Genomic DNA, 254,536 nt, shown 5'->3' with positions numbered 1-254,536 from the left:
CTTCAAACGGACAATGCACGGATGCTGACATTGACACGGCGCATGTGCGTACTCTCATCTGGCCCGTCGAATCCGCGTCAGATGACGTGAAAATAAATAAATGAACAAATAAATCTTCTACTCTCTCTTGTGTTTAGAAAAGTTGTCAGCTTACTGATACAGATAAGGTTGGATTCTTAAATTCCGTATTTAGTCTGGCCCGGCTACATTATTGCATGAAATATTGAGCATGCCAAACACGGGATATATGTATGTGTTATTGGTATATATGACATAATTGTCAAATTTAGCAGGGATGTATGATAAAGAGGTCAGAAACTAAGCATAGTGTGGATTTCTCTTGTATTGTCATTAACTGTGTCACTGAGCCGTGAAGTGATCGAAGCGCACTCTACTTTCAACTCTTATATAATCATTGGCTTTGTTTGGCCTCGGGCCATGAGCGGCCTGACCACAGCTATTTTGTGAGAGAATGAATCTCGTTTTCACAAAAAGTTTGACAAACATATTGATGACATCATATAAGCTACACGGATCGAACGCCGAATGATTTTCTTCATACCTCTGTGTAAATGTGGTGTACATTACCTTCAACGCTCGTTTTGTTTCAAAAGAATGAATTTGAAAATTAAAAAAAATATGATTAAGCTTTCTTCTATTGTTTATTTTTATAATATAAATAATTCACTTTTGAAGAAATACACACAGCAAGGATATTTAACTCATCACTGTAGCTTTATATATGGTAGTTTCCTGTTCTTGACCTGGGGCGAAGACAAAATCTACATATACATATAGGTCTAACTGAGTGTTTTGATATGGTATCTTTTTACGCCGGAGACCAGAGTTCGATTCCAGTCAACAAGATTGGGTATTTTCCTGTGCTCTTTCATACAATAATAAATTGATTAAAAAAATCTACAGTACAGTTTTGGGTGCGAGCTCAACTATGGTGTCAGCGTACGCTTTTCGTATCCACATTATTTCCATCAACCAATCAAAACACGCTATAGAAAAATAGTTTGGACTGCAGTCGACAGCGACCACATCCTGGTGCCACATAAGACGGTAATTATCTTAACTTCCCACAGTATGTGTGACTTTTATCTGGTAGTAAAGTTTGTCTAAAGTATTACATCTAACTGGTATCAAAATAATAACACAAACAGTTAAGTACGATTTCAGCAAACGTCCAGATCGCGAAATTACATCATGTGGCAGACATCAGATCTGCCTAAACACTACGGCTTTTTTGTTTACGCGTTATGACTAATTTGATATGTATTGAACTGTCTTAGGGTCAGACGGAATAAGATATAATCCATATGTGATTATGTCATTCATGTTTGTATAAGTTTTATATGTTGTAGGTTATAACTAGTCGATAAATATGTGGAACGTGACTGACAGAAACGTTTCAATGGCGAACTCGAACGTCCTTGACCTTAATTTCATCGCTAGAGATTTTGCTATCGAAAGCCGATATGATTTATCAAAATCTGATTGATATGTAGGTCTATGTTCCTATTCGTTACAAAAATTATATACTTTCCCCACAAATAGCAGTGACATGAACCAGGAACATAAGAATGCAGATAAAATTAAGAATACCAGAAGATTCGTAATAATTTTCAATTGAAAATGCATTTGTATGATACTCATTAAAATACGTGACGTCTAGGCTACTCGTTAGAGTCATGATATAGATGTGGATTATTACACCGAATACCTAGGTTATAATAATTTACTAGTATGGCTTCAGTGATCAGTCTACAATTTGTTTCCATGAGTCCTTCAACTTTATTGCTGAAACAATGAAACCAGCAGTGTAAGAGATTCTACCAGTCCCATCAAAAGTCTAAGAGAACAGGACTTGGGACTCTCATGTAGATTGGTCACAGGGCTTGTGGTTAGACCATATAGATGGATAGTTCATACAGCTATATTTTACATATATAGAACTATCTGATTCCTGGTATCGTAAGAGATTGGTATACAGATCACAGACTGTTTCCATGTGTATTGTGAAAGAACTATGGTGTTTTACTATAAATTTGTATCAGGTAATTGTGTTAAGACTTTCCCTATGATACTAAGTCAAATAAATAATTTTAAGCCTCATACCAGGTAGATATATTTGGTAAATACCAATGATGTTAAATCAATGTGGAATTACTGCACTATACAAGCAGGCATGTTCTTTTTTCAGACATGTACTTTCTTTATGGCAGAAAGCTATACACTCAACTTATACTGTACTCCCATCCATGCAAAGTCTTCAACCCTAAGACACCAACAACCCAGGTTCTTAAACCCCAAGGAAGTTTCTCAATTTCCTAAAACTGAAACCCATGGAATGGTCAATAACATCAATGTCATCATTGCGTGACTCTTGTCATTTTCATGTTGTGATATTGCCACCTTGTAGTGACTGTTATTTTTGTGTTGTTATATTGTCACTATTAAGGGCCCATTTGTTTTCATGTTATACTGTCCCCATCGAGTTACTCGTTTCATTTTAGTGTTGTGAGGTGGTAAATATTGGGGTTATCTGCTCTTCTGTACAAATCACCTTCATAAATTTTCAGGACAAAAACTGCTAAAAATTATGTATCTCTGGTGAATACATGTGTCTGTTGTTATGAAACCTTGAACTGAATCTTTGACAACAATTATAGATTCTGTATCATGCAGATATCCTATAGTGTAATCTATGTCAGTGATAAACAGCAGCTAAATGAACCTATATTAGACCCTTTATAATGATAACATTGGTGTCAGTACTTCTAAGGTCAACATGTGTTTACTGATCCACATTGATGTTGTCAAGATAATGTAAATATATATATATATCTGGTTAGAATGATAAAAATGGGAAGCTGAAAAAGGCACTTGTCATTTCTGTATGGAATAGTGTAGATTTTATGTTTCACATTGTGAAACTTTTAACATTAAAATACAACTGATTTTGTACCTAATAGCATAAAGTTTTTGGGAATACATTCAGAATTGTGCATTAATTTTAATCAATTAACAAAAATAATGTATATTAAAACCATGAAACACTAAACAACATGGATCCTATCAGGGTTTTCCATAAGTGCCGGTGACCGGCCAATTTGACCGGCTACTTTGATCATTTGGCCGCCTACACCAATCCAGTTCCGTAATAATGTTCTTTACACTACTACACGTACACGGCAGGCCAGCCTCCTACTTTCACTACATAGTCTACTACTAACAAAATTATGGAAAACCTTGTCCTATTAAAGTGAAACATACCACTAAAGCAGTTCAAAGCGGATGATCATTAGAAAGAAAGCAATAAAAGCAAAGAGTTTTCTCCCTTTGGCCCTTTATTGGCTTTTCATGCTTCAATATGATTCAGTGACTTAATTAATTGTTGTACAGAATTAGATTTTCAATACTCGCATTTTTAAATGTAATTGCTACATTGGACTGACATCAACAGATGTATTAAGTATTAAAAAGATAATTCATACTGATACAAGGTAAATATCAACTGCTATTGATTACATTGGTTACCACAGTGTATGGTGAGAGTTGAATCAGAATACCAAAAAAAAATTAATTAATTAATTAACACTTACCTGGTAGTTGTTGGTTGTAATGCTTGAACTTAAAATTAGAAATAAATTATTTCTATTTTTTTTTATTTCTTTAAAGTATGCTTGCAATTCAAATGCCATGCATTGAAAGAAGTGAAACTTATAATATGTCAAGTCATTATTTTGTGATTTTGTGACATTAGATGATTTGAACTGTCTTTCTAAATCTATTTTGACTTTTTTCATAAGAATATTATTGTACCAGACTTGTCAAACAGATCTGAAAAGTTTCATGAGATTGTCACCGTTTGACATCATGAACAATTAATCTTGATAAGAACAATTTATTTTCACCAACAACAATTATACATGTGTACTGATATCAGATAAACCTCATCAAGACACGAGTTGAGTAGTCCTTTGGACATGTGATCTAGATAAACATGTAATATAAAGGGGTTGTGTTTACAAGACCTCATTATAAACCAGGCACCTGCTTACCTTCTGTACTCAACAATTTATACTCAAAGTCTAGGTACAGTATAAAATGTCTTAATTTCTTGTAAAAAGATCATCAATCATAGTTTCAAATTTGAAACAATTGGTAACATTATTCTCTTGACTGCAAGATTGAATTTGTGTGTGGTTTTTTATGCAACTTTTTCGAAATCCTGTACTGTACAGTAGATGTGTATGTTTCTAGATTTATTTAAAGTTACAAACATTACCAATATTTAAAATATCTTCAGGTTAAGCATTTCTTTATAATTCAGGACTTCAGGCTATGAGCTAAGGTTATGAAAACATTCAAAAAGTTATTTTTTAAAAATTCTGTGCAATCCTGTTAACAGATTCTGTTCTTACTTATTTGAACCAGATGCACACATCACATATTCTTGCTCTGCCACAAACATAATTATTATTTTAATCATAAATATCTTGTTGCTAAATGATGTAAAGATATTTAATTATAGATATTTATTGATTTTCAGGTCCCAGAGAAGTGATTTGATACGAGTGCCATTGGTCATAGATTGATCCTGAAGTATGGACTTGGAACAGAACATCCGGGATGTACAAAATGCTATTCAGCAGCTAGAGGCTATAAAGACACACTTGGACAAGAATACTAGTGAAGTAAGTAAATTTTATTATATTCATTATTTGTTGATGAAAACAAGACCAATGAGGCAGGAACATTCATGTGTACCAGAAAAATATATTCACTAATTTACAGTGTTATACTATATACACACTATAAATAGGTTTCCTCCAGTGTCAACACAAGACTTAATCTTTTGACAGCTAGATAAATGCCTGATTAACCAACTACTCATTTGGATGTCAAAACAAGAGGGATGTCAAAACATTGAAAGATGTCTCGTATATTTATTGAAGTGAAATAGATATATATTTCAATTAGTAAACCAAAGTTTTGAAAAAAAATCATATTTCACAAAGTCTGAATGTTATAACTTTACTTTGTTTCATATTTCTTTCTCATAACTTGAATACTTCAAATAGGACAGTTAAGGTTTTACAAAGTAATTCATATGGGGTCAGCTTAAATAACAGACAACAATATACACTTTTATAAAACCAAAATTGTATGCTGACATGCAGGTTTTTTTAATGTAGATTATTCAGAACTTGTAAGATGGTTCTACATACATGTATTTACAGGTTAAGAGTAACCTAAATACCACATTCCTTCGTCACTTGCGGTCCTTGTGGAACCGACAAGTATTCCTGGCTAATCAGGTGGACCTCATTCACAGCAGTAAAGAAGAAGTGCTACATCGTCAGCTAGTACGCCTTCACAGTCTCCTCACCAGTCTGCAGAATCAGTTACAGGGAGCAGGAGGCAACATACTCTTTGACACGTATGTGTTAGATAAATTGGTATAATCTTCAAGTTGAAAATTGTTCATGAAGCCATTCTTTCTTGTGACAATAAATCTCACTTTCCCCCAAAATTTCCATTTTTAAAACATTTGTGCACTGTATTTTGATAACCATTAACATGGTATATTGCTAGTTTGAATTCATAATTACATTGACAGATGAAATGCCAGCTTAACCTAGATAAAATTGTTAAAATTTGCATGCACAGCTTTGATGAAAAATAATTCATGGTGTCATTTGCTGACATGCCATAGTATTCTATGTCCAGGAAAACTTACTTACCAATTAAACTGCAAATGTAAAAAATGCATCTTTTTGAGAAAAAATAATGTTATGCATTTATTATAATCAGCTTAGTAAGAATCATATAGACAAGAGATATTGTGAACCTCTGTCTCTTACTTGAATGAGAAACATAATAGAAAAATTTCAAGAAATCAAAATACTCTGAAAAGTTCTACACAAGAAGTTTGTGTTTTCCTGGGATGACAATGGCACCCACAATGCAGTAACAGTTGACAACTTGAACATTTTGGAAAATGAAATGCAAAAATCACTGACTTCAAAGTCCTAGTTGTCTAAACAACAAATTATGATATTCAGCAATTTTCTGTCAGGTTTATAATATGAACATCCTTTTTCATAAAATGATTTGAACAGACATTTAATGTTTACAGGAATGACCTGAGGCCAGAAGAGACTCCCTACATCAGTTTTAGGGCTGATAGTGCCTCCCTTAGGGATGCTATAGTCAACTATGGACGTGTGGACCACACAGGGTTTCCTCTAACATCACAGTTCATGGACCCACGCAGCCCAGCAGCCAGTTTGCCACCTCACTTTGAGGACTACGATGATGCAGAACACCATATCCTCTACAAAACTGTGGAAGAAATCAAACACGCCAAAACCAATAGCCACAATGTAAGTCTGTTACAGAATTTTCCTTCACGTTGAAAACATGATGATGCAAAAGCCATGAGCACATGTTTCTTTTCATGTTTTTTAACGGTAGTTAGCGTTGATATATTAGTATGCTGAGTTTGGCATTATCATTACCAATGTCTATACACAAGTCATCCTCAGTCTTACAGACATCAAATGTAATATTCTTGTGCAGTTTCCTGATTGTGGATTTTGATTGTATATTTGTGACAGATTGATGTCCATATACCAAAGCTGTCTGCCCGCCCTGAGGACTGGCTGACTCACACCACTGCCACAACTTCCACTGCAACTGCCTTAAAACCAACATTTGCCTTCCCAACTTTCAGTAGAGATCCCACTGATTGGCTAAAATCCTCGCCCTCTACTGAAGTGTCTGGCTCAGGTATGCAGCCTATCATGTCAGTTATCTCTCCTAACCTACCAGATACTTCTCCATCGGTATCGATTTGCAGTGCATCAAGTACGACTTCTGGACGATGTACTCCTCGAGGGATCCCGACTGTCACCTCCTCTGCCTCCAGTATTGACACTTGGTTACTTCAGATCAAACAGAACCCAGATATGGAGGAGGAAGATGATTTTGAAATTGTTGATGGGTCAGCATCTTCAGGTAAGTATAGGTTGTAACATCTAATTTAAAATTAAACCATTTTGTGAAATGTTGATATTATATACTTATTTGATGAAGAACTAGGAAAAGATGTTGTCACCTGTTCAACAGGTATTAGGGGTAATACAGATTAATTAATTCAGATTAGACATTCACTTCAGAGTCAGTTTCCCTCATTTAGTTGAAGAAATAAGATCAAAAAGTTCAATATCAGCAGAAATTGAGGCATATTTGTCAAGATCATATTACTTATATAGGAGTGCTTGACATTGAGGATGTTGTTGATGAACCCACTGGGACCACTCCCACAGTAGACCTAAACCGATGGACTGTGTCACAAAGTTTGTGCAAGTTAGACTCCCAACCAACAGACATTGATCAGGCAATTGGACATGATGTAATGGCCAGTTACCTTGCTAAAAGGGATGATGACATATCATTGTGGCTGGCTCCAAAACAGGTACAAAGGTCTTCACTACAAATCAAGTTTCATTTTGGCTATAGCTTAATTTCTTTTTTCTCTTACACTTATTTATAACAGGCTGAAAATCAAATAAAAAATAAAGAGTATTATTTTCTTCAGTGTTTCTTAAACAAACAAAAAAAAAACAAAAGAGACAATTTTCAGATGATGCTAATTGTGATATTCCCTCCCTTACTGAAGCTAATTTTATGTGTTTACTCTAAACATTTTATTTTTCTGTCTGATTTTCATCTGTAGAATTCATACTCACCCTCCCATACAGCTGTTTAAAGATATTAAAGATAACCTACTCACCCACTTACTTAATATTTAATTCTAACGTCAACATGAAACACATACACCCTTTTTAACCTTATTGTTGATATTGGTCTTACAAGACAATAATATACATTAATATTTATAATTTTCAGAAGACAGGTTGCTGTGGTGATTCCTGCTGTGACAAACCAACAAGCTCTTTTGAAATTGAGAATCTAGGCAACTGTTTAGCTGACAAACTTTGGATCAAATTGAGCAGCAACAAAGAGAAATCTGAGCAAATCAGCAGTCTATGTAAAGCCAATGAACCATGTCAGTCCTTCGACGACTGTTTAGGAAAACCATCCTGCCTTGAGGAACACCATGGTAGAGTCGGTGGCATGAATGCAACAGATTTGCCAGGTTTCAGTATCTTTAAACATAACAGTGATGACCAGAAATGGCTTGCCAATGGAGGAAAGAATGTTGGACCAACAACCCGATGTGTCGGATTTGGACATTTCACGGAGGCCAGTAAGGAGATCAATAACTGGTTACTAAATGAAAAGGACGTCTGTAGTCAACCCAACATATCAGGTGAGATGACCTTCTCAGCATTCAGTGAGAACACAGACAACAAGGTTTGGCTTCGCCTGGATGAGGCAAACAGACTACCACCAGCGAACACTCCCTTGCAATACTGTACCACTTGGGACAAACTGACTAAACAACATGGAGATATAGGTATTGACCAATGGCTTCTACCACCCTGTGCCAATAGCAACGCTGAGATGGGCAAGGTTTTACCAGACGTTGACCAAGAGATCTGGCTGTCACACAAAGAAAGCATGGAAACTGAAACACTTTCCAAGGAACAAGTCATGGAAATTCCCTATACTCAGGAGGACAATAAGTTCTGGTTGTATGCTTAAATATGTTCCTCATTCCTGGTATATTAGTTATACTTGGATTAAAAATCAAATTGTTGTTGACTTGATCCAGTTTCTTGCGTGAATGTGAAGACAGGCAATGATATACAAACCTTGTTATGTCAAACTCGGCAGGACCATAGGAAAACTTCAAGATAACCGAATATCCAATTTAAGTGATTTTAATGTTTTGTGTAAAGTTAGACAGGGACTGACGAAATGCTTCAAATAAAACAGAGTCTTCGAATTCTAAGAGTTTGAGATAACAAGATTTGACTTTACTTACATTCATCTTTATTACAACTTTAGGAAGTGGTTCAACAACCAAAGTATTGTAAAGTTAAACTTAGTGCAATGAAGAAGTAGTGATTCTATGTTAAGATTAAGTTAGATATAAAATTGTTTATCCTAAGTCTGTAATCAAAATGTTTTCTTAAACTGTATGTAAAATACTCAGTTTCCATTTCAAACAAGCAAAGAAATAGACGAATTTCATCAGTCTCCTGTGGAGTTCATTCAAATAAATTAGTATGATTTTTAAATAAAATCTTAACATTCTGAAAATGATTTTAACTCGGTCAGATAACTATGTTTTCAATAATGCTGCCTTGTAATTTACTGTGTTTTAAATGTTGTTTTTATGGTAACATCATAATAGTTTTTTTACAGATAAAGTGATACATGTATGTGAAAAATAAGATTAATTGTAAGCAAATTAATTGTACACAGAATTCTGTAATACTAAGTATTGTAAGACGGATGTCTACTACAATTTCAATGTTACAGTAGCACAGCATTTAAGGCTTTCTGTTGCTGTTTTGGATTAAAGAAAACCTCACTAGGGAAAAATAACAGAACACAAGAATGTGAACTTCTGTTATTGACAGTACATATGTTGCATCATTTTGTGCAAGATATCCACATTTATGTGTAGTAGTATTATTTTAAGAAAGATGTCCACTTTTTGTAATAGTACCTCCACCTTTAGTACTTTGTAAAACTTGTTATTTTTATGCATTTCAAGGATGCAAACAGGAAAATATTTCAATGCTTTTATTTAAATTTTTATATAAAAAATGGTGTGGTACACTTTTGTGAATAACTATTTAAATATATTGTAAATGCATTTCTATGTCAGTTGTCTGAATTAATGCATTTCATTTTCAATGTAAAAAGCTGAAGAATAAGGAAGCAGTGTCATGTAGACGTAGAAAAGACTTGAACCTTTACAAGATGAAAGCTGTCATAGTTAATAAGCATTTAAGATGGAATTCTGTACATAAAAGTATACATGCAGTAAATCACCTTGTGATTGCAGTTGCATTAAAGTACATTATGTATTAAATAATGTGTAAACAAGTGTTTCCCAAGTTTACACAAGTGTTGTATAGAGATCACGCAAGTTTTACCCAAAATTTGATGACAGTAAATTGAGAATTTTTTCCTATATCTTGAATTTAACATTGCCTTCAATGTGTTCATGTTTCAAACACTGCTTCCTTGTGATTCATTTCAGTCAGCGTTAATCTATTGAGACTGTGATAAAAATATTCCTGTAGAATGGAGTTGTACAATAACTTTATTCTATAATGTCAAGTGATATGTCCCCATAGCAAGCATATCCCCACCCCCATTACCCTACCCTACCATAGTGAATTATGTTTCTTGGGAAGATGAGAATTGGACCAATTTGTGCCGATTTTGTTGTAACCTTGGGCAAGACATTTTAATCACAATACTCTGGACGGCATGCAACAGCCTCTCATATGTTGTTGGGTAAGGTAGACATCTGATTATAAAAAGAGACGTCACCTCACAATGACTCTTGCCGTTGATGAAGTGATAAACCCAGCAAATAAACAGAGCAGTATTCTGTAGTAAATAGTCTGAAATATCCCTCTCTTGCCACCAACATATCTGTTAAGTCGGGACAGTGTGGACTTCACAAGGTATTCTTCATCATCACACTGATTATAATTCCCTTATATAAGTAGTGTTGAAGTTTTTGTATTATCATTGCAACTATAAAACAGACAAAATGATGCTGATTCTGTTGAATTGATTCATTCATAAATGCATTTGCCGTAGGATTGTGAAATTGCAGAGAACATTGATAATAAATGTTATAGGTAATTAACCATTGATAAGTGGAAACCTTTAGATAACGTTGAGTGAGGTATGATATTGAATTTTAAATGTTTGTTTTAAAAACATAGAATTCATGCCCTCAGATACAAAAATCATCATCTGAAGTCAATCTGTTACGCATTAAATGTCAGTGCAGTATGAAGAATAGTACAGTGGATGTTTTTCTGAAGATTTTGTGAAACGAAGTATCCGTTCCAAATTTCCATATGATAACATAATTATTGTCTTTATTAGATATGTTTATCTATTAGTGTATGGTATTGACCACATACTGTTACATATGAATATTTATCAACTCCTGTTATGATTATAATATTGACTTTTGTAAAGTCTATACACATCCATCACAACCATTATGTTGATGAATATCCATGGCAGCTGAAGTTGTTATGGGAACTAGTCACTGTGCTTACCATATTTTCCTGATTATAAGTCGCACCAGTACCCATTCCTACGATATGGTAACCATGATGTTAACCAAAGTTTGTTGAACAAAGGAAGGCAATTTATCAGATCATCAGTCAAACATTTAATAAAGTTTGCAAATGATTAATGCACAAATAATCATTTGTTTTATTGATGTATTTTCTGAATATTCAAAATACATGAAATAGCAAATATCGAACTAATTTGCCATGATCCATTTCAGTCCCAAACACATGGTAGGCAGGTACGCTTTGCTGTCTCGTACTGGTAGGCCTTTTTTTTCTTTTTTTTATGGCATTCTGACGATTTTTTTCTCGTCCAAATATAAGCTGCATGCCCAACTCGTGAGGAAAAAAGTTGTGTCTTATAATCCGGAAAAATACAGTAGTTATCTTTATTTGACACACAGACACTCAGCAACACTAGCTGACACTTACCTTTAGCTCCACTGCTTGCACTTAACGCTTTCTGCAAATAATATCATAAAGCACAAGTTGATAGATATAAAGATATTTTATATGTAGAATATGAAATTGTAAATTATTTTTGAAATATCAGAAATGATATTGTGTAATAGTTTTGGATGGTTTTCCAATTGATAAGAGTAAATCTGTCCATGTGAAGGGTCATGGTACAATTTTGTACTTTTCTTGAATTTCTGTACATGTCAATTTTAGTCATTAAGCATTGTTTATTATTTGTACATTGCCCTGTTTCATGAATGTGCCCAGGAGCTTACTGAATTCTTGGAATTGAAATTTTCATTTCAAGGGGAAAATGAGATTTTCTGATCTCTTGGAATTGGTTATTAAAAAAAAAAAAATTGTAACATCTAATCTTAACAGATCCCTACTCCCCCTGGATTTCCCCTACTCCCCCTAGATTTCCCCAATTCTAAGTAGTACTTGTTTTGATATTATAATGCAAAAACTTGGATAATAATATTAATGAGAAAAGTTTCTTGAATTTCCTTTACATTATGTATACATGTATTGATTTTTTTAAAACATTTCAATGGAAAACTTGTTATACTGAATGACATAAAAGAACATTCGTGAAACAGGAACAAGCTACAGTGATACATAATGATGGCTGCAAGTCAAAATGATGTAGAGGATTTACAAAGATGTGTTAATATGATGCAGAGAAGTTTAATTTAAAGATACAGACATAGCTAGGATGGCATATGAAAAAACTGTTGAAAGTTACAGATGTGTTAAGGAATAAAGATGCATATGGTCTACACTTGTTAATTGACAATTTTTGGGGGAAAGGAGTTGATATACTTTGTACATGTTTAACTGTTGTTAAATAAATAATCATTCTCAAGATAATCTTTTCTTTTGCTTCGTTTATTTATTCAATCTAACAAATGTGATGAAACACAAAGTTACCAGAACTTAGAGATACCTTCTCCCAACAAAAGTCTTCTGTTGATTCTCTCGGTTAATTTTTCAAAAAAAAAAAAAAAAAAGAAAAAAAAAATAGAATGAAATAATTGTTCAATGGACATCTTTAACATGTATTCAGAAAACACTGTTTATATGTACACAGGCACAAACTGATTTGGGATGCAGGGGTATGGTCCAGGTTGGAAGCCCCCAACACCTGGAAAGAAATGAGGATAAGACTGGTTTACTAGTCTTTCTATTGGCTGAAAAAATAAAGAGAAGTTCTCTGAAGCTAAAATTTATGTTGTAGCTACCAGGATTACATATTTCAGCTTCAAGCTTTAGTAAGCATGTTGAATCAGGTGAAATAGGTGTATCGTTTCTTCATTATTTAACGATGGTAAGTCTTACTTCATAGAAGTGTAAAATCAGTTCTACGGACTTCAATCCTTGATTGCTTTTAATGCTTGTATGAAAGCTACTGATAGGAATGACAATTTGTTTCCTCCATTGGAAAGTGGATGAAATAAGATTCCAAGAAATAATCATTTCAGTTCTGCTATCTATCATATTCCTCCTTAGTTCCTGTATCTCGATCACCTAGTGTTACCTTTAGATGATTTGCCTTTGATTGCTGTGGCATGTTAGCATATTATCGTTGTTAATATTATTAATTATTATACTAGTGTCTTCCATCAAGATGCACTCAGTGTAAAGCAGAATGCATTGTTTAAATTTACTTTCATTTTATTTTGATATGATACAGATTTATTTCTGTGAAAATTTGAAATTTACATATCCTGTGTTCTGATATTCAAAAGACCTATGTTGCTTCGCGTACCTTGTCCTTCAAATAAAATTGAAACAGAAATAAGGCCTTATAATATCAAATATCAAAAATATAACTTCACAAATTCTAAGATATTTTTTATCATGTCCATTAAAAAAGTTACTGTGTAATCTGATTTGAAAATATTGATTTACTGATTTATAAATGCCATGCATCTTAGGGACTTCCGTGTTTACTTTCTTTCTGGCTGTTTCCTACACCGAAGTTTTTTTATTTTTAACGGGCACTTATATCTACCACACAAGTCCCTTCCCCTAGAAATATTATTGATGCCCCTGTCCGAGCTACTCAACTGCATGTCATTACTATACATGTCACGTGATAATTAGGAGTATATATACGGCCTGACATGAATAATGAAAGCGACGAGAAGTTAGAATTCATCTTTGTATACCATGATTAATAGGAAAACGTTGCTGCTCTTCAGTCTTCTATTTATCTTTATCTCGGTCCATAAGTATGTGTCTATATACATACTTAGTCAACTCCTTCACTGGTTCATCACTATCTCTCAGCAAAGACTGGAATAACGCGTTAATAGATAATAATCTTAAATATCTGACAGGATAAAAGGCAATAATTCTTATCATTTTTGCGAAAGATTAACGTAACGGGAATCGTCTGCTACAACAAGAGTTATCTACCCTTGACATAACACGCCGCTAGGATCACTGCCTATACCAACAGGTGCTCGATAGCCTATGCAATGACAACAGTGTTCAAAATGCTAACGTCGGAGCAAGTTTGAATGTGGTGGCGCGGACCGATCGGCGAGTAATTTAGAATGTCAACGAAAATAAGCAAACGAGTGGATTCAAAATCACAAAAGAGATTATCTGTGACTCCAAAATGTCTTGCTATTGTGTTGTTGCCGGATGAAAACGAGTCGGGTAAGAATCATCCAGATTTATCCGGGAGAGTAATTTTGGATGACTTCAAACTCCGAAATAAGACGTGTTACTGGAATCCAGCACTCGTGGAAAGCATCCAAAATCTGGAATATCGGGGATATGTTGAGCCTGATACACTGCTAGTTGGCGGAGAGGACATCCACCTTGAAAATCTACGGACTGCTTGGGGACGACGTGTTCTCAATGATCCAGCACACTTCAGAATCACGCGCATCGGTAAGCTTTGTCATCTTTCTCGTGATAATTTCAACCGGTACTCTTGTTTCATTTGGTTTGAATTAGGAATTGTATCTGCATTATTAGAAACTACATTCTTTATGTTAAAATTATTGTAGATGACATCTCTAGCAGGATTTTCTTCATTTAAGACAAATTACAAGAGTATGGACCTAGTTATCGCTTTAAGTTTAAATATCCCATGGTTTCGTTGCAAATGAACATAATGGAACATCGGGAGTGGAATGCCATGCGAATCGCACGATGCGACCCATCTCAAATATATCTTTTGTAACGACCCCCACTGCTTCTAGGAGGATTGTATATTAATGATAAACACACATGAAACGTAATGATCATTTCGTCAGTTAGACGAATTTATCCAGAGTATAATGTGAAAATGGTTTGTGATTTATATTGTTAGCATGAAATTCGGACATGAGTCATGTTTGATTTTCTGCAGTATTTATAGCCTTTTGAAGGGTTTACAATACTTAATTCCTTTTTATCCTTCGTGGCATTTGACAACACCGACTTAACAATAACCCAGGAGATTTAAAGAGTCTATGAAAATCACTACAGATTTTTCCTTTTTTGGTAGGCTTATTACAAAAACGTTCCCAGTTGTAACCGTAATCAGTTAAGTTTGAAAAAGGTTAATTAGATATTTAAAGTGTGAATATAAAGTTTAGAACACAATGTAAAAGTTTAGGAACAAATTGAAAATATAGAGAAATATAAATGTGTATCAGCAATATTTTTTTTTTATTCAAACTTCTGTTTGTTAAAATTGTCATTAATGTAAATCACTATTCACAATTTTTGAAAAAGTATAATTTTTAATGGGTGTTAATTCAAAAACATAGATATTGAAAATGGCTTATGAACTTGAATGAAAATAATGCAATGAGGCTTCGTTTCACAAGCTGTGCAAAATAAGAAAGAAATGAAAAGGTTTACACAAGTACAAAAAATGATATCCGGTGAACTTATTGATTCTTCAAATGACATCTGCCACCTGCCTTACCTTAGAGAAAATAAATCACACTAGATTTAGCTAAGGACTTCCATAATGGAAGGTGAGCACAGATATTGTTGATCATGCTTGTAAAATTACAAAGTCATATTTTATATCTGCAGAATTTGTGACCATATTTATTTTGTCATAGGAAAGGATACTTTAATTCCCATAATTGCTTCATGAGTGCATTTTACATCTATCCCGAAATTGTTTCATTTTTTTCTCAACAAAATTTATTTGCTTTAAAGCAAATTGAATCTAACCATTGTTCAGTCAGCTGTGAAATTAAACATATAACAAGCAGTGTAGCTTTTGTAAGTGTATTTCTATATGTAATAAACATCCTGTGAATTTGTAGAAACAATTGTTGATATAATAAGAGACATTTAATTACCAAATGTTTGGAATTCTCTTATCAAAAGATTTAACACACTTCTCACATTTCCTGTTTTGTTAGTAATTAACCACTACCTGTTTTAACTGATGAAAAGTTGACAAGATCATCTCCTTTGAAGCTCACCTGTAGAGCTGACCTGTCATGTTTTAGTTGTATGGCCTGAGGACATAACAGCTTGTACAATTACCTGCTTAATTAGCTTTTTGATCTTGACCACCACTTACTAGCCATGTAACTGTCTCACAGGTTTTCACATTAGGGTACTATTAATCTTTCACCTCTTGGGCATATCATAAATTACAAATGTATGATTTGATATTACATTACCAATAGCTTTTTTCAAATTTAGTAAACTTTCTTTTGTAAGTTTCAAATTTTGTTTAGATAACTGTTTTGCCTTCAAGTCAATGAGAGATCATGGCATGTAGAGTGTTTGAAGGTTTTGGGGAGATAATTACAAACTAGACACAGAAATGCAGTTAATATATTTTTAGTGTAATGTATCCTGAATTGTTAATTGATTATTGTTATGACCAAATGAGGCATTAGTTGCTTTAAATTCACATATTTTCAGTAATATCTGAACAATGATATCAACTTTGATTGGGATGGATGTATCTAACTGATGAGGTGATCTTTCCATGTCTGTTAGAGAAATGACCTATAAAACTGTCAGTGATCTGGCTTAGATGTCAGGACCAGATCATTAGGAGATGAAGATCTCCACCCTATCTCATTAAAGATGTATGCATGTCACATACTACTAAATAAACTGGACACTGGGTCATCCCACTCTATAATTATAACACCCTGGTAAGTCATGATCAGCCTGATCTGGTTTTGTGTGATGTAATCATTAAGACTTGTCACCCCAGGACATTGGCCATTAGACATAGTCTACTACTGTATATATATGGTGCTCATTTAACTAGAGAACGGCAGTCAGAGTCTGCAAACCTTAAAAAAATAAAACGTGTTGAAAAATAAAAAAAGAAAGTACAAATAGATAGCCAACTAACGATATTACAGATTTAGAATGTGAAGAAAATGGTCTACAGAAGATTTAAGAATACACTTTTTTCTACAGTTTTAGAAATGCATTTTTCGTAGAGTTTTAAAGATAACCTTTGTATGAAAGCATTATTTTTATACCTGGTATTGCATTTTTCCTCCTGTCACAAGAACATACTTAAACTGTGGCCTGAAAGGAGTGTATTATATTCTATAGGCAACACCAGATTTTTTTTTATATTATGTATCAAGGTAATTAAATCTCACCCTCAAAAAGTAAAGAAAAGGTACAAGTGTGATAGCTATTGACAAGACATTTTTGATATGTAAATAGTACATATTGTAGGACGTGATAGAAAACTGCTTAAAATCCATAATCGTTTATAATTATCAGGTAAAATTGGATGGCCTTTATTTAATCAACTACATAATTTACAGTGTTTTATGTTCATGGAAAGCTAAAACATTCTTCAATGCAGTAACATTTTCTTGTTTTTTTTCTTTTAACTTTAACCTAGAATTTCCATTAGAAAAGATTTATTGGAAATTTTGATCTTAAATATGCATGGTATGGATTTTATTTTTGCTAAAACACAGGAAAATATTAAGATATGATAATCATTTATAAAAAATATTGTAATTGATCATCACATCACAGGAGGTTATATCTGATAATCATTCCATCTCTAAATGTAGGTGTAATTGAGTATTTCCCTTAAATTACTCAATGATAACAGATTTGGTGATCCCAGCAATAGTTGGCGTTATATCTGTTAATGGTAGGTGTTATAAAGCATTACAAGTCTTTATGACAGACCTTATTTAAGGCTGTACTTGTGGCACGCCTCTATGGGAATGTCAACGCCACCCTGAATGCTTGTCAGAAATATCAACACATCACATGTTTACACTAGCCTTACAAATCCTTGTTAGATTGAGCACCAGATTTACTTTTTCTAATGACACTCAAGACATCTCAGGCTTTGACAGACCTATATAGGAATGTATTTATTTATACAGCTATTGTGTGTTTTTATCGGGTATATTTGTACACATAAATGTTAAATAACTTTCAGTGTGTATGTTTGTAATAAACGCCAGTATTACATGCAGTGTATATGATTTGCTTCAGGAAATCATTACAGCAACAAGTACTCTACATACAAAAACACCACTATGTAAATAAAGATTGCTGAAGAAATAAAGAAGATATATTTTATGATAATCTGTTATGTAGTGTTATATTTGTTGACATGTAAGAATAATTCCACAGCGCTGAAGTTATTTCTTAAAAAACAAAACCTCAAATAAAATCTGGTCCCTTGTCAATACATATAGTTATTAGATTGATGAATTCCAGGTACTTGTAATATAAGGAAACAGTGATTGCTGTGTATGTACTCATAAAAAATCTGACTTAACACACTATTAAGTATTTATATAATAACTACTACACTCAGGTGATTGGGCAAGAAACAGTACTGAAGATGTTTAAACTGTCAAGATAAAGAAATGTAAAATTAGATATTTTTCCAGCTTGATTTAGTGCCATTCTGATTTTAAGTAGAATGCATTATACCATATTACACTACTTGTATAGGGACATTACTGTGTGTACTTCTATCCACCACCGTCATCTTGTATAACTTTGCTTCTCTAGATAATTGGATTTTAAGTCTTGTCCTATTAAATTAATTTTTTGGTGTATAAGATAGACTGAAAGGAAGGAAATTTACCAATTTTGATATAAAGAAGGAAAGTCCTCACCATCATATTGCCAACTTACTGGAAAATAGATAGGACAACCCTTGGTTAATGTAAATAATTATAGCTACATAGATAGGTACAGGTTGATCAATAGCCACTAAGAGGACAATGCTGATTGCCTTCACATGTCTCCCGAACTCTGTTCATTACACCTTAACAACAGTAACCAATTGCAACCTACCAGAAGTTTTACACAGGTACTCTTTGGGATGGCGACATCATGGAGATTTGGTCCATTTTACTATAAAAACTGCCCTGCCAGGAGTAAGAGTCAATATATACATATGAGAATATCTTAACAGATATTTTTCCTATATCATAGAGGTGATCTTAGGTCAATATTAATTGGTCAATGGTCATATTTTTATAATCACCGCAGACATACAAGCCAGCTGAACATTCGTTCATATCTTTTACACTTTCTAGTATCAAGATTTTAAATTAAACATATAGTATCACAGAGCCAGGAAATATTTTTATGCAACATTAATAGGTAGCATTTAATTAAAATGACTTTAATTTGATTACTCACAGAAATGTAAATGTACATTATCAGGTTTTTTAAAACATAATATGATGAATAAACTAACAATTTGATAGTAGTTAATACATACCATAATTATTCAATGTATATTCCCCAGAATAAAGATTTGACTGCTTTAAGTAAAAATTATTTTCAATAATATACCACGTGTTCAACTCAATTAATACCCTCTTAAATTCTCATGTACTTCATATTCCTAGCTCAATAACATTTAAAGTTCGTATACACTTGATGTTCCTAGCTCAATATTTCTCCTTTTGACCCAAGAATTTTGATAACTTTTAACATGCTACATGATAAAAAGGTTAAAAGAATATTATTCCTTCACAAACTATTTGTGATCAACTTAAATGTTTTCACGCAAAATCTCAAGAAATTTGCACCGTCTCAAGTTTACATCTGACAAGTTATTTTAGGTAAAAATCAATTTGTAAGCGTTCTAGATTAATCAATGTCAATGCTTTTTTATGTACATAATTCTTCTTTGTGTTAAGTGCCAAGGGGTTGGCTTGATTTAATAAAAGATACACTAAAAAGATATATTTTATTTAAACGGGATCTGTCATCAGATCTTACTTGTGAAGACTGGTACATTAAACAATCATTACGACCTTGTAGTATTATCAGTAAATGAATACCACCCACTAGTAAACTATTTGTCAGGGCAAATATTTGGATTTAAAACTTTGAGATTCTTATCTTATTATCGTGAAACAAGGTCTTCAAGGTTATAACCTTTTGAAGAAAAAACTACTGAATCACTCTGAAAAATACAGACTTTACACTATGATATATTTTGTACTTGTATACATAGGGAGGTATCTACCCATATGTAGAAATGCAGTGGGGTACATATGCCAGAAAAATGCTTGACTTATTAAGTTTTAAGAGACACCTATTAAAGATTTCATTTGTCGTAAACTCCTGAAAGTGTGGTACAGGAAGGGCCTGTGAAGTATTGGTAGAACATTTTGCATTAGACGTCTGGAAACTGCATCGAGTGCAAATCAAATTGGCTTGACCTTTTAGAGTTAAGTTTACGTGGTTATTTTCTGAAAGTGTCACCTTCCACCCTTAGTCAATAATGGGAACCTCAATATTCTGATGTCTTCCAATGATAGAACAGCTTACTCATGAGGTAAAGTATGATGATTTGGAGACGAAATGGACCAACAATTGTATGTTTAGGTGCAAAAATGATGGGTAACATATCCATTTAAAATTGCTTAGAGTGGTTAGTCTCATTCTTGATAATCAGTTAATCAATATAGAGGTATGCAGATATGAGAATGTTCCATATCAAAGTATATCTGGTCTTTGCGATCAAATAGATAACTTTTGAACAAGTTTGATATCTGTGACTGCCTTTGTGCGACGAATTGGTTATACTTACCTGATTGTGTGTACGAAAGCTACATTCGTCCCGAACCTGTTTCTGATTCTAATTGTTTAAATGATTGAATGGAACTGACTAAATGTCTTGTTCAAACCATGTTTGAATTTGATTTTTTATTCTCTTTCAAACCTATATATTTTCTCTGTTTTTGAATGACAACTGAGAATAATGCAAATTGGTTGAATTGTTTTGTCTAAGCTTTGAAAACATAAATTGAAGTTTTAACTGAATAGAAACTCAACAAAACAAATCAGCCATGAGAAATAAGTAATACATATAAAGTAGTTCAGATTGGCTTTTAACAATTATTGGTATTTCCATGTACAATTGCAATCAGCAGATTGGTGCAATTCCATTCCATATTAGTTGTAATATGTTTGCCAAATACCTAAAATCTAGGAGCTTCATCCAGCTGGGAATGCGATGCCAACTCGGGGCTCCTATCTAAGGCAAAGCCCTGGACCCACCAGGGACCGTGTAACACACCCAGACCCTTCACTGGTTGTTTTGCATAAAGATTATTTTCTCTTAAATAGGCCCCTGATAGAGGTACTATGGTTACGCTATGTACAGAATTGTCAGAATTGTGCTGTTCTACCAGCGGACATGCATATCATATTACTCTGTTGTTGATTTGATATATAATTACTTTGTGTAGCATAATCTACACTGATTCCAAAATTCTAATTATGGATGGCGATTTCATTTAAAAACATACTTGTATGGTTGTAATGTTAAATTTACTGGCACTGTATTCAGATGATTAAAAAAAAAATTTGAGTCATAATAAAATGGAATGTATTGTATGGAGAAAGTTGATCAAATTACATTATACAGATACTTGGACACCTGTGATTAGTTTATATGTTGGTATTATAGGCTGTAAATAGTAGAGTAGGTAAGGTAGAAGCCATAACACAGGGACAGATGGTTGATTCATTTTAGGGACCACAGGATTTGTTTGTCAACTTGACATTTCACTGCCCTAGAAACCTTGATCACTAGAGTTTACATCAACACTGCTTCAGGTATAGCATCTTTAAATTTCAGGTAATTTAAACTTCATAGATATATGATCATTTATAACACTTTTATGGAAACAGGTGAATTAAGTAGGATGATGATGTCTGTTGTGTGATATATGTTTTAATGTCTTGGGGTGTATATATACATATCATGTATATATACAATAATATGTATATCCATTTATCACAGTGTCTGAGATGTCAAGATTCTCACCTGCTCACACACCTGTTGCTGATATAAATATAGCTGTACAAAGTCTGAACTGAACCCAAGTTTAAAAACGATAAAACCAATGACCAGATGTTTGTGGTTCACTCTCCAAAGTCATTCAGTCAATAAGTTGATTAAAAGTTCTTTTATTATTGCAAATAATAGATCTGATTCTATTAGTGCCTCTTGGAATTTCAGAACTCCACAACAGCTAAGAAATGTTCCAACAGTAGATAGTGAAGTCAGTAACACAAATTGTTTTTAGGCCTAAACATAAATATTGAAGATGGGTTCTTGTAAAATGTAATCTCACACTTTAGGAAATCTTTACCATGCATGGTCTCCATAAAGAACTCCTTTATTCTGCAGGGTTGTAAACATTTAGTGAATGAGAAGATTATGGTTACTGACTGAATAGGTATACCATCAATATTGACATGGTGACCATTGGGGTAGATGTGGCAGGCCAAGACTTGCTAGGCAGGGAGATCAATAGAAATTAACAGCTCTCTATAGGCAGACTGTTTTAATGATCAAATTATTGGACATATGTCTTGTATAATAATTATGTTGGTAGATTATTAAAATAAAGTGCAAGTATTTGCTGTTGTGAATATTTCAAGAGTGATTGATTTTAACTTATAATCTTAGTTGAAAATTATAGGTACGTGGTTTGATGTCCCTTTCCAGAGGCGTGTGGTTCGATGCTCCCTACCCTTGGTGTTTTCTGTTTCTAAGGAAGCTAAGAAATGGAAACAATACTACATGTCTGTACTGTTGTGGTTGTCAGTGAGCAAGAAGTTTTACACATACTGCTCTGTATGGAATGCCAAAAGTTTCCCATATTGCTCTACATAGTATACCAAAAGTTTCCAAAATTTTGTTCACTGATCAAGACCCTAAACCTGGATAAAGGATATAATGTCAGGCTGTCGATGTTAGTCCTAAACCTGGATAAAGGATGTAATATCAGTCTGTAAATGTTTAGCCTGGATAAAGGATATGACATCAGGCTGTCAATGTTTATCCTAAACCTGGATAAAGGATATAATGTCAGGCTGTCGATGTTAGTCCTAAACCTGGATAAAGGATGTAATGTCAGACTGTCAATATTTGTCCTAAATCTGGACAAAGGATATAATGTCAGGCTGTCAATATTTGTCCTAAACCTGAATAAGGGATATAATGTCAGGCAGTCAATATTTGTCCTAAACCTGGATAAAGGATATAATGTCAGGCTGTCAATGTTGGTCCTAAAAATGGATAAAGGATATAATGTCAAGCTGTCAATGTTTGTCCTTAACATGGATAAAGGATATATTGGCAGGCTGTCTATGGCTGTCTATGGCTGTCTTAAACTTTATTCAAGGATAATGTAGGGCTATCAATAGCAATATTTAAGCTGTAAAACTGAGATGAATCCTGCACAATCTTGTTATTCTTGGATATATAGCTCCACTTCAAAACATGACAAGGCCACAGTTTATGGAGTGAAGTTAGCTAATCCTCCTTTTCTTGATGTTTGAATTTTATTGAATCCTTTATGACAATGTACTTCCTGCCCTGACATGCTGGGAACACAGCTAGGACATAAAGTTTTGTATATGTTCTACTGTCTCAATGGCTACCACCTAATGTGTTACATATATAATAATACCATATATGGCATGTTCTGAGCTCTTTCCACATTCTTCAGAAAACAGATAGAAATATATAATTTGCCCACATAAGCAGTACAAAAAGAACATGTCTAATAGGCAGTCCATCCAGCTTTATTTGAATGTATAATCCTGTTTATTTATGCTACACTGACTATAAATTACAGATATCATAGAAGGATTTTCACTTCATTACTTGGCTTGACACATTATAATTAAGTTCATTTAAGTGACAGCTCTGTGAATGTAGGATGCTTAATGTTTTGACTAGATCCACAATGTTTTGTGTCTTTTGAGGGTCAGAAACTTTGTTGAAATAGGAAAGAATGTAACAGAACTGGACTGGACGGATCATTTAAAAAGCAGGTTTGACCAGCTGTCTAGAACTTGGGAGCCCCTGAAGTTTGAAGTCCAGTCTGTTCATTACATTATTATATGCTTACTGTATCACACAGTAAACTCACTTGTTATCCTATCGTTTACAACAACGTAAGGATTAAAAATAAACTGAATTTCAAGTAGGCATTTTTCAGGTTACATCATATGTATAATTAATGGTGTATGTGGTTTGTTTGATCTGTGATGGGTAGTGCAGAATTACCTCTATATCTATGTACACTCTCCATGTGAACAGGTTTTAATGCAGGACTTGTCTATGCACAGGTGCAGTCTTTGCTAGATAACCTGTGTCTTTACTTTGTCTTCTTTTTCAAACAGAAGTTTTATTGTGTAGAAATTTAAGAATAATTCAACAGATTCTTCTAACTGTGGATTGTTTGCATTGCAATGTCTTAAAGTGATTTTGTCTGTTTGACATGGATGTAGAACACAAACCATTAATACTGTACCTTTGTTAAGGTATTGTGGAATATCATCCAGGTTGTTCGTCAATTTTAGCTGTTTCAGATAATTACCAACTGAGGTTTACAGTGAGGTACTTAAACATGTATTGTTGTAACAAAATTTAAAGCAATAATTTCACACTAAGAGAGTTGTAAATCTAAATCAATAATGGTCTTTGTGAACATAATACATATATCTAGTTTTTATATATGTATCTAGTTTTTGCAATGAAATATAGGTGTTTTTTATGTGGATGACCACGTATACTTCTAGCTCGTGAAATTATGTAAAAAATCAAGAAGATCACTTTTCCATTTCATTTAATAGATTTACACCAAATTCTGCCCTTGAACATTAAAGATGATACATCTTAACATTTGAGTTGTGTTTTGTAAAGTTTCTGTGAAGATACAGGTATAGATTTTTCAGGTGACCACCAGCAAACAATCTACTCGTTACAATGTTGCTTAGGCTTCTAAATGTGGTTTATAAGGAATCTTGACATCCTGTCCCTCCCCAAATCCTTAGTAACATTCAGTGAACAGCCTGTAATGTTTATAAAGAATAAAGGTTTCAGACACTACAAACCTGTACAGATAACAGTACCAGGCCAAGTTCCTTCCCAAATCTTTTTGACTTAATTAAAAATAATAAAAATTATAGATGTTAATATTCTGAAGTGTATTCTTTTCACAAAACCTTTTTAAACCAGTAGATGTATTTCTTATGTAGAAGTTATATGCAAATTAATATTGACATTGAACTACCATCAAGTTGTTAAGGCAAAAATGCCTAGTGCTAGGCTGCAGGTGTTGATATCAAGTCTGATCATTTTATATAGTAGATCTGATGGCTGTCTATACAAGCCTATCCATGACTATATTGAGTGACAGCCTGCACTCTGATAAGGATTATGTCGGCCATTCAACAGATATACAAAAAAATACATTGATTTATGTTCAGTTTATTGAATTGTATATGTCTTGTCAAGAGTGCACAATCTGATATATATACACACAGTTGTTGTGAGCTGGCACGTGTGAACTCTGTCATCTTTTTCTTTCCTGGTGTATGTAGTTCTGTTGGGAGTAAATCACTTCAACATTGTTAACTGTTTGCTTATGTTTCTCTTCTATATACCTGTGTTTAATTCACACAGGTAAATCTTTTTGAGATGAATATCTTTTTTAGTTGTGTATTTGCGATTCAATTTCTCCTGCTTGGTAAAACATTGCCAAAATATATCATGAAAACATATCCTTAACTTCAGCCAAAGCATATCTTAGTATCCATGTAATTTGCTAGCTTTTAAAAGAAAGTTTATGATGTCAAGCAACAATGTGTAAAAGCAACACCATTTAAGTGAATATCTGTTTTTGTGTGTGGGGCCCGGCCATGTATTCCAGATATTCTTTTTTCAATTGTTATTCAAAATTGCAGTCGGCAGCATTAACCAGCTGTAGAAAGTATGATACACTACCTGGAAACCTTGCTTGTTTGCTCCTCGTTTTTTTATATGTTGGGGATTTGTATATCTATCTGTATCAAGTAAACCTGGAAGATGAACCACAACACCGTATGACCTTAGTATGAAGTTTGTTCTAGGTGAATTTCGTTAACTGAAGATTTTTTTTCATCTGGTGTTATTACACATGTATTTGAAGTTTCAGCCTGAGAATAAACTGAAAGTAATTGCAAGGCCTGCTGCAAAGTACCCTCCTGAACTGGTTAGGAGCTGGGAAAAATTTGATCTTTTTGTAATGGCCTTAGGCATTCATTGGGAAGAATTTGCCCTTTTCCTGCCTTGAGAAAGAACATTTATATGCCTCAATACTTTTAACAAACTTCTATGGCATCTCTTTAAGTTGATAATTTTTTTTGGATGGTAACATCAAAAATCTTTTTGTATGCTAGTGCAATAGCATAATGTGTTATATGTCAACCATAAATACCAGGTAGGCATTTCAATACATTTATGTACCTGGTGTTAACACATTCTGTTCCATTTTTGAAAGAACGCCAAATTGACAATGTACTGTTTCCATTCCCATGGTAACCTTATGACACTGAAGAGGACATCAGATAAATGTCATTTACAATCCTGTGAATTACATATTGTTCAGGTGTCTTTATAATTTGTAAATATCCTGATTTCACTACCAATGTCATACTGCAGGAAGCTGAACTGTATATGTATCCCTTGCCTTCTGTCACAAGGCTAGACTTGTGTATTTCATTGTTAAGGTAATTGATCTGAAAGGTGGAAAACCATTAGTCTCCTTGTTCTGACACTTAATGTATTGAAATTGGCATCTTAGGAATCAACAGTTGGAGGCTGTGAGGTTCCACATCCATCAAAGCAAGAGAGAGAAACCATATATTTTACAAATGTTCCCTACTTCTTACATATTCCCTGATTTTGTGATATGATATATGTGTATTTAATATTGTCAAAATTTGTGGAATTTCCAAAAATAGATATCGCAGTAGTGTGTATTTGATGAGTCAATATAATAATCCTTTTTCTTTATAGTTATATGTAAACACATTAAACACACGAATCACTGTTTTATGTTTCAAAGTTCCACATGAGTTCATACCTTATGACCTGAAATTTAGATATATACCTTTTGCACCAACAGGACTGCAGTACTTAAGATGCAAATATATTAAACATTGGCTATGTAAATACACTGCATTAAATGATAGTCGATGAGTCTGAAGTGCTCCATGAATATTCCCACTCCACATTAAATACCCTCAATGGTTGCCGCAAAAATAAATTGTACCTCCATATTTATTGAGACGCTCCTAACTTAATAGTGACAAAGCGACATGATTCTTACTAACGTCCTTTGTAACCTAGACTTACAGCGAGGGATTAGGGGGATTGGGAGAGCTGAAGTATGTAATCTCACACATACAGAATATTTAATATCAAGCTTAATGCATCCAAATCTCCTCCAAAGATGCCGCACTATAAAAGCTGTGTGTGAAATTTGACTTGTCAATTAGTAAACCGTGGCTCTCGACTTTGTAATCTGTTGGTGAACAATGGAGAGTGGCAGCCCGGGGTGGAATTTGTAGAATAATAGATTAAGATCTCTTATTAAGAATTTCATTATCATGAAATTAGTTAGAGGTATTGTGGTGATTGTGGTGTAATTGGATTGGGTTTATAAAGCTGCCTTATCACTCCTTACCTGGTCAGGTTACCTGGCTCCGTTGTCTACCTGATTTATTTCTAGATTCCAGGTATGCCGATACAGGGAATGTACAGAACCTAAAATGTTTGTGATCAATTTTATATGTCAGTGTTGAAAGTAAAAAGCAGATAAAATCTGTATTGATCTCCTGGTACAAGTATATGCTGTAATTGAATTCCCTCTTGGTACAAGGATGGCTTTAAAATGCTGTTTTAACATGTTTCATCCTTCAGTGCTTGCCACCGTATATACAAAGTGATGTCCACTTCAATGATATTGAATGATGTTTAAGAAATGTAATTAAATTTTATTCATTGCTGATATGAAAACATTGCAGTATTGATTTTCCAATATGAACTACAGATGATGTAAAGATACTGTATCAGTATTTAGTGGTCTCATTATTGCAGATAAAATTGCATATTATTTTCATTTTTTTAACAGCAGCTGATACTATGTAAGATAACATTTGAAAGGTCATTACGATATTGATAACTGATAAAGATGTAATTATAAAATACTGAATTAAAACCACACACATTAAAAAACTTTATTCTTCAGGTAGAAAGGTTTGTCCAACTTGTAATTACTATATAGAACCACACATAAGTTTATAAAGGAATGTCTATTGACTATGTAGTAACTATGAATAGTTAAAATGCTTTCAGAAGCGAGATAAATTTGGCTACAAGGGTATATTTAGTGTTCGTCCTGCTTTCCAGTATAAAACATTTATTGTGTTTAATGTTGGATAAATTATGGGTGTTTGGCCTGACAGTATAAACCATGACAACAGTCAGTGGATGGTTAATTTGGTACCCTAATGAAACATATTTTCTGTAGAAGTAACTTTTCTTGGGTCAGTGATTTTGATGGAGTAAAACAGTAAACATAAGGCTGTAGCAGAGCTATATCTCTGATTTAGGAAGCTGCATTTTCCCATTGATGTCCAATATTTTCCCTAACAAACGATGTATAGATCATGATATTTGATTTGTAACATATTATAGTTATAAAGTAATCAAGGGAGGAGGAGCCAACGTCAGGTGGAGATTGGTGGGTTTTCTTAGTGTGGAACTCTGTGTTGAGTACGGATACCTCAGAGGTATGCAGGGCAGTTATAGACAGATAAAATTTATCCTCCTGAAGTGTACTTTAGGGGAAAAGTTTTGTATATTTTTGTCCTGATGAAGACCCTGTGATAGGGTCGAAACTAGTCGACAAGTAAAATTCTACTTATTGGTAACTCTTGAGTATGTTGTGGTTATTATTCCCTTCTTATATTATAGTTATAATGATGATATTAACATATGACTTTAAATTATTGATTTCTGTTAAAACATACTTAAATTTACTTATATTTTACTACATAATATATTATCATTTCAAAAAAATGATCGTTTTATTTGAAGAAAACTATTCTAGATAGTTATAGTGCTTAACCACTTAAATATACTGATATTGCACTGCGAGATGGAATTGAAGATATAACCAAGGTTCCTGTGTGAAAATGAAACAAAAGGCCATGAGAAATGATTAGGATATATAGTAAGGAGGTGATATACTGAAGCACATGTTTATTACAGGTACATATATGTAATTAGAATCTTTTTATGTAGTGAATTCCATTTCCAGTATTTAAGGTCTCTGACAGCCATGTGTAAGTGATCATATTTAAATATTATGATTGATTGCACTCTTTGACACTAAATTGTGATCTATTTTGTTTTTACAGGTGATGTGGGCAGTATTAAGATGCAGGTGATTCCGCAGACACAGTTTATACCACTGCCTGAGATCTTGTGTTTGGTGATCCTCGACCTCAACAGTAAACAGGTTGTAGCCACACTGGATGTCATCCACACCCGCCTCACACAATGTTTCTGTGACCTCCAGACACCTGGTGTGCAGGTTCTCTATGATACCCTTGGTACCCTCATACGCCAACGCAAGGTTTTCCACAATGGTAGGTAACCAGCGAGTGCTCTTTCTAGACTATATTCCTCATCTTTCCTACATGTAAATGCTGTTGAGGGATTTTCCACAAAAAACCTGGCCAGTGCTCTACTGTGTGTAACATATTCCAAATCCTTTATAGTTGTGTTTCAATGCAAGGTTGTCCTTCATGTTAAGATAAATGTGGTGGTTGACCTTGTGATTATTGGAAACCAGTGATGCTGTAGTTATTTACGAAACTAGGAACTCTTGGATGTTTTTGTCTGATCAGAATAACTTAATTAAAGAGGTTCCCTGCAACAACTTATCAAATACATTGTTAAATACACGGATAAATATTCCTTCCTCATGTAGTCTAATCATTTCAAGTATGCAAGAAATTGATAAGATTCTAATATATCTCACAGCTGGTAAATTTACTAATAATTTCATATTTTATTATTGTCTCATAGCTGGAGTAAATTATTTCTGTAACTGTTGAGTAGTGTCGGTCAATATCAATGTGTCTCTGCTGTTTTAACAAAGATGTTTCCTTCTTCATGTACGAGTACAACATGCTACTTGATATTTCATTTTTCTGTACGAGTACAACATACTACAAGATGTTTTATTTTTCTGTATGAGTTCTACATACTACAAGATATTTTATTTTTCTGTATGAGTTCTACATACTACAAGATATTTTATTTTTCTGTATGAGTTCTACATACTACAAGATATTTTATTTTTCTGTATGAGTTCTACATACTACAAGATATTTTATTTTTCTGTATGAGTTCTACATACTACAAGATATTTTATTTTTCTGTATGAGTTCTACATACTACAAGATATTTTATTTTTCTGTATGAGTTCTACATACTACAAGATATTTTATTTTTCTGTATGAGTACAACATGCTACTTGATATCTTATTTTTCTGTACGAGTACTACATACTACAAGATATTTTATTTTTCTGTACGAGTACTACATACTACATGATATCTTATTTTTCTGTATGAGTACAACATACTGCTAAGTGTGATTGCCATATGATCTAATAGTTTATTATGGTTAGTAGATGACAGTATTGGTAGTAAAAATTACAGGTAAAATAGACTCAATGATGTGGTGTTGTTTCACTGGGTTATAATGACTACAGGACAGAAGTTAAAGGTTAGTGATTAACCGGATCCCAGGTAGTTATAGGGCCTGAGGGGTAAATGGGGAGGGGGAGAGGGGGGGCACTTCGGAGGAAATTAAATGTGTAATGTAATCGGAGAAGGCAAAATACTTGACAAGTTTAAAGGGCTTTCACACTCAGTTACACAGAAATAGAAAAGTGTAAAGGCAAAGACATCAGGTTTCAAAGTATAGTGTAGTGGTAATGATGTCATAATGAAAACTAACTGATCAGAATTGTGAAAGTCGACTAAAGATTGGGCTCAGATAAACAAATCACAGGTATTTAATTCCATATTAATTTCATGAAGATGCATTGAAGATGTCTCGGTATTGTCACCTGACAGGGATTGTGTTCGTGATAACCAAGTGTTTAGGGGATGTCTATTTGGGACTTTTGTCTAGTCTGACGCAGGATAGAAGGGCTTTTTCTGGTCTCATTACCACTGCAGGTCAGTTTTGAGGTATTGATTGGTAACCAAAATCCATTGACGGGAAAGTTTGTGACACATTCCTTTATGTGATATTACATTGGTTGACACGCCTGTCTGGGATTCAATTTCAATCTTTCATTGTTCATTATAATTTATCAAGGTCTTAAATGATAAATCTAAATGTTCTTAATGACAATTTTCTAATTTGGGTGTTACAAAAAATGTTTTGCCAACAAATGCATATATAATGATGCATACTGCATGAAAGGTGTCCTCCTGATCACGTTATTTCATGTTGGACTAAATCCTGAGTTTCATTGTATCCTAATAAAAGAAATCTTGCAGATTAAATATTCTTAATATAAGTAAAAAATATGGCCTTAGTTTACTGTATTTACACTCAGCTTTTTAGAATATCTTGTACACATGGTAATTATATGATTGTGATTGAGAGGTGATGATTCAGTGAAGGATTTGTCAGCGGGTTGTGAGTATAGATAGAATAAGTTGTGATGGTTTCCTGATCAGGAAGTTGAGAGTATATGGGATATGATGAATTGTGAAAGCACCCTGGTCAGCAAATTGTGACTACCCTATATGGAGTGAGTTATGATAGTGCCCAGGTCAGCTGGTTCAGAGTATATGGAGTGTGACGAGTTGCGATAGTTCCCTGGTCAGCCATTTGTGAGTACCATATATGGAGTGAGTTATGATACTGCCCAGGTCAGCTATGGAGTATGAGTTGTGATAGTGCTTTAGTCAGCTGGTTGTGCTCATCTAGAGTGTGAGTTGTGATACCCTATACCTATAATGTCTACAGACTGGTCAATATGGCCATATGTCCTAGCTTTGTCTGGATTGGTGTAATGATGATGATAATTCACTAAGTTGGCCACCTTAGACCTAATTAAGGCTTGTCCATCACTGGCCTTGACAACTGGACACTAACTGGCCATTAGGATTTCTTGTAATGGTCAGTTCTGATCTGTCAGGTATAGTGGACAATCCAACAGTGTTTTTGTGAGAGGTGTCAGGAACCCTTCCATTGGTTTCCTAGTTGACAGTTAGCTGGGACAAATCTCAATTGTTGGGATGTCAGACACCTTGGAAGTATCACTGCTCTAACTTGTGAAGGAGTCATTTGGTAATGACATGCATTAGGACTAGCTAATTTTAAGTAAAAAAAGTCTATGCAACTGTAATGTTAAAACCTAGTGTTTAGTTATGTTTATATGTTATAATTTGACTCGTTGGTATATTTTTGTTTCTCTGTTCAAATTTGTATGTCCTTTCTTGTTTGTAAATAAAAAAATAGGTATCAATATAACAGTGGTTCCATACCCACCAGTAGTTAATGGCAATATGGAATTATCTTCCTCAATTTCAGAGGTGTATTTTAGGTTTCTCTTTGTTATATTCATGACTTATATCTATTGTTTTCAACAAATTACATAATTTTGCTTAGTTTAGACTCATAAACTACTGAAATCATGAAAAAGATATGTTGTTTTTCATGTCTTCATAATTTTCGATACACAGCAAAACTCATAAATAGATTTAAGAAATTTAACAAAAATAAAACACCATGGAGAAATCATCTGCTATACAAGTACTTGTTTGTCCAGGAATAAAATATTTTTATTATTGGTTTGACATTTCATATATTTTGACACATAAAGAAAACTGTTTGAAGCTAGAACAGCTGTTCAGGTGAATGACCTTGAGTTTTACACTGTATCTAATTTATGTGGAAATGAAAGCTGTAATTCATGGTTATTAAGAGTGTCAAAGATTTCCTTGGATTCCAATTTTCATTGACAAGGACTTGTATCCCTAACAAAACTGCTAATGAAGTGTGCAAAATCAAACTTCATTGTAAAGGTAAAACCTGGACTGCCATCTCTATACTATCTACTGCTAGGCATTCTAGGACCTAGCGTTTAATTGGGTGTAAATAATCACAGATTAACATAGGAGTAGCAATATTCAGGACAATTGAAAGTTGTTGGCATATAAACAAACGTCTGGCCAATTGGTAAGCACCATTTTACAATCTGGTGCTTTTATATAGGAAGTCATCCATCCCCTTAGACCCCTTGGCTGTAACCTGTGTAAACTCCACTACTAGTCATACATCAAACTTTGATATGTTCAAATTCAGTTTGAATTTGGGTTGCAGTAAATTGGTCTAAAATCGTATTTGGTCATGGTTCAGTAGTTGTAAATTTGATAGATGGTTAGTCCATCTAAGTTTAGGTCTGTCACTTTCCAGAGGTCATTAAAAGTCCATTTAATTTGCATGAAAAAACAATGATGAGGCAATTAATTCTGTTTGTACTCCAACCACTATAGGGCAAATATATTTTGAATGTGTTCCCAATGGAAAAAAAAACATTCTAAAGCAGATTCATACACTGAATTGCTTTGTTGGTTTATATTCCTTGTAGTACATCAATTACGCATTTTCTGTTGCCAAGATTAAGGGTCATTGGTGATGCCATATAACTCGAGTACAGATCAATAAACATTATACATAACCAACTTGACTGTCTTTCAAAGGGTCTGTATTTTAGATGTTTTCATTTACATTTTTTTCTCAATTTACAAATTCTACCTTAATGGAAAGTTGTGATATTTTTGTGTTGATGATTGGTATATGAATGACAAAGACCAATGGTTGTGGGCTGGCTGCAAGGGTTTGGTAAATTATCTGAATAAATTTGAGATATTTAACAGAGTGACATACTTGATATACTTATACAACAGAAAATTTGTTTATTGATGGTATGTAAAACATCCCAAGGTCTGTAGAACCTTTTAGTGTCACATATTGATGGTATGTAAAATATCCCAAGGTCTGTAGAACCTTTTAGTGTCACATATTGATGGTCTGTAAAATATCCCAAGGTCTGTAGAACCTTCTAGTGTCACATATTGATGGTATGTAAAATATCCCAAGGTCTGTAGAACCTTCTAGTGTCACATATTGATGGTCTGTAAAATATCCCAAGGTCTGTAGAACCTTCTAGTGTCACATATTGATGGTATGTAAAATATCCCAAGGTCTGTAGAACCTTCTAGTGTCACATATTGATGGTATGTAAAATATCCCAAGGTCTGTAGAACCTTCTAGTGTCACATATTGATGGTATGTAAAATATCCCAAGGTCTGTAGAACCTTCTAGTGTCACATATTGATGGTATGTAAAACATCCCAAGGTCTGTAGAACCTTCTAGTGTCACATATTGATGGTCTGTAAAATATCCCAAGGTCTGTAGAACCTTCTAGTGTCACATATTGATGGTATGTAAAACATCCCAAGGTCTGTAGAACCTTCTAGTGTCACATATTGATGGTATATTGTAAAAATATCCCAAGGTCTGTAGAACCTTTTAGTGTCACATATTGATGGTATGTAAAATATCCCAAGGTCTGTAGAACCTTTTAGTGTCACATATTGATGGTCTGTAAAACATCCCAAGGTCTGTAGAACCTTCTAGTGTCACATATTGATGGTATGTAAAATATCCCAAGGTCTGTAGAACCTTCTAGTGTCACATATTGATGGTATGTAAAATATCCCAAGGTCTGTAGAACCTTTTAGTGTCACATATTGATGGTCTGTAAAACATCCCAAGGTCTGTAGAACCTTTTAGTGTCACATATTGATGGTATGTAAAATATCCCAAGGTCTGTAGAACCTTTTAGTGTCACATATTGATGGTATGTAAAATTGATCAGGGTCACATATTTATGATCTGTAAAATAGATCAGGGTCATTATATTGCTGGTCTGTAGAACCTTTCAGGGTCACATATTGGTGGTCAATAGAAACCTTCAGAGTCACATATTGATGGTCTGTAGCACCTTTCAGGGTCACATATTGCTGGTCTAGAATCCTTCAGAGTCACATATTGATGGTCTGTAGCACCTTTCAGGGTTACATATTGCTTGTCTATAGAATCCTTCAGAGTCACATATTGCTGGTCTGTAGAACTATTCAGAGTCACATATTGCTGGTCTGTAGAACCTTTCAGGGTCACATATTGATGGTCTGTAGAATCTTTCAGGGTCATATATTGCTGGTCTGTAGAACTATTCAGAGTCATATTGCTGGTCTGCAGGTTTTATCTTAATGGGTTATGGGTTATAGAACCAGAGTTCTGTATTTTGTGTCCTCTGTGTCTGTACTAGCAACAATATGAATGGTATTTTAAGCTTAGCAACAATATGGATGGCATCTTAAATAGTGTTTTCATGATGTTGGCCTTTGTGTCACAATGTAGAATCTTGATCTACAATTTAGAGTGCAGTACTACAACAGAGGTTATCCAGAATGGTAGGAAAATGATGCTTTTAGATATCTCTCAGTTGTCTGGTGTTGGAACCAGAGATCTCTAGTGTGGATGAAACTGTTTAAAAAAATTGTGTTTATTAATGTAGGTTATTAATTAAATATGAGTGCTGCTAATCCAGCTTTCATATTTTGATTTGGGTGTAGTGATACTTGTTGGACACTAAGTGTAGGTTAAACATTTGTTTTAACTTGTATATAATTGGCGATCCTAAGATGTGGATGGAAAGCTACACCAACATCTCAGATAGAGAAGTTGACTGTGTACCTGGTTAATCAATGAGAAGGTTATGTATGACCAGAGGTGTCATCTTAAACACAGTATCAGTGTATGTAAATGGTTTTTTCATGTGCACATAACAGTGGGAAACAGCTAAAGGCTATGGATTCTGACACCAGCTCAGTAACCAAAATAATGAGGATTTTGTGGTGACAGCGATCAGACTAGATAGGCCCAGATGGGGTGTTTATCCATTACAACACGGGTCATTTAATACATATTCAGTTTGTAGTTTTCATACCAGAAATTAGAGCTAAGATTGTTAAATTTCTGCAAAATATTTTTTGGCAAATAAATTTGGCATATATCATACTCAGTATAGAGAAAAAAGGCAACATCAATAAGTACAAAGGGTAATGTTAGACTACATTACTTTAGAATCACAAAGGTAAGTCTGCCTTACCAATCATAGACCGGTCCTGATGGTAAAACTGAGTACAAAGTAATGTCGTAGGAACATTGTACTAGAGTTGGAGTCCTGTTTGTAACAAGGTAAGGTGGTTATTGAATACACCTCTGCTTTGAAATAAAGAAGTAAAACTCATATAGATTATTCTGATGACATTGTGATCTGTGCTGAAAGCTGGAGTTTGAGTTTAACTTCTAGATTTATCGCAGATAGTGAGTTATACATGTTTCTAGTCAAACATGATCCTTTGTGTTGTAAAGATACATGTGAACTATCTTTGAAGGGTCATGTGTGAAATAAAAGTACTGTTTGCTTGTGGCTGTTGGATATGAATAATCTAAATCTGTCATAATTAGAATGGGTACAGTATTCAGACTGTTCCTCTTAGCAATGGTTAATAGGCCAGTTATCCTGGTTATTATTGATTAAAGGTAAATAGGCAAGTGTTTGACATGCACTCCACCATACCAATACCTTACTGGCAATATTGAGTTTTGTTATTCACTAGGATAGCACTTCTCACTACATCAACAATATAAAATTCACATTTTTTTGTGTGTGTGACTTTTCCAAAAGTACAAGTGCTTTCACATGCTTTTAACAAGTAATCCAAACACGTCAGCACTTTCTTTTTTTTTCTTAATTTTGTCATTGATGAAATATCGTATTGGTGTAATGAATTTGCTTTGAAGTTGTAATAGAGGGAAAGTGTAGATAAGGTGTCATATATTTAATATTACCACTATTAAACATAGATTCTGTGTTGCTGCCTGAGTTAGAGAGCTTCTCATTAGTGAAGAGACAATAACTCTGGTGGAAAGGCAAACATTTACATAGCTGAATCAGTGCAATATTTTTCAATTTCTATCTCATGCAGACACACAGGAAGATAAGACATTCCTGTTTTATATTGACACGTAACAAAGTTTTATCAATGGCCTGAAAAATAGCTGTTTTACTTTTACATGTGATAAGGGGAAGGTACATCATCTGTTTGACTAGGTCATGCCCACCCTGAGGATGTTAGGACTTATCTAGCTGTTCCTAATCCATTGATTACTGCGCTGTGGATAATCACCCGTGTAAATCTTCCTGGATTAATATGTAAAGCTGGGTCAGCCATTATATAGGGTAGAAAGACAGCTCCTGGCTAGAACATTCAACTTAACTAAAAATCACTGGTATTATCATATGTCAACATTAGGTAATCATCTAGGTGTATATTTATGAGGCAGCAAACATATAAATAACTTCATTTGGCGTGATGAAATCAATATTTTATATTTTATCTGTTTATCTTTATTGTTTTAATTATTAACATTTTTGTAAGCATATGTAGTTTTGCTGATTCAGGATGCAGTGTTGTATTGCACTTTTTGTCTGCAATCCTGTCCAGAATCATTTATTGATAATTTTAACGAATGCAATTTAATTAACCAGTTAGAACTCAGAATACTGTGGTGATGGTGTCACAGGCATAAAAACTAAACCCATACTACTATATTCTAATTGTCAGCTCCGGATTATGTAACAGTAGCTTGTCCTATACATGCTTATCTCCCCTTATAGCTTGAAGCTGTCATAGAAATCAAAATTCATATTTGAAAATGAGGACCATTTTAAATGTACAGCTGAATGTGATGGAGTAATTTAGATGGCTTAAAAGTGAACTTACTCTCATTGTTTTTAGTTTGTATAATAAGGTGAGGAATATCATAAATTATCTTTACATATGAGAAAGGCATGCTGATTTGATGTATGTTTAAAACCTTAGGTTTTAAATATCTGGGATATGTATATTCAAAGATTTGTTGGAAAGATACAGCTTAATTAGAATATTATTTTGTATAGGAAAGTTAAACATTTACAAAAAAAAAAAAAAAAATCAGATGTATCACATACTGTTTATTAGGTGTCCTAAACTTCAATAGAATACACGCCTGCTTCAGAAGTCAGTTCGGCTCAACTTGTTGAAAATTATGCTTGTTACATGCTATTAAAGTTTTACAAATGTTTTTATGGAAACTTTGAAACTTTTAATCTTAAAATCTTTAGAGCATGATATGGAGATGCATTACAATTATATAGTCTAATTTTTAAGGTTAAGTGGCCCTTATGAGATATTTTGTATTCCTAAAGTACGTACGATTTAGATGGTTTGTTGTTACTGTGTCGCTGTAATTACAGTGATTTTTTACCTGGTTGCTCCGCTGTTACATTACCTGTTACATACAAGATCAGTGGAGTGAGGACCATGATAGATAAATCATCATAATTGGTAATCTTTGAAGGTTTCTTTAGGTAATCAATAACGTATCAACAAGTAAGGAATATTTCTATATTATTGTAATGTTCTGCGGTGTATGGTTTTATTTATGAAGCCCAAATTCAGGAGATCACAGACACTGAAAACTTCAGGTTTCAGCACAGATATACATAATATCAATATATTATACTTTTGTGTTTTTTCATTCAAAGTGCGTAGAACATTTTTTATCTAAAGAAATACATATTAGAATGGCACAATTAGGCAAGTTTTAAAAAAGGAATAAATCTATTTGAATACAACAGCACAAGTATAAACAACTTCTCCAGATTGTTTACATCCACCTAATTACTTGATGCAAATTTGTTTGTTGCTTATTCAGCCTTTGAATTTCAAGTTGGTTATATGACCCAGTAAAGCTAGACATATTTGTTCTGTAGAAACAGGATTCCCACCATTAAATATATTGTCATTGATAATGTTGGATTAGGATTCCCTTTTTAAGTACAAAATTGAACCCAATATCTCTTCAAGCAAAATATGTTGCAACTGTTTACCAATTCAAATATTCTGTGTAAACAAATTGATTTGATTTAAAAGGCACGTTGAGCAAAGGCCTAGTAATGAAGTTCCCATATCAGACACAGGTATAAATTAGATTTATTGGTGATACTAGAAGATTAATGTGCATATCTGCTCCAGGTATATTACAGGGGGCTATAAATACAGGTAGTTTACTGTCCTTATATAACGTTATACAAAGTGTGGGACCTGAAGGCCTTCCAAAGATTTACAAGTTAACAAATATGTGTGTCAGGTTTTAAGAATTGCTTTTAACAAAATTTTGTTATCATTAGACACTGATTAGAGTAAATCTCACAAAAAACAAAAGTTTTAATCATTGAATTATGAAAGTTCAGAAGGACAGAAGTCAAGGTCACATACATGTATGTAAGTACATAAACATCAAACACAGACATGTCTGAGTGTGTAGCTGGTGACCTAAGTTACACTCTAAGAGAAATACTTTCCTGGTAGCTACCTGTGTACATATTGACTTCCCAGAGCAGCAGGCATGTTTAAGTCAAACCCTTTTTCATTTGGGATGAGGTACCTGTGTTTTATGTAAACTTCCTAGAGGAGCAAGCATTACGACAAACCGAATTATCTTCTGACGAAGTATGTTACTCAGATTGGAAGGCATCTCAATGTCAGATGATAAAAAAAACGGTAGAATACTTTAGTGACAAAGTTTTCATGTCACCATGGTATCGTTTCATCGAGGTACCTGATAACTTAGCATGTGGTTATTAACTTAGCAATCTAAACACATGACTTAACACATTTAGATAGAATATATTAAATGTACAGAATGCAAAGTGCGGTCAAACCTGTTTATAAAGGCCACTCAAGGGAGCAGGGAAAAGTGGCCTTGATACACAGGTGACCTTTATATTGAGGTTTAATTATATTGAATTGTATTACATAAGGAACCTTAAAAGTGGCTTTTATAGACAGATGACCTTGATATAAAGTTGCTTTTTAGGTAGGTTTTACCATAGGTTTCAGTATGTATGAGATGAAAAGTGGTCTAGGCTGAATTGTGTGGCATAGGTTCATAATATGTTGTAATAGTACCTAATCTTTTATGCATTGTGACAATATGTAGGTTCAGAACTCTCCTATAATTTACCTGGCATTAATGTTGTGAGTTTGCGCTAATATCCTTTACACAAGAGTTCAGTTTGGGAAATTCGCTTTATTTTAGGAGTTTAGGAACAAGTTCCAGGTCATCCATATCATTTACAAAAATTTTTTGACTTGAGCTGGAACACCATGGAATACCTACAATAACTTTGTTCTGGGTAAATCTGCTCAGAGTCAAGGTCACTTCTCATAGAAATCTCTTGATGTGTTATCACGCCGCTAATTTTACATGTACATACTAGATTTTGATAAACTCAATACAAAAGCAAAACATAGAAATGCTTTGACAGGTCATCAGACTTATTTTACTCTCTCAGTAATTTTCTTCTGGTATTTGTATTGTTGGCTACCCATTGAAATAAATATATTAAGATATTTCTGAATATTATTTTAAATGTATGTTTTCCTTTGTATATTGTAGGGAGTGGCTACTTTGTGGTGACCCCAGACACATACCGCCTGCCGACGGATGATCCCCAGCAGACCTATCCAATGAGCTGGATGCATTATAACCCAATGTACATCCCTGTTCCAGCTAACAGGCCAAAGTCTCCCATAACACGGTCAATATCCTGTCAGGTCAGCTTGGTGAATCAACCCCAAACAATTCCTCAGGCTCCACTCGTCCAGACTCCGCCTATTCAGATCACACCCATTCAGGCCCCACCAGTGGAATTGTCTAAACCACGGGATGAGATATATACCGATGAGATACGACAGTCTATAGTCAATGAGAAACCTCGTATCAGTCGTAGTTTGAGTGCCAGACATATGAAAGACAAGCCCAGTAAAGATGAACGAGACAACACCAAGTCTGTCAGCAGATGTTCCTCAATGAGAGGAGAACGAGGATGTAGGGGTGGAGAGAACCGTGACCTTAACCTTGCCCATAGCAACCTCAACAAAGTCAAGGATAAAGGTATGCGATATGTCACTGATGATTGACAAGGTCATATTCCGAGTATTGATTACCTGTTCAAACTTCATCTTAACTCGGATTGATGTATATTTCCCCTTGCACTAACTATCAAACTATGAATATTTGTAAAATTCCAATGAATATTAAAAATCATTTGTATATAAAATTTAAAAGAGGCAACAAGTGGCCATCTTTTTCTTTGCATTAAACAAAATGATGAATTCATGACCGGTGCTTGTATACGAGAATGCAAATTCAAACAGTTACTTTGCATTACATACCCTTGGCTTTTGCTATTAGTTTTTTTATTAACCATATTTCTTAATGAGACCATTTCAGTCATTCTGTGTCTGTTTTCCAGGAGAGAAGAAATCTTTGTTATCAAAGTTGTTTGGACGTAAAAAGAAAAAGAAACCGGAGAAACAACCGCAACAGGAGGAAAAGAAAGTGGAATCTCCGACAACAACGACCAGCAGCGGAGAGTATGCCACATTCTCAGCACAGTTCCCTCCTCCTGAATGGCAGTGGTACCAGGAACAGATAGAGAAACAAGAACGAACAAACACCTGGCTTAATCAGCAGAAACCTCCAGGTCAGGATGCTTACACTACTAAACAGGATGGGTCAAGCTCCTCTGATTACGTTTCTCCTCAACAACTGTTTCCGAGGCAACAGGTGTATGAAGCAGCTAGAAGGCATCAACAGAAAGTTTCTAATCCATCCAAACTTAGTCCTTTTGCAGAGCATGACGAAGAACACTACTGCCAGATAGATCCACGATTTGAAGAAAGTTTACGTAATCTACGGGCCTCTACACTGCCACCTGAAGGTTATTATGATGGAAATTGCATGAATAAGAAAAATGATTTAAATCCTGGTTGCCCTAAAAAGACAGCCACATTACCAGTACAGTTACCCCAGAACACAGAGGAGAATCACCATATTCACAGGAGACACTCTGAGAGTCATGGTCACCGTCGACGACACGAAGTCAATGACCGGGTCAGAGTTCGTCGTCACTCAGGTGATAGGAAGCAGTTGTTGGTACAGGCAGATCAATGTTACAATAACAGTTTAGAAAGTGAGGAGACAGTTCCCCTTAATCAACCTTCATTTCCTTATCATACTCAACAGAAACACACTGATCCTGGCATCAGTGATCCACTCTACAGTTCTACTCCACGTGGACTTCAGAAGGATCCAGGAGAAACTGTCCACAACAACACAGTAGATGAACTGTTTAATGAAAAAGTTCAGGAGCGTGTTCACAGAGGCAAAAAATCTAGTAAACACCGACATCGCCATAGTATTGCTTATCACAGTAATTATCCTAAAAATGATATTAGCTATGAATATCATGGAAAACTGCCCAAGAAAAGTTCTATCAAGGCCTTGTCAAGGGACAGTGGTGTTAACTGTGTGGGCTTATCTCAAGGTCAAAATAAAGGTCGTGACAAGGACAGATGTTCAACACCTATAGAATTCCTTACAAAGCGAGGTCATAGTGACGGAAGGAAAGAGTCAAGTAATCAAAAAAGAAACAATATAGATGCAAAATCAGCTAACAAAAAGCACAGCAATAATGAATTGGTTTGTGTAGCCGAAATTAACAGTTGTGTGCCTCCTGAGGCAAGGGAGACAACTCCAGTAACTGAGGTTACTCCCCCTGATGAGTATGTGCCATATAATGTACAGGATGAGGATGAAGGAATGGATGGAGATGTAGACAGCTTTATTGAGGAAAGTGAGCAAAGTTATGACACAGTAATAGACTCTCGGACAAGGAGTAGCAAACGTATCTCAGACTTGTGTGATCAGACTAAAAATTTAAACCTAGGGGATAGTGGATTTAGCTCACCTCGGAACCAAGACAGCTTACAATACAACAGAATCGCAGAGACAGCCAGATGTGAAGAAGTTTTTTATCAGGGTTCCTCATCTGTGGGTAAACATCCCAAACAGTTCCCCACAGTGCAGGAATCAGGTAAATGTCGTTCTAAAGATCCCTCTCTTTACGAGAGATCTAACCTAATAGTGCTAAATAACATGAAGGAAGTGAATCGAGATCAGAACCTGCTTTCCAATCATGTGGTGAACCAGGTTTCACTTTACCATCCAACCACATCGCTGCCCGCCGAGGCTTTGAGGCTTGGTGATAAGTCTCCAGTCCCCTTCAACTTTCAATTCGATGGCGACTACCAAGTAGTAGGAGTAGTATAGGACATTGTTTCCAGTCTGTGTGTTTTTAATCAGTTTTACACCTTTGTTTTATTGAGGATGTATGAAGTATATGTCAGAAATGAGATGGTTGTACATCATTAAATTACTTACACTGATAGTCTAAAATGTTGTTTGTCTAGGTGTGATCTTAGATATTATCCATACAAACTGTAACAGTTCTTAAAACTATGCAATGAATTCTGGTAAAATCATAATTTCAGATTTAGAGATGAGGTGTAATGAAGATGTAATGCCAAACTTAAGTGAAGTGTAAAGGGTTTTCTTGTGTTCTCCCGGGTTTACGTGTTCTCCTGGGTTTACGTGTGTTCTCCTGGGTTTACTCGTGTTCTCCTGGGTTTTCGTGTGTTCTCCTGGGTTTACGCATGTTCTCCTGGGTTTTCGTGTGTTCTCCTGGGTTTATGCGTGTTCTCCTGGGTTTACATGTGCTCTCCTGGGTTTACGTGTACTCTCCTGGGTTTACGTGTGCTCTCCTGGGTTTTCCTGTGTTCTCCTGGGTTTGCATGTGTTCTCCTGGGTTTTCGTGTGTTCTCCTGGGTTTGCATGTGTTCTCCTGGTTGATGAGGATGCTGATGACTAATGATCTTGATACATCTGACTGTATTGCTAATAAATAACAAATCTTAATCTAGTAGTATACTTGCAATATACCTGAAGAACTGGATACAAATATATTCCTGTGCTAAGATTTACAGAAATATTGGTGCATGCATAAGTGTGATGTTTGAGAGTTATTTGAGCGATATTTGTGAGTTAATGTCATCAGGCTATTTCACTGTAGTGAAGTGCCTGTTTTATGTCTCGTTAAATCACAATGTAGGATTTGTAAATAGTAAATTATTTGATGTGGACACCAAGGTCTCAGCGGTAGTGCAATGTGTTTGGATATATGGTGCTGGACATAATTGGATGTCCTTTCACTGCCATCTACCTATTACATAAGGTTAACATTAGATGCTGAGGTATAATTGAAGCATCAGAAATAACATGGTAATAGGATTTACAACTGTCAATATCCATCATCATTATTGATTGAAATGTCAAATGGCAGCAATATTATATATTTCACTTGAGCATTCCTAATAATTATGTGTAATAGATAAACATGTGTTTATACATGTAAATGATTCACAATTTCATTGACACAGAATTTAACATAGATATTTTATGATGACAAAAAGATACTGTGTACATCAAATGGGGGAATTAATTAGGGTTGCAACATTTTGTGTAGTTTCGGACTTTGCTGTTTTGGATTTGTTTGAAAATGTGCTCATTAGTTAGAAAACAAGCGTTAGGCAGTTTTCATTCTACAGTTTCTGTAACTGCATTCCAATAATCGGAATTGAAGCTAATAAATGAATTTGATCTTTTGATTAATTGTTGGAAGTTGGACTCTAATCCTAAGAGGACGCTGAATTGTGGCCTATTATTTAGAATATTTTAGATTGATTTTGTAAAGGCAAGAGCACCACCATTCCAAATATCTGTGTATATACATAACTGTTTTTGTTCATCACATTGCAGTGATGAATCAAAGATTTTTCTCTTGACGATATATATTAAAAAAAAAGAGAGAGTTTTAAGTTGAATGTGTATTTCAACTATTACGATCCCCTTTTGTGCAGCATCTTGCATTGTGCATCATGAACTTTGGGCATTTTCTCCTTTTTCTGGAAAACTTGATGAAATTTTACTAAAATCTTCTATGACTAAAGGCACACCAAATTTATATGGTCCCCAACCCCAATTGGCCCGAGAGGTGGGGCCATAAATGGTCAAATTGATGGCAACTTCAAAATTCTTCTTCTCAATTTCCTGATGTGGTAGAATCAAATACTCCTCATAGGTGGAAAGGCCTTTAGATGTTTTACCAAAATTGTAAATTTCATGACTTCAAGGTGTCGCATTTCCCCAGGGGAGGAGATAAAGTTTACTATAGTTTATATAGGAAAATTACATTTTTGAGCAATAATTTGTTTAGATTGTATTGGAAATAGTTCAAAATAGTTATTGATATATAAGATGACAGTTTGATGAGATGTACATATTGACCTTGGCTGACCCCCCCAGGGGCTGTTGGACAGGCCAAATATGGGCCAAATTGACCGAAAATTAAAACTCTTCTCTTCAATACCTAGATGAAGGAGAACCAAATTCTCTTCATCCTTGGAAGTGTCTTAAGGTGCTTTATAAAAATCATAAATTTCATGACCCCACAGTCTCAAATTCACAACAAACTATAACATTATTTGATATTAATTTAATCTTAATCAAGACAAATTGATATTTCACGATATCCATACACGTTCGGATTACCAGGAAGCAAATAAAAGTGATTATATCTTAAGTTGTAGCTGATATGGAAGTAATCCTACATCAATTGATACAGACACCAAAAAAAAACATGAAATAATTACAATGATATGATTATTGTTGAAGTTACTAATAAATACAAATGTAACTAAAATTCCACTAAGGGTGACACATTACTGATGGTGGTGCTACACTCTGACAGGAAAAGAGGATAGTAAATGGTTTTCCATATAATATCATATATATTTAATGAGTATGGCAGAATATCTAGACTGATCACAAGTGTGAAGTACGAGTGAAAAATAGAAGATATATTCTGTCATATGAGTGAAAGGAATATATATTTGACTGGAAACCATTAAGATTTCCTTTTTATTACATTCTTAAAGAAAAAAAAGTGATGTGGGAAAAAAAAGAGGGAAAACATTTTTAAAAAATGATTTAAACATAGTTTAATAGTTTTATTAGTGTTAAAATAATTCTGGAAATATATTTGTGAATAAGTTGACATCAGATAGTTTGATGTAACACTAGGCAAGACAATGCCATTTTCAATGACTGCTTTACCCGATATTTAAGCAGTTATCTGGTAAGGATCACTTACAAAAATGTTTTATATACCAAATTATAGAAAAACACAAGTGTACACCATAATTGATATGAAAAACCAACTTACTCAACATTTGTTTTTATTTGCAACCAAACAGGAAAAATCTGCAAATTTCGTTGCAGTGACTAGAAAGCATTGCTGCGGGTGGTCTAAACCATTAAAGTTACATCGTCACTGTTGTAAGTGATGACATAAGATCATGATAGAAGCTTTTAATCAAATTCCTGTATTTCTCTGGGGAAAATGTAATTTAAAGTTAAAACCAAGTTATACTAATGGATATATGTGTTCTCCTTATGTCAAGGATCTTTGTTTTATTATGGTGTTTATAGCAGTAGATGAAAAACATGTCCTTAAACTCTTGAAATAAAGAGGGTCTCATCAAATTCATCTGAACTATGCTCATTATATGTGTTCAAATGATACCATTAGTAAGCTACAAACTACTACAGACTTTTTTATATTCAATTTTCGGTAAAGTTGAAAATGATGTGACACATAAGATATTTTAAAAATGTAAAATTCTACAGATATTTTAGTACAACTACGAAGTTTCAAATGAAACTTGGACCCTGTGGGATGACCTTAATCTTTATGGTACAAATTTATGTGTGAAGCATTTCCTGTTCATTCCCCAAAAAATAGAGGATATGGGCAACAAAGATTTGAGATTTGGTCCCTTAAGGACATGATCCCATGTAGTGAAGTTTCACTAGGAATGATCAAGTGTAAGGCCACAGTCCTGAACATCTTGCTTTAGGAAAGAAAGGCTAGCCAATGAGAAGAACTGGTTCAGAAAAGGGACTGCTACATCCCTTATACGCAAAAAAGTTTGTATGCGAGTGTGGCATTACATAAAATACATGACATGTGATAAGATGTGAGTTACTTTAACCTCTTGGTGATCAGCAGATTAAAATGCGTTTTGAAGGAAACCATACAAAAATATCATCATCATATAAAAATTCCCTGCACCTTTTATTGCATAGCCAAAAATATTGCATTCATTAGACCAGATCACGGTCAGGAGATCATAGACATTCAATTGTATGTAACTACATAATGATTATCAACATTTAAAGACATAAACAAAAAATAATTAACATATAATTGTGTTCACTAATGCCATCATTATCTTTATACCTAGCTATGAAAACAAATGCACCAGCTAAAAGATACAGGAAGGTATAATACATTATTACATCTCCCAGGTTCTAAGCAATAGGGAGAAGCCATTTAGTCAACAACACTTTCAGACATCAACAAAACAATGAGGATGCTAACCACAGACTAGAAGCTATTGATGAATCACTTTCTGATTCATCATTATTTTCTACTGTTTAATGGAAAAACATGATCAAAGAAAAAAATGTCAAAGACAATACAATCACTGCTGGTGATAACTTGGACATGTTTTGCAGCACTGTCAAGTGGTGGGAAAAAACCCAACAAGCACAGACCTTCATGAGCAAAGGTTCATTATATACACTGTATATAGATATACGTCCAGCTAACCCAAATCCAGAAATAGTACAAGTCAATTAAATGTGTTAAGGGGTTCAGGAGATGTCTTATCCACGATCTTTTGACTATTGCAGATTACCACCTATATTAGCTGAGGTATGTAGAACTGGATGTTACAATACTGTGGTCTATATATATATATCTTGTACATGATGAACAAATCAACGATACACAGACTTGGCAATTAATTTAAGCCACACTCTACTAAATGAGTGCTAAAACAACATATGCATCTACTTTACATTCCATAATTCACCTCAATGATATATAACTGATATAAATGCATATGAAATGCTGGGTTGAGAAAGTTACTTATATAGATATATACAAAAATGCTTGGATGAGGACAGTTCTATATATAGCTACATACAAAGTCTTCATTTCCTTTAAAAATACAGTAGCTTTTACTTAGATGTGAAAAACCATCTAGTGGATTTAATAACAAACTTGAGTTGTAGCTAATAATTAATTTATAAGTGAAAGCAAAATACAAAGCAAGTACCTAACAAATATATATATATATATATATAGGATATAAGGTCCAACAATATCTATAATTATCAATAATATAATCTGGAAATTTTGTATCACCATTAAATTTCAACAAAAATATATAAATCTTTGTTTTAAAGAATCTACACGTGACATAAACATAGTGTTTTCTAAACTGTCTTGAGAGAAGACCTGGGCCTGTATTCATGAAACCATTCTCATGCTCAAGCCTAGATTTTGTACTCAAGATAACTTTTTCATAATTCACCGAAATTATATCCAATAATACAAATGTCAAATATAAACATGTAGCATCTGGCTTGAAGTCCTTTCAAAGTATTTTCTAATCTTTGACAAAATCAGCCTCTTTTTTCTGAATTTTTAACTAAAGAAAGATTTAAGACTTGAGCACAAAATTCATGCTTGAGCATGAGAACGGTTTCGTGATAATGATTCGTACTTAGCTCTCAATATCCAACATACTGGAGTCACCAGTCATATTGATGGAGTCACTGGTCATATTGATGGAGTCACCAGTCATATTGATGGAGTCGCTGGTCATATTGATGGAGTTGCTGGTCATATTGGTGGAGTCACTGGTCATATTGATGGAGTCGCTGGTCATATTGGTGGAGTCACCGGTCATATTGGATGAGTTTGCAGTCAAATTACTGGAGTCACTAGCTACATTGATAGAGTCACCGGTCATATTTATGCAGTCACCAGTCACATTACTTGAGTCCCCTTCTGAATTAATGGAGTCGCCGTTGGATTTACTGGAGTCTTTGGTCCTGCTGATTGCATCACTTGCAGTAACATCCGTTGGGGAATCCAAGTAATCCAGTGTTGTGTTCATTCCAGCATTTCCATGACACCTGGAAATAAATAACATTCATTTCAAACACTGCCGAAAAATTGTTCAAAGTAAAAGTAATAATCTCGATAAAATTTGTGGAAAAAAACTTTCCCAGTACCAAAGCAGTAACTAACAATTTCAGTAAAGATTAACAAACTTTCCCTGTACCAAAGCAGTAACTAACAATTTCAGTAAAGATTAACAAACTTTCCCTGTACCAAAGCAGTAACTAACAATTTCAGTAAAGATTAACAAACTTTCCCAGTACCAAAGCAGTAACTAACAATTTCAGTAAAGATTAACAAACTTTCCCAGTACCAAAGCAGTAACTAACAATTTCAGTAAAGATTAACAAACTTTCCCTGTACCACAGCAGTAACTGATAATTTTTAGTAAAATTAATATAAACTTTCCCTGTATCTCAGCAGTAACTAACAATTTCAATAAACTTTCCCTGTACCACAGCAGTAACTGATAATTTTTAGTAAAATTAATATAAACTTTCCCTGTACCACAGCAGTAACTGATAATTTCAGTAAAGATTAACAAACTTTCCCTGTACCACAGCAGTAACTGATAATTTCAGTAAAATTAATATAAACTTTCCCTGTACCTCAGCAGTAACTAACAATTTCAATTTCAACCACAGCAGTAACTAACAATTTCAATAAACTTTCCCTGTACCTCAGCAGTAACTAACAATAAACTTTCCCTGTATCTCAGCAGTAACTAACAATTTCAATAAACTTTCCCTGTACCACAGCAGTAACTAACAATTTCAATAAACTTTCCTGTACCTCAGCAGTAACTAATAATTTCAATAAACTTTCCCTGTATCTCAGCAGTAACTAACAATTTCAATAAACTTTCCCTGTACCACAGCAGTAACTAACAATTTCAATAAACTTTCCTGTACCTCAGCAGTAACTAACAATTTCAATAAACTTTCCTGTACCTCAGCAGTACCTAACAATTTCAATAAACTTTCCCTGTACCACAGCAGTAACTAACAATTTCAATAAACTTTCCCTGTACCACAGCAGTAACTAACAATTTCAATAAACTTTCCTGTACCTCAGCAGTAACTAACAATTTCAGTAAAATTAATATAAACTTTCCCTGTATCTCAGCAGTAACTAACAATTTCAGTAAAATTAATATAAACTTTCCCTGTACCTCAGCAGTAACTAACAATTTCAGTAAAATTAATATAAACTTTCCCTGTAGTAACTAACAATTTCAGTACCACAGCAGTAACTGATAATTTTTAGTAAAATTAATATAAACTTTCCCTGTACCTCAGCAGTAACTAACAATTTCAGTAAAATTAATATAAACTTTCCCTGTACCTCAGCAGTAACTAACAATTTCAGTAAAATTAATATAAACTTTCCCTGTATCTCAGCAGTAACTAACAATTTCAATAAACTTTCCCTGTACCTCAGCAGTAACTAACAATTTCAGTAAAATTAATATAAACTTTCCCTGTATCTCAGCAGTAACTAACAATTTCAATAAACTTTCCTGTACCACAGCAGTAACTATCAATTTCAATAAGCTTTCCCTGTACCACAGCAGTAACTAACAATTTCAGTAAAATTAATATAAACTTTCCCTGTACCTCAGCAGTAACTAACAATTTCAGTAAAATTAATATAAACTTTCCCTGTACCTCAGCAGTAACTAACAATTTCAGTAAAATTAATATAAACTTTCCCTGTACCTCAGCAGTAACTAACAATTTCAGTAAAATTAATATAAACTTTCCCTGTACCTCAGCAGTAACTAACAATTTCAATAAACTTTCCCTGTACCTCAGCAGTAACTAACAATTTCAGTAAAATTAATATAAACTTTCCCTGTACCTCAGCAGTAACTAACAATTTCAGTAAAATTAATATAAACTTTCCCTGTACCTCAGCAGTAACTAACAATTTCAGTAAAATTAATATAAACTTTCCTGTACCTCAGCAGTAACTAACAATTTCAATAAACTTTCCCTGTACCTCAGCAGTAACTAACAATTTCAGTAAAATTAATATAAACTTTCCCTGTACCTCAGCAGTAACTAACAATTTCAGTAAAATTAATATAAACTTTCCCTGTACCTCAGCAGTAACTAACAATTTCAGTAAAATTAATATAAACTTTCCCTGTACCAAAGCAGCAACAGTTTCAACTTTCCCTGTACCTCAGCAGTAACTAACAATTTCAGTAAAATTAATATAAACTTTCCCTGTACCTCAGCAGTAACTAACAATTTCAGTAAAATTAATATAAACTTTCCCTGTACCTCAGCAGTAACTAACAATTTCAGTAAAATTAATATAAACTTTCCCTGTACCTCAGCAGTAACTAACAATTTCAGTAAAATTAATATAAACTTTCCCTGTACCTCAGCAGTAACTAACAATTTCAGTAAAATTAATATAAACTTTCCCTGTACCTCAGCAGTAACTAACAATTTCAGTAAAATTAATATAAACTTTCCCTGTATCTCAGCAGTAACTAACAATTTCAATAAACTTTCCCTGTACCACAGCAGTAACTAACAATTTCAATAAACTTTCCCTGTACCTCAGCAGTAACTAACAATTTCAATAAACTTTCCCTGTACCTCAGCAGTACCTAAGAATGCCAGTAAAATTAATATAAACTTTCCCTGTACCTCAGCAGTAACTAACAATTTCAGTAAAATTAATATAAACTTTCCCTGTACCTCAGCAGTAACTATCAATTTCAATAAACTTTCCCTGTACCACAGCAGTACCTAACAATTTCAATAAAATTAATATAAGCTTTCCCTGTACCACAGCAGTAACTAACAATTTCAATAAACTTTCCCTGTACCTCAGCAGTAACTAACAATTTCAGTAAAATTAATATAAACTTTCCCTGTACCTCAGCAGTAACTAACAATTTCAATAAATAAACTTTCCCTGTACCTCAGCAGTAACTAACAATTTCAATAAACTTTCCCTGTACCTCAGCAGTAACTAACAATTTCAGTAAAATTAATATAAACTTTCCCTGTATCTCAGCAGTAACTAACAATTTCAATAAACTTTCCCTGTACCTCAGCAGTACCTAACAATTTCAGTAAAATTAATATAAACTTTCCCTGTACCTCAGCAGTAACTAACAATTTCAATAAGCTTTCCCTGTACCACAGCAGTAACTAACAATTTCAATAAAATTAATATAAACTTTCCCTGTACCTCAGCAGTAACTAACAATTTCAGTAAAATTAATATAAACTTTCCCTGTACCTCAGCAGTAACTAACAATTTCAGTGAAATTAATATGAACCTTCCCAGTACCAAAGCAGAAACAAACAGTTTCAATCAGATTAATATAAACTTTCCCTGTACCTCAGCAGTAACTAACAATTTCAGTAAAATTAATATAAACTTTCCCTGTACCTCAGCAGTAACTAACAATTTCAATAAAATTAATATAAACTTTCACTGTACCTCAGCAGTAACTAACAATTTCAGTAAAATTAATATAAACTTTCCCTGTACCTCAGCAGTAACTAACAATTTCAATAAACTTTCCCTGTACCTCAGCAGTACCTAACAATTTCAGTAAAATTAATATAAACTTTCCCTGTACCTCAGCAGTAACTAACAATTTCAGTAAAATTAATATAAACTTTCCCTGTACCTCAGCAGTAACTAACAATTTCAGTAAAATTAATATAAACTTTCCCTGTACCTCAGCAGTAACTAACAATTTCAGTAAAATTAATATAAACTTTCCCTGTACCTCAGCAGTAACTAACAATTTCAATAAACTTTCCCTGTACCTCAGCAGTACCTAACAATTTCAGTAAAATTAATATAAACTTTCACTGTACCTCAGCAGTAACTAACAATTTCAATAAAATTAATATAAACTTTCCCTGTACCTCAGCAGTAACTAACAATTTCAATAAACTTTCCCTGTACCTCAGCAGTAACTGATAATTTTTAGTAAAATTAATATAAACTTTCACTGTACCTCAGCAGTAACTAACAATTTCAATAAACTTTCCCTGTACCTCAGCAGTAACTAACAATTTCAGTAAAATTAATATAAACTTTCCCTGTACCTCAGCAGTAACTAACAATTTCAGTAAAATTAATATAAACTTTCCCTGTACCTCAGCAGTAACTAACAATTTCAGTAAAATTAATATAAACTTTCCCTGTACCTCAGCAGTAACTAACAATTTCAATAAACTTTCCTTGTACCTCAGCAGTAACTAACAATTTCAATAAAATTAATATAAACTTTCCCTGTACCTCAGCAGTAACTAACAATTTCAGTAAAATTAATATAAACTTTCCCTGTATCTCAGCAGTAACTAACAATTTCAGTAAAATTAATATAAACTTTCCCTGTATCTCAGCAGTAACTAACAATTTCAGTAAAATTAATATAAACTTTCCCTGTACCTCAGCAGTAACTAACAATTTCAGTAAAATTAATATAAACTTTCCTGTACCTCAGCAACAATTTCAATAAACTAAGCAATTTTCAGTAAAATTAATATAAACTTTCCCTGTATCTCAGCAGTACCTAAGAATGCCAGTAAAATTAATATAAACTTTCCCTGTATCTCAGCAGTAACTAACAATTTCAATAAACTTTCCCTGTACCTCAGCAGTAACTAACAATTTCAGTAAAATTAATATAAACTTTCCCTGTACCTCAGCAGTAACTAACAATTTCAATAAACTTTCCTTGTACCTCAGCAGTACCTAAGAATGCCAATAAGACTGCAATGTACTGTAAATTCTAATAAGAAGAATTTATTTGACATGTATACCATGTAAGTGTATATCACATCTCTTTTTTTTCACCAGATGGATGTGGTCATTAACATCATGCTTGTGGCCTTACAGCACCAGTTCTATTTTTAGAAGTCTGATCCAGTAGCGCCATCTGCAACTTTAGATTTCTAGGTCCAGTAACACCATTTGAAACTGTGCATTGCTGTGGCAAAGAAACACCATCTTTCTGTCTAGAAACCAGTGGATACAAGTGGGTAACACCACCTGTGTCCTTATGAAGATGCACCATCAATGCCTCGTCACACATGTGGTTTAGTAGCACCATCCAGAGATGACTGTGGTCTCTTGACCTGCGCCTCAGCAACACACTTAGTCCATTATTAACACATCTCTAAATGCTCATTTAAATTTAACATCCTATCAACATCTAAGGACAGCTCCAGAAGCTAGAAGTTTGAAACTAAATAGTAAATATCAGGAACTTAACAAGATTATCAGTGAAACTGATGAACGCTCTCCAAAATTAATTCTAATGGACACAAAATTTCAACAAAGACAACAACTCTGTAATTAAGAGGTTTCGGCCCTTGAATTAGGTTAAAAGCATACACCAAGTTTCATTATTCTAGTTTAAATGAAATCAAAGTTACATGCCATGGACATGAACATTTTAACAAAGGACCATAACTCTGTAATTAAGGGATAATGGGTGCTGAATTTGGTACAGTGTACATTGCCTTAGTATGACCAATGTATATACCAAGTTTCATGATTCTTGCTTAACTTTGTCAAAGTTATGCTCCCGACACAAAAGAATAGATAGACAAAATGGAAATTACTAGTATATGCTTCCTGGAAAATCTTAGGGCTACATAACAAAGTTGATCACCTACAGGTGAAATATAACCATGTTAACCACAGAAACCATTTCACTGTTAATTAGTGTAGAGAAATACAGAGAAATACACACACCACTGTAGTATACCACAGAAACCATTTCACTGTTAATTAGTGTAGAGAAACACAGAGTAATACACACACCACTGTAGTATACCACAGAAACCATTTCACTGTTAATTAGTGTAGAGAAACACAGAGTAATATACACACCACTGGAGTAAACAGCTGACAGAGGAAGGTAAACAAATGGAATGAAATATTTTATATAACATTATATTAATTTTATTTTTTGCACGTATTTGTATTATCATATTCATTATTTAACCTAATCCTGAATTTTCTGCTGTGATAATCATAATGCTTTTTTTTTTAATATATGTAGCCTTTGTTTTTTTTTGTTTGTTTTTTTTTTGGTTTTGTTTTTTTGTATTATGGTTTTATTGTGTATATTTTTATGTTACTGGATAAATCAGTTAATAAAGGATACATCTCAAACTTAAGTACTTTAGTCTGTTTTTAAATCTAAATAACAGTTTTCTGTTATGGTCAGTATCATCATGTTGACCAAATTTTGACTCCTAAGTCAAACTACATCCTTACATTTTAACCCTAAACTGATAATAATTTTTACTGTATAACTGTATTTAGTGTATCCTAACAATGTATTTAGTGTATCCTGACAATGTATTTACTGTATCCTAACAATATATTTACTGTATCCTAACAATGTATTTACTGTATCCTAACAATGTATTTACTGTATCTTAACAATGTATTTACTGTATCTTAACAATGTATTTACTGTATCTTAACAATGTATTTACTGTATCCTAACAATGTATTTACTGTATCTTAACAATGTATTTACTGTATCTTTACAATATATTTACTGTATCCTAACAATGTATTTAGTGTATCCTAACAATGTATTTAGTGTATCCTAACAATATATTTATTGTATCTTAGCAATGTATCATATTTCATTTCCTTGATCATAACATGATCAGGCATACTTAATGAAACAGTTTTGGCACAGAGGGTCACAAGCCAATGCATTCTGTGGTTACATGTTAAAAAGTTAAATTAAGAAAAACTGTGACTAACAAGGGTATTTAAGCAAATCGTGGTAATGAGTAATGCCTAAAAACAATCTTTTGAACTTTAAAAGAAAAATTTTAAAAAATGGGAAAAAACTACAAGAACCACATAATTAAATGATAAGCCTTGCCTTAGTTTGCGACGTTTTTTTCTGTTGATAAGATGTATTAAATTTTCAATAACTTCTGTAAGTTATGTATGTATGAAAGATATTTATCATAGTATAATCATTATGAATTTACATATATTATAGATTATAATGAACTTTTATCATTCCTTATGCACCTTTCTTTTTCTGTCCTTTTTTCTGTCTTTTCTATCTATAACTTTTTCTTTCTCTTTCTAAAAACAGTACAAAGCTATGTTTATAAAATAATCATGTCTCTGCTCTGCTTTACTTACATGTTTGAGAGGATAAGTACATGCATCTTATTATTTGTAAGGTGATAAAGAGTGAAGAGGCTTCCAAAATTTTGTAAAAGGTTGAACAAGGAAAATGATGTGTATGTGTTTAAGAATCGAGTAGTAAAAATGTGGTTTGTACTGCTGTACAAATAGATTTAACCCACAAAGACTGGGACAAAGTTATGACATGTTGCCTGGTTACTGTGCATGGTTATATGGTAATTGGTTAATTTCTCATTTCTGTGTTTACTCACTTCCTCATGATTGTCTTAGGTTTGTGTTGATCATGAGTGACCATAACATGTGAGTCTGTGAGACCACAGGTAGTGACCTATCGGTAGGCAAGTAGCCACGACCTGTTTCAGTGCCTACATGGTTACAGTCTATCATTGGTCACCAGCACTGGTGTCCTGTCAGTTGGGACATCTTGAGTAATCTCCCTTGAGTAGATGTTGATGTTAGGACAACTCCCATATATACTGTGTAACTTACAGTTACCTCCCTTAGTCTATAGTCTGGTACTGGGTAGATGCACAGCTGTTACTGTGTTTCTATTGAGTGGTGGTATATTTAAATTCGTGGAGTCGCCTCCCTTCTCTGTAGGTGACATTTGTAGCTGGAGTAACATCCCTTGTTAGTAGTTGCAGTAGTTGAGAAATGTTCTTGGTGTTTCATCCTTTCAAGTGGTTGGTAGTTTGTGTTTTATCAAGATTTTCTTTTCCATGGTATGTCACTAGATGTTGACAACACAAAACATTGACATGAGGGGTGACATGGGGCAATGAAACAAGAGGTAACACTTCAGTCTCCTGACACCACACCTCTCTTCATCAATCCTGCCTCCCTTCACCACCCCTCTCTATATTACACCATTCTCCCTTCACCACACCTCTCCACACCACTCCTGTCTCCTCACACTACACCTCTCTTCATCACTCCAGTCTCCCAACATTACACCTCTCTTCATCACTCCAGTCTCCCAACATTACACCTCTCTTCATCACTCCAGTCTCCCAACATTACATCTCTCTTCATCACTCCAGTCTCCTTACATTACACCTCTCTTCATCACTCCAGTTTCCCCACACCACACCTCTCTACATCACTCCTGTCTCCTCACACTACACCTCTCTTCATCACTCCAATCTCTCCACACCACACCTCTCTACATCACTCCTGTCTCCTCACAGTACACCTCTCTTCATCAATCCAGTCTCCCCACAGCACACCTCTCTACATCACTCCTGTCTCCTCACACTACACCTCTCTTCATCACTCCAACCTCCCCAGACCTCACCTCTCTACATCACTCCAGTCTCCCACACCACACCTCTATACATCACTCCCGTCTCCCTAGACTACACCTCTCTTCATCAATCCAGTCTTCCCACACTACACCTCTATACATCACTCCCGTCTCCCTAGACTACACCTCTCTTCATCAATCCAGTCTCCCCACACCACACCTCTATACATCACTCCCGTCTCCCTAGACTACACCTCTCTTCATCAATCCAGTCTCCCCACACCACACCTCTATACATCACTCATGTGTCCCCACACCACACCTCTCCAAATAATTCCAGTTCCCTCACCTCCTCCCTTCACTCTATATCTCTACATTACCCCAGTCCCCCAAACCAAATCTCTCCTCATTTCTTTAGCCCTCAAACACCACTCCTCTCTATATCAATACAGTCTTCATACACCACTCCTCTCTATATCAATAGTCTTTCTACACCACATCTTTCATCATAACTTCAGCTTCCCCATACTGACATTCTCACCAAGATGTTGTATACTGACATTATTACCACATATACCGACACTCTCACCTGTATGTTTTATACTGACACTCTTACAAATATTCTGTATACTGACACTCTAACCAATATGTTTTATACTGACACTCTCACAAATATTCTGTATACTGACACTCTAATCAATATGTTTTATACTGACACTCTCACAAATATTCTGTATACTGACACTCTCACAAATATTCTGTATACTGACACTCTCACAAATATTCTGTATATGGATACTCTCACAAATATTCTGTATACTGACACTCTCACAAATATTCTGTTTATGGATGCTCTCACAAATATTCTGTATACTGACACTCTCACAAATATTCTGTATACTGACACTCTCACAAATATTCTGTATACTGGCACTCTCACAAATATTCTGTATACTGACACTCTCACAAATATTCTGTATACTGACACTCTCACAAATATTCTGTATATGGATACTCTCACAAATATTCTGTATACTGACACTCTCACAAATATTCTGTTTATGGATGCTCTCACAAATATTCTGTATACTGACACTCTCACAAATATTCTGTATACTGACACTCTCACAAATATTCTGTATACTGACACTCTCACAAATATTCTGTATACTGACACTCTCACAAATATTCTGTATACTGACACTCTCACAAATATTCTGTTTATGGATGCTCTCACAAATATTCTGTATACTGACACTCTCACAAATATTCTGTATACTGACACTCTCACAAATATTCTGTATACTGACACTCTCACAAATATTCTGTATACTGACACTCTCACCAATATGTTTTATACTGACACTCTCACAAATATTCTGTATACTGAGACTCTCACAAATATTCTGTATACTGACACTCTCACCAATATTACCCTCTGTAAACCTCTGTAAACTAAGTTTTGTGTTAACCTTAGAAAACTGCTATTTACTCAAATAGCACCACCGATAAAAACCACTGTATAATAATGCCATCATTTCTTTTATCCTTTTTTTTTACTTACACCCTGATCAATTATACCTTCTCTATATTGACACTCTTATAAACCGTTACGTCTGAATACGGACAAAGATAAAAGTATCTGTGATAGCCGAGACATCTATAACAGAGAGGTTTGACATCAGCAATGAAATGTCCCATTCACCAAATATTTACCTGTCATCACTGTCACAACTGGTGCCTTCTTTTGGAATGCTGTGGCTGTAAAATAAAGACAAACACACTGTATATAGCTTTTGACTTGACTTACCTCCCTTACACTGGTGACCTGTAAAACAAGTCACATTCCTGAACTCTACATTTAACAAATACTTATAATTCTGCAACAAAAAGCCTCCCTTGATAGGAGGCCATTAATGAAATTGAAGACGTAGATGGCATGCTGGCAACAACTAAACATAACCAGCCCAACAGTATAGAAAGAAGAAAATAACATTTAGTTTTCTACCAAAATCTTTATAATCATGAAATTGATATACTGAGCAAAAACCTTCACAATAAATCAAGCAGTGAGATCCAACTAATTCCTGAAATGAAAACATGTGTTTAAGGTTTTGCTGGAAACCAAATATAATATCAGAGTGTGATAGCTTACACCCAGTCTGAGAATGAAAACTCACTCAATGTCAGAGTGTGATAGCTTACACCAAGTCTGAGAATGAAAACTCACTCAATGTCAGAGTGTGATAACTTACACCAAGTCTGAGAATGAAAACTCACTCAATGTCAGAGTGTGATAACTTACACCAAGTCTGAGAATGAAAACTCACTCAATGTCAGTGTGTGATAGCTTACACCAAGTCTGAGAATGAAAACTCACTCAATGTCAGTGTGTGATAGCTTACACCAAGTCTGAGAATAAAAACTCACTCAATGTCAGAGTGTGCGAATACCTATAACCTGTCAAGAGTAAACACCAATATGGGTCTACTTCTTTAGTAAATAAGTTTAGATTTGTACAAAATTACAATCATTATACTTAATATTTCAGAGTTTGATTTTTTAAGTGTTCTTCATTATAAAATAATAGACTGCCACTGAAACAGTATATATACTTACTTCAATGGGTCTTTACAAGTCTGAAGTACCATGGAGTTAGGACTATGGTCACGTAGCTTGTCAATCCCAGGCATCTCCAGACAATCATTTGAAAATTTCTTTATGGTTACAGGGGAAAATGACCTTGACCTAGACCTTGGGGATGATGTGTGACTGCTTTCCAGCAGTGACTGTTGCTGACTAGAGTTAAACAACAATTGGTTAATCTTGGGTGATGTCTGTGGTGACTCTTTGTTGTTACATTGTATTGTTGGTGAGGAGGGCTGCTCCTCGGACAGTTTACTGCTGTTCAGGTCTTCAGAGCTCACTGGTAATGGTGGAGACATGGACCTAGAGCATGGATCTCCGTGGTTACTGTCTTGTGACTGGGATCTGTAGCACCTATCTCCATGGTTACGATCCTGTGATTCTGACCTTGAGCGTCTATCTCTGTGGTTACGATCCTGTGATTCTGACCTGGAGGATCTATCTCTATGGTTACAATCTTGTGATTTGGACCGTGATCGTCTATCTCTGTGATTACGATCCTGTGATTCTGACCTGGAGGATCTATCTCCATGGTTGAGATCTTGTGACTTTGAGGAATTTTGTTGAGACACTGTCTTGCCATTCACCACCTGTCCTGGGGACTTGGATTTTGAATGTGTCTTTGACCTGCAATACAGTGCATTTATCACTTCAGTAGAGTAAATACAATGATAAATCATAACATGACTTCTTCAGAGGGCATCATAAAAGAGGCCTGTGGGGCCTGTATCACTCATCTGGCTTCACTTGAATGAAATTACTTCATGAACTGAAAGAAAAGAAATTCTACATATGCAAGCACATGACACACAACATATCCATATTTCTATAACACTCAAGAGTCAGCCAAACCATTCCTCCAGAAGTAAGAATTTAAAGAATTTGCTCTATTTCCTATATTGGGGCCCCACCCCAGGGAGCTGAGATTCACTATTTACACAAAAGTGATTACCCTTCACCTGAAAACGCTTCTGGTAATTTGGACAAAATCCAATCGTTTTTATTTGAGGAGTAGGATTTTAGAAAATATACAACAACTTCTTCCACTAAAACATCGAAAATCTTTGAGTTAAAACAAACTTTATGGTGTTAGGAAAGCATCCCCACATCCTATTCAAGGTAACACTAAAGATCATAAAATGTTCATGTTATGTTATATTTAAAGTTTAGGAAATCAAAAGCAATATGTTTGTTACATCATACACAAACAGAATTTCTTTAAATCTCTGAAATATAAAATTCAGTCAACTACTCAATACTGATAGACATAAGAGGCCCATGGGCCTAAAAGACTTCTTCTCTGGTGAGATAGAAATCAAGCACACACTTATCATCTACACAGATGAGATTACACTTACATTACAATATATTGTGTAATACAGGTGTGACTACACTTACCTTACACAGGGTTTCTTTCTATCTCTAGAAGAGGATCCTGACTGTCTGCTTTTCTTTCTCTTGTGAGACCTTGACATTGACCTTGACCTTGACCGAGAATATGACCTAGAATTGCAATAACAGTAAACTTTTCATTGATTCACGAACACTGTTTCAGCATATCATGGAAGTCCACTATGGCTGGACACAGTGAATCTATTAAGTACTGATGGTTTCATTTTCTGAGAGTGTAAATTATTTCACATTGCTTCACCAGTACTCATGTACTCCAGTACCCAATCTATGAGGTATTGACAATTAATAAATACATTAACCTACTGCTAATAAGCATTTGCTTACCTAAACTGCTGTATTAAAGAATTGTTTTCAACAAAGTCTTAAGGGGAAAAAAACCACTTGATAATCAATTTGGTTCTTAACATATATCTAGTGCCTACTGATAAACATACACAAGCATCACAATCACTTTGATTGAAAACTTTAATAAAACTGTCCAAAATAAACTGTGTTTATTATCTTATGAAATGAACTTATTTGATATTCTAATTCATGAACAAAAAATGACCTCTGATTCACTATGACCTCTTTGGAACACAGTGGCAGCTACTTGACCACCTTACCACAACCTTGAACTTTGGAATGGTGTTATAGATATATAGTTGAATAAAAATACAAAATTATCAATAATAACAAGATTCATTTACATTATTGTTTGTTTGTGTTTTTTTGTGCTAGAAGTTTAAAGAAAGTTATAGTTATTAATTTGAGAAAAAGCCATAAAGTCTTGGGAAAATTTCCAGCAGACAAATGGCTACTCATGACCTTCAAACACAACCTTCATAAAATGAAAGTGCCTTATCAGATTGCATCATCCCTGCTAGCCAAAATCCTCTCTGAACTCCTCACCTCTACCAGCCCAAACCCCCTCCCAACTCAACTCCTCATCTCTGCAAGCCCAAACCCCCTCCCAACTCAACTTGTCTCCTCTGCCAGCCCAAACCCCCTCCCAACTCAACTCCTCACCTCTGCAAGCCCAAACCCCCTCTCAACTCAACTTGTCTCCTCTGACAGCCCAAACCCCCTCCCAACTCAACTCGTCTCCTCTGCCAGCCCAAACCCCCTCCCAACTCAACTCCTCACCTCTGCCAGCCCAAACTCCATCCTAACTCAACTCGTCTCCTCTGCCAGCCCAAACCCCCTCCCAACTCAACTTGTCTCCTCTGCCAGCCCAAACCCCCTCCCAACTCAACTCCTCACCTCTGCCAGCCCAAATCCTCTCCCAATTCAACTCGTCTCCTCTGCCAGCCCAAACTCCCTCCTAACTCAACTCGTCTCCTCTACCAGTCCAAACCCCCTCCCAACTCAACTTGTCTCCTCTGACAGCAGCTAGCCAAACCCCCTCCCAACTCAACTCGTCTCCCTGCCACCCCAAACCCCCTCCCAACTCAACCCCCTCCTAACTCAACTCGTCTCCTCTACCAGTCCAAACCCCCTCCCAACTCAACTTGTCTCCTCTGACAGCCCAAACCCCCTCCCAACTCAACTCTTCACCTCTGCTAGCCCAAACCCCCTCCCAACTCAACTCGTCTCCTTTGCCAGCCCAAACCCCCTCCTAACTCAACTCGTCTCCTCTGCCAGCCCAAACCCCCTCCCAACTCAACTTGTCTCCTCTGCCAAAACCCCCTCCCAACTCAACTCCTCAACCCCCTCCCAACTCAACTCATCTCCTCTGCCAGCCCAAACTCCCTCCTAACTCAACTCGTCTCCTCTACCAGTCCAAACCCCCTCCCAACTCAACTTGTCTCCTCTGACAGCCCAAACCCCCTCCCAACTCAACTCTTCACCTCTGCTAGCCCAAACCCCCTCCCAACTCAACTCGTCTCCTCTGCCAGCCCAAACCCCCTCCCAACTCAACTCATCTCCTCTGCCAGCCCAAACCCCCTCCCAACTCAACTTGTCTCCTCTGCCAACCCAAACCCCCTCCCAACTCAACTCCTCACCTCCTTCCTGCCAAAATCCCCTCTCAACTCAACTCCTCACCTCTGCCAGCCCCAACCCCCTCCCAACTCGTCTCCTCTGCCAGTCCCTGCTCTCCCCATTCAAAAGATTCTGTCATTGAATTATTGTTAGAGATTCAAGAACCAATGGAGTGATTGACCAAACATGAACCATCCTTAAATTACGTTGATGTTGTCATAACATACTTGTGTTTTCTCATCTGTGATATTGACCTCCGTCTGTTTCTGAATCTCTTACTCATGGGGGACCTAAAAAGCAAAAATAGAGGTTATTGTATATTACTTACTAGCAAGCTCAGTACGAGAGATGTTTTCGAGGGGGTAAACAAGTATACAAGTGTTGCTGTGGTATATCAAAGCCTCTGAAACAATAGGCTATTTCATGATGGTAGTTTTAAGGCCCACAAACTAAATTTTTGCTACTTTTGTGTCTATAAACTTCTGCATGGGTAAAATCAAAATTGTATTTCATGAAAAACAAAAAAAAAGGCCCTGTGTCACTCATCTGTAATTGGCTGAAATTACTTAATCCAAACTAAAGAGAAAGGAATAATCCCCTATTAGCCCAAACCACTCTGCCACAAGAGAGTCAACAAAACTATCTAAAAAAGGAGTCTCATTACCCCAGTCTAAACTGGAACAAAATCTGGACATTAATACAGAATAAGGATTCTAAAAAATCCTCGTCTGTTTCTGCTATGGGGCCCAACTCTTCCTGACCCAAGAGTCAGAGACCTACAATTTGTACAGAGTTTGTCCAATAGAGCACAAGACCTGTTTTTTTTACACCAAAAATGATTCAGTTCAACTAAAGATGCTTTAGACAAAAGCTGAACAAAAACAAATAGTTCCTACAGAAGCAATTTACACTAAATTTCCCCATCTGTTCCCCAACCCCCCACCAGAGCCTCAGACCCCAGGGGGTGAGACCAAACAATTACACAAAATTGATTCCCCTTCACCCAATGATACTTCTTACATCTTGTGGAATTGGTGTTAAAAAGAAATAGTTTTGCAGACAACTGACATCACAGTATGACATTTTCAGACCAGGTGAGCTAAAAATTGTACATATATATATGGATGAGCTAATTTGTATAGGTTAAATTAAGTTCTCTTCAAATTATCCCACGATAACCTACACGAAATAAAACAGTTAATGGTTTGTATGGAACTCTAAAGAGTTTGAAATGGTTCTAAATACTAATTTATAGCTAAGAAAAAATAAATTGATAAATGTCTTATTTCTGACATAAACAGAGATATCTGATAACTTTGCTCTACATCTCCTCCATATGTATTTATATATACACACTGCTATATAACAGCTTTGTGTAGAAAATATTTAAATGTGTTCTATTCTATAGATATGGATCTTTTTCACATGAAAGCATCCATTTAGAGATATTACAAGTCTCTGCAATACATCAGATAACAAAACAGAACTGAAAATGCACAGAATTTACATTATCTCATTTCAACTCAAGAAAGACAGCATCTTTCTGCCTCAAATTAAAAAAAAAACTATTCACACATTTTGAATACTTCAGGTGAGAAGTTTCCTCCGAAAAGTTAACAAGAAATAAATGTCAGTGTGATATTCTGACCTATAACAAGGTCAATACTTGTCAAGCACATATACATGTACATTTAAAGCTGAATACAGAAGGACCTTTCATATACAATATCAGGTGCTGAGAAATTAATCACTGTTCCCATGATGGGCACGCTGTGCCATTAAATTGGCTGGTAGGTCTTAATGAAATATTTTGGTTGACTGATCATTTTTGAATTACCTTTTTTGCACAAGCTTTGAAAGGACTGGTATGAATATTTAGTTAAATGACTTCGACAATCAGGCTGGATGAGAATGTTCTCAATGGTACAAACAACAGCATGAGTGAATTACAGAATCTTAAAGTCAAGTTAAAGGTATAAATGAAGATGTTGATAAGGTCACATGCTAATACAGTCAGGCATTGAAAAGTTTAGATGATAAGTTAGTAAATGTTAGTAAAGTCAGATGTCAGTTAAGTCAGGTGTCAATAAAGTCAGGTGTCAGTTAAGTCAGGTGTCAGTTATGTCAGGTGTCAGTTAAGTCAAGGGTCAGTTAAGTCAGATGTCAGTTAAGTCAGGTGTCAATAAAGTCAGGTGTCAGTAAAGTCAGGTGTCAGTTATGTCAGGTGTCAGTAAAGTCAGGTGTCGGTAAAGTCAGGTGTCAGTAAAGTCAGGTTAAGTCAAGGGTCAGTTAAGTCAGGTGTCAGTTAAGTCAGGTGTCAGTAAAGTCAGGTGTCAATAAAGTCAGGTGTCAGTTAAGTCAGGTGTCAGTAAAGTCAGGTGTCAGTAAAGTCAGGTGTCAGTAAAGTCAGGTGTCAGTAAAGTCAGGTGTCAGTTAAGTCAGGTGTCAGTAAGGTCAGGTGTCAGTAAAGTCAGGTGTCAGTAAGGTCAGGTGTCAGTAAAGTCAGGTGTCAGTAAAGTCAGGTGTCAGTAAGGTCAGGTGTCAGGTGTCAGTAAAGTCAGGTGTCAGTAAAGTCAGGTGTCAGTAAAGTCAGGTGTCAGTAAGGTCAGGTGTCAGTAAGGTCAGGTGTCAGTAAAGTCAGGTGTCAGTAAGGTCAGGTGTCAGTAAAGTCAGGTGTCAGTAAGGTCAGGTGTCAGTAAAGTCAGGTGTCAGTAAAGTCAGGTGTCAGTAAAGTCAGGTGTCAGTAAGGTCAGGTGTCAGTAAAGCCAGGTGTCGGTAAAGTCAGGTGTCAGTAAGGTCAGGTGTCAGTAAGGTCAGGTGTCAGTAAGGTCAGGTGTCAGTAAAGTCAGGTGTCAGTAAGGTCAGGTGTCAGTAAAGTCAGGTGTCAGTAAAGTCAGGTGTCAGTAAGGTCAGGTGTCAGTAAGGTCAGGTGTCAGTAAAGTCAGGTGTCAGTAAGGTCAGGTGTCAGTAAGGTCAGGCCCTGAAACAATCAGGTTCCACTGTACTCCTTTATTTGTTACAAAAATAAAATGGAGTAAGTCTCAATGATATCAGAGTTAATTTATTACACAATCTATGTAGAATAAAACAGCCATGTAAATGTTTACAACAAACTTATGAAAGATAACGTCAACCTTCTCTTTGAAGAACAGATAACAGGTACAACCATTACATGATAAAGGAAGCCTGGCTTTTTTCCCTCAAACAGCACATCAATTTTTATTTCCAGAACATTAATCATATATTCTTAACAACAGCAACTAAACACAGTGTGCAGATTCAGTAAAACTAAACTGACATGAAGATATTATTGATGTAATTTCACAGATAAGTTTAATTTCCATGATAAAACAGCATAATGCAAAAGTTGTGAATTTTGTAAATAAATACTAGTCTCAGCAGCAATACCTATTGGGAGTTACACACTAATATCTTACCATGTGGGAGTTACACACTAATATCTTACCATGTAGGAGGGTCACACTAATATCTTACCATGTGGGAGGGTCACACTAATATCTTACCACGTGGGAGGTTCACACTAATATCTTACCATGTGGGAGGTTCACACTAATATCTTACCATGTGGGAGGGTCACACTAATATCTTACCATGTGGGAGGGTCACACTAATATCTTACCATGTGGGAGGTTCACTCTAATATCTTACCACGTGGGAGGTTCACACTAATATCTTACCATGTGGGAGGGTCACACTAATATCTTACCATGTGGGAGGTTCACACTAATATCTTACCATGTGGGAGGGTCACACTAATATCTTACCATGTGGGAGGTTCACTCTAATATCTTACCACGTGGGAGGTTCACACTAATATCTTACCATGTGGGAGGTTCACTCTAATATCTTACCATGTGGGAGGTTCACACTAATATCTTACCATGTGGGAGGTTCACACTAATATCTTACCACACACTAATATCTTACCATGTGGGAGGTTCACACTAATATCTTACCATGTGGGAGGTTCACACTAATATCTTACCATGTGGGAGCTACACACTTATATCTTACCATGTGGGAGGTTCACACTAATATCTTACAATGTGGGAGGTTCACTCTAATATCTTACCATGTGGGAGGTTCACACTAATATCTTACCATGTAGGAGGTTCACACTAATATCTTACAATGTGGGAGCTACACACTTATATCTTACCATGTGGGAGGTTCACACTAATATCTTACCATGTAGGAGCTACACAGTAATATCTTACCATGTGGGAGGTTCACTCTAATATCTTACCATGTGGGAGCTACACAGTAATATCTTACCATGTGGGAGGTTCACTCTGATATCTCACCATGTGGGAAATACACACTAATATCTTACCATGTGGGAGTTAGACACTTATCTTTGCTGAGTAGGGCACAAAACAAATTCTCACCTAGTAGTTTAAAGTTTTAGGTACTTAGTGGTATAGCTACAAAATAATATGTTACATAATGAATATGACATAATATGTCAAAGTAGGAGAAATCACATTGTTTATAACTGCCTAGCCCTAACTCTCTAACAGTAGATAACATCTGTAGGGATTTAAAAAAACCTGGCAGATTTAAAGTTTAATACTGAAAATATCATATAATTTGTGTATCAATTTGTACCATTAAAAACTGCAATATTACTGAAGTTTCATACAGAAAGAACAGATACCTACCTTGACCTTGAATTTGACCTTGAGTATGACCTTGATCGTCTGCTCCTTTTGTATCTGTAAACAGCAATTTTTGGATTACAGCTAATCTGTAACAATATCTACATAATATTATAGATGTGTCTGTGGAATCTGTCTGGTACAAGGTTTCAGAGAAATGGTAATAACTAATGAAATTGAAATACAAACACTCATAAAATATTCTTCACTTGACTTCTGATTTTCATTAACGATCACCTGGTGATGGCACTTGCAGGTAAATCATCTATGAACTTGTTGAGGTATATTTGGTATGTGACGATGACCAATAATTTGGATTGAAGACAGATATGACCAATGAATGTGGCAGGTAACCTTAACATTGACAAACTATGCTAACCCATGGTATACACAACATATACACCCTGGGAAAGTTTCATTAGGAAACATCATTCTATGAACAGTCAAGGTCATATTTCTGGGGAAGTGAAAGACTGATAACTTGGAGATTTTTTTTTTGCCTGATGTTATTTAACGTATGTTACCTTGACTGTGACCAATCAAGCTGATATTTCATTTACTCAAGGCATATTAAAGGAAATATAACTTGAAGTTTCTACAATATTTATGAACTGATAAGGATGCTAGAGTGATGAAAACCTTGACCTGTGACCTAGCAGTAATGGTTAATAAAAGCCTTGACCTGTGGCCTAGCAATAATGGTCAATACAACAGACATAAAGAAAACGGGAGAATGAAAAAAATATTTATTTGTCGAACATCAGAGACAGCCAAAATACCCTGGAACAAACAGAACAGATAAAGAACTTCAGTTCTTCATTATGGAGGCTGTGATCCACTGTAGATATCTGTTTATCTAAGGACATTGTAAAACTCTACCAACATTACTATGTGTATAATGTCTAACATACTTATCACAATGTTAATGATACAGAACATGGGCAGATAAACAATTACAGATGTTCAGATCACTAAACATTCAATATATCTGTTACCAGTGTAATAACACTCAGGATATTGTTTCATAAATGACACCTAACAAGGATATTACTTAAACATCTCATAGTTTTAATTGTGGTGTCATAGCTTTTACATGCTATGCATGTGTCACATGCAATTTTACACAATAAAATATAGAGGCATGAAGTGTCAATGTAACTATATATACCAGACCTGGCTATGTTTTACACTAAAACTTGTTAGGAAAAAAATTGATTATTTGATGAGTGGACCAATAAAAAGACCTTTGAACACCCAAATGGTAATTCAAGTAGCAATCAGTAACACTGGTACCAAGACCCAACTGAATGGTTTAAATAGTGAAAGAAATTTTCATTGTATCATGTGAGTCATAACTGAAGGTTTAAAAATCTAAACAGATTATAATCAGAAAATTGATCTATAGAATCCAATGTCGAGATGTATAATTAAAGAAATTTAAACTAGAATGAAACACTCAGGAGTCAGGGGGTCACAGACAGAATTAGAGCCAGGAATATCTTACTGATAGCCAGGGGTTACTGACACAGCTAGAGGTCAGGTGTTACTGACACAGTTAGGGGTCAGGGGTTACTGACACAGTTAGGGATCATGGGTTACTGACAGATACAGTCAGGACTTACTAACACAGTTAGGGGTCAGGGGTTACTGACACAGTTAGGGGTCAGGGGTTACTGACACAGTTCGGGATCAGGGGTTACTGACAGATACAGTCAGGACTTACTAACACAGTTAGGGGTCAGGGGTTACTGACACAGTTAGGGATCAGGGGTTACTGACAGATACAGTCAGGACTTACTAACACAGTTAGGGGTCAGGGCTTACTACTGACACAGTTAGGGGTAAGGAGTTACTAACACAGTTAGGGGTCAGGTGTTACTTACAGATACAGTCAGGAGTTACTGACACAGTTAGGGGTCAGGAGTTACTAACACAGTTAGGGGTCAGGTGTTACTTACAGATTCAGTCAGGAGTTACTTACAGATACAGTCAGGAGTTACTGACATAGTTAGGGGTCAGGAGTTACTAACACAGTTAGGGGTCAGGTGTTACTTACAGATTCAGTCAGGAGTTACTGACACATTTAGGGGTCAGGAGTTACTAACACACTTAGGGGTCAGGAGTTACTGACACAGTTAAGGATCAGGTGTTACTTACAGATACAGTCAGGAGTTACTGACACAGTTAGGGGTCAGGTGTTACAAAGTTAGGAGTTACTGACACAGTTAGGGGTCAGGGGTTACTGACACAGTTAGGGGTCAGGGGTTACTACTGACAAAGTTAGGAGTTACTGACACAGTTAGGGGTCAGGGGTTACTACTGACAAAGTTAGGAGTTACTGACACAGTTAGGGGTCAGGGGTTACTGACACAGTTAGGGGTCAGGGGTTACTCCTTGGACAGCTAGTATCAAAAGTTAGTGACAAATACAGTAACATGTATAAAAGAAGGGAATAGAGTAGATTTTCTGACAGTGTACAAAAGGGCAATAGGGCCTGTATTGTTCATCCACAGGTGATTTAAATATATTTCCCTATGGCCCGTCATCCTTCTGAACCCAGATTGTCAGTGAATCCATTTAAAAAAAGTATCCTTCACCCAAGAAGACTTGATATCATAATGAAAGTATGAAACAAGGTTCTATCAAGGTTTATATACCGATTTTCTTTAGAACGGGAGCGAGAACTTCGCCTTCGTTTCCTTGATGATGAACGTGGCTGGGAATGTGATTTTGAGCGTGATCTTGAGTATGAATGTGACCTGAAATATATCAAACGAGAAAGAACATTTCAATACATGTAGATGCCCAACTATAAATTACCACCCCACACCCCATCCCACCACCCCCATCTCCCAACCCCAAATCCCTCCTTATCAAAATTAAGTATTCCCTCTGTGAGACCATGTGACTGGAGATCCAAATTATTGATTGATCATTACATTCAAAATCCAAATTGATAAATTATTTTTACTAAACCCTGACCATTACATTCAAGGCCAAAATTGTAATACAATTGTTGAAATCTTATTCATATTACCAAGACCATCATTCCTAGAACATCATCACATCCCATCCATCCCCCTCACCCCAACATACTGATAATTGTTTTTCAATTGAATTGAAATTGATCAATACATTGTCCCTTATTCATGGACTACTTCACGTACATATCAGACTTAAACATTAATAATAAAACATTGGTACCTAATTTATTTATAAACCTATCTTAAAACCCTAGCCTGTTAAATTCTATATATTTAAACAATGGTTAAGTTTTCAATAAAAACATTTCCATCTACAATAACACAAATTGGAATTTGAAATTGACAATTGATCGATGTATTTTCATTATACGGAATGAAATGAAAGATATGAAGCAGTAAGTCGTGTGTTATACAAAAAGAGCCTGTGAGTATTTGATTTGTGGATCTAGACAGGACAGATTATTGTATTCAATTGATTACCGGATTTTACCACACACATGTTTACAGGTAAATACAGATGTTATTTTATAAGTCTGTGTTGTACAATAGGTAACAGATTGCTGCACTCCCTCCCATTACTGTTGACATTGTGTAACATTTTGTTTGACTGCGTGTTGATTTAAGATTAACGGGTCACCTATAACTATAAAACTATTTACAAGTACTACATATGGTTCACTACATCAATGGTTAGTTATAAAACCTGAAGGGACGTTTGAAGGGTGAAAGCCATTACTGTATATCTATATTTAGATATAAATCTGGAGGACTCTTTGATAAGTGAAACCCGCTAAGTAAAAGACTTTATTTATATATTATATTGATATACTATGATTTTTCTATGTATCTGTTTCTACACTTATATTGGCAATATGTTCAATGTATGACACTACTAGAATTCTCCTTCTACATTATTTATCATAAAAATGTTGACATTAACAGTATATATTGCACTATCTATCCGTTTCTATAACTATATATATACATATATCTGTTTCAACAGACTTCAAGTGTCAAAAACCAAGTTTTTTCTGGTTAGTTCCAAAAAAGATACTTCTTAACTAGAAATAGCTATACCATGAATTATTTAAGTACAGACAATGGACCAGGGATGAAGGAAGAGTAATTTGAACAGCCAACCATCTGATGGATTATTCATGTCATGCTTAAAAGGGAAACCCCTGTGTTGATAAATTTGTGGGAAAACACAACCTGATATTTTTTAGTAGGCTTAAATATCATTCCGTTCATTGTTACCGGTTTGTGCACCTCATAGGTGAAGTTTAAAAAAAATTGTTTTGACTGCTTATACGCATAGTGGAAATCAGCACATTTCTGGCAGCCATTTAAATTCTGATATCTACCTGTCATGACTTAGGACATTCAATTAGACCTAGTTTTCAATAGACAAGTAAAATGAGTTTGATCATCCATTCAATCTCCTAAAATAGTTTGTAGTTAGAAAGGACTGGATTGTTGACATACAACAAACAAACTATAAAGGCGGTATGTCATTAAAATCCCATCCATACACTCTCTGTTTGATGGAACCATACCTTACAGATATATTACACAAAGGCAACATGATTATCCATACATATAGTGACAGACTAGGTTTGGATGAGAGATCAGTAAGACAGGGACGCTATGTTCACATTCTTGATCCCAAACAAAACATGACATCACACATAGATGTTGAAATAAAACATGACATCACACATAGATGTTGAAACATAACATGACATCACACATAGATGTTGAAACAAAACATGACATCACACATAGATGTTGAAACAAAACATGACATCACACATAGATGTTGAAACAAAACATGACATCACACATAGATGTTGAAACATAACATGACATCACACATAGATGTTGAAACATAACATGACATCACACATAGATGTTGAAACATAACATGACATCACACATAGATGTTGAAACAAAACATGACATCACACATGGATGTTGAAACAAAACATGACATCACACATAGATGTTGAAACAAAACATGACATCACACATAGATGTTGAAACAAAACATGACATCACACATAGATGTTGAAACAAAACATGACATCACACATAGATGTTGAAACAAAACATGACATCACACATAGATGTTGAAACAAAACATGACATCACACATAGATGTTGAAACAAAACATGACATCACACATAGATGTTGAAACAAAACCTGACATCACACATAGATGTTGAAACAAAACCTGACATCCACACATAGATGTTGAAACAAAACCTGACATCACACATAGATGTTGAAATAAAACATGACATCACACATAGATGTTGAAATAAAACATGACATCACACATAGATGTTGAAATAAAACATGACATCACATATAGATGTTGAAATAAAACCTGACATCACACATAGATGTTGAAATAAAACAAAACACATACATGTTGAAATAAAACACACACACATAGATGTTGAAACAAAACATGACATCACACATAGATGTTGAAACAAAACATGACATCACACATAGATGTTGAAACAAAACATGACATCACACATAGATGTTGAAACAAAACCTGACATCACACATAGATGTTGAAACAAAACCTGACATCACACATAGATGTTGAAATAAAACATGACATCACACATAGATGTTGAAACAAAACCTGACATCACACATAGATGTTGAAATAAAACATGACATCACACATAGATGTTGAAATAAAACATGACATCACACATAGATGTTGAAACAAAACCTGACATCACACATAGATGTTGAAATAAAACATGACATCACACATAGATGTTGAAACAAAACCTGACATCACACATAGATGTTGAAACAAAACATGACATCACACATCACACACACATAGATGTTGAAATAAAACATGACATCACACATAGATGTTGAAATAAAACATGACATCACACATAGATGTTGAAACAAAACCTGACATCACACATAGATGTTGAAACAAAACCTGACATCACACATAGATGTTGAAACAAAACCTGACATCACACATAGATGTTGAAACAAAACATGACATCACACATAGATGTTGAAACAAAACCTGACATCCACATATAGATGTTGAAATAAAACATGACATCACACATAGATGTTGAAACAAAACCTGACATCACACATAGATGTTGAAACAAAACATGACATCACACATAGATGTTGAAACAAAACATGACATCACACATAGATGTTGAAACAAAACATGACATCACACATAGATGTTGAAACAAAACATGACATCACACATAGATGTTGAAACAAAACATGACATCACACATAGATGTTGAAACAAAACATGACATCACACATAGATGTTGAAACAAAACATGACATCACACATAGATGTTGAAACAAAACATGACATCACACATAGATGTTGAAACAAAACATGACATCACACATAGATGTTGAAACAAAACATGACATCACACATAGATGTTGAAACAAAACATGACATCACACATAGATGTTGAAATAAAACATGACATCACACATAGATGTTGAAACAAAACATGACATCACACATAGATGTTGAAACAAAACATGACATCACACATAGATGTTGAAACAAAACCTGACATCACACATAGATGTTGAAACAAAACATGACATCACACATAGATGTTGAAACAAAACATGACATCACACATAGATGTTGAAACAAAACATGACATCACACATAGATGTTGAAACAAAACATTCATCTTATATCATCTGATTTCTTTGTTTCACAAGAATTTTACAAAACACTGTAGTTAATTGGAAGTTTATCTGGACGTGTTTACTAACCCAAGGCTAACATTGAGGACATAAGTCCTTTTCTTTATTGATATTTTATTCCATGAACAGAATATGTCCCAATAAATACATACAAAGTAGCTGTTGATTTTTAAATCTGACCTTAAAACTCAAAAAAACAAATACAATACATCAAGTTCAGGAGACAGTGATGTCAAAGACAGGAAATCAATATTGGGAGACAGCAATGTCACACACAGGGTATCAAGGTTTAGAGATAGTAATGTAACACACAAGGTATCAAGGTTTAGAGATAGTAATGTCGCACATAGGGTATCAAGGTTTAGAGATAGTAATGTAACACACATGGTATCAAGGTTTAGAGATAGTAATGTCACACACAGGGTATCAAGGTTGAGAGACAGCAATGTCACAAACAGGGTATCAAGGTTTAGAGATAGTAATGTAACACACATGGTATCAAGGTTTAGAGATAGTAATGTCGCACATAGGGTATCAAGGTTTAGAGATAGTAATGTCACACACAGTGTATCAAGGTTGAGAGACAGCAATGTCACAAACAGGGTATCAAGGTTTAGAGATAGTAAGTCACACACAGGGTATCAAGGTTTAGAGATAGTAATGTCACACACATGGTATCAAGGTTTAGAGATAGTAATGTCACACACAGGGTATCAAGGTTTAGAGATAGTAATGTCGCACAGGGTATCAAGGTTTAGAGACAGCAATGTCACACACATGATATCAAGATTTAGAGATAGTAATGCCACACACAGGGTATCAAGGTTTAGAGACAGCAATGTTACACACAGGGTTCAGGGTTTAGAGATAGCAATGTCACACATAGGGTATCAAGGTTTAGAGATAGTAATGTCACACAGGGTTTCAGGGTTTAGAGATAGCAATGTCACACACAGGGTATCAAGGTTTAGAGATAGTAATGTCACACACAGGTGGGTTAAGAGATAGCAATGTCGCACACAGGGTATCAAGGTTTAGAGATAGTAATGTCACACACAGGTATCAGGGTTAAGAGATAGCAATGTCACACACAGGGTATCAAGGTTTAGAGACTGTAATGTCACACACAGGGTATCAAGATTTAGAGATAGTAATGTCACACACAGGATACCAAGGTTTAGAGATAGTAATGTCACACACAGGGTATCAGGGTTCAGAGAAAGTAATGTCACACACAGGGTATCAAAGTAGGAAATCAGCTATATAACAGACTGGATACAGGATAGTTAGGAGACAGTGATGCCAAAGGTCTTGAGACAGTAATTGCACTGCCAGGATATCAAGGTTGGGAGAGGGTTATGTTAAAGACAGGATATCAAGGTTGGGAGAGAGTTATGTTAAAGACAGGATATCAAGGTTGGGAGAAAGTGATGGTACAGATAGGATGTTGAGATTGGGATAAAGTGATGTCACAGACAGGATGTTGAGGTTGGTAGCCAGTGATGTCACAGACAGGATGTTGAGGTTGGTAGACAGTGATGTCACAGACAGGATGTTGAGGTTGGTAGACAGTGATGTCACAGACAGGATGTTGAGGTTGGTAGACAGTGATGTCACAGACAGGATGTTGAGGTTGGTAGACAGTGATGTCACAGACAGTGTATTGAGGTTGAGAGAAAGTGATGTAACAGACAGGGTATCCAGGTTGGGAGAAAGTGATGTCACAGATAGGATGTTGAGGTTGGTAACAGTGTTGTCACAGATAGGATGTTGAGGTTGGGAAAAAGTGATGTCACAGACAGGATGTTGAGGTTGGTAGACAGTGATGTTACAGACAGGATGTTGAGGTTGGTAGACAGTGATGTCACATACAGGATGTTGAGGTTGGTAGACAGTGATGTCACATACAGGATGTTGAGGTTGGTAGACAGTGATGTCACAGACAGGATGTTGAGGTTGGTAGACAGTGATGTCACAGACAGTGTATTGAGGTTGAGAGAAAGTGATGTAACAGACAGGGTATCCAGGTTGGGAGAATGTGATGTAACAGACAGGGTATCCAGGTTGAGAGAAAGTGATGTAACAGACAGGGTATCCAGGTTGAGAGAAAGTGATGTAACAGACAGGGTATCCAGGTTGGGAGAATGTGATGTAACAGACAGGGTATCCAGGTTGGGAGAAAGTCATATCACAGATAGGATGTTGAGGTTGGTAACAGTGATGTCAGATAGGATGTTGAGGTTGGGAAAAAGTGATGTCACAGACAGAATACTGAGGTTTGGAAAAAGTGATGTCACAGACAGAATACTGAGGTTGGGAAAAAGTGATGTCACAGACAGAATATTGAGGTTGGGAAAAAGTGATGTCACAGACAGAATATTGAGGTTGGGAAAAAGTGATGTCACAGACAGAATATTGAGGTTGGGAAAAAGTGATGTCACAGACAGAATATTGAGGTTGGTAGACAGTGATGTCACAGACAGGGTATCATGACTGGGAACAAGGTAATGTTGAAGGACATGATTTTTGGCTGATCACAGTAGCGTACTTACCTATATTTGTAGTCAGTGGTGTATCTGCTACTACGCATAGCTTTAGCTGCTGCTCTCTCCCCATACGGAATAGCGTGCTCAACTCGTACCCTCCGACCACACACTAACCTGTCAACATTCAATGCACTTTATGAGGAGTTAGGACAATCAGACCCTATTCCTCACTCTACTCATTACAAAATTCTCGTTGAAATCTGCTCTTTGACATCGCAGGCATTAGTACACATTTAAATAAAAAATACGAAAATAAAATAAACAACCAAGAAACTAAGAGGGCTTGTATTGCTTCGATTGTTTGTTAAGGTGTCACTGTATATTACAAATGATGAATATATTGATGTATATATATATATATATCATGCTTGTCCTTGACACTCTGTTTTCAAGTAAAGGTGCTTGATTTTCAGAAAGAAAAATGGACAAAGTCTCAAATAGCCCTAGTAATAAAAATCAGACTGATGAATGTTCTGGTAAAATGATTCCTCGAATCCTTTTTTATTCATTTTAAATTATATGTTTTGAATATGCACAGAACTTCTTAACAAGCAAACAGCTGCTTTTATACAAAACCCACTTTATAAAGAATCTCAGGTTCTGTTTAACTTCTTTAACTGTTAAACACACTTTATGCAGTATGTACATGTGTGGGCCTATCTGTTCCAGTTTCTAGATGAACAAGAAATTATATTGCCATAAAATCTTTCTTAAATTTGCATTTAAATGGGGTTCATCTTTCCCCTGATCTTCATCCCACATGTATATCTGTCATGGTGTTTTTACTTGATAAATTTGTAGTTCTTAAATAATTCAGTAATGGTAACTATGGACAACACTGTCATCATGTATAATGGTAACTATGGACAACACTGTCATCATGTATAATGGTAACTATGGACAACACTGTCATCATGTATCATGGTAACTATGGACAACACTGTCATCATGTATCATGGTAACTATGGACAACACTGTCATCATGTATAATGGTAACTAAGGACAACACTGTCATCATGTATCATGGTAACTATGGACAACACTGTCTTCATGTATCATGATAACTATGGACAACACTGTCATCATGTATAATAGTAACTATGGACAAAACTGTCATCATGTATAATTGTAACTATGGACAACACTGTCATCATGTATCATGTCTATGGACAACACTGTCATCATGTATCATGGTAACAATGGACAACACTGTCATCATGGTAACTATGGACAACACTGTCATCATGTATCATGGTAACTGTGGACAACACTGTCATCATGTATCATGGTAACTATGGACAACACTGTCATCATGTATCATGGTAACTATGGACAAAACTGTCATCATGTATCATGGTAACTATGGACAACACTGTCATCATGTATCATGGTAACAATGGACAACACTGTCATCATGGTAACTATGGACAACACTGTCATCATGTATCATGGTAACTATGGACAACACTGTCATCATGTATCATGGTAACTATGGACAACACTGTCTTCATGTATCATGATAACTATGGACAACACTGTCATCATGTATCATGGTAACTATGGACAACACTGTCATCATATATAATGGTAACTATGGACAACACTGTCATCATGTATCATGGTAACTATGGACAACACTGTCATCATGTATCATGGTAACTATGGACAACACTGTCATCATGTATTATGGTAACTATGGACAACACTGTCATCATGTATCATGGTAACTATGGACAACACTGCCATTATGTATAATGGTAACTATGGACAACACTGCCATTATGTATAATGGTAACTATGGACAACACTCTCATCATGTATCATGGTAGCTATGGACAACACTGTCATCATGTATCATGTTAACTATGGACAACACTGTCATCATGTATAATGGTAACTTTGGACAAAACAGTCATCATGTATCATGGTAACTATGGACAACACTGTCGTCATCATTCATGATAATGTATTTGGTTATAAAACATATCACCATATGACAAATTACATGTATCTTGTTAATGTATTCTCATTTGAAAAGAAGATTAACATTTTACTGTCTAACTTTTTTTTGTACTTACATTATGTAGCAATTTGATTCCAAGATGATAAATTCAAAAACAGAGTTTGAATAATAATAAGGGATATATGTACCTGAGGTAGTTATCCTTCCACAATCTACTCACATTAAATGAATATTATTGTCATATTTTTTCATGTATAATACAAATGTGTAACTGTAAATGTACAAATTGCTGGTGCGCTATGATTGATTGTTCTCGCCTGAATTAACTTCTAACTTTCCTAAAAGGAAGGTATATAACTAAAAGTCACCAAATACAACCCCAACTTATTCTGTACAGAATCAAGTCACTGAATACCTCAACGTTTTTTGTACAGAAAGAAGTCACCACATACACCCACAACATCCACTCACTGATAGTGATATTATCAATCAAGAATACCATAAGCTATTCTACTAACTAGTCAGGTGGGTGATGAAGCATGGGTAAACTTTGCAGCAGAGAAAAGGTCAATATATAGGTCTACTTTTGATAAATGACTCACCATTTGAATGAAAGAAAATTACACTGTGAATCTCGGATCAAGAAATATACTGCACAAAAATTAATAACATATTACTTACCACCAGTAAATTCGGGGCTTGATAAGTAACATCAAATATACAATTATACTACTGCTTATGTGGAACGCTGATGTTTTTAACCCGACCATCAAAGTTCACATCAGAATATTCATTTAGGACTTTATTCACTAAATTTACTGTCAAATATATTTACAGCTTACAGGATATTGCTAATCAGAAAATAGACATAGTGACAGATCAAATTCTAGAATAAAACAGAAGGCACATTTAATTCCTTGATGTGTCCTGTACATTGATTGGCCCTGATGAAGCCGCACCTTTACAAGGAACTTGAAACATAAAAACACATTTAACTGGTGACACTTGTAAATATTATCCTATTTTTTACTTGTAAACTGATTTGATGTAACTGGTGAGCAAGGTTGGGTTTATATCTATGGATGTATTTAAGGAAAATATTAATGTTATAATATCGTTCAGTGTAGATATGTATGCCACTGATCCACATAACTCTCTGTGGTCATTCAGGGTTGAAGATGACAAGATTAAGGTTCATGAGGCTTATCACCAGCAGACAGAGCACTTCTCTTTCTGCAGTTTTAAAATTTGAAAATTATTACAATTAACCAAATAAAACTTAAAATTAAAAAGAAATGAAAAAAAGAAATGCTTATTAAAAACCTTATAGATATATAATGCTGATATTGTTTGGCTGAACTGCTGAGACTTCATCTTTTATGATTCTTACAAATCTTTGTGGGTCAATAAATATTACAATAATGACAATATGTAATTACAGGGAATGATAAAAACATATCATCATCAAAAATAGAACTTTCAATAGTGTTTTCATCTCAATTGAGATAGAACAAGATCTAGTTCATTATGAAAAGTCACAAAGGGAGACAGTAGCATGTCTTGACCGCCCTACTTCCTTATCTGCTTTCTTACAGCAGTCATAAAAAATTTAGTTTTGGTATACCACTTCATACCCAGGACTACATTTTGTATAAAACCAATATCACACAAGTTTACCTTGATCCTCGATCCTAATATTGATTACTACTAGATCAATATGTTTTTGTGACAATGTATACATATTTTATAAACAATGAGAGTCAAACAGACTTAGTCTTAACATATATTGATCTGATTGAGAAATCAAGCATGGCGTTTATTGACGTGACAATCAGTCAGCAGTGTGACATTATACTCAACAAAATCAATTACATTTTGAAACAAGAAATTTTTACTTTTAGTGTATCAAATTCTGTACTGAGTCTGTCTAACCTGGCCTGATCATACGGGTCATACTGATCAACTGACAATCCGATTCTCTCACGCTATTAGTGTACACCAGATCTGAGGAGATTTTGAAATTGCTCTTACAATGACTTAAACATTTAGTTTAGGGACACTTCAACACAAGATCATAAGTCCCTAGTACAAACACGACAGATGTTGTCAGATACCCAAGTGTTGCCTGACTGTACACAGTGAATGTAAACATTTTAAATACCAGATAAAAGTACCAGTTCTAGTAAAAATTAGCTTCAATAGTTGTGTATAATCTGTGATTCAGCTGTTACACATCAGTGATTCAGCTGTTACACATCAGTGATTCAGCCGTTACACATCAGTGATTCAGTTGTTACACATCAGTGATTCAGCCGTTACACATCAGTGATTCAGCCGTTACACATCAGTGATTCAGTTGTTACACATCAGTGATTCAGCCGTTACACATCAGTGATTCAGTTGTTACACATCAGTGATTCAGCCGTTACACATCAGTGATTCAGTTGTTACACATCAGTGATTTAGCCGTTACACATCAGTGATTCAGCTGTTACACATCAGTGATTCAGTTGTTACACATCAGTGATTCAGCCGTTACACATCAGTGATTCAGCTGTTACACATCAGTGATTCAGTTGTTACACATCAGTGATTCAGCCGTTACACATCAGTGATTCAGCTGTAACACATCAGTGATTCAGTTATTAGACATCAGTGATTCAGCTGTTACACATCAGTGATTCAGCTGTTACACATCAGTGATTCAGTTGTTACACATCAGTGATTCAGCTGTTACACATCAGTGATTCAGTTGTTACACATCAGTGATTCAGCCGTTACACATCAGTGATTCAGTTGTTACACATCAGTGATTCAGCCGTTACACATCAGTGATTCAGTTGTTACACATCAGTGATTCAGCCGTTACACATCAGTGATTCAGCTGTTACACATCAGTGATTCAGTTGTTACACATCAGCGATTCAGCCGTTACACATCAGTGATTCAGCTGTTACACATCAGTGATTCAGTTGTTACACATCAGTGATTCAGCCGTTACACATCAGTGATTCAGTTATTACACATCAGTGATTCAGCTGTTACACATCAGTGATTCAGCTGTTACATATCAGTGAGTCAGCTGTTACACATCAGTGATTCAGCTGTTACACATTAGTGATTCAGTTGTTACACATCAGTGATTCAGCCGTTACACATCAGTGATTCAGCCGTTACACATCAGTGATTCAGTTGTTACACAGCAGTGATTCAGCTGTTACACATCAGTGATTCAGTTGTTACACATCAGTGATTCAGCCGTTACACATCAGTGATTCAGTTATTACACATCAGTGATTCAGCTGTTACACATCAGTGATTCAGCTGTTACATATCAGTGAGTCAGCTGTTACACATCAGTGATTCAGCTGTTACACATTAGTGATTCAGTTGTTACACATCAGTGATTCAGCCGTTACACATCAGTGATTCAGCCGTTACACATCAGTGATTCAGTTGTTACACAGCAGTGATTCAGCTGTTACACATCAGTGATTCAGTTGTTACACATCAGTGATTCAGCCGTTACACATCAGTGATTCAGCTGTTACACATCAGTGATTCAGCTGTTACACAGCAGTGATTCAGCTGTTACACATCAGTGATTCCGCTGTAGCGATAATTTTTCGATCATCTTTTTACCCACCAGATATACATTTAATTTTTCTCCCATAAAAATTTATTGCATGTAAATTTAAAGGAAAAACAAAAATTTATAAAATCTTCACAGTGATTATATTGATTTTCATTGACTGATTAGTTATGTAGTCAGTACCAACAAACAGTGTTATTATTAACAGCCAATCAAAAACAGATGTGTCCTGTTCATTATGAACCCTGATTGGCTCATCAATGTTTAACCTTCAATTTCCTAATTTTGTCTAAATAGATACAAACCTTCCATGGAGCTTCCGCACTGCTCGCTCTGCATCATCAGAATACTTATACACAAGGAAAGCAAAGCCTGGCGGATTCCTGCAACAAAAGATACTGTGTCATAAATCGGACAGGCAAGTATCTTAATTATAGAAATAACTGTGAACTCTACCAAGCACAGCAATGACTCTGTCTCCCATCAGATATCCTGTGGACAGCCAATACATGTGATCACCTTCCCTTCTTATTTTGATAATATTTTAAGTCAGAACATTACATTTGCCGAATTTTTTTGGTTTCTTTTAAACAGACGTTTCAACAAATCAAAACACATTTTTTAACTAATTATATTTTCATGCTTGAGCGTGTGAATGTCTTTACCTATCATTGTAATGATTTGAATGTGGGTTTCCCAGTACTATATTCTCAAATTTCTTTTTACAGCAAGACCTAACATGACCTTCTATCCCACTTACTATTTTCACAATATTGGTGTGTGTTAACACCATATAAATTTATACTATTGAGAAATAACAAGGGCCATCAGAGATGGGGTATGAGACCCCCCTTCCCCCGTAACAGTGGTTATGAAGCATTGTGTAAAGTTTGTCTAATTGTCCAAAGAAAACTCCAGTAATTACATCAAACCAACTTTCTTTTTACAGCGATCTTGACCTTTGCCCTGCCAGTCTGAAAAGCAATCCAAAGTAAGCCCCTGTGGTAAAGATGCACTGAATGAAGTTTGAGAATAATTGTCCAAAGACAAAAACTCAAGTTATTGCAAGAAAATCAATCTCCTAAATAAGGTAACACTGTCCTTGACCTCTGACCTTTGAACCTCTAAAGCCATCACAAAGAAGCACTTCTGATAAGGAAGCACTGTATGAAGTCAGAGGTTGATTCACAAAAGGGACCTCAATTTATATGTCACTTATGGTAGGCGACACAAAAATAGACAGGTGGATGGACAAACTGACAGACAAGACAGACAAGCTGATTACTATATGGCATTGGCATCTTGCTGCAGGGTCCTAATAATGCCTCAATTATGCAAACGAGAGTAATGGTTCTGCTGCACTGTACTTTTACTTGTTGAGACAAAATTATGATGGATGGATGGACAAATAGGCTGACAGACAGACGGACAAAGTGGCAACTAAATGCTCTCTCTTCGAGGAACATAAAAATTGGGTATCTAATGTCTGACAGTGGTAATACAGTATAAAACTAATAGTCAAAAGTAGTGTCCCACTCATTTATAGGGTAGGTGTGTTGCATGTATTTCTAGTAGGGATAAAGCAACAGAAGCTGGGAGAGGGTACTCAGTTTGAAAAGCAGTACAGGAGTAGTTAGATAGGGGGTGTACAGAGGAGAAACTTAACTGGACTAGCAGTACAGGAGGAGTTAGATAGGGGGTGTACAGTGGAGAAACTTTACTGGACTAGCAGTACAGGAGGAGTTAGATAGGGGGTGTACAGAGGAGAAACTTTACTGGACTAGCAGTACAGGAGGAGTTAGATAGGGGGTGTACAGAGGAGAAACTTAACTGGACTAGCAGAACAGGAGGAGTTAGATAGGGGGTGTACAGAGGAGAAACTTAACTGGACTAGCAGAACAGGAGGAGTTAGATAGGGGGTGTACAGAGGAGAAACTTTACTGGACTAGCAGAACAGGAGGAGTTAGATAGGGGGTGTACAGTGGAGAAACTTTACTGGACTAGAAGTACAGGAGGAGTTAGATAGGGGGTGTACAGTGGAGAAACTTTACTGGACTAGAAGTACAGGAGGAGTTAGATAGGAGGTGTACCAGAGGAGAAACTTTACTGGACTAGAAGTACAGGTGGAGTTAGATAGGGGGTGTACAGAGGAGAAACTTTACTGGACTAGCAGTACAGGAGGAGTTAGATAGGGGGTGTACAGAGGAGAAACTTAACTGGACTAGCAGAACAGGAGGAGTTAGATAGGGGGTGTACAGAGGAGAAACTTTACTGGACTAGCAGTACAGGAGGAGTTAGATAGGGGGTGTACAGAGGAGAAACTTTACTGGACTAGCAGAACAGGAGGAGTTAGATAGCAGTAGGGTGTACAGAGGAGAAACTTAACTGGACTAGCAGTACAGGTGGAGTTAGATAGGGGGTGTACAGAGGAGAAACTTTACTGGACTAGCAGTACAGGAGGAGTTAGATAGGGGGTGTACAGAGGAGAAACTTAACTGGACTAGCAGTACAGGTGGAGTTAGATAGGGGGTGTACAGAGGAGAAACTTTACTGGACTAGCAGTACAGGAGGAGTTAGATAGAGGGTGTACAGAGGAGAAACTTGACTGGACTAGCAGTACAGGTGGAGTTAGATAGGGGGTGTACAGAGGAGAAACTTGACTGGACTAGAAGTACAGGAGGAGTTAGATAGAGGGTGTACAGAGGAGAAAATTTATTGGAATAGCAGTGAAGGAGGTGCAAGGTAACAGAGATAAAATATTTTGTTAGAAAATGTTGTCCATGGAATCCCACTGTAAAAGTACATAAACATTTCTACATATACAGGTGCAGGTTTTAACATGGTAATGTGTAAGTTGTGATTGATATTGGTGGTTTAAATTATTTTTTAAGTATTTTGTTAACCACTATGACATAATAACTTCCCCCACATTTCATTTTTAATAGTGTGATCAAAATTTGCAACAAAAGATATAGCATTATGCAAACTTCAAAAGAGGAATGTCTTGTTCAATTACATGCATTATAAACATCGGGTTGCTTTATGATAAATGTCGAATTAAAACTGTCTATTGTTAAGTGATATAATAGATATCTACCAGCTATACAGAAGAAAACAGCTGCGGGTCAGACTTAACTACAGTCTTCGCTGGAAACCCCCGAGGACATTTGTCCGTACTTTCAGGCCTTTAAATGATTTAATGAGAGAAACAACCAAATTGATTTGTAATGTAAACAAGATCACACACAAGATCCTATCATTGGTCTGTCTACTAATGGAATAGTGAAACCTGACTAATCACTCATACACAGGATTGTTGTAGAAAACGCACCATAGCACCTAGCATCAACAGCTAATTCATCAAAAACAACTCGTTTTAATTCTGAATTTGAAAATTAGGGTCCAATAAAGAAGATATTCAATGTAGTTATATCAGAGAGAAGCAGATTCAATATTTATTTTAAATCACATATTGTTAAAAAAACCTTTTAATACCTAACCAAATAAGTAGAATAAGGATGGAGCATCAACGACAAGGATTCCATAGTTGTTTAGATTTGTTTATGTAGACTAGGCCATCCGTCATCAAAACCAAATAAAACCTATCGTCTATGGAGCTTTATCACAATACCTCTGTATCCACCTTGAGTTTCTCTACTAATACACATACCAACCAGTTATACCATTTAGACATTGGATCACTCCACCTTTTTGTATTTTCTTCCACCTAACCAAACAGTTAAGTTGTAATATTTGTAATACTGACATGACTTAACACACGTAGATTCACTGATCCAGAACCGACTCAAAGGGTTTCCTGATCACGATTTTTAAAAACTTGATATTTTTTCCGCTAACCCAATACAGTATTAAGTGTATTTCACAAGATGCCGTTTCAATGAACACCCACATATATGACGCACCTAGCAACTGTTGTAATGTAAATAAGGGCCTTTGAATATACTTAAGGAATATATACTGTAAAGCCAACAAACTGTAGAGACTGATCTATAAAGGTAAATAAATAGCAACACAAATTTGGCTCTATCATCTGTCTTTTTTCCATGATCTCATGTGTGTATAAACCTAAACATTTTCTATGGTGACACTGCATTTTATAATTCTTTTAACTGCTGTCAGAATATTGCAATATTTCAGAAACTGTATTTAAACTTAAACAAAAAAGTGATGAAAGCTATCCAAAACAATTTTATTGGACACAAAATTTTAACAAATTGCTATAATTCTGTTTATAAGTTTTTGGGCCTAGATTTGTTAGTATTACCAGTGTATACAGCAAAGTTGATTGTCCTACTTATGATGAAAGCTCTGGATACAAAAATTAAAACAAAGGGAAATAACTCTCTCATTAAGGAATCAAACATTGGTACACTGCACATCATCTAAGTATTACAAATGTCACGCTTAATTGTGGGCTCAGAACACAAAAGGAAGTATGGACTAAGCAGCAAATATATGATCCAATGAAAATTTTCAGAGAGCATAAAAAATTATTTATTTTCCTAAAAAACTACCAGTAATAAAGACAAGATTACCCTGATAAAACTCACAGTAACTGAGAAGAGAATTGCCCTGATAAAACTCACAGTAATAGAGAAAAGTTTGCCCTGATAAAACTCACAGTAATAGAGAAAAGTTTGCCCCAATAAAACTCGCGGTACTAAAGAAAAGTTTGTTCTGATACTCACAGTAATAGAGAAAAGTTTGCCCCAATAAAACTCGCGGTACTAAAGAAAAGTTTGTTCTGATACTCACAGTAATAGAGAAAAGTTTGCCCTAATAAGACTCACAGTAATAGAGAAAAGTTTGCCCTAATACAACTCACAGTAATAGAGAAAAGTTTGCCCTAATAAGACTCACAGTAATAGAGAAAAGTTTGCCCTAATACAACTCACAGTAATAGAGAAAAGTTTGCCCTAATACAACTCACAGTAACAGAGAAAAGTTTGCCCTGGTAAAACTCACAGTAATAGAGAAAAGTTTGCCCTGGTAAAACTCACAGTAATAGAGAAAAGTTTGCCCTGATAAAACTCACAGTAATAGAGAAAAGTTTGCCCTGATAAAACTCACAGTACTAAAGAAAAGTTTGTTCTGATACTCACAGTAATAGAGAAAAGTTTGCCCTAATACAACTCACAGTAATAGAGAAAAGTTTGCCCTAATAAGACTCACAGTAACAGAGAAAAGTTTGCCCTGGTAAAACTCACAGTAATAGAGAAAAGGTTGCCCTGATAAAACTCACAGTAATAGAGAAAAGTTTGCCCTCATAAAACTCACAGTAACAGAGAAAAGTTTGCCCTTCCATTAACTTTCAGTATTTTTATGTATATGTCTAGATTATAATATAAACTCTACACCTTAATTGTCCATACTTCATTAACATCATCACGAAAAGCATAGTAATGAAGATTATGAAAATCTTCGTGTTTGAGATATAACTTGATATGTTAATTCATGGAATAAGGTTAAATATGTACCAGCATCAAAAGTGGTCTACTACATATATCAAAAATGAAGGGAGTGAAATGGGTTGGGGAGATTCCTAGAACATTCACCTAAACCAACTTTATTAATTTGTTAATATTTCCTACTTGGAATATTCAATAGATTCAATCAAATATACCTGTACATTACTTGACAGGCAGACCGTGTTCACACAGCCGAATGAGAAAGACGTTGAACCATTGATTCTTTTCTGGATATACAATATACTTTATTGCCAAATTATTCAATTCCAATACATGTACATTTAAAACTCTGAATGATTGGGCGAGAAGACAACGTTTTTATGTGCATATTTATCCACATAAAAGATTTATGGATAGGTCGCTCTGCCCTTCACTATTTCATGCTGTCAGCTACAATAATCTCTAAAGCATTTCCTTCATAGTTTCATATAAAAAAACTGGCACGTATGTTTCTGTGCATAAGTGTCCATTATGTTTCGCATAAACCAGGTATGCTAACTTGTCACTGACTGGTTAGCTTCTGCTTACATAGTTTTACACAAACACTGAAAAGTGAACAGAAAACATAGAAGATGAAACAAGTGGCTTTTTTTCTATTAAAATATTGGGACAGTAATACTGTCCGTAGATACTGAGAATATTTCATGAGTTGTACGTGTCCTACCTAAGTGTACATCTCTACCACGATAGTGAACCTTATCGGAACTCGTTAACTGATAAAACATTCATGTCCCTATATTTTACCTTGCGACCCAAACATCTGTTATATCTCCAATTACTCCAAACTCCCTTTCCAATTCATGCTTTCCGACTCGGCTACCCAAATCCCCGACGAACACCCTGTATCCGCCTCTGCTTCTGTCTAGTATCGCCATGTTATTGGACGTGTGCTAATACTTCCCCGTTTAGTCTTACACGCTGTGTGTTGCGAACCGCCCCCTCTGATACTTGCCTAACTATCGATTTGCGCATGCGCAAAGTGCCTCTTACCTGTAATGCAACCTATAGTACAATTTACAAATTAAACTTTTAAAAAAATTTAAAACGTAAAACTTAATACGGATTGTGTGACGTTTTAGCAGTAAATAACGTATTGTATTATGTTTATGACTTTCTATACTGTTAACTATGATCCCGTTTACTTTCAACATGCTCCTATACGCAACTGACTTAGATAAACATTCAATTTGTTTATCTTAATATTATCACTTCTACATTAAAAGTGCTATCGATGACAGGTAAGGACAAGTATGTAACGCTTCACAACACATGCGCTCCAAGAGAAAATTATACTTTAAATTATGTGTCTAGTATTATCTAACGATTCAGTAAATAAAACGACAACATATTACACAATTTACAAAATGCATCTCACTAGAATAACCATATTTTAAGTATTCATATCGACGCTTCAGTGTTAAAAGTACATCGTGTGGTCATACTTTCCCGTGAAATCCTCTACAGCTGCTGCGACAGCTTTTTTAAATAGTTACTCGGCGAATTTACTATACCCTTAATTATCTAATTAATTCACTCTACCTCTAATTAACTAGGACATTCTTACATAAATGCGACCTGTCTGTATATTATTACTTTATACATGGTAAATAAATCATTCTAACCGACATTAACTTTACAATTAGGACTACCAATAATTAATCATTTAAGTAGCTCATTACATTTTTCCAGACATATTGTCACAATTGGCAAATATCCGGTCGGGCGTTGAAAAGGGACGAGACGACGTGAATTGAAGAAATCAATGTGTAAACCACTAGTAAAAATACCGAACGTAAATACATTGTACTGAACCGAGACACAAAATACCGAACTATTTGAATTATACTGACCATAGACAAAGTACACTAGTGGACACAAATACCGAACATAGATAAATTATACTAAACAGAGACAAAGTATACTGCACGGGGACAAAAATACCGAACGCAGATAAATTATACTGGCCATAGACAAAGTATACTAGTGGACAAAAATAACACACTTAATTAAATCAAAGTAAACAGAGACAAAGTACATTGCACGGGGACGAAAACACTCAACATAGACAAATTGTACTGAACAGAGACAAAGCGTAGTGAACGGAAACAAAGTGAACTCAGAGACAAAGTGTAGTGAACATAAACAAATTGTGCTGAGTGAGAGACAAAGTGTAGTGAACATAAACAAAGTGTACTGAGTGAGAGACAAAGTGTAGTGAACATAAACAAAGTGTACTGAGTGAGAGACAAAGTGTAGTGAACATAAACAAAGTGTACTGAGTGAGAGACAAAGTGTAGTGAACATAAACAAAGTGTAAAGAGTGAGAGACAAAGTGTAGTGAACATAAACAAAGTGTAAAGAGTGAGAGACAAAGTGTAGTGAACATAAACAAAGTGTACTGAGTGAGAGACAAAGTATACTGAACGGAAACAAAGTGAACTCAGAGACAAAGTGTAGTGAACATAAACAAAGTGTACTGAGTGAGAGACAAAGTGTAGTGAACATAAACAAAGTGTACTGAGTGAGAGACAAAGTGTAGTGAACATAAACAAAGTGTACTGAGTGAGAGACAAAGTGTAGTGAACATAAACAAAGTGTAAAGAGTGAGAGACAAAGTGTAGTGAACATAAACAAAGTGTAAAGAGTGAGAGACAAAGTGTAGTGAACATAAACAAAGTGTACTGAGTGAGAGACAAAGTATACTGAACGGAAACAAAGTGAACTCAGAGACAAAGTGTAGTGAACATAAACAAAGTGTAAAGAGTGAGAGACAAAGTGTAGTGAACATGAACAAATTGTGCTGAGTGAGAGACAAAGTGTAGTGAGTAGTGAACATAAACAAAGTGTACTGAGTGAGAGACAAAGTGTAGTGAGTAGTGAACATAAACAAAGTGTACTGAGTGAGAGACAAAGTGTAGAGAACATAAACAAAGTGTACTGAGTGAGATACAAAGTGTAGAGAACATAAACAAAGTGTACTGAGTGAGAGACAAAGTGTAGTAAATATAAATAAAGTGTAAAGAGTGAGAGACAAAGTGTAGTGAACATAAACAAAGTGTACTGAGTGAGAGACAAAGTATGCTGAACGGAAACAAAGTGAACTCAGAGACAAAGTGTAGTGAACATAAACAAAGTGTAAAGAGTGAGAGACAAAGTGTAGTGAACATGAACAAATTGTGCTGAGTGAGAGACAAAGTGTAGTGAGTAGTGAACATAAACAAAGTGTACTGAGTGAGAGACAAAGTGTAGTGAGTAGTGAACATAAACAAAGTGTACTGAGTGAGAGACAAAGTGTAGAGAACATAAACAAAGTGTACTGAGTGAGATACAAAGTGTAGAGAACATAAACAAAGTGTACTGAGTGAGAGACAAAGTGTAGAGAACATAAACAAAGTGTACTGAGTGAGAGACAAAGTGTAGTAAATATAAATAAAGTGTACTGAGTGAGAGACAAAGTGTAGTGAACATAAACAAAGTGTACTGAGTGAGAGACAAAGTGTAGTGAACATAAACAAAGTGTACTGAGTGAGAGACAAAGTGTAGTGAACATAAACAAAGTGTACTGAGTGAGAGACAAAGTATACTGAACGGAAACAAAGTGAACTCAGAGACAAAGTGTAGTGAACATAAACAAAGTGTAAAGAGTGAGAGACAAAGTGTAGTGAACATAAACAAAGTGTACTGAGTGAGAGACAAAGTGTAGTGAACATAAACAAATTGTACTGAGTGAGAGACAAATTATATTGAACGGAAACAAAGTGAACTCAGAGACAAAGTGTAATGAACATAAACAAAGTGTAAAGAGTGAGAGACAAAGTGTAGTGAACATAAACAAAGTGTAAAGAGTGAGAGACAAAGTGTAGTGAACATAAACAAATTGTGCTGAGTGAGAGACAAAGTGTAGTGAGTAGTGAACATAAACAAAGTGTACTGAGTGAGAGACAAAGTGTAGTGAGTAGTGAACATAAACAAAGTGTAAAGAGTGAGAGACAAAGTGTAGTGAACATAAACAAAGTGTACTGAGTGAGAGACAAAGTGTAGTGAACATAAACAAAGTGTACTGAGTGAGAGACAAAGTGTAGTGAACATAAACAAATTGTACTGAGTGAGAGACAAATTATATTGAACGGAAACAAAGTGAACTCAGTGAGAGACAAAGTGTAGTGACCATAAACAAAGTGTACTGAGTGAAGAAAATGTATATAGAGCGAAAGCAAGGTGTACTGAGTGAAGACAATCAGTCCATTGTAGACCAAAGCTGGGATGTGGAGTTTTGCCCTGTAGACAAAAACCAACAACAAATCTCTTGTATTCGGTACAGCAAAACAGACACAATATCTTTTGTATTCTACGGTTAGTTAGTGGTATTTGGTAAAATAGTGAATCGATATATTTTATGTTTGTTGATATTTTGTTACGTATATTGAAGGACAGTAAGAGATTAGATTAAAGAAAATCACAGTACAGTGCATCACGTAGTCAGCAACTTGGTGTGTAACAGCTGTCAGCGTGTTGTTTTATAAAATCTATTTCACTGCCATAACAACGAGCTGGTAATTAATTCGCGTATGGCATATGTTATCGATACTGTCCGTAAGATTTAAGTGGATATCAATGTTATGAAACAAAGAACGCTATGATATGTATGGAAGCCTTTATGTGACCCTTAGTGGTTCCGTAGATAAGGTAATATAATACAGAATGTAGATAAGAACACAACAGTACCTGATAAATCATGTAGTCTCTCTTGGTACCGAGGTCCATAATGTAATGTTTTGTGATTTAATGTAACTGTAAAATAACTTATTATCAATTGATATTTATTAACGTGATTTCGGTATATTATGTATAGCAAGTGCTCCTTAGTTTGTTACAAGCGTTACCTGTATTCGTTAATTCCTATTGTATTGTATTATTGTCAAGGGGTATAAATTCGACTTTCAGTGACCGATCACGTGCACGTGACAGTCCTATAGAAATGTAGTCATGCGTAGCACACCTGTGAAGTTGAACGGGAGTACGACCTTATTAGCTAGGTTATTTATTACGGGTATATAAGGCCGGGTTGTTGGAACATCAAATAACAAACCTACACCAGCTAACAAGCTAAACCTATTTTCCAATTTCCGACTTTCCCATACACTCTCTCCCGCTATCTTCTAAAACTTCTTGTCCTTCGGAAGGGACGTTAAACGGGGGCCCGGTGTACAGTGAGTCACGCCGTGCACGTTAAAGAACCTCTGCTGGTTTTCGAAAAAGAGAAGGCTAACTGCTAGCCGCCACAGAGCATAGGTTTATAATAGGGAAATATAAAGTGAGACTAGAGTAGGACTAGGCGTTTCTGTGACAGTCCAAAATTTCCCCAGTTTTTTTTTTTTTTTTAGACGTTAGGGTATAGATTTAGTCAGATATGTCCTCCCCATATTAGACCTGTTTGGTGATTACTAAAAAGCGAAATTGCACACCCTAATGCCTCGGCCCTACCAGCCCCCTCCCCCTTAGTGTCCTAGGCTCGGTTATAACCGGAACAAGGACGTTAAGCTAAAAAAAAACAACAAAAAAACATTAGGGTCCTTCTCTCTTCCGCTGGAGTCAAAGCAGGCAGGCCTTGTTGATGGTGAGATATTATTGAATAATTGTAAAGCTCAAAGGGGAAAGCGCACTTCGCCAGACGTCCGGGATTGCCACAGTGAACAGTGCAGGGGTTTGGCGCGGACGCCGGGAAGTTATTGGCGTAAGGGGTAACGCGGACGCCGGGAGCTGGGCCGAAGGTTACTAGGGCGCCTAGGAACGTATTGTGGAACGGGCGAGGATGATGGCGAAGTGTGTTCCCCCTTAGTTAACTTGGCCTTAGTTTTGCCAGGGAACTATTGTTATTATTCGACGGCGTAACGTCAGCGTTACGCCCGTATCTTGCAGTTAGCGCCGGGCACATTGACGCCCTAGTTCTCCCTTAGCCGTACTCCCGCTAGTAATGTAGTGTGTTTGTAGTTGTGTTTTATGTAATGTCCGACTCGTAGAGAATATTAAATCTTTGTGTGTGTATACGATTTTTGTCTTCATTTTGTAAACAAACACGATTACTAAGGACGCCAACTTGGCAGGGAGACGCCTACAGGAGAAATTAACAGAACAATTACCGGAAAGGGGAGATAACCCTTACAATAACTTTACAGGTCCGTTATATATATAAATGTTATTAATTAGCAAGTTTCCTTACATCAATTGACCACAACCGATAATGATGATGATAATGATGATGATGATGATGATGATGATGGTGGTGGGTTTTGAGTTATCACTGGTGTCTTTGTTGCACTTCGTAATTGTATAAAATTACATGAATAACGTCGTGACGTTTATAAATAAATCTCAATTTCAAAAAAGAGGTTATTTTTAACGATTTGATAGTTCGATTGAAGACGTCATCAACAGCAGTTTTATATTTATCCTGACAAGTGTGATGTCCATTCTATATTGTTCTTTTCCGTGTGGTATCTGATAGTTGTAACAGCTGTGGAGTGGCAACAGGCCTATCTCTCATGTATGGTTTCATTGCGTTTCCAAATCAATGAAGTACGAACTTTCATGTCCCATGTCTAGTCATATAGACAATGTTATAGCCATCGTTTTCACTTTCATGTCCTGTCATATAGACAATGTTATAGCCATCGTTTTCACTTTCATGTCCTGTCATATAGACAATGTTATAGCCATCGTTTTCACTTTCATGTCCTGTCATATAGACAATGTTATAGCCATCGTTTTCACTTTCATGTCCTGTCATATAGACAATGTTATAGCCATCGTTTTCACTTTCATGTCCTGTCATATAGACAATGTTATAGCCAACGTTTTCACTTTCATGTCCCATGTCCAGTCATATAGACAATGTTATAGCCATCGTTTTCACTTTCATGTCCCATGTCCAGTCATATAGACAATGTTATAGCCAACGTTTTCACTTTCATGTCCCATGTCCAGTCATATAGACAATGTTATAGACATCGTTTTCACTTTCATGTCCTGTCATATAGACAATGTTATAGCCATCGTTTTCACTTTCATGTCCTGTCAAATAGACAATGTTATAGCCATCGTTTTCACTTTCATGTCCTGTCATATAGACAATGTTATAGCCATCGTTTTCACTTTCATGTCCTGTCATATAGACAATGTTATAGCCATCGTTTTCACTTTCATGTCCTGTCATATAGACAATGTTATAGCCATCGTTTTCACTTTCATGTCCTGTCATATAGACAATGTTATAGACATCGTTTTCACTTTCATGTCCCATGTCCAGTCATATAGACAATGTTATAGACATCATTTTCACTTTCATGTCCAGTCATATAGACAATGTTATAGCCATCGTTTTCACTTTCATGTCCCATGTCCAGTCATATAGACAATGTTATAGCCAACGTTTTCACTTTCATGTCCCATGTCCTGTCATATAGACAATGTTATAGCCAACGTTTTCACTTTCATGTCCCATGTCCAGTCATATAGACAATGTTATAGCCAACGTTTTCACTTTCATGTCCCATGTCCAGTCATATAGACAATGTTATAGCCATCGTTTTCACTTTCATGTCCCATGTCCAGTCATATAGACAATGTTATAGCCAACGTTTTCACTTTCATGTCCCATGTCCTGTCATATAGACAATGTTATAGCCATCGTTTTCACTTTCATGTCCCATGTCCAGTCATATAGACAATGTTATAGCCATCGTTTTCACTTTCATGTCCCATGTCCTGTCATATAGACAATGTTATAACCATCGTTTTCACTTTCATGTCCCATGTCCTGTCATATAGACAATGTTATAGCCAACGTTTTCACTTTCATGTCCCATGTCCTGTCATATAGACAATGTTATAACCATCGTTTTCACTTTCATGTCCCATGTTCTGTCAAATAGACAATGTTATAGCCATCGTTTTCACTTTCATGTCCCAAGTCCAGTCATATAGACAATGTTATAGTCATCGTTTTCAATTTCATGTCCCATGTCCTGTCATATAGACAATGTTATAGCCATCGTTTTCACTTTCATGTCCAGTCATATAGACAATGTTATAGACATCGTTTTCACTTTCATGTCCCATGTCCAGTCATATAGACAATGTTATAGCCATCGTTTTCACTTTCATGTCCCATGTCCAGTCATATAGACAATGTTATAGCCATCGTTTTCACTTTCATGTCCCATGTCCTGTCATATAGACAATGTTATAGCCATCGTTTTCACTTTCACGTCCCATGTCCAGTCATTTAGACATCGTTTTCACTTTCATGTCCCATGTCCTGTCATATAGACAATGTTATAGCCATCGTTTTCACTTTCATGTCCAGTCATATAGACAATGTTATAGCCATCGTTTTCACTTTCATGTCCAGTCATATAGACAATGTTACAGACATCGTTTTCACTTTCACGTCCCATGTCCTGTCATATAGACAATGTTATAGCCATCGTTTTCACTTTCACGTCCCATGTCCAGTCATATAGACATCGTTTTCACTTTCATGTCCCATGTTCTGTCAAATAGACAATGTTATAGCCATCGTTTTCACTTTCACGTCCCATGTCCAGTCATATAGACAATGTTATAGCCAACGTTTTCACTTTCATGTCCCATGTCCTGTCAAATAGACAATGTTATAGCCATCGTTTTCACTTTCATGTCCCATGTCCTGTCAAATAGACAATGTTATAGACATCGTTTTCACTTTCATGTCCCATGTCCTGTCATATAGACAATGTTATAACCATCGTTTTCACTTTCACGTCCCATGTCCAGTCATATAGACATCGTTTTCACTTTCACGTCCCATGTCCAGTAATATAGACATCGTTTTCACTTTCACATTCCATGTCCTGTCCTATAGACTATATCAAGACATCGTTTTCACTTTCACGTCCCATGTCCAGTCATATAGACATCGTTTTCACTTTCACGTCCCATGTCCAGTCATATAGACATCGTTTTCACTTTCACGTCCCATGTCCTGTCATATAGACTATATTAAGACATCGTTTTCACTTTCACGTCCCATGTCCTGTCATATATACATCGTTTTCACTTTCACGTCTCATGTCCTGTCATTTAGACATCGTTTTCACTTTCACGTCCCATGTCCTGTCATATAGACTATATTAAGACATCGTTTTCACTTTCACGTCCCATGTCCAGTCATATATACATCGTTTTTACTTTCAAGTCCCATGTCCTGTTTACTTTCAAGTCCCATGTCCTGTCATATAGACATCGTTTTCACTTTCCAGTCCCATGTCCTGTCATATAGACTATATTAAGACATCGTTTTCACTTTCATTAACTGATTTAGTGAGTACACGTTGTACATCGAGATATCTGATATTCTGAGAAAAGAGTGCTGTTTGGCACAAGTAATATTAATTTTAATTTAATTCAAAGCGATGGTTTCGTTTTGAATATTAGATGGTAGTCAAAAATAGCCATTCTATTAACAGTTAAATGTATAATTGACAAAAAGAAAGTGTAATAACTCTGAAAAAATTACTTGGAACACACTATTGTATTGTGCATATTTTTGCATTCTAGCATTAATTTCTGTGTAAAACCGGTCTGTCCATGCAATACAAGTAGGCTCTGTTCTGGTATTAAACACCCATCCATGGATACAAGCACGCGCGCATATTAGTGTGAAGTGTCACTTTGCGATATTGCGTCATCGCCAAATACAACGGTTACGCACATGTGTGCATATTCTGTTTTAACTTTCAAGGGCCCCCTGTTGGCCACTTTTGGTTTTCTCATCAGTCCCAAAATCAAACGGGCACAATAAGGGACCAAGAAGAACCTACATATGAAATTTGAGATTCATTCAGTTTTTCATGAAAAATAGTGATGAAAAAACTCACTGTAAAATTCCCCGATGAGGACCTGTCAGTCATTCTGTTGTTCTGATCAGGCCCAAAATCAAACAGTCAAAACTAGGATTAAAAGAAACCTTGCGTGTTCTGATCAGTCCCAAAATCAAACAGCTAAAGCTAGGGTTAAAAGAAACCTTGTGTGTTCTGATCAGTCCCAAACTCAAACAGTCAAAACTAGGGTTAAAAGAAACCTTGTGTGTTCTGATCAGTCCCAAACTCAAACAGTCAAAACTAGGGTTAAAAGAAATCTGATGTGTTCTGATCAGTTCCAAAATCAAACAGTCAAAACTAGGGTTAAAAGAAACCTTGCATGTTCTGATCAGTCCCAAAATCAAACAGCTAAAGCTAGGGTTAAAAGAAACCTTGCGTGTTCTGATCAGTCCCAAAATCAAACAGCTAAAGCTAGGGTTAAAAGAAACCTTGTGTGTTCTGATCAGGCCCAAAATCAAACAGTCAAAACTAGGATTAAAAGAAACCTTGCGTGTTCTGATCAGTCCCAAAATCAAACAGCTAAAGCTAGGGTTAAAAGAAACCTTGTGTGTTCTGATCAGTCCCAAACTCAAACAGTCAAAACTAGGGTTAAAAGAAATCTGATGTGTTCTGATCAGTCCCAAAATCAATCAGTCAAAACTAGGGTTAAAAGAAACCTTGTGTGCTCTGATCAGTCCCAAACTCAAACAGTCAAAACTAGGGTTAAAAGAAATCTGATGTGTTCTGATCAGTCCCAAACTCAAACAGTCAAAACTAGGGTTAAAAGAAACCTTACTATGAGATTTGAGAATGATCCATCCAGAACTCCTCCTGAAATAGTGATAGCAAACTTTTATAGTTAAAATCCAAGATGGCTGTCTGTCTGCCATTTTTTCTCCAATTTGTTCCGAAATCAAACGAGCACAACTATGGAGCAATTGAAACCTGCATAAGAAAATTGAGAGAGATCCATTCCTCAAGAAATAGCAATAACCAATCTCGATGTAAAAATCCCAGATGGCCACCAGTCAGCCATTTTGTTTTTCTGACCAGTCCCAAAATCAAATGGGCATAACTAATGAATGAGTGGAAACTACTAATGAGATCGGAGAAATATCCATCCAGTACTTTTCAAGAAATAAATTGTTAAATTTTTCATCAGTTGGTAGGATGTTCATATGTCCTCAAACAGTTCTTGCTTTTGCTACTTCTGGAGAAGTATTTCCAATGGAAGTTTTCAGTTGTGCCCTTTTTGATTTTGGAACTGATCAAAAACATCATGACTGTCAGGCCACCATCTTCCTTGGTCCCTACCTATGCTATTTTGATTGTGAGACTGATCGGGAAAACAAAATGGTTGATAGGTTGCTTTTGTGGCTTTACACGATTTAACTCTATTTCTCAAGAAATATTGGATCTTATTCAAATTTGATACCTGAGTTACTTTTACTTACTAATTGTGCTCTCCTGGTTTTTGGACTGATTAGAAAATCAAATAATTGGATAGTTAAAGGTTCACTATTACCATTTCTTAGCAGGAATTTTAAAATTTAACACTTTTATGAGCAAACACGGAAGAGAGAGGAGAAAAGATCCAACTTTTAAAGAACAAATAAAGATGAAAGATTTTATGACCAGTGGGAGCAACATAGATGATTATCATGGCTGATAAGGGACATGACATGTCCTGGAGTATCAAAATAGGTGTTGTTACGTAACTACCGGAGTAAGATATGTTGACGTAATAATTGTACTTTCTGAAGAATAATAGTCACATGCTAGATTTTCTCTCTGTAATCCACTATGTACAAGTAAACCAATAATGTGGCACCAATTTGCCTAAATTTCTATTTATAGTTTCACCATTAATGTAGACAACACCAAACAATAACTTCAGATAAATTATTCAATATTATTTTAATAGGCAAACATTGACCAGCATCTCTATCATCAGTTAGAATATGATTGAACTTAATGTGTGAAAATTTGCTTAATGATACTGATATGCCTATAGGAGAGAGTTTATATACAAGTACAGTTCATGTATTGTTAATTGTATATATATCTACATGTCACATGTAAACTTTATCTTACAATGTCCTTAATGTTTAGTGGAAGTTTGAGAAACCATCATATTTTTTTTTAATCAAATTATCAAATGAAAACATCTCAAAAAATTTTGACAGATTTTTCAGCATCATCTTGAGATTCAACAGATGGTTTATGAATATAGCTATCTCAAAGTGGAATCCACAGGAAAGTCTGATCTTGATGGTCGATGAATATTGTGTGGTTGTCAATTTTGGCTAACATCAGTTTACATCTGTTATAATTTCCCTGTAGTACACTCTTGGACAGTAAATGATAAATACATAAAGCTTTCCTGAGAAATAACACATCCAGCACACTCAGTCACTTTCACTTCTGTTAAGAAATTGAAAATTAAGAATAATATGATATACACAAATAGCCAACAAAAATTTCTAGAAAAATCAAGAAAATAAATCATAAATTTATTGCATATTAATGAAACCATTAAGTCCTATATGTACGGCATAAACAATCTTACAAAGAAATCTTATACAAATACAGGCAGAATGCAGGGGTTACATGTATACTGGGCAATATAAGCATTTACATATATAAGCACTTTAGGGTAACTATATGAAGCTCAGTAATGTCAAATTGTTCACAAAAATCATTCCTGATTAGAACACACAGCATTTTTTTTTCTTTGTTCATACACAAAGGGCTCCAATTTCAATTTACAATAATCAATCTAATATAATGTTCCTTTAATTTACTGGTATTAAAATGATTTTTCACAATAATAATGACTTCTGCATCAATAATAATAATGATTTCTAGATATAATCTATCCAAGCTACAATCTGTCGGATTTATTTTTCACAATAAAAACAGTAAATGTGATATCAAGGCCAAATGAAATCAGCCTGTAGTTTCTCTGGCAGTATCTATTGTATTTTTTTATGTTTACAATATCTATTTTATCATAAAAAACACTCAAAAATAAAAAGCAGTATTGTGATTCCAGATATTTCCATTCCAATCATTACACATATCACCAGTAATAACATGCAATAGCGAAACCAATCTGTCCTCCATTCAGATGATGATAAGCTGGATAAAAGCATCATTTAAATGGAATCTTATTAACGGATTTACATGTAGTAACAGTATTTGTGTAGAGTTGATCTTAGGAGTTATATGTAGAGGTAGTCACGTCTCTGAGGATGGGAAAACAAACCCAGAACTCCTATTAGAAATGTAAATGGACAAAAGCATGTACTGCATGTTTATTGACAAACTGGACTACTGCTTTCTCTTTTCAAATGAGGTTGCCTGAGAAACTTCAGATTAATTTAAAATGACCACAGTGAAGTACTTCTAACTTTTTATATTTTAACTACAGTTTGCACTGTGCTACATTTATCAAATCATTCAGCTCCTTAGATATATCTTTATATTTTGTAGACTATTTTAAACCTTGATTGAGTCCCTTGAAAAACAGTTTACATTGATATGACACTTCCAAACTCCACAAGTGTGAAGAGGATTTAGGAATGAAGCTCAGAACATAATCTTCTATCAGAATGCATTTGAAACATGACATTGTAAATAACTATTCTGACTGGATACCTGCTCCCTTGTCTCTACATTTTTATATCTTACAAATCTTCAGCTACAATGTTCACGGGTGATATGATAGTTTTCATCCTCTACTCATTCCTCATACTGGTGTTAGAACTGTTGATATTTAGTATTGACACGTGCCATCACAATACAAGGGGGATAACTCCCACACTATTCCATCAAGCCACATCCTAAGGTGATCATGTTGAAGCAGTTGTATCCAACACAGAACAGACAGAATAAAAACGAGACCTTGCTTTCTGATGGAAGTGTTTTGGTATTATTCAAGATTTCAAGTTACTTTCTTTTCTTCACGATTTCTAATTTCCATTCAAATTTCAGGTATTCATGTTTGTCGTCATCAATAAATGTGCTTTTCATGTTGTATACTCCACGAGCTAACATTCCCTTGGGTGCTTCCTCTACACTGGATGTGTAGCATTGCTCATTTTCAGCTGGGCCATAGCTTCCAATCATAATGTTCTTAGTTTCAACTGCAATAAAAATAAAATTTGAGATTGCATTGTTTTTTTTCACCTTCAAATTAACCATGTATTGGACAATATTGAACAGTTTCACTCCACTTCAAAAGAGATTCATTCTGAATATCTTTTATCTTCCAATTATAAAATACTTTCATTGACTTTGCATTTCAGAGCTAAATAGTCTTTAAATCATGGTTGTATATGTTTGGAAGATTCTATTTTTTTTTTTAATTTTTCATAAATGTCTTCCAGAGTACATGTATTTAAGTGTTTATCAAGCAGTTGTCGCAATCAAAACAATCCCGAATTTTTACACCTAAACTCACACTAATTTAACCTAGATACTAAAAGGTGGGGAGTTATGTGTTGCTTTCTCAAGATGAATCAAACTAAGGAATACCTTCATCACTTTATTGGTGATAATTTTAAATTCTAGCATGCACAGGCGACTGTTAGGTAAGGAAAACAAAAACACACAAGTGAATATTTTTTACTTTGGCAGCAATATGTTAGATCTCAAAATTCACACTCAAAGGAAGTTCTTTTTACTTTATAAAGCAAAGTAAACTTATCAAGTGGGTAATGTGAGATTAAAGGATCATAAAATTCACATTTTCTTTCAAACCAAAGAAGACCCTTCCATCCACGATGATTCTATCATATCTTGGACTTGAGAAGAGTTTTTTGAAATTTGAATCAAGTTGACCCGTTTAAGCTCTGCCCATCAGCCACTGGGGTTTAGCCAGAGTCAATATGTGCACACCATTAAAATGTCATCTTATACTAATCATTCTAACCAAGTGTGAATCATTTATAGTAAAAATACAACAAATTATGCTCAAAAATGTTCAATTTTCCTTTAAAAAGTAGAAGTAAATTTCATCCCCTCCCAAGGGAGAAATGCAAAATCCTGAGATCATAAAATTCATAACTTTGCATAAACATCCTCAAACACTTTTATTCCTAAAAAGTATTTGATTTTGCCATATCAGAGTCTTGAGAAAAAGAGTATTTGATTCTGCTATATCCGAGTCTTGAGAAAAAGAGTATTTGATTCTGCCATATCAGAGTCTTGAGAAAAAGAGTATTTGATTCTGCTATATCAGAGTCTTGAGAAAAAGAGTATTTGATTCTGCAATATCCGAGTCTTGAGAAATATGTAAATATAAGTATCAAAGCTTAGTCCTTTTGACCATTTTTGGTTCACCATCATGCTCTTTGGGTGTGGAGACCATAATTTTGGTTCACCTTTTCCATTCAAGGTTTCTATTACAAAATTTCATTAAAATTGGTTTGGGTTTTTTAAAGAAGTCAAAAACATAAATTAGATACAGACACATGCTGGACAATGCCAGAAAAAAATGACTATCGCCAGAGATCACTTGAGACCTTGTCAGGTGATCTAATTATGAAAGCTTGCCTTTTCTATGCAACTTTTTGTCCAATTGCGATTAATGCCATTCCCTAAAATGTTTTAGACCCTACTCCACCTATTAATTCACAAATCTTTTAAATGAAATTTTATTACTACAATACTAAAATTTTCCAATTCATGCTAGAAAAGTATAAAACGTAAAATTTGACAGAAAACCAAAGTGATCATTGATTTCTACAGGTAGTAACATCAGTTGGAGACATCTGAAATGTCAACATCATTAGTAAGTTTTTGGCAAATCACTTTCGTACAAAACACCATGGCCAAGAAACAAACCTGTCAATCCCTTTCGCTTGGCAACTTGTTTATACTTCAAACCTGTCACAATTTCCCTTTGGACATGGAACAAAACAACAATCTTGTATTTACTGTCTTCCACTACTTCAAATGTCGTATTTTTCAAGCTTTCCAAGTCTGCAAAACAAATGTATTAACATCAATAACATCCTAATAAATGGATGTGTTACTAGCTGATTACATGTAACATATTGCTGGGAAATAGTCCTCATTGTGGATCAACCTGGCACCATCTTTATTCTGATATTTAAAATCCTGCTGATAATTAAGTATTTTGGGACCCTTATTGATAAAGCAGTACATCATTGATCTCAAACAATGGCCAGCTGAATTCACACTAGCCGGATACACAGGTAAGAAATACACAAAATCAGATATATTTTCAAGCATAGATGGATAACCGTAAACAAGCCTCGTCTCAAAAGTGTGACAACATTAAAGCCAGTTTTCGAGTGAAATGAGAAAGTAATAAATATTTGATAAATTCTCAAAATCTCAGGTTTTTGCCCTTAAAGCAGTTTTTGATTAGGAAATGTCAATAACATATGCATGCTCGCAATTTCATGCATTGAAGTATTGATGATGGACAATCAATCAATAGTAGTGAGGACCGTAACTAAGGAACCCCGAAACTTGATCTTATCTGAAGTATAATGGAAACTGCTTAATATCAGGTCCCATTTGTCAGGAGATGTGCTAATAAGCAGAGGGTGACAGTCAACACATTATTTCAGATGTCTATACCTTCAAATTAACTTTCTGAAAGGTCAAACTGACTTGTTTCTTACAGAAATTGCCTTCAGACAAAAATTTGTAAATCGATTTGTATTTCCATGAAGTGAAGTGATTTTTCTAAGTTTAATTTGCTCTATGAAATACCTAATCTACTATCATACATTATCGTGATTGATCTTGTCATATTCAGAATTCATGGCCAAATTCATACATAACACTACAGTGTCATAAGTTGTTATTTTACTGCATAATTCATTCATCCATTATTGTGTAGGCTTCACAATAGGGCACCATCACAATATTGATAGCGGACCCTTTGCATATTATCAAAGTCCCTAAGATAGAAAGTTGTTACAGTCAAGACTTGAGTTGGGGTGTGACTGACAAACATTGACAATACTATATAATTATGCATCCCCTTACCTCCTATAATTTGACAAGGAAGTCATGAAAGTAATTGAATTGTTTTGTAAAGTGATATATCCATACTACAATTTAAAGTTATTAAATCTGGATATTTGTGTACACTTTTTTGGTCTTTTTATAACCAAATGCTACATTCAGCATCCCTTATTTCTGTGTTCCTGGACCATGAACTTTGTATTTTTCAAATGTTGGGACTGTTGAGATGACCACAATGTAATGTACACATGTGCATGTAAACATATGTACATGTACAAAGATATTTGGTTAAAAATTGGACTTTCTAAGTAACACAGCCGAACAAAATTTATCAGGAGTAAAATACCCCACAAAATTAAAGTTTACCTTGAAACCTTACCTTTTTCACAGGCAAGACAAAGTTGTTGGTCTCCTGACCTACAACTATGTCGACCTGGGAAAAAGGTAGACAACTGTTCTCAAAATGTTTCAAATACACCGTTAAAAGATCAAACAAAATCTAAACAAAAGAAATTTAATGAAGATAGTACATTATTTCTTGTAAAGACTAATCAGAATTAAATAAGTTATCAGAATACCCACCATATGATAGCGAGCTAAGAATGGAGGGTCATTGATCAATCACACTTACCTTTCAGATCCATGGATATATTTTCCTCTGGTTTGCCCTCTACATGAAGCTCTAGTTTGTTAATTAGAACTTTATTGGGGTTATCTTTGTCTGATAAAAAAAAAATGCATGTTCATCAACAGAAGAGAAGATGATATTATCATTGTAAGTGTGCACTAGAAACTCTTAATAGTGAACTTCATACTATAATGAATCTATTTGAAGTTTCACATTTGTGTCACTCAATTAAAAAACTTTAATAAGCCTTACAAAATAGTGTAAATGTAATACTTGTTTTGCTTGAAGTGGTCAGATGTGACCTTTGTTTGGGTTATGAAGTCGTGAGGATATGACATTTTAGATGGCTTCATTTGAGAAGAACATACTTGTATGTCATTATACGTTACTATTAACATATTCTGTAAGAATAGATATGTGACATTTAATACCAAGTCTTTCATCCCACTAACAACACCTTTCTATATTTGGTTGAAATATACTCATATGTGTATAAAAAAGTTTTGAAGAATGATCTCTATGCTATTGGGCTCTGCCTTTCCCAAGGGGAAGGGGAGATAATACATTTACATAAAATTAAGTCATCTTCATTATCCATTGATCCTCAGATCAAAGTCTTTTACTTAAACAAGTATCAAATATTTGATAATTATATAAAATAGTGCATCAAGCCTTACCAATGACCACATGCAATTTGTCACCCATCAACTTTGACTTATAGTTCCTTAAACTCTCATCATCTTTGTCTGCTTCTAAAATTTCCTGCATGGTTTTTTGCTCAGGAGTTTTATAATATGGGTTGGGTTCCTCATCCTCACAATCATCAATTTCCACCTCATCTATTGGGAGTTCTTGGGCTACCTCTGACTCAGCCATGTTGTCTTTCTCTTGCTAAACTGTAAGTACATAATCATAAATTAAGTGATAATGACCATAGACTTTCCTTCTGTATATAACCTCACGAAACTTTTTGAAAACTCTTCTATGACAAATTAACTCTCTCAGATCACATGATGGATTGAAATTAATGATTTCAGCTTTTGATATGTACCTGTTACACATCTAAGCACCATTTGCTTTTCATTTTACATGAATGGATTAAACTAGTATTGTATGATTAGAATTGAAATTAATATTGGTGGCATAATTTATTTATTAATGGAACAGATTTACTGCTGACAAACACACTTTCTTTACTCTAATTAGAAAATCAAACTTCATACATGTATCTTAATTTTACTGTGGATGCCCATTCATTGATGAACTCAGCCCTCAGTATTGTGAGCTCAAAGTTAAGTAGTAGCACAGAATTCAAAAGATCCATTAGAGTATGCTTTTGACTCCGAAATTTGAGTTCAAGTTTGACTCTTGGGTTTGAATGGACATGATTATATCATATGTTTTGAACCTTTAGATTTTTATTCGAATCCAGCATAGCCAAAGGTTAATGGTCAACTGGATTCCCTGTAGGAGCAATGCATTTGCTCAAATTTGGGATTTAAGTCCAAGCTTAGACCATCCTCGATACTCCACAGTTTATGATTTCTTTCACTCTCTGCACCCTTGGAAATTTGTCATCGCAAAATTGAAAAGTTCCATGTGTGACACCTTGTGGTCAAGATGAAGAGACAGGTTTGATTATTCTATGTACATCAAATAAATCTTGAGATTCCACAACAGTATATTTTAATGGCTATGAAGTTGGGTGTCACTCCTTTGTAGTCTTTGATGCCCATCAGTCTGTAATTGGTAAGGTTTTTCCTTCTCGAACCAATCAAACTACTTTGCTTGTGCCATGATATGTGTCAGGGGTGCAGAGAGCAAAAGAAATGGTAACCTCTGGAGTATCAAGGATGAGCTTAAATTGATATCAGAGCAATCAAGACAAAAATATAATTGTGGTTAGAAAACTAACATCACGCTTGTGCAAGCGGTTTAACCTGAAAAACCCCTAGGGATCTGGACTGAGAATGCACTGCAGAGTATTTGGCATATATAGCTGAAAAGATACATCTGTACCTGTCAGAAACTAACATGCTGAATATCATGAGTTTTCAGAATTTCTGCATAAAGCAGTCAGTGCATGCAACTACTTCCGGAAATGTTACGATATTAAGTATGAATTAGTATGGACAAGAAAGTAAATACCGAATGTGTGCACCTTCAGCCTTACATCTGATGCAGGTGCGATGGTTTATCGTGGAAAAGTTCCGGGTTGCCTGAACCGTTTTAACAGGTTACGCGAAAGCAGTCTTGATGTGACATCAAGGAAAAATTTATATCAATTAAAAGTAACAATGTAACATCAAAAACATTAATTAAATCCAAACCCAGTTCTGAAAAGGACGAAAGAATAGCTCAGGAATCATAAACTACCGTTGTAGCACGCTGCTAAACTTTATAATAACGACTCGAGTTTGATTCATTACGAGCATCTGATCGAAGGCGGAAGTAAAGTTATAACCGGTGCGGTAACGTTCCACCTACTCATCTTTTGAACACTTGTCATCAACAAACGTATACATCATCGAAATAACTATCGAATTGAATATGTCACATGCAAATCAATTAAATACTCGAAAGATACAAGGAAAATGTCACTTCAAATATAATATCTTCCCGACATGACTCACCGGTGCTAGCTTCCTATCGCTCGACAAAGCGTATGAATCATTCAACCATCCGGCTTTTCACTTTTATTCCGCAGAAAATAGTTCGCTGTTGCCTAGCTTGTTATAACAAATAGTTGATGTGTATCGATTTTGATTATTGTGATAATATCGTTAAAGATCACTTAGAAGTTATAAACAACAAACCATTTTATTTTGTTAAAATTTTTGACCACGACTAGAATTATTTAACCCTTTCAATGCGAAAGTTCAAGGCCATTCAGAAGGTGTGTTGTCTGAATCAAGAGGTCCTGTATACAGCATCCCACTTGACTGCCGTTACGTCATCAAGAACTTTACATATTATTCCCTATTTGGTATCTCTATTTAACAAATGTAAGGTTATAAATCTTGACAGTTATGAACAGAAATCAATTTCCCCCCGTACTTTGAACATTTTATCGTGTGTTGTATAGTGTATCAAACCAGAGACGTCTCTGATCAAACTGTCAAATGAAATGCCATTACCGTCCTGTATTACAAAGCGTAACACCTCTGAAAACTAGGGCGCCATGTAAGCTTTAATCCACATGAGGGCATAGAAACCCTACCTACAGGTCCCTCTTTTCTATAGATGTATCTTTTTTTCTTCATACTTCAGTAGGTACTTAACTAACACCTAATATGATATCGGCCACATCACATTGCCCAGAATCCTATATGATATTAGTCATAGGTGTACATTTTATTTATCAGCCGTATAAATGTCACAGAAAAAGTGTTACAGTGTTTCCTAAACGCATTTCATTATTGTTTTCTTATAAGTATTTCAAAACAGTTTTACTCATTTAATTGAAGTCTCTGGCTGTCAACCCATTCCTATTTTCGTATATTTTGGTTCAAAAACCTATATTTTTAAAGACCTGCTATATTTCCTATATTTTCCTATTTTTAAAAAAAGAATATTCCTATATCTTTGAGGAAATTTGTCACCAATAAATGTAGTTATTGTAAATATTTCTTTGATACTGCTGTTGACTTCTTTATTTTACAGGTTAGATAATTCTGAAGTCTTTAACAGCATCACCATCCACCAGAAAATGATTCAGTGCATCTCTTTATCACCTGTATGGACATATTTCAAGGCAGTACAACAGGATATTGGCCTTTTAGGTGTTCATTCAGATGATGACGATGATGATTGAACTATGCAGCAGCTCTCTGCCTGGATTGTGATGCTGTTAAAGTGAATGGTTACTATTGGTTAGTTTTAATCTTTGATTAATAAAGAAACATTAGTGAAGGTAAGAATTGTTGGTATGAATGCCTTTGAATGAAATGACTTTTGTGTGGAAAAACTCCTATATTTTGCCTCAAAACTAGCAAAACACTCCTATATTTGTTGAAAAAATATTCCTATATTTTGAAGAAGACTTGGTTGACAGCCTGAAGTCTTTGAATAGAAATGAATTTTCTTGAATGGAAATATTGGGCAACAGGTGTTGATTGAAGCCAATACATAGAGAATATCCAAGACAGAAACACAGAGAATAAATAAGACAGATACATATATTTCAGACATTACCATGTTATTAGTGAGTGACAATATTCATACAAGAATAATGAAAATCGGTTTGTTATGAAAAAGTGATAACTTTCCAATCGCCAATCTTTGTGACATAAACGACTATGTAGTTAGAAGTAGAAATATATAGCACTGATAAAATTGTTGTGTGAATATGCTTTACAGGAAACAGTAATTTGTATATATGGCCCGAGTGACTTCTGACACATTTGTTGTTTTATTTTGATGAATCTTTGTAAAATGATCAGCCTGTGGTGTGTACATAAGAATTTAAACTTAAAAGAGAGAGCTGGCACTCTAGGGGAGGGATGAGTTGAGGCCTTAAGGGTTCTCAAAGTGAATAGTCTCCAAAAATCCACAGAAACTAGTATGTTTTCTCTAATGCTCCTTTAGGCCTATCTAAACTTTTGCTCCTGATTGAAATGAATTCCACAATTGGCCCTTTGCAAGCAAAAAGTTAGTAGCTTAATGTACTTTTTAGCCGAATTACAAGACAAAGACAGGTCACTAAGTAATCACTGTGGTTAATGTTAAAGGTTAATGTGTGTGTGTTATGCTGAATGTGACAGTCAGTGAGATGTAGTCTATTCAGATTTCTTGTTCAGTGTGCATATAAAATTATAATTAAATTTTTAGGCAAAATAGTAGAAAAAAAAAATTTAATCGTCAATACTTGCTATGTTCCTGTGGAATGATTCATCTGAAGATAATGTTTCTTGAAAAGTCTATCTCAAAGTATTCCAAGAGACATTTTGTAGAGAATGTTATGTAATTAGTAGGATAGTAAAAGAAAAGAGTTTTGATGAACTAGTTGATTTTGTTGTCTTTTTTACAGCTCCATGTTTCCAAAGTTGATATCAGTTCCTCGCTTGTGTAAACATCATCTGAATCAGTTTTTGAAGCAGCATTTTCGTAAATTTGTGACTGCCCCTACATCTTCAGAATCACATGTACCTCGTGTGTGTGTGGTAGGGAGTGGGCCTGCTGGGTTTTATACAGCCCAACAACTCCTCAAGGTATTTATACTGATATATCACCAATTTGCCTTTTATCAAATTTCAGTCGAAATGAGAGATAGAATTATTATGGAGCTTTACAACTGAAAAAAATTAACTCAATGTTATCCACATGCTACTGAAAAATGCAGCGTTTAATGATACACTTATAGTTTGTTTTCATGTCATAGGGCAATCCTGATGTCTTGGTAGATATCTATGAGAAGTTACCAGTTCCATTCGGACTAGTGCGATTTGGAGTAGCACCAGATCACCCTGAGGTCAAGGTAACTCATATTTAAATGTTTACAGTGTTTTTTAAATTGTCTCCAGTTCTCAAGGATACTTTCAGAGATCTTACCTCCAGAAAGGGTTCTGCTACATCCTAACCTAAATAGCACTACCATACAGATGACGCTATGCAAATCCGATCAGTCAAAGCTACACTTTAGGCATGAGTGACAGGTTTAATGAGGTGACCAGTCACATGGTATATGTGATGTCAAGTGATGTCAAACTTACCCTGTCTAATATATAAACAGTCGTGTAGAAGACAGACACTAATCGTGTGATCCTGTTTTTTTGCCCTTGATGTATCATTGTACCAAAATTTGAGCAAGTAATACTGTTTAAATAAAAACAAATTAGTGGTAAATCTACATTGACACAGCATATATTGAAATATGACAAAAGTTTGTTATTTTTTATTAAGATTTGGATATCACTTTGATTCCAAGGTATTGTTAGTAAGTGTATATCTGTGTGTGGAGATCCAATACACAGTAATGTATGTTTTGTAACAATCGATGAGTGCATTTTGATGACATTTGCTATCACAAAATTTCCCACCATGAAAAGTCTTTTTAAAAGTAATAATTAACCACAGTTATTCTAGATAGTGGCTATGAATCATCAAGGTCATTCCCATAACTGTGGTGTATGAATGTTGCTTCCCTTTCAGAATGAAGGTCACTGTATCAAGACATTAATTTGAGACCTTGATGATGGAAATGTAATATTACCTACACATGCATATATATCAGAGTGATTGCTGGTCATGTGGTATAATTTCTGATATTTGAGCTAGTGTCCTCATCAGCTACCTATTGTATATGTAAAGACAATATCTTTAAAGAGGAATTAAGTTCAATCAACAGATAAAATCACTGAAGAAGTATTAGAAGAATATTTCTAAATGTCTTGCAACATGCACATTGTCATGGTGAGGGCAGTGCAATTCTTTGCTTTTTTGTGAAAATAATGTTTCTGTTTTTCACAGAATGTGATCAACACTTTCACTAAAACAGCCCAGTCAGAAAGGTGTTCCTTTATTGGCAATGTAGAGGTGGGAAGGGATGTAACTTTGCAACAACTTAGGGATGCATATTCAGCTGTTGTGCTTGTAAGTATGTACTCTAGCAAATATGTTAGCACAACAGTAAACACAACAGTAATACTTGTATGTACACCAGATATCACACCTGTATTAATAGTATGTACACCAGATATCACATCTGTATTACTAGTATGTACACCAGATATCACACTTGTATTACTAGTATGTACACCAGGTATCACATCTGTATTACTAGTATGTACACCAGATATCACACCTGTATTACTAGTATGTGCACTAGATATCACACCTGTATTATTAGTATGTACACCAGATATCAAACCTGTATTACTAGTATGTACACCAGATATCAAACCTGTATTACTAGTATGTACACCAGATATCACATCTGTATTACTAGTATGTACACCAGATATCACACTTGTATTACTAGTATGTACACCAGATATCACACCTGTATTACTAGTATGTACACCAGATATCACACCTGTATTACTAGTATGTACACCAGATATCACATCTGTATTACTAGTATGTACACCAGATATCACACCTGTATTACTAGTATGTACACCACATATCACATCTGTATTACTAGTATGTACACCAGATATCACACCTGTATTACTAGTATGTACACCAGATATCACATCTGTATTACTAGTATGTACACCAGATATCACACCTGTATTACTAGTATGTACACCAGATATCACACCTATCACACCTGTATATGTACACCAGTATATCACCTGTATTACTAGTATGTACACCAGATATCACACCTGTATTACTAGTATGTACACCAGATATCACACCTGTATTACTAGTATGTACACTAGATATCAAACCTGTATTACTAGTATGTACACCAGTATATCACATCTGTATACACTAGTAAACATGTAGCTACACCAGTAAACATATCACACCTGTATTACTAGTATGTACACCAGATATCACACACTGTATTACTAGTATGTACACCAGTACACTGTATTACTTTCTATATGTACACCAGATATCACATATGTATTACTAGTATGTACACCAGAAATCACAGCTACACCAGTGTATTACTAGTAGTACACCAGATATCACACCTTGTATACACCAGTAAACATATATGTACACCAGATATCACATTTCTATAATACTTGTAGCTATTACTAGTATGTACACCAGATATCACACCTGTATAATACTTGTATGTACACCAGTAAACATTTCTATAATACTTGTATGCTACACCAGTAAACATATAATACTTGTATACACCAGTAAACATTTCTATAATACTTGTAGCTACACCAGTAAACATTTCTATAATACTTGTAGCTACACCAGTAAACATAAACATATAATACTTGTAGCTACACCAGTAAACATATCTATAATACTTGTAGCTACACCAGTAAACATTTCTATAATACTTGTAGTAAACATACTTGTAGCTACCAGTAAACATATCTAGTAAACATAAACATATATATACTTGTAGCTACACCAGTAAACATTTCTATAATACTTGTATGTACACCAGTAAACATTTCTATAATACTTGTAGCTACACCAGTAAACATATCTATAATACTTGTAGCCAGTAAACATTTCTATAATACTTGTAGCTACACCAGTAAACATTTCTATAATACTTGTAGCTACACCAGTAAACATATCTATAATACTTGTAGCTACACCAGTAAACATTTCTATAATACTTGTAGCTACACCAGTAAACATTTCTATAATACTTGTAGCTACACCAGTAAACATTTCTATAATACTTGTAGCTACACCAGTAAACATTTCTATAATACTTGTAGCTACACCAGTAAACATTTCTATAATACTTGTAGCTACACCAGTAAACATTTCTATAATACTTGTAGCTACACCAGTAAACATTTCTATAATACTTGTAGCTACACCAGTAAACATTTCTATAATACTTGTAGCTACACCAGTAAACATTGTAGCTACACCAGTAAACATTTCTATAATACTTGTATGCTACACCAGTAAACATTTCTATAATACTTGTAGCTACACCAGTAAACATTTCTATAATACTTGTAGCTACACCAGTAAACATTTCTATAATACTTGTAGCTACACCAGTAAACATATCTATAATACTTGTAGCTACACCAGTAAACATTTCTATAATACTTGTAGCTACACCAGTAAACATTTCTATAATACTTGTAGCTACACCAGTAAACATAATACTTGTAGCTACACCAGTAAACATTTCTATAATACTTGTAGCTACACCAGTAAACATTTCTATAATACTTGTAGCTACACCAGTAAACATTTCTATAATAAGCTACACCAGTAAACATTTCTATAATACTTGTAGCTACACCAGTAAACATATCTATAATACTTGTAGCTACACCAGTAAACATATCTATAAGAATTGCTGCCACATCAGTAAACATTTCTATAATACTTGTAGCTACACCAGTAAACATATCTGTAATACTTGTAGCTACACCAGTAAACATTTCTATAAGAATTTCTGCTACATCAGTAAACATTTCTATAATACTTGTAGCTACACCAGTAAACATATCTATAATACTTGTAGCTACACCAGTAAACATTTCTATAATACTTGTAGTAACCACATTTCTATAATACTTGTAGCTACACCAGTAAACATTTCTATAATACTTGTAGCTACACCAGTAAACATTTCTATAATACTTGTAGCTACACCAGTAAACATTTCTATAATACTTGTAGCTACACCAGTAAACATATCTATAATACTTGTAGCTACACCAGTAAACATTTCTATAGTAATTGTAGCTACACCAGTAAACATTTACTATAATACTTGTAGCTACACCAGTAAACATATTATAATACTTGTATACACCAGTAAACATTTCTATAATAATTGTACACCAGTAAACATTTCTATAATACTTGTAGCTACACCAGTAAACATATCTATAATACTTGTAGCTACACCAGTAAACATATCTATAAGAATTGCTGCCACATCAGTAAACATATCTGTAATACTTGTAGCTACACCAGTAAACATATCTATAATAATTGTTGCTACACCAAAACATATAATAATTGTAGCTACACCAGTAAACATACAAACATATCAGTAAACATTTCTATAATACTTGTAGCTACACCAGTAAACATATCTATAATACTTGTAGCTACACCAGTAAACATATCTATAATAATTGTTGCTACACCAGTAAACATTTCTATAATACTTGTAGCTACACCAGTAAACATTTCTATAATACTTGTAGCTACACCAGTAAACATATCTGTAATACTTGTAGCTACACCAGTAAACATATCTATAATACTTGTAGCTACACCAGTAAACATTTCTATAATACTTGTAGCTACACCAGTAAACATTTCTATAATACTTGTAGCTACACCAGTAAACATATCTATAATAATTGTTGCTACACCAGTAAACATTTCTATAATACTTGTAGCTACACCAGTAAACATATCTATAATACTTGTAGCTACACCAGTAAACATATCTATGATACTTGTAACTACACCAGTAAACATATCTATAATAATTGTTGCTACACCAGTAAACATTTCTATAATAATTATAGCTACACCAGTAAACATATCTATAATAATTGTTGCTACATCAGTAAACATTTCCATTAAACTTATAGGTACATGTTTAAACACTTCTATGATACTGTTACTTAATCAAGTCCTTTTAACCTTGCTCTAGTCATTTTACACACGCCTCGCTCCTTACGGGATAACATTGTGATTACCAATAAGTAAACAAGTTCTAATTGGTCAATGAAAGAGAAATAAACTGGTCACTATCCAATGATCTCCCTCCTATAATACACAGCTGCATTTTGATCACTTTGCAAATGCTGTAAAATACATGTGCTCACAAATAACTCTTTTTCCTATAGAAACAACTAGCACATGTCTCTGTGTGACAGACACTCTCATTTAGACTTGTAAACACTACCTTCATACTTGTAGTCACAATTGTCCTGATGGTTTTCAATATTTAAATCTCTATATCTTGCTGGTTTGTGTTGATTATTTTCCTAATTGTGTGGTGGCCAACATTCTTTTTATTACATAACTTCTCTCTGTTTCAGGCATATGGTGCTGATGATGACAAGGCACTAGGAGTCCCAGGGGAGGTAACTCAGTTAATTTAAGAATATGAAACACTTTTAACTAGTCAAATACATCTTTAAAGTCCTATCACACTGTCCTGTTATCCAGTCACCCTGTCTGAACAACTGATAGCCATTAGCTCTTGCTGCCTAGAAGTTTCAATACAACATAAAGTATAAAGTTTCCAGATTTCCCAGAGGCAATTCTACATTAGCATTTATGATATCAATATTCTGGTTATACCTGTAGGATGATGTAATGATATCAATATTTTGGTTATACCTTTATGATTATATAATGATATCAGTATTCTGGTTATACCTGTACAGGATTTGGACAACGTTGTATCGGCGAGATCATTTGTTGGATGGTTCAATGGACTTCCCCAAGACAGAGATGTAAGTAAAATAGTACAGCTGCTGATGTTTCTACAAAGTCATTGTAGTCTCTACAAGTCAAGTCAAATAAATTGTTGTTGTCCTAGAATTGACGATGGTTCAGAGTAACACATTGTTTTATGGTGTAGTTGAAGGTAGATCTGAGTGCAGAGAGAGCAGTCATTCTCGGACAAGGAAATGTGGCTTTAGATGTGGCTCGGATCCTCCTCACTCCAGTTGACATACTAAAGGTAACACACCTTCAGTGGGTATCATACACTGTGTTTTCTGGGCTATAAGCTGCAAAGCCAATTTTTAATGGTTCTTTTTCTATCTACATATCTACACATCTACATATTAGCTGCACCAGAATATATGTTCTACCCTTCCTTACAATAACTGTTATGTTGACCAAACAGGCTATTGAAAACTTTCATTATGATTTCCGAAGCAACCACAAGATATCAGTGTGATTAATGAAAAATCTATTTTTATAATTAATCTTGAAATCATCCTGTATACGACTGGAAATGATGGTTCTAGACAATATATTGCAGTCACAAACACTCAAAATGGGAACAGCCTCGTACTGGTACATTTCATTCTAAACTTTTTTAGCCCACCATCTATTCAAATAGATGGTGGGTTATTCAAATCGCCCTGCGTCCGTGGTCCGTGGTCCGTCCGTCCGTAAACAATTCTTGTTACCGCTATTTCTGGAAAAGTACTGGATGGATCTTTCTCAAATTTCTCAAACTTTTACATCCAAAATCCAAGATGGCCACCTGTCGGCCATCTTGAATTTGAATCAGTCCAAAAAAGGTACAATGCACAACAAGGGACCAAGGGGAACCTGCATATGAAATTTAAAAGATTGTTATCCTATTACATTCCAAGAAATAGCAGTAACAAACTTTTACATCCAAAATCCAAGAGGCCACCTGTCGGCCATCTTGAATTGTCATTGTCCTTTTTTGGTACAATGCACAACAAGGGCCCAACAGGGGAACCTGCATATGAAATTTGAAAAGTTTGTTACAGCTATTTCCAAGAAATATTAGTAACAAACTTTTACATCCAAAGTTCAAGATGCCACCTTCCCATCTTGGTCCCTTGTTGTGCATTGTACTAAGGGGAACCTTTTGAAATTTGACTGATTCATCCAGTACTTTCCAAGAAATAGCAGTAACAAACTTTTACATCCAAAAAAAAGTTTGTTACTGCTATTTCTTGGAAAGTACTGGATGGATCTTTCTCAAATTTCATATGCAGGTTCCCCTTGGTCCCTTGTTGTGCATTGTACCTTTTTTGGACTGATTCAAATTCAAGATGGCCGACAGGTGGCCATCTTGGACTTTGGATGTAAAAGTTTGTTACTGCTATTTCTTGGAAAGTACTGGATGGATCTTTCTCAAATTTCATATGCAGGTTCCCCTTGGTCCCTTGTTGTGCATTGTACCTTTTTTGGACTGATTCAAATTCAAGATGGCCGACAGGTGGCCATCTTGGATTTTGGATGTAAAAGTTTGTTACTGCTATTTCTTGGAAAGTACTGGATGGATCTTTCTCAAATTTCATATGCAGGTTCCCCTTGGTCCCTTGTTGTGCATTGTACCTTTTTTGGACTGATTCAAATTCAAGATGGCCGACAGGTGGCCATCTTGGATTTTGGATGTAAAAGTTTGTTACTGCTATTTCTTGGAAAGTACTGGATGGATCTTTCTCAAATTTCATATGCAGGTTCCCCTTGGTCCCTTGTTGTGCATTGTACCTTTTTTGGACTGATTCGAATTCAAGATGGCCGACAGGCAGCCATCTTGTTTTTTTGAAGTAAAAGTTTGTTACTGCTATTTCTTGGAAAGTACTGGATGGATCTTTCTCAAATTTCATATGCAGTTTCCCCTTAGTCCCTAGTTGTGCATTGTACCTTTTTTTAAACTGATTCGAATTCAATATGGCAGGCAGGTGGCCATCTTGGATTTTGAATGTAAAAGTTTGTTACTGCTATTTCTTGGAAAGTACTGGATGGATCTTTCTCAAATTTCATATGCAGGTTCCCTTTGGTTCCAAGTTGTGCATTATACCTTTTTGGACTGATCCGAAATCAAGATGGCTGACAGGCAGCCATCTTGGATTTTGAGAGTAAAATCTTGTTACTGCTATATCTGAGGAAGTCCAGGATGGATCCTTCTGATATTTCATAGATATTGGTTTCCCTTGGTCCCTAGTTGTGCATTGTACCTTTTTTGGACTGATTTGAAATCAAGGTGGCCCACAGGCAGCCATCTTGGATGTCGACAGTAATACAGCACAAGCATATTGTCCATTATTAACCTGTAACTGACTGCCATCTAATAATTCTTTGGGATCTTTTTCAAATGATATTTGCTAATAGGTGCTTAATAAAAATATCTTGTGCCATCATTGAGTACATTCAATGAAGACCAGTTCATGAACATTTACAACACCTGTAACAAACAAAAAAATCTTCAAGAACTGAAAACAGATCCTCAAATGGTGGGCGCCAAGATCCCTCTTGGATCTCTTGTTTTTTCATTCAGCTGATTTTTTTTCATCCACATATAAGGCGCATTGGTATATGAGCTGCACGCCCACCACAAAAGGAAAATGGTGCAGCTTGTGATCTGGAAAATTCAGTAAATCTCTAATACATGATAATAATCTCAAGGTAACTTTCATGTGTGCTGTAACAGCTCCTCCATTGAAAACATCAAGATTACCCATTCACTAGTTTGTGTTACATTAGATACAGGATGTTTGCACACATTCAACCTTATATATAAACACTTTATATTGAGTTAACAGAGGTGATATCATCATTCCAGAAAACAGATATATCCCAGCATGCCCTTGATGCTCTTTCAAATAGCAGTGTAAAAGAAGTGCTGTTGGTTGGTCGGCGAGGACCATTACAAGTTGCCTTCACTATCAAGGAATTGCGTGAAATGATCAAAATTCCAGACTGTTGGCCAAATCTCACTCCTGAAGACTATCTTGGACTCCAAAATCTAATACCAGGTAAAATGATGATCATTATCGTTTTCCTGTTCTCAAAGAAAGCAACAGACCAGTAATACAACTGCTGCTACAGATGCTGCTAACAATAGATATGAATGCTTTGGTGTATCCTGTTCTTTTACTAGGGGCTAATTCAGTAAAAAATTGATCTGACCCCAGGACTCCAAACTATCACTTCAATTTATAGTTCAGTTTCCTGCATATTGCTTCTGTTACTACCTGCTAAGTATCAATATAATTTCATGGGTAATACCCCAAAACAAAACTTGTAGTCCAGGAATGGGATAGATGATTCACTGGAATAGTGCTAAACATAACCTTGAGTCCAGTTCTGAGATAGATGATTCACTGGAATAGCCCTAAACAAAACTTGTAGTCCAGGAATGGGCTAGATGTTTCACAGGAATAGCGCTAAACATAACCTTGAGTCCAGTTCTGAGATAGATGTTTTACTGGAATAGCCCTAAACATAACCTGAAGTCCTGGAGGTGAGATAGATGTTTTACTGTAATAGCGCTAAACATAACCTGGAGTCCTGGGGTGGGAAAATATTTTACTGGAATAGTCCTAAACAAATAATTGAGTCCTGGGATGGGATGGGTGTTTTACTGGAATAGCAGTAAACAAAACCTGGAGTCCATGGGTAGGATAATGTTTTACTGGAATAAGCATCATGAATAAGAAGGGATTACTTCATTACTCTTAAGCATCATTTGGGTAAAGAAGTTATAACAATTGTACCATATCTTTATGCCACTGATGTAGACCTGCCACGCCCGAGGAGACGATTGACATAGGCCTGCCACGCCCGAGGAGACGATTGACAGAACTATTAATAACACTTGTACCATATCTTTATGCCGCTGATGTAGACCTGCCACGCCCGAGGAGACGATTGACATAGGCCTGCCACGCCTGAGGAGACGATTGACAGAACTATTAATAACACTTGTACCATATCTTTATGCCATTGATGTAGACCTGCCACGCCCGAGGAGACGATTGACAGAACTATTAATAACACTTGTACCATATCTTTATGCCAATGATGTAGACCTGCCACGCCCGAGGAGACAATTGACAGAACTATTAAAAACACTTGTACCATATGTTTATGCCATTGATGTAGACCTGCCACGCCCGAGGAGACGATTGAGAGAACTATTAATAACACTTGTACCATATGTTTATGCCATTGATGTAGACCTGCCACGCACGAGGAGACGATTGACAGAACTATTAATAACACTTGTACCATATCTTTATGCCAATTATGTAGACCTGCCACGCCGGAGGAGACGATTGACAGAACTATTAATAACACTTGTACCATATGTTTATGCCACTGATGTAGACCTGCCACGCCCGAGGAGACGATTGACAGAACTATTAATAACACTTGTACCATATCTTTATGCCAATGATGTAGACCTGCCACGCCCGAGGAGACGATTGACAGAACTATTAATAACACTTGTACCATATCTTTATGCCACTGATGTAGACCTGCCACGCCCGAGGAGACGATTGACAGAACTATTAATAACACTTGTACCATATCTTTATGCCATTGATGTAGACCTGCCACGCCCGAGGAGACGATTGACAGAACAATTAATAACACTTGTACCATATCTTTATGCCAATGATGTAGACCTGCCACGCCCGAGGAGACGATTGACAGAACTATTAATAACACTTGTACCATATGTTTATGCCAATGATGTAGACCTGCCACGCCCGAGGAGACGATTGACAGAACTACTCTACAAAACGGCACATGAGCCTACTGATGTAGATAGGAAATTATGGGCAAATGCCAAACGGGAATGGAAACTTCGTTTCCTGAGGAGTCCATTACATATTTATGGAGAAACTACGGTCAAAGGGATCAGATTTGCAATCAATAGACTTGAGGTATGCCTTTTTTTACTGTCCACAATGTCAGGATTTGATTATAAGTATAAAAGGAACAGGAAAACTAGCATACCCTGCCCTCTCCTAACAAAGAGGTGTGTCTGTAAGTAAAGGTTTGGAAAGTTGCAATGTAGCATACCCTGCCCTCTCCTTACAGTGAGGTGTGTCTGTAAGTAAAGGTTTGGAAAGTTGTGATGTAGCATACCATGCCCTCTCCTAACAAAGAGGTGTGTCTGTAAGTAAAGGTTTGGAAAGTTGCGATGTAGCATACCATGCCCTCTCCTAACAAAGAGGTGTGTCTGTAAGTAAAGGTTTGGAAAGTTGCAATGTAGCATACCCTGCCCTCTCCTTACAGTGAGGTGTGTCTGTAAGTAAAGGTTTGGAAAGTTGTGATGTAGCATACCATGCCCTCTCCTAACAAAGAGGTGTGTCTGTAAGAAAAGGTTTGGAAAGTTGCAATGTAGCATACCCTGCCCTCTCCTTACAGTGAGGTGTGTCTGTAAGTAAAGGTTTGGAAAGTTGTGATGTAGCATACCATGCCCTCTCCTAACAAAGAGGTGTGTTTGTAAGTAAAGGTTTGGAAAGTTGTGATGTAGCATACCATGCCCTCTCCTAACAAAGAGGTGTGTCTGTAAGTAAAGGTTTGGAAAGTTGTGATGTAGCATACCATGCCCTCTCCTAACAAAGAGGTGTGTCTGTAAGTAAAGGTTTGGAAAGTTGCGATGTAGCATACCATGCCCTCTCCTAACAAAGAGGTGTGTCTGTAAGAAAAGGTTTGGAAAGTTGCGATGTAGCATACCATGCCCTCTCCTAACAAAGAGGTGTGTCTGTAAGTAAAGGTTTGGAAAGTTGTGATGTAGCATACCATGCCCTCTCCTAACAAAGAGGTGTGTCTGTAAGTAAAGGTTTGGAAAGTTGCGATGTAGCATACCATGCCCTCTCCTAACAAAGAGGTGTGTCTGTAAGTAAAGGTTTGGAAAGTTGTGATGTAGCATACCATGCCCTCTCCTAACAATGAGGTGTGTCTGTAAGTAAAGGTTTGGAAAGTTGTGATGTAGCATACCATGCCCTCTCCTAACAAAGAGGTGTGTCTGTAAGTAAAGGTTTGGAAAGTTGCGATGTAGCATACCCTGCCCTCTCCTAACAAAGAGGTGTGTCTGTAAGTAAAGGTTTGGAAAGTTGCGATGTAGCATACCCTGCCCTCTCCTAACAAAGAGGTGTGTCTGTAAGTAAAGGTTTGGAAAGTTGCGATGTAGCATACCCTGCCCTCTCCTTACAATGAGGTGAGTCTGTAAGTAAAGGTTTGGAAAGTTGTGATGTAGCATACCATGCCCTCTCCTAACAAAGAGGTGTGTCTGTAAGTAAAGATTTGGAAAGTTGCGATGTAGCATACCCTGCCCTCTCCTTACAATGAGGTGAGTCTGTAAGTAAAGGTTTGGAAAGTTGCGATGTAGCATACCCTGCCCTCTCCTAACAAAGAGGTGTGTCTGTAAGAAAAGGTTTGGAAAGTTGTGATGTAGCATACCCTGCCCTCTCCTTACAATGAGGTGTGTCTGTAAGTAAAGGTTTGGAAAGTTGCGACATAGCATACCCTGCCCTCTCCTAACAATGAGGTGTGTCTGCAAGTAAAAGTTTGGACAGTCCCGGTGTAGTATGATTAAGTGAAGCCCATGGTAAAGTGAGTTGCAGTTCACTTCACCATTATGGTGAAATAATATGATTATTGGTAAAGTGAAGCATTTCTCTTTTTTCTTACTAATTAACTTAAAATCTCCCTATGTCTATTCATCCATCCATACAAATTTTTTTATATCACTTTTTATTGATGGATCAAATTTCATATGTGGGTTGCCCTTAGTCCTTAGTTGTGACTGTTTGATTTTTCGAATGATCAGAAAAACAAAATGGCTGACAAGTGGCCATCTTGGATTTTTTCAGTGAAATTTGTCATCGCTATTTCTTGAGAAGTGCTAGATGGATCTTTCTAAAATTTCATATGTTAGTCCCCCTTGGTCCCTAGTTGTGCTGGTTTGATTAAGGGTCTAATCAGAGAAACAAAATGGCAGACAGGTGGCCATCTTGAATTTCACCTAGTAAAGTTGTTATTGTTATATATTGAGAAGCACTCAATGATCTCTCTCAAATTTCATATGTAGGTTCCCCTTGGTCCCTAGTTTTGCTCTTTTGATTTTAGGAATGATTAGAAAAGCAAAAAGGCTTACAGGTGGCCATCTTGGATTTTGACTTTGAAAGTTTGTTATCACAATTTCTGGAGAACTACAGCATAGATCTTTTTCCAATTTCATGTATAGGTTGCCCTGGGTCCCTGGTTATTCCCCTTTGATTTTAAGTGTGATCAGAAAAAAAGAGAAGAGAGGAGAAAAGAAGGAAAAAGATTCAACTTTCAAAGAACAAAATAAATAAAGATCAAACAATGATGGCCGCTAATATCCCTTTAGGATCTTTTGTTAACCTATGTTATTTCCTTGATACCCTGATTCATTCATTTAAACACATCAATAACAAAAAATGTGTCTGGGATGGTGTTCACTTTTCCATTTCCAAATTTTATATGTAGGTTCTGTTTGGTTCCTAGTTATGCATTGTTCAATTCAGTTTGGACAATTATTGTTATTTCTTAAAAGGATCATATAATTAGAGCAAGAACAGAGGAAAGAATAGGAAAGAAGGGAAGGAAAGAATGGAAATAGATTAAAGAAATAAAGACCAAACAATGGTGGGCACCATGTTCCCTCCTAAGTCTCTTGTTATAAACTACATAAAACAGTCTGAATAATTCATCCTTTAGAGCAGACAACTGTATGATGGAGGAAACACATCAAGGTGACTTTTATATTGTCAGGGAGATGACCTAGTTGAGAAGAAAGCTGTCCTTTCAAAGGAAACAGAAGACATAGACTGTGGTCTGGTAAGAAAATCTTTGTGAGGTACCATCTGCAAGAATTCCCGAAAATTGCATTGTAATATATCGATAGGTAGTTGAATGTGACAGGAATCTTCAATTGAATATCAACATCTTGATTCCATTGTTTATTTCTGTTTCAGTAAGCTATCCTAGCCATCATCAGAGCAACAATATTGATATAACCTGCCCATGTTAAATATATGTTAATGTAACGATTAGAATGGACAACCAGTTAAAAATAGAACATATTTGTATGAACATACAATATATGAATATAAATAAACAGTAAACAAAAGGCACAGGATGCTGATATAGAGCCTGTAGCATTCTGGGATAAAGTGCTAAGTTTGTTAATATTATTGATCTTGACCCAATCTCAAAATCACATGGGTCAATTCTTCCCAATAGCAAAAAGGCCTAGGGTGCTGATATTGGGGTCTAAGGTAAAGGCAAAGATCACCCCTGCTACATAAAGAAAATCGTCAGCTGATTCAACACTGAAACTGATTTCACTTCGGGTCGGAGGCATTTATGTCTTGCAGACAATTGCTTGTTATTTGTATTACAAAATTATCTGGAATAAATGCTGTTTTCTAGTCTTTTATTTTTTGTCTATTGATTCTTTAGGTGCTGAGGAGTATAGGCTACCGGAGTGTAGCTATTGACAAGGACATTCCTTTTAACTTTACAAAAGGGGTAATCTCCCATACACAGGGAAGAGTTGAGGGAATCACTGGTGAGTTAATATAGAGAAATGTGTGATCTCTGATACACAATGAAGAGTTAAAGGAAAGTGTGATAGCTAGAGTTGTGGAAAGTTATCAAATAGAAAGATACTATCTCTTATTCACAGAAAAGTTGAGAGAAACACTGGTGAATTAAAATTGAGAAAGGTGTGATTCCTAATACAAAGAAAAAATTAAGGGGTGACAACAGAATTATATACAGAATATACACATGGCCTAAGTTAGGGACCATCAATTCTCGTATGAAAATTTTAATTAAAATACTGATATATGTCAAGGTTTTTGAATGGTTCAAGATGTCATGACATACAGGACATTTTAATGTCAGACATTCTGATATTTCTTCATTAATGTAAGAACCAAATTGGAATGTTGACAAGCCATTCGGATATGGCAGACCTCAAAAGACTTCAGATAAACTTCTGTAAAGATAGACAAGATGGGCCTAATTCACCATTGATGACAGGCTCAGAGGACAGTGGAATATCGGTGTTCATGTTAGCCTGTGTACCCTTCAGACGAATAAAATGGCAACCTCACTCTCGCCAACCAGTGCATCATCTTTTGTGGACTGGAAGGCAAACACAAGCAAGACTGCAATGGGCACAAGATCACTGGACATGGAATATTAGGTTTTGACAAAGAGTCTACTGGTCTGATGAAAGCAGCTTTTCACTTAGTTCAATATATGGCAGGGTCAGTGTTTGGAGATCAAGAAATACAGCACACCATCAGCATCATATTGTGGGCCTAACAGTATTTGGTGGTGTTGATGCTACTATATGGGCATGCTTTTCTCTAAACTGTACGCTTTGCTTAACTTACATGTTCTTGATGGAACAGATGTACCATGAGCAGATCCTTTACATATTGAGTGCACATCCAGTGTCAAAATGGCCTATCCTAATGGATGACAATGCCAAACCACACAGAGCCCCCTAGTGCAATCTTCAAAAAGAAGTGACAGAAATGCTCCTATGGCCTGCGATGTCACCAGACATTAACCAAATTGAGTATGTATTTGTCGATTTTGGACAGAGTCAATGCATGGGATACGGAACTCAAAGCAATTGGAAAATAATGGTCTGCATTGATACAGGAGAAATTTAAGGTGTCCTCTGAACAGCCTTGGGTGTAAGGTCGATGATATTAGACAATGGGCTCAAGAATTTTACAAGAAGTGTGATGACTACCCAATATTAAGAACTCGTTGATTCGTTAATGTCATTGATGACGTAACTTGTTTTGATGATTTGATGACGTATCTGTTAAAAAGAGACTGTTAAATTCAAACCCTTTTTCTAGAATTTTGGAATTCCTTTTTGAGCATGTCTTTTTAAAATAATACAGCACATCTGGTGCTGTGAATTTCTTTTTCTATTGACTGTGTAAAGTTTCATTAGATGCCTAAAAAACATTTCTATATACATGTATCATGTTGAGTTGTTAATGAATATCTTCCTTAAATACCTTTTATAGTGAACAAAGTTAAGCTCAATTAAGGTATGTGCGGTCCCTTACGTATGGCCAAGTGGATATATGAGGATAAAATTCAGATCAGAGATTTCAGGACAGAGAAGTATATTCCTGAAGGTAACATGTCAAGTAGACAGAATACTTTTGAATGTATAGACCTGATACACTTATGTTGTAGGTGTTTACTGTAGTGGATGGGTTAACACAGGCCCTGTAGGAGTCATTTTGACCACAATGACCAATGGTTTTGACATTGGCAAGACTGTCATCCAGGACCTATCTAATGGTGTGCTAGAGGTGTCTGGTAAACAGGGCAAGGAAGACATACTTCCTCAGCTACAAAAATCAGGTATACTTTAGAAACCTATAGAGAATTTTACATAGAAATAAATTATTTCTTGGAAACCTACAGAGAAATTTATATAGAATTCAGGTATACATTGAAAACCTAGAGAATTTTATATAGGAATCAGGTATATATTTGTAACCCAGAGAATTTTAAACAACAAACATTAGGAAACAATGAATTATTCAGAGTACTCTCCCTTGCATTGCTTATGTTACATTTTGCTGGATGTACATTTGTTATAGTATTGATGAGAGTAACTTCCTTAATGACTTTAAATGTCATTTACATAATACAAATTGAATGTATATATATCTAAATGTTTCATACTGGTCATATTGGTCACAGTTAAAACTTTATCAAAATTGTCAGCTTGCTTTTGGCAGAGACGTATATATCACATGTGATATATACGTCTCTGCTTTTGGGAAAGTAAGTTAATATTCCAGTATTGACACCAATAAGAAAAATGGTCAACACTGAATAGTCAGATGATGGTTTTTGTTACAGGGATCCAAGTTGTGCATTTTTCTGACTGGAGGAAGATAGATGAAGTTGAAGTGAAAAATGGCAAAGATTGTGGAAAACCAAGAGAAAAATTTGTAGACATTGACACCATGTTAAAAATTGCCTCTTCGACTGTATAGATACATAACAATTGATTATATCTTCACCTTGTGAATTGATATTCCACTGTGAAGTTTTAATAATTCTCAGAAGTTTACATGTACTTGTAAAAGAAAACTACCAATAGGAACAGGGTAATTTATTCTGTAAAATGCACAGCTTTAAAACCTGAAAATTTAATAAATTAATAAAAAAAAAACCATTTTACATAATAAAAGGAGTAATGTTTACAAAAGCTAGGAACAATAGAAACAAGAAACTGTCACAGAATTCTTATTCTCTGAATGCAGAAACACTGAAATTGGTCTACATGTACTATTGATTTGCATGATTTTGTTATTGTTTGTGAACATGTTGTTAAATAAACTACAGCTACGATATACAAAATTGTTTTATTTTATTATGTGAATATCCTTTTGGTTATGTTTCAAGTTTCCAGCCATTGGAAAAAAATCTTTCAGTGTCTCGACCTTTTATCCTATTCAAATCTGTGCAAGAAATCCCCGTTGGTGAAATAATATTGGAAAGATTTGAGCTGTAGGACAAGATGTCTGTAAAAATGAAAAGATTTGTGGTATTAAAAATAGCTGCCAAGGACGAAACCATGCAGATATGGTAAATTTAAATGATCACTCTTCCATTTCATTTTGACATAATCAGTAATTAAAAAGTAGATCTATTCACAAACTGATTGAATTAACATGTAATATAGCAGAATTTACACGTACATACATTTCATGACATAATAAAACAATTTGACTTGTACAAGTGAGGGAATCAAGGTGCATTGGTCAAAGGAGTCTGCATGCCATTTAATTCTGTATTTTATTTTATGAAATAAATACACAGCCTCACTGGAAAGGCATTCCAAACATAGTTGAATTTATCTAAAATGTTGGAGTTTGTTAGATGATATGATGTCATACTTTTTGATAGAGTTGTTTCCCTTGAATTACCATCGGATTGAAAGAGGTATTCCGAGTGAAGGCGCGTCGTTCAAAGACGAAACGTCTGCAAGTTCCTTACTTGTTTCCTTCACATGATTATATTTTGAAAATGAGGCAATGCAGAAGATGAAGATATCATTGAATATTAAGGTACCTAGTTATAATCTTAAAGATAATTCAGTGTCTGTTAACACCAAAGCCTTCGATCTTTTGCAACACCGGATCGCTCGGCACTCACCAAAATGTTGTTCTTACAGTTTTTGATTACTGGGATATCATGGATTTAGTTTCACAGTGGTGGTTGTGTTGAAATTTGGAGTTACACACTGAAAGTTGGGCCTTAGAAGTTATATTACACATCAGACTTGTTATGTTATAATTACGTTCTATCATACATGTTTTACATAAAGATCTTACACCAATATCTTTTCATAGCGTAGTATGCATGAACGCACTCTCCTTCACAACTTGATTTGAGCTGGAGATTTTCACTCTTTTGTAGATATTCATAATGTATACCAATGAGATCGTTTTATCTTGAATAAGCATGCAATTTTAAACAACTTTTGGCTATATGTGTGCATGTACGTATGATGTATACGTATAATATCGAGGGATAAGAAACAAGGCTCAGTGGTGACTTCTCTGGCATAAGTTTTTGTCCTTATTCTTTAAGCCGTTAAGCCCCTTCTTCTTACTTCTGCTATCTATGATCTATGATCTACCTGTGTCTCAGATGTATCATTGTGGACTAAGTACTGATTGACCTGTGTGGCCAGAGCCATTTTGCTGGCAAGTGATATGTGAAACACATTTTCGTAGCAAAAAAATAAAAAATGATACTGATAAATGAAAGTAATTTATCACAAAAATCACACAAGTTAATTGGTTGAGATGATTTTCCCCATACATTTAAGACAGAAAGTGGTATACAATATATCATTAAGCTTGCTGATACTGTATATTTTGAAAAATAAAGTGCAAGCTAGAAGAAGGCATTGTTGGAGTAAGAGAATCAGCGTTAAAATTTGATTGCGTATAGGATTATATAATGTGATGCACCACCCACTGAGCTATTGTGGTCCCATAAGCAGACAAATTAAAGGCTCCTTTTATTGGGAGGTGAACATATCATATGAATTTCAAAAGAACAAGTTAATATGTAATCACGATAATACAGGAATGTAATTAATACCAGAGACGTATATATGTACCGTCATTTTTCATATTGCTTTTCATCAGTTTCTTTGTCAAACTTCATATATAAGAATAATAAAGCTAGGCATGTTAAAATGGGATAAAGAGGAACTATTTTCCCCTAAAAAATGAATAGGGAAAATGTTTTTGCCTTTGCAGGTGTTTAGGTTTAAGATATATGTGTAACAGATAATGTTTGATCTGGATTAAAATACCAAAAGGTATGTGATTGAGATTTGCAGAAAAAGGGGAAAAAAATTATAGTCCTGGACTTGTGTATTAGGTTTTTTCCCGTGTAATTTCTCAGAATTTCTGTAAATCCTTAAACTATCAAGTACGCAAAATCAATTAAACTGTTAATCTTGGACATTTTTTTATTCTTTTATTAAATGGTCAAAACAATCGTTGGTTTGTTATGGCAGCTTCTTTACATAGATCTCATTATTATCCTTGTACCTGTAATAATGTGATAACCATAGAACTATGATGCTAGTTCATCCTTAGAGTGATTATACATAGCTGTATTTGTTTTTTGTTTTATATGGTACCGACCTGTGAGGCAGTCTGATAGTGATAATGATCTCAGAAAATCAGGGAAAGTAGCAGCTCAGAATTGCAGGTCTTCCAGTACTTCCCATGATTTCGTACTTCCCATGGTACATAATTAATGAACAACATAAATTGTTTGGGGCATAGGATCAATGGATAATATTCATTTATACAGTTTGTGCTGTCCTTTAGTCATAGAAAACCCTGTTGCTTATGACCATCCTGTACAGTGTACAACAAGAAAATACCAACATGTCAACACCATCATAATCCAGACTCAAATTCAATAAGACTAGGGCAAAATATGAATGAAAGAAAGATTAACATGGAGACATATGAACAGTTACAAGAATAAGACTTCTTGTTCATTGACATCACTCTCAATTTTGTAAAGTCACATTCTCAAATGAGAACAAGGTAAACAATAACAGAACCAGCAGGCAGATAAACAAGCATCAAACATTTCCAGCTTCATATTGCACAAAGAAATAGAATATTTCACCATGAGATCACTATGGCAACCATAAAACATTCCTATAATCTTCATTAACCTGCATCTATTTAAACCTATTACTAGATGAAGACTGTTTGCAAACAAAAAATAGTGATAATGGGAACATGCTTTTGAATAGTGTGTCAACTTGATATGTAAACACCACAGGTAGGGGATGCAGGAACGTTGTTAACCAGAAAGAAAATTTACATAAGGGAATTAAAAATCATCATGCTTATCATATAACTTAGTGGAAGGCAGTCAATGTTAGTTTCATTTTTGGAAAAGATTGAGATAAGCTGCTGATGTAGAGGATTTCATCCTATGTCTTTGACTCTGCTCACGTGAATTTTTAACAGTTCACTGTGTATACTTATAAACACAGAAGTAACACAGAAATGTCTTCTTAATACTTCAGGCTATTCAGGAGTAGCAGAAATCAATCTTCTAAATCCATGAAAGTCTATAGCTAACCCTTGTAATTATATCTACCTGTTTAACCTATCTACAAGCTTGTTAACAGCCAACATACATGTATGTATGTATGTAGTGTGTAATTTCTCTTACATTTTGATTCATTGAAATCAAGAGAAGGCCCCATTAATATCAATGTATACACTAGTTTTGCCAAAGATTTATACACTATTAGCAGGTGTAACTTTTAATGACATTGTACTCCAGAAGTTGTATTATGATGGGTTTTGAAGACATTTATGTTACTACAATTTTCAGCTGCTTCTAGTAAATAATTATTTTGTTATAATAAAAATCAGATTTAATATAGGAAAATTTGTACATTTAGCTTGACCTCACATACAAATGCATTTTTTCTGAATTTATATCTATTTGAACATCTATGAAAATTACCTAAATTCTTGTGAATTTCTAACAAAACACACAGAAGTGTTGGAAGTAGTCGATACCTGTATGTTCAAATTCCACATGGCAATGTTTACAGTCGTTTTATTAATAACAACCAATCAAAACGCGGCTTACATCGGTGATGGGAGAATATTGATAATGGACCAGACTGGCGTCATCTGTGATTTAGCAAATGAGTTGTCGGTTGTGGCAGCATTTGCGTGCGTGTGTAGCCGCTGATGAGAGAACATGTGTATCGTTGTATAATGTGTTCTAAACAAGGCTAGGAGATATACACAGTGTATTATTAATCTCATTATATACCCAGAAGCGTGTTTTCAACCGTGACAATACTACTGTGCCCTGCAGGAACACCGGTCAGTCCAGATTTAATCCCAAGAACTTTGATGTCTGCTGCCGTTCTGGACATCCGATTTTATCATTACAGTTGGTGAAAATGCGTATATTGGACGCTATGTAAGTTAAATAGTATATTTTGTCCCTGTGCTATATATGACGACATGTAAAACGTAACGGTCCGCGAGCTTTCAGTTTTCAAATGACCACGCCTCCTTTTCACCTGTCATTTCACTGACCCGAAATGCAGTTTGAAAATAAATGAACGGTTGAAAGGTCAAGAAGAACAAATATGTATTCATCTTTAAATGTGTAACATGGTGAAAACTGCACAGGTCTTAGGAGTACTGACCAACTTCAGCAAGCTGATAATAAATTCAATACATGTGTATGTTGGAAGTATGGTGTATATAATAAATCATTATTATTTTTAGGTTACTATATACTTAGAAATGAATAAGTCGTTATATGATTTCCATAAGTACACAAAAAATTAATATCGTTTATCTCCCAGAGGAACTAGTCCTAACCTATCAATCATTTTAATTGTACTCGGTAGAAAAGTTTGTTTTTGTTTTTGTTTTAGTTTTTATTTAAGTCTGTGATAGCATCTTCATGTCTTTCATGTTAATTTATCAGATTGAAGTATTATTTAAGATGGTAATAGTAATGTTGTCTGTGAAATGGAGGTACTCCTGTAAACAATCTAATTGATAAATGTGTACATCTGTTCAATCTAATGCTGTCCAAAATCGCACTAGTTTGAAGTAGGACAATTTTGTTATTCCTATATTTGTAATTAAACCAGTAATTGAGTATGACTGATAGAATGCATACAAGAAACAGCACACTGCAGCATCCAGGAAGTACTTGTCTGGTTAGGAGTTTTGTTGTAAATGTTGTGTTTATATTAGGTTGTAACTATCTTGGAGTATCATGACTCACAATACCTCAAGCTGGTAAATGCTTCTGCTATGTAAAAATGTCCCTGATGGGTGTATTCAAATATACTAAAAGGCACATTGTGAAGTCAGAAAACATGTTGAGTTTGAATTGATCACTAAATTTTGATGCATTGTGGCTGTTTCTGAATCTGTTGTGTGATATGATAAAACCGATAATAGAAATAATCTGAGTGGTAGATTGATATATTAAAAAAATCAGTTCTTCCAGTCTTTAAAAATTCATCATGTCTACTGAATGTATTAACTGATTAAACTGATAATAGAAATGTATTAAATTTGAAGATCTATGTGTGATCAGAATGGTAAATTGATATGTAAGAAACCAGCTCCCCTAGTTTCTAAAACTTGCTGAATGTAAACAGATTAATGAGAGGTATATTTAATCGGTGTTATAGACATAGATCTTTTGAATATCTAAGGCATCTTTGATGAAATTACAAAAAGTACTATGAAATTGATTGTAGAGTAAGAGAAATGTATCAGATGGTGTTTATTTGTAATACTAAATGAATACAAAGTGCCTGGTACAAATGTGTACTTACAAAGATTATTAAGCAGCATGGTTTAATGTATAGACAATATGATAACTTTTACTATAACTGTGCCAAAGTACTCATAATATCATGTCTGTTAATGTAACATTTCACTTAATATCACATTTTATAATTGCAATTGATAGTTATTTGTATGTATTTACCTGGCATTATTTATTTCAGATTAAAGAAGAATGAGACACATAAAAACAAAAATGCCATTCCAGCAGATTTATCAGCAGAACAGAGGGATTTCATGGAGCACACTTACTTTGACAGGTAACTAAAGAAATATACATGTGACTTGTGAATAATGACTTATCAAATGTGACCTATAAAAAGTTATTTTGAAAAGTACTGTGTAAAGGTGACTGTGAAGGACAATTGAAGGGTCCAGACTATTTATTCACAATTTTTTTTATCTTTGTTTCCATTGATAGCAGATGTATGATCAGAATTCTTTGGACTAGTAACTAAGAGAGTGAATGTACAGCTTGTGAATTGGATGTTGACATAGATGGTAGCTTACCAGAGAATCTTTAAAAAGATACATTTTAACCACAGATATATATAAAATATAACACATCTATCTCATAATTAACCAAGTATACTTGTGTCCTCACATAATAAGTCATGTGTTTTCATCTGAATCAACAAGAGACTGATTGATAAAAGCTGACAGCTTGTTTTGCAATTGTTGTAAAATTAATAAAGTCTATAAAAAAGAAAAAAAAAACCAATACCTTGTGGTGTCACTGTCCTGTTATAAGCCTACCCCATAACTTTGATGTAGAGATAATGTGTTGGCCTCATATTTTTACCAATTTCTAGCAATTTTGTACCTTCTTGTTTGTCATTTTGATTCAATGCTTGTTGAAAGAGTTTTTGTCCTTTAGTTATTGTTGTGTAGTTGTCCAGTTCTCTCTCAGTTGTTGGCTTTATAGTAATAAATGTAGTCATGTTTTCAGTAAAGAAGATTGCATGTCACTCTAGAATGTTGCTATATTTTACTCTGGCTGCTTCCCAATGTTTTAACTCTCCTGACCTGAACTTATGGCATACCACAATGTCTATCTTTCTAACAACCATCAGTTTTCCTCTACTAATCACCACTAGTCATCCATGACTGAGCAGATTTTGACCAAATTTGGTCTGAAGTATTTTTAAGTGGAGAGAATGGGAGTGGCAGGGTGCCACTGCAGAGGAAGTAGAGCAAATACTTAAAAATCCTCCATTCTGTACAAAGGAATGTCAGGATTCTGTTCCAGTTTGGTATGAAACATCCATGGGTGAAGGGGAATCAAATTTGTATCAAATAAAATGGTTTGTCTGAGCCCCCTGGGGCCAGAGGGGTGGGGTCAAATAAGGGAGATTAAGCAAATTCTTCTCATTTATAGGAATGACTGAATTCTATACTAGTTTGGTGTGAAGCTTGCTTGAGTGAAGAAGACTATTGTATAAATGGTTTGACTGGCCACTTGGGGGAAGAGGGTGGGGTCCAGTGGGGGAAATAGATATAAGTAAACCTTTACAATCCTTTCCTTTAGTTTGGTTAAAGCAATATCAGCCCATTCAATCTGAAGGTAATCTTTTACAGGAAATTACAAACACTATAAAAGGAATGGTAGAAATAAAAAGAAAATTATACTCTTATACATAATTCAAACCATGATGATTTTAGGGAATTGATAAAATCACTCAAGCATCCAATTTGTAATCATCCAGTTCATTGTCAGAATGTGTTCACTCTACTTTATACTGTTGATACTAGAATATATTTCAGGCCTTAATGCATGAGAAAATGACCAGAACTATTGTGTGTTGGGCTGGCTAGACCAACTTGCTGGCTGGCTGGTGTTAATTGATCAATAAACTGCACTCTGTACCAGGCTAGACAAGTGGAATGTCTGGGAGGTGCTAGGTTAGGAGGAAATTGGAAATAAATGTTGGAGTTTCATTGTTATTACCCATGGGAAATGTATTCTGGGTGATACTATAATGTGGCCCAGATGGGTTGGTACTGACCATGCATATGCAAGTCTCTGTATACATCTTCATTTAACAGCATCCAACATGGATTTTTATGTTTTTTTTTCGTGCAAACATATTTCAAAGTTTCAGGATCTAGTGGCTTCATGAGTATGCACACTGTTTTAATGCTGATAATACACATATATTAGATATTACAAAATGTGAATGGCTGGTCTATAATTATACTTAGTGTTACCTAGATGTCTGTATATAGATATATTGGGTAAAACCGGTATGATTACCTTGTACATTTCATTGATTAGTGTTCATGTGTTCATAGTTACTTGGTTTGAATGTAAAAATCTGTGCAGAAGTTTGAAAGCAAATTTTCAGTGACACATTTTTTGCTGGTATTAGCATGTCAGTAGATTTTCCACAACACAAAAGGATGGCTAGGTGTTTTTGAAGTGTTAGATTACAGATAGGTGTATGTCATGATAGGTACTGGTAATACTACTGTCTATTGTAGAAATGTATGAATGAGCTGTATAGATGGCTGTTTTGTACAGGACAACAGTAGTAGGTAATACCCCTGAAGGAACACAGATTATGATCTGTAAATCTTATATAGTCTCATTATAAGCAATGCTTACAGTACACATATCTCCCTGTAACTACAAGGCTTTCAACACTTTTTTTCAAATGACATGCAAGGATTGGTACCTGGTAGATTTTACTGTGTTTAGTGACCCAGTGTAACCTTATTACCTGAAGGGGTACAATATAAATATATATATATATATAAAGTGCATGCTAGACAATAGGTAGATATATGAAAAATTTCCTGATACATTTGAACAATTTATTTTTCCAGACTGTCTCCTAAAACATCCTATTATTCAGAGTTTTTATTTCCCATAGGCAAAAAAATATAACTACATCTATCCTCAAATTAACAATGTGTTAATTAATCTTGAATGGTGTACATACTGATCACAAACTTACCACATATACAGGTACCTTAAATTGTCACAATAAGGATAAAGAGGAAGATTGAGAAAGTTTGGGTGTGCGAGTCATTTCTTCCAGAAGATAGGTTTTATACAAGTACAAAAAATATAGACAACATCATACTTTTCTGTGCAGTGTACAATATTCGTAGTAAATAAAAAACACTTTTGATAGATCAATGAATTAAGTTGTATCATCAATCTGAATGAAAATTGTCACTGAAATGATGTTATGTTTTTATTAAATCAATAATTTTTACCTTCTACTATTAGGGAATGGAATGGCATACCAAATAACATAAGAAACTCTCCAACTTTGAACTCAAATTATTAAACCTCTACATAACTCTCTCATTATCATCTCTATAATAATCATGTTTCAATAAAGTGTGTATGTGGGCAGGTTGAAACTTATCATTATTTGATGAGAAAAGATAATAGATGTAGTAAAAATTTCAAAAAACACTGTTTGATAATATCATTATATTTGAAAAGATGCAAAGGTAATGAATTAAGTTGTATCATCAATCTGTTAATGGTTTACAATTAGCGGACAGTGTTCATCAGTGTGTTAAGTTAAAAAAAAAATCTCTTTCAATGTGTTTAATGTAAATTGATGTTTTTTTATGTTTTTATTAAATCAATGATTTCAGATGTGTCTTGTCCAGATGCGAATTCCTTGTTTATGTACTAGTACATCATATTTTGACCAGCACTTCAACAATAATCAGAAAGGAAGTTGCAGATTCACTTATAGTATAACAAATATAATTGGATTTCTTACTTGTAAATGAGTAACAATTCAGTGGTATTACCGACAAAAACAAACTAAATGAATCAGTAATTCTTAGCTTATTTATTAATGTGTAAACGCAATAGATTCTGTTCAGTGAAGTGTTTAAAAACATATCGAATTTCATACTGTTTATAGAAAATGATATAAAACAATTACATCTGCTTCAACACAGAACCTTAATACAATAATATTACCTGACTATTGACTATGATCATATAGGTCTACACCATAGAAATATATGTTAAAGATCTGAATGACTTGCCTTGGTAGATACAGTTCACTAGGTAAGTGGTTTAATTTTCAAAGTAGATGAATGATCATAAGAAATAAGTTCTTACCAAAACATTTAAAAGAAAGTACTCACTAGATTTGGTATTTAAGTTGTAAGCTCATGTTTAAATATTTGCTTTACAATAATTGTTCGAAGGAAATCACAGCACTGAACACTATAAGTCAGGGAAGGAAGAGTTATGCCCCTTGGTTTAACCACTTGAGGGATATGAATGAATGGGTTGTTTTGTCATTAGCTGCTCTTGATTTTACATATTAGGTGGGGGATATGGGAGCGTGGGTTGTTTTGTCTTTTGAGAACTGTTTAGGAATAATCAGTAAAACGTTCTTCTGGTTTGTAATATGCATAGGAAAATGGTTAATGTTACTTGTCTGCTTCCTATTTCTTGGTGATGTTGCCTGCATGTCATTTTCAATCTTATATATAAAGGGTGAATAAAAATATTTCACAGTTGAAATTTTGATAAAATTCAAGTCAATTTTTCACTATGATGATGATGTTTATATGATATGCTGTAGGGTTATCCATAGTGACATTATACGCTACAAATCTATATTGGTACATCTAGTTCTGTTACACCTGCACTGCAGTCTCTGTGTTGTATCTGTAATAGCCATGTAATTGTACTATTTATAACAAAAACTTACCTTGTACTATCATGGTTGTATGGCGGTTACATCAGTATACTTCGATGTGTGTCACATGCCAGATTTTATGAGCTAATTGTAGTGTTTGTTTAGATAACAATTGTTTGCCTTCAGGATTTTAAACTGCATTCATCAGCGCGTCATAGATGACTAAAAAATTTACCTTTACAACATCATGGCATTCATATTTTATATTTATCAGTTGCTGAAATAGGATTTATATTTGAATGTGAATATGAACTTTTGTTAAAGAATTTGTAAGGTACGTTATTTTGCTGTGGTATACAAGTAATAATATACACCTATAGTTGTGGTAAATAACATCTGTATTCATATTATGTCTAACAGATTTAGTGAAGGAATAATAATACTCATTTCTGTTTACAGAATGCCCAAGACAGATTATACATACTCCAGAAGGTGGGTACCATATAAAACACATATTCACTTACTAACACTAGTAACTGTACATTTTGATCTGTGTGAAATGATGGATTACATTAAACAAGATAGATAGCTAGATATACAGCAGTAGTAGATAATCTCTACTCCGAAGATAAAACAAGCCTCAAACGTAGCTACATTCAGCTAGATATACAGCAGTAGTAGATAAGCTCTACTCCGAAGATAAAACAAGCCTCAAACGTAGCTACATTCAGCTAGATATACAGCAGTAGTAGATAAGCTCTACTCCGAAGATAAAACAAGCCTCAAACGTAGCTACATTCAGACCACTTTTACTGAAAATGTAAATCGTTTGCATATTGAATTTTCTTCAATTCATGTTGGTATGAATCTATAGTATGAAAATAACACAGATCAGTATGTGTAATGCATACAAATAATGTATATCATACATGTACATATAGTCATGTGCCATAAGTAATTTGCCTTGATTAGTGTCTCAGAGGACAGTAAATTGTGAATTACACAAATTGGGGTATCGTTGGCAAGTTGTTGCTAAGAAACTTGGAGTTTGAGAGGTGAAACATAAACAATGTCATGAAAAGTTACATTGGACTGAAGAGGAGAACTAGAGATATATCAGATTTAGTAATGGGATGACTGTTATTATTAAACCAGACAGAAAAATGAAGTGTTAATGTGTGGAGGAAATCACCTGAAAAGTGGCCAGGTTGCTGTCTGGGGTACCTCTGTCAAGGCCCTAAAAATTTATGAAATTGATAGTAGAGTGGGGACAATAACTTATAATGAACAGTGTATTTTTGGCCATTATTGATGGTAATATGAATTCAGAAAAGTATATCTCAACACTCCATGTTTTTTTTTGGGCCAGATATTGTGAAGTACATGTATTTTGAAAATGAACACTGGTGTGGATGATAAGTGTCTCATTCAAAGGTCCTGTTTAACTGAAGATTGGAAACAAAGTAGTAATATAAACCCATACTTCTGGTCCCTACAAAATCCAGACTTGGAAAAGATTGAAAATGTGTGGCCAACTTTAAAGACAATTGTTAAAAAAAAAGAATGTCTAACATACATGGAATACAGGAATCCAAGAATGAACTGTTACCTACATTCAGAGATTTTATGTGTTTGTCACCAAGATGTTCAGGTGATATAGACTAGATAACTGGTATATTTCATTTGGGCCAGTGAATATATACTTAATAGATATAAGTGATGAGAAATACAAAAGGTGAATGATTGATGAAGTTAGGAGAGGGAAAAGTGTCAAGAAGAAACTCTGTGAGCAAACTTAATTTGAATGTGAAAACAAAAACTTGTTCATACTATAGTAAAGCACACAAATATTCCCTTTACCAGAACAAGAAGGTAGGGTTGAACCTATAGGGGAAGGTGTTTTAATAGTATTAGGTTGAATATGGTATTGTCCTATGGCCTGGAATCTTTTGAAATATCTGCTAAATATTGATATGAATTATCACATGATTAATACAGGATAAAGTCTGTTGTCTTTGTGACTAGTAATTGGGTTTTTCATTCTATTTTATTTTGTATTTATTTTTTTTCAAGTCATTCAGAAATGATTTATTTTCTCTATTCGTTTGAGTTGTCATGAAAATGGCACTATTTTGTGAGGGAAATACTGATATGCTTTCTTCATCTCCATTATTCAGTAATACAAAGTATTACAGTACAATATGTTAAAATCTTGTGTTTAAAGGATTCATTATATTTTAGCTCCTTATACACACAGGTGTAAGTTGACAATTACATACTTATACAAATGTAACTGGATGTCCCATTTCTGAACATATACACAACTGGCTTTCCATCTGCTGCCTCTTCCGTTCCTCAACTACCCAGAATACTTAAAGATAGCATGTACAGGTTCCCATGTCAAACTTCTTTTTTCCCTATCCATTTATTACATACATGTATAAATGTCTGTAACTGTTTTCCTCATCTCCCAATATCTCTCAATTCATAACAGAAGCTTATATGTCTGAAGATATATACATATTTGAATCTAGCTGCATGATTATATATGTTCTGTAATTGGAACTAGCTTTTGCCTTTTGCTCAGCTTGTGATTGCAGTTTGGTGGCAAATATAGCAGTAATTAATATAAAGGAAAGAACTTCACATTAAGATGCCTGTGATTTTTTTCTATTATTTATGATAAATACATGCACGTGTGTATGTTTTTAATTTGTTTATTAAGTTAACTATGAAGGAAGTGGGGGGCGTTTTGTTTTACAAAGTCTTAGATCCTTGGCATGAATTATTCTTTCTCTCAGTTGCTAGGTCTAGCCCCATATTCTAATATCTACTCTAGCAATATAGTACTTCCACATACTAATAATGTTTGCTTTTCTACCATTCCATTAACAGTGCAGACTGGATTTTCTTTTCCATTCATTGCACTGAAAGTACAGACCATACAATCCACGTTCTGTGTTACATATACATATAATATTCACTAATTTGCACATTTTGTTGGGTACAAGTGTCTGTCGATTGCTTTAATTATAACACAATTACAAAAAAATTAACTGGTTCTGTATAAATACAATACTTTGTACACTGTCATTATAAGAAACTTTCCAGATTTTTAGAGATCAGGTAAGGTTGTTCCTGCATGCATCACAGGTCATAATCAGCATATGGAAATAAACATTTTAGTAATCATTTGTTTGTTGGTTCTTTACTGAATATTGCTCCTCACAACTGCACTTGTGAAATTCAATTTTAGGGAGGGATGATTATATTTATATATATTTACCCTGTCAATTTTAGGAACTTGGGATTATGAGGTGATAGAATGAAATTGACATGAGCCATATTCGGTAGGCTATTTGGCTGTCAGATTTTAGAAATATGTCTTATTATAATTCTGAAAACTTCCCTCTACTGTAAAGGTTCCCTCAGTTGTCAGGAATCTGAAGCATGTCTGTATAACCATGTAGAGGTTCCCTCAGTTGTCAGGAATCTGAAGCATGTCTGTATAACCATGTAGAGGTTCCCTCAGTTGTCAGGAATCTGAAGCATGTCTGTATAACCATGTAGAGGTTCCCTCAGTTGTCAGGAATCTAAAGCATGTCTGTATAACCATGTAGAGGTTCCCTCAGTTGTCAGGAATCTGAAGCATGTCTGTATAACCATGTAGAGGTTCCCTCAGTTGTCAGGAATCTAAAGCATGTCTGTATAACCATTTAAAGGTTGCCTCAGTTGTCAGGAATCTGAGAGATGTCTGTATAACCATGAAAGGGTTCTCTCTGTTGTCTGGGATCTCAGTTGTCACTGCTCTGAAGAAAGTCTGTATAACCATTAAAAGCTTTACACAGTTATCATTGGTCTGAAGAAAGTCTGTATAACCATTAAAAGCTTTACACAGTTATCATTGGTCTGAAGAAAGTCTGTATAACCATTAAAAGCTTTACACAGTTATCATTGGTCTGAAGAAAGTCTGTATAACCATTAAAAGCTTTACACAGTTATCATTGGTCTGAAGAAAGTCTGTATAACCATTAAAAGCTTTACACAGTTATCATTGGTCTGAAGAAAGTCTGTATAACCATTAAAAGCTTTACACAGTTATCATTGGTCTGAAGAAAGTCTGTATAACCATTAAAAGCTTTACACAGTTATCATTGGTCTGAAGAAAGTCTGTATAACCATTAAAAGCTTTACACAGTTATCATTGGTCTGAAGAAAGTCTGTATAACCATTAAAAGCTTTACACAGTTATCATTGGTCTGAAGAAAGTCTGTATAACCATTAAAAGCTTTACACAGTTATCATTGGTCTGAAGAAAGTCTGTATAACCATTAAAAGCTTTACACAGTTATCATTGGTCTGAAGAAAGTCTGTATAACCATTAAAAGCTTTACACAGTTATCATTGGTCTGAAGAAAGTCTGTATAACCATTAAAAGCTTTACACAGTTGTCGCTGATCTGAAGAAAGTCTGTATAACCATTAAAAGCTTTACTCAGTTGTCGCTGATCTGAAGAAAGTCTGTATAAACATGAAAAAGTTCCCTTGAGATCTAAAGCAAGAACAAGTACAAGTTTTTGGTCCTAGATTATATATGCCATTTTGTATATAGTATTGTAAACAATACTTGGTTACTGTAGCTTTTCTTTTGTTATTCTACAATGCTCTGCTATTTATAGTTAAAATTACAAAGGGTTTCTTGTATGCAATTATATATATTATATATATATACCGTGTAGGAGATGAATTGTTAGTGTATGTGGAGTTCGCACAGACTATTTGTCTTTGAGAGGAAAGCACTTGATATGGAATTATGATTGTCTACGTTACCCATTGTGCTGTAGATCTGTTTGTGAATGGTGCATGTAGGCCTGTGTTTATTTATTAGTGAAAGCTGCAGTCTTTGTTGTAGTAGTACTATGATAACAAGGCTTTGTTAACCTGTTATAGCCTATAACGAGATTGTTATGTCACCAGGTCTGGAGGCAGTATAACCACAGACTTGTTATAATCAGTGGGGCTTTTCCTGTCACGCTTGGTCATACCTCAGTGAGGACAGCACTTTCTCCCACAAGCATTCTTGTAGCTTTCAGTTATATTTTAAATATAGGCCCAGTACACATCATATTTCATCACTAGACCTCACCACTACTGGTATCTAATTGCCCGACAGCCATGGACTAAATCTGGGATGGGAAAAAACATGTGCTAAACTGTTTGTAAAAACACATCGAAGGAATTAATGTGTATCCACAAGGTTATTGATACCTACTCTTAACCTGGCTTCAGGAATGTGACCTCAACGTTGTACATGTACGTAGTGTATTTACTGTTTTTGAAACTTTTTGGATATAGTAAGAACCTAAAGAAGGCAGCTTGTGTATGTGTTCTGTCTTCATCTGTGAAGAGTTCACTTTCTGTGGATCATTACTAACAGATCATGACCTTGTGTGAGGGCCAGTGGGTGTGTATTGTTTATTTTTCTACCACGAACAGGTGCTATATCTTATGTACAGCCATAAGCTCAGTATGTGGGAATCGACCAGATACTAAAAACAATAGATTCAGGTTTATAAGGGCAGGAACAACTCTGTTATCGTTATATCATAGTCATTAACAAGAAATTAGGTAGTTTTTCATTTGAGCTTGGTGCCAAATTTGAAGTACATTATACTTTGGCAGAACATGTATGGGGTTTAATCTGTGGGATTGTGTTTTCAGTTGATTGGGAATTAAACACTGACAACAAGATCAGGTAATATAACATATACAGTATAGAATCAATGATACTGTAGCATGTAACACCAGTCAATATTCACACAATTATGTCTGTTGTGGACTTCTAAAAATCATCCTCTTTTTGTGTGGTGTTTAAATTTGTATGTCATATAGAGCGAAACATCTGAAGACATGTGTATATATATTAAGCCTGTGAGAATTAGAATTTGATATGTCCAGTCATCCACGACGACAGATATGTGCCATTTACATCAGGCGGTAAAATAGTGAATAACATCCAGGTATGTTGTATGTTTCAGCCCCAGCTATAGCAGGAGGTATCTAAACAAGCCTTATAAAATCCCCAACATGTCGAGACGGCTGGTCAGGTCTGGCACCAGCCTTGTGGAGGACATCAGTGATGTTTACAGTTCTGAGGAGGAAGATGGATACATTTCAACGCCAAGTATGGAAATGTCGGAAACCTATATCACTAGTAGAACAGGTGAGAGTCACATTACTATCAGTGTATAATGAATGAAATTAATCCTCCAAACTAGGGAAATTGTTAGTTTGATTTGTATTAATTGTGGAGGAGGGTTGTTTGTGTAGGTATCAAGTTTCAGTTGTCTCTGAAGGCTTACCTTATTCAACACATATCACATCAGAATCTTAAACTATTCTGCAGAAAGGAGCAGATGTATTAGGAAACTACAAATGGAATTTGTTTGCAATCTTTTGGATCAGGAGAATACATTAGCACATAAATGGTGTTCAGTTACAGAAAGAAAGGGTTGTGTAAATAGACTCTATAAGAATGTCTTGTATCTACATTATATGCACAGTATAGAGATGTGATGTAAAAAGCCATTTTGACTGCAGCTGTTTCCAACATATATATTAGACAGTTGCATTATGGCAAAGTCATGTAAATGAGAATATTAAAGTGTAGAAATTATGTCCTCATTTCCCAACTCCACATTGACATAATCCCTCCTGCACCCATACTGTGTTGTGATAAGGTAGGGCAGCATACTGAAGTGATAGATGTTTGGAATTGGCACTGTACCCCCAACCAACATAGTCCCTCCTGCACCTATACTGTGTTTGGAGTTGGCCCTGTACCCCCACCCAACATAGTCCCTCCTGCACCTATACTGTGTTTGGAGTTGGCCCTGTATCCCACCCAACATGTCCCTCCTGCACCTATACTGTGTTTGGAGTTGGCCCTGTATCCCACCCAACATAGTCCCTCCTGTAACCATGCTGTGTTTGGAGTTGGCCCTGTATCCCACCCAACATAGTCCCTCCTGTAACCATGCTGTGTTTGGAGTTGGCCCTGTATCCCACCCAAGGTAGTCCCTCCTGTAACCATGCTGCGTTTGGAGTTGGCCCTGTACCCCCACCCAACGTAGTCCCTCCTGTAACCATGCTGTGTTTGGAGTTGGCCCTGTATCCCACCCAACATAGTCCCTCCTGTAACCATGCTGTGTTTGGAGTTGGCCCTGTATCCCACCCAACGTAGTCCCTCCTGTAACCATGCTGCGTTTGGAGTTGGCCCTGTACCCCCACCCAACGTAGTCCCTCCTGTAACCATGCTCTGTACTGTGTGGAGGAGTGTAGGACAGCATACTGAAGTAGTAGGTATTGAGACTCAACCTTGTACTCCCACCCAACATGTACGTGGTTGACCATCCATTTTTTGTGGAGTAAATAATATATTAATTTGTGTCAATCATTGAACAGAATTGAATAATCAAGACATTTAAAGGTTATTTCTATGAGGAGAGATTTAAGGTCGAGATGGACTGTTGCTCATGGGGTGGGGGATCTTTTTTTCATTTCAGACGCAAGCAGTATTCCTTTACTAGCTACTTGTGAATACAATGTACATATGCATGTTTACAGATAGTGAATTTTAAGCATGCATTTGTTGGTTTTCATTTTTATTTTCACAAGGAAACAATGGTATCAATTTGTTTAAGGAAGTATATCAATCTCGTATGTCCAGGTTGTACTATATCATCACATTACTAGTAGATATTTCAGGCATTTTGCTGCCCTTACAGTTCACCTCATGGGTTTACAGCACATGTAATCTTGTACATATTTACATATATAAGTGTGAATTTTATTAGATCCATATGTTCTTAAAATGCAGTTAAATTTTGATGATTGACCAAATTTACTTAAACTGATTCTGTTTTTTCTGTGATCAGTGTGTAAGTAGCACTCTATCTAGCTTCTACAAGTAAAGTTTGTGCTGTTGACATTGAAGAGATAACTTTCATGGTATATTAATGAGTCAAATGGCGCCACCCTATCTTTAGCTCATTTACTTGATAAAACCGAACAGACGTGAGGGCACCTGCCATATAAGACCAAGCGATGCATGTTACTAATTCTGTTGATATGAAGTTTGATATGATAGCACAAGTCCTTCAAATAAGGCAGATGATAGGTATACATAAAGTTTGTCAAACTGCTGTGTATGCTTGAAAAATCTTTTTTTTTCTTTTTTCCAGAATTACTGTCTTTATCCAACCATATGCCTATGATTACTAATATAGCCACTAGCATATGTTAAAATTACTGCATGAAAACCAGTGCTATTTCATTGTATCAGAATTATTAAGATGGAAATTTGTTAAAATGTGTAATGAAAGCTAGCTATCTGGTGACTGTCCTGTTACATGTAATACATTACAAGAATGACACCTAAGTGTGATGTAGGTCTCTATATCTACAAATTAAACAATACAGCTATGCGCTCTGTCTTCCAATAAGATGCAATTATTTGGCTTATTGTTGATATGAACAGTACTAATTCCAGTCTTAAGTAGAGGTTTGTATGTTATGTGGCTGTTAAAGCCACTGAATCAAGGTAATACCTAACGTGTATTAAGATTGTCATCACTTTTGAATTTCAATTTGCATAACAGGATTTTAAGGTGTAAAGGTCTGTATGTTATGTGCCCATTAAAGTTAGGAAACTAGGTAAAGCCTACAGGATGTCATTACCTTTATGGTGGAGCTAAGAGAATACAAACGTTAATGGAAAATAACAGATTGTTTAGTAAAAGTGAAGGCTTGTTTTAAACATAGACATTTCACAGAGAAGTTACAGATATAAGATAGTTTTAGTCTTGTTATCGTTTTAATTAACAGATAAATATTTGTAATTTATTGATAGAGGATCCCTGGGTTAAGATTTTCTACTTGGTTTAAAAAAATTTGTAATGCCATAAATTATACATATGAAAAAGGATATATATCTATGAAAATATATTTTTAAAAAAGTACACAAACAATGAAGTCATTGTTAAGCATGAGTGCTTTCAATATTCCTGCTCAGATGCTCAACAATAAATACATTGTTACATTGTAACATGGACAATACATTGTGACGTCATTGATTTAGTGACGTCATAGTATACAAAAGGAGATGAATCTTATACAAGATTATTTAACTCAGGTTTAAAATACTTTTCTTTCTAAAACTGTGTCTGTATACATTTTGTGAAGCGAAATATTTCAGTGTATCTATATATATATGAAAAGATTTTGTTACTGACCATTCTAACAGTTAATTTATTCTTTTTCAGTTATTGAGGATGGTATGGTACTGCGATCTGGTAAAGGTATAAAAAATGCTAAAGAAATATTTGAAGAGCATGAAAGAGCTAGAAAGAGGAAGTCTAAAGGACAAGTCAATAGTGCAGTCAGTTCTAGATCACGTGGACGTTTATCATTAGCATCAGACATGGTAACGAGTACAAACATGTTGGAAAGCCACCAGTCTCAGTCTTCCTTGTCTCAGAAAATGCGAACCAAAGTGCGAAAAACATTAGTGCAAGAATTTGAGGAAACAGAAATAGAAAAAGGAATGAAAGAAGCTGCAAATGAAAAAAGACGCATAAGTCAAAGAGATTCTCTTCATAGTCTTAACCATTTATATGGTAAGTTTTCCTTACATACATCAGCCAGGATTCCACACTTAATACTGAAAAGATGCAGTTTGGATAAAAATGTTATTAATAAATTGATTTATTCAAACTACCCTGTACAGGTTGACAAGTAAATTTGGGCTGTTCTTTGCTAGCACTGACTTAACTGATACATAAGGACCAGTTATCCCTTTGTTAACTAATAGATCCCAACACTGCCAAAATGTAATGGGCATTGTCTTGTATCTGGTTTGGTCACTCAAGGACATTTATAAATAAGCAGCAAATCAGTAGTACTATTTACACTTCTGAATTAAGGATTCATGAAAAATAAAATCTACAGTCCCATAATGTTTTGTGAATTAGAGTTTAATGAATACATTACATTGATATTTTTCTACTATTTAAACCAATTTTTATCAGTTCAAATGGAATAGGTACAATATAGCCATGGAATACGGTATTGACTGTCCAATTAACTGGTCAGATTCTACCGTAGGGCTACACCAGGGTATGGAGGGACACACAGTAAGATGTCAAGATAGCAAATGACAAATACCTTTCTGTCTGCACATAAAACTTGGGGCTTTAAGACATTATTAACTAATTCATTCGCTGAGAATATCGTTTATATTAAAGTTATAATCTGAATCTGAGCAAGTGTTGCTTTCTCCAGCTGCTTCATACAAGCAGCCATTGTTAACATGACCCAAAATATGAGACCTGAAATGGCTTGTTTCATAGTAAGCCTGATAACAGTAAAAATAAATTTAAAGAAACTTACACAAACATGCACAAAATATATATCACATCATTCTTTCAGCACTAATATCAGTTGGTATGTATTACATTTCTAAGATAAAATTGAAATTGGTTTGGTTATAAATCATAATTTATTAAGCAACTTAAACAAAGTTTAAGTATGTGTTTTACATAAAGCTTACAGATGAAATACCATTTCGTGTATAAAGACAATTAGGATTCTATAACAAGTCCAAAATTTATTGTGGTACATAGATAATAAAGCTTTAAAAATTATTCACGTTGAAGAGGGAAACCACTTTCTTCATTTATAAAGATTCCTGAAGGAATAAATATGTCACAATGAGCCTATATAAGAAAAAATAATGAGTGAATGGAGTGTTCATTTAGGTGTCACTGGTCTCCACCTAAAATTTTGACACGTTTTCAATTTTCTCTGTTTGGTCGTCAGATAGTGAACTATTTAGATCACTCTATATCTATGGTCTGTCATCTGTCCAATAATAACAATTTTTGTTATTGATATTTCTTAAGAAAGTTCGGGATGCATATTTCTCAAATTTCGGATGTAGATATTCCTGGATTCCTAGTTGTGCCGGTTTGCTTTTTGGACTGATCAGATATGCAAAATGGCCGACATTCAGCCATCTTTGATCTTATGCTTGGGAAGTATAAGATGGATCTTTGTCAAATTTCATATGTTGCTTCCCCTTTGTCCCTCATTGTGCCTGTATGCTTTCGGGATTGATCAGAAATACTGAATGGTTGACAGGGACCCATTTTGGATTTTGACAATGAAAAATTATTGTTATTTCATTAGAGTTAGGGAATACAGATATTTTTTAGTTTTCATTTGTAGGTGGCCCTTGGTCCCAAGTTGTGCCCTGTTAATTTTGGGGCTGATTAGAGAAACAAAATGTTTTTTTTTGTTTTTGTTGTTTATTGATGTGTAAACTGCATTTTTGAAATAGATTTTTCATCACAACACACAACAATGAAAATTTGACAGAATGCAGTTTACACAAAAGTAAACAACAAGAAAGTATTCCTTATTATAGACTAGTGTATGGACATATCATTTTGTGCAATTAGACAGAATAAACAGTACATTTTCACATCATATTTCATCACTTTCAGATTGATAGTCAGATATATGAAAAAGATAAATATAAAAATGACAAAAATACCAGGTATGATATTTTAGAGGCTGAATAATTTTGTCAAATTATGCCTAACAATAGTTAGGATGTGTTTACATGGTTTCTGATTTTTTGAGATATACAAAATTATGCATGTTATTTCTAGTTCAGTAAGATGAGTAAAGTTCATTCATTAAACGGTGTTAAACTAGGCTTCTTGTGAGTACTTTTTTCCATGGTATTATTTCATTATGTCTTTTCTAGATTCAACTTTCACATAGACAATGTCATATATCTCACACATGTAAAATGCACCTTCATATTTCCAAGTTACACTAGCTGTGTGTGTGTATGTTGTATTAGACTTGCAGCATTCAATTATAACATGATTTTGTCTTTTCAGGCCTGGACTATGAAGTGTCAGGTAAGTAAACACTTGTCTTTACCTAAACTTAGTTACTATGATGGCGACACAAGTTCCTCTAACACTGCCTGTTATTTACCATTTGACCAGTTTACGTGCTAAGTTTCCATTTACTGGAGGGAAAGTCTTCTATTCACCATCCCCTCCCAACTTTTAAATTGACATTTTATAAGTGCTTTTTACTCAGTATTGGATAATCCAACGACATAATTTCTAAACGAGAAATTAATCATGACCTGGATTAGAGAAGATAAAACCCATGAAGTATATATTAATGGGATATAATTGTATATTTATAGGTGTTTTAAAACCATTCTGGATTTGATTTTGTTGATGTCATGTATTTGGCATCTGGAAAACCAGAGAGTTTGTTTATTTCATTCCACTTATAATCTTTGTTTAAGGTGTGGAATCAGAAGAGGAATATACTGGTAAGTAAATGGTACACTATTGTAGCCTCTGTACCTGATAAGTAGGTATAATTTGTAAATGGAGCTTGACATGATGACATTATAAATACTCTCTGCCATTAGTGTTGGATATGTATATACAGAGGGCATTCAAATTGTATTTACTAATTCATTATCCAGCTTGTTAGATAATTAAAATATTATACAATGTAAGAATTAATTCTACCTTGGTTTAATTCCATTTCACAGATTCATCTAAAAAAGACTACAGTTACAATGCATCCCGCCGACAGAAGATTCTGGAAACAGAAGAGAATCTTGAGGACATTGCTACATTAACCACAGTCACCACCACCGTGGTCACTACAATAATAGGTAAATAAATGACCAATAATTGTCACTATAATAATAGGTAGAATATTGACCACATGTGTCATTAAAATGATAGACTACTGACCACACAGGAGCTAATAGTAATAGGTACGTAAGTGACTGTTCATGGTCCCTACAGCAATAGAGAAAACGCTGTCATTTGCTTTGAAAAAAATAACCACTCCTGATCTTGTCTGTAACATTCAAAACACTGACCACTAATGGTCATGTCATTTACGTTCAGAACACTAACCTTGTCATTAACAAAACAATGAGACTGCTTATTATCACATCAGTAACAAAACACTGACCAGGAATGGTCACATCAGTAACAAAACACTGACCAGGAACGGTCACATCAGTAACATAACACTGACCAGGAATGGTCACATCAGTAACAAAACACTGACCAGGAACGGTCACATCAGTAACAAAACACTGACCAGTCACGGTCACATCAGTAACAAAACACTGACCAGGAACGGTCACATCAGTAACCACTCATGATCATGTCAGTAACATGTTCATCCAGCAGCAAGTTCATTACTGGTACCTTGTTAAATATATCCAAATCAACTAAATCATAAACCAGTGATATGTCCTATAAGCCTATCCTCTGACTATTAAGAAATGCTATGTTGGCACCCTGAGCTTATTGTAACACCATAAAAAAGCAAAACGGGAAAACATCTGATCATGATGGATATCCCAGGATATAAAACTTAATAGCTTTGAAGGATTTTTTGAAAATTTTGTATATTGGTATTCTGTAAAGAGGAAGAAAATAATCTTATAGACAGGTAGCTATAGGATAGACTAGGTTCTTGCTATAGGTATGAACAATCAACAGAGTAAAAGTAATGTGGTGAGACCATAGGTAAATGATTGCTTTCAGATCTGGAAAGGAACATATAACAATGTTTTCTAGATTATTTAGTTAAGCAATATTGTACTGGTTACATGACATAAATAAATCATGTGATAGCAGGATATTTTGTAAGTAATATAGCTATTTATTACAGAGCGGGTATCAGCAGTGGCAAGCCCAGTGGTCACACCTGTGTGGAACACTGTTGGAAGTCCTGTGTGGAATGCTGTGGGTCGACCAGTGTGGACATACATTTTCCAGCCAATATGGACATATGCAGTGCAACCAGCTTACTATAGTTTGTCTTCAATCATGATGACTACTGTCATGATTCTACAATACCTGGTGTCTCAGGCCGTACTCTGGGATACCTGGCTACTCTCTAGGTATGAAATGTGTCCATTTATGGTCCTATAATACTTGGTATCTCAGACTGTACACAGGGTGGTAACTTGTAGTGTGTCCTATCACAATCCTACAATACCTGGTATCTCAGACTGTACACAGGGTTATCTGTAAAGTGTCCTATCACAATCCTACAATACCTGGTGTCTCAAACTGTACACAGGGTTACCTGTAGTGTGTCCTATCACAATCTTACAGTACCTGGTGTCTCAGACTGTACACAGGGTTACCTGTAGTGTGTCTTATCACAATCTTACAATACCTGGTATCTTAGACTGTACACAGGGTTACCTGTAGTGTGTCCTATCACAATCTTACAGTACCTAGTATCTCAAACTATACACAGGGATATCTTTAGTGTGTCCTATCACAATCCTACAATACCTGGTGTCTCAAACTGTACACAGGGTTACCTGTAGTGTGTCCTATCACAATCTTACAGTACCTGGTGTCTCAGACTGTACACAGGGTTACCTGTAGTGTGTCTTATCACAATCTTACAATACCTGGTATCTTAGACTGTACACAGGGTTACCTGTAGTGTGTCCTATCACAATCTTACAGTACCTAGTATCTCAAACTATACACAGGGATATCTTTAGTGTGTCCTATCACAATCCTACAATACCTGGTATCTCAGACTGTACACAGGGATACCTGTAGTGTGTCCTATCACAATCCTACAATACCTGGTATCTCAGACTGTACACAGGGTTACCTGTAGTGTGTCTTATCACAATTCTACAATAGCTGGTATCTCAGACTATTCTCTGTGATGTTCTCTGATGTCGTTCAGTGGTCGTACAATTTGATTTATTCTGCTTATCTTGGAAGCTTTACTAGCTAGATCTTGATATGTAGATGACAAAGTTTACAGAATGAAGAGCTGGTAATATTTATATTATAAAAATGTGTATACTGCATTTGACTGGAAGATGAACGTGTTTATATTATAAATATGTGTTTACTGCATTTGACTGGAAGAAGAACGTGTTTATATTATAAATATGTGTTTACTGCATTTGACTGGAAGAAGAACAGGTGTTTATATTATAAATATGTGTATGCCGTATTTGACAGGAAGAAGAACAGATGTTGTTTATGTATCCCTCTACTGTTGTTGTTACCATTGTTGATGTTGTCAGGTAAGTGATTGGTGTGATAACTTAATTTTTCCTGTAAATAAGGGCTTTGACTTTAAACTCACTAATGGATGTTAATAACTGTGAACAAATAAATTTTGTAACTATTCCTCTACAAAAGCTATGTCTGAGTGTTATTATAATAAACCTCTATACACAAATTGTATGATTATTATTGTTGTTATGTATTTTCAATTTTTTCGAAAAACTGAATGTTAATGAAAAACTAATTAAGAAACAGAAAAAGAGAAAAAGTGTTTTGGAGCAACATGACTTTCTTTTTTTTCTCAGGTGTTGTACCACATGTGCAGAATCTCAGTTCAGTATTTAGTTCTCGTCAGCATTTAGGAGAAGGAATCTCAGTTTCAAATGTAAGCCAACAAAATATACGGAAAATCCCATCATAGTCAAATTAATAGAATAAAAACAAAACAGGCTAGATGGTCATGTCAAATTGATGGAACAAAAACCTAATGGTGCAGTATGCTTGTCTGTACCTTAGGCTAACAAAAGTGATACTTTAACAAAAAACTCACAATATTTAATCTGATAGATTTTCTGTATATCATGTAAAGGAGTTGTTTTTAACCATAATTAACTGTTTTTATTTGTTTTATTTAGAAACAGCTGATATAGACAATAAAAGGGAATACATTCACCTGTAATGCTTCTTTTGAACAGGAACATTTATTAAACACAATAAATCTAAAAGAGGAGGTGAAGAGGATTATTATACAGCTTCAAAGCAACTCGCAAAACCAACTCACAGAAGCAGATGTAGAACGTATTGTTGCTGGTAAAATTTCTACAGAGTTGTCTGCCCTTAAACTTGATCTTGAAGGGAAAGAAAACCAACAGATTGCAGCCGAGGTAATTATTGTTCATTGATACCATTGGCACAATGTCTCCAGCTAAAACTGTTAACATTTACATGGATGTAGTCATATAGTTTGATATATGTATAGTAAGTATATCTGTACATGTGTGGCTGAAGGCATTCATAAAGATCAGTGTCTTTTGTGTTGAATTATCAGCAGCAGCTTTAGCTAAAACATCCATCACATTCATTTGTCTGTTTGCTGATTTTTTCAATCTTTTTCCCATACCTTCTCTTTCAAAATGTAAAGTAAACTATTAATTTGTTTGGTTTTTTTTTCAGATCCATAAAAACAACGAGCAGGCAATCAAACTTCAGCAACTCCACACTAGTCTTCTAAGTAACATCACGGTTAGTTTTTGTACTATTAGATTGCTAAAACACAAATTTATGAAATAACTTTTATCACACTTAGCTCTGGCCACATCTCCAGCAAGTGCATGTAGAATTATGATAATACTTTATATCAAAGGAGTAGTAATTTCATGGAGTAATGAAAGGTTTTCTGTTTAGCTTGTCATTCAGACAATAAAATGCAGATACTGTAACACAGTACCAAGGAAGATAATTGATTTTATTCAGGGTGAGTTAAAAAAAATGATGTAGAATGACTTATAATTTCTACTTCTGAGATAATTTTGACCAATTTTGAAATAATCATAAATTGTTATTTTATATTGAATTTTAAATTTTTTGAATTTAATCAATTCAATAAAGCCAGACAAAATTCATTTTTAAATGATCGTTTTGATACTGCCTGTATTTTTAACTCAAGATAACATCATTATTTTTCACATGTTGCAGATGGTGGAGGAGAAAATTAAGATGGAAAATGAGAACCTAGGAATGTAAGTTATTAGTAGGAGGAACATTTAGGATATACAACTCTCCCTGTAGTCATTTTAAAAGAATACACGACTCTCTCTGTCGTCATTTCAAAAGAATACACAACTCTCTCTGTCATCATTTTAAATGGATACGCAACTCTCTCTGTCGTCATTTTAAAAGAATACACAACTCTCCCTGTTTTCATTTTAAAAGAATACACAACTCTCTCTGTCATCATTTCAAAAGAATACACAACTCTCTCTGTCGTCATTTCAAAAGAATACACAACTCTCTCTGTCATCATTTTAAATGGATACGCAACTCTCTCTGTCGTCATTTTAAAAGAATACACAACTCTCCCTGTTTTCATTTTAAAAGAATACACAACTCTCTCTGTCATCATTTCAAAAGAATACACAACTCTCTCTGTCATCATTTCAAAAGAATACACAACTCTCTCTGTCATCATTTCAAAAGAATACACAACTCTCTCTGTCATCATTTCAAAAGAATACACATCTCTCTTTGTTGTCATTGTTATTGCCCTTAAGCTATTATATTCAGGTTCTGTGATCTGTGAACCACGAAAACAAACATCGCAAATGATTCCTAACACTACATGATGTTTCTCTAAAAATATTACTGTAAAAATATTACAACTTTTACTATTTTTTCCAGTGTGGGGGCTGAATACCAGAGTCGGACAATTAATAACCTGAACCAACTCAGAGATGACCTTGTAGCACTCCAAGAGAAGTTGAAAGGAGTAGAAATCTCCCAACAAATGCTGGAGCTACAGATGAGGAACTGTTGTCGTAATGACACTGCCTTAGCAGCATATATTCATGATCATATCAGCACAATACTGGCTCAGGTAGGTGTATTGTAAGAAGATATCAAAGTCATGTGGGGGATCATTTACTATGTTGTTCTTAATTTTGAAAATCACTTTCACCTCATTGTGCGTAATTTTCTTTATATAACATATGCAATGCTAACAAGAATGATGTAACAAGAAGTGAAAGGGACACCTCAGATTCAGTCCAACTACAAAACTGTTGGTGTTTTCCTTTGATTTTTCTGGTAAAAATAATCCTGATGTGAAAAATTTACAATTTTTGCGGTAGACCATATAAAGAGATTTTCAATTCTCCTGTTGCATCAGATTTTGCTAAAACTTCCATATTTGGAAGTCATAAAAGTTTTCATTCCATTGTCTTAGACAATGATAGCAGCATAGTAAGGTTTTACTAGACAAATGGTGGCATTACTACCGATGAAGGGAAGGTGTGAACGTTTCAAGTACTGTAGTACTGAACAAAGTATTGATAGTATTGTACTGAAGTACTTCACCAATCGAATTTCTTAAATTTATGCAACAAGCTCTCTGATTGGCAGAGCCAAGTCTAGATCGATTGTGGGTGGATCCAGGTGAGAAAATACTGTGCAGACATCGGCATTTTACAAACACTCGACTGTCGCGAGAGGTTAATTGGAAGAGTCCAAGTCACAGGTGGCTTCAGATCAGACCTAATTGGGTTGTCCCATTTTTTTCGTTCTACACCCAATGCTACCTTGCTTTTCCATCGATGGTACAACGAGAAAACGAAAGTTACTCAGTACTAAACTAATTTACGTACAAAATATATATCAACAGGTTAGATCACTGGGACCGGAGAATTCATAACATCTTAACAGTGAATATAGTCATATAGTCATTCTGTACTAGTTTTATTCATATATTTATTTTTTTGAAAGGGGGGGGGGGGGGGGGGGGGGAGGAGGAGAGGTTGGCTCAAAATATTTCGGTTTAAGCCCAAGCTTATGTAACAAAGAATTACGAATTACCTGGGACCTCCTGATATATGCCGATAATTCATACTGCATTAAAAGATAAAGGAATTCTGTGGTCCCATATATTTTTTATTTTATTTTTTATCTTTCCATCGAAAATTATACATATCCGCAACATGTGAAAAAACTTTGAAGTTGGTTGGGCGGAATATCTAGAGCATTTACTACTGCAAGTTCCAGAAATTCTGACACAAGTCGGGTATTTGCCCGATGCCTCTGTCTCATGACATTGAATACATATTCAGTTACGTTGTATTCCGGGGAATAAGGCGGCTGAAAAACCAGGGACACGCCATATTCTTTCAGCATATTTCTTAAAATGCGCTCTCCCTGTCTATGGTGATGGAATCCACAATTATCCATCACAACCACATCGCCTTGTACAAAAACAGGATTCCCCATATCGTTCGTATCGGACATAATTTCGTCGAAGAAAATTTTGCGTACTGTTGCCGTCGTCGGACATGTTTCCAGCGATTACTTAGTAATTGTTATGTAACTGATAGTGTACAATAACTCCGCCTACCGGAACAAATTGGGTGTCAGATCAACTATTCAGGTTGTCTAAACTCCGCCCCCGACCAATCACAGAGGTCGTTGTATACTTGACTCGATTATTTGAATACTTCAATACAATAGTATCAACACTTTGTTCAATATTATAGTAAGTGTGTCGTTCACACCTTCCCTTCATCGGTAGTAAAAACCAGGTTGTATTGAACAAGTGATGGCATTAAAAAGTGTTCTTACTATAATTGACTGTTCACTTGAAGTCTACTTTTCTGCTTTGTTTTCCTTGTTCATGAATAGCCTCTTAATAGTTATAACTGAACTAAGAAAAGTGCTTATGTCTTCACATTGTTACTATTTGTGTTACAAGGTGATGGGAGGCCATGAGAGTGGAAATGGACCACAGGATACATTTACAGCTTGGTTACACAATAATTATGTCAGTCGCAAAGACTTGGAGGAGCGAATGTCACTCATGGCTGCTGATATCACCCGTAACATCCTAGCTGAGCAGAGGAAGGGAGTGGAACCTTCAATTACTATCTCAAACTCAGGGGGTGGAGCTGACATCTCAGAACAGGTGAGGTCAATTTCTAGGGATGGACATCTCAGAATTAGTAAGGTGGAATTATGGGGAAGGGCAGACATCTCAGAATAGGTGAGGTCATTATCTAGGGGTGGACATCAGAGAATAAGTAAGGTGAAATACCGGGAAGGGCAGACATCTCATAAAAAGTAGGATCAAACTCTAGGTTAAGGTAGGACTTCTATTTGAGAAATGTGAGCTCTAACATTGCTTAAACATTGTGGTTACAAACTAATTCTTTCAAACAAGCTTTTAACATTTATACAAGTGAAGTTTGTACAATTTCTTTAAATCAAAAGTGAAAATTTAAGAACTTAACTGTAGTTCTTTGACTTGAATGAAGTGATATTTTCTTGAAGTAACTTAAGTCTATGTTTACACAGCTCATAAAGAACATTGTGGATGAAGCTTTACTTAAGTACAGTGCAGACAAGATTGGCCTCCCAGACTTTGCTTTGGAATCCTCTGGTAAGTTAATACTATTCTAGACAACATTGGACTTTAAACATTACATTGTAATCCTGTAGTAAGATTTGTCTATAAACTCAAATGTGAAAAGAAGGAACTTGTAGCCATATCTTTGGTGTAAATGGATAAAAAAAATAGCTGTTGCAATTTCCTTATTTATATTGTACATAGTTAAAATGCAAAAATCAGTCGCCATAAAACAGCTCGGCTATAAAGTGGCTGTTGCAGTGACATTAATGGAAGTATGAAAAGTTCAAACATGAAAAAATCAGCCAGTTTGAAACAGATATTGTCGTGACATTATTGATAATATATAACACTTTAAGTGGTCAGACATTTATATACTTCAAAATGTCTTCATATTGAATAATTTGTATGTTTTAGAACTTATCTCAAGTTCAATTGATCACTTGTGTCTTAATTGTGGGACAATCTTTCAGTGTAATTAGGCAATGTATTTCAGAAGAAATGATAGAGTTTGTGTGCTAAAAGATGGATTGGATTCTTATGTTACAGGAGGAAGTGTGATAAGCACAAGATGTTCAGAGACTTACCATAAAAAGACAGCTCAGTACAGCATCATGGGTATACCTTTATGGTATGCATCAAACTCTCCTCGTACTGTCATACAGGTAAATCTATATATAAAATGACATATTTACAAGTTCTTGTGATATGCATTAAACTTTTGTACAGTAATATAAATATATCAGAATATACCTGCTACATAAACCAGCTGTACACTGTTACTTCTTGTGTAGGTAACTTTTAATTTTTACACCATTTACAAATGCTATATCATTAGTTCAGCTGGCTCAAATGCCTATGAAACTGCATAGCATCGGTCATAAGTCCATCAACTTTTTCTGTTTATTATCACCAGTCATAAAAAGCAGATTTTACCAAATTTCATTAGAAATATCCTTAGGTGAAGGGGATCCAATTTTATGGGCGAATTTTGTAAATTCTTTAAATTTCAACTCTTCTGTTAGAATGATAGGATTTTGTCAAAATTTGTTCTGAAGCATCCTGGGTTGAAGGGGCTCAGTTTGTTATAATAATTGATCTGTCCAAAAGGAAGAGGGATGGAGACTGACTAGCGACATAAACAGCAGATTGTGTAGGGAGTGACATAGTTTTTTGGTAACATCCTCTGGTAAAGTCAGTTTTGTATAAGCCTGGATGTGGCTTGTGAAAAAATCATGAGGCCCAATAAGGGATATAAAGCAAATCCTGCAGAAATGACAGTAATTTGTTCTAATTTGAATAAGCTTTGAATAAAAGTAATTGAAACCCTGGGGTAAAGGAACGGAATCTAAAAGGGAAGTTGGAGTAAACCTTTAATAATCTTCATTATGAATAAAGCAATTATGACCAGACCAAATCTGGTGAGTGACACAGGCCCAATGGGCCATTGGTATGGTAATACATCTCTACTACTTGTAATGGAAGTTTGTTTTTTTTTTTGTCATAGCCGGAGGTTCATCCAGGTTCATGCTGGGCATTCCAGGGAAGTCGGGGCCAACTAGTGGTGGAACTCTCAACCATTATAACACCAACAGGATTCTCACTTGAACACATCCCTAAATCTCTAGCACCTAATGGTAAAATTGACAGTGCCCCCAAGGATTTTCTTGTACAGGTAGATACTATTTGATTTGATGTACATGGAAATCTATTAATTCCTATTGCAATTAATGTAAAACAACAATGGTAAAACAAAAGTTGTGAGACAAAGAGGAAAAAAGTATCTTAATTACATCATGTCTGTGAAAGTAGAATAAACCTTGCTTAGACTTTGCTTTGGAGCAGCAGTGGTTCTTTACCTCACTGGAAAAGCTCTTCAGGAGACAAAGGCTACAGGCAACAGTACTCTTGAAAAATAATTGAGCTGATCTTATCTTATGATTGGTCAGAAAATAAAGTTTACCAGTGATGACAGATAAATTTCATGTATCATAGACACTGACTTAACATTGCATATGATTGTTATTATTTTTACAGGGATTAACGGGCGAGAAAGATGTGTCTGGCAAAGTACTGGGTAACTACACTTACAATGATGATGGCAGACCTCTTCAGTTTTTCCCTATACAGGTAACGAGTTTCATCATGTTGCTAGCCCACCATCATCAGATGAGTGGCTATTCAAATCTCCCATCCATCTGTAAACAATTCTTGTTATCACTATTTTTGATTGGATCATTCTGATTTGGTCCCTAGTTATGCTCTTCTGTTTTGGAACAGATAAGAAAAGCAAAAAACTGATAGGCGACATCTTGGATTTCAGAATCAAAGACTTTTATCAGAAATTTTTGTCAGCATTCAAGCAGCATCAATCCTTGGCAGAGTTTGATCAAACATTAAATACTGGACCATTTTAGGCTATTCTCATTCACATCACTCACTGGTGAATTATGAGGGAATATGTATAGCTTGTGTTGATAAAAATGAGACTTTGCTGTCAGAGTAGATGTTTGATACTTGAACATTGTGAAGATTGTGGTCAAGATGTGAATGTTTTATCTTACAGGTTTCTGATCCAGGACTGTTCAAGTTTGTGGAACTCAAGATTCTAAGTAACCATGGTAATCCAGTATTCACATGTCTATACAGATTCCGTGTCCATGGCTCACCATATACAGGATGAAGAGTTTGTCCAGGAATATATGTCTACAGGGTCTAAACAATAATGGAGTTAGATGTGTTCATTAAAAAAGTTTATTCCTCACCATTGTGTATGATATATGAAATGATTTGAGCACTGTTCATGGCTTATACTTCATACCTCAAAGAACATTGTACTCTTTATGTTGAGAAGTGATGCTGTGAAAAAGTGCATTATGACTTACATCTTCAATTGTAGCAGCTTGGCTATACGTCAGTGTTACAAGGAAATATCCTGATGGATTACTACAAGCTTTCACCGGCTAGTGAAGTTAAACCATGTGATATGTTCAGACTATGGAACTGTGGTATACAGAAACAACACTATCTATGGACCCTGAATAGTACTCATTCCAAATGATAAGATGGCAGAAAACTTGAGATCACTTGTCATGTATAGAGAACTTATAAGGATTGGTAAATGTTGTTCTGACCATGCTTGAACAGATGGTTTTTGCCGCCAAAATACTTGCTCAGTGAAATATTTGGACACCAACTTAGATCTACAGCAATAGGTCAGATGACACATAATATGATTAACCATTGAGGAAAAAAACCAAATGTGAAAGGCTTTGATGCCGTTTCCTGTATGATTAACCTGATATGATTTTTTTTTCTAGGATATTAATTTTAAGGTGAAATTGTAATAAGGGGATTTGTGTGGTATTTATATTTAGCCAAGTTTATAGGAATTGATGAGAGAAAGTGTAAACATGAGTAAAATTATGTAAGCTGGTGCTGTGAATGGGAGAGTATTGGATGTGGAGACACAAAATTAATTCACATTTTGCTACACATGTAAAGATGGCTCTTAATATATATATTTATATATTACACATAGTTGTAAAGTTATCTTTGTTTAATATATCTGTGTATGTACATGCCTTTGTGATATTTATATGTGACTTTGGCTACTGTTATGTCTTTAAAGCATATATTTAGTGAATGGGACACATCCTGGCTAATATAGTATGGTGTTTGCCTCCGGCTGTCATAATCTGGTTTCTGCATGTTCATTTACTCTTTAGCAGATGCTAATATTTGATTTGGTTTGTAGCTGTATAATGAGAAGATGTAGCTGGTCACAATCAATTTATCTTTAGATTTTAGGCCCTCATAAGCACAAGTTTTATTTGTTGAATACGGCATTAGTAAGATGCTGAAACGTCTACATAAAGTTACTTGAGGGGGGAAATGTTAAAAAACGTAACTGGCTATAGTTCTTTATGTGTTCATTGCATAATACACAAAAATTCATTTCATGAAATTGAATCAATGGATATGTCAATACTTTATCTAATTTGGGATAGGTCAATACTTTATCTAATTTGGGATAGGTCAATACTTTATCTAATTTGGGATAGGTCAATACTTTATCTAATTTGGGATAGGTCAATACTTTATCTAATTTGGGAAAGGTCAATACTTTATCTAATTTGGGATAGGTCAATACTTTATCTAATTTTTGATAGGTCAATATTTTATCTAATTTGGGATAGGTCAATGCTTTATCTAATTTGAGATAGGTCAATACTTTATGTAATTTTGGATAGGTCAATACTTTATCTAATTTGGGATAGGTCAATACTTTATCTAATTTGGGATAGGTCAATGCTTTATCTAATGTGGGATAGGTCATTACTTTATCTATTTGCTTCCTTTTGCCTTTTTGGACAGTCTTCTGAATATTTAGTGTTATTTACTTATTGGTGAAATTTGCATAATTCAATGACCTTGCTTGAACTCTACATAAATGAAATTAGTAGCCAAGTTGCACCATTATTTTGTAATATTGGACATGAAATTAATGACACGTTTAGTTTTTTTCACCCATTATCAGTTCTCTTTAGATTGAAATTTGAGGTATTAACCATTAATTGGTTATCACATTGTTGATATGACTGAGATGCTGTCAAACCTTGCCTATTGGAGTGATATAGAAACACCTTGGCAATTATCAAGATTTCATTCCTGTATTGTTTTACGCTGCTGCCTTATATATAGGAGCTTGACTTTGTCATAAATGTACCAAATAAAAATATCATATCAAGTGGTAATAATGTGGGTCCTCAGAAATCTTTCCATTTAATTATACATTGTGCAATGTTGGTGACATGACTTTTTTTTCATTTTTTTTCTTTAATATAAATTTTATATATGACTGGATTTCTGATGTCAAATAGTTGTAGCATTTTTATGCCTGTTTTTACTACCTGATTGTTTTATTTGTAGTTATAGCAACTAGATGAATTCTTCTTTACATTTTGTTTCCATTCCAAGCAGTTAGAGAGCGATTCCTTTTGAAGTTTTTGTTTGGGCTTTGTAGATTTATGTTAAGTCAGTGATGAAGGTGTCAATGTTTACCCATATTTTGTTGAAGTGTTGTGTTTGTAACTTAGTGCATGGATCTGCATAATATAGCCATTTCTCATATGTGTACAAGGCTTACTGTTCAATGCCATTCATGTAGTTTTGTTTAATCTTAGATAAAGCAAGAAAAAATGGAAGTCATTACTTTTAGCTGATAACAGAACAAAGCAACACTAGTACTAAGGTTTCCATAGGTGCAGGTGTGAGAACTTAACCAATGTAATGATGTAAGATTTTATCTCCTTAGGAGTAAGAGGATTTATCTTAAAAATGTTTTAGTGATTCTTATTCATTCAGGGAAATTATTCTAATCATGAAGTTAATAGTTAACCTAGATGTTTATCAGAAGACAAAGGAAACAACACTAGGAGAGGTATCACATTGTACACAGAATTATTACCAAGTTAAATGCAGCTTTTTCTTTTTGTGTGGTATGTTAACACTAGATTTTGACAGTTTTGTCATTTTACCAGGTATTGCATCACCTTATTTTATCGCTTGAATCATTTCAGCTTTTTATACAGCATTGGCTTCTAAAACAGTAGTTCATTCTTCATTTTTATAACAGTAGAACCATTGGGTAACTCGGGAGGTTGCTAGAGCCCCGATAATCATCACACTGATAGTCCTTATTACTAATGTAATGATGGTTAAGACAAAATATTAAAGACCTTATTTGGTCAGCAGAAAATTCTATCAAATTTTAGATGGAACAGCTTTCATGACAGCTGATTGATGAATTGGCTGGAGATGTACAATATTTGCCTTGTTCTTCAGTTCACCTGTCTCTCAGATTTATGTTGATGTTGATTTCATTGCATGGAAACTTTTTCTGGGTTTTACATTAATCACAAATATTCAAGGGATTTTTTTTTTCTGCAGGTTTTTAACTGTGAAATGACAGTGTGCAAGTGAGAAACAGTTATTTCACAAATATTCTCATGTTTAAAAGATTTTTTTTATTTCTATCTTCTTTTTTTTAAGAATATTATTCATCAATGATCTGTTGATTTCACCTGTTTTTGTTTGTATTTCAGGTTGTTAAATGTAGTTTTACCTGTGGTAGAAGTCTCTTTGTGAATTATGTGAATGTCCTCATGTGTTTATTTGTACCATCATTAGTCTGTTTTTTATACGTAATGTGTTCATTTTTAGAATCAAATAAATTTTACAGACAGTGTTAAAGCCTCAAAATTCCTAACTGGTATAAGTGTATACCACTATCTATTATTGTGAAAGCAGCTAATTATGTAATAACGTCTTCTTGATGAATAATTAGTTGATGATATAAATAGAATTGAATATTAGATTGTAACTTTATATTGTTGATAACAATAATCTGTATCAATACAAATTTGATAGTAACGATATTTGGTGAATCGGAATTTATTGTCTCTCATATTAATAATGCAGTTTAAAAAATATCTTAATTGTGATTAATCCTCCCTGGAGATTTTATTTGGTTTGGTTGTCTTTTGAAGCCCCTACACAAGACAGACCAGTTAAGGTCAACACCACCTAAGCTGTCCAAGGTAGTTTGTTTAAATGTTATTATTGTTAACTTATATATGCTAGGCAGAAGGTCTGTTGACGTTGTGTATTTGTTGTGCGTTAAAGATATACGTGTATTGTTTCATTTTTACTATGACGTGTTAGGCAGCATCCTAAAATAAATCACTTACAGTCGTAACATCACATGTTGGTTATTTATCATAGAGTTTATGACAAAAGGTATCGGGATAATTCAATATGAACACTACATGGAATCTCCTATTGATAGTGTGGAGGGAAACAAGGAATAACATTGTAAAGAACCATGTGCAAAGATGTTTACGACTGCACCGTTCATCAATGAATTGTACAAAAGTAAAACATGAAGAATACCTTTTTATGACAATTATTTACAGCACGTTTACCAAATGATGAATTGAAATGCATCATACAGCTATTATTTCATCTTCTTTAGGACTCGTGATGATATTTGAAACTTTGAGGAAATTTAGGTATACTTAAATTTTACCTAGATCCCACTGTGTGACTTTTTTTTATGCTTTCCTACTTGTACTTGAGATAGGCTTTATAAGGGATAGAATTTCAAACCCTGCTTCTTACCAGATATAGCAAGTTATGGAAATATAGGACAGTACACCTCCCCATCTAGATTTTGACATTTCTTTTGATGACATTGGATTTTCTGCAGTCACTTTCATCATGGACACATCCTTGAAGGACCAACAGCAGTATGATGCAGATAATTTCATAAAGGGTCTTTTTCAAGAACAAGAAAAATTTTCCCATGAACCAATTTAAACTTGACTGTGTTTTAGTAGCACCTTGAGGACAACCAATGAATTAGGTTTGAAAAATTCAAAAGGTTTCAAGGACATGTGATATGACATTTAGTGCCGCGATTTATGGATGAACTTTCACCCGAAAAGCTATCAAGACAAATGATACCATTTTTTTCATAAACAGAAGTCTCTGCAAATGATTATCTCAAACATGCATCACAATATTGCAAAATGAAAAAAAGTGAAGTAATTTTAAACATGAAAAATGTTGAAATCTTAACACACATCTTTAGATAAGACCACATGGAAGGTTGCACCAATTTCTGGTTTTCGTACACCAAATTGTTATCTATCATTTGATGTATTGTATTAGAGCCAAGTGTGAAAATTTCAGAAAAATTGAGAACCAGAACAGAGCCAAATGGTCATCCAAGTTTCAGAAAGGGTTATGGTAGCGGCTGTATATTATCTTCCTGCTTATAAAGCATCAGTGAAGTCTTCAGTGAATGTTGAGCTTGACCAAGGACTTGAAATATGTCTATATGGTAAGATAATGGAAAACAAGTCCTTTATGAATTAGTCCATAATTTTGTATTGTAAGTTGTTTTTCACTTCAGTTTCTTTTGTGCAATCTTTCTTGCCTATAAATTCAGTATTAGGTCTACTTGTTCAGAGGGCCAGGTATCAGCTATATGTTTATTCCTTTTCTCTGTTTTAAGAATTGTCGTGTGTTCAGTGGTTCTGGATTTGACAGTGTTTTTGAGGAAAGGACAGCATTCTCATCAGATATTGTTTTAAGTTTGTCTATCATCTTCATCCTCTGCGATAAAATGTTCTTATTCTGAAACAAACAAATTGAGAGGAGTGCATGGGATGTAATGTGTTCCATGTCCATCTATCTTGTTGCGTCCCATTTAGAATCAATTTTATATCATCTGAACCTCTGGACAGATTTGGTTCATATATATTTATATAATCATAAGTTCTACACATTATCTTCTGAAAGTGGCTAACGTTTAGTAGAAATATTATACGAAGTTTTCAAAATTTCTTGGGTCACCTATGTCTTAGACATTTTTATCCAGAATTGTTAAATGTGTCTTTGGTAAATAACATGCATTTTTTTACAGACTCCTGTAAGTGCTAATATTGTACATTCAACAGATGGAAGTTGTTGAAGTCTACTGTTTAACGATCACCGTCGTGATCTCACTGGAACGTATTTTTCCATATACGGTCTGAAGTTTTAGATATGTTGGATGATCGTTAGTATACTTGGCAGTTTAATTGCTTTGATTATGTTGGTTTTGTTGATGGAATGTTCTTCTACTTTACTTATCAGTGAAACTCTCCTTTCTGGAATACCTGGTCCGTTAATTTCTATGTGCTTTTTCATATGTAAATATTTTGCTCATATTTTTTTTTTCAAATTTGAGCTTGACTTATGACTTATGTTGACTGTTTATTTCTGTAATGACGTGATTTATGTAAAAGTCTGTTGACATTATATAGGTAGATATAGGTATGTCATCAAATGTACGACCTGACTGTCGAGGTATGTCATTTGACCATCTGGACTGTCGGTGATAACAGCCTTGTTTGAGTTCCCGTAGTAAATGTGAGGGAAGAAAACCAGGTGGAACAATGGGCTTACATTGCTGTGGAAAGAGATATGTACAGTAGAACACAGCAGTACACAGATGACTGGAGAATTATGTGTCGTGGAAGAAATTATTTGACCATGCCATGCTGTAAACAAACTTATTGGACTCAAATACAAAATGATATAATGATGAATTGTGACAAGAATAACAGTAACTTGTATGTATGGAAGTAGTAGCATTTAATGGTGAAATCTCTCCTGATATTGGCACGGTGTTGAATACATTGAAAACTTGAATCTCTGCGTTGTTATATCCAAATGAGATAGCTGAATAGACAGGATAAATAACCAGTCTCCTTGGATACATCTATTGTTGAGGATGTTGATGTCTTGGATAACACCATTACAGCTTTGAGGCATAACGTGGTAAAACTTGTGCTTTCGATGAAATAACTACTGATGTTTTACACAACGAGGCGTGCATGCACTGTTCACTTTTTTAATGTTTGTCCTAATACCGTTCTGGACTCGCTAATTAAGAAGTTTGTGGCCTTCCAGAACATGTGCATATGACCATAGAGATTGGCCGTTATTATGGTGGGTGTAGCTTTCCAACCTAGGTATCAGGGGCCAGGGCGATGAGTGTGGCAATAAGCTTTGAACTAAATATAAGCACGTTTAGTCCTATGAGTCCCATGTACAGATGTCTCTCGCGAGGTCACAGAGTAGTCAGGCGCGGATCCAGGATTTCGGGTGAGCGAGTGTGCACATTTTTGAAACGAAAAATCTTCCCTGTCCGTAGCTGTGCAAACTCAATAATAGGGGACTGCGATACCGTGAAGACAAGAACCGCTTCTTGGATTTTGTCAGAAAAGGCTATTTGCGACTGTTTCTTTGATGAAATTGAGGAATCCTTTTCACAAATTTTGTACATGTATGTGTCGGTCTTCCTTGGTTACTAGTGTTTGATGTTCTGTTCTGGGTACAATCGAGGAACTGGTCTACAAAAGAATATACATGTCGCTTGGATTTCGACAAACCATCTAACTGAATTTCATCGGTTAGGGTTCTGTTGATGCTTTCTTATCTATGTCTAGTTTTTAGACTGATTGGAAAGTTACTTGCGGTCGCTGTTTCATAAAAGTGAACGTGCTGCACGTGAATAACACGATACCCTTCCTTCAGGTGGGTTCTACGTTCTTACAGAGCGAGAACTAAAGAGTAAAGAAACTTGTCGATGAACTTACAAAGTAATAACTTGTCAGAGTCCAATTGTTATATAAATACGTGTCCAAAGTTCGTATGTGATTGAAGGATTGACGTGTCATAGACATATAAACATGTGTGATGATGAAATTTCGTTTTATTATTCTCGCAAAAAATGGTCACTTTTCACTTGGCCAATTTTAGGCGCTGAACCACCAGTTGAAGCACACTTGCCACGGTCATGTGTGGAGTGGCACCACCACGTCTTGAGACGTTATGATAACCTACCTATGATAGATGCGGCCAGCCGTTTTTGCGGAGACCATGTGGAGGATGACACAATACTGGTTAATATGTTGTTATCTAGTGCATTGTCTATGACGATAACGTGACAATGCCTTTCACAGTGCTTCACATATTGATGTCAGTTTTAACAATTATAGCAAAGGTGAAAACATTGTGTTAAAACGTAGTAAGAAAGCTGGATAATATTAGGCGGCGAAAGTCTTTTATTATGAAATGTGATCATTAAAAATGATAGCAGGTTTTTAACGTTATGTTTTATAAATTAATATTGTCTTGTAAGATTAACTTAATTCTTTCATAACTCTAAAGGTGGCTTTCTTTGTCTGTTTTATGACATCTTTTTATCTCGATTGTAATATGTGTATCTAAAAGGTGAGAGTTAAATACTTGTATCTTTGTATGACCTGTATGTAATAACTTTGTCTCACTTACATATATGACGACAATTTAGACTGATTTGTTTCGAGATGCATCTGTACGGCAATAACTGTGATACGCTTTATATGTATAATACGTACTGCTGTACAATGAAATGTACACATTTAATGTTTTCTACCATCAGATACTGTTCATATATATTACTACGCCACACAAAACACATGAAAAATGATGTTTATTCACCATGAAGAGAAAACAATGAACACAGTATGCGCAAGGTGAATTAAATGGGGTTGTCGTAAGAACGTACTGTTCAAAACAATGGCATAGTAGGCAAATTCTGAAAATAAAATATAAACAATTAGGTTTGTGTATATACACAAAGAAAAATGGCCTCAATGGCATCGAAACTAGGTTATGTAATTAGGAAAATTTGGTGTATATAGGACAAAAAACATGATCAGGTTATGGTTTTGTTGGTCTGTAATTAGATAACCTAACACTCTCGGTCTCTAAAGTATTAGTGTTATTAGAAGTTATTTTTCACTCGTTATATTCTATATATATTCTATAATACATATAGAAACAAATTTATTACCATTAATTGTTATTACAATTCATTAATATATATTAGATAAAATTACTAAGTAACAACCCTGCCCCCTGATCTAATGGTACTATAAATAGATTACTTAGTTACAAGCCTGTCCCCTGACCTAGTGGTACTATAAATAGATTACTTTGTTTCAAGCATGCTCCTTGACCTAGTGGTACTATAATTAGGTTGCTTAGTTACAAGCCTGCCCCCTGATCTAGCGGTACTATAATTAGATTACTTAGTTACAAGTCTGCCCCCTGACCTAGTGGTACTATAAATAGATTACTTAGTTACAAGTCTGCCCCCTGACTTAGTGGTACTATAAATAGATTACTTAGTTACAAGCCTGCCCCCTGACCTAGTGGTACTATAGATATATTACTTTACTTAGTTACAAGCCTGCCCCCTGACTTAGTGGTACTATAAATAGATTACTTTACTTAGTTACAAGTCTGCCCCCTGACTTAGTGGTACTATAAATAGATTACTTTGTTACAAGCATGCCCCTTGACCTAGTAGTACTATAAATAGATTATTTAGTTACAAGTCTGCCCCCTGACCTAGTGGTACTATAACGGGTTTAATAGCATTAAATGTACTTACTGTTTTGATTACTGGGACATTATCACAGAAATCTGGGGGCATGAATACCATTGGGTCCTTGATACCGGGAGTGATATTACTGTAACCGAGGGACTGCATGTACCGACCTGCAAGAAATTAAGTCAAAATTAAACACATGTACCGAATGAAAGATGCCATTTAACTTTCAAACCCTGTACAACGCTGTCAGAAATTATGTCACAACTAACAAATATGTCGAACAAAAAGCGTCCTGCACATCCTGGTCACAGCACCATTTTAAGGTGAAGCTAGAAACAAACAAGTTATCGCCGACGATCAACAGTAGGTAAAGTTTGCAAGCTCCGGAAAATTTTCATGAGTTATTTCAAATGTATATAAACGTTCATTGTACTGGAAGCTGTTTCATTATATCAAAGAGAAGAATATGAAAAAAGCAACTTACTGCCTTCAAACTCCCCATAAACAACTTCTTGTACTGGTGCGCATGTGTCGGTTGTCATAGTTGAATACACTTGGAAACCGTTTTTAACGTAAGAGTATGCGGTTACGTTGATTGGTGTAAAAGCGCCGTAGTATGTGTCTCCGTCTTTATGGGCATCAGCTGTTGATGATAAGAATGATCTCATTGAGTATGTTCAACAAAACGTTCATAATATGGTTTAAACTATACATTGTCAATATCAACAATAAAAAAATCGAAAGTCATTGCGATGGAAAACAAAATAACACAAGACTTGCCGCAATACCATTAATACTGTCTTAGACTTCTGTAGAAAGGCGTTACGGTAATAGTCTTGTGTTATTTTATTCAATATGAATTACTGTATGTATATTGCTTTGTAATTCAATGTTTGTTATATCCTATGTATTTACTTACAGGGAATACAGCTTTCCACGAAAACTCCTAGAGTGGTCTTTGTACACTTGGGTCCCTGGACGGTGTACTGAATGCCCTGTTTGAGAATACGTTTATGATATTTACTAAATGATGTCCAATTTTAACGAGAATTCCTGATTTCTTTAATCATCGAGCTTTCACCTTAACCCCAATTGTTTCTTCTCAGCAATTACACGCTGATGATTTAGAATGTGTGGTCAAATATTATCTAAATGCCGAGGTTAATCATCTGAATTTTCAGATATTCGATCATCACAATAATTCGGATTAAATTTTATCAACCATGGCATGTAAAAAGCGATTGCTTATTTTTGCACGCATGAAGTATTTCCTTACCGCGGCATAGTCAAGAATGACTCCAGCAGAGTTGGTGTAGTTGCCGCTGCTGACAGATTGAATGGTAGCAACACGTTTGTTTGTGGCATCGTACGAAATCAGATAGGATGACTGTACAAAGAAAAAACAACCAGGATTTGTTATTTCATGAACCCAGGCAACATGTCCAAAATATGGTAATGGATTATATCATAATTTGCAGATTATTACAATAGAAAGCAGACCAAGATAAAGGGTCAAACGGACTTTAATAGAAATTATATTAAGAAAAAAAATTCTACAATATCTGAGAAAGAGAATACTTACATTCGTTTTATAAACAGCATATGAACTGGAAAACTATGGACACAGGTCACCCTGGTAGTTTTAAAACGTTATTTGGAATGTCAGTTCTTGTCAAATGAATCTATGTCAGAAACAGTTAAATGGTGTAAACTTACCGACACAATAGTTGGTTGCGCGGCATTATCTGTTGTCATGGCTAAAAGGTTTCCTTGGACACCCTCCCATTGTTTCGGCACACAGCAGATTTGGGCACTGGCCACCACGGCGACGGACAATGTGACTAGGACTTGGAACATGGCTTCTGTTGGTGTGCTGCTTACTCGACGTCCTCTCAGGTTGTGACTCCTGAAACACAACTGGCCGGTCTACTTAGACCAATGTACGTGACCTATCGCTCTTGTCCATCTGTCTTATCAACCCTTATCATACAGACCTCTGCTACACAGTGACATTGTCTTACTCAATACCATCATTGTTATCTTTGACAAGTACCTACATACTATCACCTGTGCAGTGGGGTATCTCGCAACCCCAAAGTATTGACAATGTTTCACGTAACACTGGAATCGTGTTACATTACTGTATAGTAACTGTTAGTTTTAGGTTTCGAAGTGTATAACGTAACCATGTAAATTTTGAAGACCTTAACAAAACACTAACACAACATTTTAAAAGAAGGGGTACTTGACTATAGAGGAATGGTACATTGGATATGTTTCAGATAAACTGAAAACAGTTAATGTGTTTACACTCAATGGAGACCAACTTTTCTCTGTTGTATTAAATGCCTGGAAAAGCAAACTTACATATAAACCTGAGTTTGGTACATAAAGAGCAACTGAAGAAAAAATGTTCCTCGTTTTCAATAATATTTTATAAATAGAAGAGCCTAAAGCTTCTTGAGTTATTTTTCATGTGACCATTCGCTATTTCCAAATCATAATCACATGGATCGCAAAGAAGATGAAACTCCCCACCTGTTAGGTAAGATTCCAGACGAAAACCTCATACAGTTGTACAAGAATTTATCTTGTCATAATAGACTGTCGATGTTAAGATTACCAGTTTTTCTACTTAAGTTTAATGTTTATGTTAACTAGGTCACTTTCTTCCTAATCAGGACTGTTGTAACAATGCTAATACTCTACTAATACATACCTGTCAATGTATCGTTGGTGTGTAAGATTTTGTTTAGTTGAATCATTTTTTGATAAATGGGTCGATTGAAATGTTATATTCTAGAGAGACCGTCACAAACTTGGATTATAATGTGGAAATAAATAAAAAAAAAATCCTCGTGTCTTGGGTCATCGTTATCTGATCTACTGATGCCCAAGATATGATTGCAAACTTTTAAATGATCATCTTTTAAAGGGAGAGAACTATCACATTGCCAGATCTATTTTTGCATTCAGAAACTTTTGAATATATGCAACATATTTCTAATTTATAAGTTCAACATATACACTAACAACAGATCCCAGTATAGACATTGGATCTTAGCAGGAAACGTCAATTTTGTGTAAAAAGACTCTCGGGCGACAAATCTTAAACAGAGGTTAGGAACTAAGTTCATGTTTACATTCGTTAGTCGGAAGAATGTCGATATTTCATAAGTTCAATTTGAACACTAATACATTTTAGTTTTATTATTTTAATATTTGCCCTTAGGAACCAAAGCAGATCATCATACACAATGATATACGAGCGCAGGACCATTAATCTGGGAAACGGTCTTTGATGTGGAACCTTTTTAAAATAAAACATTACAGCTATACAACAAACTCTGAAACAGACAAATTATGTTAAAAAAATATCCCCCCTCCAAAATAAATAAATAAATGAATAAAATAAATAAAAGCCGTTTCGTTGTACATGTATGTATATTCAGGGATAACAAGTAGCAACATGCACATTTAAGGTTCAAACAAATTTGGTCTGTGCTTCCTAATAACACCAGAAGGTGTGAATTATCCGAAAAATGAAATGGTTTCAGTGATTTGTATGTTTTAGTTTTGTCTAAGAACAATAACTATTTAAACACGGGGTTTCAGAAATTTAATATCCTTTTCAACTGGCGCCAAAAATGTGATGGCAGTATATGGTGAGAGCTCTATCATTATTTATATAAGATAAATGACGAGGACTGCTGGTCAGGACCATACCTTACATGTTACGCTGTAATCTAATCTTAGATTAAACGTTCGTTTTTGCTTACCGTCGACAACATGAATACTACATCCGTGACTACACCTAATGTACCCGTAAACAGTTTATTATATAAATATATACACGTACTTTGTATATTTTCACTTGTACTATTTCAGAATAATTTCTGTAAATTTAATATGTTATCAAGTTACAACGAAATTATAAGAATAATGCTGATAGAACAAACGGAAATATAGCTCAAGGGAATCAACTCCTCTGTGGTATGCGTTCAAGGGAGGCAACTACGTTATTTCCAATATGGCGAGCTCCAAGGTAAACAACCGGGTTGCGATGCTCGAACGAACATGAAGTAGCAAAATATGGAGGGTAAATTGAAAGCGAGAATGACTGGAAATGTCCCCACAACTCTTGGGAGACCTGTTGGTGTAATGGCATTAGAAGAACCGGCCTCAAGAATGCGAAGGACAATCGCAAGGTTAGTTTAAGTTTGGACACAGATTGACTTTCAACAGCAATGTTAGTCACGACTTCTAGTCAGATGGTTTGACCACCTGCAGTGTAAGCCTATAGTTCACATCGTCATACAAACGAGAATAAATAACCCAATTTAATTATTTGTAGCATGTGCTGATGCGTGTTTACCAGTACACAGGCCTGCTTTCAGTTACCCAGAAAAACGTTACTCTGTACAAAGAAATGTCAAATGGTCTCGGCTGGTAGCTTGTGCTTTTAAGTCAGTTGTTGGAAATGCTCTTTGCCTATACCTACTACAACCATTGCAATGACACATGAATATATAATTATATAAATACCCCCCCCCTCCCCCAGAATATCAATTTCGTATCATGCACTACAACAACGACATTTGAGGGATTAAAGACACAGATCCATTACAAGGTACATATACATATATATGTATCCTTTAACCCCTTAGCGGAACATTCATCTTTTATTTCTACCTTATACTCCACAAAAATTAACAGAAGAAAATAGAACACATAGAAATAAAACATGAATGCACTTTTTTTATTCCCTTGTATGCCACTACACACATGTATTTGTCAATATGTGGATGGCTTTAAGTAAAGAAGAAGAATTATATTACAAACTGTAGCAATCTATGGATATTTTCTGTTAGGCTTTTTATTCTGAAAAATAATTATTAATGTGTAGACTGTTGAAGTAACTTTCATGTTCCATGTATGGTTTTGGAATCATTAAGAATATATATATATATTTACAATTTTAAACTTATTTGATACTGATGAAAAATTAGAAAAGTCTATGAATACAATTTTTACCTTTCAACCCCAAAGTTTTCAATCTTCAAACTTTTAAACTAATCATCAACTAAAGTCAATATGTAACATTACTGTAACAAACTTGATATCATTAGAGAATTGATACACATTGATGATACATCTTTAAGAGAAATATAAATGCTTTCCCTAGAATGTGCTCCATTATTTAAGAAAAACTGCACAATTATGATTAAAGCATGCAAGTCTGCTCAGGGTTTTCCATAATTTTGTTAGTAGTAGGCTGTGTAGTGAAAGTAGGAGGCTGGCCTGCCGTGTACCTGTAGTAGTGTACATAACATTATTACGGAACTGGATTGGTGTAGGCGGCCAAATGATCAAAGTAGCCGGTCAAATTGGCCGGCGACCGGCTCTTGTGGAAAACCCTGTCTGCTATTTGAAATTCAAAACTGAAAAAAATGACAGCAATTGCATAATTTTATTGGATATTTTGAATTTGAATTATAATTGAATAGTGTAAATAGTAAACCATACAGCATTACAAGTAGTCTTCAGGAATCCCATGAATGATGCCATTTGATTGTGGTTGTTTTTATTGCCAGTTCTGGTCATAACAAGCCGGTAATATTACGGCATGATATGGGTGCTGGTCCTGCACCACTGTCCCAGAGTCGGTCATGCCCAACACAAGATCTCACAGATAACCAAGGCAACACATTGGAGGAAAGTCCAGAATGTGATATACAGTTCATAGATGTTCCAAAAAAGAGACAAAGTTTGAAAAGCATGCCCGACCCAGTAGTTGGTCGAGTGTTTAACCCAGATCTCGATGGGGACCGAAAGGAGATAGGGTCAACAAATAAACTTATCAAAAGGAACTCTACAGGAAAAATATTACCAATGGACCATGGAAATCCCAGTGGAATTAAAAGCGGTGCTACTAACAGTATTATAAATAAAAGTGGTTTTCCTGAGGACAGTAATGGAAGTGCTTCTTCCCTACACAGAAACCGAGGCTCTAGTTCAAATGAAAGGACAAGTGGAATCTCGAGAAGCAGTATTCAAAGTGGTGTTCCTAGAAGTGGTAAGAGAGAAAAAGGAAGTTATAGGACTGGTGTTTCTGGAAACCGAAGTGGCATTCAAGGTCAGCGAAGTGGTGTCTCCAGTATCAACATGGAAAGAAATGATCAGTCAAATAGTGGGAGGCCGAGCAGTGGTAGACAAGCCTCATCCTCTAAAAGGAGGACGTCTGCTTCCTGCAGTGGCACTGACAAAAGTAGTGCCCCTGACAAAAGCAGTGCTCCTAGTAGTGGTACACGCCGAGGAAGTGCTTCCAGTAGTAGAAGAGGGAGTGCTTTAGGCAGCACACGGAGTGCACACAGTGATGTCTCAGAATCCGAGATCAGCCAGAGCTCTGAGTTCTCAGAAGTACCAAAACCTTCCAGAGTAATTGACCCAAATGAAATTGTAAGTTTTAGTTATGAACTATCCGATAATTATTGATAAACAAAATTAGAAATTATGTGTGATAAAGTATATCATAACCATAAGCAATCTGATGCAGTTGTAAATCAAACTAGGCAAACTGATGCTTATATACATATATGTTCAGTGCTCAAGTTGTCATCAACTTTAAATAATAATCAGGTCCTCTTTCAGCATGAGAAAAAAAAATACAAATGATAACAGGCCTTTAGGCCTTTTGTTAGTGAGTACAACAGTGAAGAGTGAAATGTATATAGACATAACGAGGTCTTATTTTTTTTACAGCTTGAGCAGAATCAGGAAAGAGACTTTGAGAAAATTTATGAGATCAATCTCCATGCCTCTGAATTGACTGCCATCTCCAATTTAGAAAAAGTAAGCTTAAAAATATTTATCCATTTCTCTGTCTTTGCAGTATTGTTTTAAATCGTTTTCATAAAGCACAATTATGATGTTAACACATCTTTTGATATTGCTAAATTAATCTAAAAACAGAGACATACATAACATGTATATGTCTCTGTCTAAAAACAAATTAATTATACTTGAACATATTTCGAAGTGATTTGAATTTCTGGCTTAAAATATTAACATAGATATAACAGTTTATTCCATTGGTCTAGCTCTCTGTCCATGTTGTGTCTGTGGAATACAAGGTAAAAGGTCAAGGTCACAGACACTTCAGAATCATTACTGATATTATTATATTGAGACAATATCACCTCTAAAGGAATCAGCTTTTGGTTAATATACAGATACACATTGTAAGATACCTTTAGCATGTTGATGAGATCTAAGCTCAATACCTTCAATGCATTTAAGTGAAATGTGTGAAGAAAAATGAAAGAGTGTTTTTATTTTTTATACATACATAGAAAGCATCTTTGGCAAAATATTTAAAACCACACAATAAATTTTACATTGATTTATTGATTTATTTAAGGTCTCGCAGACAATGAATGCTTGACTTATTATCTCAATCACAATGTATATTTTGTATATATGCTGGTAGCCCTTTATGTGATATAGATTAGAAGCATCCTTTAACAAATTGTTGTTGTATATCAAAGTTATTGATTTGTTTTCTTCTGATCATCAGATAATACCTTCATTCTTTTAACATTCTTTTTTATTCCAGTTTATCAAAGTAAGAGTACTAGATCTATCGTGCAACTTCATTGAAAAAATTGAAAACTTAGAGCCAAACTCGGTAAGTTTTGACAAAGTAATATACATAATATATAGGTCACTGATAGGTTTACAATAAACTTAATAATTTAACCAAAATCAACTTTTTATGTGAACTTCAATTGAACATCAGACTGCCTTCCATTGGAAGTAATTTTTAGAGAACTGAAGAAGGAAATCAATATGGTTCTTCTGACTCTTTAAAATGGTGATGCAACTAGATTTGCAGTGTTATGGTAAGAGTTTGGAATATTACTGTGAAGTTTTATGTCAATAAAAATAATATGGCTTGTTTTACGTAGAAAAGTTATGTAATTTCTTACAGGATTTGAGGGAACTTAAACTTTATGACAACAGGCTGAGGACAGTAGAACGACTGCGAGGGTGAGTAATACACCTTATGATGGGATAATGGTTATTATTAGGTTAATACAAAAACGAAGAAAAGATTGTGGTTATAAGAATTAGGTACCAGTTAAGGGCTTTGATAACTTTGTTTGTAAAACAACAGTATTTACAAACCCAGGTGTAGGTCTCACTAGGGTGTGTGTTGCGATGATCACAACCCAGGTGAATGTGTTGCAATGATCACAACCCAGGTGAAGGTCTCACTAGGGTGTGTGTTGCGATGATCATTGTTATTTACAATCAAATTTACATGGTTATGTGCTAGAGATGCAAGAATGAAGAACATCAAAGGTTTGTTGTGATAGAAAAAAACTGTTTGCAATGGCATTTTCAGAACATGATAAAGATAGTTGTATGTATCTTTTGCCTTCATTCTTTTTCTCACTCTAAAAACTGAAACGTCCTTAAAGTTTGCTGTGTTATATTTAGTTAAACTTTATGGAATAGAAAAAACAGCAATGATGTTGTGATATAATAAAATTACTGACAAAGTATGTTAGTATCCCTGAAAGCGCACAAAAAAATTGTGTATAATTATCATTGAACTCTCTATGACTGACAAAGTTTGTCAATATCTCTGAACGTACACAAAAAATTATGTATAATTATCATTGAACGCTGTATGACTGATAAACATTTTGCTGCCTTACCTACATTATATATAGCGTTTCATTTCAGATGTAAAGAACTAAGTAACTTACAACTTCAACATAATAAAATCAGACAGATTGGTGAGTAGTCTTCTTAGGCTTATTACAGATTTACTATAGATTTACTTCCATACACATGTAGATTAACTTTCATAGAAAGTCTACCATAGATTAATAATTTTGAAAATGATTCCAATACCTTGGTATGGGGTCAATTTTCTGAAGAAAAAAATGAGTAATAGTGAATTGATTTTTCTTTGTGATATTTATGAATGACATCAGAAACTATTCTGCCTCCAATCAGCTAAAATGAAAATTTGAAGAGCGGTTTTATTTATATCTTATCTATATCTATATCTTAGGAAATTAAATCACATACCAGATTCTATTTATCATATTATATATATATATATTCATGAAAACAATTTATCATGCTGACTTCAAACCTAAGTAACATATTGGTTCAAAGTAATTTTCTTAAGTAATGTCATACTACAGTTGTAAGCTGTTGTATGTTTACATTTCCAGGTAAAGGACTGAGTGGTTTATCTAAACTGAAACACCTGCGTATAGACTGTAATCGCCTCCTCAAATTGGAGGCAGCTGAGCTGTCGTGTTGCTCCCAGCTGACCACACTGGACATCAGTTTTAATCTACTTGACAACATCTCAGTAAGTAGCTTCTTTGTTTCCAATCTTACCTTTACTGCTCTGTCAAAACATGTATACTATTAATCCATTTTCCCAAATTCAATGAGGTTATCATATCTCACAAGAACAATTATCTTAGCTAAAATATATTCAGAGCCATTAGGTATTTTTGTATCCAAGCTTTGGAAAGTTATTAGTTGCTAAATGCAAACTATCTTTCCAATAATTGAATATGAAGCAATTCAAAGTTAGCTAAATGATAAACAATGTAGGACACTTTTGTTGGAGACTTAATTCAGTGAACAAGTTTCTGCCATGAATGCTAAATATGATACCTGTATATTAAAAGTCATACAGCAGGATGCAGGTCTATATTCCTGAATGACACCATTTTAATGTGTTTAATTTACCTAAAGTATGATTTTTAATTATTTTTGTAGGCACTAAATTACCTTCCTCACCTTGAAGAGTTGTTGGCTGCAGGGAACAGGCTGCGCAGTGTTGACCTGTCTCGCTGTAAACGGCTACAAGAAGTAGATCTATCGCATAATAAGCTTACAGACATTAGTGGTCTGCGAGGTCTTCCCAACCTACAGGTTAGTGTTACACTTAATATACATCCTACAGGTTAGTGTCACACTTAATATACAACCTACAGGTTAGTGTTACACTTAATATACAACCTACAGGTTAGTGTTACACTTAATATACATCCTACAGGTTAGTGTTACACCTAATATACAACCTACAGGTTAGTGTTACACTTAATATACAACCTACAGGTTAGTGTTACACTTAATATACATCCTACAGGTTAGTGTTACACTTAATATACAACCTACAGGTTAGTGTTACACTTAATATACAACCTACAGGTTAGTGTTACACTAAATATACCACCTACATATTAGTACTACATTGACTATACCACCTACAGGTTAGTACTACATTGACTATACCACCTTCAGGTTAGTACTACATTGACTATATTACCTACAGGTTAGTATTACATTGACTATATTACCCACAGGTTAGTATTACATTGACTATATTACCTACAGGTTAGTGTTACATTGACTATATTACCTACAGGTTAGTGTTACATTGACTATATTACCTACAGGTTAGTGTTACATTGACCATATTACCTACAGGTTAGTACTACATTGACTATATTACCTACAGGTTAGTATTACATTGACTATACCACCTACAGGTTAGTATTACATTGACTATACCACCTACAGGTTAGTATTACATTGACTATATTACCTACAGTTTAGTGTTACATTGACCATATTACATACAGGTTAGTACTTCATTGACTATATTACCTACAGGTTAGTACTTCATTGACTATATTACCTACAGGTAAGTATTACATTGACTGACTATATTACCTACAGGTTAGTACTACATTGACTATATTACCCACAGGTTAGTACTACATTGACTATATTACCTACAGGTTAGTATTACATTGACTATACCACCTACAGGTTAGTATTACATTGACTATATTACCTACAGGTTAGTACTACATTGACTATATTACCTACAGGTTAGTATTACATTGACTATATTACCTACAGGTTAGTATTACATTGACTATATTACCTACAGGTTAGTATTACACTGACTGACTATATTACCCACAGGTTAGTATTACACTGACTATATTACCCACAGGTTAGTACTTCATTGACTATATTACCTACAGATTAGTATTACATTGACTATATTACCTACAGGTTAGTATTACATTGACTATATTACCTACAGGTTAGTATTACATTGACTGACTATATTACCCACAGGTTAGTATTACACTGACTATATTACCCACAGGTTAGTACTTCATTGACTATATTACCTACATATTAGTACTTCATTGAATATATTACCTACAGGTTAGTACTTCATTGACTATATTACCTACAGGTTAGTACTACATTGACTATACCACCAACAGGTTAGTATTACATTGACTATATTACCTACAGGTTAGTACTTCATTGACTATATTACCTACAGGTTAGTACTACATTGACTATATTACCTACAGGTTAGTATTACATTGACTATATTACCTACAGGTCAGACTATATTACCTACAGGTTAGTACTACATTGACTATATTACCTACAGGTTAGTATTACATTGACTATATTACCTACAGGTTAGTGTTACATTGACTATATTACCTACAGGTTAGTACTACATTGACTATATTACCTACAGGTTAGTATTACATTGACTATATTACCTACAGGTTAGTATTACACTGACTGACTATATTACCTACAGGTTAGTACTACATTGACTTTATTACATACAGGTTAGTATTACATTGACTATATTACCTACAGGTTAGTATTACATTGACTATATTACCTACAGGTTAGTATTACATTGACTATACCACCTACAGGTTAGTATTACATTGACTATATTACCTACAGGTTAGTATTAAATTGACTTTACCACCTACAGGTTAGTATTACATTGACTATATTACCTACATGTTAGTACTTCATTGACTTTACTACCTACAGGTTAGTACTACATTGACTATATTACCTACAGGTTAGTATTACATTGACTATATTACCTACAGGTTAGTACTTCATTGACTTTACTACCTACAGGTTAGTACTACATTGACTATATTACCTACAGGTTAGTATTACATTGACTATATTACCTACAGGTTAGTATTACATTGGCTTCCCAATCTTCAGGTTCAATAAGTATTACATTTACTCCCCAACAAACAGACGTTCCACCCTACAAGTTAGTATTACACTGACTTTAAGCACCTACATGTTAGTATTACAATGACTGCCCAACCTTCAAGTTAACAGAATAATAAATAATAATAATGGATTTTATTTCAGGTTGATAACACTTGAGTCAGAGACTTTTCTAATAAATGGTCAGTAAAATGTACAATATTTACAAATTGAATTTTTAAAATTTCATCGTCACAGATAAGTTATAGTGTATCACAGTGAACTGATGGAAATTGTAATGTCTATTAATCAAAAGCAGTGCACTCATTAAAATCATAATACAAAAAGTTAAGTATACCCTCGCAGTGGTTTGTCGAGTGTATATAAATGTAGAAAAACTCCTTTACCTACATCATATATTCATATGCAAAAAGACAAAAAATGATGTCCCTGCCATACAGGTTACATTTCTCATCCAAATGTCTTGAAACTCCACACAAATGATTGCAATCATAGTTCTTGTACCAGACTTCCAACCATGTGCAGTGAAAGACTAGGTGATTGATACTGTAGGTAGAAATCAACAGAATTTACACATTACCACTCTACAGGCTGTATTTCTAAACTGATTTGTACAAAACTCCACACACATGATCACAAACCTTACTTCATGTATGAGTTTGACTTCCAACCTTGTGCAGTCAAAAACAAGGTCACTGTTACTTTAAATAGAAATCATCAGAAATTTTATGTCCTTGCTCTAATGGCTCAATAGTTTCTCTGATTTGTACCAAACTTCATACGTGTTCACAAAGATCACCTTTTGTATGAGTTCAAGTTTTGACCTTCAGTGGTTAAAAAACTAGGTTAACTTTGCTATATAGAATTTGACTGAAATTTGGATGTCGTCACTCTACAGGTGCTTATTATTGTCCACTACAAAGTTCTCCAGCATCATTAACGATCAAAATGAAAAAAACAGTTGCACTGCAGAAGGTACAAATGTGAAATCTTACAAGATGTGATGTTTGTATACATGTGTAGGTTTCTGTTAACTTCTACCATATCATACAATTTAAGGTGCGAGAACATTTGTACTGTGTGTGATGCCTTGTTTAGAATATAAATGATTCACAACCAATAATGGAAGAAAGCTAAAATAGCCACGACTAAAATGTATAAAACATCTGCCTGAATAAACCATTTCTGTCTTGTGTTTGGTTATAAGTTACTTTCCTCGTCATGGACACTGGAAACCAGGTTATTACATTGTAGATAAGTCAGTTGAATATGTTTATTGTGAAATATACATTCTTTTTGTGCATTCTTTCTTGTTTGTTTATGTATGATTGAGATCAGTGCCCCTAAACATCACAACAGTAATCCAATTATGGTAGAAAGAAAGAGTAATAAATACACTGTCTTTTCAACCCACTGTTTAATATTACTCTGACATTGTACAAGTATTACATTGTCTTCCCTCCTTACTGGTACATGTTCACTAACATACCCACCTACCACCTACAAGGATGATCATTTTAAAACTGATTTCCAAAACTGACAGTTCAACTAGCTTCAATGTTTATGGGCCCCCGTTGATTGATACAGATTTCTAGTGTAAGGATCAGTTCATTCTTGAGTTTACCACAAGTTGCCTCCCCTGACACATGTTTCAGTGTTTCATTTTTATACCGACACTTTCCTAACCAAGACTGAGTCAGTACCAATGTAGTAATGGAAGAAAACATTACAAACTGCAGATGAGAAATGTTTAGGCTTAAAATAAAAGTGTCCAATAAAAATTCACAGACATCACTCGTAACCTGTATAATACGCTGATTCTAAACAGATAATATAATGCATTCAAGATTTTCCAAACCAGTCACTGTCACAAAACTACCCTATGGGCATTGAATACAATATTTTATGTTTTTGATATGATCTGACCCAAAAGGTCAAGATGACCTGTTGTTATCATGCATTGTCTGTCATTGTGTGAATTGTGCCATGCACCGTTCGCTATTCGCTGTCTGTAAACTTTTCCTATAAAACAATACTCCTGCTAAATGCCTCAGTGGATTTCAACCAAATATGGTCTGAAACATCATTAGGTGTGGGGAATCTTTTCTTAAATTCAGAAATCTGATTTGACCTGGGGATGGTTCCCCAAAAGGGTAATTAGATAATACTTTGCTTCAAAATGATACTCTTCCTTAATGCCTGAATTGATTTTATTCAAATTTTGTAACATCAGTAGAGGTGGGCGAATAATTTTTGAATTCAGAAATTTGATTAAACTCTTGGGGAGTTGGGGTTAGGGCTCCAAAAGGGGAAATTAGACAATATTTTGCTTCAAACTGCTACTCCTTCCTTATGTCTTGGTGGATTTCAACCAATCTGTAAATGTTGACAATTAATTCTTAAATTTAGAAAGTTTATATGACCCCAAGGGACTTAGGGGTGGAGCCCCAAATGGGGAAGTTAGTCAATATTTTGCTTCAAAATGCTACTCTTTCTTAATGCTTGCATGAATTTCAACCAAATTTGGTCTGAGACATCATTGAGAGTAGACAAACATTTCTTAAATTCAAAAAATTGATTTGACCCCTTACTAATTAAATGAAAATTAGAATATATATAGATTCATGTAGTAATTTTTACATGTCATTATAATATTGGTCACACAACTATTTTACTGCTTGGAAATCATATGTTGTAAAATCAGACATTCAATAAAATCATGTTTTTGTACTGCACAATAAGATAGGCAGAATATGGCCACACCAATTATTTAGGTTTTATAGATTGTTTTTATTCTTATTTACTTTCCAGATCGTCAACCTTGGTACTAATCAACTGACCTCGCTGAAAGGTCTCGGCAAATCCAGGTATATTATCTATAATTCTATCATTCTAATAACCAAGTCCAGGTATATTATCTATAATTCTATCATTCTAATACCCAAGTCCAGGTATATTATCTATCATTCTTATACCCAAGTCTAGGTATATTATCTATAATTCTATCATTCTAATACCCAAGTCCAGGTATATTATCTATAATTCTATCATTCTTATACCCAAGTCTAGGTATATTATCTATAATTCTATCATTCTAATACCCAAGTCCAGGTATATTATCTATAATTCTGTCATTCTAATAGCCAAGTCCAGGTATATTATCTATAATTCTGTCATTCTAATAGCCAAGTCCAGGTATATTATCTATAATTCTGTCATTTTAATAGCCAAGTCCAGGTATATTATCTATAATTCTGTCATTCTAATACCCAAGTCCAGGTATATTATCTATAATTCTGTCATTCTTATACACCCAAGTCCAGGTATATTATCTATATTCTGTCATTCATACCCAAGTCCAGGTATATTATCTATAATTCTGTCTAATACCCAAGTCTAGGTATATTATCTATAATTCCAAGTCCAGGTATATTATCTATAATTCTGTCATTCTAATACCCAAGTCCAGGTATATTATCTATAATTCTATCATTCTAATACCCAAGTCCAGGTATATTATCTATAATTCTGTCATTCTAATACCCAAGTCCAGGTATATTATCTATCATTCTTATACCCAAGTCCAGGTATATTATCTATAATTCTGTCATTCTAATACCCAAGTCCAGGTATATTATCTATAATTCTGTCATTCTAATACCCAAGTCCAGGTATATTATCTATAATTCTGTCATTCTAATAGCCAAGTCCAGGTATATTATCTATAATTCTGTCATTCTAATACCAAGTCCAGGTATATTATCTATAATTCTATCATTCTAATACCCAAGTCCAGGTATATTATCTATAATTCTATCATTCTAATACCCAAGTCCAGGTATATTATCTATAATTCTATCATTCTAATACCCAAGTCCAGGTATATTATCTATAATTCTGTCATTCTAATACCCAAGTCCAGGTATATTATCTATAATTCTGTCATTCTAATACCCAAGTCCAGGTATATTATCTATAATTCTGTCATTCTAATACCCAAGTCCAGGTATATTATCTATAATTCTGTCATTCTAATACCCAAGTCTAGGTATATTATCTATAATTCTGTCATTCTTATACACCCAAGTCCAGGTATATTATCTATAATTCTGTCATTCTTATACACCCAAGTCCAGGTATATTATCTATAATTCTATCATTCTAATACCCAAGTCCAGGTATATTATCTATAATTCTGTCATTCTAATACCCAAGTCTAGGTATATTATCTATAATTCTATCATTCTAATACCCAAGTCCAGGTATATTATCTATAATTCTATCATTCTAATACCCAAGTCCAGGTATATTATCTATAATTCTGTCATTCTAATACCCAAGTCCAGGTATATTATCTATAATTCTATCATTCTTATACCCAAGTCCAGGTATATTATCTATAATTCTATCATTCTAATACCCAAGTCCAGGTATATTATCTATAATTCTATCATTCTAATACCCAAGTCCAGGTATATTATCTATAATTCTATCATTCTAATACCCAAGTCTAGGTATATTATCTATAATTCTATCATTCTAATACCCAAGTCCAGGTATATTATCTATAATTCTGTCATTCTTATACACCCAAGTCCAGGTATATTATCTATAATTCTATCATTCTAATACCCAAGTCAAGGTATATTATCTATAATTCTGTCATCATACCCAAGTCTATATTATCTATAATTCTGTCAAGTACCCAAGTCCAGTATATTATCTATAATTCTATCATTCTAATACCCAAGTCCAGGTATATTATCTATAATTCTATCATTCTAATACCCAAGTCCAGGTATATTATCTATAATTCTATCATTCTAATACCCAAGTCAGGTATATTATCTATAATTCTATCATTCTATACCCAAGTCCATATATTATCCCAAGTCCAGGTATATTATCTATAATTCTATCATTCTAATACCCAAGTCAGGTATATTATCTATAATTCTATAGTCCAGGTATATTATCTATAATTCTGTCATTCTAATAGCCAAGTCCAGGTATATTATCTATAATTCTGTCATTCTAATACCCAAGTCCAGGTATATTATCTATAATTCTATCATTCTAATACCCAAGTCCAGGTATATTATCTATAATTCTGTCATTCTAATACCCAAGTCCAGGTATATTATCTATCATTCTAATACCCAAGTCAAGGTATATTATCTATAATTCTATCATTCTAATAGCCAAGTCCAGGTATATTATCTATAATTCTGTCATTCTAATACCCAAGTCCAGGTATATTATCTATAATTCTATCATTCTAATACCCAAGTCCAGGTATATTATCTAAATTCTATCCAGGTATATTATCTATAATTCTATCATTCTAATACCCAAGTCCAGGTATATTATCTATAATTCTATCATTCTAATACCCAAGTCCAGGTATATTATCTATAATTCTGTCATTCTAATACCCAAGTCCAGGTATATTATCTATAACTCTATCATTCTAATAGCCAAGTCAAGGTATATTATCTATAATTCTGTCATTCTTATACCTAAGTCCAGGTATATTATCTATAATTCTATCATTCTTATACCCAAGTCCAGGTATATTATCTATAATTCTATCATTCTAATAGCCAAGTCCAGGTATATTATCTATAATTCTGTCATTCTAATACCCAAGTCAAGGTATATTATCTATAATTCTATCATTCTAATAGCCAAGTCCAGGTATATTATCTATAATTCTATCATTCTAATAGCCAAGTCTAGGTATATTATCTATAATTCTATCATTCTTATACCCAAGTCCAGGTATATTATCTAGATTTGTATCATTTGTACTCTTGAGTTGAGATGTTTAGTGTATATAATTCTCATGTCAACATATGTGTTAAAACCATATTGACTGAATGACAACTATGAAACATTCCCACTATGCTCATGGAAATCTCCACTGATTGATGATAGTAGTATTTGCACCATAATGTTATGACATTATGATGCTGTATTTAGGACAGATGTGATTTCGTGTACCAGAATTGAAGAGGCAATTAACATTTAGCCCCCTTTCTAATCTTATGTTATAGAGTCTTTCTGTATGGACGGAAACAAATAGAAAATTGTATATTTCAGATCTATACAGGAAATTCATGCTGCTGAGAACAAGCTGACAGAACTCTCCTACTTTCCGACCAACTTTCCCAAATTAGAGATTGTCAACATTACAGATAGCTGTATAGAAGACTTTGATGAAGTGGTAAGTAAGATAGGTAAACTTTGATGATGTGTTAAGTAAGAAAGGAATACTTTGATGAAGTGGTAAGTAAGATAGGTATACTTTGATGAAGTGGTAAGTAAGAAAGGAATACTTTGATGAAGTGGTAAGTAAGATAGGTAAACTTTGATGAAGTGGTAAGTAAGATAGGTAAACTTTGATGAAGTGGTAAGTAAGATAGGAATACTTTGATGAAGTGGTAAGTAAGATAGGTATACTTTGATGAAGTGGTAAGTAAGATAGGTAAACTTTGATGAAGTGGTAAGTAAGATAGGAATACTTTGATGAAGTGGTAAGTCAGATAGGTATACTTTGATGAAGTGGTAAGTAACACAGGTAAACTTTGATGAAGTGGTAAGTACGATAGGTAAACTTTGATGAAGTGGTAAGTAAGATAGGTAAACTTTGATGAAGTGGTAAGTAAGATAGGAATACTTTGATGAAGTGGTAAGTAAGATAGGAATACTTTTGATAAAGTGGTAAGTAAGATAGGTAAACTTTGATGAAGTGGTAAGTACGATAGGTATACTTTGATGAAGTGGTAAGTAAGATAGGTAAACTTTGGTGAAGTAGTAAGTAAGATAGGTATACTTTGATGAAGTGGTAAGTACGATAGTTAAACTTTGATGAAGTGTAAATATGACAGGTAAACTTTGATGAAGTGGTAAGTTTGATAGGTAAACTTTGATGAAGTGGTAAGTAAGATAGGTAAACTTTGGTGAAGTGGTAAGTAAGATAGGTATACTTTGATGAAGTGGTAAGTACGATAGTTAAACTTTGATGAAGTGTAAATATGATAGGTAAACTTTGGTGAAGTGGTAAGTAAGATAGGTATACTTTGATGAAGTGGTAAGTATGATAGTTAAACTTTGATGAAGTGTAAATATGATAGGTAAACTTTGGTGAAGTGGTAAGTAAGATAGGTATACTTTGATGAAGTGGTAAGTACGATAGTTAAACTTTGATGAAGTGTAAATATGATAGGTAAGCGTTGGTGAAGTGGTAAGTAAGATAGGAATAATTTGATGAAGTAGTAAGTAAGATAGGTAAACTTTGATGAAGTGGTAAGTAAGATAGGTAAACTTTGATGAAGTGGTAAGTAAGATAGGTAAACTTTGGTGAGTACTTTGGTAAGTACGATAGTTAAACTTTGATGAAGTGTAAATATGACAGGTAAACTTTGGCGAAGTGGTAAGTAAGATAGGAAAACTTTGATGAAGTGGTAAGTAAGATAGGAAAACTTTGATTAAGTGGTAACTACAATAGGTTAACTTTGATGAAGTGGTAAATAAGATAGTTTAACTTTGATGAAGTGGTAAGTACAATCTGTTCCTTTTATTCATGACTTTTATACTGTCCAGGAATCAATGAACAGTATTTATAGATAGCAACATTCAAGTGAAGCTCTGTCTGTGAACCATAACCATGAATATTACATAAGGTGATATGGACGTCTGCATTGAATGTCCACACACTAATTAGTATCGTCTTTAATAGGAATGGATGTTGATGATACCGAGGTGTGAGGGTAAGACTGGTAAAATGTACTTAATGTGGTCATTGAGATTTGCTTTATGTTCATTGGCTGCAACTTCCAGGCAAACGCTAATGAAAAATGCATGGAAGACCATAAACAAACCGGAGAAAGTTTGTGAATGTGAAATCAAACCTGTATTATTACTGGCCAATATTGTGATGTGCTTTTCCACACAATAAAAAAAATCTTTTGTGTCCATCCAAAGTAAGAATTCAATAAAATGATAAAGATAGATTTAATATGTTGGGCTGAGATAACAGGGTTTTTAGTTTATTGATATATCCAGATGTCCCAGAACTTCAAGTGAACACATCGCAAGGTGTCTGTGTCTGTACTACTGAGTGTATAGATTGATATTTATACATATTTACCTTTGAAATCAATATTAAAATTGAACGGTATTATGCTGAATCATCATTTTCTCCATATGCTGTAATTAAAGAAGTATTGATTTCCTCGACCAATCTCGGGTTAGGACAGCATTATATTTGAACAAGAATTGTGAAAAAGGCTGTTAATTATTTTTGCAGTATTATCTGGAAGAGTTAAGTGAACTAGCAGAACTCTTTATTGCTGGAAATCCATTCTCTGATCCTGATGGACAGCACACTCACTATATGGCTGAGATTCAAGTCATCCTCCCAAACCTGGAGATTTTGGATGGGGTAGGTTTTGGTAGTAACAGTGTTAGAGTTTCCATAGTAACAGTAACCTACATCATACCTGTAGGTATCTATGGCAACAATCACTAGACCTATAACCATAGTAACAGTAACATATATCATATCTGTAGGTATCTATGGCAACATTCACTAGATTTATATCCATAGTAACGGTAATAAACATCATACCTGTAGGTATCTATAGCAACAGTCACTAGATCTATAACCATAGTAACAGTAACATACATTATACCTGTAGGTATCTATGGCAACAGTCACTAGATCTATAACCATAGTAACAGTAACCTACATCATACCTGTAGGTATCTATGGCAACAGTCACTAGATCTATAACCATAGTAACAGTAATAAACATTATATCTGTAGGTATATCTGGTAACATTCTAAAACTTAAGTTATGTTGGTAAAGTTTTGTGGTGAATATCACACTCGCTGAGAATGACATGGTTGAATGAGAGGTAGGATGTGTTTAGACAAGGGATTCTTCTGTATTGAACACATATTCAGATAAAATGTTGAACATTTTTTTAAAATCAAGTTTCAAGGTTTTAGTTTGCACATTTTGTGATTTTCAGGCTCATGTGAAGAGAACAGCCCAGAAAGGTGCTCCTTTGATGCGCCCAATGTCTGCCTCAACTAGTAAGTGTACAGTGTATAGGACATACTAGTTTTGTGTTAGTTAGAGTTAAACTAATGAATTGTTATTTTGTGTTTCCTGCTCTGTACAGGTTATCTGGTCTCACTCAACACAGTGGCACTGTTATGTTCCTCCACAAAAAGCTTTTCCTGTGTTTCTTGAAGGAACACTTACATTTTCATAATTTATGCATTTATTTAGTATCAGTTATCTGCTTCAGTTCGATTTGGAATCATTCCCAAAATTCACTGTGGTTACCATTGGTTAAAATTCAAGACGTAAGTGATTTCTGTGAAATAGAGGATTTTGCATAAATTTCTGTGGTGGATCTCATTTATGCTTAAAACTGCTTCCACAATCTGATGGGCTGATAGATTCTAGGTTTACCAGGAAACTGGTTTGTTGTATATTCTGCCCAAGGGATGAAATCGTGGAGGAAGATGTTTGAGAGTGCTGGAATTTGACTACTCAAGTCTCTCTGTAAACCTCCCACACTTGATTCACAAAGAATATATATATTTGGTTATATGATTTAGAAGAGGTTGTAAAAGTTGTGTATTGTGTAAGGTATACATTCCCTGGTGTAAAATACTGACTTCCAGTCCAGTGTTCTAATGTGTTTCAGTCAGGCAGCTGTTCAGCTAATTTGCTCAAAATTCAATTAAGTAATTGGTCATATATGTATTAGTTGCCAAACAAGTGGCCCGGTTCAATATCTCTCACGGTCAAGGGACCAGCACTACAACCCCATTTCTGAAATACATTCATTATTGACCATCCATACAACACTGAAAACTTGTCACCCAGCAGTAGTTTTACTGCTATTTTCATTATTTTTTTTCTCGTCAGTTTTAAGGGTTAAAAGTTGAGCCATCTCACAATAAACATATCACTTGTCTATAGGTGAAACACGGAACTTTTCTTTAAAGTGAGCTTATCGCAATTAGGAAATTTTCTGAGAGTTACAGCCTTGAAACCATATTTCAAAAAACCTTGTAAGCACAATTCTCCAGCAGTTGTAGTTGGTTTGGTGAGATAACCCTATAATGGAACCTGTAAGAAAGAAGTTAATGATTTGATCATTCGTCCTTGAGAACAGAGCTTTATATTTTTGCTATATTTCCATGAGATTGTAAATCATGGAGTTCCTATTGAATTTACATCGCCACTGATTTTCTCCTGTATTTTCAGTTATCAGTGTACGACAGGTTGAAACACAAATGAAGTCTTCTGATAATGAGATGAAAAATTTGGAGAGCAGTATTCTTAAAAAGTAAGTTATCAACAAGTACTCCTATCAAACTTATTCTAAACTTTTTCATTCTTTTCTTTTTATGTCTCAGGAACACAGAATAACAATAATAATCCTTAATAAACATGTTTTCTTCAAACGTTTATTTCATATATCATTAGATACTAACAGTACTACATTAAATCACTTCTGGCTTGGTGTCAACTGGTCAAGTAGCTAAAGTACATAAGTATCATTTTAGTATCATTAAGTATTATGTCTGACATAGAAATTTAAATCTAGTCACCACTTAGAAGATCTAGTCATTGGTGTGTAGATCTAGTCATTGGTGTGTAGATCTAGTCATTGGTGTGTAGATCTAGTCACCGGTGTGTAGATCTAGTCATTGGTGTGTAAATCTAGTCATTGGTGTGTAGATCTAGTCACCGGTGTGTAGATCTAGTCATTGGTGTGTAGATAATAGTAATAGATGAAGTAACTGGCTTGGTGTCAGTAATAGATGTAGTAACTGGCTTGATGTCAGTAATAGATGAAGTAACTGGCTTGATGTCAGTAATAGATGTAGTAACTGGCTTGATGTCAGTAATAGATGTAGTAACTGGCTTGGTGTCAGTAATAGATGTAGTAACTGGCTTGATGTCAGTAATAGATGTAGTAACTGGCTTGGTGTCAGTAACAGATGTAGTAACTGGCTTGATGTCAGTAATAGATGTAGTAACTGGCTTGATGTCAGTAATAGATGTAGTAACTGGCTTGATGTCAGTAATAGATGAAGTAACTGGCTTGATGTCAGTAATAGATGTAGTAACTGGCTTGATGTCAATATCTCATTAAGATCTTTCTGTGGTGTCCTGACTACAATATCTCATTAAGATCAACTGTAGCCCAGTGTGGACACAAACTCTCAAATCAAATTTTCTGTGGTATCCTGACTACAATGATCTTTCTGTGGTACAATATTAATATCTCATTAAGATCTTTCTGTAGTGTCCTGACTACAATTTCTGATTAAGATCTTTCTGTGGTATCCTGACTACAATATCTCATTAAGATCTTTCTGTGGTGTCCTGACTACAATATCTCATTAAGATCTTTCTGTGGTGTCCTGACTACAATATCTCATTAAGATCTTTCTGTGGTATCCTGACTACAATATCTCATTAAGATCTTTCTGTGGTATCTCATTAAGATCTTTCTGTGGTATCCTGACTACAATATCTCATTAAGATCTTTCTGTGGTATCCTGACTACAATATCTCATTAAGATCTTTCTGTGGTACCCTGACTACAATATCTCATTAAGATCTTTCTGTGGTATCCTGACTACAATATCTCATTAAGATCTTTCTGTGGTATCCTGACTACAATATCTCATTAAGATCTTTCTGTGGTGTCCTCTACAATATCTCATTAAGATCTTTCTGACTACAATATCTCATTAAGATCTTTCTGTGGTACTACAATATCTGACTACAATATCTCTCATTAAGATTTCTTTCTGTGGTGTCCTGACTACAATATCTCATTAAGATCTTTCTGTGGTGTCCTGACTACAATATCTCATTAAGATCTTTCTGTGGTATCCTGACTACAATATCTCATTAAGATCTTTCTGTGGTATCCTGACTACAATATCTCATTAAGATCTTTCTGTGGTATCCTGACTACAATATCTCATTAAGATCTTTTTGTTGTGTTCTGACTTGATTATCTCATTAAGATCTTTCTGTGGTATCCTGACTACAATATCTCATTAAGATCTTTCTGTGGTATCCTGACTACAATATCTCATTAAGATCTTTCTGTGGTATCCTGACTACAATATCTCATTAAGATCTTTCTGTGGTATCCTGACTACAATATCTCATTAAGATCTTTCTGTGGTACCCTGACTACAATATCTCATTAAGATTTCTTTCTGTGGTGTCCTGACTACAATATCTCATTAAGATCTTTCTGTGGTATCCTGACTACAATATCTCATTAAGATCTTTCTGTGGTATCCTGACTACAATATCTCATTAAGATCTTTCTGTGGTGTCCTGACTACAATATCTCATTAAGATCTTTCTGTGGTATCCTGACTACAATATCTCATTAAGATCTTTCTGTGGTACCCTGACTACAATATCTCATTAAGATTTCTTTCTGTGGTATAATGACTACAATTTCTCATTAAGATCTTTCTGTGGTATCCTGACTACAATATCTCATTAAGATCTTTCTGTGGTATCCTGACTACAATATCTCATTAAGATCTTTCTGTGGTACCCTGACTACAATATCTCATTAAGATCTTTCTGTGGTATCCTGACTACAATATCTCATTAAGATCTTTCTGTGGTACCCTGACTACAATATCTCATTAAGATCTTTCTGTGGTATCCTGACTACAATATCTCATTAAGATCTTTCTGTGGTGTCCTGACTACAATATCTGCATTAAGATCTTTCTGTGTACCTGTACACAATATCTCATTAAGATTAAGATAAGTTGCAAATTCTTAGATAATTAAGTTGTAAAATTATGATTGAAGACAAAGTTGGACTCTGGACTGTACAATATTGTCTTAAAACTTACACAACTGACTACAATTAATTCAATTGTTTATAGGAGAGCAAGAGACTATAATATTGTGAATGTCTTATGATAAACTCCTGTCAGCATACTCACAATTGTTTGTCTAGAGCCTAAGGACCTGATTACTGTCACCGTTCATTAGTTTTCTAATGTAATTTCATGGTTTTAGTTCCATGGTAATTGTTTTTCTGTTCATGATTGGATTCTTCTCATTAATTTCAATAACTATGATAATTATACAATAAATCCAAACATAGTGACATGAAGTTTAAAGTCCAATTCACATTACAAAGATATTACTTGTCAGCCATTTACGAGTGCTCCGTTGTTATATCTGTTATCTAATTTTGAAAAAGTTTATTTTCTTTAAAAATCCAGGATTTTAAAATGATGTTGCAGCTCCGAGATAGCTGGTTAGAGAATCTGTACAGTGTGACATAGTCTAAAGTTCTTTGTCTTAATTCCATGTGATTTGTTCTGTCTTGATGGCATTTAGCATCCTTGCAACAGTTAGTGTTAGATTTGTGCTGTGTTTTGGTGGGACACTGAGAGTGAGAAATACACTACAAAAAATGGAGCAGAAAAAAGAAGAAATAAAAATATGAAGACCCCAAGTATTGTAATGGGGCAGCAGACATGTCATTATCTCTTCAATGTCTCCATAGTAACAAACATAGAAGAAAACCTCTTGATTCTACAGGGGTCAACTTTTAGTCATTACATATTAACATCTTAGGCTGTCTGATGTCCTGTACATAGAAAACATCAAAGAGTGCACACTGAGTGCCCTACAATTAAACCCCTATAACAACATACATTGAGATACAGTAGACATGTTCATTCGCTATCTCCTGTATGGCTGCTGACCCATAGCTTAACAAAGAATAACACATTAATATTTACAAAGCTTATTGTAGATTATATACCCGATATTTTGACTGTTGCCAGAATAAGGATGACACATTTTATGTTTTCTCAGGCTGATTTGATTCTCCTAGAATGATGGATGTATCAGTGTGTGTTTGGTGAGGTAATCACTTTTTTTGAAAGGATAGCAATGTCTAGTGTGATTGTCAAGTTCAAATCTCAAACTATTGAGTGTGGTTAGCTCCCTTTGGCAGGACTCTCTAAAGAGAGATTTGTTTGCATTATTCAGTGTGGTTGGTTAACTCCTTGGTTTGACTCTTTAAATAAAGGTTCAAATGTACAATTTTAGCATGCTTGTCTGCCTAAAGTTTGATTCTCAAAGAGAGGATCAAGTGTACTATTGAGTGTTTTTCTTTTGGCTTGAATCTCTGAAGGATTGTACAAATGTAATGTTGCGTGTAATTGTTTCCTTGTAGACTGGCTCTCTAAAAAAATATCTCCTAAATTCCAATCTAAAAGTACAAATTTTCATAATTATCTCCATAACTTTTTATCTAAGTTACCATGACTGTCTTCAATAGGCATGAATATTAAAATATAATTATCTCCCTTAGGTTTGACTCGATAAGAGAGATGTATGAGACATTGCCAGAGAGACCACTTTCACCACTCACAGCTGAGAATTCATTGGATGGCCAGCGGAAAACTCGCAGGTCAGTAAAATTGTGCTGAATGAAATCAAAGACCTGATGAAATAAGAACAAATCTTTTGTAGAAAGCTTTGTTTTCATGTTACACATAACAGAGAGCTTCTTAGTACCATACATGTTTTCATGTTTTCAGTTAAGATTTTAGTGTGTAGTTGACAATTATTCAGACTTTCTTTTTTTCCCTTCTTATTTCTAGCTCACAATGCCTGAAGGGCAAAGTAACTTTATGGGATACCGTCCATTGTCCTTCTGTCAACTTTTTCTACAAAATTGCTACTAGTTGTAAACGACTAAGTAGATTTTGACCAAATTTGGTCAGAAGCAACATTTGGGGAAATAGTATAAACAGTAGTTTTGGGTCTGTAGAATGGACCAAATAGGTGAAATAGAGAAAATTCTTTAAAATCATACTCCTCCTGAAGGATTGATTGAAATTTGCTCTAATTCGGTCTTAAGCATTCTTAGATGAAGGTGAATGGTTTTTTTGTATAAAGATGGGTTTTGGTTTCCTGTGGCGGGCTCAGAAGGTAATAGAGCCTAATATCCTACTCCAGTTCTAGGAATGATTGGATTTTGCCCAAATTTGGTCAGAAGCATTTTTGGGTAAAGGGGAATTTATTTCATACAAAATGTAGGTCCTTGGCCCCTGAGCAAGAGAAGTGGGGCATTATAAGGGAAATAGTGCAAATACTTTGAAATTGTTTTTCTTCTGTAGGAATGCCCGAATATTGTCCCAATTTGGTCTGAAGCATCTTTGGGTGAAGGGGAATTAATTTGTATAAATGTCGGGCCTTGGTTCACCATGGATGGGAGAGGTAGGGCTGAGTATTCTCTGATATCCTTATGATGTATAAATGTCAGCACTGTTTTGTCCAAAAATGTTAGGGATGGGGCCCAAATGGGAGTAACTTGTAACTCTTTAGAATCCCTTTCCTTTCATTTGGATAAATTATTAAATTGAGCAATTGAGCTGAGTGATACAGGCCCTATAGGCCTCTCCTTTTTCCTTTTATTTATTCAAGTCTTGCATTTAGCTCCACATTCAAATCAATTTCTCTCTAAATGCATAACTATCCTAATGAACCATGCAATATACTTATATCTATATATAACCATCTAAATACACATTTTACATTCTGAACCATGCAATATACTTATAACTATATATAACCATCTAAATACACATTTTACATTCTGAACCATGCAATATACTTATAACTATATATAACCATCTAAATACACATTTTACATTCTGAACCATGCAATATACTTATATCTATATATAACCATCTAAATACACATTTTACATTCTGAACCATGCAATATACTTATATCTATATATAACCATCTAAATACACATTTTACATTCTGAACCATGCAATATACTTATATCTATATATAACCATCTAAATACACATTTTACATTCTGAACCATGCAATATACTTATATCTATATATAACCATCTAAATACACATTTTACATTCTGAACCATGCAATATACTTATATCTATATATAACCATCTAAATACACATTTTACATTCTGATTTTTACTTACAGGTTACAGTTTATTGGGCTTGTTGAACCATATTGAAGATTTCATTTCAGCTTAGTGTTGGGCTTAATTTATCTCAAAGTATACGCACTGGCATAACCAGATCTGTAATATACATGTACTATATATAACCATCCCAACATATATTTCAGATTCTGAATTTCATAATTCATCGTTTACAGTTAATTGTTTTTTCCAATTAGGTGTGTCATGTTAAAGGTTTTTTATTGAGCTCTACATTGATTTCACTTTCTCTCTCCAAACATATTTACCTAATCCTGATGATTATGAAGGCATGAGACATATAATTACACAGAGTTCCTGTTCTTTTCAGTGTCTTAAACTGCATGCTTTGCTTTATTTTATTTCATTTTTTTTTTAGATAATTGTTATTTGTGTTTTTTTCTTGCAGTCGAGCAAGAATACAAGATGCCATGAAATTTGCTGCAGAAAATTTTTAAAGAAATCAATTCACCTAAAGGATTTTCTCTGTGTTATAAGATTAGAGAAAATTAACTTTCAGATTACTACATGATTTAATTATCTTAGAAAATATGTATCAAAAATGTAATGTCACAAATGAATTTACATTCATTCCTTGTAGGAAATATGACAACCACAGAATGAGTTTGTTAGGAGTGGAGTAATGTGTGTTGGCACATCTTAAAGTATTATTGCACCCAAAAATGTTAATGAAAAGCTGAATCTAAAACTTAAAAGTTACTCAGTGTTTGTGTAAACTATAAATTGTCACTGTATCAAAAAGGCCATCATTTTCACGTACTGAGTAGGTGGACAAGAACAGTTGTGATAAGAAATGTGAGAAATACAAGTCTGATGAGATATGTAAGGACAGATCTAATGAGATGTGTAAGTATAGGCTTATGAGAGGTTAAGTATAGGCCTATGAGATGTGTAAGTATAGGCCTATGAGATGTGTCAGGACAGATCTGATGAGATGTGTAAGTATAGGCCTATGAGATGTGTAAGGACAGATCTAATGAGATGTGTAAGTATAGGCCTATGAGAGGTGTAAGTATAGGCCTATGAGATGTGTCAGGACAGATCTGATGAGATGTGTAAGTATAGGCCTATGAGATGTGTAAGGACAGATCTAATGAGATGTGTAAGTATAGGCCTATGAGAGGTGTAAGGACAGATCTAATGAGATGTGTAAGTATAGGCCTATGAGAGGTGTAAGTATAGGCCTATGAGATGTGTAAGGACAGATCTAATGAGATGTGTAAGTATAGGCCTATGAGAGGTGTAAGTATAGGCCTATGAGATATGTAAGGACAGATCTGATGAGATGTGTAAGTATAGGCCTATGAGAGGTGTAAGTATAGGCCTATGAGATGTGTAAGTATAGGCCTATGAGAGGTGTAAGTATAGGCCTATGAGATGTGTAAGGACAGGTCTGATGAGATGTGTAAGTATAGGCTTATGAGAGATAGGCCTATGAGATGTGTAAGTATAGGCCTATGAGAGGTTTAAGTATAGGCCTATGAGATGTGTAAGGACAGATCTGATGAGATGTGGAAGTATAGGCCTGTGAGAGGTGTAAGTATAGGCCTATGAGATGTGTAAGGACAGATCTGATGAGATGTGTAAGTATAGGCCTATGAGATGTGTAAGGACAGATCTGATGAGAGGTGTAAGTATAGGCCTGTGAGAGGTGTAAGTATAGGCCTATGAGATGTGTAAGTATAGGCCTATGAGAGGTGTAAGTATAGGCCTATGAGATGTGTAAGTATAGGCCTATGAGATGTGTAAGGACAGATCTAATGAGATGTGTAAGTATAGGCCTATGAGAGGTGTAAGTATAGGCCTATGAGATATGTAAGGACAGATCTGATGAGATGTGTAAGTATAGGCCTATGAGAGGTGTAAGTATAGGCCTATGAGATGAGATGTGGAAGTATAGGCCTGTGAGAGGTGTAAGGACAGATCTGATGAGATGTGGAAGTATAGGCCTGTGAGAGGTGTAAGTATAGGCCTATGAGAGGTGTAAGGACAGATCTGATGAGATGTGGAAGTATAGGCCTGTGAGAGGTGTAAGTATAGGCCTATGAGATGTGTAAGGACAGGTCTGATGAGATGTGTAAGTATAGGCTTATGAGAGATAGGCCTATGAGATGTGTAAGTATAGGCCTATGAGAGGTTTAAGTATAGGCCTATGAGATGTGTAAGGACAGATCTGATGAGATGTGGAAGTATAGGCCTATGAGAGGTGTAAGTATAGGCCTATGAGATGTGTAAGTATAGTCTTATGAGATATGTAAGTATAGGCCTATGAGAGGTGTAAGGACAGATCTGATGAGATGTGTAAGTATAGGCCTATAAGAGGTGTAAGTATAGGCCTATGAGATGTGTAAGGACAGATCTGATGAGATGTGTAAGTATAGGCCTATGAGAGGTGTAAGTATAGGCCTATGAGATGTGTAAGGACAGATCTGATGAGATGTGTAAGTATAGGCCTATGAGAGGTGTAAGTATAGGCCTATGAGATGTGTAAGTATAGGCCTGTGAGAGGTGTAAGTATAGGCCTATGAGATGTATAAGTATAGGCCTGTGAGAGGTGTAAGTATAGGCCTATGAGATGTGTAAGTATAGGCCTGTGAGTGGTGTAAGTATAGGCCTATGAGATGTGTAAGGACAGGTGTGATGAGAATTATAAGAACAGGTCTGATTGAGATGTGTAAGTATAGGCCTATGAGAGGTGTAAGGACAGGTCTGATGAGATGTGTAAGGACAGGTCTGATGAGATGTGTAATGACAGGTCTGATGAGATGTGTAAGGACAGGTCTGATGAGATGTGTAAGGACAGGTCTGACGAGATGTGTAAGGACAGATCTGTTGTAAAGTGTAAGGACAGATCTGTTGTAAAGTGTAAGCACAGATCAGTTTTAGAGTGTAAGGACAGATCTGGTGTAGAGTGTAAGGACAGATCTGGTGTAGAGTGTAATCACAGATCTGTTGTAGAGTGTAAAGACAGATCTGTTGTAGAGTGTAATCACAGATCTGTTGTAGAGTGTAAGGACAGATCTGTTGTAGAGTGTAAGGACAGATCTGTTGTAGAGTGTAAGGACAGATATGTTGTAGAGTATAAGCACAGATCTGTTGTAGAGTGTAAGGACAGATCTGTTGTAGAGTGTAAGGACAGATATGTTGTAGAGTGTAAGCACAGATCTGGTGTAGAGTGTAAGGACAGATCTGTTGTAGAGTGTAAGGACAGATATGTTGTAGAGTGTAAGCACAGATCAGTTTTAGAGTGTAAGGACAGATCTGGTGTAGAGTGTAATCACAGATCTGTTGTAGAGTGTAAAGACAGATCTGTTGTAGAGTGTAAGGACAGATATGTTGTAGAGTGTAAGGACAGATCTGTTGTAGAGTGTAAGGACAGATCTGTTGTAGAGTGTAAGGACAGATATGTTGTAGAGTGTAAGCACAGATCAGTTTTAGAGTGTAAGGACAGATCTGTTGTAGTGAGTAAGGACAGATCTGTTGTTAAGTGTAAGGACAGATCTGTTGTAGAGAGTAAGGACAGATCTGTTGTAGAGTGTAAGGGCAGATCTGTTGTAGAGAGTAAGGACAGATCTGTTGTAGAGTGTAAGGACAGATATGTTGTAGAGTGTAAGGACAGATATGTTGTAGAGTGTAAGGACAGATCTTTTGTAGAGTGTAAGGACAGATCTGTTGTAGAGTGTAAGGACAGATCTGTTGTAGAGTGTAAGGACAGATCTGTTGTAGAGTGTAAGGACAGATCTTTTGTAGAGTGTAAGGACAGATCTGTTGTAGAGTGTAAGGACAGATCTGTTGTAGAGTGTAAGGACAGATCTGTTGTAGAGTGTAAGGACAGATCTGTTGTAGAGTGTAAGGACAGATATGTTGTAGAGTGTAAGGACATATCTTTTGTAGAGTGTAAGGACAGATCTGTTGTAGAGTGTAAGGACAGATCTATTGTAGAGTGTAAGGACAGATCTGTTGTAGAGTGTAAGGACAGATCTGTTGTAGAGTGTAAGGACAGATCTGTTGTAGAGTGTAATCACAGGTCTGTTGTAGAGTGTAAGGACAGATCTATTGTAGAATGTAATCACAGATCTGTTGTAGAGTGTAATCACATATCTGTTGTAGAGTGTAATCACAGATCTAATATGAATCCTGTAGGTATAACACAGGCTATCACATCTTGATTTGTGAAATAACTATTAGACTTACATGCTACTGAAATGCTCGTGATAGGCTTGTTTAAACAAGTGTAAATCATAAAGGATTTTGTATCAGTTACCTGTTAATTGTTTGAGAAACATGTAGACACACGTATTTTATTGAAATAAGCACTAGTTTTATTTCATGCATGGTCATCATGTTATGTGTACTTGAAGAAGTTAACAGCTGTTATTTTAATAAACAATTTTTTTCAATTAGATATCTTGTGATTATTTTTCACACTGTCCCTTTCATTCCCACTCACAAAATAGGTAAGAAACGGGATGCCTTTGACTCGTTTTGTTTTTACTCTTTTGTCCTTCCGTATTTTCAAACCCTTTTTAAACTTCCGTAAGTCTTTTGACTCGTATGTCCATCTCTATTTTTAACCCGATTGACCTTCTGTATGTTTTGACCAGTTTGTCCTTCCGTATGTTTTTGACTCGTTTACCTTCCGTATGTTTTTGACTCGTTTACCTTCCGTATGTTTTGACTCATTTGTCCTTCCGTATGTTTTTGACTCATTTGTCCGTCCGTATGTTTTTGACTCGTTTGTCCTTCCGTATGTTTTTAACTCGTTTGTCCTTCCGTATGTTTTTAACTCGTTTACCTTCCGTATGTTTTTGACTCGTTTTTCATTGTTGACAAATTTGATAAAGCCCAGTTAAGTTCAAATTTTGGATTGCTCAGTCGTATTCGTAACTACAGTGGTTATGATCATTCATTCCGAAAATCTCTTGTAGCTTTTAGGGCAAGATTTGATAATGGTGTCATTTCAAACACCAATGTCACTATTACAAAACAACTTTGATTTTTGCTTTGTTCTGTAAGAAGTTTAATGTTTGTGTCGAGAGACAAATTTTCATGCAAGTTCTTTTGTCTTAGAATTTTTTTTGAGAAATTCATGTCACGTAAATAATAGAAAGTAGAATAAAAGATATATGTCCATTTAGAAATGTACGTTTAAAATGGTTAAACGTGTGATCGTGAATTTACAGGATTAAAACACGAGGGAATACCCATGTGGTTGATACCATCTAGAAGAAGGAAGCATTTCCATAAGAAAAAAAGCCGAATAGTACAACTATGTCATTTTGATATCACAACTGGATATTTGCGATAAACAACCACACTTATTCGTGTCTACCTGGAATGATAGACTCATAGATTCGAATGACATTGGAAATGAGTGTACTTTACTACCTGTTTACTTGCAGACCGAGATTCTTAATCACGACGACATACTGTATCTAGCTCTAATACCTTATATGTAGGGCACTTATTAAATGATATTGAAATACATGCACGTGGGTTTCATATATGCATTTAAGTGTATCAACAGTCGCTTCTGGTCAGCAGAAGAAGGAGATGAATCTCACTGCTAACATGTAAAGGTGTACACACAGGTGTTATCAGTTTGACGTCCGACATTGTGTTGCAGTAAACTTATTCTGTTTTTCAGTCGGAATCGTGACCATTTCGATCAGTTGTTTTATTACCTGCTTAGCTGGCAGAACACAAGCTCTTTCACTGGCTTTCGTCATCCTCCAAAACCAGTCGTTTTGTTCGCAACATCAGAGATATGAGAGTATAACGGATTGCAATAATATATATTTAATAAAATTGCAAACGATACAGACATGGTCCTGGTTTCGCAAACCTTTCTTTAAGGCATTGTTAAATATCTTATAAAAAGGATTAAGGAAAATGTTTTTTTAACTAGCATTGAAACCTTTCTATAAAGTGCAGGACGTATGTATGATGCCAGATTTTAAATCACTACTGTTGCATATAGCAAAATTGAGTTCTAGTCTGTGATGTCTGCTGCAAAAATACCCGCAATATACTTCGCAAAATCAGCAAATGTAGGTGAAATCCCGACACGATGTCAAATTACTTTTAAGACTCTTCTTAGTCAGTAAAAGGGGACAAATGAAAGTTTCCAAATGGCCCTGACTGGTATTCTATGACGTCGTCGTTAATATAACTGCTCTCAGCACTGTTATCGTTCGCCTTCGAATGTCAAGTGCATACATTTCATTTCTGAGAGTGTCTTACGCGTCACAGCAGGTCAGGTGTGATGTGGAATATTTGTGTCAAGTGTATACAATATCTGTAGCCATCTGTTGTCTGGCAGTTAGATCTAGGGTATGCTACTGACTTTCCAAGTCCTAATGTTTATATGGAATGAAAATCTTCTCTCTAGATGGAGCAATCGAGTAAATGATAGGTCTACCCTGTAGTTTTTGGGAGGAGAGTGTTTTCCTGTGGGGAGTCGGTGTACACCAATGACTGGGTCCCAATCGATAGAACTTCCTTAAGGGTAGCCTGAGATTGCATTATATTTTGGCCATGTTCTAACGTCAGACCATTGTTGACATTTCAATAGAAAGCCAAGGTCGATAACGGATGATCTGCCTCCTGAATACTTTGTTTGGCCTTTCTTGTTCAACAAACTCACTACCGAATCAGAATTAGCGATTAGGGACTGCTTCGTCCTTTGTTTGTCCACTCTCCAAGACTCTCTCGTTGAATATATTTTATCGTGATGGTTAGACATTGTTTCGATAGATTCTAAGTATTCTGTGACCCTTTTATGTAAGCATTTGACAGGACTCGACAGAATGCAGATCTAAAACGATGTCCTAGTTTTGTCGTCTTTTTGAACGTTGTAATAGGATATTTTGATATGAACGCCACCATTACAGAAAATGTCTGTTGATAGTTTCGTTTGCGTTTCGTCGACGAAACATTGTTGCATTCGGTTTTTAAAAACATTTTCTGAACAACTTTATTACGAAAACATAGACTAATAATAAAGGACGAAACTGAAGTTACGTTGAAAACCCGGAACTGATAATGCATCAGCGGACGTCATTTAGCGGTAACGGACGTTACATACGGACGGATGTTACTCTGGAATCAATAGCTCTGTCTAGAGAAAGAAATTGAGTTCTACCGACAAACATGGATTGTTAAACCTAGCAAGGATCTACTATGGTGACGTAAAATAATCACAAATAAATTAAAAGTAACAGATTTATTATGCCCTACGGTAATATAGAATAATTGGTAATAAAATGATATTTTCTCACCTGCTGTGATGGAAATTATCAATATTGATGTGAGTGACATTGTCGTCTATACCTGCCTCGAGTCATCAAGTGCTCTTTGTTATTGTCACCGTTCAGTGCTGTCAGAAACCAGAGCCACGCAAGTAACAATTGGTCTTGTGAAAAATCAATAATGATATTAACTGGAAATCCTTTGGTACATTATCAAAGTAAAACGAGATTCTTATACGGCAATAAGTCCCATCATCCCCAGATTATCACCCTCACCCATTCCTTTTATCCTTCTCATTCCATACGCTTTTTCACAGACCTTTCCACCTTGTAAAATAACTTACTTTCCTCGTCTCTCCATCCTTGACATCTTGCCTTCTACATATTTTCAGGTCAATAATTAATGCTATAATTCTCTATCCAAACAATGACTTCACATAATTTCATCTTTAAATCCAGAAAATAAATAAATAAACCTAGTAATATGAACCCGGATCAACCGCTAAGTCTCTTTACAGAAACTGTAATCATTTTATAGCATTACTACAATTCTTATTAATGAACAAAAAATGAAAAGCACTTTAAATTACATCACTACTGACATGATGGTGGTGTAACAAGCCTTGACGAAGCTAACAACTGAGGATAAGTGTATGGAACAGGTTGTGTTCACCCAGCCGCTTAATCACTTCGAAGAAAATTAAGTCCCCTTCAACCAGCCTCTTGTTGCCAATAATGGCAAATCACGACGGGATTGAGAGAAATCTCTTACTTTATGTTTGGGAATAACATGGCTGATCTAACCCCTTCATGCTTTCTGCACAAGTCTAGTGGGTTCCTTTCAAGTGATGTTTGACGATGAAGACGTTCTTGTGCGCTTCTTGTCTGTTTCTTGGGGCAATTAAAGGCTTCGAGTTGTTGACAATGTTTCTATTTAATGTCGTGGATGTTTCATAGTTATCGTAAGTTAGGAAGACTTGAGATTGTTATAAATATGAGGCCTAACATGATTTTCAGGTACTGCCTGATTTTGCATTAGTGTCAGTTTTCTTCCCGATGTTGATAAGTATATTTTTGTTTTTTTGGTTCTTTATTCTGTACGCCCTTTTTACTGACATGTTGTTTCAACAATTGTAAGGACAGTTGAAGTCTCCAGCCAATATCGTATTTCTTCTTTTTGACTGTAAAATCATTTATCAGCCCTTTATCAAGTTCCAGTCTAGGTTGTTTCTGTGCGGCACGTAGAATTATCCTACTATAATGTCCATGTTTCCTCGAATTTCGATTTTCACCTTCTCTACGTCACAGTTTGTAACGAATTCAAGTTGATCTATTTCCACTGACGTGGGGAAATTTTTCACTAAAATGGATTAGTAAGGGGGTTCTGAGGGTTCTTAATGTTTACGTCATATTTGGATGGAAATATTTCACCAAATTTCCATGTGTCCTTTGTTTGGTTCGACACAGGTTTTCAGCTTTCTCAGCCATGATTCTGTCCAACAGACAATATCTGGTTCGATGTTTTCCGGTGTGGTTTCTTCTTCTTTATTTGTCTATGATGCTTCGACAATTTACTGAGAGAATTGTGAGATTGTCGTGATGAGGTAGGTGGAAGACTGGACTTTCGTTGTTTTACTAAGGATTATGATGTTCTTGGTGATTTCATCCTGCTGTTATTTACTACTCGTTATCAACGAGATAATTTCACTTGCAGATGTTACACTCTCTAACGTTGTGTTTAGTTTTGACATTGGTTTGTAGTGGTTGCTACTAAGTATGTAGTTCTGGTCAAGTTTTCACATTTACAGCAGTACCAGTGAACGTTGGATTTCTCAAGTAGGTAGCAATCTCCACTTCACAGTTCATTGCTGGATTTGTAGTGCCCAATACCGCACTCGTCACAGCTGCCCCCTTGATTTGACCATGTAAGTGGGATTTTACACAAATCACGTAGGTGGAAAAGTGTTTGTTTTGGTCTTGTGTTAGAGTCTATATCGCCTGCAATCAACACTGATAAAACAGTCATATTTCTTTTTTGAAAGGGCTAGGGTTAATTGTCGTCTCCCCATTAGGGCATCTTGTTGTAAAGAAGATTGATCTTCAGCCACTTCAACTGTCTCCAAATTTCGCACTGCTTTTGATCCACTCGAACAGTTCTCTTTCGTTGGTATGTAGCGTGTCTTCCAGGTATTTCCCTTTATTGTCTGTCAATGTCACCAGTGTTTTGTTTCCTTCGCAAGATGTTTTCTTTGCTTGGTTCACTCATATCACACACTGTCACTATTGTAAACAATCGTCGATATATTGCTGGTGATGAGTTCAAAAAACAGTGTTGAGTCGAAGTACATGCAATTCTACTGGATGTTATCATACCGTTGATGTAAATTTGAGTTCTCCAAATAAAATCACAGAAAATCTGCGTTTTGCCGGTGACTTTTCTTGCACCTTGGAAATCTCGCTCATGCAATCTCTCGACTCTTTGTTATCTGCGCCCCCTACACCAACTGATAATTAAGCGGCTAAGTGAACAAGACTAAAGTTTTCAAGATTCTTGGTGAACGAGGCTTTTCCACCACTTGGGAACTGATTCCGGATTTCGGATAGTCAAAATATATGAGAAGGGAGATAACTCAATATCTTATTCTAACTCCCAAACTTTGGACCACTTGCGGCGCCCGGGAGTGACGCTGTTATATTAATATTTTAAGGAGAACATCTGACATCAGCTCTACTATCAGGTTTGGACGGGGAAAAATGTGTTTTGGATAAGTTAAGGAAAGCGTTTCATCAGCGGAAATAATTTATTATGAATTAATCAAGTGCTCTGAGACCCATTCTTGGTCTACGGTTATTTATTTTGCATTTCCTATGCCCATATACATACAAAGGGATTGTCACCTGGGTCGTGTGATCTGAGATCACGAGAATGAAAGACTTAATTTTTTTTAGAACTTTTGAGCATCTGTTGTGGTAAGTTATTCCAATCTCTTATTGATTTTAGAAAGAAAGATTGATAAATAAAGTAAATAACGATAAATACAAGTTAAATGAATACAATAACTATAATAAAATAACACTCTTTTTCTCGAAAATAGAGAAATTAGAGTTCTAAATATAAGATTGTGAATGCGAGGAGTCAGATTATGACATAGATATTTTAAGTACGGAGGACAGAAATCATGTTTAATTTCTTGGAATATTTAAGCCTGTTTTGTTTTCCTCCTGTAACTAAATGATCCCGATCCCATGGCCCTCAAAAGTTTACAATACATTGTTATGGTTTTTCACTTGTCCATATCAAAGCTGCCCTTCCTTGTGCAATTTCAATAACGTATGATTCTTGTTGGATAAAGTTTTCGGATTGCCATATTCTATAATAAACCTTAAAATCATTTTCAGAGAGTCTTAAGACAGGATCATTGGATTATATTTAGAATTTTGTTCGCCGTAGGAAACGATTTTTAATAATGTGCAAGTCAGCTCAGGTTTCCAAATAGGGGTGGCGATGTTCTCTATGGTATTTTGTTGGGACCCTTCACTAGCTGTAGTATACCATTCAAGACCTCATACACCAGAAACAGTATTAAAACTGTTATACTTCTCTTATGATTTAAGTAATATGTATAGGTTGTAAGTTTAAGCTCATCAAATGATGATGGGTTAAAATTGCCCTACGTCAACGGTTTGTGCTCGTTTGATTTTTGGACGACAGGCGGCCATCTCTGTTTTTGACCATAAAAAATTGTTATTTATTTCTTGAGAAGTACTGGATGGATGTTTCGCTCATAGTTTCTATGTGTGTTCAGTCAACATCACCATTCTAAATATAGAATTAATGTATCAACATCATGACATCAGTCACCTCTGTACATCATAAAGATAATACATCATCATCATCATCATCATCATCATCATCATCATCATCATCATCATCATTATCACCACCATCACCACCACCACCACCGTCGTCGTCGTCGTCACCACCACCACCACCACCACCACCACCACCACCACCGTCGTCGTCGTCGTCACCACCACCACCACCACCACTACCACCACCACCACCACCACCATCATCATCATCACCATCATCACCATCACCACCACCACCACCATCATCATCACCATCATCACCATCACCACCACCACCATCATCATCATCATCATCATCACCATCACCACCACCACCACCATCATCATCATCATCATCATCACCATCACCACCACCACCACCACCATCATCATCATCATCATCATGTGATTGTGCTGACTGCCATCTCGGATTTCGACTATGAAAGTTTGTTTTGATTTTTTAAAATTTTTTTTTTTTGATTTGGTAAAACACAATATTAAAATACATACAAACATGTAAAGTAACAATTTTGTTGAACCAGGATAACACAGTAAAGTCCGAAGACTTATTTCCGCTGTGGTCCCTTTACATAAAAAACGTAACAACACAACATAAAATACAGTGACCTTACATAATACAAAATGCACAAATATTATTGATATAAAATATATATTTTGTAAAGAACTATTTAAACTAAAAGTTTGGCAGGAATATCATTGTATCACAGAAAATGTATCCAATTTTGAGGTATTTTGTAAAAAATCTCGAACAGCTTTTTTAAAACTTTGTTTCCCGTTAGACAAACGTATTTCCACGGGAAGAGAGTTCCAGGCCTTTACTCCGTTAAAATAAAACGTTTTTGAAATTTGACCTTTACAAGAAGTCACAACAAAATTCAGACTAGAATTCCTTGTACTATAATAGTGTTGGTCACAAACTTTTGTAAATCTGGACAAAAAGTAACTAGGACATGTTCCATGGAATACATTGTACATATGATTGAGACATAATTGTTTTGCTCTATTTTCCACGTTTAAGATATTTAACTGTGATAACACATTTTTATTTATACTATCTCTAGGACTAAGGTTACAATTAAAACGCACACACCTATTTTGTGCAACTTGTAGCTGTTGTTTCATTTTTTGGCTCAGATCGTGGTACCAGGCTGTACAACAATAATCAAAGTGACACAGAACAAGAGAATTACAAAGTGTTTTCCTAATACCCAATGGGATATCTTTACATTGCCTATAAAGGAAGTGGAGTCTAGAATTAACTTTCTTTATTATGTTATCAACAATATGTTCACCTGTTAAGCACTTATCTATATCGATACCGAGATAGCCCACTCGATCTGATGTTTGAATAGGTTGGTCATTAATAGTTACTTCAAAAGAGTCTATTTTGCTAAGTCTTTGCTTTGTACCAAAAAGAATGACTTCTGTTTTTCCAAGGTGCAAAGACAATTTATTATTTACTAGCCAAGTGTAACAATTAGATAACTTCTCCGATAGTTTTGCCTTGATTTCATTAGGATTTTTGCTTGAAAATAGAATCGTGCTATCATCTGCGTATAAAAGTAATTTAGAATCTTTACTAATTGAAAGCTCCATGTCATTTACATAACAAAGAAACAGAAGGGGGCCAAGAATGCTCCCCTGGGGTACCCCACATGTTACTTTTTGAGATGAAGACATCGCATTTTTTATTGAGACAACTTGGTCTCTAGATGATAGATATGAAGAAAACCACGATGTACACTCGACCCCCATGGACTTTAGTTTCTCACATAGTGTCTGGTGGTCCACAGTGTCAAAGGCCTTTTGTAAATCCAAAAGTATCATGCCAGTATATAAGCCTTTTGACGATTGACACTTTAAGTAATCAAATAGATCTATCAGGGCCGTATCTGTAGAATATTGCCCTCTAAAACCAGATTGATGTTTGTACAATAAATTGTTGTCAACCAAAAACGTATTTAGTTGGGAGTAAACTGCTCTCTCGAGTACTTTTGACACAATATTCAATATACTTACAGGTCGATAATTTCCGACATCAGTCCTAGACTTTTTTTATAAATAGAAGTAACTCTTGCCGATTTTAAAGCATCTGGCACAACTTGTTGAGTCAGAGAAAGATTTACAACATGGTTTATTGGTGCTGTTAAAAAACTTGCACCATCTCTAAGGAAACGGGCAGGGATATTATCTAACCCAGTACTTTTGGACGGGTTTAACTTTTTCAGTTGAAGGAATACAAAATCATAGGTAACAGGCGTAAAAGAAAAAGAGGCATTACATTTTCTTCGGTAAAAACTATGAAATAGCTCAGTACAGGTGCCATAGACATTTTGAAAATTGGGAAGTTTATCAACTAATTTTGCTGCAACATTTGTGTAAAAGGTGTTAAAGTGGTTTACAATAGTGTCTTCATCATGACATAAAACATTGTCTATTTCCAATATGATCGTTGATTGGTTCTTTTTAGTGGCGTGACCCATGTCCTTTAGTGTGCTCCATAGTTTCTTTGGATTGTCTCTGTATTCCGCTATTTTGTCCAGGTAGTAGCTTGACTTTGCCTTTTTGATGTCTCTCTGTATGTGGTTCCTTATTTTACAGAACTCTGTGTACGTGTCTTGACTTTTGTCTTTTCTGTATTGATGTAACAATTTGTCCCGTTTGTGTATATTTTCTAAAATCTCTCCATTTCTCCAAGGATCCGTCTTTTGTTTGATGCGAATTTCTTTGTATGGGGCAATGTTGTTTATAGTGTTCAATATAATTTTACTTAGGCTATTCCATGCTTCATTAGGGTCTGATATAGCAAAAAAAGGAGAACCAATCAACATCTAAAAGTTTATTTATAAAGTCATCTTTACTGTAGCTTTCATTGAACGTATTCTCATCGTTTTGTGAGTTTCAAATACGGGGTTCACGGTTTTTCTCGTACAGAAAATGGCAAAGTGGTCACTAAAACCAGTGTGGAGGACACCACTTTCGCTGATCTTTTCGGGAGAATTGCATAAAATATGATCGATGATAGTAGCAGAATCTGGCGACACCCGGGTAAAATCAAAAATTAGTTGTTTCACATTTAATTTGTTTAGAATCTCGTATTTTTTTAACCAAACATTTCTCTTCTGACTGGTACAAATATTAAAATCACCTAATACTATAAGTTCCTCTTTTGGATCCATATAACTTGTTATTTGTTCAAAGTTTTCAAGAAATTCATTATCTTTTGGACTCCTGTAACAAACACCGACGGTAATTGGTTTAGTTTTTGGTAATAAAATGTTTATCCATACAGACTCAATTGTATTATTTGGTATGTCTTTTATTGTAAAGCCAATATCATTTCGAATGTAAACACACACTCCACCACCTTTTCTATTTCTGTCCCGTCGTATCGTAGTATAGTTGTTTATGTGTATCTCCTCAGCCGTGACGGTGTCGTCGAGCCAGGATTCGCTCACGGCTAGTAAAGCCGCACGGGTATTACACGCGAGTGATCTCAGTTCAGATATTTTAGGTAATAACGATCGTGTGTTTATATGGACAAAATGAAGCCCTTTTTTCACAAAATCACTGTTTTGTCCATCAGGGCCAGGGTGGGGTGGACATCACCGCATTTCAGTAGACATGTATACAAAAGTGATAGTTTTGAATTGTTTACCTTTTCCGTGAGCTGTAATCTCCGGTAACGTTGTTCTAAAATGTCAAACTGTCCAAAGGCGGAAATGTCGAGTTCGTGGCTCTCAATGATGATTACAGATGGATCGTTTGGGTTGAAGTATTGATTTGGTATAAAATTTTCAGTGTCATTTGAAATTTTGGTCTTAAAAAATACTAAAAATGTGAGAGCTAACAACAACCCACCGGTCCCGTCGGCCATCTTAACCTCCCTATGCTATCTCTGGGGAAGTACTAATGTATGGTTTTCAAAGTAGATTCCTCTTGGTTCCTAGTTGTGTTTGTTTTACTTTAGGACTGAATAGAAGACCAAAGATTTCAGACAGGCGACCATGTTGGATTTGACAGGTAAAGAGTATTAACGCTTTTCCTAACCGGAATTCATAAATTTCATTTAATTAAGAGCAAAAACAAAGGAAAGAAGGGAATAGAGTGGCGGGATCCAACCGGTAAAGAACAATGAATAAGAAAAACAATGGTGCATTATATGCTGAGAATATATTGATAGATACCAACTATGTATCAGTTTAAACCTGTAAACCTTGGATAAATGTATCCCAAAAGGTAGAAAGTCTTCCCGACATAAAAACCAGAAAGCAATTGGAGCCAGGTAGAAAATCGGAGCTAAGTCTAATTTGTACCTATCATTTTAGAGAGTATCAAAACGTTGTCGCGAACACATGTAATCTGGGTATGTGTTAATATCATATAACATGTTATCACTAGGCACTGTTGTGATTGGCTGGCTGCCAACCAATAGCTACAGATGTGATGTATACTTCCGTTTGTAAACAAAGGAATCAACTGTCAGCCATAAAGGTTGTATTACATAAAATTCATTTAAAGGTATTTTATCGGTAAAGAGATAGACTTGATTTTTTTTAACATCTCACTTCTGCCTTACATTCATCTTACGAGCGCCTTCCATCATTCTTATCTCTGCCTTCCATCATTTTTACTGTATTCTATCCTTTTACAATGTACTTCTGTCTTCCACACTTCTTTTCTCAACCTTCCTTTCCATCCTTTTTACAATTGCCTTCCTTCCTTCTTACAAGTACCTTCTATCCTTCTTACAACTGCCTTTCATCTCTACTATCGCTGTCTTTCATCCTTCCTACTTCTGCCTTCCATCAATTTTGCCTCCGTCTTCCATCCTTTTTATCTCAGCCTTCCACCGTTCTTATCCCTGCCTACCATGCTTCATAGCTGTGCCTCCCATCCCTCTTACAACTGCCTTCATCCCTAATTACCTCTGCCTACCTTTCGTCTTACCTCTGTCTTCCATCCTTCTTATCCCTACCTTCCATCTTCTTATCCCTACCTTCCATTCTTCTTATCCATACCTTCCATCCTTCTTCCCACTGTCTTCTATTCTTCTACCCTCTGCCTTCCGTCCTTCCTACCTCTGCCTTCCGTCTTTCCTACCTCTGCCTTCCGTCCTTCCTACCTCTGCCTTCCGTCCTTCCTACCTCTACCTTCCGTCCTTCTTACCTCTGCCTTCCGTCCTTCCTACCTCTGCCTTCCGTCCTTCCTACCTCTACCTTCCGTCCTTCTTACCTCTGACTTCCGTCCTTCCTACCTCTGCCTTCCGTCCTTCCTACCTCTACCTTCCGTCCTTCCTACCTCTGACTTCCGTCCTTCTTACCTCTGACTTCCGTCCTTCCTACCTCTACCTTCCGTCCTTCCTACCTCTGCTTTTCGTCCTTCCTACCTCTGCCTTCCGTCCTTCTTACCTCTGCCTTCCGTCCTTCTTACCTTTGCCTTCCGTCTTTCCTACCTCTGCCTTCCGTCCTTCCTACCTCTGACTTCCGTCCTTCTTACTTCTGACCTCCGTCCTTCCTACCTCTACCTTCCGTCCTTCCTACCTCTGCTTTTCGTCCTTCCTACCTCTGCCTTCCGTCCTTCTTACCTCTGCCTTCCGTCCTTCTTACCTCTGCCTTCCGTCCTTCATACCTCTACCTTTCGTCCTTCCTACCTATGCATTCCGTCCTTCCTAATCCTGACTTCCGTCCTTCCTATCTCTACCTTCAGTCCTTCCTACCTCTACCTTCCGTCCTTTTAACATTGATCCCCCCTGCTTATGATATACCTACCTAATTTTTGTATTACGCCTTTGACTTAGGCACGACGCTCTGCAAACAATGACATCTGAAGTGAAACGTAACATGTACGTAAAGATTATGTAGTGGAAACAACTGTACCCCAACTTTGTTATATTTTATTGTAGAATACGTTTATATCAGGATACGTGATTCAAAATATCACAACACTTACCTAAATTGAAGCATTTTGTCCTTTTCCTATCATATTGCTGGAAATATGTATAATGTACATTTACAATGGAATCTGAGGATGTATTCGGGGATTAACCGCCGAATTTATATTCATTTATTGAAATGCTTCTATTCAGTGTATAAACTTTGCTGATACGTGTACATGTAGAGAAATATCTAAATAAGATTTTAGTAATCTACAATGGAAATTGTACCTGTCAATGTCTGTAATAATAACAATATTTTGATAACTCACCAGACAGATTGTTAAAACACACTTTAGATAGCAAAGCTACAAATCCTGAATATTTTGAATATTTCTGTATAAACTGCCTTCAAAATGGGAACATTTGATAAATCGTAATTGATTTCTGAGGGTTTTTATTTACTATGGTGATGATTTCTTCGCTGCAGGACATCGTTGGAAATCCACGAGACTACACTCGTGTATTTCCGACCTTAGCCACATTCACACTTTGCCCAAATATACACGAAGATAATAAAAAAGTGACCAATTGTTAAAAGGTTAAAGGTAGTTAATTAGTAGCAAGGTTGAGTATATATATAATTAAATTCAATTATTTCAATTGTAGATCGTTTGACTGTATACTATATGTATATTTTACAGGTTGTATATAATTATCTTGACTGTAGGCAGTTTGACTGTATACTGTATATATATTTTACAGGTTGTATATAATTATCTTGACTGTAGATCGTTTGACTGTATACTATATAATAATTTCATTAGATTACGTCAATGCTGTCTCATTTCAATCCAGAACCCTCTTCAAACCGTCCAAATTATTGAAATCCTGGAGATAGTAGGTTTCAGTGTAGAAATAGAGGATCGTAAGGAGTTTTAATTCAGATGAAACTGATAAATGAATCTTAGAATTTTTCATTTTATACAGCGGCGGCCGAAAAACGAAAACGTAGTGGCTGTCATTTTCGATACCCTTGGGGTTACGATCATTTCTGCACTTTCTGCACCCATGGGACATGTCATGGGAAAACTGAAGGTTCCATGTGGGGCGACTTATGGACAAGACGAAAAGGCTCGTCTGATCCTCTGATGTACATCAAATGAATCACGAGGTCACATAGCGGTATATTGTAATTGCTCTGAAGTTGGGTGTCGCTCGCATATCAGCCTGTTATTGGTCAGTTTTTTTTCCTCCTTGAACCAATCAACTTACTTCGCCTGTCGTATCAATTTTGTCATGACATGTTCCAAAGATACAGAGAGATCGTAACTTCTGGAGTCTCGATGATGAGTGGCTATATTCACGCTCTTTATCTTTCTTTTGCTTTGGTGACGTCACAATGCAAATGAAGTTGTAAAGTTATGACGTCACAATAGAGACCATATAAACTTTGGCTAATCAAAGCTCCACTAGGTCATGTTACACGGTTTTGGTAAACATAACCAAGAGAAAACATGTAAGATGCGTTATTACACAGATAAAAGGGTAGTTACGTGTTAAGAATTAATTGAACAAGGAGAGAAACAATGAAATATTACAAATATTTACACAACGAAAGATTTAATGTCCACCAGGAATACAGACTTCAATTATTTCTTGGAGGTAATCAGCTGTTTCATTATTTATTTCAATGCTAATCTGGAAATGTATGTCTTTATTCCACTCTTGTGATTAGTTTCGCTATTATTTGCAGTCTATCAAAACACTTTCTGATGATGAAATAAAGGATTCTGTGTTTAGTTGTCACATATGAAATCCACTCTGGTACTTTTGCAATAGAGAGATCCCAAAGTTTTCGTTCAGAGAAAATTATGAAGAATTTGGTGACGTGGTTGATTCCCGGCGGATTGTGTAAAATCGATGTTTGATATGAAGTTAGTTTAAGTTACCCATTATAACCATGGTAACAATTTTGATGCAGCATTAACTGTAGCTTTAATCCTTTCAAACCAACCACGGTATACTATTATGAAGATACGGTCGTCGTTGAGGAAAGGATATACTGTATTAGAAATGGCTTACGACCATTTTGGAAAATCAAATCAATCTCAAAGATTACAGCACTGATATGGCATCGTCCTTGATATCTGTTAATCAGATTTTATACATAGCTATTTTATTTTCCGTCTTACAACATCTGGGCCGTTAACACAAAACATTTCAGTACTCGATGATGATCCAAGCAATCGCTCTGGAGGACGAATAGAATTTACTGTCGCCGAATATCTTGTTTCTGTTTTCTTTCTTCGGTCCCTCTTTTTTAGCGCCTGCAAATTCATTGAATCAAAATAAAATCAAGTTGAATTCCGCCCAGGTGTTAAGAAAAGGCAATTTAAAACAAATCACCTTCTTCTTTGAAACCCCACCTTCTATCCCCATTGCTCTGACCAACCTGATTTATTTGAGAAATTACTACCATCCCCAAGTGATGTTTCATACCACATAGGTGGGAATTCACACAGACATTAAGAAGGATTAGCATTTTTCAGGTATTTTCCCATTTTTGGGAGCGACTCTTCTTCCCAAGAGTTGAATTAACATAATTTATTCAAAAAACATTGTCCCCTCCCAAATGACGCCTCAGACCAAGTCTGTCTGTGTAGACATATGGGGATAGAAGGATTTTAAAGCATGATTTCCATATTTCTCCTAATTGGCCCCGAACCATGGTGATAAGAGCTCGCACCATATCTAGTTATATAAACTAAGATTGCCCTCTGTCACTGATGTTCCGACCAAGGTGGTTAGGATATGTCTAAATATATGATAGAAACGGACGTTTTTGAGTCGATCCCCAAACTTCCCCAACCAGGCCACGCCTCTTGGCCTCTAGGAGTCAGAATATCTCCACTAACATAACTTATAATTGCCGTCCCAAATTTCAGGCTGAATTTGGTTTTAAAGCAAAAGTTTGTGGTGACTGTAAATCATACTGACCCTCGGGTCAGATGACATAAACTAAGATTGCTTGAACATTTCTTAGAAAGTTTCAACAACGCTCAGCTTACAATCAAGGAATATTTAGACAATTCCTCCAATTGCAAATTTATCAAGGATGGCTGCTCATATTCCTGTTCAATATTTTTTACGTTAGGACTGTTCACATTCCTAGAATTTTACCTTTGACTGTTCACATTCCAGGAATATTTACGTACTAGGCAGACTTTATACATTCCTGTGATGTTTTGAGAGGCAATCGACATTCTTTGTCGTAAGACAGTAACGACGCAACCAATTCAATTACATCCAATTTAGGTTAAAATACAAGCAAACGTCGTAGATATTCTCCAACAGTTAACAATTTGACATCTGAAGGCAAATACAAAAATGTATACATTTATCAATACGATGTGTTACATTTGCACATTATATACAGACATTCGCCGTATCTCAATTTTTACAATCCTCGATACTCCAGGAGTTACGATCACTTTCGTTCTCTGCGCCCCTTAAACATGTCATGACAAAATTGAGGGCACAAACGAAGTGACTTGATTGATTCCAAGAGAGAAAAAAAAAGACCAATAACGGACTGATACGCTCCTTTTGAACATTACGAAAAAGCGACATCCAACTTCAAAGCCATTACACTACATCGTTATGTGACCTCGAGATTCGTTTGATGTACATAAAAGGATCACACTGGTCTTGTCAACTTGTGTACAAGGTTTCGCACATTGAACCGTCAATTTTGCCATTACGTGTTCCAGGAGCGCAGAGAGCGAAAGTGATTATAACCACTGGAGTATCGAGGATGATTTTTATCTGGCATAGACAAATCCAAAATTAGACCAATACATAAACAATAATTAGTTTGGACATTTAACATAATAATTATATAGAATCTAGTAAGTGAAATCGAAGGTATGGTTCAATATTGGTACTGTATTCTAACTTACCGATGTTTATATGATACGTATTACTATTTATGTTCTATGTTTCTATGTATGTGTACAACATGATATTCTTTGTCTTGATAAACAGGCAGATTGCCTCGATTTGACTAGTCCGACTGTCGAAATCACTTATATACATATATAGTATTGTGTTGCGATGCAGCATACATTACCCTGATATTGCATTGTTCTTTGTCAGGTCAAAGGTCTTTAATCTATTCATACATTCTCAGTGGTCTTTGTTAACGACCCTGCAAAGGCGACATGCCTTTTTACTCAGGAATGGTAATTTATGGGCAGCGGGCTACGTATGGTAATATCCCATAGCATGATCTAAAAATAGCTTAAAGGTCAAGGTTTGGTCTCACTTCATGTTGCTTATAATTACATTTATACTTCACACCGCCGAAATGAACCTACGAAGTCCTACAATCTATTGCGTTCCAGCAACACATGGTAAAGTGGCTATTGTGTAGTAACATACAAATCTGTGCACACAATATTCTTATACTAATGGTAGTTGATTACTGCCTGACAATTGTAAGAAAGTATATTGTATGTCATTTGTCGTATATTGATCAAATTTTATGTTAGTTAAAAAACATTACCGATGGTACATTTGAGGAACTACTTTGTTCACTGTGTATTGTGTCGTCTGTAAGGAACTACTTTGTTCGCTGTGTATTGTGTCGTCGGTGAGGAACTAATTTGTTCACTGTGTATTGTGTCGACAGTACGGAACTACTTTGTTCACTGTGCATTGTAGCGACAGTAAGGAACTACTTTGTTCTCTGTGTATTGTGTCGACAGTAAGGAACTACTTTGTTCATTGTCTGTATTATGACAGTTATGAGGAACTACTTTATTCACTATGAATTGTGTCGACATTGAGGAACTACTTTTTTCACTGTCGGTATTGCGTCGTCTGTAAGGAACAACTTTGTTCACGGTCTGTATTGTGTCGTCTTTAAGGAACTTTTTTGTTTACTGTCTGAATTGTGTCGTCTGTGAGGAACTATTTTGTTCTATATTGTGTCGTCTGTAAGGAACTACTTTGCATACTGTCTGAATTGTGTCGTCTGTGAGGAACTACTTTGTTCTGTATTGTGTCGTCTGTAAGGAACTACTTTGCATACTGTCTGAATTGTGTCGACAGTGAGGAACTACTTTGTTCGGTATTGCGTCGTCTGTAAGGAACAACTTTGTTCACTGTCTGAATTGTGACGTCTATAAGGAACTACTTTGTTTATTGTCTGAATTGTGTCGTCTGTGAGGAACTACTTTGTTCTATATTCTGTCGTCTGTAAGGAACTACATTGCATACTGTCTGAATTGTGTCGACAGTGAGGAACTATTTTGTTCGGTATTGCGTCGTCTGTAAGGAACAATTTTGTTCACTGTCTGAATTGTGTCGTCTGTGAGGAACTACTTTGGTCTGTATTGTGTCGTCTGTGAGGAACTACTTTGCATACTGTCTGAATTATGTCGACAGTGAGGAACTACTTTGTTCTGTATTGTGTCGTCTGTAAGGAACTACTTTGTTCACTGTCTGTATTGTGTCGACAGTAAGGAACTACTTGGTTCACTGTGTATTGTGTCGACAGTACGGAACTGCTTTGTTCTCTGTGTATTGTGTCGACATTAAGGAACTACTTTGTTCACTATCTGAATTGTGTCGTCTGTGAGGAACTACTTTGTTCACTATGAATTGTGTCGACATTGAGGAACTACTTTTTTATCACTGTCGGTATTGCGTCGTCTGTGAGGAACAACTTTGTTCACTGTCTGTATTGTGTCAGCTATGAGGAACTACTTTGTTCACTGTCTAAACTGTGTCGACAGTGAGGAACTACTTTGATCACTGTCTGAATTGTGTCAATTATGAGGAACTACTTTGTTCACTATGAATTGTGTCGACATTGAGGAACTACGTTTTTATCACTGTCGGTATTGCGTCGTCTTTGAGGAACTACTTTGTTCACTGTGTATTGTGTCGTCTTTAAGGAACTACTTTGTTCACTGTCTGTATTGTGTCTTCTGTAAGGAACTACTTTGTTTACTCTCTGTATTGTGTCGACAGTGAGGAACTACTTTGTTCAATGTCTGTATTGCGTTGTCTGTGAGGAACTATTTTGTTCAATGTCTGTATTGTGTCGTCTGTAAGGAACTACTTTGTTTACTGTGTATTGTGTCGACAGTAAGGAACGACTATGTTCACTGTGTATTGTATCGAAATTGAGGAACTACTTTGTTCATTGTGTATTGTGTCGTCTGTAAGGAACTACTTTGTTCACTGTGTATTGTGTCGTCTGTAAGGAACTACTTTGTTCACTGTGTATTGTGTCGTCGGTGAGGAACTACTTTGTTCACTGTGTATTGTGTCGACAGTGAGAAACTACTTTGTTCACTGTGTATTGTGTCGTCGGTGAGGAACTACTTTGTTCACTGTGTATTGTGTCGACAGTGAGAAACTACTTTGTTCACTGTGTATTGTGTCGTCGGTGAGGAACTACTTTGTTCACTGTGTATTGTGTCGATAGTGAGGAACTACTTTGTTCACTGTCTGTATTGTGTTGTCTCTAAGAAACTGCTTTGTTTACTGTGTATTGTGTCGTCTGTAAGGAACTACTTTGTTCACTGTGTATTGTATCGACAGTAAGGAACTACTTTGTTTACTGTGTATTGTGTCGTCGGTGAGGAACTACTTTGTTCACTGTGTATTGTGTCGTCTTTGAGGAACTACTTTGTTCACTGTCTGTATTGTGTTGTCTGTAAGAAACTACTTTGTTCATTGTGTATTGTGTCGACAGTAAGGAACAACTTTGTTCACTGTCTGAATTGTGTCGTCTGTAAGGAACTACTTTGTTCACTGTGTATTGTGTCGTCTGTAAGGAACTACTTTGTTCACTGTCTGTATTGTGTCGTCTGTAAGGTACTACTTTGTTTACTGTATATTGTGTCGTTTGTAACAACAAACGGGAATGCCCGCGATAAAAAGAAGCTCTTCGGTCGTTTGATATCATTTTTTACACGAAAATGTATAAAATGATCTGAATCGACAACGTCAATCTGTGGATTGGTTGTTCGATTTTTTCTAACATTCATTTGTATGTACTATATATTTGCTTACCGACATATTTAACATTGTGAACGTTTGCTCACCATTACACCATTTCGTATGCTGGTTAGCCAATATATGGCGATATACCACGAATGTAAAAACTCTGACATCCACAAAAATACTGTGTTGAAGAAACTTGACCTTTTTTTCTCTGGATCAAAGTAAACATTACGAGAAGGATATCAGTTCCGGTTCTTATCTTCAGCTTGCGGATACCATATATACGTGTTGACACATTATCGGGAATCTATCAAGTGAGAAAAATGAAATGTGTTCGACTCTTAAGAAGCGGACGAACACAGAGATATAGAGTAAGCTATCAGTATCTATTAGTAACTGAAAACCATAAAAGACAATTTAATAATCAATGCTTGTGTATGACTCTATCTTAAGAACAGCAAGTAATGCTGATATCAGACATGCATTTCTCGGTCAAATATGATTCAGTTTAAACGGTATGTATGCACTTAAATGTTCAGTCTGTAATCAGGATCTTAGAGGGGTTTGCATCTCCTACGATTAGTAGAGTACATGTTGTAAAGTAATGCCGAAGAGAGAATAATCTATTTCAATCTGGAAATTGGTTTGGAAGATTGATATTCTCGGAACGTTTGGACAAGTTAAAAACCTATAAAGGGCCATTATCTTTGAAACAGTATCAATTTAGCTGACAGGCTGTAGTTTTCCCTCACCGTAATAGTTCCGTATAGTCGAAGATGATGCTATGTGTACTAGAGAAGGGGAAGAAGGAGGGCGTGGAGTAATACACCGATAAAAAGTGACGGAGGAAATTGGCGTCGTTCTGATGACGTCACCGTATCGTTAATCGATACATGCTGACCAGAAGATTCCGGTTTGGATTGCTTGTCTGGACGCTATGTCTTCCCTAGTCCTAGACTATTAAGATTTATGCACCCCTGTATCAGACAAAGCGTGTGAGAAAGGCATTAAGTACATATAGCAAACTCACGGTAGAAGTCAATTTGGTTTTATCGTTATAACTAATATGGCATCTATTCTCCTAGTCTAGAACCTACACAAATGGCACGTGATGTAGATACGTGAACCAACACTGAGAAAACGGAAATGATTTGTAGGATACTATGTCGATAAACTGAATAATAATCACAACTTTTTAACCAGATGTTTCAGTTTTATAATGAGTGAAACATTCATTGTAAAAAAAGTTACAATTTCCACCTGGGTGGAATTTGTTAGCTCTGCCAATATCAATGTTTTAAATTGATAGAAAACTGTATGATTGTGACATTGTTAACTGAGAGGGATGGAGTGGTATATATTTACTGTGTGATTGTGACGTTGTTAACTGAGAGGGATGGAGTGGTATATATTTACTGTATGACTGTGACATTGTTAACTGAGAGGGATGGAGTGGTATATATTTACTGTATAATTGTGACATGTTAACTGAGAGGGTAGATGGTATATATTTACTGTATGACTGTGACATTGTTAACTGAGAGGGATGGAGTGGTATATATTTACTGTATGACTGTGACATTGTTAACTGAGAGGGATGGAGTGGTATATATTTACTGTATGATTGTGACATTGTTAACTGAGAGGGATGGAGTGGTATATATTTACGGTATGGTTGTGACATTGTTAACTGAGAGGGATGGAGTGGTATATATTTACTGTGTGACTGTGACATTGTTAACTGAGAGGGATGGAGTGGTATATTTTTACTGTATGACTGTAACATTGTTAACTGAGAGGGTTGGAGTGGTATATATATACTGTAGGATTGTGACATTGTTAACTGAGAGGGATGGAGTGGTATATATATACTGTAGGATTGTGACATTGTTAACTGAGAGGGATGGTATATATTTACTGTGTGACTGTGACATTGTTAACTGAGAGGGATGGAGTGGTATATTTTTACTGTATGACTGTAACATTGTTAACTGAGAGGGTTGGAGTGGTATATATAAACTGTAGGATTGTGACATTGTTAACTGAGAGGGATGGAGTGGTATATATATACTGTAGGATTGTGACATTGTTAACTGAGAGGGATGGAGTGGTATATATTTACTGTATGACTGTAACATTGTTAACTGAGAGGGATGGAGTGGTATATATTTACTGTATGATTGTGACATTGTTAACTGAGAGGGATGGAGTGGTATATATTTACTGTATAATTGTGACATTGTTAACTGAGAGGGATGGAGTGGTATATATTTACGGTATGATTGTGACATTGTTAACTGAGAGGGATGGAGTGGTATATATTTACGGTATGGTTGTGACATTGTTAACTGAGAGGGATGGAGTGGTATATATTTACGGTATGATTGTGACATTGTTAACTGAGTGGGATGGAGTGGTATATATTTACTGTAGGATTGTGACATTGTTAACTGAGTGGGATGGAGTGGTATATATTTACTGTATGATTGTGACATTATCTTAATTGAGTGGTTTATACGATTTATTATTTTCGAACTGGCGAAAAGAGATGCTTTATTCTTCTTACTGGTGACAGAGGAGACATAATTTTTTCAAATCTTCAAACTGACGCGAGAAGAGACTCTATATTTCCTTAGCCTTACAAGTAACGCGAGAAGAGACACTTTCTGTTAATAACCTTACATCTGACTTGAGAAAACATGCTTTCTTTTCGACACTTTAGAACTGTCGTGGTAAGGGAGATGTCCTTTCTTGACTTCAGAACTGGCGCGAGAAGAGAGGCATTTTTCCCTAACATCAGTACTTACATGAGAAAAGATTCTATCTGTTCCTAGCCTTAGACCTGACATTAGAATGGACGCTTTATTTCCATAACCTTACAACTGACGAGAGAATAGACGCTATTTGTTCTTAACATTAGAACTGGCTTAATAGAGAAATGTTATTTTGAAATTTTCCTACCTTAGAATATACTCTCACTGTTCACTCAGCGACGTTTCCCGAAGACAGAAAACAATAACACTAATTGGTGAAATATCAAGCATCTACTTATGTGTAGGAATTGTGAAATATCCATCAAATCAAGTTATGTCAGTATACTGTAACTCAACTGCTAAGATACAGATACTAGCGCACACTTGTGTTTACGAAGTACGAGTATCTATTTTCGAACACAGTATGTAGATAAATGTTTTGTGATATTGGTGTTGCATGTTCTTGGGGAACACCATCACCGTGATAAATTACAGATTATAGATCCAGTGTAACAAACAATACCAAAGAATTTATCCTCGTGCTTTTATTATTTACATCACAGTTGACGTTACAGGGCCTGTTCGGAAGTCCTTGGTGCATGTCGTAATTAACACACCTATCTATGCGAATCTGATGTAGTAACATTCTCATTTGGTCTCAAGTGCAGCATCACAACAAAACTATTGACAATAAATCATTGTTACAGTGTACAAACATCTACCCTAACGCCGAATGCTGACGTCCAACCTTACCAGTAGTTATGTCGTCAATAGTGAGGCGTGCACTAGAGCATCAATATTACGATAAAAATTCATCCTTCCGAACGGTAAGTCAATTTCACACTTTAAACTTCAACCTTCCCAGCGATAAGACATTATACTTATCCTTTCGAATGGAAGTACCCTTTTCCATTGTAAATATTAAATTACACATCCGCACGACCTGCTTGTTACAATTTCAATGTATAAATGTATAACTACTCTTTAATATCCTTCCGATCGACAGGACGCAAGCTTTCATCGTAGATTTTCAATCAAATGTCCTGTCGAACGATAAAACATCCACTACAGTAAACAGTCAATTAAATGTCCTGTCGAATGCTAAAACATCCAACCTTACCAGTAAACATGTCAATCAAACGTGCCTGTCAATATTACGATAAAAATTCATCCTTCCGACAGTAAGTCAATTTCACACTTTAAACTTCAACCTTCCCAGCGATAAGGCATTATACTTATCCTTTCAATGGAAGTACCCTTTTCCATTGTAAATATTAAATTACACATCCGCACGACCTGCTTGTTACAATTTCAATGTATAAATGTATAACTACTCTTTAATATCCTTCCTCGACAGGACGCAAGCTTTCATCGTAGATTTTCAATCAAATGTCCTGTCGAACGATAAAACATCCACTACAGTAAACAGTCAATTAAATGTCCTGTCGAATGCTAAAACATCCACTACAGTAAACAGTCAATTAAACGTCCTGTCGAACGATAAAACATCCACTACAGTAAACAGTCAATTAAACGTCCTGTCGAACGATAAAACATCCACTACAGTAAACAGTCAATTAAACGTCCTGTCGAACGATAAAACATCCACTACAGTAAACAGTCAATTAAACGTCCTGTCGAACGATAAAACATCCACTACAGTAAACAGTCAATTAAACGTCCTGTCGAACGATAAAACATCCACTACAGTAAACAGTCAATTAAACGTCCTGTCGAACGATAAAACATCCACTACAGTAAACAGTCAATTAAACGTCCTGTCGAACGATAAAACATCCACTACAGTAAACAGTCAATTAAACGTCCTGTCGAACGATAAAACATCCACTACAGTAAACAGTCAATTAAATGTCCTGTCGAACGATAAAACATCCACTACAGTAAACAGTCAATTAAACGTCCTGTCGAACGATAAAACATCCACTACAGTAAACAGTCAATTAAACGTCCTGTCGAATGCTAAAACATCCACTACAGTAAACAGTCAATTAAACGTCCTATCGAACGACAAGACAGTCAAACTTAGTAAATTTTCAAGTAAATGCACTGTGGGACGACACGACCATCAAACTTTGTCAATTTTCGATTAAACGCCCTGTGTAACGACACGACCGTCAAACAAAGTAAAATTTTAATTTAACGTCTTGTCGAACGAAAAGACCTTTAGTAAATTTTCCATTATACGTCCTTTAATGTAATTTAATGCACAGTCGAACATTAAAACGGTCATTATAAGTGCTTTATTTTCCATCAAATGTCCTACAGTCACCTTAACTAAATTTTCCATTAAATGCCCTGTCGATTGATAGCACATAATCACCGTTGGTTAATTTTCCATTAAACATCCTGTCCAATTTTCCAATTAATATCCTGTTGACGGTTAGCCGGTCACCTTTGGTAAATTTCAATTAAATGTCCTGTCGAACAGTAAGATGTTCACTCGAAACCTTTCATAAAATGCATAGAAAATACAAATGCCATTAAGTGTCACGAAGGTTATGACGCATTGGCAATGGATGTATAAATTGAAGATAATATTAAGAAATGACATTATTTAAAGCATGTTAAACAAAAGTTATGATATGTAAACAAAATAATTCGACACATAATTGAATTGTTAAAGATTAAAAACAAAACAACGTTAAGAGACAAATTATACAACTCTGGTAAGGCTGTAAAAATCTGAGTGGATAGTATTTAAAGGAATCTTGCTCATGAAAGTCTTATAAAGATTACTGGATCTTTCCTATAACACGTGTCTTGTAAAGGTTATATAATTACATGCCTCGGTAAACTTTTGGCAATACAGTAGACTGGTCCACGCCTACAATATCACCAGCTGGTGTGTTCTGGTCACATCTAACCATATTCTGACTTGGCTTTTTAATGGATATAGAAACCTTAAAATAATGTAACCTTACTCGAGCTCTTTAGAGTCTCCTATATACATTATTTAATTATTTTCTGATCTAACAGTCGAGGTACATTAGCCCTAAATCTAGATGGATAAGTGGAACCAGGAGAACAATGGGGTACCTGCTCTGAAGAGGACAGCTTGCCAATATAAGCTCGGTGACCAGGCTATCTGTAGTAAAACCATACTATAATTTATAGAATTGTACTCCTTGAGCTCAAGTCGAAAAAGACCGGAGGGTTGGAACTGAAAGTGACAGTAATATAGCGGAAACATTGCACAATAGGGTGTTAGATATATCTACATGAAAATCGGAGCACATTTAGTCAACATTAATAACAAATGTAGTAAAAACAGAGACATAAACAATTCAAGATCTGACAATCGGAAACAAAATTTCACGTTCAAATGTACATATCTGTCAATAATAGATATAAGATTTGAAAATATGCCATTTTCTTCAACAACAAGCAAAGCTATCGATATAAGAACACTCTCTGTGCCAGTCTAAAATATCGTAAGATCGTATTTATCATCAGTGACTAATATATAAACAGTAAATATAACAAAATAAGAACTCAATTCCCCGTACTGCAGGGAAACATCTTATGTTCCAATAAAAGTGAAACCCTGAGCCTACACACAATCAGCCTTAGTTCGAAAGTGTGGAAAATTGGGGTTCAAGCTAATGTTAACTTACCCATATCAAACCACCCACACCTGGATTTCCTTCAAACTTTGCATGTTTGTAGTATATAAGTGGAATATACACTTGGATTTTATCTTTTAGATCAAAAAGGCCCAAAGGGCTGACATATTCAGCGAACTGACCATATGTCAAATAATGCATCGTTTTTTAAAGATTGTTTATCATTTCCTTTATCAAATTTGTATTGATATATTGGTATACAGATAGTTTAGGGGGAGAAATAGTGAAATTTTAACATTTTCCAAACAAGACTATTATATATATATAATTTGGTATGAAACAAAGTCTGTCCACCATTGTTATTTACTAACAAATTAGTGTCAAGAAGTCTTTTATCATCAGATAAAATTGGTAAAGAATTGAAATTCGTGAAAGTATTTTTCTAACTACTTATCAATACACGATCATGGTGCAACCTTTTGTATTTGAGAAAAGTGTCTCCAGTTTAAAAAACAACGTAAAAAGGTAATGCTGGTATAGTCACATGTTACGTCATTATTTAAACATTATGATGTGTAAATATCATTTGTTGTCAATTATATAAAAAATGTCATTCTATTTTTCTCCAGGATTTGAATAATACTTATCAATGTAGTTACTAAAATAATATCTTATCGTAAAGATTGTTTTCATAGAGTATAACAATGTATTAACCCTAAACAAGCCAATGTCTCTTTATGTTGTAAGTCAGTATCCAAATGTTATCAACAGTTGTTTGATTGGGACATAAATATTAACTAAATTGGTCTTTGTTGAGCAACATCTAAATATATCATGTTGTTATCAACCGTTGTTTGATTGGGACTTAAATATTAACTAAATTGGTCTATGTTGAGCAACATCTAAACATATCATGTTGTTATCAACCGTTGTTTGATTGGGACTTAAATATGAACTATATTGGTCTTTGTTGAACAACATCTAAACATAAATATTTGTTTAATTATAACTTAAATATTAACTAAATTGGTCTTTGTTGAGCAACATCTAAACATATCATGTTGTTATCAACCGTTGTTTGATTGGGACTTAAATATGAACTATATTGGTCTTTGTTGAACAACATCTAAACATATCAAGTTGTTATCAACACTTGTTTAATTATAACTTAAATATTAACTAAATTGGTCTTTGTTGAACAACATGTAAACATATAACGTTGTTATCAACAGCTGTTTAAATGGGACTTAAATATCAACTATATTGATCTTTGTTGAACAACATGTAAACATTTTAAGTAATTATTCATATGAGTAAACCTTGGTGTCATTTCTCATTGTGCCTCCACATGTATTATTCAAATGAATACCTGCCAAAAGACAAGCCTTGTGAATGTCTATACTTTATATTTGATATGTAAAATAAGACCAGTACTAAATGAACACCTGAATACCATATACCTTAGGCATAGCTGACAACAAAAGGCACAATCAATTCGTGTAGATGTAAACAGGTAACACATTTTATGCAAAACTGTGATTTTATGGCAGAAACATGGCTTGTGTTGGCCTTGTCCATGTCATATATAACATTGATTAATATCATATTACCTCCGTCTATTTTTACATGTACGTTACATTATGTCACATTCACACAAAACATCAAATTAGTGTAGATCATAACGGCAGTTTTATTATTCATCAAGACTTTAAGAATGTTTGACATCATTTCTATAGCTACTCACTACCTATGCAAGAAATGTAATTTCCTGACTTTGATTTTTTTCCGAAATTAATTGTGTGTACAGAGGAATCACATAATCATTTTTTAAAATAGTTTTAAATGGTGGACAAAGATTATGACACGATGTTTTGATTACTTAAATTTCACATCTGCGATCTGATAAATTGAAAAATATTTCGCTTTTCGCCCCTGGGTAACTTGTGAGTAAATTTATTCCAAAATGATAATTATTGATATGGAAGTAACTAACATCTCCAACAAATCTGAGAGAAAAATAGACCCTAAAATATAGACAAAAGGTATTCTTGCAACACTTATCGATATGTTTTGAAAAAGTGAATCACAGGTCCCCTGGACCGTATACATTTCAAAACTGGAAAATGAATAACATATGTTCAGACATGTTTCAGTGTATTCTAAAATACTGCAAAGTTTTTAAAACAATCGGAGGGTGGGTGGTTTTTGAAACCACATCTTTTACAAATATAGAATACAGGAAAAATATGAGTAGTTATGATTACAAAATATCCACTAGTCTAAAGGAGAATTTTGTCTTAGTGGACAAGAGAAAAAAAAATAGTCCGCAAAACGTTTGTCTTACTGGGAGGGTATATTAAATTAAACCAAGGTAATACATAGTGATAATAATACTCAGCTCTTCAGCCCTGTTGAACTGACGTCTGGACTTAAAGTAATGTCACGTGACTTTGTTTGAAACCAAATTGCCTAAATAGACGCTGTTAATCGGATATACATGTACATATATGTATAATATATATAAAGTTGACAGTCGATAATAAATCATACATTCAGAAGTATGTACATATATATGTGCACACGTAGAGAAAAGAAGTGAAAATTTGAAAATGTTTAAATCGCGAATAATACCATTTTGAACACTGTAAACAAATCTACAAGCCATTTCCTTACACGAACCTAAAGCAAAAGTCAGCATGTGTTACATAATATCTATGTACAAATCAGACATATGTGTCAGTCTTGACATGCTTCTCAAACATTCGCCAATGGTCAAACAAGTTGTGGTCAAAATCCACGATGTATTCGATTTAGCAGGATCTGAAGAATCACATGTTAAGATATCATTAACAGACGTACCTCACACATTCCCATTTGTACGTGAGCCATTATAATTGTTTGTCCAGATATGTCTCCTCTCATTCTGGCATTTTACCACTTCAAACATGTACAACGTGTGTAATCGGTTTCCTCCGGATTTCACTGCACTTTCTGATAGTAACATCACAATACTAGGCAAGAGACGTGAAAGCACCGCGAAATTTGGCAGGCACTACGAGACTTCACAGTCGTTTTTATTCCTAGACGATCTTTTCACTTTTGGCTTACTTCCTCTTCTTATCAGGCTTCGACTCCTGAAAAACTTCTTCTCCTCTGGCGGTGTTTTTGGCTCAGCTTCTTGGTCCGATTGTTCCAACGAATGAGAGCTCAACCGTCGTGTCAGAAGACTAAACTTCTCCGGTAGTTTCGAACGTGGAACTTTCAATTGCTCAAACAGAATCTTGAATATATCTGTTATACATTCGTCGTCCTTTGCAGAAACCTCTACGAAAGCGCCCCCTAGATTATCATTGTATGCCCAGTTTAACGCGTCGAACTTCTCCACTTGTCGGTTATTCTCCATGTCAATACAATTAGCTACAATGACACACGGAATCTCTTGGTAATTCTCACGCACTTCTTTGATGTTTTCCCACAACTGTTTGACCTCAACAAAAGTTGCTTCATTTGTTAAAGAATAAACTAGAACGAACGCATGCGCATTAGCTATTGATAGTCTGCGCATAGCCGGGAAGGCAATATTTCCGGCGGTATCAAGAAAATCCACCTTTAAATGATTTCCTTGAACGTCATATTCTCGACTGTATAAGTCTTCTACTGTTTCTTTATATTCACTAGAGAATGTACCGTGTAGAAAACGTTTCAAAATAGAGCTTTTACCCACGCGTCCGGCTCCTAGAAACACAATCCGATTTCTTTGATCCATATCCGCCATTATATGACTTGATGCGATTTTCAGTGACTCGAAGTTTTTACCAGCAGGATTGTCTAATACACTTCTATTTCAAATAACAAAAGCCATTCTGTTACTCCTTGGCAGGACAGAACAAAGCGTTTTCAAGTTCCAAGAAAAATAGGAATGTTGTAAGTTCATACCGACCTTCCTCCGACAGGAAAACTTAAAACTATTGATCAGTACAGCAGGCTGTCGTGAATGTGATACTTGAAATTATAGCAGAGTGGGCGTGGCTCTCCTCACACCTGTTTCAATCTCCGTGTCGTTGTATAATTCACACCTGAAAAAGAGGAAACAGCAGGTTATGTAAAATTTATAGCATTAAAAAAGGAATATGTCGGGTTAGGATTTGATTCATAACACACAATCGACAGGTGTTTAATTCTTCAACTCGAGGATGGCCATTTAAAATAAAACAGTCTATGCGAAACGTCAGACGGATCGAGTTACTAGCATCTAAAAGATAGAAGGGTGCAAAATCGATACCAGCAAAATAGGAATGAAAGCTATTACATATCAACAGCATGATCATATATAGGCTTAAATAGATACTTAACATCACATTTATATCCATTTAATATATGCTCTTTATATTTAGATATGACTATATAAATATGTCTTAAAAGGTTATTTAATAAACTTCTTCACAACAGCTACTATGTTTTAACGTCAAGGTAAAGCATGCAACCTAACCAAACTCCAACAGACTCAGCACAAAACCTTGTATTTAAACTAAGTCCACACAAAACCTTGTATTTAAACTAAGTCCACACAAAACCTTGTATTTAAACTAAGTCCACACAAAACCTTGTATTTAAACTAAGTCCACACAAAACCTTGTATTTAACTCCCCCCTCCCTCCCGCCTCAAAAAAAAAAAAAAAAAAAAAAATCCAAACTCAACCTTGTACCCAAAACAATTCAATACAAATTCAGCAATAAAGGAAGCAAACATCTACGTGTCTATATGACACAGATCAACCAAGCTACCCGTAAACATCTACATGTCTATATGACACAGATCGACCAAGCTACCCGTAAACATCTACATGTCTATATGACACATGTCAGCCAAGCTGTCCGTAAACATTGTCATGTAAATATGACACAGATCAACCAAGCTGTCCGTAAACATCTACATGTAAATATGACACAGATCAACCAAGCTGTCCGTAAACATCTACATGTCTTTATGACACAGATCAACCCAGCTACCCGTAAACATCTACATGTCAATATGACACAGATCGACCAAGCTACCCGTAAACATCTACATGTCTTTATGACACAGATCAACCAAGCTGTCCGTAAACATCTACGTGTCAATATGACACAGATCAACCAAGCTACCCGTAAACATCTACTTGTCAATATGACACATATCAACCAAGCTACCCGTAAACATCTACATGTCAATATGACACAGATCAACCAAGCTACCCGTAAACATCTACTTGTCAATATGACACATATCAACCAAGCTACCCGTCAACATCTACATGTCAATATGACACAGATCAACCAAGCTACCTGTAAACATCTACATGTCAATATGACACAGATCGACCAAGGTGTCCGTAAACATCTACATGTCTATATGACACAGATCGACCAAGCTGTCCGTAAACATCTACATGTCAATATGACACAGATCAGCCAAGGTACCTGTAAACATCTACGTGTCTATATGACACAGATCGATCAAGCTGTCCGTAAACATCTACGTGTCTATATGACACAGATCAGCCAAGGTACCCGTAAACATCTACATGTATATATGACACAGATCGACCAAGGTGTCCGTAAACATCTACATGTCTATATGACACAGATCGATCAAGCTGTCCGTAAACATCTACATGTATATATGACACAGATCGACCAAGGTGTCCGTAAACATCTACATGTCTATATGACACAGATCGACCAAGCTGTCCGTAAACATCTACATGTCTATATCATAGCGAATCGACAGCTACTACTAAACAACTAGGCATCACTTCACGTCATTACTAGACAGTATATAGAACTGTCGTTTCTGTAATTGTTGGAGCTCGAAGTTAATCACAGAAGCCGAGATAAATACATATTTATTTCTATGTTTTCTTTAACATTAATTGTCTGAGCTAATGGAATTCGAGACCCCCGTAGCATGCTAATATAATTCTGTACGTGGTAAGTCCCATAGAGATATCTATAGCTACACTATTAAATGTTCTCGACCGGAACCATCTTGCACATGTTTCCAATTCCAAATATGATTCCCTGCACAAGAATAAGATTTCAAAAAAAAATTATAATGAAGAAATATGTTTTTTAACTAACGTTGAAAATTGGAATGGAAGTATGTTTAAATGTACTGACGAAACAATACATACCAGTGACTTGGTGGTACTATCATAATGTGTTTACAATGACGGACAGGAAATCATACAGGTATTCTGCATTGAATAGTAACGCATTGAAAGCATCTTGATATGGGCATGATCTATTGAATACAAAAGGTGTGTTTAATGGACACGAAGGTCGGGGTGTAATGAATGAGAAGGGAATGATTTAATGGATACGAAGGGTGCGGTGAAATGAATGAGAAGGTAATGGTTTAATTGACATGAAGGGCGCGGTCTAATTGATGAGAAGGGAATGGTTTAATGGACATGAAGGGCGCGGTCTAATTGATGAGAAGGGAATGGTTTAATGGACATGAAGGGCGCGGTCTAATTGATGAGAAGGGAATGGTTTAATGGACATGAAGGTCGTGGTCAATTGGATAAGATGGTAATGGTTTAATGGACATGAAGGGTGCGGTGTAATGAATGAGAAGGGAATGGTTTAATGGACACGAAGGGTGCGGTCAATTGGATAAGATGGTAATGGTTTAATGGACATGAAGGGTGCGGTGTAATGAATGAGAAGGGAATGGTTTAATGGACACGAAGGTTGCGGTCTAATGAAAGAGAAGGGAATGGTTTAATGGACACTAAGGGTGCGGTCTAATGAAAGAGAAGGGAATGGTTTAATGGACACGAAGGGTGCAGTCTAATGAATGAGAAGGGAATGATTTAATGGACATGAAGGTCGGGGTGTAATGAATGAGAAGGGAATGGTTTAATGGACATGAAGGGTGCAGTCTAATGAATGAGAAGGGAATGGTTTAATGGACACGAAGGTCGCGGTGTAATGAATGAGAAGGTAATGGTTTAATGGACATGAAGGGTGCGGTGTAATGAATGAGAAGGGAATGGTTTAATGGACAGGAAGGGTGCGGTCTAATGACAGAGAAGGGGATGGTTTAATGGACACGAAGGGTGCAGTCTAATGAATGAGGAGGGAATGGTTTAATGGACATGAAGGGTGCGGTGTAATGAATGAGAAGGGAATGGTTTAATGGACATGAAGGGTGCGGTCTAATGAAAGAGAAGGGATGGTTTAATGGACATGAAGGGTGCAGTCTAATGGATGAGAAGGGAATGGTTTAATAGACACGAAGGTCTTGGTCTGTTGGATAAGATGGTAATGGTTTAATGGACATGAAGGGTGCGGTCTAATGAATGAGAAGGGAATGGTTTAATGGACACGAAGGGTGCGGTCTAATGAAAGAGAAGAGAATGGTTTAATGGACACTAAGGGTGCGGTCTAATGAAAGAGAAGGGAATGGTTTAATGGACACGAAGGGTGCAGTCTAATGAATGAGAAGGGAATGATTTAATGGACATGAAGGTCGGGGTGTAATGAATGAGAAGGGAATGGTTTAATGGACATGAAGGGTGCAGTCTAATGAATGAGAAGGGAATGGTTTAATGGACACGAAGGGTGCGGTCTAATGAATGAGAAGGGAATGGTTTAATGGACATGAAGGGTGCGGTGTAATGAATGAGAAGGGAATGGTTTAATGGACATGAAGGGTGCAGTCTAATGGATGAGAAGGGAATGGTTTAATGGACATGAAGGGTGCAGTCTATTTGATGAGAAGGGAATGGTTTAATGGACACGCAGGATGCGGTGTAATGAATGAGAAGGGAATGGTTTAATGGACACGAAGGTCGTGGTCTATTGGATAAGATGGTAATGGTTTAATGGACACGAAGGTCGGGGTGTAATGAATGAGAAGGTAATGGTTTAATGGACATGAAGGTCGGAGTGTAATGAATGAGAAGGGAATGGTTTAAGGGACACGAAGGGTGCGGTGTAATGAATGAGAAGGGAATGGTTTAATGGACATGAAGGGTGCGGTGTAATGAATGAGAAAGGAATGGTTTAATGGACATGAAGGTCGGGGTCTAATGAATGAGAAGGGAATGGTTTAATGGACACGAAGGGTGCAGTCTAATGAATGAGAAGGGAATGGTTTAATGGACACATAGGTCGGGGTGTAATGAATGAGAAGGGAATGGTTTAATGGACATGAAGGTCATGGTCTAATGGATAAGATGAAATGGGCGTGGTAAAAGATATATTATGGGCGTGGTCAAAGATATAAATAGAAACGGTTTAATAGATACGGAGGGTAAGGCTTAATAGTTACAGTTGACGTGGTCTAATAAGCGTGATCAGCGCGGTTAATAGATATGACGGGATGGAATGAGGGGGAATATTGGGGGGTGAAGTGAATTAATATTCAATGGCATAGACGTAAAACATAAGTATTTATAATACAAGCATAATATACTTGTATGACTTATCGTATCGTTTTGTCGGCGTTTATTTCAATTATAATAATATCTGTTATCGTAATGGTAAGGATATATTTCAATCACAATTCATTAATCCTCTACTTATCGTGAAGATGTTGACGGTATATTTCAACCATAACCCATTAATTCTCTGCTTATCGTGATGTTGACGCTATATTGCAATCATAATCCATTAATTCTTTACTTACCGTGATGTTGACGCTATATAGCAGTCATAATCCATTAATTCTCTACTTACCGTGATGTTGACGCTATATTGCAGTCATAATCCATGAATTCTCTACTTACCGTGATGTTGACGGTATATTGCAGTCATAATCCATTAATTCTCTACTTACCGTGATGTTGACGCTATATAGCAGTCATAATCCATTAATTCTCTACTTACCGTGATGTTGACGCTATATTGCAGTCATAATCCATTAATTCTCTACTTACCGTGATGTTGACGCTATATAGCAGTCATAATCCATTAATTCTCTACTTACCGTGATGTTGACGCTATATTGCAGTCATAATCCATTAATTCTCTACTTACCGTGATGTTGACGCTATATAGCAGTCATAATCCATTAATTCTCTACTTACCATAATCCATTAATTCTCTACTTACCGTGATGTTGACGCTATATAGCAGTCATAATCCATTAATTCTCTACTTACCGTGATGTTGACGCTATATAGCAGTCATAATCCATTAATTCTCTACTTACCGTGATGTTGACGCTATATTGCAGTCATAATCCATGAATTCTCTACTTACCGTGATGCTGACGCTATATTGCAGTCATAATCCATGAATTCTCTGCTTATCGTGATGTTGACGCTATATTGCAGTCATAATCCATGAATTCTCTGCTTATCGTGATGTTGACGCTATATTGCAGTCATAATCCATTAATTCTCTGCTTATCGTGATGTTGACGCTATATTGCAGTCATAATCCATTAATTCTTTACTTACCGTGATGTTGACGCTATATAGCAGTCATAATCCATTAATTCTCTACTTACCGTGATGTTGACGCTATATTGCAGTCATAATCCATCAATTCTCTACTTACCGTGATGTTGACGGTATATAGCAGCCATTAATCCATGAATTCTCTACTTAACGTGATGTTGACGATAGATTACATATACATTCTCGTGATGTCAGCGAAATATTTCACAGTTACTTATCGTGGATTTGGCGTTATAATGGTAAGATGTGTCTTGATGTCCTTAATGCGCCCATTAATCTATCACTTCTACAGTAATTATAAGGCGACGTTGAAACATACTTAACCATTCCTGTCGACATTTTCCCGATTGATAATAACACGTGCGTGCTTTGTCTATTTACAGGATCTGATCGACTCGGTCGGAAATTGATACTCGGATTATGGCAGAAGCCGGCGAACGCTAACATATTTCACACTGATTAACATCGAATTCCCAGAAAACTGTCGAGTGTTTCAATGCCAGCTCGGCTGAGGTGTAGCAAAACATTAATCTTGTGGATTGACAGGTCTCGTCAAGTCTCCTACCTTACACTGTCTACAAAATAGTACAAATGCTTCGTTTAGACATGTGTCAACGGGATCGATGGCTTAGCCACATTGATGTTGAGGAGTACGAGTAACAGACACCATCGGTCTCATATCAGCTTCATACAGTCACACGTATTTATCGCTTACTCGATTAATCCTCTGTTATATTTACTGCTAGAAATATATAACTTAGTATTCAACATATCCAACACAGTTCTGCAATTGTTGTGCAAGTTGTCCGTAGTAAACCATTATACTTATCTGACCGCTGTCAACTATCCACCTTTATCTAACCGCTGTCCACTATCCACCTTTATCTGACCGCTGTCCATTGTACACATTTATCTGACCATTGTCCACTATCCACATTTATCTGACCGCTGTCCACATTTATCTGACCGGTGTCAATCGAACCACTTTATCTGACCGCTGTCCATTGTACACATGTATCTGACCTACCGCCCATTGAAAAATCTATATATCAATCGCCATTGTGTCTGTATGTATCCGCCAATGAGAGGTTTAAGCTACATGTCAGTTACAAGAACTAAGATTTTAGTTCTTTCATACCTTAGTTTGGACCAAGCTATCATTCATGTACACTTACCATAAATACCCAGATTACTTCAGGAGCACGTGCACGTGATTTCCTGTTCTAAAGTCAAACCATCTTGTCTTACCATAGCTTAGTGTCAGTTCAAAGTTAGCTTCAGCCGCCGCTTTCATATCTGAATGTGTCATCCCGTTGTTTTGAAACTGTAGCTATCTGTTTTCCTGTTCTTTGCCTAACGTTGCTTTTGTACTATCACGGCTTTAAAAAGATATTACAAACCCAAGAAAGACGAACAGAGATTTATTGACAAAGCTAATGCATATAACACTTAGAGACTTGCACGAGCTACAACTTTGTTTTTGTTTTTATGTTTTGTGTGCAGAACATTAGCGATAAAAAGGAAGAGCTCGCCGGCTTCGTAATGGAACAGATGCTTACAAGGATATATGCGTGTTATCAACCACTTCTTCAAGAAAAGCATGCACTCTTTGAAAGCTTTTTCTCTTGTTTTTGCTGTCGAAGAACAACAGACTGTGATGAATTTGTTATGGATTCACGGGGACGATACTAATAAAAATATATTGGACGTATTCCCGAGTCGGTCAATATCTGTAGACAGAGACAGAACTTTCGTGATGGCGGTATTTGTGGTAAGGAAGTGTCTTTTAAGCATATATTAATACAGAAAAAAGCAACGTATTAGTCTCGGTTGATTTTCATTTCAGCGGTTGAAAACCAAGTCACTCGAATTAGATTTAGACGATGAAACAGTCACTAGATATGTCACCCTTGTACATAAAGCATTTATCGGTTTGGTAACAGTAGAATTAACAAAGACATACTTATCCAAAGGATCGTCATCCGACTTCATAGGATAAGGCAATAACGAATCCACCAAAGCATATTGATAGCTTAAACTTAGCATGATGCCAATTTTTCTGGGCGACAGAGGCACTACAAGTACATATAACACGGAAACTGGAAGAGCTGTTGGCTTCATTCCCTTAAAAGTCCGGATCAAGTATATAATTACTCCCCGCTACAACCTTCCTTCGGAAGTGCAACATCGTCATTCACAATTACATTGTCTACTGAACGTCCATTCTCAATAAAGGAGATTTACTTATTATAGACTCTATATACAATGGTCAATACGGCCAAACGCCTTCCGAATGTCATGGCTTTATCGAAGAATTGAATTTTTCAAATAACGATCTAAGAGCAGAGAATATCGCCAGACTTTCAAGAACAATGTATTTTCTCAAAATACTGATGAAACAATCAGTAACAATTAAGAGAAGATTTAAGATTTCCTCAGTAATGCCTACCGACTAATAAACCTTAACTTACCAATAAACAGACTGTCTTACCAATAAACCTACTATCTTACCAATAAACCTATTATCTTACCAAACAACAGACTGTCTTACCAATAAACCTAAAATCTTACCAATAAACAGACTATCTTACCAATAAACAGACTGTCTTACCAATAAACCTATTATCTTACCAATAAACCTATTATCTTACCAATAAACAGATTGTCTTACCAATAAACAGACTGTCTTACCAATAAACCTACTGTCTTACCAATAAACCTACTATCTTACCAATAAACCTATTATCTTACCAATAAACAGATTGTCTTACCAATAAACAGACTGTCTTACCAATAAACCTACTGTCTTACCAATAACCCTAAAATCTTACCAATAAACAGACTATCTTACCAATAAACCTAAAATCTTACCAATAAACAGACTATCTTACCAATAAACAGACTGTATTACCAATAACCCTAAAATCTTACCAATAAACCTACTGTCTTACCAATAAACCTAAAATCTTACCAATAAACCTTCTATCTTACCAATAACCATAAAATCTTACCAATAAACAGACTATCTTACCAATAAACCTAAAATCTTACCAATAAACAGATTGTCTTACCAATAAACAGACTGTCTTACCAATAAACCTACTGTCTTACCAATAACCCTAAAATCTTACCAATAAACAGACTATCTTACCAATAAACAGACTGTCTTACCAATAAACCTATTATCTTACCAATAAACCTATTATCTTACCAATAAACCTACTATCTTACCAATAAACAGACTGTCTTACCAAACAACAGACTGTCTTTCCAATAAACCTACTATATAACCAATAAACCTAAAATCTTACCAATAAACAGACTATCTTACCAATAAACAGACTGTCTTACCAATAAACCTACTGTCTTACCAATAACCCTAAAATCTTACCAATAAACAGACTATCTTACCAATAAACCTAAAATCTTACCAATAAACAGACTATCTTACCAATAAACAGACTGTATTACCAATAACCCTAAAATCTTACCAATAAACCTACTGTCTTACCAATAAACCTAAAATCTTACCAATAAACCTTCTATCTTACCAATAACCCTAAAATCTTACCAATAAACAGACTATCTTACCAATAAACCTAAAATCTTACCAATAAACAGATTGTCTTACCAATAAACAGACTGTCTTACCAATAAACCTACTGTCTTACCAATAACCCTAAAATCTTACCAATAAACAGACTATCTTACCAATAAACCTAAAATCTTACCAATAAACAGACTATCTTACCAATAAACCTAAAATCTTACCAATAAACAGACTATCTTACCAATAACCCTAAAATCTTACCAATAAACAGACTGTCTTACCAATAACCCTACTGTCTTACCAATAAACCTACTATCTTACCAATAAACCTTCTATCTTACCAATAAACAGACTGTCTTACCAATAACCCTACTTTCTTACCAATAAACCTACTATCTCACCAATAAACCTATTATCTTACCAAACAACAGACTGTCTTACCAATAAACCTATTATCTTACCAATAAACCTACTATCTTACCAATTAACCTACTGTCTTACCAATACACAGACTGTCTTACCAATAAACAGACTGTCTCACCAATAAACCTACTATCTTACCAATAAACCTTCTATCTTACCAATAAACAGACTGTCTTACCAATAAACCTACTGTCTTACCAATACACAGACTGTCTTACCAATAAACAGACTGTCTTACCAATAAACCCACTATCTTACTAATAAACCTACTATCTTACCAATAAACAGACTGTCTTACCAATAAACCTACTGTCTTACCAATAAACAGACTGTCTTTCCAATAAACAGATTGTCTTACCAATAAACCTACTATCTTACCAATAAACCTACTATCTTACCAATAAACCTTCTATCTTACCAATAAACCTTCTATCTTACCAATAAACCTACTATCTTACCAATAAACAGACTGTCTTACCAATAAACAGATTGTCTTACCAATAAACCTACTATCTTACCAATAAACCTTCTATCTTACCAATAAACCTTCTATCTTACCAATAAACAGACTGTCTTACCAAACAACAGACTGTTTTACCAATAAACCTACTATCTTACCAATAAACCTTCTATCTTACCAATAAACCTTCTATCTTACCAATAAACAGACTATCTTACCAATAAACCTACTATCTTACCAATAAACAGACTGTCTTACCAATAAACCTACTATCTTACCAATAAACAGACTGTCGTACCAATAAATCTACTATCTTACCAATAAACCTACTATCTTACCAATAAACAGACTGTCTTACCAATAAACAAACTGTCTTACCAATAAACAGACTGTCTTACAAATAACCCTACTATCTTACCAAGACTGTCTTACCAATAAACAGACTGTCTTACCAATAAACAGACTGTCTTACCAATAAACCTACTATCTTACCAATAAATCTACTATCTTACCAATAAACAGACTGTCTTACCAATAAACAGACTGTCTTACCAATAAACAGACTGTCTTACAAATAACCCTACTTTCTTAATAATAAACCTTCTATCTTACCAATAAACAGACTGTCTTACCAATAAACAGACTACCTTACCAATTAACCTACTGTCTTGCCAATACACAGACTGTCTTACCAATAAACAGACTGTCTTACTAATAAACAGACAGTCTTACCAATAAACAGACAGTCTTACCAATAAACAGACAGTCTTACCAATAAACAGACTGTCTTACCAATAAACTTACTATCTTACCAATAAACAGATTGTCTTACCAATAAACAGACTGTCTTACCAATAAACAGACTGTCTTACCAATAAACCTACTATCTTACCAATAAACCGACTGTCTTACTAATAAACCTACTGTCTTACCAATAAACCTACTGTCTTACCAATAAACCTACTATCTTACAAATAAACCTACTGTCTTACTAATAAACAGACTGTCTTACCAATAAACCTACTATCTTACCAATAAACAGACTGTCTTACCAATAAACCTAACACCCTACCAATAATCCTGATACCCTTCAAAACACTCCCCTGATAGCTATGTAGTTTTCTAACCTCTGATACCTGTAACTATGTAGTTTTCTAACCTCTGATACCTGTAACTATGTAGTTTTCTAACCTCTGATACCTGTAACTATGTAGTTTTCTAACCTCTGATACCTGTAACTATGTAGTTTTCTAACCTCTGATACCTGTAACTATGTATTTTTCTAACCTCTGATACCTGTAACTATGTAGTTTTCTAACCTCTGATACCTGTAACTATGTAGTTTTCTAACCTCTGATACCTGTAACTATGTAGTTTTCTAACCTCTGATACCTGTAACTATGTAGTTTTCTAACCTCTGATACCTGTAACTATGTAGTTTTCTAACCTCTGATACCTGTAACTATGTAGTTTTCTAACCTCTGATACCTGTAACTATGTAGTTTTCTAACCTCTGATACCTGTAACTATGTAGTTTTCTAACCTCTGATACCTGTAACTATGTAGTTTTCTAACCTCTGATACCTGTAACTATGTAGTTTTCTAATTCTAACCTGTAAACTATGTAGTTTTCTAACCTCTGATACCTGTAACTATGTAGTTTTCTAATCTCTGATAGCTGTAAATATGTAGTTTTCTAACCTCTGATACCTGTAACTATGTAGTTTTCTATACCTGTAACTATGTACCTCTTGATACCTGTAACTATGATACCTGTAACTATGTAGTTTTCTAACCTCTGATACCTGTAACTATGTAGTTTTCTAACCTCTGATACCTGTAACTATGTAGTTTTCTAACCTCTGATACCTGTAACTATGTAGTTTTCTAACCTCTGATACCTGTAACTATGTAGTTTTCTAACCTCTGATACCTGTAACTATGTAGTTTTCTAACCTCTGATACCTGTAACTATGTTTTCTAACCTCTGATACCTGTAACTATGTAGTTTTCTAACCTCTGATACCTGTAACTATGTAGTTTTCTAACCTCTGATACCTGTAACTATGTAGTTTTCTAACCTCTGATACCTGTAACCTATGATAACTATGTTTTCTAACCTCTGATACCTGTAACTATGTAGTTTTCTAACCTCTGATACCTGTAACTATGTAGTTTTCTAACCTCTGATACCTGTAACTATGTAGTTTTCTAACCTCTGATACCTGTAACTATGTAGTTTTCTAACCTCTGATACCTGTAACTATGTAGTTTTCTAACCTCTGATACCTGTAACTATGTAGTTTTCTAACCTCTGATACCTGTAACTATGTAGTTTTCTAACCTCTGATACCTGTAACTATGTAGTTTTCTAACCTCTGATACCTGTAACTATGTAGTTTTCTAACCTCTGATACCTGTAACTATGTAGTTTTCTAACCTCTGATACCTGTAACTATGTAGTTTTCTAACCTCTGATACCTGTAACTATGTAGTTTTCTAACCTCTGATACCTGTAACTATGTAGTTTTCTAACCTCTGATACCTGTAACTATGTAGTTTTCTAACCTCTGATACCTGTAACTATGTAGTTTTCTAACCTCTGATACCTGTAACTATGTAGTTTTCTAACCTCTGATACCTGTAACTATGTAGTTTTCTAACCTCTGATACCTGTAACTATGTAGTTTTCTAACCTCTGATACCTGTAACTATGTATATACCTGTAACTATGTAGTTTTCTAACCTCTGATACCTGTAACTATGTAGTTTTCTAACCTCTGATACCTGTAACTATGTAGTTTTCTAACTGATATATGTAGTTTTCTAACCTCTGATACCTGTAACTATGTAGTTTTCTAACCTCTGATACCTGTAACTGTAACTAACTATGTAGTTTTCTAACCTCTGATACCTGTAACTATGTAGTTTTCTAACCTCTGATACCTGTAACTATGTAGTTTTCTAACCTCTGATACCTGTAACTATGTAGTTTTCTAACCTCTGATACCTGTAACTATGTAGTTTTCTAACCTCTGATACCTGTAACTATGTAGTTTTCTACACCTCTGATACCTGTAACTATGTAGTTTTCTAACCTCTGATACCTGTAACTATGTAGTTTTCTAACCTCTGATACCTGTAACTATGTAGTTTTCTAACCTCTGATACCTGTAACTATGTAGTTTTCTAACCTCTGATACCTGTAACTATGTAGTTTTCTAACCTCTGATACTGTAACTATGTAGTTTTCTAACCTCTGATATATGTACCTGTTATGTTCTAACCTCTGATACCTGTAACTATGTAGTTTTCTAACCTCTGATACCTGTAACTATGTAGTTTTCTAACCTCTGATACCTGTAACTATGTAGTTTTCTAACCTCTGATACCTGTAACTATGTAGTTTTCTAACCTCTGATACCTGTAACTATGTAGTTTTCTAACCTCTGATACCTGTAACTATGTAGTTTTCTAACCTCTGATACCTGTAACTATGTAGTTTTCTAACCTCTGATACCTCTGATAGCTGTAACTATGTAGTTTTCTAACCTCTGATACCTGTAACTATGTAGTTTTCTAACCTCTGATAGCTGTAACTATGTAGTTTTCTAACCTCTGATACCTATAACTATGTAGTTTTCTAACCTCTGATACCTGTAACTATGTAGTTTTCTAACCTCTGATACCTGTAACTATGTAGTTTTCTAACCTCTGATACCTGTAACTATGTAGTTTTCTAACCTCTGATACCTGTAACTATGTAGTTTTCTAACCTCTGATACCTGTAACTATGTAGTTTTCTAACCTCTGATACCTGTAACTATGTAGTTTTCTAACCTCTGATACCTGTAACTATGTAGTTTTCTAACCTCTGATACCTGTAACTATGTAGTTTTCTAACCTCTGATACCTGTAACTATGTATACCTGTAGTTTTCTAACCTCTGATACCTGTAACTATGTAGTTTTCTAACCTCTGATACCTGTAACTATACCTGTAACTATGTATTTTTCTAACCTCTGATACCTGTAACTATGTAGTTTTCTAACCTCTGATACCTGTAACTATGTACCTGTTTTCTAACCTCTGATACCTGTAACTATGTATTTTTCTAACCTCTGATACCTGTAACTATGTAGTTTTCTAACCTCTGATACCTGTAACTATGTAGTTTTCTAACCTCTGATACCTGTAGCTATGTAGTTTTCTAACCTCTGATACCTGTAACTATGTAGTTTTCTAACCTCTGATACCTGTAACTATGTAGTTTTCTAACCTCTGATACCTGTAACTATGTAGTTTTCTAACCTCTGATACCTGTAACTATGTAGTTTTCTAACCTCTGATACCTGTAACTATGTAGTTTTCTAACCCCTGATAGCTGTAACTATGTAGTTTTCTAACCTCTGATACCTGTAACTATGTAGTTTTCTAACCCCTGATAGCTGTAACTATGTAGTTTTCTAACCCCTTATAGCTTTGACACATTCGCCTCGAAAAACTATTACATAATCAAAGAACGGGAAATTGGATCTTTGTCATTCAGAAGCTGAATCATGAATTTCCAACATGAATCTTTCTTTTGTGAAATATTGACGTTTACGAGTGTGTTTTATGTCTTTCAATATATGAATTTTTTCCATCACTCCTGATCAAACTGTTGCTTGGTCAGTATTTTTGGACGGACACACCAGTGTTCTGAAAACTGCTAAACAAACAGTTCCGAGTGAACCACTTCTCGGTCAACAGTACTGGACGGACCATTGTTGAACCATCAGCCCTGGGTGGACCACTTATCGGTCGACAGTCCTGGGTGAACCAATTCTCGGTCAACAGTCCTGGACGGACCATCGTATAGTCAACAGTACCGAGTGAACCACTTCTCAGTCAACAGTTCTTCAAAGACCACTAATGGGCGAATCTTCTCGCGAAGTGATGATAGTTGAGTATCGCCATCTCCAATGGAGTAGAGATCATCGTGTTAGAGATGTTTGTTGACAAAGAGGGCACGCTACCTACCCGTGGAGTCGAATAATTGTCTGGTTAGCTAGGTTTCTCGGTAGGTTGATCAGGTCATTATATTAATGTAATAGATATACTTTATTCTGAAATATTAATGATTCAGTGTTACAAGCTTGTTACAGAAGGTATATTTGATGATTAAAAAAGAGCTGTGAGAGAATGTCAACTGTCAATGATCACCGTGGCATCCCACATTCGAGACATCCGAAAAATCAGTTACATAAATAGAGAGAACACGCGTAAAATGGTGATTAAGAAATAATCCAACTTAAACTGTCCAAGTGGAAAGCATTTGTGCCATTTTAAGAGTCTAAGTCATCATCATATCGACCTTCTAAAACAAGAATCGGCAAATACCAACATCATATGTATATACTGAATAAATCCCAGGGAGTGGTGTTAATGCTTCCTGTATAATTTCTGAACGGAATTCGAACATAGAAAATACTGATTTCAGTCTAGCTCTTTAAGTCGACGGTGTCTTCTTCATCCATTTGATAAATCTATTCCACGATCTGGGTGTATTTCGAACAACATTTAGTGTAAACACAATGAACCATTGTATCTATGATTTTACATTGAATATCATATTACGATCAGCAGGCCCTGATTGACAACAGGTTAGTTAAAGTTAACCCAGTGGTTAGTGAAAATTTCAAATTGAGGCTAAAAAAATACCAACCTGATCTGTCTAAACAAACCTACAGCTGTTAATTCATAAGTTATATTCCCAATTTTGTTTAATTCATGGTTGAACAATTTTCGCTAACCACTGATTATCTGTAACAGCTATTATTCAATCGGGACAAGGTTTACTTTTGTTTTCCAGTTGGAGAAACAAGTCTTGTCCCTTGCAGATTGTGACGTTTGTTTGTTAATAACACTTTCGCGTATTATTGTGTGATATGATATATAACATTCCATGTTCTCTTTCAATGCGCGCCGCTAACGCTACTTCCTGGTTCCCACTGGAATAAGCCATGCACGCCCAGTGTATGAAGGGTGTCATGGAATGACAGGCGACTGAAACAGAATCAGTGATCATCATCAAGTGTTGATGGCTATTTATAGAAAGGCAGTCTTTGTATGGATTCCAATTAGTCTATGTTTGCAAAAGAAACTGAAATGAACACGCTAACTAAATATTATGATTCATTGTCACTAAGACTTTCACAGAAATGGTATGCATCATTCGAAAGGCTCTCAGGAAACAAACGGGAAATACATTGTAATTAGACGACATATTGACATCCGTTCGAGGCAACTTCAAGTATGAATTGTAAACAATCATCACTTATAGAAATTTACAATTATTCTTACATCTGCCTTGCAAACTAGATAACTAAAAAATGATCGCGTGGGGATACCTCCTCTAAGTGACATTGCTGAATATAGATCGCAGTTTATGAAAAAAAATCCTCTCAGAATTCTTAATTCAAGTTCAGGGGCGAGCTTTAAACGCATATACCTCGCCCAGGTTGGGATCGCTTCGTCACTAGATTAACAGTGTGAGCTCAAATCCAGCTCGTCTCGCCATAGTTTGAATCCTCGCTACATATAACACCTCGTCTCGCCATAATTTGAAGCCTCGCTATTAAACCATATCGTCTCGCCATAGTTTGGACAATCGCTACTTATACCACCTCGTCTCGCCATAGTTTGAATCCTCGCTACTTACACCACTTCGTCTCGCCATAGTTTGAATCCTCGCTACTTATACCACATCGTCTCGCCATAGTTTGGACCATCGCTACTTATACCACATCGTCTCGCCATAGTTTGGACAATCGCTATTTATACCACTTCGTCTCGCCATAGTTTGAATCATTGCTACTTATACCAACTCGTCTCCCCAGTTTGAATCCTCGCTACTTATACCACCTCGTCTCGCCATAGTTTGGACAATCGCTACTTATACCACCTCGTCTCGCCATAGTTTGGACAATCGCTATTTATACCACTTCGTCTCGCCATAGTTTGAATCATTGCTACTTATACCAACTCGTCTCGCCAGTTTGAATCCTCGCTACTTATACCACCTCGTCTCGCCATAGTTTGGACAATCGCTACTTATACCACCTCGTCTCGCCATAGTTTGGACAATCGCTACTTATACCACCTCGTCTCGCCATAGTTTAAATCATCGCTACTTATACCACTTCGTCTCGCCATAGTTTGGACAATCGCTACTTATACCACCTCGTCTCGCCATAGTTTGAATCCTCGCTAGTTATACCACCTCGTCTCGCCATAGTTTGGACAATCGCTACTTATACCACTTCGTCTCGCCATATTTTGGACAATAGCTACTTATACCACCTCGTCTCGCCATAGTTTGAATCCTCGCTACTTATACCACATCGTCTCGCCATAGTTTGGACAATCGCAACTTATACCACTTCGTCTCGCCATAGTTTGAATCCTCGCTACTTATACCACATCGTCTCGCCATAGTTTAAATCATCGCTACTTATACCACTTCGTCTCGCCATAGTTTGGTCAATCGCTACTTATACCAATTCGTCTCGCCATAGTTTGAATCCTCGCTAGTTATACCACCTCGTCTCGCCATAGTTTGGACAATCGCTACTTATACCACTTCGTCTCGCCATAGTTTGGGCAATCGCTACTTATACCACCTCGTCTCGCCATAGTTTGGACAATCGCTACTTATACCACCTCGTCTCGCCATAGTTTGGACAATCACTATTATACCACCTCATCTCGCCATAGTTTGGACAATCGCTACTTATACCACCTCGTCTCGCCATAGTTTGGACAATCGCTACTTATACCACCTCGTCTCGCCATAGTTTAAATCATCGCTACTTATACCACATCGTCTCGCCATAGTTTGGACAATCGCTACTTATACCACCTCGTCTCGCCATAGTTTGAATCCTCGCTACTTATACCACCTCGTCTCGCCATAGTTTGAATCCTCGCTAGTTATACCACCTCGTCTCGCCATAGTTTGGACAATCGCTACTTATACCACCTCGTCTCACCATAGTTTGGACAATCGCTACTTATACCACCTCGTCTCGCCATAGTTTAAATCATCGCTACTGATACCACTTCGTCTCGCCATAGTTTGGACAATCGCTACTTATACCACTTCGTCTCGCCATAGTTTGAATCCTCGCTACTTATAACACCTCGTCTCGCCATAGTTTGGACAATCGCTACTTATACCACCTCGTCTCACCATAGTTTGGACAATCGCTACTTATACCACCTCGTCTCGCCATAGTTTAAATCATCGCTACTTATACCACTTCGTCTCGCCATAGTTTGGACAATCGCTACTTATACCACTTCGTCTCGCCATAGTTTGAATCCTCGCTACTTATAACACCTCGTCTCGCCATAGTTTGGACAATCGCTACTTATACCACTTCGTCTCGCCATAGTTTGGGCAATCGCTACTTATACCACCTCGTCTCGCCATAGTTTGGACAATCGCTACTTATACCACCTCGTCTCGCCATAGTTTAAATCATCGCTACTTATACCACTTCGTCTCGCCATAGTTTGGACAATCGCTACTTATACCAATTCGTCTCGCCATAGTTTGAATCCTCGCTAGTTATACCACCTCGTCTCGCCATAGTTTGGACAATCGCTACTTATACCACTTCGTCTCGCCATAGTTTGGACAATCGCTACTTATACCATATCGTCTCACCATAGTTTGAATCCTCGCTACTTATACCACCTCGTCTCGCCATAGTTTGGACAATCGCTACTTATACCACCTCGTCTCGCCATAGTTTGAATCCTCGCTACTTATACCACTTCGTCTCGCCATAGTTTGAATCCTCGCTACTTATACCACATCGTCTCGCCATAGTTTGGACAATCGCTACTTATACCACCTCGTCTCGCCATAGTTTGGACAATCGCTACTTATACCACTTCGTCTCGCCATAGTTTGAATCCTCGCTACTTATAACACCTCGTCTCGCCATAGTTTGAATCCTCGCTACTTATACCACCTCGTCTCGCCATAGTTTGAATCCTCGCTACTTATACCACCTTGTCTCGCCATAGTTTGAATCCTCGCTACTTATACCACCTCATCTCGCCATAGTTTGAATCCTCAAGAGCTCAATATACTTTATCTACTTATTTTAGATTATGTAATAAAATTTTAATCTTGTCGTCTCCGTGGCATCCATTGATTTCTGTATAAAGTGCACGAACACAAGGAATTCGGGCTAGCTACAGGAATGGAGAACAGTGAAATAGCCCCGGCAAAGGTAATTAAGGATGATTAAAAACAGCTTCAACAGGTGTATCTGAGAATCATTATAACCGAAATACAGCGACGACACCAAGTAGTTGGTTACATAGATAGCGGTATAACACCAGTTGATTAATTCAGATATGTAGGTGTAGTTTTAATCACAAACCGAATGTAAGGTCGCCGACTTCACACATCATTACAGCATTGATCTGATTTGAGCTTAGATGTACCGTGTGTCAGATTTCAGAGTATACGTCACAGCCAGATACCTATGTAGCCATATTGAATTTAACATTAACAAACAAATAAATAATGAAAATTAGTCATGACAATGTTATAAACAAACAAACGTCACCAAAATCGAAAGTACTTCACCAAAACTATTTCAAGCGTTTAACGATGACAAACAACAAAACTTCAAACTATTTGTGATAGGTGCTGAGAGTTCTCTTCCACGGAGGCAATATCACTAACACTCACACACAATAAGGGATTATTTACCTCTCGAGTCTTTCCTCTAAATCAATGAAATCATGATCCTATTAATGAAATCATCATGAAAACTGATATCTATGATTCCGGTATATCATCAATCATTAAAATCATTATCATTAATATTTAAATGAACATTCAAAGGAAATCTTGAAATCCGGACATGTTTTAAGATCGATAACTGTCACCGAAGGTAACACTTTCCAGGATACTAATCTTAAGTTGGCCGACAAACTTGTGTAATTTTACAAACAACTGTAATTTTTTATATCCCTGTGACCCATATTACAACATAGCTTTCACAAGAGCAACGGCAAATTTTCGATAGCAGTGTTTCTAAGGAAACAAATCGAACCATCACGAAATGGCATTGCCATTTGCCGCCCTAACACGCCGCCTTTCCGGCTAGAAAACAGTTGAAAAAGCCTGCTCAAACACTCAGGAAAACATAACTTCCAAACTAAGTACAGGCTGTAGCTCAAATTACAGATCATAAGAGTTTTGCCAATGTCAATAATTGCAGCCATGTAAACGAGATGACACTCTCGAGGAAACTCCCTGGATCCTCCAAACCAGTTACCTAGTCAGCGCAGAATCCGAGTTCTTACATGTATTAATATCTTAAACCGAGAGGTTTATAGTGATACGTTAATGGCCAGTAGATCACAGAATCGGAGATGTGTACGGAAAATTTCAAATCACATGATAAACAGAATATTGCATTCGTTCTATTTACATTAACTGGTATGGATTTCGTTTACTTTTAGTTTTCGTTCTGCTAAGGATTCTCAGTTGTGACAGTTATCAAAACCCGTCTCATCATAGACAAGTAAGTTGTGTTCGTACCCTAGAGATGCACCTGTTAGTTGTGTCCGTCCCATGGAGAAACACCAATTATTGTAACCGTTCCCCAGATGTGCATCTAAACCTGGTGATATACTAATGTTTTCAAAAACATTTAGAACAAATGACACCAGCAGAAATTCTTTTCACATGTCAAATCTATAGTGATAAATACTCTCAAACGAATACTTCTCCAAAGCAAGCTAGCATAGAGTTACTACCAGAAACAGTACGTTCATGTTAACGTGACATTATCAGAATAAGGCGGTGATGGAAGTAGCA

General features: G+C 35.4%; 10 protein-coding genes across 12 annotated transcripts; 6 read left to right on the top strand and 4 right to left on the bottom strand.

Moving 5' to 3' along the window:
• The first annotated feature begins 1,040 nt into the window (after nucleotides 1-1,040).
• On the top strand, nucleotides 1,041-12,590 carry LOC132556131 (nuclear receptor coactivator 4-like). The gene is made up of 7 exons (XM_060220516.1): nucleotides 1,041-1,068; nucleotides 4,562-4,706; nucleotides 5,253-5,452; nucleotides 6,152-6,398; nucleotides 6,633-7,032; nucleotides 7,290-7,492; nucleotides 7,927-12,590. The coding sequence occupies exons 2-7, from the start codon at nucleotides 4,617-4,619 to the stop codon at nucleotides 8,683-8,685; spliced, it is 1,899 nt and encodes a 632-aa protein (XP_060076499.1). The 5' UTR covers nucleotides 1,041-1,068; nucleotides 4,562-4,616; the 3' UTR covers nucleotides 8,686-12,590.
• A 1,691-nt stretch (nucleotides 12,591-14,281) lies between these two features.
• LOC132556168 (uncharacterized) lies at nucleotides 14,282-43,412 on the top strand. The gene is made up of 4 exons (XM_060220557.1): nucleotides 14,282-14,624; nucleotides 29,439-29,669; nucleotides 40,695-41,192; nucleotides 41,554-43,412. Exons 1-4 carry the CDS (start codon nucleotides 14,282-14,284, stop codon nucleotides 43,410-43,412), a joined length of 2,931 nt encoding a protein of 976 aa, XP_060076540.1.
• Nucleotides 43,413-48,832: 5,420 nt separating this feature from the next.
• Nucleotides 48,833-89,552, bottom strand: LOC132556145 (uncharacterized protein DDB_G0287625-like). Its single transcript, XM_060220534.1, has 10 exons — nucleotides 89,422-89,552; nucleotides 83,494-83,571; nucleotides 77,640-77,747; nucleotides 71,013-71,114; nucleotides 68,359-68,412; nucleotides 63,904-63,966; nucleotides 61,742-61,804; nucleotides 60,275-60,928; nucleotides 59,372-59,416; nucleotides 48,833-49,247 (listed from the first exon to the last, which is right to left on the bottom strand). The coding sequence occupies exons 1-10, from the start codon at nucleotides 89,550-89,552 to the stop codon at nucleotides 48,833-48,835; spliced, it is 1,713 nt and encodes a 570-aa protein (XP_060076517.1).
• A 10,924-nt stretch (nucleotides 89,553-100,476) lies between these two features.
• LOC132556132 (probable rho GDP-dissociation inhibitor) lies at nucleotides 100,477-108,869 on the bottom strand. 2 transcript variants are annotated; one of them, XM_060220518.1, is made up of 5 exons: nucleotides 108,846-108,869; nucleotides 106,890-107,108; nucleotides 106,216-106,305; nucleotides 104,427-104,564; nucleotides 100,477-102,724 (listed from the first exon to the last, which is right to left on the bottom strand). In XM_060220518.1, the coding sequence occupies exons 2-5, from the start codon at nucleotides 107,086-107,088 to the stop codon at nucleotides 102,528-102,530; spliced, it is 624 nt and encodes a 207-aa protein (XP_060076501.1). In that variant the 5' UTR covers nucleotides 107,089-107,108; nucleotides 108,846-108,869; the 3' UTR covers nucleotides 100,477-102,527. The 2 variants fall into 2 exon arrangements, with proteins under 2 accessions (XP_060076501.1, XP_060076500.1); XM_060220517.1 differs by lacking the exon at nucleotides 108,846-108,869 and adding an exon at nucleotides 108,361-108,449.
• Nucleotides 108,870-109,128: 259 nt separating this feature from the next.
• Nucleotides 109,129-128,754, top strand: LOC132556140 (NADPH:adrenodoxin oxidoreductase, mitochondrial-like). 2 transcript variants are annotated; one of them, XM_060220529.1, is made up of 14 exons: nucleotides 109,129-109,217; nucleotides 109,876-110,125; nucleotides 111,242-111,422; nucleotides 111,593-111,688; nucleotides 112,681-112,803; nucleotides 116,898-116,942; nucleotides 117,249-117,317; nucleotides 117,446-117,547; nucleotides 120,143-120,335; nucleotides 122,065-122,252; nucleotides 125,116-125,181; nucleotides 125,806-125,914; nucleotides 127,579-127,749; nucleotides 128,257-128,754. In XM_060220529.1, exons 3-14 carry the CDS (start codon nucleotides 111,246-111,248, stop codon nucleotides 128,391-128,393), a joined length of 1,476 nt encoding a protein of 491 aa, XP_060076512.1. In that variant the 5' UTR covers nucleotides 109,129-109,217; nucleotides 109,876-110,125; nucleotides 111,242-111,245; the 3' UTR covers nucleotides 128,394-128,754. The 2 variants fall into 2 exon arrangements, with proteins under 2 accessions (XP_060076512.1, XP_060076511.1); XM_060220528.1 differs by lacking the exon at nucleotides 109,876-110,125.
• Nucleotides 128,755-132,714: 3,960 nt separating this feature from the next.
• On the top strand, nucleotides 132,715-165,955 carry LOC132556138 (SUN domain-containing protein 1-like). Its single transcript, XM_060220526.1, has 21 exons — nucleotides 132,715-132,897; nucleotides 134,459-134,554; nucleotides 139,379-139,411; nucleotides 144,957-145,141; nucleotides 148,242-148,595; nucleotides 150,888-150,908; nucleotides 151,313-151,339; nucleotides 151,568-151,693; nucleotides 152,713-152,944; nucleotides 154,044-154,108; nucleotides 154,397-154,476; nucleotides 154,787-154,975; nucleotides 155,265-155,333; nucleotides 155,787-155,830; nucleotides 156,489-156,684; nucleotides 158,545-158,754; nucleotides 159,144-159,228; nucleotides 159,745-159,860; nucleotides 160,703-160,870; nucleotides 161,233-161,325; nucleotides 161,762-165,955. The coding sequence occupies exons 1-21, from the start codon at nucleotides 132,878-132,880 to the stop codon at nucleotides 161,876-161,878; spliced, it is 2,526 nt and encodes an 841-aa protein (XP_060076509.1). The 5' UTR covers nucleotides 132,715-132,877; the 3' UTR covers nucleotides 161,879-165,955.
• A 4,407-nt stretch (nucleotides 165,956-170,362) lies between these two features.
• LOC132556144 (ependymin-like) lies at nucleotides 170,363-173,047 on the bottom strand. Its single transcript, XM_060220533.1, has 6 exons — nucleotides 172,907-173,047; nucleotides 172,467-172,577; nucleotides 172,110-172,185; nucleotides 171,675-171,833; nucleotides 171,251-171,357; nucleotides 170,363-170,389 (listed from the first exon to the last, which is right to left on the bottom strand). Exons 1-6 carry the CDS (start codon nucleotides 173,045-173,047, stop codon nucleotides 170,363-170,365), a joined length of 621 nt encoding a protein of 206 aa, XP_060076516.1.
• Nucleotides 173,048-177,082: 4,035 nt separating this feature from the next.
• Nucleotides 177,083-199,857, top strand: LOC132556163 (protein phosphatase 1 regulatory subunit 7-like). Its single transcript, XM_060220552.1, has 14 exons — nucleotides 177,083-177,649; nucleotides 177,953-178,042; nucleotides 178,806-178,877; nucleotides 179,181-179,239; nucleotides 179,942-179,994; nucleotides 180,442-180,584; nucleotides 181,004-181,159; nucleotides 186,128-186,183; nucleotides 189,419-189,542; nucleotides 191,628-191,762; nucleotides 192,356-192,419; nucleotides 193,609-193,690; nucleotides 197,732-197,830; nucleotides 199,794-199,857. The coding sequence occupies exons 1-14, from the start codon at nucleotides 177,083-177,085 to the stop codon at nucleotides 199,840-199,842; spliced, it is 1,749 nt and encodes a 582-aa protein (XP_060076535.1). The 3' UTR covers nucleotides 199,843-199,857.
• A 2,265-nt stretch (nucleotides 199,858-202,122) lies between these two features.
• Nucleotides 202,123-203,574, top strand: LOC132556134 (uncharacterized). Its single transcript, XM_060220522.1, has one exon. It carries the CDS (start codon nucleotides 202,123-202,125, stop codon nucleotides 203,572-203,574), a length of 1,452 nt encoding a protein of 483 aa, XP_060076505.1.
• Nucleotides 203,575-232,812: 29,238 nt separating this feature from the next.
• Nucleotides 232,813-233,535, bottom strand: LOC132556161 (ras-related protein Rap-2c-like). The gene has a single exon (XM_060220549.1). It carries the CDS (start codon nucleotides 233,533-233,535, stop codon nucleotides 232,813-232,815), a length of 723 nt encoding a protein of 240 aa, XP_060076532.1.
• Between the last annotated feature and the right edge of the window lie 21,001 nt (nucleotides 233,536-254,536).

This window comes from Ylistrum balloti, unplaced genomic scaffold, assembly GCF_031769215.1.
Source record: "Ylistrum balloti isolate Yb309-2 unplaced genomic scaffold, AGI_CSIRO_Ybal_v1 Utg370552, whole genome shotgun sequence".
Lineage (NCBI taxonomy): Eukaryota > Metazoa > Mollusca > Bivalvia > Pectinida > Pectinidae > Ylistrum > Ylistrum balloti.
Note: the sequence above shows the minus strand (reverse complement) of the source record. Positions and strands in the feature narration are given on the sequence as shown.

What these genes read in the sequence shown, in the direction of transcription:
- LOC132556131 (XM_060220516.1), top strand. Translation starts at nt 4,617, where the DNA reads ATGGACTTGGAACAGAACATCCGGGATGTACAAAATGCTATTCAGCAG. An exon ending in TGGACAAGAATACTAGTGAA is followed by an intron (nt 4,707 to 5,252) that starts GTAAGTAAATTT and finishes ATGTATTTACAG; the next exon opens with GTTAAGAGTAACCTAAATAC. An exon ending in CCAAAACCAATAGCCACAAT is followed by an intron (nt 6,399 to 6,632) that starts GTAAGTCTGTTA and finishes TATTTGTGACAG; the next exon opens with ATTGATGTCCATATACCAAA.
- LOC132556168 (XM_060220557.1), top strand. Translation starts at nt 14,282, where the DNA reads ATGTCAACGAAAATAAGCAAACGAGTGGATTCAAAATCACAAAAGAGA. An exon ending in ACGCAAGGTTTTCCACAATG is followed by an intron (nt 29,670 to 40,694) that starts GTAGGTAACCAG and finishes TGTATATTGTAG; the next exon opens with GGAGTGGCTACTTTGTGGTG. An exon ending in CAACAAAGTCAAGGATAAAG is followed by an intron (nt 41,193 to 41,553) that starts GTATGCGATATG and finishes TCTGTTTTCCAG; the next exon opens with GAGAGAAGAAATCTTTGTTA.
- LOC132556145 (XM_060220534.1), bottom strand. Translation starts at nt 89,552, where the DNA reads ATGGCGATACTAGACAGAAGCAGAGGCGGATACAGGGTGTTCGTCGGG. An exon ending in TCACAGATGAGAAAACACAA is followed by an intron (nt 61,805 to 63,903) that starts GTATGTTATGAC and finishes TTGCAATTCTAG; the next exon opens with GTCATATTCTCGGTCAAGGT. An exon ending in ACTTGTAAAGACCCATTGAA is followed by an intron (nt 59,417 to 60,274) that starts GTAAGTATATAT and finishes TTTATTTTACAG; the next exon opens with CCACAGCATTCCAAAAGAAG.
- LOC132556132 (XM_060220518.1), bottom strand. Translation starts at nt 107,088, where the DNA reads ATGGCTGAGTCAGAGGTAGCCCAAGAACTCCCAATAGATGAGGTGGAA. An exon ending in CAAATTGCATGTGGTCATTG is followed by an intron (nt 106,306 to 106,889) that starts GTAAGGCTTGAT and finishes TTTTTTTATCAG; the next exon opens with ACAAAGATAACCCCAATAAA. An exon ending in TATATCCATGGATCTGAAAG is followed by an intron (nt 104,565 to 106,215) that starts GTAAGTGTGATT and finishes TTTGTTTTGCAG; the next exon opens with ACTTGGAAAGCTTGAAAAAT.
- LOC132556140 (XM_060220528.1), top strand. Translation starts at nt 111,246, where the DNA reads ATGTTTCCAAAGTTGATATCAGTTCCTCGCTTGTGTAAACATCATCTG. An exon ending in AAGAGTTGAGGGAATCACTG is followed by an intron (nt 125,915 to 127,578) that starts GTGAGTTAATAT and finishes CTTATGTTGTAG; the next exon opens with GTGTTTACTGTAGTGGATGG. An exon ending in TCCTCAGCTACAAAAATCAG is followed by an intron (nt 127,750 to 128,256) that starts GTATACTTTAGA and finishes TTTTTGTTACAG; the next exon opens with GGATCCAAGTTGTGCATTTT.
- LOC132556138 (XM_060220526.1), top strand. Translation starts at nt 132,878, where the DNA reads ATGCGTATATTGGACGCTAT. An exon ending in CGTGGTCACTACAATAATAG is followed by an intron (nt 151,694 to 152,712) that starts GTAAATAAATGA and finishes TATTTATTACAG; the next exon opens with AGCGGGTATCAGCAGTGGCA. An exon ending in TTCAGTTTTTCCCTATACAG is followed by an intron (nt 161,326 to 161,761) that starts GTAACGAGTTTC and finishes TTTATCTTACAG; the next exon opens with GTTTCTGATCCAGGACTGTT.
- LOC132556144 (XM_060220533.1), bottom strand. Translation starts at nt 173,047, where the DNA reads ATGTTCCAAGTCCTAGTCACATTGTCCGTCGCCGTGGTGGCCAGTGCC. An exon ending in CGCAACCAACTATTGTGTCG is followed by an intron (nt 172,578 to 172,906) that starts GTAAGTTTACAC and finishes TTCTTTGTACAG; the next exon opens with TCATCCTATCTGATTTCGTA. An exon ending in ATGTCCCAGTAATCAAAACA is followed by an intron (nt 170,390 to 171,250) that starts GTAAGTACATTT and finishes TTTTATTTTCAG; the next exon opens with AATTTGCCTACTATGCCATT.
- LOC132556163 (XM_060220552.1), top strand. Translation starts at nt 177,083, where the DNA reads ATGGACCATGGAAATCCCAGTGGAATTAAAAGCGGTGCTACTAACAGT. An exon ending in AAAACTTAGAGCCAAACTCG is followed by an intron (nt 178,878 to 179,180) that starts GTAAGTTTTGAC and finishes AATTTCTTACAG; the next exon opens with GATTTGAGGGAACTTAAACT. An exon ending in ACCTGGAGATTTTGGATGGG is followed by an intron (nt 191,763 to 192,355) that starts GTAGGTTTTGGT and finishes TGTGATTTTCAG; the next exon opens with GCTCATGTGAAGAGAACAGC.
- LOC132556134 (XM_060220522.1), top strand. Translation starts at nt 202,123, where the DNA reads ATGTGTAAGGACAGGTCTGATGAGATGTGTAATGACAGGTCTGATGAG.
- LOC132556161 (XM_060220549.1), bottom strand. Translation starts at nt 233,535, where the DNA reads ATGGCGGATATGGATCAAAGAAATCGGATTGTGTTTCTAGGAGCCGGA.